The 245,231-nt window shown below is 39.1% G+C and overlaps 13 protein-coding genes across 18 annotated transcripts; 8 read left to right on the top strand and 5 right to left on the bottom strand.

The window, feature by feature from the left end:
* Positions 1-15,642: 15,642 nt before the first annotated feature.
* On the bottom strand, positions 15,643-17,390 carry LOC115621529 (homeotic protein empty spiracles). The gene is made up of 3 exons (XM_030515195.1): positions 17,263-17,390; positions 16,136-17,223; positions 15,643-15,992 (listed from the first exon to the last, which is right to left on the bottom strand). The coding sequence occupies exons 1-3, from the start codon at positions 17,388-17,390 to the stop codon at positions 15,643-15,645; spliced, it is 1,566 nt and encodes a 521-aa protein (XP_030371055.1).
* A 49,747-nt stretch (positions 17,391-67,137) lies between these two features.
* LOC115620982 (histone-lysine N-methyltransferase 2D) lies at positions 67,138-78,926 on the top strand. The gene is made up of 3 exons (XM_030514502.1): positions 67,138-68,182; positions 77,547-77,704; positions 78,333-78,926. The coding sequence occupies exons 1-3, from the start codon at positions 67,138-67,140 to the stop codon at positions 78,924-78,926; spliced, it is 1,797 nt and encodes a 598-aa protein (XP_030370362.1).
* A 23,024-nt stretch (positions 78,927-101,950) lies between these two features.
* Positions 101,951-102,742, top strand: LOC115621573 (calcineurin B homologous protein 3). Its single transcript, XM_030515260.1, has 3 exons — positions 101,951-102,047; positions 102,105-102,377; positions 102,439-102,742. Exons 1-3 carry the CDS (start codon positions 101,960-101,962, stop codon positions 102,717-102,719), a joined length of 642 nt encoding a protein of 213 aa, XP_030371120.1. The 5' UTR covers positions 101,951-101,959; the 3' UTR covers positions 102,720-102,742.
* A 24,532-nt stretch (positions 102,743-127,274) lies between these two features.
* Positions 127,275-130,893, top strand: LOC115621093. The gene is made up of 7 exons (XM_030514627.1): positions 127,275-127,439; positions 127,497-127,633; positions 127,691-128,189; positions 129,126-130,034; positions 130,090-130,268; positions 130,331-130,530; positions 130,595-130,893. Exons 1-7 carry the CDS (start codon positions 127,362-127,364, stop codon positions 130,744-130,746), a joined length of 2,154 nt encoding a protein of 717 aa, XP_030370487.1. The 5' UTR covers positions 127,275-127,361; the 3' UTR covers positions 130,747-130,893.
* An 891-nt stretch (positions 130,894-131,784) lies between these two features.
* LOC115620707 lies at positions 131,785-135,442 on the bottom strand. The gene is made up of 6 exons (XM_030514082.1): positions 135,351-135,442; positions 134,944-135,229; positions 133,439-134,855; positions 132,579-133,357; positions 132,066-132,262; positions 131,785-132,010 (listed from the first exon to the last, which is right to left on the bottom strand). Exons 2-6 carry the CDS (start codon positions 135,093-135,095, stop codon positions 131,859-131,861), a joined length of 2,697 nt encoding a protein of 898 aa, XP_030369942.1. The 5' UTR covers positions 135,096-135,229; positions 135,351-135,442; the 3' UTR covers positions 131,785-131,858.
* A 518-nt stretch (positions 135,443-135,960) lies between these two features.
* LOC115621130 (origin recognition complex subunit 2) lies at positions 135,961-138,285 on the top strand. Its single transcript, XM_030514680.1, has 3 exons — positions 135,961-136,662; positions 136,726-137,574; positions 137,716-138,285. Exons 1-3 carry the CDS (start codon positions 136,029-136,031, stop codon positions 138,150-138,152), a joined length of 1,920 nt encoding a protein of 639 aa, XP_030370540.1. The 5' UTR covers positions 135,961-136,028; the 3' UTR covers positions 138,153-138,285.
* Positions 138,286-140,743: 2,458 nt separating this feature from the next.
* On the bottom strand, positions 140,744-228,367 carry LOC115621649 (protein roadkill). 3 transcript variants are annotated; one of them, XM_030515352.1, is made up of 9 exons: positions 228,121-228,367; positions 221,616-221,699; positions 144,788-144,938; positions 143,591-143,712; positions 143,362-143,523; positions 142,995-143,290; positions 142,753-142,931; positions 142,317-142,459; positions 142,101-142,245 (listed from the first exon to the last, which is right to left on the bottom strand). In XM_030515352.1, exons 3-9 carry the CDS (start codon positions 144,863-144,865, stop codon positions 142,101-142,103), a joined length of 1,125 nt encoding a protein of 374 aa, XP_030371212.1. In that variant the 5' UTR covers positions 144,866-144,938; positions 221,616-221,699; positions 228,121-228,367. The 3 variants fall into 3 exon arrangements, with proteins under 3 accessions (XP_030371210.1, XP_030371212.1, XP_030371211.1); XM_030515350.1 differs by lacking the exons at positions 221,616-221,699; positions 228,121-228,367 and adding an exon at positions 155,272-156,689 and having other exon boundaries at positions 140,744-142,245; XM_030515351.1 differs by lacking the exons at positions 221,616-221,699; positions 228,121-228,367 and adding an exon at positions 145,067-145,372.
* Positions 223,760-226,247, top strand: LOC115621651 (probable cytochrome P450 6d5). The gene is made up of 6 exons (XM_030515353.1): positions 223,760-224,307; positions 224,361-224,513; positions 224,700-224,896; positions 224,953-225,186; positions 225,632-225,880; positions 225,941-226,247. Exons 1-6 carry the CDS (start codon positions 223,778-223,780, stop codon positions 226,111-226,113), a joined length of 1,536 nt encoding a protein of 511 aa, XP_030371213.1. The 5' UTR covers positions 223,760-223,777; the 3' UTR covers positions 226,114-226,247.
* Positions 228,368-228,551: 184 nt separating the features above from the next.
* Positions 228,552-230,456, top strand: LOC115620845 (dnaJ homolog subfamily B member 12). 3 transcript variants are annotated; one of them, XM_030514287.1, is made up of 7 exons: positions 228,552-228,700; positions 228,792-229,021; positions 229,083-229,260; positions 229,340-229,745; positions 229,813-229,925; positions 229,988-230,151; positions 230,214-230,326. In XM_030514287.1, exons 2-7 carry the CDS (start codon positions 228,889-228,891, stop codon positions 230,324-230,326), a joined length of 1,107 nt encoding a protein of 368 aa, XP_030370147.1. In that variant the 5' UTR covers positions 228,552-228,700; positions 228,792-228,888. The 3 variants fall into 3 exon arrangements, with proteins under 3 accessions (XP_030370147.1, XP_030370146.1, XP_030370148.1); XM_030514286.1 differs by having other exon boundaries at positions 228,567-228,700; positions 228,759-229,021; XM_030514288.1 differs by having other exon boundaries at positions 228,574-229,021; positions 230,214-230,456.
* A 1,087-nt stretch (positions 230,457-231,543) lies between these two features.
* On the bottom strand, positions 231,544-232,324 carry LOC115621455 (huntingtin-interacting protein K). The gene is made up of 3 exons (XM_030515111.1): positions 231,992-232,324; positions 231,819-231,926; positions 231,544-231,757 (listed from the first exon to the last, which is right to left on the bottom strand). Exons 1-3 carry the CDS (start codon positions 232,136-232,138, stop codon positions 231,659-231,661), a joined length of 354 nt encoding a protein of 117 aa, XP_030370971.1. The 5' UTR covers positions 232,139-232,324; the 3' UTR covers positions 231,544-231,658.
* Positions 232,325-236,188: 3,864 nt separating this feature from the next.
* On the bottom strand, positions 236,189-237,092 carry LOC115620983 (protein Exd1 homolog). Its single transcript, XM_030514503.1, has 2 exons — positions 236,478-237,092; positions 236,189-236,419 (listed from the first exon to the last, which is right to left on the bottom strand). The coding sequence occupies exons 1-2, from the start codon at positions 237,090-237,092 to the stop codon at positions 236,189-236,191; spliced, it is 846 nt and encodes a 281-aa protein (XP_030370363.1).
* A 1,477-nt stretch (positions 237,093-238,569) lies between these two features.
* Positions 238,570-239,416, top strand: LOC115621565 (proteasome subunit beta type-1-like). The gene is made up of 2 exons (XM_030515246.1): positions 238,570-238,662; positions 238,728-239,416. Exons 1-2 carry the CDS (start codon positions 238,574-238,576, stop codon positions 239,344-239,346), a joined length of 708 nt encoding a protein of 235 aa, XP_030371106.1. The 5' UTR covers positions 238,570-238,573; the 3' UTR covers positions 239,347-239,416.
* Positions 239,417-240,783: 1,367 nt separating this feature from the next.
* On the top strand, positions 240,784-241,725 carry LOC115621836 (serine/threonine-protein phosphatase alpha-2 isoform-like). Of its 2 annotated transcripts, XM_030515647.1 has the most exons (2): positions 240,808-241,455; positions 241,595-241,689. In XM_030515647.1, the coding sequence occupies exons 1-2, from the start codon at positions 240,832-240,834 to the stop codon at positions 241,634-241,636; spliced, it is 666 nt and encodes a 221-aa protein (XP_030371507.1). In that variant the 5' UTR covers positions 240,808-240,831; the 3' UTR covers positions 241,637-241,689. The 2 variants fall into 2 exon arrangements, with proteins under 2 accessions (XP_030371506.1, XP_030371507.1); XM_030515646.1 differs by having other exon boundaries at positions 240,784-241,725.
* Positions 241,726-245,231: the final 3,506 nt, after the last annotated feature.

Here is a 245,231-nt window from a genome sequence, read left to right on the forward strand (position 1 = left end):
GTTATTTGCAGAAAATGTTTATCAAATGAGTTTAAAGCGGGTTTTTGTCAAAATTTTGTTTTGCGTGTGATCCGCGTAACAAAAGACTTAGGGAACGAACTCGCCCAGACTGTGTTATTGCAAAAGATATGACTTATTGGTTGAAAAATGTGTTTCTGCCAACTTTTTGTTCGCAAGATTACGGCATTACCTTTAAAGGGGCTGTTCGACGTTCCCATGACTTGGTGGTTGCAGATCAGAGTTAGTCGTAGGTTTATAACTAAATTTAGTAAGTCACCATAGAGACTGGCAGCAAGTTCTATCCATAGTATAAACATTTTATACTGATGAGAAGGAATTGCTAAAATATGAATACAGAATACTATGACAAATCAGTGATGTGAAGGGATCTCAAATCATTTACTGTGTTTTTCATTCTGGCTCCAGCTAAAACAGGGCCTCCATAGCCTCTTTTATTTCTTTCACAGCTGCATGATAAAGGAAAACCTCTATTTCTAAATCGGGGGTTTAACAAATATAGCTAGTTATCTAAGCAATTGTTTCAAAATTTGGTTTTTATAATTAGCTCTCAATATGATTTCTCAGGCTACTAAACTAAACTTGCAGTCGTCTTACTTGGATGATCATACATTTCCAAATTATTATGTTTATCCAAGTCGTGATTATTCTTGTTAACATTTTAATTAGCTTTAGCATTTCAGGCAACGGGACTTTAAGATTACTTCTTTGCAGTTTCCCATAAATATACCTCAACAAGATGTCAATCGCATATTTTTATTAGAGCTGTTTCAATGGAGTACGACCCTCGACTAATGTCTATGATTGGACATATCGTTTCCAGATAATTATCAACAATACAGAGGCATTTCTTTAGAGCGCTCGTAGCAGCCACAACAATGAGCATTATTTTGAACTCCCTAACGGTGCCTGCTCGTAAAAAGCAATCAAGTAAACAATCAACAATGCTCTTTTACCGCACAATTGCAACTCAAGAGCTGGACCATTGTAGCGCAAATCACGCAAAACCAAAGGTCGAGCTGGGCATTTGTTTAATTTCCAATTAAAAAGAGCAAACACTGCCCGAGTCCCACACACACCTCCGCACACACACACACACACACACACACACACACACAGAGCTCAGCTAAGTCTAGCCCCGCACAGCACAGCAGGTCTAATCGAGGGGCATTATCTTCATTGACATCGCGACATGACTTGTTGGCTGACAACTGTTTTAGACGCAGGCACATAAAGAGTGGAAGGAGCAGGACCTGTGCACTGCGTGTGTGCAAGTCCCTAACACTTGGTCACTGGTCAGGCACTCCATCCGTCGTTTGTCTGGTCAAGCGTAAAAAAAGTGCGTGGGTCGAGGCTGTTGAAATGAGTTCGACGGACAACCGAGCGAGCGAGTGAGTGGTGAGGTTCTTCTGGTACTGGTTCTCAGAAAATGCCACTTGTCAATGCCTGGCCATTGTACTCTTTATCTAAATGACGCTAAACAAAACAGCAGTTGCCCAACACAACACAAGACAATCGTAACGGTGAGGGAGCAGCTAGGGGTTGGGAACTCGAGGATAACAACTGATGTTTAGCCGTTTTTAAGGGTGGGCTCGGCCAATGTTTTAATTTGATTTTAAAGCGATGTTAATCTAATATCCGTGGAAAATGTCAAAATAATGTGCAGGTTCACAACAACACCTCACATCTCACTCTCTCCCGCACTCTCTCCCTGCCTCTGATTAATTAGAAGTCGAAATGTGGCTGCCTCTGCTGGCCACACTAATTGAAATGCACTTGCTGTTCCGTTCAATTTCAATGAATTTTCAATTTTATTACGAAATACGCTGTCAAAATTGTATGTCCCTCTCTTCAATTTTTTTCAATCAATTGGAGGGCTTGGGTCGTGGGTCTTGGGTGTGCTGCTGTTTAGGTTGCATTTGATAATCTACGAGTATTATGTTGACATTATTTTCCTGTGAATTTCACATTTGGGTTTCAGCAGCTCCCTTCATTTCTATAAATTATGTACGGCATATGTAACAGTTGTGCGGCAGCAGCTCAAGAATGTTCTCCACACACACATACACGTAGGCTGGGGCGTGAATACCACAAATTTATATTTAATTGTTCGACTGCCTACCCATGACTGCATAATTTTTCTATATTTTCATTCGCTGTGCAACTGCTGTTGTTCTGCTGTCGATGAAATTATGGAAAACTTGTGTGACAAATGTTAGGCGCTGACTGCATTCATTAATTTGGGCATTAGCCAGGGAGTGTGAATGGCAGTTTAGGCATTGATATAAGTATGTGCCTGTCCGTGTGTGGGTGTCTATTATGCACAACTATAGTAGCCCACTGCGCTGTGAATTCGGTGTGATCAATCAATAAGAAGTGATTATGAAGCTTCAAAACAAATGACTGTGGCAGCAAACTTTTTCCCTGAATTCAATACAACAGTATGCGGATTAAGTTATATCTATGTCTACAAATGAAACATTTCTTAGGCAGAGTTGTGAAGTTTGAGGGTCAATATATATATGAGTAAATAAACAATTATTTTAAATACGAATTTATAACACTAGAAATTTTTTGCAGTGAGACTTAAAGGGGGCATGAGCCTTAACTGCACATTTGATGGCCCAGAACCAAATCATTTTGAGGGACAAGTTCCGCTGATCAGACGATATAAGCTTGTTTATGATTGAATGAAAATCAGCAAGAAGGTTATTGTGGGGTGATGGGGAGTGCATCGATAAACATAAACAAGTCCTTTACTAGATGTGGGACAACCTTCTCTAGCTCTAAATTCAGAAAGTCTTAATGCTAGATATGAAGTAAGCGATTGGCTAAAATATACATATGTACCTACATACATACATACTTTAAAATAGATCTCGCTTGAACAAAAGGCTGATTAGGTTTATGCGTTCAACATTATATTTTTGCTTTGGAACTTCAACGGATCGCTAACGCCTTACAGAGCTAATTATTTTTCGTTTGATGATGAAGAAACGCTTTGACTTGGTTTTGCAAATTTGGCTCACAAGTGAGTAAACAATTAGGTCGATACGTGCGCTCCTGAGAAGTAACTAAATTTAAAATAGCTGCCAAAATGTAGATTTTAATAACTGTGGAGAAATTGTCGTACACCAAAAAAATCTGTAAAGCAGTTTGTGCTGGGTTGGAGATGTTAAAACTATTGTTTTATTTCTCTTTTTACACGTTTCTACACCCTCAAAAAATTGCATATTCATAATAATGCAAAATAATTGCGTAATAGCTCCTCGAATAGAGCTTTCACGTGTTGGAAATTTTAAAGTGAAACCGTTTTAATATGCCAATTACCTTAAAGCGTGTAATAGAAAAAAGTTCGCTGCGAGCAATTGTGAACCCCCAGCACATTAACTAAAAGCTAGCCGAACTAACTGGCAAAAGCCGCTAAAAGCCCCTATAATTTAAACAATTCCAAATTGCATATTTTAAGCGCAAAGTCAAACAACAATTTTCATTATAAATATGGCAAGTGGTTTTTAATTACACACACATATGTAAAAATCGTTGGCAGTTGACTGCGTGTGCTCGTGTCCGACTCTGTAGTCTGAAATTGACTAATTACAGTCTATAATTACAATATTAGACACTCTGGCCCGGGCTTTGGCTGTGGACAAGGCTCTAATGGCTGTGCATGCAAAAGCAGGCAGCCATCAGCGTCTAATTGAAACCCTTAATACCAAACCTGTGATTAACTTGGCCAACAGCAACTGGTGCATGGGAATGCAACCGCAGGCTGTTTCTTTGGCTTTTGCATAATTCTGTCAGACCACACGCAATACACACATTTGGTGTCTATTTGGAAGAAGGCAAGCCCCTTAATACCACAAAATAGTTTAACGTTAGGAGCGCTTAAAAGCATTTAGTAGGCGACAGGTGCAGAGCCAAGTCAAATATATATAAATCGCTTTAAACTTTATCATAATGTGTGCCCATCCAACCGGACCAATTAAATCTAATATTATATAGTTTAATTGTTACGAATTGATATTAATTTTTGTTTCAAATGTAAATTAAAATTAAATATGTCATCAGTTGAAAGTTTTGTAATTGTGATTGTGTTTGAAACGAATCTTGATGTAGACCCAAATACCCAGTCTGTGATTTTTACCAGAACCAAACCTATATTTATTTTACAGATGTCGAGATAGAAAGCGTTATTTATGTAAACTACAGAAAATATATTATAGTCACGTTTTTTCCAATGTGGTTTAAACATCACACATTTCTTGAAGTTCCTGTTTATTTCTACCATTGTATTATCAAGGTAACCAAGCCTCTTCCAGATTTCTGACTCTCATCTAGCTTAAAATCTCAAAGCTTACAGTTGTTTAGAAAGTATACTACTACATGTACAAAACATTATTCTGGGAATTACGAGTAATTATTTTTAAAGGGAAATCGGGCAGGTGTGGTATTTTGTAGCGCGATTTGACTCTAGGCAGAGTTGGGGCCTTCTTTCCCACAATAGCGATTAGAAATGGCAAATGGACGAACATTGTTACAATAATCTTGAACGACACAGAAGTGAGAAGACTGCTTAGAAAACATTCAAAAGCTTGCTTCGATATGCGGGCTGAAGACGGTAGTTGAATTAAATGGGGAAAACAAAGAATCAAGGAAATAACGCTAATCTGAATACACTGCTAAGCGCGACTAAACGAACTTATTAGCATAAAAATAATGTAAATGTGAACTGCAACTCAGAAACTTGTCTGAATAGCAATAGTTGAGGGTGCAAAGGAAAGCCAATGTTCACGTGCCGCTTGAGCACAAGTGTTTATGGGAAACGAATGAATGAATAGATGCATAATTCAAATGCGGTTGAGCTAATTGATTGTTTATCTCGCTAAACGTTTAAGTTGAAATTTTCATAAATTGAATAAATAATACAAATACAAGCATTGCTCGCAGCGTACGCCATGAATTATGGAAAATGTCATGGTGAGCCAAATGGAATGTCATGACATGAACAGACATAAAAACAACAAATCGAAACAAACAAATAAACAAACAAAATAAGAAACAGACGATCGCGCAGCTGAAGAGCTGAGCGAACAAATAAGCTTGTAAGGCAAGGTAAGGCAACAATCATACGCCATGTAGGCGTCATCAAGCTGCGGCAACGCAGTTTCAATAAAACATCAGTTGGTCATAAAAAGCGCATATTTATGTGACTAATTTGAAATAAAAGTATAAAACTCACCAAATAATATTAAGCCAACAGAGAGCAGCCCCAAAACTGATCGATATCAACAATTAGAAGCGCGCCAAGGCGTCCCGCGGCGCTCGTCGGTGACCACGAAATCGAGAAATTTGACGCTTTTACGACCGATCTTTCTGTAGCATAATGTCTCTCTTATGCGCATTTTTGGATACCAAATTAAAGCAGCGGACAGTCGAGATGCTTGGTGATGGCTGTACTGATGGGGCCCCAAACGAGCTGACGTTTTGCATATGAAAGGCGAGACGCTGCGCCCTTGGCGCCCAATAATTTCGATCTGTGGACGAGAGGAGACTGGGTCTGTAAAACTAATTTGGAAAATCAACAGGCAGCAGCAGCAGCAGCGGCAGTGGCGGCAGCGGCGGCGGCAGCAACAACAACATAATTGCCTCAATTAGAAAACATCAAAATATTTGACATGGTAAAATTGTTAAATAAATAATGCGAACAAATTTCAGCGAACACAACAACAAGAAAAACTTAATTAAACACTTGAGACGCACGTAAATATTTATGTAAAGTCTGGACGGCAGTTTTGTACCACAAACACATACACAAACACAAACTCAAACTCACTCACAAAGACGAAATTGTAATTAAAGTCAAGCACTTGCCGATGACGCTGCAGATACGTTTTGTATGTATGGCTGACGGCCAACGCCCACAATGGAGAACAAGATACAGATACCGGCCATACGGTCTAATCATTCAATTAAAACGCTTAGGAATTATTATGACAAACAAATGTCGAGACTTTTGTGGCCCGACCGCAACCATTTGGACCGCAGGCCTAAGGCACAAATAATGAGAAAAAAAGTGATGCCAATCTGGAGCGCGGCAGGAAGTGAATAAAAAATGAGCGGGCGTCCCAAAATTACAAGCAATTGAAAAAATTGAAATTGTAACATTTGTGGCTTTGGACAGATATTGATCTGGCGGGGCGGAAGTGGAAAGTTAACAAGCGTAGAGTTTTCACTCTATCAGCGGGCGGGCAGGGCGCACTGTTTCTCGTACTATAAAGATTGCCAAGTTTGTTGCCTAAGTCGTTCGTTGCGTTGCGCCTTCAACAAATGCGTCAACATGGACTTTAAATTAATTACTTAATTTAACACAACAAGCCAGGCAGGCAGCCAGCCATCCAGCTATCTAGCTAGCGACACCTTCGATGATGTTGCTGATGCTGATGATGATGATGGTAACAACAGCAACAACTGGGTGAACGACAGACAACACAAAGCACTAACATTGACAATTTGCCTTAAAACCTGTTACCAGCACAGCCCAGATCTCCAGCTCTTCAGCTCTCCAGTTCTCGACATTATTCGCCTGTTCATTATCATTATCAAGCACGATCCTTTGCCTTAGCCTGCCGTATAGGAATGAAGGCGAACGGCGAGACGTGAACATAACAGATTAGTTACCATATCCCATATCAGGGTAATTATTGTTAAATGAGATAACGATCTTGTTGTCTGGTGACATTTATTTATTTTCCTTAATTTCGCTGTATTAATCTTCTTGGAAACACACATTAAACACACAGTCCCAGTCACACACATGCATACGCACACGCTTGCCACAAACTTTGACTCGTTTGGGTTGCCTGCGCGTGAGCGCAACATCATCATCAGCATCGGCAACAGCAACGGCTTGGCCAGTGATCCACACCAGCTACAAAATCAACAACAGCATCAATTTGGCTTTATTGGCATGTGTTCGACTATGTCGACTTGTCAGGCATTCAATGGCCTTTTGGACATTCTTTTTTACTTCTCGTTTTTTTTTTTTTTTTTTGTGTGTTTACTGAGCATCTTTTGACAATTTGCATCATGAACGCAATCAATCAGCTTTGGCAATTTATTTTTGGGCAGTGCCGCCTGCTGCGTCATCAGTTGTTAATTATTTCATGCATTTGATTGACAGAACTAACTGACCGACTGACTGACTGACTGACCGACTGACATGCGTGACACTAAAAATTGCAACCAGAAACCATGTGCTCGACATTTCGATATGCGTTCAGGTAATTAAACAAACACCCACCAGCTACCTCTACAAACAAACATTTGCGCGTACCCTGCAGTCCTGCCAAGGTGTCTTGATGTTGTTTTAAGTTTAAAGTAGAGAAAGAGAAAGTAGAGACTTTCAAGTTGGCGGCTAATTAAATTAAACTTTTAAATATAAGAATCTAAACATACTTGTAGTACTAACAGATAACGCTTTCTATACCTTTGCCCTATCAATAAAAATCTGAGGAATTGTTGAAGGAATTGCGCCAAATAACTGGAGGAGGATTGTCCGAACAAACTCCTGGCCCAGGGGGACTCTCCATTTCCTCACCCTATTAACAAACTTGTGCATATCTCCATTTCCTTCATCTATTAAACAAAAGTTTAAAGTCGTTATTATGGATAGCTTGTGAGAATTCTGTCTACAGGAGGATCTACGATCTAGATCTAGAACAATTTCGGAAATTATTTAGCTATTGGCTATTAGAAATTCTTATTTACTAAATTTGAAGTTTGTTGCAAGTTTAATTAATAAATATTCGCTTTTTCCATTTACTTTAGTTGAGTCGTTTGAAGGCCTTTCACTGAATAAAAAATGTTCTTGAAAAATTTAGAGGTTGTAATATGCTTTATGTTCTGTGGACTTACTTCTGACTTTGAGAACACTCCTGACTTGTTATTAGTCTTCAATCATTTCGCCAAAAGAAATTATATTGTTTTTGTTTTTTCTGGTCTCTAATTTTATAAAATAAAAAACCTTATAATTAATTTGTTAAATAATCACATTTTTTGGCTCAAGCTTTTGAAATTCTATGGCTGGAATTGGTATTAAGTATTAAAAAATGTAACACCTTTCTTAAACTACTTACAACAAACAGTGATTGGCAACTGGATTTTCTTGGTTCTTGAAGATTGTTAACTTTAAATTAAATGGAGGAATAGAAGGAAGACTATGGGTGAGGAGACACGGAATAGATTCAGTTATAAGAACAACTATATCTACTATATAAAGTTTCATTTCTTCTTAATAAATCGTGACACATTTCGAAGTGACATTGCTCCCCTAAAAACAACTTGGGTTCGATGGCGCACAAGTTTTCTTCATTAACCGGCCACTATTAAAAGAGTCACAATTGCCACTTTGGAGTTTGGAGCTGCTGGGCCTGTTACAGAGTTACACTTCCAGTACACCCGCTGCTACACACACGTACACACAAGCATTCAGACACGCGCAGGGAGTTGTGCGCATGCGTGCCGGCCTGTCGGGTTGCCTGCCTGATTGTCTGCCTGCCTGTTTGTCTGTCTGATTGGAGCTACAAGCATGGGGCAAACGCAGAGACCGAAACAAAACTCAATTAAAGTCAAACAAACCCAAAAACAAGGCAGCAACAACTACTACAACAACAACAACAACAAAAACACCAGCACCACAGCAACAACAATAACAAGTGAAGCTATTGCTGCGTACGCAAGCTGCCAAAGAAATCAAAAAACGACGCAGCTAATTTAACCAAATTGGATTACTTAATAAGTTTATTGGATAAATAACTCGAAAAGGCAATGGGAGTCACAACAACAACAACAACACCAGCTACATGTCGTGCCCAAAAAGCATAAAGTGAATGTTTGTTGTTGCTGTTATTATTGTTGTTTTCATCTCTAGATGTCTGTGTTGGCTGCCTTGTTGAGTGAGTGGGGCGCGCCACAAACAAACCTTTTTAAAGCATTCAAAAAATAAGCAACTGGTGCATAAGAAGCATACAAAAAAAAATTGTGTGTTAATTTCCGAGAATTACCAGAATTTTCACTGTTCGTGTGTTTGTTGTTCTTTGTTGCGGGCAATCGTGTTCTCCACGCTTCTACAGAAAATTGTTCGAATGATATGAAATAATATCGACAACAACAGCAAGTTTACGAAAAAAAAGGGGTAACAAATGCATCGTCTTCGCCACGCCTGGCGCTGCTGCGGCAGAGTGGGTGTAATTTATTATTAATTATAACAGCTTTGATAGACAAAAATCGAATCAGGCGGGCAGCTCCATGAAACCAAAGAACACAGGTCGGACAGTCATAATTCTTTATAAGGAAATTCACTTAAAAACTCAATATTACGCAACAATATTTACTACAAGTACAAAATGCAAATAATATTTAAATTTAATAATATTTAAATTCATTTTATACTTTTAAATATTTAAAGCCAGTAACATTTATATGTTTTGTGGTAAAAGGGCACTCCAGAGTGTCTAAATGCCAATGGTATGTAACAGACAGAAGGAGGAGTGTGAGCAACGATAATTTAAAACAAACGCGTTGAGAGTAAAAAGGCCCCGAAATATTCTAACATAACCATTAGCAGAGAGAGATTTTTACAAACCATATATATTATTTTATGTAGCTACTGTAGAATCGATATTTAGTGCCTCACCATTTCATCTAAAGTTCGTATAGTTATCAGAAGGGTAATAATTTATTTTGGTTCTATAGTTGAGCCGAGGAAATGGATGGGTGGAGTCTGTCTGAGCTTTATACTCATTTGTAAGTCTTAACGAATTTTTATACTCTGTACATGAAATGTACAAGAGTATATTAGGTTTGCGGGAGCTGAAAAATGTAACAGGCAGAAGGAGGCGTGGCAGACCCCACAAAGTATATATATTCTTGATCAGCATGACGAGACGAGTCGATCTAGCCCTGTCTGTCTGTCTGTCCGTCTGTCCGTCCGTATGAACACCTGGATCTCAGAGACTATAAGAGATAGAGACACCAAATTTTGCACAAAGATGCGTTATGTGTGTATTCTATACGAGTTTGTTTTATTTTTTTGATTTTCCCCCCACTTCCCCCCTATGGGGGTTTTCCCGATTTTCCATTCGTATAATCGCCTATATCTCGGAGACTATAAGACCTAGGAACACCAAATTTTAGTCCCAGATGCCTTATGTGAATACGCAGAAAATGTATATTTTGGAATTCCCCTCCCTCCCCCCTCTACCCCGCAAATCGTAACTCCCGTAATTCTTGGAATTTCGAACTAAAATTTTGGAAATACCCCCAGTTGGTTATTATGTGTCCGTATGCCAAATTTCATTATGATAGACCGATTTAACAAGAAGTTATAGCCATAAATATATTTGCTGATGCAGCGCTGCTCAAGCGCTGCTCAAGCGCTGCCCGCGGCTGTTGTTGATGTTGCTGTTTGGTTGACTGCGAAAATGCTTACACAGACACGAATTGATGCGCATAGGCATACATACACTCACACAGACGCAATTGCTATGTAAATGTGCAATTATACACCCTTTACGTGAGTTCGAATACCGAGAGAGGTAAAATCGATCAAATTTTTTTTTTTATTTTCTTAATTTTTTTATTTTCTATAATTATTGTAAACATATGTACAGAGTATTTCAAAGTCGGGACACCCGACTTTAGCTTTTTTACTTGTTTTTCTTATTATTATTAATAAGTCGCATTATATGGCGATATAGATTAAGAAATACTATTAAGAAATATTAATGCATTTCTTCATTGCATTATGAAAGTCCACCAGTTAATATATTTTATCATTTTATTTGTACTTCATTATTTATTCTAAAATTCCATTCTAATATTGCTAAAGTTTCACGAATTGATACTTTTTACTCTAATTTCTGTAAAATAAGCATTTATTGGAAAAGAAACCCAAGAAACTATTTACTATAAGCCGAAGTACCGAAGCAAAGTACCAAAGTACTTAAGCTTTATATTTCCAAACAAAAAAAAAAAACGTTTCTTGCTCTAATGCAATCGTAGAATGTGGAAATCGGAAGCTGTTAGACTATTTTTATATTTCTCTACGAAAATTTGCAATATTTTAGTGGAAACCTGATCAGAAAATAAACATTAAAACGAACGACGAAAGGTTTCGAATACCAAACATTAAAATTCGACACTATTCCCAATCGCACCAATTGTTATAATTTAAAGAAAAAAAATGTTTAGTATGAATTGTTTGCTATGGATATATTATCCCAGTCCGTCAAGAAGAAGATCGGTGCCGAGTTTCAAAACGATAGCTCGCAATTTTCGATATTTGTGTTCGTCTCATCTGGCTGTTCATATAGTAGTATAAAAACACGAGCTTGTTCATTTTCAACAATAGACTTTCGAGCGACTTTCCCTCTCGTTGTAAGCGTCCTATCCATTCGCAGCGAGGTCCGCCTGTATGGGCCATCATCATCATCATGGTCAGAAAACGCACGTAGAGTTCATTTGTCTTGAACTGGAGACAGCGTTGTGGAGCAAATGTGCGTGCTAAACAAACACTGGCCCAGAGAGCCGGGCTAAAACGCTTTAATTTGGTGTTTGTTTAGAGCTAAATGTGATTGAAATCTTTGGACGCGCATATATCCATATAAATACCATATAGGCATATACTTACGTAGAGCCATATATCGGTATGTATATCATTCACCTACCATGTAATTTGTTGGGGCGTGTGCGGTGCTGTGCGGCTTGATTTATGCCTCATTGTTTTTGTTGTTGTTGTTGTTGTTGTTGGTGGTGCTGTGACTTTGTTGGTGATTGGGGCCTTAAGTGCTCGCTTGCAAATTGGCCTTAGTTGGGGTTTAGTTGAGGGGCCGGGTCTGTTATTAAACGTATGCGGTCGCCTCTTATTTAATCAAATGATAGGCCAGACGCCCCCAAATCAGAACCTTTGACAAACTCGCACAATTTAGTGCTGTTAACAGCTACTAATTAGTTGAATGAATACGGCTGTTAATTAGCCATATCAAGTGCCTTGTTTGCGCTTTATATGAAATTGTTTCGATGTGGCAAATAATGCAGCTGACTTCATTCGTACGGGTATGTAATTTGCATTGAAATATTCCGAGCTGAGCTGAGGCGAGCAGCGAGCAGCTGCCCCTGTCTGTATCTGTCTATATCTGTCGCATAAATTGTGCGCCAATAATAATAAATTTCGTTTTTAAATCATTAGCACACCTCGCGCAAAAGTGCCGCAATCTCATTTGATTTCGAAACCAGTTTCCACAACAACCAACAACCAACAAGCATAAATGCACACAATTCACAAATGTAAATGTACGAATACTATATACATATATATACTTAGGTATATATGTAAGTCTCTGCATGTGTGTGTTTCGCTATATTTTGTGCTCAATGCGCCCCCAACGCTATTACTGCGGCTGCTGCTGCTGTTTTTTGATCTCACACGACTTGCGCTCAATTAAAATCCACAATAAAACACGATTTGCATTTTAAATTGTGCAATTAAAATGCTTATGAAATCTATAAAAATCGCTAAATGCATTTTATAGCCTCCTTAACCAACACACTCACACATCGCACAACACGGTAATGCCAAATGTCACACGTTAATTAATTGGAAATGCATAATTTTGCGCTGCTGATGGGACAACGATTGGTGGCCTGCCTGGAGGGGCTCGGGTTTGGAGAACGACAAAGCTCAACGGGTTAAGTGGTCAGACCTTTCCGTGTGCCACATGCAATGGCTCAAGAGTTAAAGGTAAGAGAAAGATAGAGGGAGAGAGAGAAAGAAGGAGAGAGAGGGTTAAAATATGGGCAAAATTATTATAATTATAATATGAACACGTTTTTCTTTTAAAATACAATATTTTTAATATATTGTATGATAATAGAAACAAAAGAAAAGTTTAAAGAATGGAGAATCTAGAATAGATGAGCTAACTTATAAAAGCGTATTAAAGTTTCCTTAAGGCGGACAACGACGCTTACCAGTTTCTCATGCGTCAAAAGTAAAGAAAGGTGAGGTAAAAATTCTTTATGGGTTTTTATACATTTTACATATATTCCTGATTTGTAACTCTACAAATATTTAAAAGATATCTAGTACATATGCTGACAATGGAGCTGCTTCAAAAGACTGAAAAGGTTGTTTTGAAGAATTGGGAAAACTAATAAAGAGAAGATACTCTCGAGTTAAAAACACTAGCACTAAATATGAATCTAATAAAATGTAAGAGGGCTCACCAATTTAAAGGTCAGAGCTTGTCAAAAAGTAAATATTTAAAATGATCTTTTTTACAAAATATTGTTTCCTTTAAAGGTATATTATTAATAATTCACTGATATTGTTTAAAAAATAGTTATTCAAACCAATTATTGAAGAATTGTTATTTAATTTTCGAAATAGAACAATATTTGTTTGTATTTATGAAGTCGAATTATCGCTTCAATAATAGTAGAAGCTTAGCTTTAAAGAGTTGAAATGTGGGAAAAATAATGAAAAGAAGCTCGCAAACGCCGAAAACGAATTTAATTTGCTTTACGGACAGTTTAATTTGTAATATCTATTATGGATTAGCTATTATGGATAAGCTTCTCAATTAAAAAAATTTAACGCGAAATCGCTTTAACAAATAAATACAAATCGCTGAATTCGTTTTGATATTTCGCATTCAACGTAAAAACCTGAAGTTTATAAAGTTCACTAGAATGTATAGAAATAACAAACCGCAACCCATTTAACTTTATAATTTTGTGTAAAGGAATTAATTTATTATGAAACAAGATATACTCGATCGGACAATGAAATACCCTGTACCCATACTTTGTTATATGTGGTTATGACTACATCAAGAAAAAAAAAATGAAATAAACTAAATTTTTAAATTTGTGTGTGATGGGGAAACCTATTACATTGGTATACTTGTATAATCAATATAGTCACATATAGCCCTGCTCTAAATCTATATTTTGTTTTATATTTGGTGTAGCGGAATAGATAGTGTTTTAAGAACATCTAACTTTTTTATATGTACATACAATAACTAGTTAAGTTCAGTAGTAGAACTAATAATAATAATAAATAAGAACTAGTTAAGAACATACATAACTACATACAATAATTATTACTTGTTTTTTTTTAATTTTCTTCATTTTTTTTATTTTATACAATTATGTACAGCGTTTTTCAAAGTCGGGACACCCGACTACTATGACTATTTACTACTAACTTGTTCTCAGGTCAATTCCTTTGGTCCACCCCCCTGTTCAGAAATTTCTTCAACAGAATAGATATTTGAAAATATTGTTAAGGAATGAGTTTTATAGAGTGATGTAATTAATTGATTATAGCAGTGTTTCATGTTTTAAGTAGTTCAAAAAACACGATGACTTGTTGTCCAGTGTGCAATTATTAAGATTTTGATTGGGCAAAAAATTCCAAATTCTTTCCAACATAAAGTAAAAGAAAGAAAAAGTATTTTAAAACAGAATCAGAAATGATAAGAATTTATGCCTAAATAAATGATTGATTATGGAGATTTGAGTTTGATTGGAGACAAATACCATATGCTTTTGTCATTGAATCCAAATTGTTTTCGACGTATACAATATTTGACAACAGAAGTTAAACATTTTCCTGTTGTTGGCTTTTAAATTTTAAGTATTCAACCCGTATTGTAAGTTGAAACTTTTCCCCCAATTCCATGAACAAACCAAACACCGTTTTTATGTTTTCAATAAGAATATTTTATATTTTATATAATAATATTTTCTGTATGTTTCTCCTTACACATTAATATTAAGTTTAAGTTTACGAACTAGGGGCACTAAAGCTAGGTCAACCTTTCAGTTTCAACACTGTAGTAAAGTTTGTTCGTTAAATAAAGAATCTTGGGAGAAACTAATGCTAATGCTAGAAATTCGTGCTTAGAATTAAACATAAATAAATGCTATTTTACATACGCAAGAAAATTCACTAATTATACTTAAATGTTTTCCTATTTACAATTCAAGAAGTGTTTACAATTTAATTTGTACAATTGAAGTTGAAGTTGGTGGCTGGAACAAAATACGCTCGATATCTACGTTGAGCTCAACTCAATTTTGGCTCTGGTCTTGTGGAAAAAAGGGTTGGCAAAAATTTAAAAGCAGCAGCAAAGGAAGCGCTTTGTTTTTTTGGCACAGTTTAGATTTCGAATTCGTTTTTGCTGCGACGCGTTATAAAATTGTTTAATACTTTAATGAGGGCTGATGAGTTATTTTCTATATACACCTAGTCTAGGGCTGGCCATTACTGTTTGCGTTCCGATTACTTTTTTAAGAATATATCACAAAAAACTATGTTAAAACACACACACACTTTGGAGATTCGAACGGATGCAAAGCAAAGCAATTTTGACGCTTCTTCAGTAAGGAACTCACAGATACGTTTTAGCCAAGAGCGACGCAAAGTTGCTTTTGCAGATACATTCACACACACACACACACACACACACAAGCAGACGAGCACACATGCAGCGAGGTATTTACAGTGGAGAAGGGAAGCAGCAGGATGAGGACGAGGATGAGGACAGTGGCAGCTTAATGACTGGCATCAAGCTCATGCTCGTCATCGCTGGGGCAGTCATCCATCTCCATGTCGATGAGCTCGTCGTCATCCTCATCGCCGCTGGCGTTGTGCGAGTTGCGTTCGGAGGAGCCGCCGCCCCCCTTCTCGTCCTCCTGCTGCATGCGCTTGTGCTTGGTGCGACGATTCTGGAACCAAACTTTCACCTGCGTCTCCGACAGATTCAGTGATTGAGCCAGAGCCTTGCGTTCGGCGCCAACCACATATTGATTGCTCTCGAATGCGTGTTCGAGTTTCAACAGCTGCGAGGGCGAGAAGGCGGTGCGTATGCGCTTCGGCTTGCGGAAGGGTTGTAGCAGGAAGTCTGAAATGAGGCAGAGAACAGAGCGGAAGAGGCAATTAGTGAAACTGTGGATAACACTTTTGTGGTGGGATGCATTGAAACCACTTGAACGGCCATTTAGTAAAGTTCTTGAGCCAATTAACTGTATTGATTGAGATACTTACTGCCTGGGAAGCGGTGCGGAAAGATGCGTCCATGGCGACTGAGCAGCCAGGGATAGAGCGGATAGCTGTCACGTGGCATGCCCGGCTGTGGCATGAATTGTGCGGCATGTGGTGGCAAGCCGGCGGCAGCAGCCGCTGCAGCGGCTGGGCCCAAAACATGACCGGCCTGCAATGCGGCTGCCATTTGAAACTGGGCGGCGGCAATCAGATGTGGATTGTGGGCGGGTCCCAGTTCCGGTGGTGCATTGATGTACGGCGGTAGCGCCTTGATGTCGGGTAGGCCGGGCTGGACATTGGGTGGCGGCGGTGGACCGGCGACCGGGCCCACGGGGAAGGGACGAACCAGTCCACTCGGCGGCATGCCCGGCACCATGATGGGTCCGTGCATGGACGGCTTGGGGTAGCCTGAAGGTGGTTGTTGTTGTTGCTGCAGTTGCTGTTGTTGTTGTTGGTGCTGCTGTGGCGGTGTGTTGTGCGGACTGCTGACCAGCAGTGTGGGCGATGAGGAGGGCTGTGAGGATTGTGGCGAAACGGACTTGGGTGGCGTATGCGGCGGCTGTATGCGCTGGGCGGGATTCTCGGCCTGCTCGAGGGCGGGTGGTGCGGGCGAGCGCTCCCGCTTGATGGCCAGCGAGGGCGGCGCATCGCTGTCCGGCGAGAGGCGTGTCTGTGGAGGACTGTAGGGTGCACCCACACTCAGACTGTTGGCCATGGCGGCATTGTGGTGCAGACGCTGCAATAGATCTTGTATGTCTTGATGCGATTTGGGTGTGTTGAGCTGCTGATGTTGTTGTTGTTGTTGTTGTTGCTGCTGATGCTGCTGTTGCATGAGCAGATGCTGGTGGAGCGCATGCTGTTGGGCGGGCGACAGATGCGGTGCCATGTGGGGCGGCATGGGCGGCAAAACGTGTGCATGATGTGGCGGCAAGCCCATCATATGATGTGCAGGTGGTGGCGGTGGTGAGCCTCCTGGCAAATGTGTGACGCCGGCCAGCATTGTGATGCCAGCAGGTGGGGTCTGTGGTGGGGAGCTGGGTCCATTGCGCTCCGACGCGCCTGGGCTGAGAGCCTGCTGGCCATTTTCCATGCTGCTGCTGTGGTTGTTGTTGCCGACGGAAATCGGCGACTGGGTGGTGGCAGCTGCTGCCGCCGCCGCATCGTTGCCAACAATTGATTCGATGCTGAAGCCGATCTTCTGCTTGGGCGTGGGCATCATGACGGCTGAGGTGGGTACCGGCGGAATCATTTTAGTCATAAATACGCGCGGTGTTTTGGGTGCTGGCAGCGGCGTGGGTGAGGCGGTGATTAGTTCGGCTATGTTTGCGGCTTTTTCTGTTTGACGTCTGCGTTCGAAAATTGTTGCTGTGAGTAATCCTTGTTCTTTATAGGTGTGAGGGGCTAAGAAGCGGGCTGGAAACACTTTTCTTTAACACTGGCGCGACATTTGTGCGCTGTCTTTGAGACACACTTGCTGGGCCACAGTCACACTTCTATGGATCTACACTCTGAGCTATTTGCTTGTTGCACTTGCACTTAGTGTTGGAATTTGTGAGTTTATTTCCTCGGTTGCTTTCCACGCGTTCTACTTTGCGGGGGCAAACAACTTTCTCAACTTGATCAACGATTTCTAGCGATAAACGGAATTTTTCTTTTATTTTTTTTTTGTATGTGTGTGTGCGATCGACGCGCTCGGTACGTGTTCACTCGACGACAGTCGCTGTCTGAATAATCGAGAGAAGCGCGAGCGTGGCACCAAGTCTACGTAGTGGGAATTTTCTGTTGGTTCCAAATCACCGCTCTCTGCATACGCACACGCACACACAAACACACACTCTTAAGCACACGCGCGCACTCGCACTCGCTCTCACTCACACCACCACCAGCAGCAGCACCACCACCACGGGAAACTCGTCAAACCGGTCACTTGTATCTTGTGATATATTTGGTACCCTGGCTTAGCTCATTTCGCTAGTGCGAGCGAGATGGCTGCTTGCATTAAACTTACCATCAACCATCGCGCTTGCTCAGCCGCGCCTCTGCCATTTGCTTGCTTGCTGTTCTTGTGTGGATTTTATCTGATAAATATGCAAGTGTGCGAGCGAGCTTGCCTGCTGCAACTGTACCGCTCACACATGAGGCGTTTCCAATTTAATTCGCCACATTTTACGCTGCTTTTCCAGCTGTGTATGTGTGTGTGTGTTTCTGTGTATATTTCTGCATATGGCTTCCGAAGCTACAGTTGTTATTGTTTTTTCTGAACCTTTCTTTGTTGCTTTTGTTTTCCGCTGTCTTTGTGTAATTTGGCTTAAACTGCCATTCATAGTTTTTGTGGCAACAATTTTACGTTTTCATTTTTCCCAAAACAAGCATTTAATGAAAATGTAGTTGGTTCGCTAGTTTGCTGGGAAAATGCCGCGGGGGAAACTCACTCATAATACGCAATTCAAGTTCCGACGCCAAGGCTCTGTTTGTTCATTAATGTTTGATTGCCTTCTTTTTAACCATTTAAGTGGGTTTAATCGTTTCGATTGCATTTGTTTTCTTGCTTAAAATGTGATCAAATACTTTTGAAATATTTAAATTATCCCAAATAAATATTAAAATATTTTATAGATGGATATATTCCCCCACAAACAATTCAATTCGTTCTTCTTTGAATAGCTTGAGATTTTTTATATGGGAATGTTTCTAAGCTATATAGTAGTTATAAAATGTATGTACATAGTAGCAGACAAATGTTGATAACCATGTCATATATTTTAAGATGACAGAGCTGCTAAAGAACCACACGAGATGCCACTTAGTGCATCGATGGTTCTATTTCTGCCAAAAGAAACTTAAAGCCGCTTCAGTTTTAATTCAAATTATACTCCAAAACTATGCCTATATAAGAAGTGTAAAAAAATAATTTCTTAATGTATCGTTGAATTTTCCACTGGGGAATCTTTAGCATCGCTTGTGCTCATCCACTTAACAATTCCGCACATCAAATGCACTTCAAATTTGTTGCATCTATAAATCATGTATCTGTCCCATTTCTGCGACAGTTTTAGGTAATAAATAAACTGAAAGTAGCAACAACTATTTGCACGCTACAATTTAAATGTTAATTTCTGATCTGGCGCCGTGCTCAACTTTTCGGCACACGACAAACTTTGCATTTTTATGTCGAGTTTGTCAAATTTATGCGTTCGTTTCGGCAATTTGCACAGAAATTACCGCGCAGCTCGTGAATCGGAATTGGCATCGAAATCGAAATCAGAGCAAAGCCATCAATGGCAGAACGTGTACAGATTTCAATTTGTGATTGCTAGTGCCACGCAATTAGTAATCAGCACAATTTTTAATATTTTTCACACTATACTCTCCTCATAGTGTGGCCTGTGTGCTGGTGGGGTTATCAGCTGAACTCGCAACATTTATTTGTTATAGGAAAATATTGTATTTTTGGACTCACAATTGTTTCGTTTCAAGGCAGCGTGTGTGCTGATTGAAATAAATTTTAATAAGCGCTAATTAACAAATATGTAAATAAACAATGTATGTGTAAAGTACGTTGCCGATTGTTAAACTATGAACAAGGCACTCACGGTTTATGTTCCCATTTTTAGATTGGAAACTGGGAAGTATTATTCCTTTGTTATTGCAATTTTAGAAATGAATAAATAATAACAAAACTTATATTATAAATATTGTTAGATTCTGAATAAAAAATAGGAAAATTTCGGTAAGCACTCTAAACTAACTGACATCCCTTCAAATATTCTGATTCTTATACAAACACATGAACATTTTCAAGTAACTAAGCAAGTTATTGCATTAACCAACCATTTTTTTGGTCCCCCTCCACTCATCCACTCCTTAACTGCAGTCCAAAGCTTGTTGGTTAGCTTACTTTCTGCAGTGTTTTTTTTTCACAGCCTATATATACATAGATATACATAAGTATTACATATTTGTCAATTAAAAATTAGAGGTGGACGTCGAAATTACTTTATTATCGTTTAAGGCATTTCCGGATTTCTATCCTATGCCTTTATAAGCTCAATGGCATTTTCGGGTTATTCTTTTTGAAAAAGCGTTAACTCTTTTGATTTATAAACAAGCCATATATATACATAAAACCGTAATTTTTGTAGCTTTTTATTATTAATATTTCATTAGCTCTTCATTTACTTAAATTTACTTTCCTATCTATAAACAAATGTACATGAATAGGAATTTATTCGTATTCGTACGATTTCTTTTTCAACTCGCAATTAGTAGCTGGATCGCTCTATTCAAATGAGCCGCAATGTAATGAACATTAAGTGATATTTATGGGGCTTAATGGGGCTTGATTACTTGGCGAAAATGTTAGAAAGTTCAGAGTGTGCTTTATGTGCAAAACGTGTGCCTCAGATTGTTTGTTTGGGTTTTGTGGAATTCATAGTGAATGGGGTTCGTTGTTATCTCCGCACAAATATTTCCACAGGTTCATTAGCAAACCACAACAAAATTGGGCAAAAACAAATGTGCGGCGATAGTTGGTTGATTTTTAAATAAAATCTCACAATTAGCAAACAGTTTTAAGTGTGGAAATTCACACGCCCACGCCTATCGCGCCACACCTATCGGGGAGCTGCGCCGCAGGACAAGAACATCGGTAAGCAAGCAACAATTGTGCTGTTAATGAGCAAATAAAGATACTACGATGCAGCCAAACAGCTGCCGGTTTGATGATGATTGTAATGATGATGATGAAGTGGATGAGGATGACGACGATGTGCCATGGATGATGCCCCCTGCTGGGTCCAAACACTGCGGAGATAAACAGCGAGTCACCAACTGACAAAGTTCGCAAGCGAGGCGCAGCGCCTGTTTCGGTTTTTGTTTTCACACACAGAGACGGCAAATGAAAACCATAAAAAATGCAACACAAGGGAAAACAACAGAAAACGTTGTACTATTTATTAGATGGAAATAAAGCAGAAAATGCTGCCGTTGTGGCACACAATGAGCCATGGGCCTGGCCTGCCGTGCCAAAGGTGTCAAAATCAACAATTTTCGGGCACAAAGATTCCAAAGAAAAGGCACAGCATGATGCAATTTCGCTCTCTCTCTCTCTCTGTCTCTCCCTCTCTCAGCTCTAACGACCAATTTCAGCCGAAAATGTGAAGCAGCATTTTCACTTTCTGGCCGGCCTCTGCACAATCACAATCAAGAAATGAGAAAACAACAACGAATTATTGTGTGGAAAACAATGAAAAACGTGGCAAATTTCTCTTTGTCTAATCTAGTGGCAAGCAATTGTGGAAGGGAACAAAAAATTGACTTTAATGATGATGAGTTGGCGATTAGAACGCTCGTTCTGGTAGTCAAGGGGCACTAAATTCATTTGAATTGAGTTTTTCGACTTCTCTTCTCCTCGGAGTTGTTATTCCTCATTTATTTTCCGTTCCCAACTTGTGTTGATGTTTTGTCTTTTTACGCTGAAAATGGCACAATTATATAGAAATCTTAATTTTGTTTGGTTCTTCTTTGTTTTTTTTTTTATTTTGTTTTTTTGTGCGTGCGTGTGGGAGGCGGCGTTTAAATGTAATTAATTTGAAGTGCCTTGATTGGTTCGGGAGAGCCAGTGTTGTGATCAGCAGCAGCAGCAGCTCTAGAAGACTTCACAAAGTTTCCCAAGAAATGAAAACTAAGCCGAAAGGCTTCAACAAACACGCTAAGAAAATATATAACAATACTCAATATTTTAAAATTGTATGCTGTGCATAAATGATGAGTAACTTTTCTATGGCTTTAAGCGATAAAACAGCAGAGAGGATAAAGGCGGGCAAAGGACGCAGTGTAGTTAGCACCTTTGCTGGCCTGAGAGTCAGACTCCACAGCCACCTCGATGCACCCATTAGGAGGCCGACCTCAATAAAAAGGCCTTAAGAAAACTTATCAATCCTTAATACTGAAATCGGAGGCTCCCTCTTAAGCTTTCCCACAATATCAAGAGGCTAATCAGAGAATATATAGCTCTACAAAAGCTAGGGGTTTGTGAAATAGATCAGCAGAACTGTGCACTTCAAAAACATATTAATTATTAATCTTAATGCATTTGCATTTTTTTATTCTTAGTTTAATCTGTAGATATATTTAAATTATAAACAAAAGTTATCTGAAAGCTGAGACTTGGGAGACTTGAGAGCTGTCTATATTTGTATAGTTTTGGTTCATTTAATAAATCCAACAAGGAAATACATTGCTTAAATAAATCCAATTACTTTTAAATATTAATATTTATTTAAATTATTGGAAACAGATGAACCTGTCATGATAGCTTCGAGTTTGGAAACCAAGTCGATATGGTCTTCAAAGTTTACTAGAATGTAAGTCTATAGCTAAAAAGCTATAGCTAATGAGTAGTGTGTTCAAATCTTTAACAGAACTGAGTTAAATGCGAAAGCAAATAGCACATAAAAAGTATAGGACATTTATTTTATAATTTTTTTGTCATCATTGTGCTGCACATTTTCTCTGCGTGTACCTTGCATATCGATTTCACAGTTCTCATAATAAAATTCTACGCTCTGACCAACACGCACAATGGACCGGCGCGACGATCCATAATTTGAATGCTTGTAAGTCCACGCGGCAGCAGAAAATATGATGGATGGCTCTGTGGCTGCATTTTCACGCTTTGCGGCGATTGGGCCCGCCACGGGGAAAATCTAAAAACTGACAGGGGTCGGGTCGGGTCGGGATGTCCGCGCTGATGAGATGCCGGCCGCCTAACAAGCGCACGCAGCTTGAGGGGGGCGCGTGTTGTTGGACAAGATCCGAACCTTTGAGAGGCTCTCTGGAGTTAGAGCCTGCCGAGTTCCGAGAAAAACCTATTAAACTCGAATAAATGCGGACTGCGCCAACGAGGGTTCAAAGGATAAGCGACGCTTGCCACATTTTTAGAAATTTCAAGCACATGTGCAATCAAAAATGAAGAACCACACTACACTCGCATGAATGTGTAACTACACACGAGCATAAAATCATATTAAAACACAATTTTCGGTGCCAGCCAGCGGGCCAACTAGCCAGCCAGCCAGCATCGTAAAACATTTATATCTAATCCTTGACAATCATAAAATTACACACGACAATGGAAATGCAACGAGTTGTCGGACAGAGCCAACGTCATTTTAAAATGCCCGGAATGTAGTCGAAATGGGGAAATAAAGCGAAAAAAACAGTAGTCCGGACCTATAACATGAAATGTCATAAAAATGTCTGCGGCCCCCTACTCCCTACTCTCCCTTCACACCACGCCCTGCGTACGTGTGCAAAACCCCTGGCACGAAAATGTTTCAGAGATACTTCAGAAGGCTATTTTTATGACACTTTCCGTACGGAGCGCCGGGACGTGGCGTGCCGCAAAACGATTCTTGTCCTTTGCCGCTCGACCGCATAAAAATAGTTGCTGAAAATAATGTTTATGTGTTTTCACCGGCACTTTCCTACTGGAAACCTTACTCCTTTCCTTGGCACTTTCTTTCTTGTCTACGACTGCCGTAATTTTTTTAGTTGACAGGCGCTTCTGTTCGTGTCATTATGAGGGTCCGGCTCGACTGACTTCACTCGAATTTATGAACGCTATCCTCTTGCACTGATTTCATATGCTAGATAAGGCTTGGTTATTGGGACTATGAACTATAATGTTAACTTGGTAACGGTAGTTGTTATTTAGAGCTCTTGAACCACGCCAACCCACTACAGCAACTTCTTCTCTAGGCACTCAGTTCGCAGTGGCTGTATCAGCATAGAGTATAGAAAATATATGTTCAAATACTTGTTGTTACACTCCCATTGTTCTTATTTAAAATCTTGTTTTGTAGTACAAATGGAGTTGGGAATTTATAATTGAATACCAAGAAATGGTAACAGATCTCCACATTTCGTAAACGCGATTGAGTAGCAAAGTAAACTTGATGTGAAGCTCTCTAGTTTAAAGAAGTTAGTTGCAGAGAGATATATTTTTGAAATAATAGTTAAACACTATTTTTGCAAATTACATACATGATTATCTTTTGTTATATTTTATATCTTTGATAAGTGTATAAGACAATGAGACGTTATATGGTTTGTAATAAACTTGCTCTGCGTAAGGATAAGACAAATCTACATTCTAAGTTTGGTGTCCCCAGCTGATATCTAAAGTTCTGGGTGTTTATACGGAAGAACGAACCTATAACATGAGTTCTACCACGTCTCCTTCTAGCTGCAAATTAAAATAAAAAAAATACCAAATGACTTTATTTAACAAAGAAGAAAGTTATATATTAAAAGCTGCTTCACTTGTCTCCCAATAGGTAATTCTGGAAAATACAGAATGGCTTAACTTAACAGAAAGTTGAACATTTATATATAAGCTCATATTTCCATATTTATATTCTGCGATATCGCAAGCGTTTCAACAAATCATGCAACATTTCATGAAAATGTTTTAAAAACTCGATTTCGTATAAATTAACCGCATAATTATAAATCGGTCTCATACTGCCTGCCAGCAGCTTGACCCATCAAGCGATTGCGAGAACATCCCTACACCATAAGTAGATGCCTGTACCTTTTATATATATCAGTCACTATTATGACTTTTCCACACCTACGCATACATTTGATTCCCCAAACCGCAGACAGACACTTTACAAATGACGGGCCCACACTTTTCAGTTGCTCTGGCAACCCTGACCGCACACACGCACACAGGCAGTCACGCACACGCAGAGTTGCCTGCCCATCAGCGATATCAAAACTAATGATGACACCCAATAAAAATGCAAACAAATGTGTGAATTTGTAAAAATGCACCCGAATGAGAATTTTCATAAAAATGTAAATTTTCCAGCGAGCAGCCGCCAAGAAAGGGACTCGCTTCACGGATCTTGATGAGGGGCGACGGCGACTGAGACGCGACAAGTCATATAAATGGTTCTTGTTTCTGCCAAACACACAGTCACATACATATTTCGAATTTTTGGGGTGCACTCTGGATGACTCAATTTACACAGAACGAGCTCTGTAAATGCGTCCCATTTCGAGAGCAATTTTTCCTCCGACATTTGCAAATGTCAGACTGGAAAATGAAACGTTAAATTGCGCAGCATAAATTGTAATATATATGGGTGTACATATATATTATATATGTATGTATGTACGTATGAGTGTGCTTGTGCGCTTCCTTCCCAATTTATTTACAAATTGGCAAACCTAATAAAAGCGAAATTAGCGCTGAGCGCCTGCCAACAGGGGATGCAGCTCTTGCCAGTTCAGAGCAAACGGCAGATTTTGGCAACTCTGACTCCATTTTGTGCCGTTAGATGCGCGCTTTCATGAAGCAATGAATTGTTATAAGCCTCGCCAAATTGCCGAGACATCTGTCTACAGGGAGTGTTCGATAAAGAACACACAAGTTACAAACCTGATGCGACAATGTTGATGAGAACTGCACGCAAATCAAGTGATTAGGCAGTTTTCAAATGCCATAGAAATGTGGCAAGAGGACAAATGAATGATTTAAAATGTATATACATATATGTGTAATATATAGGTTGTCCAAAATACAGCTAGCTACAAACAAATAATTTGCAGACAATTACTAGGCTTTGCAAAGTTAATCAAGCATTACTTTGTTGTATTGGAAAGCTTTGTTTTAATGTAGATCTCATATTGGTATTTATAAAAAAAGTTTGCAAAGCAAAATTGGGGGCAAATTATTTGCATGTTCTTCGGTGATGACCGACCAGAAAAAATTAATCGAAATAAAATGCAAAAAAATGTTTGCTAAGAAATGTTATGAAGTCACAAAAATAAATGGTAGTCAAGTCAAATCCTAGAACATAACATGCGTTATTATGCAAACATAAAATGCACTCTAAAGCCAAAGACATTAGAAGTTGGTGCTATATTATTTCCTAAGCAATTCAATATCTGTTATTTTTCCTTCACTGAGAACGTTTTGGAAGTTTTAAATAAATAAATGCAATGATTTTTCAAATGGTAGTTGCTTATTGGTAATATAATAACTAATAATAACTAAGCATATCAAATGCTTTTGTTACACGACTTTTACGCTGTCGAACACGCCTGAGAACATCCCCCATTCGGTTAATTATAGGAGGGGCATACTGTACTAATTATGTGCCTGTGAATGGGTCTGTGTTTGCTGTCGTAATAAGCCGAGTTGCCTCTGTGGGCAGCTGCCTGCTATTTTTTGCACTGCGCCCAAAAAACAAACAAGCAACGCGACGCGACGCGACGCGTCATTTTCCAATTTGCCACAAACCCTTCTAACAGCTTTACACAGAAAGAACAACAACAGCAATAACAACACTGACAACAGTTATTCACATTTTATGATGCGCATCATTATGAGCTGCCATTGTGCGCGGCGCACATCCTGCGTCTGCCATTATTATACGCCATTTAAATAATTTCGCTTTCATGCTGCGTTGCTGGCTTGTCGCGCTTGGCACTCGACTGCCGCCCTGATTGCTCGTCCGCTGCTTGGCACGTTTTCCAACCCCGGTGCTCAGTGCCAGCACAGTCATCCATCCCCCACCCCACAAAACATAATTTCTTTATGCCATTTTTCAGAGGCACCCCTCCCCCCTTGCCACTTGCCTCACGCTGCGCGGCCTCGCATAATCAGCGCACATCATCAGCATTTGATTGCGACAAATAATGCCGCCACTTTGCGATGTTGTTCTTGGGCCGTTGGTTGAGGCCTACGGTTTGGGGTGCTTTTAAAGTGACAAACACTTATGCACACACACACACTCACACACGCACACAAACACACAAAATGGCGACACGCAGCTCGAGTGCTTGTGCATGTGTGCGTGCTTGAAAGCGCGACTGTTCAGAATTAAAAGGATTTGTGTGTTGATTAAGTGCAGCATTCAAGTGCATTATGAACCCATTTATATAGAGCAACCTTTTTATAGGGGAAGAGCTGCACAAAACCGTGAAGTCCTCAAGAAGTTTGCTTTAATTGAGCGATGTATTGCCAGTTTCAGCCTCAGCTTAACCATTTTAAGGTTTAGTAAGTAATGAAATGTATATTGCAGTAAAACTTCAATGTACGAGAAAACTTAAAAAATAAAAAATTGCAGGAGATCGGGGCATAGCTTGCCGGACAGGCTTTCAAATTTTCCCCCACCGGGTTGGAGATATCCCTTTTACTCCATCTCTTTATCTCTTACTATCTCTTTATGATTAATTAGCTGTTAAGTTGAATTACGTTTCCTTCTGTAATTACAATTTTTTTTAGCCTGTTAGGTCTATAATGCCTCTGACCACATATGGCTGTGATTCGGGGCATAGCTGGCCAAATGGCAAATAAAATTCTCCCAACGGATCTAATGCCTCCGACGTTATTGTATAGTTTTTTCTTAGGCTTTCTTATCTTTTAAGTTGAGATTATAACGTTGTGTTATTAAATATCTATATTTTATTTTATAATATTATATGATAATATAAATCATAGTTTTCGTATTTGTATCAACAGCACTATTTATTGATTTTCTAAATAAATAAAATAAATAAATATAAGATTTACATTTATTGATGAACGACGACTTGAATTGTTTCCAAAATATTATTTTAGTACCAAAGGCTAACAAGAGAGAGCGCTGGCTATATCGATTCGCCTTTTTATCCTTCCTTTACAGGGTATACAGGGTAAAAAGTTACTGGCGATCATAAATCTGAATCCTGCAGTAGTCATTGACGCTAAACAGAGGTATATCCAAATAGAGATATGCTCAGCTTTTGTAAAATCAACTCAAATGTTTTGACTTCAATTTCGAAATCCAACTGCTACTCTTCACTCAAAACAGACTCTCAAATATTATGAAGTAAAAATTCTGTGAAGTAGCATCTTTTGTCTAAATGCACTTCAACATGCCAATGGCTGATGAATCAGTCTGCTAATTGATCTACAAAGCCTGGCTTTTAATGGGGATCAGGTTTTTGGAGGCGTGGCCGGCTGAATTTTTGAAAGCTTTCTTTTTAAAACCAAATTCTCTCAAACATAAACATTGATTGAAGAATTGCCTTCAAACATTTTTCAAATAAATTGCTTGGAAATTTATGACCTTTTCAACACAAATACCAATTTTCAGAAACAGTGCATTATTCTCATATAAATCACATTACAGAAAGTTCCATAAGTTCTGCGGACTACACGGGCCTGCAGCCAACCACAAGTGCGGCAATAAAAACCGTAATTAATTACGCCAAGTAAACACAATCGTTCATACAAAATTAAGAAAAACAAACAACAATACGAGTGCGCCCACAAAAAAAATATTATTTTGTGGAGCAACTCGAAAGCTGCACGGAGGCACGAAGCGCATTTCACCGCGTTCCAAAAATAATTCAAATTAATCACACGCTGCCGCCGCGCGACTCGTACACTTTCCCACACTCAACAATAGCGACAGAAACCACAACAACAATAGCAGAAAATCATAATTAACAACAAATCAAAATGTATTTTGAGCACAAATCGAAAATTCAAGCACGCAAAGGTGCCCGAATTCAAACCTTGGGCATTGAAGTGATTCGTTTAATTGGCTGGAAGTTAATTCCCAACTCAAAATGGTAGCTGTGTATTGGACTAAAGTAACTCTCCTTAACGACTTTTTGCATTCAAATCAAAATCAGCTAAATCCTAGATGTTGCAATGTCTAATTAATATGTTTAATTTAAGTATTTTTGAATTGAAGTTCAAATAAAATACGTTTTAGGTGGCAATGAATCGTTTTTTAAGTACAAATTAATTTTTAAGATTTTCAATTTGTCAATTCCTGTGAAATGTGTGAACGATCCAAAAAGTTTCATGGACTTCATTGAATATATGAGGTTTAAACTAACCTTTAAAACAACAATATTTTTAACATATATATAAAAAACTTTACTGATTTATTTGCAACCTATTCATAATAATATGCCTTTTTAATGATTATGATCCATACATACTTATCTTCGTGACTTACAAATATTTTCAAAAAAACCATCCTATTATGTAATTTGTATTTTTTTAAATGCTCTTTTCAAAAAGAACGATTTATTGACAGATATGCGATAAAGGAGTACGGATTCCACAAAAACAACGCTGGCTGTAGAGTTGCAGATCTAACCCTTGAAGGTATGGAAGGATCTGTGGAATCATTTGCTACTGCTGTACATGGGATCGTTGCTTCTTCCTCTAAAATACAGTGTACACCTTAAAAGTGGGGTCTGCTGTCTGGTAATCCCAAGGCATTTTCCACTGCTTTAGTTAATTATATATCCGCCAATACGAGTATTGAATTTTGCAACAATAGTACTCCAGATTGTACTTCAAATTGCTTTCATCATGACCGGCTCAGCTGCCTTCTCTGGCTATGGCATCCGCTGCTCAGCTCATCTTAGGTGATCTAACAAAGAGATAATGCAGCATATATGAACTTCATTGCATAAACAAGAGCAGTCGACTGACTGACCAACTGAAATGCCAAGCCAAAAATGATCTCTTCCAGCTAGAGCTAGAGCTACTGTGCTGCTGAAATCAAAATCCATCAACTGCTAATGCCATAGAAAGAAGCGGCACTTGAATCTTCTCAGACAATGGCCACGTAGGTGCACAAAGTTAGCAGAAGTCGCAGCTGATGCCACCGGGCCGAGTTGGTATCGGTAGCCGGGATCTCAACATTTTGATCTTGTTACAAAAGTCAGCAGACAGCGCGGGTGTTCCTGTTCTTCGTATGAATAGATTTTGAGGTCCAGTAGCGGAAAGAGCCAAAAAGTTAAGCCACAAACATACAAGGGGATCAAAACGGATTTAAATACAAAGTGGGAAATAATGAAGTGCCGCTACACACACACACACACACACACAAATGAGCAGCGACGACAACAAATGGTGGAAGATTTCCAGAGGGTTGCTATTGACATACACACATACATACATACAGTCATATGTACAAACTCGTATGTATTCATCTATGATGATGAGTGCCACGATGTGTTGCCTCTGGCTTATTAAAGTTATAATTAAAATATGGTGCTACCTCCGTCACCGGCTGTTCCTACGCTTGCCCAACTGCATGCAAGTATTTTCTATGAATTTCATTAAAATATACATTTATAATTGCTTTTCATTTAAATAGGTTCACACTTTTTATGCATGTCACAAAACGAAAATGAAGGTTCTTTACAAAACAGTGGCGTAGTCGAATAACACTGAATGGGGGATCTACATATCATTGGAAGTTTATTATGAAAAAAAAGGTATTCATCAAACCTTAAGCTAAGTACGAGTTTTCTTTTGCATTTAAGAGCTGCGTTTTTATAATGAAAAGTTGTTTTACATTTAATAAATTGAGTAAATTATCAAATATTGATTATGATTGATGTGGTACTTCATTACCTAGTCCAGTTTTTCTTTCTCCCTAAAAGAGTCTACATACCAAGTTTGGTGACAGATAGGCTAAATGACACACATATCTATACGGATTTGTCTTCTCGAGACCATTGCTATTAGTTCTGTATTCACTCTTGGAGTAAAATGAAAATCGTTCGCATGCAAAATGCAGCATCCGTTTCCCCCTTTCGAGGTTGAATTTTCCAAAACTTTGAAAGAAAACCACTCGAACTTATTTTAGGACAATTGTTATAAAAATGATTCGATGGCGATTTAGGCAATTTATCTTTAAAACCTATTCATGTCTTAAAAATCTCCGATTTTTCTATAAATAAGACAATATAATATAAATAATATAAATAAGACAATATAACAATAACGAGCATTTCCTTTAATAAAAAAAGGCTGGTTCGTTTAAGGAATTTAAAAAAAGTTGATAGATTGTAATTATGCATTAAAATGTAATTTTTTAAATGTTTAAATCTTATGAGTAATGAATCGTTATCGTTATATATGGTTGTAAATGAATTACTTTTTACATTACATTTCAATTGTTGTAAATTGAAGAAGAAACGCTTTCAAGAATTTATTGGTAGGCCTGCTCATTGGACTGCCAGTTTAGTCAATAAATAAATGTATCCCTTTGAGCCAAATGGATAAAGTTATACCCCAAACTCTACGCCACTGTTCTGAGTACCCTTTTCAAGAATATAAACTGTACACTGCAACCACTCGCGCGTCATTTAAATTCATTAGGATTACGAAACAAAAAAGTCAAAAACATGCCAACAAAAGAGTGGAACAACAACAGCAATGACAACAAGTTTTAGAGCAGCCTTGACAAGGAACCCTCGAAGTTGTTTTTCATGAGAAAAAAATAATAAGAAAAAGGATAATACTTCATATGCGCCCTATTATCATTATGAAAGGAGCAACTGAAGTTTCAAAACTGCTCCTCATCCTCCTCAGAGTTCATCAGGTATCTGAGCAGCCAGCAGCATACTTCTTCGCTCACATACTTGACTTAATTTAAGCCAATTTAGTGCCATTGACCAAGGGGATTACAATGGCAATGGGCAGAGAGTGTGTGTGCTACACACTCGAGCCCTAATTGTTTTGGGAAAAACGTGCACCCACATGTGCGGCTTAGCCTTTCGGAAATTGGAACACCCGCAAGTCGCTGACTTCTGAGCGGCTCAAACACCCGAGCCAAGGACTGACTGACTCACTGACTGACTGGCATCGACTTTCAACACCACTTGAGTGGACCATGTAATCCAGCCGTGCCCGGTAGCTGCTCATCTGGGCTTAAAAATTTGCGCACTGCACCAGATTTAGATTTCTCTCGGCCCATTATGTAATTTTGTTTACGCATGTGCAGCGGTCTCTGTGATGATGGCCTTTGTGGCATGCCGGCGCACTTGCCGCGTAATTAGATTTGTGCCACTTTCCTCGGCTTGGCGGCGGTGGCAGCTTTTTGATGTTCCAATCAATGTTTTCGGGGCTGGGCCTCAAATTGATTCTCAATGCAAATGTTATGCGCCCATTCCAAAATTAAACAATTACGCGTATATTACTTCAACAACAAATGCTCATAATTTATTGAAATTTTTTTATGAAAGCTAATTGGCCGACGCAGTCACAAGAATAGAAAAAAGAAACGCCGCCTTCACAAAAGCTGCCGCACTGTAAATACTCTAACTTAGATGGTGGAGCTTTAAAATGTGTTAGAATATGATAATTTTAATTTATTTAGTTTCACTTTAAAAGTCTGCTTTGCATCACATTAAAAATCGAATACATTAATATATTTTTCGATAATTTGGAATTTAAGAAATTATTGATTGTTTATTGACATAAGGAAGAAGGATAGATTTTTGGAATATGATGAGAGACCGATGCAAATCTGAAAATGACTTATTCTTTCTACGAAAAAGCTGAATATTTATGCATATTTGTGAGTAACATTAAAAACAACTTTATCTGTACTGACAATTTATGGATATTTTTACTATTTACTATTTATTTTTTTATTCTATTTTGTACTATTTAAGCCTACCCAAGAAGAATTAAATATGAAATATTTAATGTATTAGCTTTTTTTTTAGCTCCCTACCAAGGTATGATAATATTACTTAAAAGTACTATAAATTTTTTAACTTCAGGAATTTCTTTTCCTTTACTTTTGTTTATTTCTTTTAAATTGAATTCGAAGTGGAATGAAAATGTCGCAAACTATTGGAAAGGGGTTTGATTTTCTTAGTGCAATAATTTCAAGCAACAACTTTCTTGAAATATGAACTTAGGTATACCAAGCATTGGTTATTTATTATTATAAATAGTTGATTAAGAGCCACATTATACCGTTATTCTGTTATTGCACTGAAAAATGGAAACTTTGCACCAACTATGTTAGATCATTATATTTGTTGCTGTCGTTCAAGTTTAAAAAACTTGTTTAAATCAAGAGATATGGCAAACAAATGGCATATTGAGAATATTGTAGTCATATACGATGACTATGGATGCCGAATATATCAAAAGAGCTTTCCAATGAAAGATAACAAATACGAGAAGACACTAGGGGGATACATAAGTCGCAGCCCATGACCATGGATTAGTAAAGTTTTGCCCAGTGAAGGGCAGATGAAGATAGCCTTTTAGCTAAGTAGAGATTACGTTTTCCACACGCTGGACAAACACATCAACAAAGCTATTGTACTCTCTACATGTGTTAGGGCATAAAAAGCTTGCCGCGCGATGATTGTGCGTGGCCGGAGTCGCCATTAAAATGTTTCAGCGTCGCTCGAACTGCTGATACGATTGTGCTCGGGCTTTTTAAATGAGCTGAGTGCACAGTTGTGGCTCCTTGCAACTGAAATTGGTGTCAACGGACGCTCAATGGCACGGCGACTGCTGTGAATTGCCAGCTATTTAGTTGCCTAGTGAGAAAATAATCTGTTCATACTTTTGCTTGGCATTTTGTGTTGTTTTTAATTAGCTGCCACTTGGCTAGTGTGGCTTGCCTATTTGCAACCACTTGACAGCGCCTCGGACCGCACACATGCGTCGTTGCCTAATTAAAATTGATTTGATTTAACTGACACTTTTGCGAGAGTGTGTGTGTGTGTGAATCAAATCAAATCAATGCGGCATTGTTCGGCATGTTCAACACGCCAGTCAGTCCGTCACTCAGTCACTCAGTGAGTCAATCGTTTCAATTTCACATTTGATTGATATTTTTGTTGAAATTGATACACAGTCCAGCAGAAGGAAGCAAAAGGGTGGAATCTTTTTGCTGCAGCACGTTAATTAAGCGAACTGGCGCTAAGCCCATAAATATACAAACCTGGGCTATAGAACCGACTTTCGGCCAAACGAGTAGTAGTCTCGACTCTGGTATTGGTACCAGTGTATTCGTATCTTTTTATGGCCATGTCCAAAGCAGCGACGGCGCATGCGCAACACTGCGCGTCTCGTCAATTAGTTTGGCTGTCAAAAAGATGATGAACTCGTTGCTTGATGAGGGTTTTGGTTTGGCTTGGTTCGGTTCGGTTTGTTTTCCTGCGCCACTCCGCTCAGTCACCACTGTCCCAATGACTTATCACAGTTTCGAGCGAATTACTTACTATGCGCCGTAGATACATTTTCTTGATGTTGTTGCTGTTGTTTTTGTTAAATTTTAATAGCCTCGCAGTTCGTAAAATGTGAAGTTCGCGCCATGTGTAGTATTATTGGCATAGTTTTGAAATGCCTGAAATATGAGTAATTTAGAGCTAGAGTTTCTTTTCGTTTTCGGCATCTTCATCGTCATCTGTCCGGGTTACTCAACGCGTGCGGAATCCAAGCCAGCCACAGATACAGATAGCATCTTTACGTGTTTATAGGCCTGCCCCAGGTCCAGTTCATCATCAGCCTGTGCCACAATTTGTGGTCAAAGCGTACTCGCTGTGTGGTCTTAAGTGCTTAGACGACTGGCGTCATGTCGTTGACATTTGCGACAAATGCGCTGACGCATGTCAAGTGGCACTTAGACGCATCCAGTCGGTGTGTGGTCCCAGACCAGACCAGACAAGACCATCACAGACCATCACAGACCAGCCCAGCCCATCCCCGGTCCAACACACATTTGGGGGTGTGAACTTTACATGTTGTGGCATAATTGCACAAGCTTGTAGAGGCCAGCCTGCATGAGTCAAAGCAAAGAGTTGATTCGATTTATTTGTTTGTTTGAGTCAGCGGAGAAATTCGACCTATAACCACTTGACAATGACTTATGCGATACGCTGTGGTTGATAAGCGAGCCACCAGCAATTTGATTGCTAAAGGGGGGATTTTTAAAAACTAAATTAATTAAGGTCAGCACTAAGTTTAAATTGTTTTCCATTATGCCATTTTATTATTCATGCCGGCGCACAACAAAGACTTCCGTTTTATGCGCCTGCGATTTCCACAGAAATCATTTTGGCAGATAAGCCCAAAAGACCCAAACAGATTGTTTTTGCATAATTCGCGGCTGTTTTGGCTCTGAACTCTTTCAATACATACTAGTACTATAATACTTAATTTTGCAATAAACGAGCAATTCAAAGATTTGTACAAAAATCAATTAAAACCGTTTTATTATGTTAGCTTTATAGAAGAAGAAGCTAGAATTCAGATTCGTAATAATCATTCTACCTGCGTAATAATCCTTTTTACTTTAGAGCAACTAGTTTAAAAGTAAAACACATTTTAAATATAAACAAACTTACAATAATATTAAAAACAAAACTGAAATAACATTGAAAAAGCATGTAAAATAATAATATTTACTTACATAAATTCATAAAAAATTGAATTAAATAAATGCCTAAAATACAATTATGAAGAAAACCAAATTATATAAAAATCCAATAAGCCTTTGAACGTACCATCCTAATCCTCGTACTTGTAAAACATATTTCTTAATACTTTTCTAAAAACCAATTACTTATTTTAACAATTTCATAACATTTTTCAATATTAAATTAATGTTCGAAAGAGTAAAGCTTTTATTTTCTGTTAGTTTTAAATTCAGGAGCAATTAAAATGATTCTTATTATCGTTAATTTAATTGATAGTTCTAAGAATCTACAATTAAGTTTAAGTCATTTTTTTAAGAAAAGTGAATAAATTGGAAATAAGAATCTACGAATAAACCTTTAAGTTAATGTGTCATATCTCTGTCACTTTGTAATTTTGTTATTTACTGGCATTAACGTCAGAAATAAAATGAAATCCAAATACAGATATAATCAATGAACCAAATGTATTATAATTTATCAAAATTGTGCCAATCAATATAAACTATTTTAAAAATATATTCAGTTTTCTTATTTTCATTAGCTCAAACTCCTTAAAATCAGCATTGGTGGGTATATCATATATTGAGTCAATTGTTCACTGGTTATTTCTATTTTATCAAAAAAGATATTGAATGCTTAACATAATTGAATATAAATAAAATATTTGATTGTTCAAATTATATTTAGAAATATAGGCTTACTAATTACAGTGTAATTTCGATAATTTTGTTTCATTCCCATCTCTTTGAAGCCACCTCACATATCCAAACACTTTGTTTTAAGGGAACTTATCCCTTTTTATTTAAAACACAATATGTGCCAATCTGAATCTATATATAGAAATATATCAAATTTGACTTTTGATGTCCATAATTATTAATTATGCTTAATTAATGCTTGGAAACTTTTTCGAGCAACTTTCTGTTTTCACTTGAATATGTTCTTCGGTGTTTTGTTTCATAAAATGCACTTAAACTGATGTTAACTTTTCTTTCCCACTAAACGCTGTTAACTGAACTTTAATTGTCATAAATAGAAACAAGCGGTGTAAACATATTTTTAATTGCGACAACAAACATGACACAACGATTCGAATTCAACTGCTCGCTATTTTGCATGTCAGCAACAACGTCATCATTATCATGATGATGATCAGCGGCGTTATTAAGTTTGAGGCAATTTGCGAAAACATTTTAAAGCATTGCATAAACTGAAGTGCAAAACACATGCAATGCTGGCTAATTAAGGAGCTGGCCTGGTCCGCAGCAGCAGCCACAAGCGACCAGCCAGCCCGTCGACTTCTGCATTTGGCCTGCATTTGAATAAAGAGCCGCAGCAGCAGCAGCAGTGGCAGTGGCAGCAGCCGCCAAGTGACGACGTCTCCGATGGTTGCGTTGGGGCTCGCCTTTTCTCGGTAGTCTCTAACGGAAGCCATACTTCAGTCGCAGCACTCCAAAATCTGACACTTTAAATCTAAGAGATGTGCACGGGCAAGCGAACAGACCAGACCAGCAAACACTCTGCTGCCTTATTAGGCGCGAAAGGAAGTGTATATGTGTGTGTGTGAGTGTGTTTGTGTGTTGCGCGGAAGCAACAATGATACGCCCCGTGGCCACTTTGCGCTGCATATTGAAAGCAATAAAAATTAATTTTCTCATGTTAACAGCGCAATCAAAGCAAAGTTGACAAGCGTTTACGGCTGCCGCTCACCTGGCTTGGCTTTTTATCACCCAAATATTTCATCTTGCGGATAAGCATCTAGCGCGGCAAATATTTTTTGGCTCAAATGCAGAGAGACGGACGGACATATACCCGTACAAATGGAAAGGTGTGCGGCTGTTTGTCATCGCATTTCCGCTGAAGTCGCGCTATAATCCCCGCCATAGTCCCCACCCCATCGCCATTCCCCATAGCGTCTCCACTTTCAGGCACAGATCTGCGCTGTCATATCTTCTGCGCTTTCTTGCGCATGCGCGGCAGCGCTAATTAGTCGCATGAATGGAATTGAAACTCAACTCGGCTCACACCTTCTCTGCGCTTGGCTTTTTTTTTCGTTGTTTGCGGCTGTTTTGTCTTTGTCGTGCGAAATTTTAATGGTCTGCTTTTCGTTTGCAGCGCAGATACTATCAGATTTTTTATGATTGCCGAGAGCGCGCTTCCTTTGGCCTGGTCTGGCCTGGCCTGGCCTGGCTTGCCTTGCCTTCCTTTTTGGTTTTCTCTTTTCGCTTTAAATTTAATTATGTCCACAGTGGCCGCTATTTGATGTTGGGAATATGTGTAAACAAGTGGGATGCTTGTTTAAGACAAAAATGAAAACCAATCCAAACAGTGTCTTCATTTGAAGGAAAGCTTCACTAAACACCCCTTTGCTGCCAAATGAGTTTAAGTCTTTAAAAGTCTATTGAACGTCTGCATCAGAGAATCATTTCCTATCCTATGAGACCCACAATTTCTATCTCCACATGAGACAGAACTCGGTATATTCCTGGTATTATGTCACCGAACTTCCTTTGTTTTTAAGTCGTACTTGGAAATAGAACTAAAATCTGATAAAAACTCAGTGGCAGGAATTTGAAGGGAACAAGTTTTTTTTTTTTAAATAACAAAATATTAACATTGTTGGCGAAGAGCCACTTAAAACGCTGAAATTTAGAGAATAATACGGAAAAAACGCAGTTCTGAGAGAAGCCAATACTTTATGCATGTCACAAGAGCAAAATAATTAGAAGACAGGAAAGTGCAATTTCGTTTTATTACCAGAAAGGGGAACCTTAACGAGTTCCGAACACCTTCTATCTAGTGTGTTCAAAAAGGATCCCCGGTTACATCCGCAGCAACTTAAGAAACTTTATTAAGCAAGCTATAATTACAAATATTCGACTATATGCTACCCATTTGATCACCTGATCTTACAATAATTGTTAAGCTTAACGATCATCTCTAGATGAAGAAAATAATATATAGACATGGCTATAGATACTTCTCGCACAGTCCTAAAGTCCGCAGAAAGTCCGATTCATATGGCCCACTTATAATTGGGGTTTAATGCGTTTAATAAGTGCTTTGCTTGCTTACGCATAGAAACTTCATTTACATTTTTATCGCACACAATTAAAAACTATTTAAACTGACGCGCAGCCCCAACCGAAGGCAATAAATGTTTTGCCATTTGCCGTGCAGCAGCTTGCGGAAAATGTGCTTTTAATTGCTGGCCATAAATCAAAAGATCCTGCAACGACGTACGCTGAAAATTTAACAATATTTTAAAAATGCATTTTTAGAACTCACTCACAAACATGCGAGCAATCGAGGCTCGAAAATCAAATGCAAATTCAATCTGTGAAGCGACAGGCTCGCGAACAGACCCCAACGGGATGCATAAATCAATGGCCAATGGTGGTCAGTGGCTATTGCCCAGTGGCCCGGCCCTGGCATCGATGGCCATTGAAGCGAGCGAGTGGATATTGTGCGTCGATGACAGCTCATAAAAAAGTAACGAGTTAGCGATGGCGGCAGCCATTTTGTGAATCTGTTAATCTGTTAGCTGGCAATGCGCTTAATTTTCGTTATTAATTGCTGCTGCTTGTACTTTTTACCATTTATTTATGGTTGCCAGAGTGCCATGGCTATAGCGAGTCTAAGACCGAGTCGCATGAGCGACGCCATTCAAGTGACACGCATTCAATTACAGCACCGGTCTGGCAGCTCGAGCCGACGAGTGACTCACCAGCTTGGGCATGGGCATGGGGCAGCTGCATGAACGAGTCGGAATCGGAGTTGGAGGTGGGCGCTGGTGCTGGTCTGTGTTGGAATGCAATCGATTTCAATCTGGTTCAACACTGGTCTGCTGCTATATTTATCGCCTTAAACGAGCATAAATTGTGGCTTAAAAGTTTCCTAGAAATGAATTGAATGAAAGGGGTAACGAATGGGGAATGGAAAACACTTAAAAAAATGTTTACAATGCTTTACAGCAACTGTTTAGGCGAAAAAACAAGAATTCTTAATGGATCAAAACAAATGATTATCATTACAGAAAATTAAAAAAAAGCATTTCAATGCAGAATTGAAGAAAAAATATCAAAAGATAATGTAGTATTTAACTTGTCTTCATTAATTCAAGTTGTTGAAAGACTACAAACAATAGTTATAATTGAAGAATTTAATTTTTTATTACGTAAGAATTGATATACAATATTTTGAACGAATGAAAATAGAGAAAAAGTTGATTTTCTTTTTTAAAAAGAATGTGAAAACACATTCTGTACATCTTCAATTCGATAATGACTTTATTTTTGTTCTTTTATTGTTATTAGATAGATATATTTGTAGACAGTAATCAATCAACAATTAAATTAGGCTGCTTTTTGATCCATTGGACTTGGACATTGGCTTATCTCGTATGAATGTCAAAAATCGATCGATAGTGGAGTAAAGGAATTTAGCTCAAAGCGTGGAGAAAGAACTACTGCACCTAACAACTTTTACAATATAAGATTAATCGGTCAGGTCCAGTTTAATTTTTTCCTCCAGCCAAGTTCTGGTTTGTGCCAAGATCGGAAACAACACTTCTAGACAACCGGGCTGTCGTTAAAACAGAATGACAATTGATGTTGTCAGTTAACGAACAGAACTTTCGCTCAGTGCACTATGAATGCATCTATAGGAAAATCCATAATCAATACCGGTGGCGTTTAATTAAAATTGTACAAGTGCCAGTGTCAAATCAGTCGGGTGTCATTCAACGCGGTCGTGTTCGTGCTCGTGGAGAGCCAAGCCAGTCAGAGTCAGCGAGTCTGTGTCTGCGACTGGGACTGGGTCTGAGGTGCCTGTTCGTCACTTTGCCTGTTGACTCTGTTGACTGAAACACGTTAACAGCCCAAACGTGACAGGAGAGTGGCTGTCGCTCGGCAGAGGCGGGATAGCCCCAACAATCCACAAGTACTGTAACATACAAGTAATGCCTGATCGTGTTGTGTTGTCAATTGTCGATTCATAAACGACCACAACAGAATTTTCTTCGATTTGTTTGTGTATATGACTATGTATGTATGTGTGTATAGTATATTTGATTTATGCTCATGAATTTACACCAAATGTCAGTGCGCCAATACAAAATGCCATTGGAATGGCCAAAGCCATAGGCTCGGCCCAAGCCGGAGTCATCGCAGCAACAATGGCCGCTCGAAGTCGAAGTCGGCAGGCAGTTGAACGCGTCGGCTCAAATTAAATGTTAATATATGCAGTTAATAAGTTATTTTTGGTATTATGGTAGCCAACGGGCTGTCAAAAATCACACAGACAACTGTCAGCGCGGGTAATTGCTTTTTGCCCACGACGGGCGTGGTGTGGCATATTAATGCACAATGCTGGAACGCAGGCGCAGGAGGGGATTCATGATGATAATGATAATAATAATGATAATAATGTGGATGGTGTTTTGGGCACGGCTTCGATGCTAAGGCAGACCCGCTGACGCGCCGGCCATATTTAGTTGTGGGTGACAAGCTAATTTGCCTGATAATTGTTCACATTTTGACAGCTCCAGCGTTGATGTCAGTGAGTGGCTGCACAGCGTTGCCAGACTGCAGCCATTCACAAGTGTCAGCATTGCGAAAAATCAACAACACTCGCTGATTAGGGAGCTGCTCCGCTTCTCTCTCTCTCTCTCTCTCTCTCTCTCTCTCTCTCTCCTTCCATCCCCAACCATTCAACGGCACTTCAATTAAGTTGAAATGAAATTGCAGCAACATTCGGTCTGTCGGTCGGTCAGTCGGTCGGTCGATCGGTTGGTGGGTCGACAGCCAGTGTTAAGAAAAGACAGATTGACATTAAACAAGTTGTAATTCGATACTTAATTGACGCCTGGCTCGTAAATTTGCAATTTTACACAAAGCGCAGAGCAGACCCCAAACACAAATACACACACACACACACATACATATGAATGACCAAGACAAGCCCGTCCCAGGCGCTCGCAATTGCAGGCAATTCCAATTAAAGTTGCCCAAGGGGCCGTCGCTTGTCGAATTGAGGTAATGTAAAAAGTGAGAATATTGCCCACACACAACAAACGACAGCGGCGACAGCAGCTGCAGGATGGGGAAGGGTAGGCAGGATGGTCCAAGAGCTGGATGGCTGGTTGACTCGCATACTAACATACATGTACATATAACTCAAGTCCACTTGGCCCGCTTGACCTTTGCGTGTGCGTTGCAAAGGCGAAACCAAAGTATGTGCAAACACACACACATACACATGTATCTAAATAGCTACACTGCCAGAAATTAGCTCAATATTTTACAGCAGCTTCTAAGATGGACCTTTAGGTATGGGCCTTGCTGGTATTTGGATTGGAAATATTCTATCGATTATTCTACGAGGGCAGTCCCAAATGTTTCTAGCCGGGCCATAAATACGACCAATTCTGGTTAGGCATGTTTAATGCATCTTTTAGTGTGTTTACGGCGTAAAAATTTCAACCATATCACAAAAACGAACTCTTCCCACACTTGAGGCACTGTTAGGATCAGGACAGCTGAAATTAAATGTGGATATACAGTGAAAACTCTCTCCAATCGAATGTTTTAGAAAAAGTGTCCGCCGAAGAGAGTGTCCATTAAAGGAGTTTGCACGTGCGTTCTCACGACCATGATTCTGGACGACCGCCGAATCAAAGCAAGAGGGATGGTTGAAATCACAAGGATGTCTTAGAAATTGAAATATAAGCTAGATTTCCGCACAATAGAAGTAAGTCGCATTTAACGTTATCGTCTCTATATATTCAATTAATAATTATTTTCTCTCAGTGTTTGTACCTACATATTGCATTTAGTGTGCCGAGATCTGCTTTTTATTTACTTTGGGTCATTTTTTGTGAAACTCTGCCCATGACAGTTCCATTGGGTCGGCCACCGCCTCAACCTGGGGGCCCCACAAAAGCGAAGACGTATTGCATTTTTACAATATACGATATATCTGTTGTACAATAAATTCTGCCAAATGGAGGCCAAAACCAAAACCGACACATAAAAAAACTAAAACTGTAACTGGCGCTGAACTGTTTTTCACGTTCATGTGCAAATCATCTTAGAAACTAAACTAAAGAAAATCGTCGACAACTGTCTCTGCCTGTGTGGTTTATGGCCGCGACCATTAACAACACGTCTGAAGCACTCCCCCGGGGCCCAACCACTCGGTCACTCTGCCGCCCTGCCCGTCCCCATCCTCGTAGTCATCACTCCAAGTCGCTGCTTTCTATTGAGAAAGTGTAACTTTTACTCGTTGTCGATTTTAAAGCTATAAAAAATGTTTTATGTCTTTTCCACACATATTTCTGTGTCGTTTGATGCGGCGGTAAACCCAAAATTGCTTTACACCTTGGCACACTCCACACGGGGTGGCAGGGGGCGGCTTCAGCCCGCAGAGAGAACGCGGTAGCTTGTACATACATTGTAATGTTCTCGGGCTGCCACAAGCAGTTATTGCTGCAATTTATTTTATTGCAAATTTTATTGACTTTGAAATTTGATTGGAATTTTTTATTTTTCGGAATCGGCTGCATTTGCTGGGCGACTTGGTGACTTGGTGGCAATAACAAAAATATCGAATTACCAATGAATTTGGCTTTGATTTTTATGGCCATGCCTGTAAAACTACCGCACAAGCAACCCACTACCTTGGAGGCAATCAAATGGGAACATATGTATTTTTAGGCGTAAGTTAGTAATCAGCTTTAAATGGCCCTTAGCCCTTAGCAAGAGCTGGAATTTGCCGAGCTTGTCAAATTCTAGTCTTTCTTTTATTCGAAGGGATTTATGGAGTATCACTATCCAGCAGATCTACTTTAACGAGATCTCAGATAGTATGTATACGATATAGAGATATAGAGCTTGGCTAACAAATGTGATTTTTAGTTTTAGCTTAATCAAATAGATTTCAAGATTTCAATGTGAATGTTATTTTAACGACAGCTCAGATGGTATACGTATAGAGATATAGAACTATCCAGCAGATCTACCATCTAACGAGAACTCAGATGGTATACGAAATAGAGATATATAACTTGGCTAACAAATGTGGTTTTTAGTTTTAGCTTAATCATATAGATTTAAAGATTTCAATGTGTATGTTATTTTAACGAGAGCTCAGATAGTATATAGAGATATAGAACTTGGCTGACAAATGTGGTTTTCAGTATTAGATTAATCAAATAGATTTCAATGTGAAAGTAAAAATAACATATTGGAGTTGTAATTTTGGGATCAAATATAATTATTATTAATTATTAAGAATTATGCAAAAATATATTCGAATATTCATTAACAATTTTTTACAGTCTGTCATATTAAATGATGAATTGTAGACTCAATAGCAAACATTTTTTGAAACAAGAAATTTTCTTATCAATTTTAAAAGATGAACCCTCATTTTACTGTCATGGTTCTCAGTTGATTTCCGATAGCTTATGTGAACATAGACAGCTAAAGCTATTCACTAAGAGATAAAAATGTGAAAATCTGGGAAAAAAAAAAACCCAGGTCAAAATCATTGCAGAGGAGATCTCTAGACTTTGGCAGCTTAGTTAAGTTGAGAAGGTTTGAAGAATCGGCGGAGAATCTCCCTCGTGGTTGATCAGGTTGTAAGGATCTGCGGAGCAGCTTCCCCGTGATATCACACTGATCATGCAATTTAAATTCGTTCCTCTCTAAATAAAGTATTCTAATCAAGTGCTTTTCCAAAAAATACATAAAAATAGTCACCAAAGATGATTTCTTTATTTAAACCAAAGCTTTGGTAAAGTCTGCCTCTTAGGTTTATGGAGATGTATTTCAATTAAGTCGGCGAAGAGCTCAACCATAAATGATTGTAAGCATGCCAAGAATAATTGAGCCTCTTCGCACAGTATTATCAATAACATTGTAAACTAATGTTTTCAAAATTTAATTAACGAAACAAATTGTTCAAATAATACATGTCATATAGCCCTAGGACGTAAAGATACCCAAGTTTATGATTCGCTGAGCAAAGAGTATGCCTGACTCAACATTAACTGATCGAACGAGTAATGGAATCAATCAGTGGTTTGTTGTTATTATTCGGTTGCTATATTTGTTTTCATTGTTGTTGGATCATTAGAGCTTTTTTCTGAGAAACATAACAGAGCTGTTCCCAAATCAGGTACGCTACCTGAGCCCCGTCACGTACTCCCAATCATCAGTATGTTCCGTCCGAATTCTATACCTTTCACTCAGCCTCTGTCTGTCAAAGGCGTATAAATTGGAAATAATTAAAATATTTCGTGTGTAACACATTGAATTTGTAATTAGGTAGATGAGGCACCTCCTCAAGTGCTTGCGGACAATTACTTTATGAACGCGACAAATATGGCGGCGATCATAATTAGGCAAAGCAACCTCCAGTTTGGATTGCCGCGCATTTTGGCCAACGAAAGTGACAGGCGGGCGGCACATCCGTCGAGCGTTTGTCTTGTTGTTTATTGGGCTTACGATAAGCCCGAAAAGGTAATGGGCCCGCTGTCATTACGCGTCGAAGGTGTCGGACATGACAAACGATCGGCCGGAGAGGAAGTTTAGTCAGTTCTGAGTGCGGCAAATGTAATTGCAGCACAAGCTCAAGTCGGCCAGCAATGACAATGGCATTGACAATGGCTCACAATAAGCCCGATGCGAATCGAACAATACTGACTTTAATAGCCGGAAAGTCGTCATTGAATATAAGCGGCGACACGTGGGCGCTGATAAACTTGCCGAGCACCGCTGATAAGCCAATGGCCGCCACCAATCGCCAGCCAAACGGATATGAGCGATTTGTGTTCAGCTTTTGTTGCTTTTCGCCTTGTCAGCAGACCCAGGCGCAGGCGTTCCTCGCAACACAGGCATACATCGCTTTAAAGAATTTGCAGTCGACTATAAAAATAACGAAAAAAGTTGTCTAGTTCGTAGGGAAGCGGAGCTTTCCGAGGCGCAATAAATCCGTATCGCATGTGAGAAAATCGACCGAACACGTTGTCGCACCCCCCATCCAGAATTTGAATCTGTTCCTGGAGGGCTTACCATCGCATAGCTAAGATGACAGGTACACTCTCTAATTACTCGTATTACAAGGCTTGTTATTGATACATGGAAAAACTTAAAGCCAACTTTTTCCATTTAAAAATAATGTTTCAAGCTTTCTTCCGAATAAATGTAATTGAGTGATTCAAGGCTGCACTGCTCCCTAAATAAGGTTCAGGAATTAACCTCTACACATTTCATTAAGTTATAGAAATTTAACCAAAAGATTGCAAAAGACCTATGATCTGTTTCGTAGCACGGGGCATCCCAAAAAGATTATTTTGGCACTGGCATTCAAATTTGGAAGCTTACAGAACAAATTGAAATATTATATCATTTTATCTGATGGTCCTACTTATTTTTGGCTGGAATCGAAAAGAAAAACAACAAATCAAATGCGTTTTTTTTAAAGAAAAGGAGTCGTTATTGGATATTGTTAGTCTGCTGGCTAATAATAATCTAATAAATAAAATGAAATAACTTTAAAGTCTGGAAGACTTAGTAACTATCTTCATTCTCCAAAATCCTTATACTCTTCTTGTTGCTTGATTATGCAGATTTGTAAACAGCTTGAAAAGTTTGTTTTATTGTTTTAAAGTAAGTAAGTCGGATATATTCAACTGAAGAACAGCCTGTACATTGGAAAATCCTCAGGATTCCATTTATCTGCAAACTGCAAATTCGAAATTATTAATTGAAGCCCATAACTAACAAAATATGGCATACCTCTTCTTATAATAGAATATAGAAATTCTCTCTGTCTGGTGTTCGACTGTAGTGTCTCGATGCTAAAGGCAGTTACGGCACAAACATGGCCCCCAATTCCAAAAAAAAAGGAAAAGAAAAGACAGCATTGTGGTCTCCTAATGTCTTAATTAACTGGTAAGACGCGTTTGCTCAGACTGTGCCCCGATTTGTGTGCATATTGGGGTTGGGCGCAGCATCTGCGCCTTGTAACGCCGTAATGCTGTGTTGTTGCACGTTAGAGAGCGCTTATCACTAAATTGTAATCAGCAATTAAGTCGCGGGTAACACACTGCGCACGCTTCAGGCCACTGGCTGGCCAGGCTCAGAGCATTAAGTTATTATGTGTTGATTTACATGCGCATTGTTGTTGCTGTAATATGATTTGGTTGTCGTCGTTGTAGCTGGAAATGGGAGTGCTACGGCATCGGAGTACAGAGATGTTATGCCCCGATAGTCGATTGAATATGAACGATATGCGAGCATTTGAATAAACAGACGCTGGCGTATGTGATTAGTGGAAAGACGACGGCCAGCAGGAGCAGCAAGTATCTAGAAGATCAACAGATACCGCAGGAGCTTCAGTAGCGATAATGGCTGATAGGCATTGAATCGTTCTGAGAAAGTTTTAAGTGAATTCTGACTACCTATAGGTAGTTGAATTAAAGCTTGAATTTCAACGGAAAATATAGTATATAAGAGTTCAACACCATTAAATAAACTAATTTACTAAGGAATTGGCTGAATGCAGAAACATAAATATTTCACAAATTGGATTTAATTGGCGATTTAGAGATACTTCCTCTGACCATGATTAACCCAGCAATACGAATAGGAAAGACTCCCACGCGGCAAAAACAATGCTGTCAACGTATTTTGGGTTGCTTGAAGTTTGCATGGCCAGCCCGGATCTAGAAATAAGGCTCTCAAAAGCTTTACAAAAAACTCACGGCGCCTACTCCACTTCAGCTGAGTGTGCCCTGAAGATGAAGAGAGGGAACTACAGCATCCATCCCTCCTGGCAAGGACAGAAACGGCTTGCAACTACTGGCTTTCTGGCTTCTAAAGCACAAGCAGCCGCAGATAAAGACCTGTGGACGTCAAGAGAACCAAAATAGCTCTAAAACTACAGAGGAGGGTGTTTAACAGCCACCAGCGTTAATCGTCTAGCGACTTCCACCGAACAGATGGGGAAGAGGAGTAAAGCGTAGAGCAGTGATCATAATATATATTGTGGAAAAAGCCTAAAGATTATAAATTTGTAAATAGTATGATTTTTGATATTTTTTCCTTTAAATTAAACAATTTCTACTACTAACTAATTTTTTCAAGTGGACTGTTCTCTGTTATCTATGTCTCTGCCCGCTGTCTGACCGGGGCCAAGTGAAGAAATCGTGGGCCAACAAAATATGAAAACTCTTTCGCAAAATGGATGAGCAGGCATTTGCTAAAAGCAATATTTTCAAACAAATTCAATCAACGCTGCTATTTTGCTTTCACACTTCAATTCACAAATCAAACTTCACAGCGAGACTAAACACTCCCTTTTCTGCTGATGCGCAATCGTTGGCCAAGCGAAATTGTGCAAATGATATTGCGTAACTGGCACTTATACAAAACGTTGTTGTTGTTGTTGCCTTTTTCCATCAAGTGGTGATTCAAAAAAATTTTAATTTTTTACGACTCGAAAATTGCAACATTTAGCAATAAATCGAGCGCTTTGCCAAAAAAAAAGGGACGGCTGCCTATTTTTTCTTACGCTTGCCACAAATAATTGTCTACGCTTACAACAACAATAACAACAACAACGAAACAGTAATGTAACAAAGGGTTAAGTGCTATGCGCACAATAGCGAGAAAACAGTGGAGAACAACAACAGCAACAACAACCGTAAAATTAAAGCACAAAATGCAAATAAAGGAAACCTAATAAAAGCAATTTGCAAAATTAAGTAAAACGCTCGACGAGCGTAAAACACAAAAGCGACAGGCCCCGAAAACAAGCAAAGCTGTGCTAATTTTTGGTAAATAAAACTACCGATTTACCTCCAAACACCAACACACAAAATCAACTGTGAAAATCAGCAGTTTAATGCAACAGCCGACCGTGCAAAATTGCTGGCGAAAAATGCGCAAAAATCGTGCAGCCAACATTTTCCATAGCCCCCCCCCCCCCCCTCCTGCCCCCACACACTCCTTCAAGCAGATCTTCTCCCCTCCTGAAATAACAGTTGCAATTCAAACGGAATGCAAATCAGTCTTTGTGGTAATTACCGGCCAGAGTCAGGCAATAGGCACACAGTCAGCAACAGTCAGAAACAGCAGCAGCAGCCACAGCTTCAGCATTAGAAGTTTCTAGATTCCACTGAGAGAAATACTAGCAATTGTGGTGAACTAAACAATATTTGCGATTTTAAGAAAATGTACATTCTAACATTAACATTCAGAGATACATAATAGTTTTTTGAGATACATTTAAACAGTAATATATTAACATGTTTGTTGAAATCTAATTACTAATTACGAAAGGTATAACATTTTTTAGAGATACATATCAGTTTTATAAAATACATTAAACGATTTATACAAGTACTATATATTAATATGTTTGTTGAAATCTATAGGCCATAGCTCCAATACCAATTTACTATTGAGGAACATCATTGAAATCTCAGAGATTTACAAAAACAAACAAGTCCTACCAAGCCAAAAAATTAAAATTTTGATTAAATAATGCACGATGCATTTAAAAAATAATTTATGCATATGATCAATGAAAAAACTTCAACTTCCAACTCAGATCCATTTTAAGACGAAATAGTGCGTCGTAATAATGAATGTGTGGTCGACTTTATATGGAAAGATTTTTTTGTAGGGGGCAACGTCCTTCCCCCTCCCCCCCCCTGGCTCCACCCATGAGTCCTACAGTGAAATATCCTGTAACCAAACAAGCTTCGTCTATAGCAGAAGCAAGAAGAAGAGGGAACTCGATGTAGCAATTTATGGAGTAAAATAGTTTCGCTAATAACTTTTCGTGGAATTAACTAATTTGGATAACATTTGAAACAAAAGTGGAGAGTTCTAAATTATACGTATGCAAAAATTAGATAATAGAGCTTTGGAAATGTGAACGGCATTTATGAAATTCCGAGCATATATCATAACTTGTGTTGGCTGAAGATTAGGAAAGTATACAAATCAAGCAGGACGGCAGGCAGAACATGGCTATATCGATGTGCCTCCATATGCTGAATATGAATATACTTTAAAGAGTGGTTCCTTCTGCAAACATATCCTTTCTACACTACAGGTATACGATAGAATTGGACATGCATGTTCGTGCCACAAATTCCAATTTCGTGCCTGATATTGCTGAATCAAAAAGGCACGAAATAACGCGCACGAATATAGATACAGTCCTTTACTAATACATATTTCTTAATTCAAATAATTTGTAATATGCTACTATTAATCTTGATTATCAACCTTATATACAAGTATAGACAGTTATTCTAAAGTAATAGTTATAAATAGTATAGTTAATACATACAGGGTATAAGAAGAAGTCTTTAAAGCCAACAAGTAATTTTAATGTATTGTATTAATGCTATGTAAACAAGAGAGAACGCTATAGTCGAGCAAGCCCGACAGTGAAATACCCTGTATCCAGGTAACCTTCCAACACTGAGGTATATGCGCCTCTAGCAGAAGCAAAAGCTTGTGGGCGTAGTACCGGAGTCAAATTTAAATTCCAAAAAGTAAAATAAATTCGTCCTTTCTCGGACCTAGGAGAATCTGAATGCCAACTTTGGTTATTCCAGCTTTTATAGTTTCTGAGATCCTTGGGTTCATCCAGACAGACCGACAGACAGACGGACGGACATGTCTAGATCGATTTCTCTCGTCACGCTGATTCTGAATACAAGTATATATACTTTATGGGAGATGCTTCCTTCTGCCTGTTACATGCTTTGCAGAAACCTAATATAAAAGTCAAGCAGAGTACTCGTATATCTAATGGCATCTCACAGTCATTTCTAAAAATGTCACGCACTTGCTACCTTTTAGTCCTTAGTTGCCTCTAGTTCCTAAATCGAAAAGAAATCGTTTGAAAAAGTTTGAGGTCAAATGTTGCAAGTATCGGACAAATCCTAGTTGTTAAGCACCTCATAGTTTTTCTGAGTGCGTTCGCATCGCAAGCTTAGGATTGGATTATGTTGCTGGCAGCATGTTGCATGTTGGAGGCTGCTGTGTTTCTGTTCTGTTTCTGTTTTTGTTGTTTCTGTTGTTGCTGAGTTGAACTGAGCTGGCTGCTTATTAAATTTTTGTAAATTGCCATTGCACACACACTTAACTGCAATTTGCTCGCTACATGCATGCGGCCGTGCGGCAGCAGCAACAATGTGTCCGTAGCTGCCTGCCTGCCGTTCGTTCGTTCGTTTGTAGCTGCAAGTCACGGCGTCGCAGTTGCAGAGCCGCAAATGCAAATGCAAATGCAGAGTAGCAGTTGCAGTTGCAGCCCCTGCCCGCCTCTAGTAGCTGTTACACTTAAACGCTGCCGAGCACTGATTATTTGCTTAAATTGCTGCTAATAACATGACATGGTGGCATTCAAAAGAGCATACAGAACCCCCAGTTGTGTGCCCGTAGTTGGGGCTCCGGCCCCCATTTGCATGCACCACGTCGGCGTCGCCGTAGACGTCAACGGGGCCGACGTCTGTCCATCATTTGTTAATTTCTTTATGCGGCCAGAGCGAGCGCATCTACAGGTGGGTTGTTGTTGTTGTTATTGTTGGCTTGGCATTTGCCACCGTTTGTTGCCTGCCTGCCTGCCTGCCTGCCTGGCCCATTTCGTATGATTTCTCAAACGAAATTGCTGCACAATTAGTTGACTTGTCTATTACAAGTGGCGGCTCCAACAGCGACCCCAACAACAACAACAACAATAACAACAGCACTTTGGATTGTGATGCTGCACGCTGCCAAGTTTCATTGGCAAATAGCTCGGTTAGTTGCTCATAACTCGAGGGTATGTTAAGATCCGTACCACATGCAGATACCAGATACATAGACTACATACACTTGCCGCAATTATGGCCGCAATTACAGTTGTTCCACCTGATCTATAATTTCCACATGTGAATTACTTTTCACAGCTCGCGGCAAAGTTGAACGAAAAGTCATGAGAAACCACTAGACAGATCGTACAGCAGTATGCTTATACATATGTGTTATAAGTCGAGCAGTTGCACAAACTCCAAGCTAATGAAAGAACAATAATGCATTGTGACAGTGACAGGAGAGCCGGCTAGCCGGCGTGTGGGCAACAATATTGTGGTTGTCGACTTCACATGCAAATGACAACAAAAAGGGGCGCAGAAAGAAAGTCAAAAGTGAGCAAAAACTAGGCATTGTAATATACAGTAATATAAATACTATATGTAGCTGGAAAGCTATACAAGTACAAGTACGTTATTGTGGAAGAGAATAAGCATCCAGTTACTTAATCGTCAACACCTTTAATAAATAGGGGAATGTCTTAAATGACACGAAAGCCTTCTTCTGAGAACTTGTTCTGCAAGGCACTAAGCTCTTAAAAGCATATCATATAGGTAACTGAAATCTTATTGCAATATCGAGGGATAGAAAGCAAGATCATTTATCTAACTAATAAAGATGGGATAATTTCATAATATTTTTTATTATATTTTATTTCTGGCTTTTAAATTCTTTCCTCCCGGGTTGGAGACTTCCCTTTTACTCCTTTTACTCTTCTTAAATAGCTGTTAAGTAAAATTACTTTTCCTTCTCTACTTACTCTTTTTTTTAGTCTGTTAGGTCAATAATGTCTCTGACCACAAAAAATTAAAATTTTGAATCAATAATGCACGATGTATTTAAAAAATAATTTATGCATATGATCAATGAAAAAACTTCAACAAATCCAACGCATATCCATTTGAAGGCGAAAAATTTTTTTAGGGGGGACAACGGCCCCCCTGCCCCCTCCGCATACGCCCTTGATTGCTTTAATTTCTTAGTTTGAGAGAAACTTTTTTTCTGAGTGTGGTATAAGAAAACAGTAAATCGTAACACAAAACACTACAATAATAATGTGAATTTCAAGAGCCAACCCGTTTTATGAATTCCAGGCGCATATACAGGCAGACTGACAAATATATCGATTCATCTATTCATCGTCTTATCAAGAAAATATACTTTTTACATTGCTTATAAGTACAATTAATATTATCCTTTTAGAATTAAATTAATTTTAAATTTGCATCCATTTGATTGTGATTGAAATTTTCTCTTAAAGTAAGGCCTACTATTTATTTCATGCCCTATAGCTTGAAAAAGGTGGCTTTATAGTGTTTATATATTAATTCTACAGTTGATTTTACAGTCAAAGCTATACGAGTCGTAAAATAAACTTACCAGATGTAAATTGTTAGTTAACAGAATCGTGGCTAAATCATTTATTTCTATATCGACAAACTTATGACTTGTTCTGGTGAGTGTATGTTAGATATGCTTTTGGAAAGTAAACCTTGCCATTGCATCAGTTGTTAATCTTCGCAAAGTATTAGCAAATAACACAAAATTTGTTCCAATATGGAGGGGCTTCCATTTTGCGTCTCCTGCATGCCCGAAGCTCTTTCACTTCGATTCATAAATTGGTGTCTCGAAGCTAAGCCTCGCTGCCACTTGTGTCTGTCCGTCAATTCCAACTCCAGCCCCCGACAAGCGCCGCCAGTTAAGCACAACTAATGAGCGACAAGCCCAGAAAACTGTCAAGCAACACCCACAAACCGAGCAGAGCCCCAAAAGCTGAGCGAACGAACACAAAACAAATTAAGCAAAACATTTTGTAAATGTCGAGAAGTCAGAAAGCGTGAGCAGAGAGGAGGGGGTGGGGAACAGTCCTCAGACCGCAACAAGACGAAGCGCAGTCAGACGTAACATGTTGAAAATTAATTAATTGCCCAAAAGCTGTGCAGCACGTGTATTCGTATGCGGGGGCATCCATGAGATACAGATACTCGTACATGTCTGTGCTTAAAAGCTGCGTCCGCATAAATCACGGCATAGACGGGCCAATGCATTGCGAGCGAGTTTTCGACGATGGCGCCAACCAGATACTACAATGGCTGACACTTTCTTCTCTCCACTCTTCTCCAGCTTTAACCGTTACAGCAGCGGACGCAGTTGTGTTGTCTTTGGATTTGGATTTATGTTTGTGTGCTTAGCTAATCGCTCGATCGATCAGCATGGCGCTTCCAAAGATTAAAAGATGATACGAGCAGTACGTCTGCATGTCTAGGTCTCGGTGCACGATTTCGACACATGCAGCTCCGATAGACATGAGCGCCAGTAGGCGATCAAACTGGGCTACTTAGTTATCGCAGCTCATTGGCTATAAATCTAATAGGTCTAGGCCCACAGCTTCCAGGTCTATGGTTTGAAGATGAGACTGCTTAAAGTAATTTTGAGTATGCAATGCAATGCAAATTAAGCTAAAAAGTTAAGATAAAAATAAATATGAAATTATGGATGAAGCATTCATTAAAACAAAATCCAAAATCCAAACTTCAAACAACCTCATATTTTGATTCTTAAAAACTCACATGTTATGGGTTATTTGTTACCTGCTGTTCTTGGGTAAGTAATGCTCGAATTTTCCCTACTTTTTTGAGTTTTAATTTGCTGGGTCACGTAGCATTTGAAAATTTTCTACGTTTGTCTAAAATGGTCAATTATATCATAAAATTCGAGCTCCCTAATAAGAATGGTCAAGAATAGTCAACCTAATTCTGTTTGTATACGATAGATTGGTTCCTAAAAAAGTCGTGTCAAAAACAATAAGTGTAAAAAAGACATTTCATTTAATTTTAAGTCTATTTTCCTATCAAAAACTGTACCAAATTATTAGTTTTAATTTGAAATACTTTCATGCCCAATGTTGAAGGACCTACTGCCATGAGAGGAACCAAATTCGATTCGGTACTTCTTTTAAACTTTACTGTTCAAATTAAATTCAATATTTAATGATAGTTTTTATAAAAATTGTTTAAAATTTATGGAATTTTTCTTTTGAGAAAATTGGTGAACAAATGCTCGTATAAAGTTGTCTATTCATATAATTTGTTGGCTATCTGAGTGCAATCAATGTACATATGTTTAGCCCAACAGATGAATGAAATAATGCAAATATTTCGAGACCAAAAAAGGTAGGTAAAAAGTATTATAAAATAATAATAATAATAATATTAAAGTTTATACTATATATATATTAGAAAGAAAATCTTTTGAAATAATTTGAAAATATTGAATTAACAGATGAATGAAATAATGCAAATATTTCGAGACCAAAAAAGGTAGGTAAAAAGTATTATAAAATGATAATAATAATTAAATAAAGTTTATACTATATATATATTAGAAAGAAAATCTTTTGAAATAATTTGAGAATATTGAATTAAGCAAGAACAAAGTATATATCGAAGGTCACTAGCTTCCACTCCAATTGCATGGAAATGAAGTAGTGCTTGAGTTAAGTTTGATTCCCACAGCGGGATCTCTAAAATGTTGCACCAAAAGTAAAGCCCGTTAGTGATAAAGTAATTTGTAATTTATTTTTTAATCTCTATCCTAGCGTTACAAGTATGTATTTGGTTACTATTAAGTTAGTACGCTAGTCACTCAAGTCATAGAAGAACATCGCTCATCTCTTAACCCCAATGAGTCCTCTATCGACAAGTTGTTGGGCAGAGACGTTGAAAAGTCGAACGCTTTTCCATTGTGCAGCTGGAAAAACGTTTTCGCCGCAGTCGCTGTCGTGCGCTATGGAAGTGCAACTAATTGCTGCACGTTCGCACCCAATTAGGGCAAGGCAAGAGGCAAAGAGTTGGGCGCGGGGAGTGCAAGTCTAAGTGCAGCTATCAACACTTGCAGCTGCGGGTGTTCGTGGCATTTGTGGCATGCTTTCTACGAATTATGATTTACATATTTCTGTGGCTTCTTCGCAGCCAACTCATTATTAATTGACTTACACGCGTCAAAATATTTTACACGCGCGCCAAAGCCAAAAATTGAGGAGAGCCCGAAAGAAATGAACACAAAAAACGAAAACAGTGGCCGGCAAGGTATTAAGTGGGGGGTGTTGACAAATGTATTTTGTGACACACACACACAAATATCTCCAAGGCGAGTGCAGACTTTCTTCTACCCTTGACATGAGGAACGGACGGACGAATGGACAGACGGACGGACGGACGGCTGTACATCGAGTTACGTGTTGTCTGCCCTTCGCTTTGCTGGCGCCCGTAACTCAAAGACACCAACAGTAGTAGAAACAGAAAACAGACAGACAGACTGCCAGACAGATAGGCAGGCAGGCAGAGAAACCGAAACAGCAGCTGCTTGTAATTTTCACGCTGCTCAAGAAAACACATTTTTCACTTTGCGACAGGCAGCCAGCCAGCCAGCCAGCCAGAGAGGGATCCATGGAACTGCAATTTGTATCTATCAACGCCACACTCTCGCACTGCAATTGCATCCAAGCCTATTCGTACTTGCATTCTGCGCTCTATGTTTACTCCAATGTCTGTTGATTTCCACTTTTCCACTTTTCCACTTCTCAAGCAATATCGGCAGTCACAATTATGAGCGCGCACATTTCCCAACGATGATGAGTGAATATATTAATGAGCAGCGATTTGTCTGGGCGTTGAAAAAAGACAGGGTCGCGGCTCCCCCCCCCCCCCCCCCCCCCCCCCTCCTCCCTCACACACACACACACGCACACTCACATACACACTCGTGTCGGCCCATTTGTCTAATGGCAATATTGAGTGCGTGAATAATGTGGAAAATCTGTTGTGTGCCATCTTTTAATTAATTGAAACTTTTACTCGACGCAATTATCGATCTGGATTTATGGCCTCCTCGCGGGCCTGAGAGTTTGGCGGACGTTGGCAACTCATGGACAGACACCTCAGGCTAAAACGCTCCACTTAATAAAATTCCAAATTTATTAACATAATTGCCGTGCGAAGGCAGATTTCCAAAGTTTCCAAGTTATTGAAACAATATGTCCGAACTAACACGAACTCGGGGTACCATGTCTTTTAAAATTTATAGAATTTAATGATTGATGTCAAGCAACAAAGGATTTGTCTGCTCGACTAAGAACCATCTTCAATACAACTTGATACTAAGATTTCTTAGATTTGATTCTTTAGCTATGGGATTGAGTGCAGGGTTTCCAGCATACTACAGAAATTGCATTTCAGAAAACTACTAATGGATTTTTGATCAAATATTTTCTCAGTTCTGGAGGCATTGAATAAAGTAGCGATCAAATCTATTTTGAAAATATTGAAAACAATAACTGCAGAAGCCGAGTGTAAAGCATTCTTTGAAAATTAAAGTAGTAGTTGTAAAGACAATGCAAGTAAAGGTGTTAATATATAATTTCATGGGCACATTTGTTTATTAAGCCCCATAAACATTTTATAAAATAGGCCATCGGACTAAAGTCGCCGAAAAATTCAATTTGTTGAGTGAACTAGTCTTGAAATAGTTTTCACATCAGAAAGCCTACAGAGTGTGGGTACGACACCAACACCCAGAGAGAAGGCGCGAAGTTCATGCTAATTTTAAAAACGTTTTCAATTATTGGCTTTGTCTTATAGTTTTTAGGAGTATGGTTATCAATTAAATTCAACCTATAATTGCATTTTACTGTCCTCACAGCAGAGTCTACAATATTGATTTAAAATGTGGAGTATTAAAATTACAAATTCAGACTTACGTGTATACTTGGTTGACATTATGTAGCTTTGCTTTTCTTCATTTAAATTAACTGGCGAGTCTTGATATGGAAAACATTCGGCAAAAACATCTGCCTAAAAAGAAAACTAGCATTAGAAGTTGTAGCATTAAAAAATGAATATAAGTCATAAGTCAATTCAAAAATAAACTTATTGCAGCTGAGCCAACATCAAGCTAAAAGCGCATTAGCGTTTTTAATTGAATTGGAAAAAGCAATGTAGTAAGTAATTGAAGCAAATTATTCATTATTATTTATTTATAATTATTCATTAAGAACTACTATTCATTAAGGACTATTTAGAATCGATAGCTTAATTTGTAGACTTAATTTAAAAAAGTATTTTTTTTTAAGAATGTTTTTGAATTGAAAAATCGTTTTAAGGATAATGGAAACCAGCATATTCCCTTTAGTACGAATGCATATTTGACTCAAATGTGACTAAAGCTCTCTGGGAACAGCAATTAAGAAACGCATCACCAGTAGCAATACAGATTAAATTTAAATTAAAACACTGCCTTCAGCGCACATCGGAAATGTTGTATTTTTACTTAGCGAACGCTTTAAAATTGATTCCCCGATTTCCAATAAATATTTTGGATTTTCTCTGCAACTGTTTGCGCGCTTAGTACGCCAAGTCCAAAGATCAGCCAAAGAGTCAGCGGTCAATAATCTGTATATAGCCCATCGACGAAGGACTGTGCGAGCATTTCATGGAATTAAAGCAATATTCAATCCAGGGACACACACATGATCAGCGTATGTTTAGGACAGCAAATCCAAACTTAACTTGGAATTTGTGCGCCTCAAGCTATTGAAAATCCAAGATCAACGGGACACTTAATCCAATTATCGATGCTGCCCAATGCTCAGAGCCCTTTTGCGCACAATTAGAAGCCGACCTGGCTGATGCTTAAGAGCGTGCCCGATCCGTGGCACGATCAATAGACTGACAAATTGTAGGCGGGTGAATGGCTTAGCGCGGGTCTGTGCTGGACTCTGTGGGGAAGGGTAGCGGAGGGCAGAAGAGGGCAGGGAAGGGCAGGTAAAGTGCGGTAAGTGCGGTTACTCGGTTTATGTGTTTCCTAGAAAGTCTGCGACCCGTCGGGCTGCCTCCGATCATGGCTGATCATGCGCCTCACTAGCTTTATTAATTAAAATTTCACTCAGCTTTTTGCGCGCGTCGTTAATTTGCTTCATTCTGCGCCCGACAACGATGCCATTATTTAATGAGTTTTATGACGCTGAGGTGTGGCAAGTGGAAGGTGTGTGCGTATGTGTGTGTCTCTGTGTGTGTGAATCTGTATCTGTGGGTCCGATCGAGGCGCGACAACTGCCACAAATTGCCGCAATTCGTGGAGCGTGGGATGCAAGCAAAATATTTTATTGCCTCATTATGCAAAGTGAACGGCTTTAAGCGCGACAGAGAGACAGAGAGAGGGATGGGGCCGGGCAGCTCCATGGAGCAGCAAATGCCATAAATGAACGAGTTAAACTGCCATAAACGGTGCTTTCATAGCTCCTCTGGCGTCCCGGCTTTACACATGATAATGAGCGGCCAAATGAAGCGGAAACAGCCGCGCATTAGGGATGTTGATAGCGTATCGAGATATTCCACATTCGAGCATTTCACTGCGATATTTTAAAATCATGGCCCTGTCATAAATGTTGTCAGCAGAGATGAGTCGTCAGCGTGAACCTCAATACCTTCAATTTTTAAATTTATTTTGCAATTGTATACAAAAAAGTGATTGTAATTACGCTTAAAGTAACCCTCTTTCTGTACCTATTTTGCTCATATTTTCAAGGGTCCTACTGGCAGTCGAGTGTGCGCGACCAAAGGACGCTAGATGTTCTGTTAAAACGGATAGACTTGGTACTAAAATACCAATGGGCTATTCTATACTTACTTGTATGTTTTCATTAAACAGATAAACAAGCAATTTACCCTTTTGATGAAGCCACAAATCCATTAAATTCTCTTTCTGATGAAAGCTTAGTGATATCATTTAAACATGAGTAGTTTTCCATATCGGTAGCATACAATTTATAGCTGCAATTTATGCATCCTTCTTTAAACATACACATTGAAAAGAAAATCCCAAAGAAAGTACAAGTTCTTAACCTAAGCACGAAGGGTGAAAAGGGTATACCCAGACAAAAAGTGTTAATTTTAATTTTTTGATTTTTTCTATAAGACTAGCTCAAGAAAAGTAAGATTTTCAAATTTCTTCTGCTAGGCCGTTTACAAAATTCATTGCTCAGTAAATTTATAGAAAGTGCACCTTTATACGATTTTTTTTATTTTATATTTACGTTACCTGATAACAACGCTTAAAACCTTTACTTATGATAAGAAATGAGAAAGAAGGTCCGAATTACTTTTTAGCTGTATTCATTGAGATTAAATGAGTTCAATTGCATTCATGAAATTAAACTAAAAATATAAGTATTGATTTTAAGTTTTACGAAATGAAAATAATTGATTCGCAGACTGCATTATTGAACCCATTGTATTGTATTTGGAAAGCCCCATAAAAGTAAAAGCTTTGCATTTTTTAACAAACAAAAAAATGGCTAGAAAAACTTGTAGAGAGAACGCAATAAATCAACCAACTGGGCTACATACAAGGAGTCTAATCGTGGAGCAAGATAAACACTTTGAAGATACGAAGTTTCCCAGCTAGGCCAGACTAAGCCCTTATTCGACTTCATTACAGCCCTATATACAACTATTACAAATCTTAGCACCTGAATTTGGAGGCTTCCACGTAAGCAAAGTCGAATCTAACAACAATAATAAGCAAAAAACCACGAAGCAGAATAAATTAATAATGCACTTGCATGAAATTATATTTTTCGACTTTAGATAGAATATAGTTTAACTTTTATCAGAGCATTGTGTAGCGCTTAGCTATTATCAGCAGGTCCATTAAAGGCAATATATCATAATTTCCATCAGCTCGAGCTGTAAATAGCGAGTCGCTCCCGAGATTTACAGCAGTGCCTGTCCCATTCGACACGCCGTCTTAGGCGCGTTGCGGACAACGGTAGCGGGCGCTGCGCTGCGCTGCACTCGTGTCCGGAAAACCACATTGACATTAGGCCAGGACCTGCCCGAGTTCCATAATTGCGGTAATGCCGATAATCTGTTTTTGCGCAGCAGCAGCTACCTTGAAACGCGGGCCGGCTGGTAGCGTCTAGCGGACACGCCCAACAAACTACCTACGTACCGCCATTCCCTTACCTCGAGTCGCTAACCGCTCACCGTTTTCCGCTTTTGTCGCACAATTCACGTGATGAGCATTTAATCCATGTTACCGCCCATAATTTTTCGCTTGCGCCTATTGATGACCGCCACTGAGCTCGCTGAGATCCCCTCATAAAGTTTCGGTTAGCGGCCTCTAATTGTTGGCCAGAAAGGATTGGGCTAAGCAGCGTCGATAATTGGATTAAATTGATCTTGGATTTTCAATAGCTTGAAGCGCACAAATTCCAAGTTAAGTTTGGATTTGCTGTCCTAAACATGCGCTGATCATGTGTGGAATTGGAAAATCGTGACGACGGCAGCTGACTACTCTACTGACTGCTGACTTCTGTGCTAAGCGCGCAAATAGTTGCGTGGAAATCCAAAATATTTATTTGCATTTAATTAAGTCGAGCTTAAGACCGGAAGGGCCTCGAATTCAATTTAAAATTTTCTCAGCGCTAAATAAACATAAAGTGTCACGAAGAGCTCGCCAACAAAAAAAAAAACAGACTATCTGAACACAATGGCTCAGACAACGGGTTATATACACGTACATATGTATGTATACTATGGCTGTACTTCGTTTTTAACGCGACGCTTGCGGGCGTAAACAAATTTTAATTAAATCAGTGCCCGGCTGGCCCGCCAAAATGCTCAATTATTAAAACAAATAATACCAATTAGCTGTGTCAACATCAAAACCGTTGGCCGCCCGCCTGTCAGTTGACTGCCTGCCAGCCAGCGCAAGGATGCTGGTTGAGCATGCGAGTGAGAGAGACGCATGCTGTCCATTATGGTGCCATTCAGCAACCCTTTTGCCCGGATCTGCCTCCCCAGCCCCCTCGCTGGATAGACAGTAACAGACATACGGCTGCCAATTATGCCGCGCTAAAGAGCTCGACCAACAAAATGGCAACAACATTAATTGACACAAGTGGCAGGCTGAGCAAAATGTGCCACCATTATCAGACGCCGTCGTCATCATCAGCATCATCGTCATTAAGCAGACAGGCAGGCCAGACCAGACCAGGCCCGGCATTGGCTAGAAGACTGACGCGCAGCTGCCATCATCAAAAGTCTGAGGCAACAATCGTGCAGCAGGAGTTGGACGGGGGGACTGGCACCCCCCTTCATTTGTGCGTCTAATAAAAGCGCTAACGAGAATCACACACACACACAGCATTCACATTAGCGCAAAACTCTTAGGCGCGCAATCAATTCGGTTTTTATTTAAAATTTATATAATGCTGTCGGCATGTTTGTATTAACTGTCAGTACTGGGGCAGGGGCGCAGGCAGGCCGGCAAGCAGAGCTGGGGATGCTCCTCATTATTGTTGTTGTTGTCTAGCTCTCACTCACTTGCTCGCTTGCTCCAAACGCCCATGCAGCCAACCAAATGCAAGCGCTGCTACTACAACAACATCCACTGCACACACACACAGGCACACACACAATGACAGTCCATGGTACCCACTCTCAGCAAAGCCGTGCAAAGTACTCGTGATAATGAGCTCCATCTCGTTGGCAATTATTAAATGAATTGGATTTATACGTTGCCTGCAGCAGCGCAGGCAGCAACAACAGCAGAAGCAGCAGCGGCAGCAGTGGCAGCATATTTGCCACGTTTTTACTGTCGATGCTTCCCCGCTCCACCAACTCCACTCCCCAACAACCGTTTAAATTATTGTTGGTGATACGCTCCCGCCCATTCACATAAGGCCCTGCTATTTTATCCCCTTCGCTCATTTCGCGCTGCTGCTCGCGCAGTTGCTATTGCCTGCTGTTGACCCGTTCTAACAACGTGCTATCTCCTTTGCACGCCTAGTTGAGCATGGCCCAACCAATCAGCGACGTTGTGCTGTGTAAACACGCGTTGAATTTATCTACTCTTGTGGAACTTGGAAACAACTGTATATGTGTGTGAGTGTGGATCGCATTCGCAATGGTGGATTGCTCTTCGACCCTATTTGAGAGCAAGGGGTTTGTTTGTGCAGCTCTTTTGTTAAACATATGTATGCCTTTTGTATATACTATAGGTATGCGTGTGTGTATAAAGATATTGCGGCGCACATCCATTTAAATCAAAGTGGTTCTAATTAGTTGCAAAGTTGACTTGCGGTTTTCTAATCCAACGCGATTTTCTCTTTAAAATAAATTAAATCTCGTATGACACGCATTATATAACTAAACTGTTATTTTAAATTTCAAGTAAATCTAATTTTAATGTAAAAATATATTTATGAGTAGAGTTTTTAAATACAACTGCTTTCTGTAAGAAAATATAACAAACTTAACATATTTAACAAATAATTATTTTTGTAGTATTATGATAAATACTTATTTTATAATTATGCTTCTGCATTTATTGTTCCGCACATTTTTGTATATTTCAGTATTATGATATTCAAAAGCTACAATAATTCACAACCTTGCGGCACAACATTAAATTTAAAGCATTGTTTTCAAAATTTTTAAAATTGATTGATGAGTCCCAAAAGCTTTACAAATATTCCTTTCATAGGCAAAAAATATTCGAATAGAGGCAACGAAAAGATTGAGCGTAAGAAATAAAATTAAAGCAAGTTTCTGGCCTTAGAAGGGGAACGGAAAAAGGAAATTCCCGGTTCCGGTTTTTTCAAAAGGCCTGATAACGTTGATTGCAAACGTAAATTAATAATTTATATAAACAAAATATAAAAAAATAAACAAGAATGGAATGCTAAAGTCGAGCAGGCTCAACTCTTAAATACCCTGTACCACCCCACAAAAAAAATTTACTAAACAAATTTAATTAATTAAATTAATTAAGACAGGGTATACAAAAAAAAACATGCATACACTTACATACACATATAAGCACATATGTACATATACATGCAGCGAGTCTAAAATTAAAGTGCGACAGCATTAGAAAGCTCATCTACACATCAAAGCTCGTCATACAAAGTGAGAGCAAGAGCGCATAGATTGATTAGAGAGAGAGAGAGAGAGAGACGGAGAGTGCGTGGGAGGGATCGAGCTCATAAGACAACGATAACATAATTGCAAGGAAACCCGAAACCAAATATGCACTTACATTTACTTTACATATAAATTATCTTAATATATTTCACTTTAAATGAGAAAACTGCGAATTTGGAAGAGCTATGATTATGTAGACAGGCTACAATTTTTTGCACTGCTTTTAATTCGCAGCTGACCTCTGAGGCCTTTCCGATGACTCTATATCTGTTGAACATACCAAAAGCGAAATGACTTGGAAAGCTGCCGCTTCGAGCGCAACTGGGGCCATATTTCAATTATCAAATACGCCTCCTCCCTTTAGCTTTAGCATTGAACATCGCCAGCACGATGTTCAAAAATGGCAGCAGAACCAACAAGCGCCTTGTCTTGGTATTCCACAAAACTTGACCGAGCGATAACCTTTCGCACAAAGTGCCAATAGCAACAGAAATGGCCGTATCGATGATAATGACGATGATGCCGGTGATGATGTTGTTGGTGGTGGTGGTGGTGAATGGAAATCTGCGCCAATGCGAACCAAACTCATTGTCTGACTAATTAAATGATTTATCCCGAAACGTGAGACTGCAACCAAACTGCGGCCAAACCCAGCCAACACTTTTGCCACTAACAACAACAACAAGAACAGCAACAAGAAATCCAGCTGGCATACATACAAAAACCAATTACAATTACCGCACCCAAAGGTGCCACAAAAACACACACACACACACTTACACACACGACTGCAACTGCAACACAATTGAGGCAGCAGCGCCAGCGATGGCGAGATCTGCAGCGGCCACAGCGGCAACAGCGGCAGCAGCAGCAGCAGCCAGAGCGAACTTTATCTAGATGCATACAAATCCAACAAAGCGCACGTCAATTTATTTGCCTGCTTGCCTGCCTTCACAAGGCTCTGTAAAGCCTGCTCGCCATTCATGGCAATGATGATGATGTGCCTCTTTCTGAGCCAATGCCTGCCCCCGCTTAGCGAAGGGGTCCGCATGCGGATGGGGGCGGATGGGAGGGGGGCTGGCCACAGTCTCCATATATTTACCTACGAGGGCGCTGCAACATGTTTTATGTCTGTGCACCTTTAACGAGGTGTTTATTTTCACAACTCTACCAAGGCGCAAGAGTAAGCTCAGCATCATCTCTGCAACAGTGTGTGTGTGTATGTGTGAGTGTGTATCTGTGAGTGTGTGTGATGACGATTATTGCAGTTGCAGTTTGTTGAAGGTGCAGAAAAACAGTGCCCGCCCATTTTCATGTTCAATGTTGGGCCAACACAGCCACACAACAACAACATGCAGTTCGTGCCGCACGTTGCAAGGCAGAAGGACGCGGCGGTGACGTCGGCAGCAGCCAAATTGACGACGGGGCGTCTATGCGAAAAACGATGACGCCGCCGTGCTCTTTCGCCGTTGCCCGCTGTCCACGTACAGTGGTCAAAAGAAGCTAAGCTTTGCCAAAAATATAGCCGCAGAATAACTTTGTAATTTGAAAATCATTTAAAGCTAAAACAAGTATATACTTGTATGTAAGTACATATACTTATTAGCCTGTTTCTATTTCCGTTTCAATTTCATTTTCCAATTTCTACAATTTCTCGAATTTAGAATTTATGTTGAAAATTGTGCATAGCATAAAAAAGTTTAATGAATTCCCCTAATTCGTCACAATTGAGTTTCTTGGCCAATCAATTTCGACCAATTTGATCCAGCTCGGAACCGGCCTGAAAATTAATTAATTAATTCTCAGCTATATCTTTGTTTGAATTCCATTTTCAATAAGAATCAATTTACTTGTATGTTGAAAAAAAAGTTACGCATAAATTGGAATTAATTTTAATGAATTAACTTATTCATAACAATTTGAGCTTCTTGTCGAAATATTTTTGACCAAATACCAGGTCGGGAATGGGAAGAGGCCTGATAAAGCTTGATTTCGTAATATATATGCACCAACTCTCGAAATGTAAAGAGACGCTAATCGGCAGTTCGCATTTTAATGTCGATTAGTTTTTGGTACCTTTTCGATCACATTAAGTGAATACTGGAAAAGGCAGTTTTAGTAAAAGAAGCCACTTTTAAAGTAAATTGAGAAAACGAATCTAAGAATTGAAGAAACTGTGCTGTTTTAGACATGAGTTTCCAAATGCAGAACACTATTGTAATTGTATAATTTGTTAATATCTTCAGATCCGCCTTCATGACGGAGTGAAAGAAAATATTTTGGAATATTGTTGATATTGTTGTTTTTTTTTTTACCAAACTGGAGGGTACTTTCATTAAAGTTAGGTGTATATGTCATAAGCCTCATTTCGATCAACCAATTGAAAATCTACCTCCAAAATAGCTTTATTTGTACTGTTATGAATAGCACCCATTGCCCGTGGATAACCAGTGTATAACATATGTTTGTAGTCCCCATCCTATGTCCAAAGTGCTCTTACAGATAAGAATGCCTTTTTCATCTCCGATTTTCTCGTCCAGGAGAGTTTGGAAGCAAGACAGTATTAGAAAATCAAGCTGGGATCGGTTGTCTTAGGGTGGTGAGGAGAGCAGACTCCCTCTGCTGCCATTACCCTTGAAACCAGCTCGTCCACTGCTATTGGGCTTAAGGAGGAGGAGCTGCCCCTTGTGTGGAAGTGGAAGTTTTTAACACACTTCCTAACCACTGTGAGTATTCCTCGCGAGCGCTAAAGCTAGCTCCGAAGTCGATGCCGACGCATTGCCGACTTAGGCACTAAAGCCACAAACGCTTTAATGATGCTGTTTTGTTTAGCGCAAATTGTTTGTTTCGCTGTCATAAACTGGTGCGAAAAATGGCCAAGTCGTCCGCTCTAGCGAGTGCCTGTCTGTGCTGGAAAGAGAGCGGAGCTGAGGCGCTGAGCGCCAAATGCGGACCGGCCTGACGAGTGCCACACACACTCACACACAGCAATGTGTAGGGCTCCCTCCACATTGGGAGCAGGTTTCATGTATATACATGTACACACACATAGAGAGAGGGGGCGCATTTATCTGAGCTGCTTTGGCGCATGCGTCGCCCGCATTGGTGCAAACGGGATGGCGAATATCGTGCAGAATTTTATATTTTCGTCTGTGCTTTTTTCCGTTGGAATGCCACCAAAACAAAACGAGAACAACAACAGCAACGAGCAACAAAAAGAGTTTCGTTGCGTTTGCAGCGACTGATTGCCGCGCTTATTATTATTGTGTGGCCAACACTCGCGCGACACGGCACAATTCCCCGATAGCGATATAGCCAAGCCGCCGCAGTCAACGACGCGTTTTTACGGATTGCGTTTACCGACGCGTTTGCGAATATTCGAATGCGACGCCCACACACGGCATTGAGCGAGGGGAGAGGGGAAGAAAAGTGAAGCTGCCGAGAGCTGGCAATTAGACGCCTTTAGCCGGCATAATGGCGTTGACAGTGCTCATCATTGGCAGCAGCAGAAACAGCAGCAACAGCAACAGCAGCAGCAGCGACAGAGAAGTCGCCATCGATGTGACCGCAATCAACGACATCGGCATCGTCAATTGCCAATTGAAGCGCGACCGTTACGCTTCGCCAACGCCGACGCGCTCCAGTTTATCAATGTCAATTGAGGACGTTGCCGTTGCCGTTGCCGTCGCGCGTTTTCAATCGCGTTGCTAAAAACTCTTCTTCACCAAACAAAAGCAAAAGCAACAGCAGCAACAATATATGTGCTTGTGCGTGTGTGAGTGTGTGTTGTGCGGTTTATAAATTAATCGACTAAAACGATTTTCGCTATTGTTGTTGTTGTCGTCGTCGTTGCTCTACAATTGTCGCTCTTCAAATGGTCACGTGCGGCCGTCAAACGTTCAATATGCTGCCCATGGCGCCGATGAATCCCTTTGTTGTTGGCCTGACACCCACTTCGATGGCAGCGGCAGCTGCAGCAGCGGCCGCCGCTGCCGCTGTGGCGGCCAGTACGGCAACCACAACAACAGCAGCAACCACAACGAGCACGGTGGCAAGCAACAATAAACCAAAGCTGGCCTTTAGCATAGATTCCATAGTGGGTAGTGGCAGTGGCGGCAGCAGCAGCAGCTCCAGCAACTCCCAGGAATCGCGTCCTTTGCGGGTCAGCGTGATATCCTCGCCATTGAGCGCCTCGCAGCGCAGCGAGAGTCGCAGCCCGACCGCTGTAGAGGATTCTCCACATCATCATCATGGGCATAGTCAGTCGCTTGGTTATGCTTCTGCCACACCACGTGGTTTTATTTATTGCCGACGTCGCACCTCTCTGGATCGCAGTCGAAGTCGCAGTCCACAGCCGCCCGCAGCCCGACGCAGCTGCTCCCGCTCGCCCTTGGCTTCCAATCAACAGGCGCGCAATAGTCGTTCGCCATCTCCCGCTTCCGTGGGCGGGGCACCTCCCCTGGTGGTGCCCGGACTGCCGGCAGGACTTATACGACCGCTTCCCTTGCAGGCGCCGCCAAATTTAGCTTTACTTGCCGTACGCTCCACGGCCTCCTTGGTCAATGGTGGCATTGCCAATTCGCCAACCACAACCACACAGGCTCCAACAGCTCCCCCGGCACCACCGCCCCCATTTCTCGCTGCCCAATTTCAAATGGCCGCTGCACTGGCCCATCACCACCAGCAGCAACAACAACAACATCAACACCATCATCCGCCCGTGCCAACGGCTCCACCACATGCTGGGCCACCGCATATGCCGCCTGTGCATCCACTGGGTCTGTTTCCGCCAGGCCCACACCCGCCGCCTCCCCATGGCCACGCCTTCGTGGGCGCTCCTCATCTCATACGTGATAGTTATCCGCTGTATCCGTGGCTGCTCAGTCGCCACGGTCGCATATTTCCACGTTTTCCGGGCAGTAAGTATGCAAATCTATTTATCAGTACTTTGAAAAACTTCACGATTGGATAAGAGCCTTTCAGGATAACAGATCATTAGTTATAGACACATATGCATATATCAATGCTTACTGGTTTGATAGAAGAATATTACCTGATCCTGTCATTTAATAGAACTAAAAATGTCATTCTTAAAGCTTTTACTATGCAAGTAAGGATCGAAAAATAATGTCAGTCAACACTTTACACTCGGCATGAATGGAGGCGGGCTTATAATCTTAGAATCAGCTAGTTACTTTAGAACCGAAACAAAACCAGGTTATGAAGTAAAAAAACTTAAAAGTATTAAAAATCAAATAGATATAAGAATCTCATTTTAATTTATTATCCTTTTAAGCTAATATCCTTCGTTTATCCTACACTCTCAAATATTCAAATTATTTTCTTTACTTTTGCTTAAGGTTTCTTACTCTTTTTCGCCGCTTAGTAAAATCGAGAATAAATTGAAATCATGAACCTTCGGGTGTAATAACTTGCGTTCAAGGAAATGGCTCAATTCAAGGAATAATATCCTTCTTCGAATTGATAGCTTTATGTAATAGAGCTACCGATCGGGAAGTCGTTTATAGATGAGGTCAGCTGATATTATTTATAAGGAAAATGGAAAATTTGTTTTCAAATTATTATACTGTTCTTATTCAACTGATAAGGTTTTCTTGTAAGGACATTACGCAAATATCTGTACTATACCCTACTAATCCTCCCAAACAAGTACCCTGATAGTTCCCCTCATGTTCCTGTGTGTCAAAATTCGTTTAAGAAGTGGGTGGACATTAAATTCTTCTTCTTCTAAGTCCCCAAGTACCCTGATAGTTCCCCTCATGTTCCTGTGTGTCAAAATTCGTTTAAGAAGTGGGTGGACATTAAATTCTTCTTCTTCTAAGTCCATTTTTATTGAAGTGTTTTGAAACTGTTGATTTCGCCGATGTTATCGCAAATTTTTGGGGTCCCTTTACCTGTTACATACTTAGCACAAACTAAATAAGCCCCCTATTCGTATACCCTTCGGGTACAGGGTATAAAAATGGATTTTCCCCCCCTAGCCCAATGTGTGTGTTTATTTATTTATTTTAAGACTAAAGGCGAGCACTAGTATAAAGGAGCTTTTAAAACAAATAACGTAAAAATCAAGATGAAACTCAATCAATATACTATATTATACCATAGTATATTGATTCACTATAATTGGAAGAGTTTATTTTAGTTTGCAATTTTAAAAAAATATAAACTTTCAGCTAATTCGTAAAATTAAAATAGAAAATCTAGCTTACTATACAAGTATTTATAGAGTATGTGCGAGGTACAAGATACAAATTGCTGCGAAAATAATGTATCTTACAATTTAAAAAACTGGATTTACATGCTACATTTATTTCAGTGTATGCCTAATGTACATTCGAACCCTAACCTGTAATTATTCATTTATGGCTCTTCGTTTGTGCGCTTTCGTTGCTGCTGTTGTTGTTGTTATTGTTAGTATTGCTGCTGGTCTGTATAATTAAACTTAAATAAGTAAATGGTGCACATTTATTACAAGTTAATTAGACGACTATCAGCGTCATCATCATCAGGGTAGCAACAGAAAAACAGAAATAACAACAACAAAGTAGGCTGCGGTTCTGCCTGCGCACCTGAGGGCAAAAGCAAGAGCAAGATACAAGTAAATAATAACAACAACACAGCGACCACAATAGGAATATAAAAGCAAACCATGAACCAAACCCATTTTGATAACTATTTCCAAACAAATTACATTTTAATTAAATTGTTTAAACAACATTACACACATCGTTAGGTCAAGCAGCGTACCTAAATATGTGGTTCGGTGTGTTGTGTATGTATGTGTGTGTGTGTATGTGTGCCGACTTAAAATTACCATTAATGGCGCTTGAAGCGACGCAGTCGGCCAACAACGAGTTGGGAGAACGACAGCCGGCGCCACTGGCAGAGCGAGCCCATGCGGCGTATGTGTAACACTCTCTCACTCACACACACACACACACACACAGACACACATTTACTGAGAGCCAGCCGCCGCGCGAAAAGTGCAGCGAGTGAAATGTTAATGCGTTTTTAATTGAGGTTTTGGGGCAAACAACGACGTCAGCGTCGACGGAGGCAGCGACAGACGCAGAAACAGAGGAGCTCATACGAAGCGCCGGAGCCAGCGTGCGCCTCAAAACATTGTCATTTATTATTATTTAACCTTTTTTTCGCTCTCGTTCAATTCTCTTTCTCCTTAACTTAATTACAATTTCAATTTTCATTGGACCAAGCAACGTGCACACCCATTCCCCCATATTTGAAAAAAAAAACATGCACACATGTATGTATGTATATGTGAGTGTGTAATTTTCGGCAACTGGAAAATACTCGTAATTTTCGGCACACTCACACGCCTTTCACCTGTTCGACGACTTGCACGCCCTAATTATGTTATATGCTGTTTCATTTAAAGTTCAGCCAGTCTGTTGCTGTGTGTGTATGTTGTTTTTTTTTTTCATATTATTTTGGTAGTCATGTAATTACAGCTTGATTTATGAACGTAAAATGTCAATGTTTCGCATAACAATTTCATCAAGCGTGGTTGGGGGAGCTCGTGCGCGCCATTCGGTGATGCGTCAACAGCTCAATTACAGTTGAAAGTACGTGTGAAGCTATATATGTAGGAACAGGCATACATATGTGTAGTTAAGTATAGAATATGTATTTAATGCCTTGAATCTTGCAGGGTGTTGCCTTGTAATGATGAAGTATAGAAATGATATGAATACTATATACATAATATTCATATCGTATGTATGTATAACCTTTGGATGTAAATATGTATATGTATATTTTTTGTATATATATGTATATATATTTTGGGGCAGATTAAAAAATATGGTGAGCAATTCAGAGTCACACGTATTGAATAAGGCCTATAATGGATCCAAATCAACTTTTTTTTTTAAAGTACACTTGTACAATTTGACGAATTATTAAGTAAAATTGTTTCGCTAAAAACTGTTCTTAACATAAGGCAATTTGAATAAGCCCAGAGAAAACAATAAAAATTATATGTTTCTGTTAAGTTAAGTTTCTTTAGCTTTAGAATTGTGCGCAGGATTGCAGAAAAACTGTAGCAGTAAAAAATCCAAAAAACTAAATAAAACCCAGGCGTTCATCCAAACAGACAGGCCGAAAGATTAATGGGAAGACGGAGAGACAAACAGACGAACGGGCACGTCTAGAATAATTTCCCAACAGATTTAAAATGTACATTCTTATAGTACACTTTATGGATTCGAACAGGCTTCTTTCTGCCTGTTACACAATTTGCATACCTTTTTACCTATTGGGTACAATCAATACCTCTGATCACAGTATAAAAATAGTTGTTATTTAAAAAGAAAACCCAAGAATTCCCCTCACAACTCCCCTCTGACGTTTCTATATAATTGCATTAAAAATGTGTGCCCATTCACAGTCCAACTTTGGCAGCGTTTGATTTTTATCGCCCCAGTCAATGAACGACTATACTATAAACACACATATACTGAACTGCAGGGCGACTGCCATTGCGAGCGCAATAAATTAATGAAAAAATCATGAGAGCATAAAAATTAAGCCGGTCGATAAAAAAAAAATCAACAACGACGAACAAAGAGCTGAAAAAACAACAAACACAATTGTACATAAGTGATAAATAATGAGGCGCACAAAAAGCGATCGAAGGCTGATCGAAAAGGCAGGCAGGGGGCAGCCAGCAGCCAGGCAGCCAGCACTTCAATCATGTGCAAAAAATGACAGCTGACAAGGGTGTGAGTTGTAACTGCAACAGCAGCCAACAGCAGCAGCAGCAACAACAACAACACATGAGTTTCAACAGCGACATCAAAGCGGACACATCAATTAATTGTCAATTGCGCGTATTTTCGCACGGCCGTTCTTTGAGAACGCCGCAAGAGTCATAAAAAAGCGAAATAAAAATATACTATATATACGCGCATATAAAAAAAGTTAAACCAACTTCATTGAGAGACTGATTTCAACGATGGCTGCATTTGACGATGCACCACCGATTGAGGCGATACGAGTATCGGTGCGAGCAGGCCAGAGGATGCGCAGTCTATGAAAAAATAATTAAGTGGCCATTGTGCCTGACTATCAATTATGCGAGCAGAGCAGCCAGCCTACTCGCTATAGTCGCAGATACGCGCGCGTATCTTGTAGCTACATTGTTAGCTGTCAAATGTAACAAATGTCAAGAAATCTGTAGAAAAAAGAGGGCGCGCATAGCACACAGTTGTACGGCCGCAGAAGAGTACAGTAGTAATCGCAAAAGAGCAATTCTTCACTACCTATTCCTGTTGGTCTCTCTATTTGAATGATCAACAATATCTGGAAAACTGTAAACTTGGTTGATTTGATTTGTAGATTAGGAGATGGAAGATCTATTAAAATAAATATAAATATTTAAACAGATATTATGAATTTGAACAATGATGTGACGCTTCTTCCTTTCGCCTGTCTGTCTGTATGAACACTTCGGTTCCTGACACAATGTGAGCTAACATCCTCTAAAAAGGATCGAATAGGCGCATTGACCCAACTAGCTATACAGACATCCTGCGCCCTAATTTGTAAGAGAGGTATTTTTTTGTAGTAAGGATACTCATCATAAATAAAACGATTAACCACAAATTAAAATTTGAATTTATAGCAGCCAGATATTTATCAAATTACCTATGTATGTATACATTAATTTCGACCTCAATAATGCAAAGAGCTTCCAAATAATATTGATAACAACAATATTGAAAACACTTTAAGGTACGAAAGTTAGATGCTATTAGGTATGAATAGCTTCGAAAACTTAGGAATATTCTTTGAAGACATCTAATTGCCTGTACAATTGTTGAACGTATATTATACTCAATGAATATTTATTAGTAACTTGCTTATTTTAGAAAGAAACTTTTAACTTATTGGGAACTACAAGTACATATGCATAATTTTAATTAAGAAAATTGTCTAGGAACTAATAAATAAATAAATAAAATTATCCAACTCTACTTATCTTATAAGATGCATATCTTTATAAGCATCTAATATATCAATATTAAAGAACTTCACATACTATCACATATTGGGTCCTGTTTTCATTTTTTTCATTTCTCTTAAACGATTTCTACTGTAATTGTGCGAGCAGTTCATAAAAAAGTAGAGCGCACTGCGAAACTGTTGTCAAGTTCATAGCAAAAACGAAGCACGCACGCAGTTGCTGCATCTGTCAGATACAAAAAGGCATCAATGGATAGCTGACTGACTGGCTGCCTGCCTGCCTGCCTGGATGGCTGGCTGCCTGCATGGCTGACTCCTCCGACTGCCTGGAAAACGCATTTATGAAGTGTCAAATTGACAAGTTCGTCGTGGCAGTGTCGCATTGTTTGTATCTGTTGTTGTTGCTGTTATTCTAGCCGCTTTACGCTAACAAGATACATTTGTAGCTGCAACTTCTTCTGCCAATCCAATCCGTTGTCGCTGAGAAACTCTGCACATGTTTTTACTACAAGCCTTTGTTAGTTCGCTACTCTTATCAGGCTGTCTGTTTATTTTTGTTACACGAACGTTTTCGTTTTTATTGTGCAGCCCGTGCTTCTGTTTATGTTTTCGGTTTCTGGGCTTCTGTCCTGAGCTCTGAGGCTGAGACTGAGCCTTGAGGCCGCTTATTTGTTGAACAAATATTTATTTTGTAATTGGCACACCTTGTGACTTAGTTTATTGCTTTGTTGCGTTTTGTTTGACATCTAAGCAACTTATGCTTTACTAACATTGAAATAACAAGATTTGAACATTTCTTACAGCATATACATATATAGAATAGAATAAACAGAATTAGAGCTTGGGGTTTGCGGACTCGAGGTGGGAAAGTTGTGGAACAGCATTCTTTGTGGAAGAAATATTTAAAAAATAACTTAATCACGTGGAATTAAAACATTCTAGATTTTACAAACAAACTCAAAATATTATGGAATATCTTTGATCTTTGCCTTAAATTTATTTATTATGCAGCATCTTTTATCGACATCGTGTCCAAATTTCAAGAATACGTTTATGATCAGAATTCAACATTCGAAAGACATATCAGCAGGCCTAAAAAAATGAGTACTTATATGTAGTTGTAAATTAGAATTTATGCTTAATGCTTAAATTTTTATGAAGAAGCACGTTTTGCAATTTGTATTATCCATTTTTTTTATATTTACTGGAAGCCTTAAACATCTGTTTAATACAACAGTCGTAATTTTGTTTCGCCCTTGCATTGCTGCGCGGTGCGAGTGGACGATTTGGTTTATGTTTATGCTTAAGAATTTAAATTTAAAATATTTATGTGTATTGAATTATAAGCTTAAAAGAAAAGAAGTAAAGGTAAAGGACTTTCTTTTACGTTCGCCATGGCCTCAAATGTGTCGTTTGTGTCTCAATTTTTTCCTGAGTAGTTATGCATGTGTAAGTTTCCCAGTCGGAACCTGTTTGAGTTGCATATTTTATGTTAATTGTTTGTTGCTTATGTTTTGCATTTTGTTAAATAAATCTTAATATGATTGAATATTTAACAATACTTGAATTATATAGTATTTATTGTAAAATGAAATACATTCTTTTGTAATTTTGGCATTTCTTAGAAATTCAAAAGACTGGGAATGTATAGTTGAATATGATTGATATGAAAACTCTTGGAAAGCTGCAACTATTTCTTGAGAGCTCGATCTTAACTGCTTAGCCTGCTGCGTTTGCGTGCAAATCTGTGCATCTTGTTCGCACAGTAGCGGCCATTTAGCTTAAACTCGAGCATATCAATATTCAAATTGTGGCTCAATTGAAATTTGTTAACTGGCAGTGGCCGTCGTCACGCTCCGGCCGCCAAGCTGGAGCAAGCAGGTCGTCGGGCCGCACAAATCGTGATAAACGTCAAAATACCAAGGAGCGCAAAAAATTATGGCAGACTGCAAAAAAAATTATAGCAGAGTCAAGTCGAGGAGACCCAGCCACAGACACAGACACAGCCACAGAACAATGGACCCAACGGGCTGGCTGGTGGTGCCGGCACTGTCGGTGGTGGTTGTGGTGGTGGTGATGGTGGTGGTGGTGGTGGCGGCGACGACAACAACGACGTTTAGGAGCGCTAAAGTGTTCGACTTTTTGTCGGCGCGGCTGTCGGGCCCAGCTTCTGCGCAATTGTTTTTACTCGGCGCGAGCTTATCAGCGATTTTGACATGAAGACACCGACAGAACAAGGCGCTGGCCCGGTCCTGGGTATGGGTATGGTACGGGCCTGGACACGAACCAGACAACAGGCATGCGCTTTGTCTTGCCTTGGCATGCTGGTGTCTGGAAATTTGTTTATTGTTTTGTAATGAGTTTGCCATGAATGCGGCACCTTTCAGCGGTTCTTGGATTCGCTTGCGCGGCACATTCGCGGAAATCATAACCACAAATTGACGGCGTTGTCGCGTAATTGGCACAATCCTCCATCACCACCATCACAACAATCACAATGTATCTGGCAGTGAGGGGGTTGTGGCATTTGAATAATTATCAAATTATAGCGCCAAATATGTGTCAGTCACGCTTTAGCAAATTAACCGACAGACCGACCGACCGGCCATCATGGATATGGATAGTGTGGAGCCGCCATATTTGAATAATTTCTCATTAATTTGTTTAATGACAATACGGAAAACTTTTCACATGCCGTAAACCCCCACCACACAGCTAACAACCTACGCAAAACCAGTTGGTCATGCTTGGGAAAACACTTGATTAGGGTCTAACTTACACACAACTCGTATGGCATGGCATGTCATGGCATGTGGAGAGAGACGTCATCAGTGTGATGGCAGCTTTTCTGCGTTTTTGGGTCAGCACCTTAGTTAGTCAGTAGCCTGAATAATAGAGATGGCCACTTGACATTTTCCAACAACTACCATTTTACATATGTATGTGTAAAGACTTTTGCCGGAGTATCAAATTTCACAGTCGAATACTTAATGTGGTTGCCGACAAAAATTGCAATTAAGTATAGACTAGCTGCTAAAAGGCTTTAAAAACAAAAGCATTTACTCAATTATTTGTGAAAATTAAGTTCAATACCTAGTAATTGTTGCCAGAGCAACAAAGTTTACTGCAATTGAAGAAGAGAGTGGATACAATGTGTTAAAAATTCGGGCTATCAGGACTTTAATGTTCTACTTAACAGTATTATTTTTGCACACGATTTTCCTACAATATTGTTTACTCCAGTTTTAATGTTGTTTTTAATCTAAAAAGTCTTCAACACATCCGCAATATAAGCTTGAATTACGGGTTGGAACAATCGAACAACTTCGTTGTTTCTATTCAATTATTTACGGGTACATAGATTAGTTTTTCATTTCACATTTGCCATCCCGATCTCCAAAGCTTTGTTCTTAAAACGCTCCCTGACATGAGTAGTTAGTTTTATATAGATTCAAATTTCAATTACATGTTTTATCATTTTTCAAACAAAGCTGTCCTTTTTTATAAACCCACGTCTAGTTCACTAGTTGTGTGAGCTCTTATATCAAACCGAAGACAGCAGTGGAGAAAGACAGAAGTGGCATTTAGTTAAGTTACTTTCTTCATATATTTATATACCGTCTTAATAAGAACAGTTTGTCGTTCTGGAAATGTTTGAACTCAAACATTCAATAGAAATATAAACAATTTCAGCATGTAAATTTGATTCTGATAAACCGATTTCCTTCAAAGTTGCATTCGGATTTATAAGGATATAAAGTAAAATGAAAAACTTAAAACTTGAGACTTATTGTCAATCAATATTTTTAGTTTTGGTGGAAAAACAATGTAAAACAAATTATTCCTTTTAATGGAAGTTGACTTTTGAAAAATTTATTTAAACACAAAGCTGTAGTCAGGCAAATAAAAACTAGAAAATAATCAAAATTTAGGTAAACACTTTATAATATAGACTTCTTATTGATTGAGGTAACATTGTATTCAAGACATATTTGCAAACGCCAATAAATTTGTTTTCAATTATTTGCCTCTGACCATACCTTAAGACTTAAATTAAGCAAAAAGTTTGTAAACGTCAATAAATTTGTTTTCAATTATTTGCCTCTGACCATACCTTAAGACTAATAATTAAGCAAAACGTTTTCCCATCTAATGCTGAGAAATTAGCCTAAAAGCAACTCACGTTGAAATATTATGCTTTATTATTCCACAAAATACAATAGCTATAGATGACAATCAATTTTAATTCGTACCCCTGTACTCTTTTAATTCCTACAGACTTCCTGCTGCAGCCATTCCGTAAGCCCAAACGCGTCCGGACCGCATTCTCGCCCACTCAGCTACTTAAGTTGGAGCATGCCTTCGAGGGTAATCACTATGTGGTGGGTGCAGAGCGCAAGCAACTGGCGCAGGGTCTGAGTCTAACAGAGACACAGGTAAGTGTGAAGGGCAATGACAAGACACACACAACACACAAAACACAAAACACCCTCTCCTCACCCTTCAAGGGCTAAAGACAACCCTTTGGCCACCCTTGGGCTAATGTGGCGTCTAATCGGCGCACTTCATTGACGCGCATAATGCGCATCAAATTCAATAAATGCCATCCATACCATGCCCAATACCAGGCCACCCCATCCCACCCCTAGGCGGGCCGGAGCGAAAGCACCCTTGAGGTGAACCTGAACCTTTGTAATGGCTGGCGGCCAAGAGTTGCCGAGCGTTAAGTGATTGCATGTCAGCTGGTCGTTAGTTGCGCAAGTGCCTGAGTTATTAGCACATGATGCACATGGGCGGGGGGTTGCTGACCGCCCGGGGGCAGGGGTGGGAAATGGCTGTGACTTTGCGACACCCTTGCATGGGCATATGTAGAAAGGGGGCAGGCTCAGGCCGTAAATAGAATTAAAAGACTCGTTAAATTTATTTATGGCTTGCTTTTTTGTTTCAAAGGGGTTGGCCCAACAGGCCATAACACTTACACCCCCATCCCCCAGCGCTCTCCACTCCCCCTTCTCATCCAACCCCAAGCCACTCAACATGTTTATGCGTTTCTTCTTGGCACAGGTCAAAGTTTGGTTTCAAAACCGTCGCACCAAGCACAAGCGAATGCAACAAGAGGGCGGCGACAGCGATGCGAAAAGCAACAAAGGCAGCTCCTCGGGCGGTGGCGGTGGTGGTGGTTGCGGCACTAGCGGTGATGGCGACGATGACGGCAAGCACGATGGCTCGCAGCACAGCTTCGAGGATGCCGAGGATGTGGAGGAGGAGGACGAAATCGAGGATGATGACGAAGACGAGGTCATCGATATGGACGACTATGGCAGCGAGCTGGATGTCGAGGAGCATCAGCGTCTGCGCGAGCAGTTCCAGCAACAGTTGCAGCAACATCAGCAACACTTGCTGCAGCAACAGCAACAACAACAACAACAGCAGCAGCAGAACGAAGCTACTTCCAATGGCGGCGCTTTAACGCAACAGCAGTTGCTGCAACAGCATCAGCAACACTTTCAACAGCAGCAGCAGCAACATTTTATGCAACAGCAGCAAATATATTTGCAGCAGCAGCGCGAGAGAGAGCGTGAAAGGGAGCGCGATCGCGAAAGAGATCGAGAGAGGGAGCGAGAGCGAGAGCGGGAAAGAGAGCTCCCGAAGCAGTAGGGCTAGATTTGTTTGTGCTTTCATAAAGAATGTTGTACTTCGGTTCAGATGTGTGTATATGGCTAAGTTATTGCAACTACTCTCCTGTGTTCCTTTTGTAAATTATTTAAAGTGTATAGATTAATTTTTAATTGTTTATAAATATTAATAATTTAACAATTCTGCTAAATTAAATGATTTCATGACACCGAACAGCAGTACAAAATCTAACTCAAGTCAAGGCAAAAGGTTTCCATACGGTAAGTACCTAAGAGATATTCAAACTATCTCAAAGGCACTGTATATATACATACAATTAAGTTAAAATCATTGTCTGTTTAAGCCGCTGAACCCCCTTCGCAAAAGACATTGATATGAAGAGAATAGTTTTTATAAACATTACATTATTAAAAATATCCATTAATTTCTCTATACTACTAATTTCTCAATAATTTCGGGTTGAATATTGATTCACTTGTTATGAGCTCGGATCCAAAGGGTCTTGAAGGTACTTCGGTCCAGTACCAACCTTTTATTTAGGCTGAGCAAACTGCATTATATTATATTGCTAAGTCTTTGGATATTTACGCCGAACCGTCCTGCAAGTCAGAAATTAAATGTCAAGACGAATCGATATTATTATATCCCCCTGTCTGCCTGTTGGTCCAATAATTTGTAAGCCCCAACGGCAAACTTGGTAAGTACAGGTATACTTGTCCAATCCATACGCAGAGAAATTTTATTACAAACCATATATAGGTTCAATATGTTATATAGCTGTCACGAAACCGAACCGATAAAAAAAATCACTCTAATAATAACTTTTTTGTAAGATATACATAATACCTTTATTTGATCATTTTTAATTTTATTTATTTATTTATTTTTTATTTATTCATATTAATGTCAAAAAACTGTTGGCATATCTAAACAAATTACAATAATATCTATTAAAAGCCTCCGCCCCTGTGGGGGAATATATATATAGTACTTTTATATTATTGTAGTTTAAAATCAATTTGAAACTACAATGTTTATAGCCAGAGCAACTAAAGCCTTAAGGCTGTCTAAAATAATAATGCCTTCATGATTTAATATAAGCTGGCTTTGGGTTTTGCCAAGCAACTAAGCACAAAATTGATGGCACCAAGAAAGTACTCTTTTGTTCAAACGGAATAAAAATTATTTCGATGCAATAAAAACCGTATTTGCTCGCAATAAATAGGCATCTAAGGGTTTCGCAATAACAAGCAAATCACTCAAAAGTCTGCAAAGAAGTCACAAAATAAAAACCGAATGCTAACAAGTGCCCTTTATTGAGTTGTTGTCGATGGCCTGCCAGGAGTCGGTTCCCTCAATGTTCTCAGTCCATCACCAGCACCAACCAACCAGATTGCTAAGCAGGTTGTGTGCTAAATGTTGACAGTAAAAATGCAGTCAACAATTACGGATTTCGGTCTCATGAGGCGGCCGAAAAATAAACGTCAGTCAATAACTAAACGGCTGAATTGATTGGAGGCCGACATCATGCAATTCGTACGAAATTGATATTAAAATGCAAACGATTGGCTATAAAACATATTTACTACTATAGATAAATAAGCAAGACGGCCCCGGGGTGCCATTTTGTTGGCGCAATATGCACATACGAGTCATATGGAGAGCGGTGGCAGTAGACAGCAAAAACCCAACAAACAATAACAACAACAACAAGCTAATGGGGCAGCAATTTGGCGTCATTTACGAGCAAACTGAAACGTGAAATAAACCAAAAATTAAACTGACAAAACGGCCCAAAAACCGAGGGCAGTGTAACAGACGGCCCACGGCATAAAGTCAAAATACAATATACATAAATAAATTTATTTGTGATATGGCAGAAATGTGCAGGAAGGCAGCACCAACAGCAGCAACAGCAGCAGCAACAACAAACCTGAACCCGGCCAGCAAAAGTTCAAGGTAATTGCTGTTGTCAAAGCAGCGCAACGAAAAGTGGGCGTGTAGATATGGGGAACTTTGGCAACAATTTATGGGCTCGGGGCCACTTGAGTACAACCGAAGGGTGTTGAGGTTGCACGCGAGCGCGCACCGCACACCCTACCCCACCCCAAGTCTAGGGGGGTGTTGCTGCTGCCGGTTCCTTCACGGCCAGACTGCAGGCAATCCCATTCAAAAACTGCAAACATACTCGCACAAACACGTGTGTGCACGGCAATTTTTGTGTTTTGCATAAACGATGTGAGAATTACTTAATTGCAGCTTACATCTACACACACAGAAGTATCTGTGTCTGTGTCTGTGTGCGTGTTGTGAGGGAAATTTATGAGCGTTTAGGCACAACGCCAACAATCAGACAATGAAGTTGTCTACAGCAAGTGGCATCTAGCAGGTGAGTAGCTTCGCATTGCAATCACGGACACTGCCGAGAGGAAGGGGGCCTTTGTTTATGTGCAGCTGCTATTGCAGTTTTGTATCTGGAGCAGGTATTTAATTCAGCTCTACTACGAAACTGTCAGACCCTTTTGCTTTCACTACGACCAGTACATGCAAATAACAAATAACCATTAGATACCAGTCAACAACAAACAACCCAAACAATACTCAGCAAAACTCCAAGTTAAGTCAAGCGTTCAGTCGCAGTGAAAATATCGAAATGTTGCAATCGCCTGTCGTACGTACTTATATGCTGCTATAATTTTTCATTATTGCCGCAGATTTGCTTAACAAACTAATAGGGTTTAGCTCGTAAGTTGTCGACAAACAGACACAGCACAAAAACGAACTTAAGAGCACCTCTCAACTTAACTATCAGTTTTATAATCATATACAGTCGACTCTCGTTAATTCAAACCCGCGATAATTCGAACCTCTCTATACAAAGTTATTACGATTTCCCAACAAAATCTCTTAATATTTCGAACTAAATCAATACATTTTTATGCACTTGGTAATTCGAACAAAGAAATCATTACTATATAACAAAACGACGCGTAAATTAGAACTCATCGACGTCCAACACTCGACAATTCAAAGTTGCATGGATAAAGAGGCGGAAATATTATATGTAAGTACATTTTGCGACAAGTTCAAACTTGTACCAACGGGCAGGTGCTAGCCCCGCCCGTCGCGCCGCACTTCATACCGCACTTCAAAATCCGTCCCGGTAACTGTTTTTTTATACCCTGTACCCGTAGGGTAAAAAGGGTATATTAGGTTTGTGCAAAGTATGTAACATACAGAAGGAAGCATCTCCGACCCCATAAAGTATATATATTCTGAATCAGCATGACGAGAGAAATCGATCTAGACATGTCCGTCCGTCTGTCCGTCTGTCTGTCCGTCTGTCCGTCTGGATGAACGCGAGGATCTCAGAAACTATAAAAGCTAGAATAACCAAAGTTGGCATCCAGATTCTCCTAGGTCCGAGTAAGGACGAGTTTATTTTTTTTTTTTTAATTTCCCCCCCCCCCTTCCCCCGCTACAGAATTTCGTCAATAGCGTCCACATTTCAAATGCTACCTAAACCAAACTTTGCACACATAATTTATAAATAAATATCTACTGTTGTTTAAAATTTTATTCAATTCGGTCAATTCTAAGAAAAGTTATTAGCGAAACAAATTCTCGCCAGTACAACCCCCACAAACTGCAGCAACAAGTTCGCTCTTCTTCTTCCTCTTTTTGTTGCTGCTTTGGGCGCATATAACTCAGTGACGGAAGTTTACCTGGGTACAGGGTATTACACTGTCGGGCTTGCTCGACTGTAGCGTTCTCTCTTGTTTTTATGATTCGTTTGGCTATTTGATACACACTTCACACGAATTAGTTTGTTTAGTTATCATTCAAATACTGTTCCTCTTTTGACATTGTTATAGAATAGTATTTAATAAATAATAATTGATCAACACTTAATTCTTCGAAGATTTCTTTATTTTCTCTCAAACATTTCGAACCAATTGATATTTCAAACTGTCGATAATTTGTAACATTTTAAGAGTACCTCGAGTTTTGCATTAACGAGAGTCGACTGTACTACGTTACGCTGACAGATGAAATAAAAACAAAATACAAGTAGTTATGAAATAAGGAAGCAAATTTAAAATATAATGCGCACGTAAAAAGTCCTAAGTGTCGGACTATAACACAAAATCCCACCCCACGACTTGCAAGTCATCTTAATATCGAATACCAATAACAAATTGTATTTTGTTTATTGTTTCATTGTGCTGTTTTTTGTGCCTCATAAATGCTCAAAATCGAATAAATCATTGAGTGCGTTCAGTCGAATACTTCGTTACTGATGAATAATACATTTGTGAACAGCCTCCCATACTTTTTAAGTAGACAGATAATTTGCACAAATTTGAAGAACTTCAGAAGTGCTTTAATGGAATTGTATACCAAAATGCTTAGAGGGGTTTACTATTCAAAGTCTAATTGTAAAACACAAGTGTATGCAAATTTGTATACATAATCATATGTCTATGAACATATATTGAATATATAAAATTTAATTAATTTATAAAATAAATTTTTATTTTCAATGTAGTTTTTTAATTTTTTAAACTAAAAAATAATTCTTTTTCTTTTAAATTTTTTTTTTTTTGGTACAGGGTATTTCACCGTCGGGCTGGCTTGACTGTAGCGTTCCCCTTTGTTCATTTTGGTAACATGGCTATCTTAACATTCTGTATTCGAAGCGACTTCTGCATTTCAATCTTACTTTAAATTCAATTCTAATAGAAGGAGGTGCCGCCCCACAAAGTATATACAAATACGTGTAAATTCTTGATCAGCACAAGTCGAGCCAATATATTTGTCTATCCGGATCTCAGAAAGTATAAATATATGTATATAAAAAACGAGCTTGAGTTTTTTCGATTCACCCCACTATTACAGATTTTTCATAACTCCTGTAATTCGTGGAATTTCAAAGGAGTGCTTACAAGGTATTTAACAGTTTTAGTTTTGGATCAAAACCACATAACTTAATTTACTTTCCGGTAATTTATAAAGTTATTTATTCATCATTTATCCAATGCCACTTTAATGAAAACAAGTCAAACGCTCATTTTTTGATTTTAAATAAATTAATAAAAAAAAAATGTTCTTTATCTTTATTCTGTATTTAAGATCTGTCCTAAGGAGGACAATTATTAAATTACTTGTATATGGTTGTGACGTGCTTAAGCTAGATAGCTGAGCTATGCCAGACCACATTAGCCAATGAGTGCGAAAGGGGAGGGCGAGGGGATGGGTTCTCTTGACACAAATTAATAAATGAAATTAAATAAATTTTAAGTCTGCAACTTTGCTCTTATTATTGGGGTAGCAAAGGCTGTGCTAATATTCATTTGTAAAACATTCAAAATGAGCCTTTTGGCAGGGCAATTATGTTTCGTTGCAACAAATTTTAGGTAGTGGTAGTTATTTGATTTCCACGTTGGTTTGTTTTGTAGGTAAACCCTTCGGTTGCGGCAAAATATTTCGTTTGATTTTGGCGTGTCTACAATGACGGCTACGACTTTGAAAACAAATTTGCGCAAATGAGAGGGAAATAGCTTTCAGCCAAGTCAACAATAATGCCGACGCGCCAGAGTCATGAGAGCCATGAGAGTGTGGGCCTTTCGAGCATATTAGGGGCGTCATTAGTGCAGCAGGCAGTGCAAATTTGACAGCTGCGCCAAGTGGCAGGCGCCATGAGTGAGAGTACCGAGTACCGGTGCAGGGGTGTGCTCAACGGCTGTACTGGCGGGGTGTGGGCGGCGGTTACTCAAACGCTGACACTTGCTGCAGACTGCAGTGCACGTGACGGGCCGGGGCCAAATTGTTGTTATTGTTGCCATTCTTGCTGTTGACTTTTGCTATTTAGCGGCAATTTGTATGGCAAAACGCGGCAAAGCTGCCAAATGAAACGGAATTGCAGTTTAAACTTCATTTGGCACATTTTACGAGTTGCTGCAACGTGGGCGGGCGCCGGTCGCCGATTTTTGCCTTTGTCTTCGCTCGCTTGCCAACAATTAATAAACTCAACAATAAACTAATAAGTAATTGCAAAGTGTTTTCTACTTTACTGTGACTGTATGTGTGTATGTCTGTGTGTGTGTGTGTGTTTGTACGCCCACTAAAGCAGCCACGTTTGCCTTAATGGGCCGCTGCACTCATTTCGCGGCGCAACTCGCCTATAAATCAAGCAGAGCCAAGTCTAGCGTCCGCACCTACGAGTAACGAGGAAGTTTTCTTATTGTGGCACTGGCGCCTTTCTCGACATTTTCGTTTTTCCGGCGCATTTCCACAAGGCACATAAATTTAATTGAAATGAGCGTCGTTTCGTCGCAGTCTCGCGTCTCTCGTCACCTCTGCCCAGCAGTGCCTTCTCCTGAACTTTTACTACTTACTCGGGTCTGGTCCAAGATAAATGCGCCAAAATGCCTGCAAGACGTTTCTGGTCACGGCCGTTGTCTGGCTTGGCTTAACTTGGGCTTGGGCTTTGGCAGCGGCATCGGCATTGGCATTGGCGTCGTGGTGTTAAGTGTCAATCGGCAAATTGCAATTCTCGCAGCTGGGGCGGCCACAGGTACGAAAAGTTAATTTTCTGGCGCCATAAATAACACATTGATCGACTCCAACTAAATGAAGTGCTCAGACAGGCACGGGCGTGGACTTGCACTTGGTCTTGGCAAAAAATGATTGGCCATTCCCTTATGAGGCGGAATATTCCCATGCTTGTTCATTTGTACAAATATATATGTAGACAAACACAAAAGTACGAGAGTAAACAGGACTTTTTAAAAATATAACACTGTGCGTGAATTTATTTTTGAGGAAATTAATGAAAGGGTATTAAATATCTTCCAATTAATGCCATTAATAGCATTTTTAAATAAACAGTTTGATCTTCAAGAGATGTATTTTTTCCTTGTTCAGAAAACGTTGACTGATCTCAGAAATTAATGTTCGAAAGAAGAAATTAAAACGCGTTTTAACCAACAAGCACTCCCCATATTCCCATTATTTGGCTTCAATTGCATTTATCTACAAGAGGAAGGCGATATAAGGACGTCGAAACCTTTCGACAACTATTCTAAAGGACACTCGTTCGAAATGCTTCTTGATACAAAGGGAAGAGAGTAGAGACCCCAAAAATAATCATTTAATTTAGATGGGATCCATAGCGAAGAGACCCCAACAATAATCATTATTATTCTAATTTCTAAGAATGAAACGATATATGTATAAGCTGAGGAAGAATTCGAGATCTCCCGTTCTGCAGCAGCTTGCGCTTAACAGCACTGACTCGCAGCTTCTTCTGCTTTCTAAGAATTTTCTTTTCTATTTCTATTAATTTTAATTTCTAAGAATGAAACGATATATGGATAAACTAAGGGAAAGCTCGAATTCCCCCGTTCTTCAGCAGCTTGCGCTTAACAACACTTCTGCTTTCTCAAACTGTCTCTCTCTCTCAAGCAAACCCATTAAAAATTCAATTTTCATTAAAGAGGCATTCCTTCCATCGCCGCATTGGCAACTGTTGGCAATTTTGAAGAAGGCTCTGCCCATGCCCACAACTTGGTGCGTGTTATGCAACTTTAATGCGCTTTTAATTGAAATGCACACAAAGCATCGCTTTGGCAAACTAAAGTCAGCAATTTCGCAAATTAATTGCTATTTAATGATAGATGAGTCGAGTGTCCAGCCAGGAGCGTTTCTTTGTCTTCTCTCGCATTGCAAATTAACATTTAATTAATTGTCAATTAAGTAAAAAGTGGCAATTGCATTTCATTTATTAGCGGCGGCGGCGGCTTGAAGAACAACAATTTGCATTTTTCAAATACGAGTAAATCAACGACCGAATGCAAGCGGGTCGTATAATTAACTAATTGCATGCATTTTGTTGTTGTCAGTGTTGTTGTTTTAATTAATAAATTGCCGGAACGTTGCTCGCACTTGGTATTTATGTGCTTTGATTGACGTTGCAAATTATTATTTATATTGCTTATTCATTAAACAATTTAGTTGCGTGTCGTCCGGAAATTTATGAATGTGCCTGCGCCTTTGTTTTATGGCATTAAATTAATGAAAATTAACATTAATTAAGTGGAAAAATTTAAACGCGGCGCATTGCACGCCAACTCGCTCAAAACACCGCAACAAATTCAATTTAATTCCTCTGCATTATTTTTTTTACTTTTTAGTTTGTTTGGAAACTCATTTTCTGGAAATTAATGAGCGCTCATTTGGCGGCCATTCAAACACGCCCACAACACACTCGCAACCGGAGCGGACCAGGCAAGGCGGCGGACGGCATATACTTACTATGTATATATACTATGTAGAGCGCCAATGCTCTGGCCGACAGAGCGCATAAAACCTACTTATATGTATTTCTAAATTAATGGCATAAGATAAATGGCAAGCGATTTGTTAGGGCGCAGCACCAGAAATTTGGCGCCAAATGAGTTTCGGCCGGGTGGTCTCACTGCGAGAGGCAAAGAGCCACTAATGTCCAGTCCAGTATACTCGTATGGAAGTGAAAGCCATCTTCAGTATGATTGTCAGATTCGCTCTTAAGAAATAACACTAATTATCTACCAATTGGGCCATGTACTTTATTTGATTTATAATTATAGAATCTCAACTAATACTCTCTCACTCACTTGACTTCTGTACCAGTCTTTCCCTGGTGGAACCGCATTTAGAAACGCAAAGAATGTGGTTTGAAATATATTAATAATAAGGAAAACATATTTATATTATGTTATGTCACCGGTACTTTGTTCAGCGGAAAAATAGAGTAAAATGTTGTTCACTTCCAGCAGTCAGTAGTAATTGCCTGAATATGCGGCGTTAAAGACTCTTTTTCCATTGGATAAAAGAATAAACGATAAAAATGTTCTTCATTTTCTTTCAATTACCAAACACATATTTATTCATGTTTTTATACCCTGCACCCGTAGGGTAAAAAGGGTATATTAGGTTTGTGCAAAGTATGTAACATGCAGAAGCAAGCATCTCCGACCCCATAAAGTATATATATTCTGAATCAGCATAACGAGAGAAATCGATCTAGACATGTCCGTCCGTCCGTTTGTCCGTCTGTCCGTCTGGATGAACGCAAGGATCTCAAAAATTATAAAAGCTAGAAAAACCAAAGTTGGCATCCAGATTCTCCTAGGTCCGAGTAAGGACGAGTTTATTTAATTTTTTTTAATTTTCCCTCCCTTCCCTCGCTACAGAATTTCGTCAATAGCGTCCACATTTCAAATGCTACCTAAACCAAACTTTGCACACATAATTTATATATAATTGTCTACTGTTGTTCAAAATTTTATTCAATTCTAAGAAAAGTTATTAGCGAAACAAATTCTCGCCAGTACAACCCCCACAAACTGCAGCAACAAGTTCGCTCTTCTTCTTCCTCTTTTTGCTGCTGCTATGGGCGCATATAACTCAGTGACGGAAGTTTACCTGGGTACAGGGTATTACACTGTCGGGCTTGCTCGACTGTAGCGTTCTCTCTTGTTTTTTTCTTAATTTCGTAGAGAAGCAAGAGGGGCTATCAAAATTCCTGAACATTCCTTTCAGGATTTTCTTCTCAATTTCGACACTCTTCTCATTCGATTACATACCATTATTAAAATTATAAATGGCCATAAATTCGTAGAGCAATCTGACGAATATCTGCCGATTAGCAGATTACAAAACTCATGCGATCAATGAAAAGTTCGGTATTACAAACTAAATCTATCGTTTATCCTCATAATATTAACAATTTCTGTTATAAAATAAAACACAATTTTTTTCTGTCCAAATATTAAGTGCTTTCATGAAATGTGTAATTTATTATTAGCCATAATTCCCATTGATGCAGTTGTAATTGCTGACCGCATAGGTCCATTCGCTGGAGTGCAAGGTAAGCGAGCAAAGATTTTAAGCCTTGTTGTACAAGAATTAATCGTCGAATAGCATGCCTCTGACCCTGCAGGTCTAAAGACTAAAATCAAAATCAATAAGCACAGCCAGGGAGACGCCCCCAAACTGGTAGCCTGCCACACATGCATGACATACATCTGCACATAACTACATAGCTACGTAGTAAGGGTATGTATGTACATCTATTTATATACTTTCCACTGAAGCCCAATTTAAAAGCCATTCTGCTTTGTCCCCGCCAAAATGCCGACGATGTTGCTATTAAAACCTTTTGAACTTGAGGCGTGCGGGTGCGCTGCTCATGGCATGGCATGGCATCCAAAAGTTTGCAGTAAAGTCAATAAATTCTAGGTAGAGCTGAAAAGTGGTTGAGCGTTCACCAACTACTTTAAAATAATTAGTGGGTGCGCCTCTCAACTTCAGTCCGCAGTGCGCTTGAGGTTGCAGTCATTTGGCAATTGGCGTCGCCACCGCTTGACAATCAACTAAATTATGGGTTCGCTGGAAGTCGCAAGTTGGAACTGCATTGATTGAACATAGGCGAGGAGGTTATTGGAGGAGTTTATGGCTTCTATTGCGCCCCGCTGTGTTTGCCTCGCTGTCTTATAAATGCCACTGTCGAACATTTGGATTCAATCACGACAGCAGAATGGAACGCTCATTAACACCTTTTGGCTCTCATAGATATAAATGAGAATCATAAGAAATACTTAAACTCGTATACCTTGCAAAAGAGCGTCCCACCTGTGTGCTCTAATGCCAAGCCCTTAAACATACATAATTTTTACTTAAGTGCATGTTCATATGAAAAGAAACGACTTAATTTCTTGAACAGCATTATTATAATCTTAGGATTTAGCACTGGGTTGAAAAATTTGAATGTTTTGATTCAATTTGAAATTGTCCTGCCTGTACAGAATTATTTTTATGGTTTTAACATCGTAGGGCACTATAAGAAGTGGTTTATGGCGAACACTGTTCTGACTATCTATTTTCTTTATTTTATTAACAAGCACAGCTTACAAAATATGATTAAACTGAAAAAATTGCCTTCCTGACTCGTGATCTCTAATAGAATTCTTAGATTATACTTGTATGCGTCTCTGAATTAATAGCAAGGCGAACACACATTTTTTGATTCATTTGTACACTTCTAAAAGTGGAGAAGCTAAAATCAAGCGATTCCTGTACCCAAAGGGTATACAAGTTTAAATGTTTTGAAATGATTTTAAATTGTATTCGAACATTGTTACCTATTTGGACAGCCCATATACATATTTGTTGATGAGAAGAATAAATATTTACAAAATAAAAACAATCACTTATACAAATGACAAGCTCGACCTGATGATTCAATCCATATAGCGATGGCCATATCACAAATTTTCCGGAATCTCTGAAAAATTATTAATTCTTATAAAACCTTATCTAAAGAAGATGTTTGAGATGGGAGGTTATGGAGAGGGACTCTGTCGTCGACTCAGAAATCAATTACAGTTAACGCTAATCGTGGATTTCAAGATTCTATTGAAATGAGTGACACTGTGCTAAAAAAGCCACGAAACAAGAGAAGGTGTTAAGTTGTAAATGTGTTGGTTAAAGTAAAGTTACCAGAACTTGTGATATACTCATACTTATGTGTGTACGTTTGCATGCCGGAGACGTGTTCCATGTACACTAACAAAAACCAACTGTGCAAATAAACTTAAGTTAATTAACTGCTGGTTACATTAATTTATGCAGCATGATTAATTACCCTCGAAACGGAGCTGCCTGCCATGTTGGCAGTGGCCAGCGGCCAGTGGCAAGTTGCAAGTTGCAAGTTTTCGATTGCCGGTTCACAGTTGCTGGCCACTGCCCATGCACAGGCAGAGGCAGCGGCAGAGGCAGAGGCACGGGCACGTCAAGGCGCTCGCGCTGTCAGCATTTTGTGCTACCGGGAGGCAAGACCGAGACATCGCGTTGCCTGCCACAACTCACAACTCAAAAGTAAAGTGCGCTCCTCCGTTTTTTGTTATTTTTTATAGTTGTTTTTTTTTCTCTCTCTTGTAATTTGCACGCATTTTGAGTGGGTACAGCTGCTCCAACCAGTTTAAACGCCATTGGTCATTTGCAGCAGCGGCTGCAGCGCCGGCCATTAAAATGACATAGAGCCAGACCCGAAACACGCACGGACTGGCAGTTGGGGCCACAGATACAATATACTGTATACACACCCATAGATACGGGCATACTATATAGGAGTATGCTTGCATTAGTCGGCGTTGCTTCGTGCACGCTGCTGGCGCACAATTTTTAACCCAAACACATTCTCGACTTGGGTGCAGCTGGGCACGGGACGCTGTGCACGTGTTAATGGCTGTCTTCTCAATGGACTCGACAATTAAATTCAAATTAGCACAGCCTGGCTGTTTCGGCCCGGTTTGGCTGGCCAGACAGCCGATTTAGCTGCATCATTAGACTACCATAAGTTTATTTGTTTAGGCAACTCCTAGCCACAGCTAATGGCACAGCACATACATATTTGTAATCACTCATCAGCCTGCAGGAATTTTACAAACAAATAATATGTACAAGTAGGAATGCAGAGTCTTATACTTAGCATAGTTTGGTATGTTAATTGATATACTTAAAACCAAGTTTAACTGGGCTTTTGGGACTGAAAATTTACGCATTACTGCTCCAATTAACTTGACCGATGCAATTAAAGTAAGTCTGTTAGCTTCAATATCAAGTGGTTTGGGCAATGTGAGGAATGTTAAACAATTTATGTTTTGTTATTTTTTATGCAAAACCTCGGACTAAGTCCGAAATTTAATGATCTCTTTCTATATATTGGAAATTAAATTTTTAGACTACCAATTATCCTCTCTGCCAAGCTCAGCCACTTCTTACACTTACTTCTACAGAATGGAAGCTCCGCAGAATGGAAACTCCCCAGAATGAAAACCTTTTCCTCAACTACATTTCAGCATCCTATTCTAAATGTTTTGGCCGCTCGTAAGTATTCGTGTCTAGTCTATCGGCAAATACGACTTGCAAATCAATAATAGCAACATAGCTTTATCGCAGGCAAATTCTCAACCCAAGCAGGAAAAAGAATTGGGTGAGTTCATAATTTCGTAACCTTTCAAAAAACTACACCCGTTTCAAGTAGAAAGCTGTATAAATGCATCCAAAAACACTTCTGAACCATTGAAAGAAATTCCACTGAGTGGATTCTTTCTTGCAATTGCTTTTGATCAGTTCAAAAATGTTGATATATTAGTAATCAGGCAGGAATGCGTATTGGACATTATATACATATACATAGTGCATGTATGAAGGAAGTCCTTTGCTAGAATCAATTATGTACATAGATTAATTTATAGATCTTAGAGAGATGTTGGAGTTGTGCGTTCAAGCATACAAATACTTCTGCTTCGGCTATCCAATACTATGGATGTATACCATGTACTGCAAGAATACAGTGCAGGGAATTGCAAGGGTTTAGGACAAGTATGCCTCTTGGAAAAAAATTGTCGTGTTGCTGTCGTAAAATGCCTTCGGCATGACCTCCAAATTGCCACTCAAAGTCACAGTGTTTATCTCTTTACAAAATTCCCATGCCATCGTTGCGTTGAGGGTCTCCTTTAAACTGCTTGCAAATTTATGTCTCAGGTTAAGAAAACACTAAATGAGTGCCATGCATTTTTTTATCGTTCGCAGCCAGAACAACAACAAGCGACTACAACAACTAATTAGACATGTTAAAGAACTTGTTGGAGTTGTTGTCGCAAGCCCCGACTTTTATTCTCATTTGGAGTCGGGGCATTAAAATGGTAACAAGCCAAAGGCAGCAAACACATTTAAAAATGCTCAACTTAATTAATTGCGCAGCAAATGCATATCGCCTGGCCAGACTTGGGCAGCATGCCGGCTTAAAGGCCACAGCTGAAGGTAAAGCCAATGACTTGATTTTGGCAAACTGATATCATGCAGGGACCCACTAGTTTCAGCAGATTCGGGACGAGCACCGAAAGGAGATGCTACGGCTGCGTACGATTCGCTTTTCATTAAGCAAATATCCAAACACTTTTGCCGCTGATGCGGCGACACAGATTAGACCAACGAGCTGGTTGAATTATATGCGGACCAGGTCCAGACGTTTTCAATTTCATTGGCAACCCGCGGCCGAAGGCCAGCGGATCGGGTGTTTTCCAGGCGACAAAAGGTCTGCGAAGATCGCGACAAAACTTGTTAATGAAGCTGTTGCGCAGGCGTGCTGGCAAGAAATTGTTTGCATATAGTAAGTACGAGTAGGTGTGAAATAATAGTAGACTTTTAGTTAAGCGGTTAAGTATTCATTTATAATTAATATAAAAGGCTTCAAATCTTCAAAGGTACAAATCAAATTTGCAGCATTTCCTTATTCTCATTAGTAAACTGAAGTAAAGGCATTCTGCCACTGCCCATTCATTAGGCTGAACACGCCCACAACAAGATTCAATAACCGATGATTAATTAAACAACCAATACCTACATATGTATTGGTATGAAGCACAGTTACATCAATTGGCGGCGCAATCAAATTAAATTATAAATTTGAGCCAATTATTAAAACCTAATTTTAATGTAGACACCACGGCTCGAAAACAATTTCACAGCCTCAAACGGAGGCTTCGACTAATGAGGAACAAGCACTTGGCAGGCAAAACAAATGTCGAGCCAACAAGCAGGCAACTAATCAAGCTGTTCGAAATGATGGCTCATGTCAGAGCGTGAGCCTCATTCCCGACTATTGTCGGTGGCTCTGTGATGCAGTTGCCCAAATTGATGACCCAGATTGATGGGCAGGCGGCAGTCTGACATACACGTACGAGTATGCAAAACCAAGACCCAATACAAGCAAATGAGTAGAGAGCGCAGACAAATGATTAACAAGATTTTCAATAATTGACAGCTGCCAGAGTCGACTTAGCTGTGAGCTACAGAGAATTGGATTTGTGAAAAGAACACATTAAAAAGGAGAAAATTAATGCGGGACTGGAGAAGATTTGTAAACATTGGATTAAAGAATGATGTTATTATTTTTATTCAGTACCATGCCTTCAAATTTAATGTTTACCGTTTAGTTGTGAATCTGATTCCAAAAGAGCTCCCAACTGAATAAAAGAATGTTGGATTATGTCAGTCAGCATATTATGTAGCATCTTGTTGCTTCATAAAGAGAGTTCTGACTATAGATCAGAGTATAGCTCTTTGATATGTCAAGTAGCCACTAAATCTACAGACAATTTGAGACGCATTCTAACTAAATTGAATTCACATTTGCAATCTTCAATGATATGATACTCCATTATACTTTATTAATTCCAAATTATGTTGCAATCATACGAAAATAGTTTCTCTAGTCACGTGACTTTGCTTTTAATATCCTTTCAAGCCTACCTTTATTTTTCGTTGAGCTTGGAACTAATATGCCCGCTTCTCTCACACCCTACAGCGCAGGAGAAAATAAAATAAAGATATGTATACAAACATATTTCAATTTGGTCCCAACTCCCTCCAAATCCACTGAACTGCGCCAAATTAACCGCAGGCACAGTTCTCGTCAGTGTTCGAGATACGTATTGAATGGGTTTTCTATGGCGAAGCATTTTGATGAGTATTGATGAGTTTTAATAAATTGCTGATGAGTTTTCGAGCGGTTTTGTTTCTCAAGCACGATCGGCAGTTCAGATACATCTTCGGCATCTGTCTGGGGTTCCCATTGTAGTGTCTGCGTTTGTATTTTTCATGCCCACAAACCGTTGACCATAACAAGCCTCAACGCCTCTAAACGTGGTAGCCTGGCCAGCATTTGCAGCATTTATTTGAGTGATGCGTTTTTGAAAGTGGCGTCGAATTTCTCAACCATGAAGCGCCATGCAGAGCAGCAGTAATTGAGATGCTGCTGATGCTGATGCTGCTGCTGCTGCTGAGTATGCTAAGGCTGCTAAGGCTGTCCCGCGCTGCGTAGCCATTTAATTGCCGCCATTATTAAACTCATTTATCGTGTTTTAATTTTAACGTTGAGCTTGTTGGATCGCACAACACATTCTCGCACACTCATGCACATCAGGTGTCTGTGTGTCATGGCTGCTGCCCTGGCATGCAGATGGAACGACGAGGCGCAGTTGTTGCTGTAATTAGCGTGCTCGACGCGAACACTGTGCCTCTTCTTCTTCCTCTTCTACCACTTGTTGTTGTTGTTACTGCTGTTGTGGCTATTGCAGCTGCCATGATTTGGCGCTGATGCAGCAGTTTACATGAAAATTAAGTTGTTTGCTTAATTAATAAAAGTAGTTTTTAATAGAAAGCTATTAGCAGTTGCTGCCAGAAACGAAAGACTTAGGCAACGAACTTGCTGCCGCTGCTCTTGCTGCTCTTGCTGCATTTATGATTGATGCCAAAAGCGGACAGCAAACTGTTTTCACTGCAAATGTGTTAATGGCATTTGGGAGCTTATCGTAGCCAGAAATCGTTCTAAATTATGAGCAGGTTGACAAGCAGCAGTGCTCAGTGGTTCGTCTTGGTTTGTTTGGTGTCGCCGCGACTGCCACTGTACTTGACAAATTTTAATTGCCAACGCCGCTTCACTGCTTTTGATTTCCCAGTAGCTGCCTCGTTATGTAGAATCCGCGCTAGTGTTGCACGCCTGCACATTTTTTAGTTTTTTATTTTTTATTATTTATGTGGAACATTGTTTTTCGTAACGCTTTCACGCTCCTTATTTATTTGTTCACCATCTTGACCAGACGGCTGCAGTTCTCAGGCATAAAAATACAAGTGCGTGACACACCTTGGCATGTCACACCTACACGGCTGCCGGCCGGGCGGTGTTGATAACCCGCATAAATGCATGTAAGAGGACTGCGCGCTCTTCTCATCATTAGTCAACCCCTTTTAAGATAATTGCCACAGCGCATTTAAAACCTAGAATTTAAGCAACAACTGCCGCAACAACAACAACATCCGCAACTAAAAACCTGACGTTAATAATAACATGTCACACTTTCGAGATCATCAAAGTCAACGCTTGCCTAACCTGAATTTCTTTCTTGTTTGCTGCTCCGCTCGTTCATTCGTTCATTCGTTGTAAGCGAACTGCCAAAATGTCGCATAAAATAATATAATTAACATAATCATAATCAACAAAGTATAAACATTAAATTGAGGCTAATTACTTTATAACCGACACTCAACATTCAAGCAGGCAACGACAACGTCGACGGCGATTACACAAAAACATGTCCACTTGTGGCAAACTCGTTTCAATTACGGGGAAACGCATAAAGTCGCGCTCCATGGGCACAACCTGGTCGGATGACCGGATGGCCCAAAAGAGCGAGGCGGAGTGCAGAACTCAGAGCTGTGGCACTACATGCGAATGAAATTTGATTTAATTTCGTCTAAATGGAGCTATGACAACTTTTTTATGGTGTTGTATTAAGTGCAAGCGGATCATTGTCCAGAGCTATGTGCACTGCCAGAAAAACAAGCAGGAACTTATCTTTCCAAAATATATACTCGCATTGGGAAAACACTGACAAATCGATTGGAGACGAAAGCATTAAGTTGCATTCTATAATTAAAATTACTAATTTATCAAATAGTGATTTCTTAAAAAAAAAAAAATTGGTTAAAAAACAATAATATCTTTTATTTGGTTAGGTTATTTGAAAGAGCAAGCATTCCCATTATTTATATATGTGGCTGTCTCGGCTAGCTTGGCAGGCTCACCCTGTTAACCCAGGCTTCAAGTATCAGGCAAAATTAAAATTTGGTTTTTTAAAAACTAATTAGTCTAGATCATCAATTATCTCATAGTGACAAATTTAACATTGAAATAAAACACAACCAAAAGGGTAAACTAATATCCGAGTTCAGAGACAATTATCTTTTTTACCTGGCGGATAACCAATTTTGGCTAGATTCCGAGTAAAATAAGGACGACTACATCTAGTTCCATATAAGTCCTGTCTCCCGTCTCTAGCGTTGTCCTCTCATCTTAGAAAGGCAGATGACATGGTAGTATGGTAAGGTGGGGGAATGATCCCATTCTTATCCGCTGAGTGAGCCACAGAGTGGCATATAGTAGACGACATAATCTTATTCTGTTTGGAAATACCCTTTGTATTTCATTGTCGGGATTGCTCAACTCTAGTTTTGCATTTCCCTTTTTTTAATCGTTTCGAATGGATCAGCATTTATAAAGGCTCAATTCGGAACAATTCGAACTCCTGCTGCAATTTCTTAACAAACCCAACTCATTTTTTCGCAACATTGACAATGCTGCGCTATTTTAATAACAATAGTATAGTTGGGATAACATTAGAGGAAACATTCGGAATCCGCGAATGTTTTATCCGTGGCCAGTCCCCGCAGTTTCGAAAGCAACAACAAATTTATTAAAAAAATTTCTGTTTCTTTACTCAGACCCTGTTTATAGTGCAAAACGTCGAGCTCCTTAATCAGCTCCTTAAATTCAGTTCTTCATTGCTTGCTATTATTATTATTAATTTATGTTTGAAAAAAGGAAACAGTCCGAGAGGGGCTAAGTCTGTCGAATAAACAATAACAAATAATATTTTTGTTGCCTTGCGATTAGGAGAGTTAACGTACAAATTTTGTTCAATAAAGGTATCAGAACGATGAACAAGCATGCTTAGATAAAATTTGACTTGTCATGCTGATCTAGAAGATAGTCCTAAACTTTATGGAAAAGGCTTTCCTTTGTCTGTAACAACCTAAGATATCGTATTTGCCCTTCGGAAACAAGGGAGAAAGTGTGGAAAACTGGTACAGTTCATAGAGATTAAAAATGTTAGCTTTGTTACAATATTGGGGTTTATCTTTGAACAATCATTTAAATAGCATAGCAATGCATTTTGCAGCAGTGCATCGAATGAAATCGACAGCAGTGGGAAGTGGCTCCTGCAACCGGTAAATGACAACCGCACACCTCAACACTTAACTCTCAGCACAACAACAACAACTACGATAACAGAGCATGTTTAGCCGCAACTTCTGGCTGCCACTCGGACGAAATTGAAACGAGATGAAAAAAGAAATACCAGAGCTAGTCGTAACTGTTTAAATTTTTATGACAAGCGCATGAATCCGTGTGCAATTGTAAATGCGGCATATAATTTACAGATAATTATTATAATTACAGGTTATTTTCAGTTAACATTTTTGCGGCGCATTCGTTAGCGTGGCGCGACTTTTGCTGTTGTTGTTGCTGTTGTTACAGCGACTGGTTGACAGGCTAGCCGGCAAGCCGGCTGCCTAAAGGCGGCTGTCAAGCTGTTGCTGTTGCAAAATTTTGACCACCGTAGCACACATAAGCAATTAACTTCAATTCCAGCTACACACAATTTTTTTTTTTAAATAGACACAATTTTTAATTAGATTTTGTAATTAGGCACGAAATGCGTTCATTGAATTGGTCAATTAGGTAAATGTTTTTGCGAAAACGTGACCTAAATTCCATTTGGACATGCCACGCCAGAGGACAGTGTTCGACAACAAAAGACTTGGGCAACGAACTTGACATGGGACAGCCAGTACAGACGGGAGAGACTTTTACGAGCCCTTGGGCAGGACAAGACATAAATGTTGTTGGTGGTACAGGCCGTAAAAGATAAACATTATTTACGCTGGTTGCTCAAGTTATCAGACGTCACGGCATGTACCGTTCAGCGTGCAAGAACAACAACAACAACAACTGCAGCATTGCAGCTAAGATAGAAATTTTAATGCGATTTGTTGGCGATAAGCGGCCAGAAGCATTTTATGTCTGCAGCATGAGCATTTAATGCATTTTCAAGTCCCCCGTTGCAGTTGTGTCAGGTGTTGTTGTTGTTGTTGTAAGTGGCAGCAACAATAGACAATGGCTTTGGATTAATTAAAAGTGCTTTAATCATCGGCCAAGGAAACAAACGCTGCGAGTACGTGAGTCATTTGAGACCGCCAACTCATAACTCCACGGCCACTTATGCGTTATGGCCAAAAGGCCGGTACGAGCGAAAACTGAAAACTGAACTAAAGCTGATATATGTTTGCACTGGCCATAAATAAATTTGGCAGTGGCGCGCCGCCAAAAACAATCTATGGCCGTTGACGGTCCATGTGTGTTTGAGAGCGCGTCTCGTGCGCGATAAAAATCGCTGGCAATTTGTTAAATTTAACGATTTCCAACTTAACAACTAAAAACGCGACGCATACGAAACTGTGCCGAAAGTTGGTTTGCTTGCCAGCCTGTTGGCCGGCCTGCCTGCCTGCCGCCTCCTGTGGGCCTGCGCGGACATTTCGACTGTTTTATGACCAAATAAATAATTAAAATGATGCGTGGTGTTAACTGCCGCCACGTCCGTACTCTGTGGAGTGGGCAGCAAACAGCCACACGCAGCGTGGCATTTCTTTTGAAAATTTGTCATAAATTTATAGCTTTCGCGCGAGTTCACTGTACCGATGCCGCCGCCGCAGCCGCCGCCGCAGCCGCCGCCGCAGCCGCCGCCGCTGCGTACAGTACAGCACAGCCCAGCACGTACGCCTTGGTGGACTGCTCGCTTAATTGGTTGTCATGTGGCACACATTTCTTCCGCAAATTGGCCGCCAGATATCTGAGATGTGACACTTGGCACGCGGACCACACAACGTCGTCGTCCATTCTAATGGCCAAGCAAACATAAACAAATTTGCCCAATTTCATGCCAAGACACTTCCAGGCTCATTACACAAGCCCAAGTCACGATTAATTGCTTAAAATAGATTGTACCCTATAGCCAAAAATTCCAAGACTTCCTTCATACTCCCCGCTAGTTCGGCTACAAATGTTGGGGTAGACTTTGCGAAACTAGGCATTCCATTCAAGCAAGGGAATACTATTTTTTTTTTACCTTTTGAACAAACAAATCGAGAAGGATATGCTGCCGTTAAAATATATTTATTTTAAATGTCTCATAGCTACGAGTTATAATCATCGCACAATAATAACAAAAATACTAATTTTCAACACAAGTGTATGGTTTCAAAATATGGCTGATAACTGCGACTGCCACACAAAGCATAGAAACATTTATCAATAATTGCTTAATTGTGAGGATTTGCAATCTGTGCCAATTGTCCAGGTATGTACGTACTATATATACATTTTAAAAGACTAGCCACAGTTCGCTACCACTCATCCTGATGTTCTCAACATCACCATAGTCTGAAGAAAACATCGTTGACCAAGAAATCACGTCGATAAAACATTTTATCGTTCAGATATGACGGATGGCACAAAGTTAAAAAATCATTTAAAAAATTATGCTTGAAACAATTGCAAAAGTATACTCATATATTGCTGTTCATTTAAACTCAATTTTTCGTCATTTCAAAATATTATATAACTAAGTTTTAATAAGTACTATTCCCAGTACACAAGCAATCACACAAGCTTGCAAATTGTATTAACAAAAGTACACTGGTTGCACATTTCTGGCTTGTGTTTCAGAATCCAGCAACATGTGCTAATCCAGCGAATTCAAGTATACTAGAAAGACAAATAAATCATACTCTGGCCTCCAAAATTCCATCCCATTAATTGTAATTGCCATAATACTTATGCTATCACATATGTTGATGTGGTTGTATTTTTCATTCTCCTCTACAGGAATAGAACCACATTATGAAAATACTATATATCTCAGAATATAAAAGGATCACCCCTACGCTTCAAAACTGTAGATACTGTAAAAAGTATACTCGTGTACAGACAATTTAATTAAAATCAGAATAGATCGAGTTTGCAATATAAAGGGTATCCCATAGCCACTCGTTCTATTTGAAAAACAGTTTTTAACATGTTTTTGGTTTTTAGTGGAAAACATTACGCCCTTTACCTTTGAACCGGTCAGCGCACTCAACACATGCCGAGCCAAATTGCTGATTGTGCGCACATTTTTCATAGAAGCCGCTGTCGTAATTAAATCACCAGTCCGCTTTGGTAACGGCAATTAAGGCGGTCACTACACAGACACAGCCCCAGCCCCGGCCCAAAATAGTTCTCATTTCGCTGTAAAATTTAATGTGTAACTAGAGAACATTAAGGTACACGTAATATGCTTTATGACCTCTTCTCGAGTTCTCGACTTCTTCGCAAATGACACTTGTTGCAGCTTCTTGTCTTTGGGATCTCCAATTATCGTAGTTTTGAACCAAATATTTTATGGGTGTGGCTGCTTTTACGATCGGACGTCGGCCTTATCGCTTTGTATCGCAAAGGTACGTAGAAATAACAGAATGCTGGGATCTTAACTGATGACTGCCCCTTGATATAGTCCTTGCCCCATAATGATAAAGTTGTCATGTGTAAGAGCGACACGTTTTCACCTCGCAGAGGAAGTCGTTTGGGAATTTCTCAGTAAATGTGGCTGAGGTTTTTGTAATGATTTTCTAAAACTCTCAGACAGCCAACTAGAGGTAATTGGTTAACTGAAGTGCAGGTTTTAGGCTGCAAATATGACTCGAAATTATGAAACTTAAATCGAGAGAAGGGGTTTTTTTTTTTTAAATTAGCTTGTCTTTTTTAAATTTGTTTCAAAAATTAAATCTTTTCAGCCAAGGCACTAAGAAAATTCAAAAGGTTTTCCATAAACAGCTTACAAAAACACATATTTACGAATGGCAGAAACTTTTCAAAGAGTTTCGAGAAAGTGTTGACGACGAACCGCATGCGAGAACAACACTTAAAGAAAACCAAACAATCGGTTCTTCTAATCGTCTAGTGTTAACTATAGACATTGCTTATGCTGTTGGCATTTCTAGTGAATCATTCAATACCATTTTAAGAGAACTCAAATCTCGTTTGATTTCAAAAACCAGACATATATCGTTTCAAAACCACCGCATTCGTCTGATTTAGCTCCCTTAAACTTTTTAGACTGTTTCGTGGATTGAAAAGGCATTGGTATTTTATCCGGAAGAGATTACTTTAAGGTGAGTTTTTGTAAACAGATAAGTCCGCATGACCTTGATGTTTGAATCGTAGAAGGCTGCTTGTATTGTCGATATTGTCGAATTATAGTAAAGAACTCTATTACTCAAGAAATATGGGCTGCAGCTGTTTTAAGCATGCACCGTCGCCCTATCCAACGGTGCCCGTGGAGTTCATGGAAACGCTCAAAACGCAAACCAGCCGTAAGTCCACACACATTTGTATAACTAAGAAAGTTTTCAGGCCATATAGATCTACAGTTAGTCGCAGCCAGATTCAATATCTCTACAATCGCTTCTGCCAGTTTGGGAGCGAAGCTGACAGTCTGCCTCCGCGTCATTTGCACAAATACAACTTCTATTCGGGCCGATTGCAGCTGAACCCCCTGCTGCCCACCATACTCAACTGCATGTTTGGGGAGAGGAGTGTCATTTCTTTCGTGGACTTTGCCTTGTTCTTGAGCACATTTCAGGCACACAGCCTTAAGACCACGGAGGAGCAAAAAGTTGAGATTAAAAATCACAAGCTACGCTGTAAGTGAGCTTCTTAGCACTATATATCCGAAATGGACAAGCTTCGTTCATTCCTAAACAGTGCTCTTCAACATGTACGATCATACGAAGGATGGACGCATTACTAAAGTCGATCTGGTGATGATTGTCCACAAACTATTCTCCAATCTACTGGACCATCGGCAGATTATGAATATTGTGGACTCGATGATGAGCGAAATGGATACTTCGGATACCAATCAAATACTATTCAATGACTTCTGCCAAGCCTTTGAGGTGTTCGACATGACCGAAATGCTAGTCATGTGGATTCCGGAGTTCAAAGGCAGATTGTCTGACCCCACCGATACGCCAGATAATTGAACACACCTAACGCCTTTTTTATGCTGCTCTCAATAAAGTTTTATTGACTTTAGGCGCTGATGCCGAACATATCAACCAGAAATATCCGTTGCTACGGAGCTACAACATCTTCGATGCTTGTTGAAAGATCCAACAGTGGACTGTTTCCAGGCCCTACACGCCCATTAGCATCGGCTGCAGCTGATTGTGGATTCGATAGCAGTAGAGTTATCATCATAAGCTGAAATTATAGGTGGACAATATAATGGGGGATAACACATTTATCCATTGCTTTATCGCACCGCCATTACAGCACTCTTGCCAGCTAGCCAGTCCTTTAATTTCCAGTACATATCCTCAAGAATGCGACTTTCCATTAGTTCTGAATGCAGTCGAAATAAAACTAACAGCTCTTCCAATATTTTGTGGTATTTATAGTGGCTTAAAGCAAAAGTTCCTTTAATATTTATTCACATTTTAAATGTTGACACGATCTTCGCGCTGTTAATAATGTATATGTCACGACTCTCTCGAGACTCATTATTGCGAAACTGACTGCAATGCTTGTAGTACTGTTTTTAGTATCTTTCTATCTTTCTAAAAAGCTTTGCTTAGATCCGATGGTAGATTAATTTTTTAGTGTGGCTTTAGCACAGACTATTAGCAACAGGAAAACCAATCAATTCCTTTTTAATAGCTTTTTGTTCCATAAGAAAGTTCCCCTTACAAATATTTATTCATTGTTTCTGTTTGTTTGACTGTATGAACGCAAAGATTTCGGAAAGTATCAAAGCTAGAGTTAAAGAACTCGACGTGCAAGTTCTTTGAAGCTCGATAATTTTCTCAATATATATTTCATTCTACTGCAGAACACATTATCAGTTTTTTGTTTCATAAGAAAGTTCCCCTTACAAATATCATTCAAGTAAACAGCTTGTTTCTGTTTGTTTGACTGTATGTACGCAAAGATCTCGCAAAGTATCAAAGCTAGAGTTAAAGAACTCGACATGCAAGTTCTTTGAAGCTCGAAAATTGTCTCAATATATATTCCATTCTTCTGCAAAACACATTATCATAATATTATCATATTATAGTGTGAGTGATCAGCATTCGAAAAATGAATCTTCATCACAAAGTATGCGTCCTTTTTTTTTTTGAATAATTAAGACGTTTTATAAAAAGTGTTGCTAGTTGGCAAGAAATCTCAGACACTCAATAGCCTACATAGATTCCAATATGTTGCGCGGAGTCGATTAATTCAGAACACCTTTATGACTCTATTAGCAACCGTCCTATAAATGCACAAAAACCACTCAAAGCTCATAAAGGTTATTATCTTGAACACTGCATTCGAGTCAACTGATCTGTTCCTTCTTGACCACAATTGTATGGTGCCTTGCACACTGAACGCGTTGAAAAATGTGCCATACAACATAAATAACATTTTATTGGCAATTTAGTTGGGAAATTAATGTGCATGCAGTTGGCAACTTTGGTAATTTATGCAAATAAAACGATCGTAAATTTGGCATTAAAACGCTTATTAAATGATCGTTTATTAGCCAAAGCCAAAGCCCAAGATATGCCAGCGCATACGAGTATACACAGAGCCCCACATACTGGTATAAAGCCTCTGGTTAAGGATCAGCAATCACATTTGTCTCTGTGGAAGCAACAGTCGCGGCAACCGCGTGGCTTACGAGTGAATATGCAACAAGGTTGCGATTTGTAGTACCCGCATAAATTAAGTGATTAACAGAATTGTTCTTAAATGTTGGCAGCTACTTACAAGATTGATATAATTTACGAGTGTGCTGCTACATATGTGGCAATGGTGAGCGCTCCATTGATGCATCACGGCTTGTTCGTTGACTAAGAGAGAAGCAAAGAAAAAACCAACCATAGATTCTGAGAATCCCATGGATTCGCATGTGCACATTGTATTATGTATTAGTTATCGCATTGTGTGTTAATTTGACAACGACAAAAAAATATGCCACTGAGCCGAGATTCCTTGGGAATCGAAGGCAGCAACACTCGGCCGCATGGCGACAAACGAGCCTTGTTGCTGTCAAAAGTAAGAAATATAACCATATAAAATCAGTCGGCTTGGCCATTGAGCTGCTGCCATGCCCATCAACCGTTGTTGTCATGCTCGTTGTCATCATCTCCATCGCCATCGCCTTCGCCTTCGCCATCGTGATGGCAGTGGCAACAGGATTAGCGAAATAAATGCGATCCATCCAGCAACGGCCAGCATCTACTCAAGGCTGTCAGTATTCACATCACAATTTATTCGAGCTTGCAAGCATCAAAAACACATTGTATCTTTCATAATCCCTGCGCTGTTTTTGGTCAGGCTTGGAACAGATTACTGCTGATTGATGCTGAGCCAAAATTGATGATGTAAGAAAGATTGTGTTGTGTATTTACAGCTTTCTTTTGAGTCCATTTTGAGTGAATCGTTTGTGACGTGTTCGTTTCATTTCAACTTTAAAAGTTTTGCTCCTTCAGTCAACGAAATGAAAAGTGATTTTATCTTCTTTTTAGATTAACTATTCTCAGCACACCAATTTAACGCTCTATTAGTCAATTATTGTATTACCTTAAACGCTTCAGTTCTTTTATAGTGGGTTGTTGGAGTTTTCATTTTTGCAGTAGGGTTATTAAAGCAGTTCCTAAAAGTTACTCCTGAGAGTATGCTGTTTTTAATAGGTAGTTGTTATAGAGATATAAATAGAGTCCCCACCACACATATATTTAGCCATTAAAAGAACAATTTATTAACTAAAGTAACTAAAAACTAAAACTAAATAAAATCTATTCAAGTCTTTATGTTAAGCATTGGCTTTTAATTTGCTTAAAGAAATCATGGAAAGGTCTATATTAAGTCTTCGAGTACCCCTGCAATTTTTACCAATGTTGGTAAGTACTTTTCGAAACTTAGTTATGATATAAAAACTCATTACTTTTTAATTGCTTTGCTAATGTATTTTATTGATAGCTGATTATTTTCTTGTCATCATTAAGTTAGTTTGAGTGGAAGTGCTGTTATTAATTTTTGCAAAAGCGGCTGTAAATCATTTAAAACAGTGAGCAGTTGCGTTAATATAGTAGAAAGATTAAGATTGCCCAAGACTGTATCGAGTAATGCTCCAGTCGCACCGGACGGGCACAACAGTACGGTGAACAGCATGACCTGTAACCAAGGATTCAACTTTTGTTAACAATTGTCGATGTATAGAAAGGAATTCTTACAGCAACAAATATAACCCTGTCCATTCCATTCTTTATGTCCTAGTCCATTCCTTACTTATCCACAACATTTTGGCTTTGACTATACTTTATACAATTGAGAAAGAACAGATAAAAATTTTCCGAAACACACGACTATTTATATATCCCAGAAAGCATTGTTGCTGGCATCATGATTGTCGTGATGCTAATTTCGAAATGTCACGTCTTTTGTTTTATGGATAACCACTAAACGATATACAAATGCACGACTTTAGTGTTGTACTATTGGAACTAATTTAAACTGTTTAATTAACTTGTTAATTTAGTTCAATATTGAAGCCTTTTCAACTGTTTTGCAGCTAAGCTTATGGTTGAAAATGTGATGTACATTTCTTTTTCTATTACATAAAACTATCCCAAGTAAATTAAAGCAGAAGAATGGAAATAAAAATTTTCTAATATCATAAATAAACTACTTTGTGGATTTAATACAAAAATGACAGTAGATAAATAAAAATAAAAATAGTAGATAAATAAATTGGGAAAATTAGTGCCTAATAGGCATTTAGAAATTAAAAAAAAAAATATACAATTTAAAAGTTTTACGACACAACCAAATTTGCAGATTCTATAGGTACAGTCCTTATTTGCTTACTGATTAGTATTACTCTAATAATTTCGCTATATTGAAGCCCAAAGGCACCCTATAACACTATTTGAAGAAGTCGGTCACCACCACGAAATATTGGCAACATTGCGATCGCTCTTCACCTTCATTCAATACCTGCCGCATTCTTTTATGCTTCAATCGATGGCGATGTGTTTGCCTTTTTTCTGTTCCAAATTTTGATTTATGGGCACAACGGCAGGCCAGATATTTGAAAGCGCACACATTAGCGATCTGACTTACACCTTTGCGTTTCCGTTTAAGACCGTGCTTTAGTGACTCTTTTCATTCATAACCCGAGGCGCTCATTCACAAAACAGTCCGCTTTAGCCACTCACTCACTCACTCACAGAGCAGTTATGTTGTATGTATTTACATTGACAACTTAATATCAATTTGAAATTTATCAAAATTAAGAATTAAGTAAATCGTCTTTCAATTTAAATACCCCATCAATTACAGCGACTTAGGGGGATCTCTTGTAGGAAGAGATTCGAGCAGCTGCCGCAGACAAATGACCTGTCCATTTATAAAGAGGCTAGTACAACGGCCAATCAGCAGGAAGCTGTGGGCCAGTATCTGTGTTTGAATGTTTGTAAATAAATGTTTTGTGGCCTTTTTTGAGCCCACAATACAGATTTATGAAAATAGGCAAAGGGGCCACACGAAACGCGCTTAGAGAGTCGTCCATTTATGTGGAAATTTTGTTTGATAACTTAACTCGAGTCTCGAACAAGCCATTGAATGTCACAGGTGAGCACGGCACAGCAGACAAAGGTAGATAATAAATTTCAACAATTTATAACTGGCAATTCATAAATTTATTAATGAATTAAGTTATAAGATAATTTACAGTTGAAAGCCCCCAACAGAACATGAAGCGCTGATCGAAATGCAATCTGCGCAACGAGCAGAAGTCCAGTGTGGATGGCGGAGTCGAGTCGAGTCGAGCCTGCGCCGTTCGCCGAGCTGATGATCAGTGATGATCGGCGCAATATATCAAGTCTGACTGTGGTCGGCATAAGGGCACAACGACGACAACGACAGGGACGTGGAGGCGAGAAACAGCAGAGCATAGCAAGACACAGTGGTCGCAAGCTTGAGTTTGTTGAACATTGAAGAAAAAACTTGAGCAATTCAGTTTAGTTTTCCCTTAAGTTCAGCCCTAATTACGCCCACTACATCATCTGGACATTTGACTTGGAATTACACTTTTGTATGACGAAATCGTTCTTGCACCACTGTGCCACATGGGGCTAATCGAATTGTAGCAAAAGGCGAGGCACAACAAATTCTCGGAATTCGCAAAGCGGCAGCAGCCACGACGACTGGCAGCCTGGCCGGCTAGCAGAGGCAACAAAAATTTAAATGAAGCTGTGCGACTGAGCGGCCTCCTGTTCCTGTTCCCGCTCCAGCCTGGGCTGAGTGCAGTTTGTCTGCAGCTTATTGGCGCGATATTTCTATGAAAGCTAATAAAAAAAATAAAAATAAAAAGAGCGGCAGCAAACGTGCAACGTGAGCAGCGCGTGATTAGCAAAAGAGTCAACGCGGTCTGGCCCATAATCGTTATCAACGGCACCATCACCATCAGCATCACCAACAACACCAGCTCCGGCACCAGCTCCACCACCAGCCACAACAGCAGCCAGAAACATGGCTTGACTTTTGCATTTCTTGCTTATAAATTGGAATTTAAAATTAATTAAGTTGTCGTTTTGCGCTTTTATCCAATTTATAACTAATATGACACCGATTATACGAAATATGTTCACTAATTAACGAACAAACACCACATCGCACAGCACACATCACCGATCGCACCCTCCCCTTCCGGCCCACGCATCTCTAAGCAGCGAGCACAGAGCCCAGAGTCCGTCGAGCAAGGCAGACAGACAGGCAGACAGTTCGGGCAAATGTTGGATCGTCGCTCCCCTGTCGCGGCCAATAGCCGTGATCTGTGTGCTGGTAATCTGCTCGTTGAAGACGCGTTGTAAATTGTCTGACAAAGCTTATTTTATTAATTTAAGCCATAAACGTTGGCCTCTTGTTGCCGTTCTCGCTCTTAATGTTGTTAGTGTTGTGTTGTTAGTGTTGCTGTTGTTGTTGCGACTGTTGCCGTTGTAGCTGTTGGCTTTGGCTTGTTTGTTTGCAGCAGCTCCAGCAACTCCTTTGCATACGCAGCTCTTCGCCAATTTATTGCAGTCGTAAAAAGCTGTTTGCGTTTTAATAAGCCATGCCAAACACGCTCTTAGCGTGTGCACCTCTTTGCCTAAGAAGCGAACGCTTTTGCGCTTTTCGCCCAATTGCCGATCTCGCGATTTTTGCATTCCTTAAGCAGTTTGGTCTCGGACCCAACCAATCGGCTTGAGTGTGTAGCTATGTGTGTGTGCAGAGACAGACAATTCAATTGAACGCATTGGTTTATGGATGCGAAGATGGCCATGAAGCCTAACGAATGCTCAAATATTAGAAGAGCACCACAGAATATTTCGAAATAAATGACAAAAGTTACAATTTGAAGAAACTTGAATTCGTTAAATGATAATGGACAAAAGATTACACTCAACCAGTGCTGTCATTTTAGTTTTTTCCCCCGCAGATCTGGCTTTTTTTTTTTAATGCCAAAAATGCGGAAAAAATTGCGGGAATTCTAGCTTGAAAAAAAAATTATTTAGCCTTTTTCTAGCTTCATTTAATTTTTCACCATATATCTTTTTTCTTATCTTTGTTAACACTTAAAATCATGAATATAAGCAGTGATAAACGACTTTCGATAATAAAATCTATCAAAATCACCGCCAGGCTTGACAATAAGCCGTTAGAATAGAATTAATATGAAAACATTAAAACAGATATTTCCTTGAATTTAACCAAGAACATAGTGTTTTTAAAGCCGTTTTTATTTTGCCTTGGATTTAGCTTTATTTAGGTTTATTTTTTTGGCAATCTAGCTGTTTTTGCTCAAAAAATTATGACAGCACTGCACTCAAATACTGTTCGAGGAATGTTCCGCAAATAATTTATAGTGAGCTGTGGAAGCTGTTTAGTTTGTTTAAAGTTACTTCTAAATTAACAATTCAACACCAACACACCATGTTGAATGACCTAAATGTACGGAACTTTAGATTAGTTTACAAAACTTACTACCGTCTTGGAATAGAATACTGTATCTAGGATAAATCAAACCAAAAGAAGCTGAACAATTATATTAGATAGCGCCTCTATTGTGCCTTTAAGCAAAATTTTATTCTCTCTCTTTTTTATGTTTCATTATCTTTCAACATGATTCTTAATTAGCAATTTGGCTATCCTCTGTATTCAAACAAACAAGATTTTGATACGAAAACTATTTCAAAATCATATGGTTTCTATGCCAACTAAATGATATATTATTGACATAATTATCTGTTGCCGACAAAAAGAACCCCTGTAGCACCGCTCTTTAGCGATTGCTCTAAAACTATACTTTTAAGAGTATGTATTTGTGATTATAACACGCTATCCAAACCTTCCAAAACTGTCATTAATAACATAAGAAAATATTTGAAAGCAGTCAACCTCTACCAACTAATCGGAATTTAAAGTGAAGCCTTCTACAAGTAAGTTATATAGTTTTCTTAAAACTGAAAAGAACTGAGCAATCCGTAATGCTTCAGCGCTTCAGAACTATGCAGTTCTTAAGGCTTTCGTGAATTATCTGACGACTTATTTACACCGTAAATTTAGTTCATCCACAATCTTAAAACTCAAAAATTTAAATATAATATCTATCTTAATACAATGCTGCCAATAGTGGTGCCATCTGCAGGGACTACTAATAGGTACTATGTTTGTTTATTTTTTCGTATCTGTTTGTCATTTGAAAAACAAAGCACTTGTTGCGCTTTTTAGAGAGTGACACGATGGGTCACGAACAAAGACACGGCCCATGCCCATCTCTACCTCAGGGCCGTAACACTTACAGCCGCCTGGTTGTGAATTCGAGCGGAATTAAATCGATGTCCGATCACATACGGTTTCAAATGCTCTGCCACTGAAGAGGAATGCTGTGCAAAATTACATTTTATTACATTTCGATTCTTCTCCTTAAATCTGAAAACACTTCCAGTGCGAGTTTCTGTCACTCCTCTACACTGTCGGACCCAATCAACTGCTTCAGCATGCCAAGAACTGAAATAGGCAACTAACCTCGACATGACCTACACAATGCAATGCACAATGCAAACACACGCCAGCCACAGTCAGGTTGCTGCCAATAATAAAAATAAATATGTCAAAATTAAGTAAGCAACAACAATTTTCTTGCGTACAACACTCGCGATAAGCCGAACACGAAAGCTCGACCTGCTCCTGCTCCTGCTCCAGCTCCGTCTCTAACTCCAGCTCCAGCTCCAAGCTCCAGCTCAGAAACAGCAGTGAGGAGCCGGCCAATGGCGTCCGGGCGCTGTGCGATTTGCGCCATAAAACAAGGCGTTGAAATCGGTATAAGGTGCGAAGGCTGTTCCACCGCTGTTGCTGAGCAAACAACAACAGCTGTGGGCTGTTGCGTTCGAGCTTGGAAGGGTATCAAGATGTGGTCGAGTGAATACAAATAACAGGCGCGTAGAGTTTGTAAGGACATGTACCTCGTTCTGCTGGGCACACACTGCGAAAATCGTTTACAAATAAATCAGAAAGCGATAAATAAGGATTTTGTCTCGTAATAACTCAGCGGGAGCCATTTAACATGCAATCATAACGAATCGATGCTGAACGCTTTAGCGGGCGACAGACCGACCACAGACGGATCGAGCACGGGAGCAGGGGCAGTGGCAGGGGCCGGGATCGGGGCCGGGACCAGTACCGGGGCAGGTAACACGCTTTCACACCAGGCAGCCGTTGAATGGACGCACGAACGATGGCAGAAGCAATGGGGCGGGGTGAGAAGGGGCAGGAGTGGGGGAGGGGTGCTGCTGAATGCGGCAAGGTGTGTGTCGAATTGTTGTTGACTCGCCAACTTGCAGTTTGTTGCTGTTTTCGCGCCTCGAGCTTATAAAAATGAAGTTGCAAGCAGCGCTCGAAGTGACAGAGGCGTTGTTGGCTTTATGGCTCGCATTTTTATGCGTTCCCCACAATCCACTAGTTTCAGCTACACTTGAGAAAAAAAATTGGACTTCTCTTCAATTGTATTATAAATGTATCATATTATAATGATTGGCTAAATAATTCACAAAGCCACTATACAACATTTAAATATCCACAGCGATGGATCTTTTTCGTCTCAAATTAAATGAGTTTGTGCAAGAAGTGGGTTTAAATTCTCTAAATTTTTCCAAAGAATTTTGTACCCTTATGCTGTTAGTCAAAAAAAATGTAAATCAATATACATATGTGTAATACCCCAAAACTAATACAAATATTCTATCTGGAAAGCTATTTCTGTAATGTCCCCATTTAAAAAAAATTCAATAAAATCATATTGTTGAAGTAGAATAATGAAGAATAATTTAAGAAGTGAAATCTATATGAAATCCAAACTTATAATTAAACTACTTGTGTTTACTTATACACTTTACACTGTTAAAGATGTTTTAATTTTTATACCCTGCACCGTTAGGTTATAGTTTGTTTGGCACTATCTCTTATTTTATAATTTAACAAAAATTGATTGTAAATACATGTTTGTCATAATACTTGAAACAAAACATGACATGGGTAGCTCTTTCATTATATGCGTAAGTTTTTATCCCATCTACCATTTAAATATTCAGCGGACGCTAACGAAAATTATTCCTTTTTGATGCTGTATAGTAAGTTTGATTAACATTTTAGTGTAATTCAGGATATAATGGGCTTATGTATGTTAAAAGTAAAAATTAATAACTAGAGTTCAGCAGGCTCAACGCTTATAAACAATTTGTTATTCAAAAAAATTTCTTTTAAATTAAAATAATGAAATAAAATTAAAATATGATTAGCCAGTGGAGGCATAAATATTTTAATGTACAGTTTGTGATGTTATGTCTATGCGTGCCTTTGTGTGCATTACAGACATAACAGTTGTGTGCGGAAATGGGTAGAAACTATAATTCCTATAGGGTATAAAAAAAGTTAAGCCTGAGAAGAATTTTCACAATAGCTAACATTTGAGGTTCGCACAAGCCCTTTAATGTAGAGCAACTTATTGCTGAGTGTATTTTGTTGAACATGCACTTAGTTGCACCTCATAATTTGTGCCATATACTAGATTTGTGTATGTGTACGTGCGCGTGTTTGTGTTGGTGTGCGTGTCAGCTACGAATAAGCAGCAACAACGGTGCTTAATTATGTTGTAAAACAATCTGCCGTCACTTCACGTAACTCGCAGGCAGTGCATGCAGAAGAGTCGAAGGACGAAGGAGCAGCAACTCTAATAAGTCTTCAGCAAGGGAAGTAATTAAAATTACAAAGGCCGGAGCGTTGACGTTGGCATGTGACCGCGCAGCCACAACAACTACAACAGCGACAGCAACAGCCACAATAGCAAGTGCATGGATCACAAAAATGGCTGCCAGACACGCAGGCGTATACGTAACGTGCACGTGATTTCTATGACTAATTGCAAGAATTGTGTCACAGGAAGCATGACGACGACGATGCGGAAAGTCAGTCGGGCAAACCAACTTATGGGGTCAGGCACGCACAAGGTGGCAGTGCAACTTATCTTGATGCCGTTGCAGTTAGTTTGGCTAACAAGAAATTAAATTCCATTAGCCGCAACACAACTTCTTTTGGCCAAAGTCAATAGCAGCGCCTGTAGGCTGGCTAGTCAGCCAGTCAGCCGGCCATCCAGCCATCCAGCCAGACAGTCAGCCAGTCAGGCGCTCTTGTAATGAAGAGGTGGTAATTTATGTGCCTATCTTCACCTGTTTCTATGCACTGCCCGGGCCCGGGCTCTGGCTGGTGTCTGGGTATCGTCCCGCTTTTTAATATGCAAGCTCTGCTGCCAACTCTGCGTCGACTCTCGTACGCACACGCTCCACTGACGACGATGAATGAAGTCTTCGCCCGGCTCCGCTGCCCCAATGAAGACGTACACATCTCTGTGTCTAGTTAGCAGCGGGTTGTGATCCGTCGTTTTGCCAAGTGCAGGCTTAATTAATTGCTGCCTGCGCCAAAGTCGACATACAGTGGCTCTAAAACGTATGCCAAAGGCCGAAATCAAGTGGCACCTTTATGTAGAATAATACGAAAACGAACATCTGTAGAGCCAGCCCAATATAAATGTGCCTTTACTTATTATCGAAGCTGAGTCTCAGGGTCATCAAAACTCTCGAAAAGAATTGCGCAAAGTCCCGGTTATCCCAAACCCGCTTTAGATCATCTTAACTGGTCAACACATTGAACCCACACACGAGAGAATCGGGTAGATTATAAGTCTAAAGATCAGCTCGAAGCTGAGTCTCAAGGTCATCATTACAATGCTGAATCGGGTAGCACTGTACACAAATGTAAAGTTTTCCGAAATCGAGTGATTCTCCCGCTATGAACTCAATCCAATTATACAGTATAAGGAAATTTTCCACTTTGTGCACCTATAGTAATAAGCTAAGATAAGAAATCAATTGTTAAAGAACAAATTTACGACTTGGAAAATAAAATTGACTAAGGTTGTAGCTTTTTCGAAAGTAGCAAACGGATGAAATATATCAGTGAAAAATGCCATGAATAATAATTTTTGAGAAAAAGTTGTACAACCGAGGAAGATCATAATAATTATATTGTATTTTTTGTTCAAATTGAAACTTATTTCTTTATAATACAGGAGCTTTGGCGCATTTAGTAGCCTATAATCGATTTATTTCAGAGCAATAGCATCCCTAGCAATGCTTTAGAAAGGTAATTTAATTATCAAAAACTTGTTCGTTTGAAATGATCAAAAACCATATAAAAGTATTCTCAAATTGTATATATAATACCAATTAACACCCACGGAGCTCAAACTAGTTAAAAATAAGAAATTTCAACCTTTTCCAATAGAGATTCTTTGGAACACACATCAGTATCTTATACTTGCAGCAATAATTTTAAAACAGCCCAGGAATGTTATGTTTTACTTTTTCTCTACAATGGAGTACTATGTATATTTGATCACTTAAACTATTTGTGTACCCTAACCATAATAAAACTGAAAACTATCATCTTAGGTGTAGACACGATTGTGAGCTGTTTTGAAATCGAATCTTCAACCACTGTGCTCTGCACGCACACCCTCGCTGCCCACTTGACGTATGCGTGACACTTGAGAAATGGTCCGACAGGCTAATGTGCAAGACTTTGTTTGCTTTGCCCACCAAAGGCCAATGGCTAACTGGGCGCTGAAGACCATACCCATCACCCAGCACATCATCAACTGCTGCAGCATCACCATTATGATCACGGAACGGCGCTGCAGCTGCGCTCACAGACGTTTGTCGTTTTAATGTCAACTTCTGCAGTTGCTGCTCAGACCAGGCTACCCAAGCTGCTCGCCTCAGCTGCTCGCCTGCTCGCCTGCTTGGCTGTTTTGCATATTGCAGCCAAGTTATAATGATGAGGAGTCAGCAGCAGCAACAGCAGCAGAGGCAGAGACAGCAGCGTTGTCAAATGACTTGCGTAAATTTATCGTAAATGCCATCAACGGCAGCGGCAGCGGGAGCGTCCGCGGCAGCTCCGACAACATTCGACATGCGTCTTAACTGACTGGCTCCCTGGGAGACGAAGCGGGGGGAGGGGTTCGAGTGTGGACTTGAGGAGCGGGTATGCAAAATTCCCGGCTTATGAGGCAGGCACTTGGTGGTTGCCCAATTGGTTGCAACTGGCATGCCATGTTAATCCTCGTTAATCCTTTAGACTCCACGGCTGCACGGCTTCATGGCTTCGTGGCTTCTTGGCAGCATGGCTGGCCATAAATTTGACAGGCGTGTTGTTGTTGATGCTGTTATTGGGGGCAGTCGCACACTCACTCCAAATGATATGCTAATGAAATGCAGCCGAGCCAGCAGAAGCGGCTTCCCTTCTGGTCAGGGCATGCGCCACTTTGCATAGCAATTTGTGGCAGGCAAAAGGCGAGGCAATTGCTTTTGTTAGAAACTGCAACGAGCTCCTCTGTGTACTTAACGGACATTTTAATTGGAAGTCAATTGGGTTAGCTATCCAATCGTTGCAATTTTCTACAATCTAACTATTTTATTTGTTTCAAAATTTCTATGCCTAAGCTGTCTTCTCTTTAAATGTAAACTACTTAATTCGATCTTACTTGTATATATTTAAATGAAATTATAAGACTTTAAAAGCTTTATCAGACATTTTAATTTTAATTGAAAGTCAATTGCTCGCCCATCTTTCTACAATCTACCTATTTTATTTGCTTCAGAATTTCTATGCTATTGGAAGTCAATTGCTGGCCTGGATTTGCTATCCAATCGTTGCTATTTTCTATAGTCTAACTATTTTATTTGTTTCAGAATTTCTATGCCTAAGCACTCTTCTCTTTGAATGTAAACTGCTTAATTCGATCTTATGTATATATTTAAATGAAAATTTAAGACTTTGGAAGCATTATCAGACATTTTAATTTTAATTGAAAGTCAATTGCTTGCCCATCTTTCTACAATCTACCTATTTTATTTGTTTCAGAATTTCGATGCCTAAGCAGTCTTCTCTTTGAATGTAAACTACTTAATTCGATCTTATATAGTATATTTAAATGAAATTTTAAGACCTTGGAAGCATTATCAGGCTAATCTTCACACTCTAAAAAACTTATAATTGTCGCATAAATACTAATACAAAATACCTCTTGATGCTCAAAATTTCTGACATCGAATTTGTGTCGAATGAATTAGTTATAGACAACATATAGTACATTATTTATCAGAAATTTCGTTATATGAGGAACAACATTCTGACAACCCTTCCATCGCCACTACACGGCCTTGTTGTGTGAATCGAAGTGAAGAAGCTGCCTTTAGAGAGTTGGGTTAGGCTTGCCATAGTTATTATTGGGAAAGAAACTAATTGGAGGCAGACTTAGCCATCTCTAGACCCTAGAGGGTCGAATAGACGACCAGTCTTAGGTCATACCACAATTTGAAACAGCTTGTCATAAGTACCCCGAACAGGTTTACTAATGAGCAATGGACAGGTCATGGTCACGGATTTTTCATCAACTTCCATTAGCTGCCATTATCTTTTACTAGAGCATAATAAAATCATTTAAAAAATACGAATAATCAAATCTGTTTTTCGTAGTTTTAGCCATAAATTCTTTTTTAAAAAAAGTATAATAAACGGAAACCAGCTTCTCCCCAAATACCTTTATAAGGTCACCCTGCGCGAGCTCGCCTGAAGCACAAATGAATGCTGCAAACAAGCGGCGCTCCACTTGAACACACATTTGCGACATTCAATGGGCTTGTAGTTTGTGTCTCATTGTCATGCCGGCTTATTGATTGGAATACAATGGATCCTTAAAGTGTGCTTACAAGCGCCGTAACTCAAACAAATTGCAGCGACCAAACGCCTGACTCAAATGGACGGCGACACCGACGACGAAGACGGCAACATCGACAGAGACGACACTGATCAACAGGCGCGGCAGTCGTGGATGGGTCGCACATGCAGTGCCTGGACCAGGTCCAGGTCCAGTCAGACAACAAGTCAGCAATCCACGGCCTCAGATCCCGGACCAATGCGTTTTACATGATGGCTACACGACAGGACAGGAGCGGCCGACCAACGAACTGCGCGCGCGTTCTCTTAACAAGAGATAAGCTTCCAAAATGCGGTCCCTTGCCAAGTTCTTCACTACACTCAGAGAAATTTAATGTTACATATATTAAATGATAAAAGGATTGCACTGTGTTCTAAATTGCCGTTTCTTTTTGGGAAAAACCTCAAAATATCTTGGTAATAAAATTCTTAAAAATTGTTTTAGCAAGTTGAAAAGTGCTGAGGCAACAAAAATTGTCAACTTTATCTTTGAAGACTATATTTTAATGCGATATTAGCCTATTTACGAAAATTTTAATTTTTTAGTTAAGTTCGTGGTAGAACCGCTTTTCACAATTTGGTAGAAAAAATAACAATGAATCGAAAGCAACTGAAGACTTTGTTTTAGAAAAAATAAAACACGGCAGTGTTTTAAAAAGATAAATTGACAAATATTCGCGCAAAGCAGAAATAATATCACGTTTGTTTTAAAAGAAACTTCAAAATAATCGCACATATGTAGCTGCTAAGATGAGACAACAAATTTATTTTAAGATGATACCCAAGCATTTCTAACTGCAAACAGGTACATTGAGTAAAAAACAATTCACTTGTATCAGAACTTTATATAAACAACCTAATTGCTGTATATACGTATACCCAGTATATCCCAGAATTGCAGGGCAGACCCATAGAAATTGTTGTCACAATTATTACTGAAGTTTCGTAATAATCCATGAACTGCTGCTGGATTGAACCGCTTTAATTGAGTTGACGAACATTGAAGGTTTTTCTTCAAGTGCAGGTGTTGCTTTTGGCCTTTAAATTATTCGAAACTTGCCACAAACACACACACAAACCAGAGGCGCTACTGACGCTTATGTTAAATTTACCAAACAAGCGATTTGTATGCAATTCTGTGAGGGGCGCGCTGAAATCCAAATCCCAACGAGACATCATGACGTCGTGGATTTGCGCGCTGGACTGCATTGTCTCATCGGATTGCGTCTGCCGATCTGTCTGCGTTCTGGGCTGCCGCCGCTGCCACTGCCAGTGCCGTCGAGGAGTCTAGTTTATTGGCGCGATTTTTTATTTGCATTCGAAATGTTTTGTTTCTGTTGCCGCTGCCGCTGCCACTGCCACTGCCACAACCTGAGCCGTAGCCGCAGCCGCAGCCACAACGGCTGCACGTGATGTATGCGACTGCGAGAATCGAACGGCTGGCCGTCTGTAGACGAGGCCGTGCCTGCATGTTGACTTTACCGGCCTGACCACACAATTGTTCGCGGCCATAAGTTTCGGCCACTCTCAAGCATTTGGCTGCAATTATTTGCGGAATTCCTTTTGGAATATATTGACTCTGGTACGCCGAGTCGAACTCGGAACTTGCCCAAGCTACGTGCCGCCTGTGCATGTCCATAAGCTGGGGACTAGCTCTGACAGCCATACAAGGAAGCTTAGCTCGGGCGACAGCCAACGGCCTCAGGAGTGTCGACTTTGAGTTTGGATATGGGTTTGAGTTTCTTGTTTCGGTTTCGCTTTGGCAGAGTTGATTCGCTCATTGGTTCTTCTGTTAATTTGTCAGCAAATTTGTTTCTTAGCACATTTCTTAAATGCTTACACTTTGTTAACTGCTTGAATGTTGCATTTGTTGTTGTTTCTTGTCGTTATGATAATAAGAATATATCTGCCAATATAGATATTGGAAGAGAAGGCCTCAACCAAAATATATAAATAATATATTGAGGGAAAACTTTCAAAAGCCAAATACATTTTGTTTTTCCAATCGAACAAATTGTTATTAGTCTTGAGTTGGAATCATTTAAAATGTTATCCATTCTTCCTCAAACTAATGCATATTACTAAAGAATAGATAACCATTGGCTATACATAAACATGTCTTCTATGTAGGTATTAAAAAAAATTTCTTAATTAATTTAATTAATTAATTCAATTTTTTAAATAATTTTTTTTAATATTTTTTTTTAATTTTTCTTTTTTGTGGAGAGTACAGGCTATATTACTGTCGGGCTTGCTCGACTGTAGCGTTCTATCATGTTTCATATTAAATTTAATGTTCTACTATTTCAAACCAAAAATAAACATCGTAAATTTTACATAAGACATATTTAATTAGTGATTTTAATATGAAAAATATTCGAAACAAAGTGTAAAACTTCGTTATTAAAGTGTGGTTAAATTTAATGTTGAACCATATTAAATATTAATATGCACACACTTAAAAAATAAATAGTATAATACTATAAATAAATACAAATATTATAATTTACTATGGAATTATAATATTTTTCTCAACTTTAATTTGAAGTTTTTTGTAGTCGATTTAAATATACTGGAAATAGATTAAATTTCAATTGACTAGAATTCTCAAGTGAATTTTCAGCGGTTGTGTGGTATAAATAAAAGTGTAACCGCTTGACACACAGATGTGGTCCTCAGGTATGTGTCAAGTAAGTGCTATTCAATCAGATGCTTCTCACTTTTCATATTAATCAATTGATTCAAACTATTTCCATACTAAAAGGCATAAAAAAACATCAAGAAAATTAATTCATAATAACAAAAGAATTTTAGAATTATTTTCTGCTGAAAATGGGTTCTATAGAAAAAAAAGTAGTATTTTAATAATATTAAATGTAAAATTGAAGTGTATACATTTAACAAGGGCATGGGCAGGGGGGTAGGTGGGCATGACCCCATTCTACAAAATTTTTTGCCATATTAAGTCCATCACACGTTCATTTTTATGACGCACTATTTCGCCTTAAAATGGATCTGAGTTGGATTTGTTTAAGTTTTTATACCCTGTACCCAAAGGGTACAAGGGTATATTAGTTTTGTGCGAGTGCACATGGAACACACAGAAGGAGGCTTGGTAGACCCCACAAAGTATATATATTCTTGATCAGCATGACAAGCCGAGTCGATATAGCCATGTCCGTCTGTCTGTCCGTCTGTCTGTCCGTCTGTCTGTCCATCTGTCTGTCTGTATGAACGCAAGGATCTCAGAAAGTATAAGAGCTAGAATAACCAAACTTGGTAAACAGATTCTCCTGAGACCGAGAAAGGACGAGTTTGTTCATTTTTTCTGATCCACCCCCCCCCCCACTCCCCCCCTGTTACCGATTTTCTATAACTCCCGTAATTCTTGGAATTTTGAACTAAAATTTGGTAGTCACATTAGGTTAGTAATTATATATCCGTATACCAAGTTTCATTATGATAGAATGATCGGAAAGAAAGTTATAGCCATATAACCAGGTTCAATGCACACATGCATACATATGTACAAGTACACAAATACGCATAACGCACGATTCTGATGTAAATGTAAATGTATGTATGCATGCATGGAATATTTTATATTTAATTAGTTAATATTTAGTTAATTAATTTAATTATTTTTTTGTGGGGTGGTACAGGGTATTTAAGAGTTGAGCCTGCTCGACTTTAGCATTCCTTTCTTGTTTCATTGATCGTATGCATAAGTTATTTTTTAAATGCCTCGTGCATTATTTAATCAAAATTTTAATTTTTTAGCCCAAAAGCTTTATTTAACGGAAGCTTATTAAGGACGTATTACCCCTTCTAATTGTATCTCGCAGCTCGCATATTCAATCAGCCTCAAGAGCATGCCTTATTAAGAACCATATGATTACTGGACATTCGCAATTGCAATTCATTCTGCAAACAAAACAAAGAACATTGTGCCCACCATTCAATCGCAATTGCGACTCGAAGAGGAATTGCAATTGGAACTTCAACTGCGACTGCCCACAAATGCAAATTGTACGCCAGTGCCCGAAGTGTCAAATTAGACAAAATGCAAAGTCAATGCTGAAGAGAACCCGTTCGAATTGCAAATTGCCAGCCAGCGACTGGCTAGAGCCTCTACAGCTTACGAGTGTGTGGTGCTCTGGAGTTGGGGAAGCAGGCGGTTAATTTTCTACGAATCGCGTGTAGTTGGCGCTGCGTTGCGCATTTGCATGTGGGTGGTCAAGCAAATTGCCAGAACGTGAGCACAATTTTTAAATTAACGGCCAAAAGTGGAAAGAACGGCAGCAGCAGCGGGCTGACAGGCCTAGAGACAGGGAGTTAGACAAGCCGGTCACATTCCATTCCATTCCACACACAAAACTGTTGCGATTAATTGCAAAAAAGTTCTAAATTGTCAGCGAGCCGAGGGCAGATGGAGGGATTGACCAAGTGACTGCTTGACTAACTGGCTGACTAACTGACTGACTAACTGACTGACTGACTGACTGTCTGCTGTTTGTAATGGCCACAAAAATGGCGTCTTGTGCAAACTTTGCAACTGCACTGCCCGGGCCAATAATCAGACCTTCATCGTCGACTTCGTCGTCTTTTTGTCGTCGCCGTCATGGTCGTGAGCACTTTATGCCTTTCAGTTTGGATGGCTTGGCTTAGCTTGGTTTGTTTTCGGTTTGGGTTTGGGCTTTTGAGGTTTTGGGCTTTGGGTTTTGCGTTTTGGACTCTTGGCATACTGCAAGTACTCGTATATGCGAAACGTGATCGATAGACTACCAGCAACAAGAACAGCCACAACAACTGCAAATTGGTCTCGCCATTGCAAAATGTTTGGCTTTAGTCAAATTATGTTCTTTGCCCGTTTGATAATGAAACTGCAAATTGAAGTTACTTTGCTGTTTCCATTGCTGTTGCTGTCCAAAATTGATGGCGCAACCAAATATCTCCGCAACTCTCCAGCGAACCTCCACAACTCGGACGAACGCTAATGATTACGTGTTATCGTGTTGTAATTTTACACAAAACTCTAATGATGCCTCTTTGGCCAGCTGCCTTGTCCTTCTCCTCCTCCAACCTCCTCCTCCTGCTCTTTATAGGCTGCCATGGATGTGGCTCCAGCTAGCGCTGCAGGTTATATGGTTTAGATCATGGCAGCAGACACTAACTAGACTCATCATTGAGCGTTAACAAGCTCATTTTTCTTAACTTGACGTACTTGAGCGGTTTCTCGCGCTCTGCTAATCAAACGATGTAATCTTCCTTGGTGTCTGGGATCGTGCCAGCAGCTATCGATCATAAATCGAACCGAAAGGCAAAGATTGCGCTTTATATAAAGTGTATACTGTATACAAATAATCGGAGAGAAGTAAATTATAATACGAAATTAATTTAAAGTAATTAAATAGGACAGCAATATGCAAATGCACCCGCCAAGTCTCAAACTGTCCAAAAAATTTTAGGCTTTAAAGGATCTCAAATATTGTAAGGCGCTGCGAACTAACTTAGTTCTAAAAGACATCGGAACAATACTCTTTAAAAGTACATACAAGTAGAATGGCATTTAAATACTTTTTAAAGGAATTTGGTTCGAATTTCATTAAGAAAGTATTTCATAGAGTCTTTATAGATAGTTTAGAGCGAAATTAAAAAGCAAATTAAATATGGTCGTAGCTAAGAAATACTTATATTTGTACTTATTATAGAATAAACCTAATTCTGTTTTTACACGGTTTTTATTTGCACGGTTTGAAAATTAAAAAACTTTATTCCATTTAGCTCGATTTTTCATATGACCAATGTCTTTTTTACACGGTTTTTTCACACTTTTTTAGAAACCAATCTACCGTGTGAAAACAGAATTAGGTGTTTTCTTAAATTCATGACGAATCTTTAAAAAAAAAAAGTTAATAGTCATGTTATTCGCCTTTTGAATTTTATACAGTCGTAATAAATAGCTGGGGTATGGTTTGAGCTCCACAATTCATTTATAGAACGGTATATATGTATATTACTAAAAACTTGCCCATTGCCGCCACACCGCTTACTCACATGTGCATACTATTTATACCAATTAGAAAATTCACCTGCCCCTCTTAAAAACCCTCAGAAGCGAAGCCTATCAATCAGAGATCGGTTCGAACAGCAAAACTTAAATGGAACCACAGCACCCCAAACCGACTATCTATAATGTTGACAATACTGATCTTAATAACGATCCCAGGCTGTAATTAAACCAAAAAATTTGTAAATAAAAATAGTAGGTGCAAGGCATTATTAAGTTGTAAGCCGGGGTCGCTTTTTCAATCTCTAAAACATTTGTGAACTCAGCAACTCTGATTCTATGCACACAGAACCTAAAACACAACACCTGATTTACTAAATAAATAAATAATAAAAAAAAAGTTTTCACTTTAAATTCTACTGCTAGTTAAAATAACTAACAACCTACAACCTTAGTCCCCAGTTCAATGGAAATTGAGAAATTATGGATAGAAAATGTGTCAAAGAACGTTTCAAATTCAAATTAAACCTCAGCAGCATATTTTATTTTATACCATCTTATCTTATCTTATCTTGGTTATATGTAGCAGCAACTAAGGCCCCCATACAAGCTGTCCCATCAGCAGCCACACACCCACAACAAAATGAACCCACACATCCAATAATAACAACAATGTGCAGGTCAATAACAACATTGAAGCGATACTGGGCTAAATTTTCATTACGGCAGACAAAACGTTGGTTCCTGCTAAGGGCCTCAGCGCAGCTCTGAACAAATTAAATTGAATTTTTATGTTCACAAGCGTAGAAAATCATGCACATCTCATCCAATCCAATCCAATCTAATCCACTTGGCAGCTTGGAAGCAAATCAGCCCCAGCCCCTCCCCAACCAAGTCCAAGTCCGAGTCTGAGTTCGAGTTCGAGAGCGAGTCCCGGCCATAAAATCGAGCCCACTTAGCGTCGTGTGTGTGAGTGTGTTGTGGGTTAATAAATAGCGCCTGCGCTTGCGTTGGTAGTGGTAAATTATGGTTATTTAAATAAACAGCACACGATTTGATTTTGTGGCCTAAAAGTGTTGCACGGCCACGTAATGCGAGCGCCTCTGAAATTGTTGCACTCAGCTGCCTTGCCAGGTTGCCAGGTTGCCCGACTTGCCTGGAAATTATGTTGTACATTGTTGTAGTTGTTGTTATTGTTGTTGCCTTGCCGATCGTGCACAGCGTGCATCCGAGATAGGGGCGCCGAGCCAGTTGTGTTGCTCGCGCACCTTGACAGTCACTCAAGTCGGGCAGTCGCTCAAGTCTAGGGGGTTGTGCCATCAAGTCATGATTGGGTAACGCCCCGCGTACGTTCCCAGCCGACTGATTTACCGATGACTTCCAATTAGGTTCGGTTCTAGGCAGTGATTGCCACACCACCGTTTGGGGCATCATTAACTGATGAGGTCTCCGTCGCCGATATAATCGATAAGGACATACGCATCCAAAACCAGGGATGCAATTAAAAGCAAACAACCAAGGGCGTACGCAGCCTTTACAAAGGGGGGCCCAAAAAAAATGTTTGATTAAAAATTGCACAATGCATTTAAAAAATAATTTATGCATATGATCAATGAAAAAACTACAACAACAAAACTCTATTCCATTTAAAGGCGAAATAGTGCGTCATAATAATGAACGTAAGGTCGACTTTATATGGAAAATTTCTCGAATACATTCTTAAGACTTCATATTTCCAAGACTGATAATAAGAGATGAATGCTAACAAATGTAGTTTTATTCTAATTTGATCTGATCTTAATATTAGAATCTGTAGTTCCCTTCAGTAGTGGTTATATCCCTCATTTGATCAGATCTTAATGTTAGAATCTGTAGTTCCCTTTAGTAGTGGCTATTCAGCAAACTTGAGAAATGGTTTCTGCAACTCTCTACTGGAATTTCGTACCAATTTTTTTGAATAAAACACTTTTTCTGATGTATTGGACCATTATCGCACCATGAAGAGCGCCCCAGAACATAATGTTCCCAGTCATCAGCAGCCTGCGTTGAATTGCAGAGTCTAAATCTAAAGTTTAGAGTCATGTCTGGATCGCTTTTTCTCGTCATAAAGATTATGAATCATATGTACTTATGGGGACGAACTTGTTTCCTTCTGTCGTCCAAGTATATTTCAAATTATGGAAAATCTTTAACACCTATTTTAGGAACGTCCACCTAAGAATGGGGGACATACTCCTGCTATTATTCTTAGATTGGTTACTAAATATTAATTTCCAAGATATGTAAGTACCAAAGACTTGTCCCAACTGTAGTCTTGGCATAGTCGTAGTAGTCAATATTATTAGTGTACACTCAATAAGTACGAGTAAGTAGGTTCCAAATCTTAAAAGTAATAATTGTTCAACCCAATTCAAAATAATTTTATGGTATTGCAATCACGAAATCCTGTATGTAAGCCAGCCACTATTTCAGTTTTATTTCTCCACCACACACTTATTTTAACTAGATTATTTGACTATCCTATGCAGCTGCCACTAATTCTCAAAATACACGTCACACGTCCCACAACACCAGATCACCACATCAGCATCTTCAGGATGGTCGAGATATGCGCGCCGTTTCGGCGTTTTGTTTATTTTGAAGCTATAATTTAAGCGGGTAATTGCACGCTGGCGGCCAGATTTGTAACTAAACTGCAAATTAGCAGCCAATTCTCGAGCCGATTAATAACCATAATTATTGGCTCAAAAGCTGACGAGCGAACGTCGCGGCACAGACACAAATGTTGTTGTTGCTGTTGTTTTCCCTGTTCCCGAAGTTCTTCCACACGCAGAGTAGAAGAGGATCTCGACCAGGCAGGCGGCAGCAACAAATTGCGCGCCTTCTCAATTGCCAATTCGTGATACACCGAGGCGCGTATGGGGCTGGCCAACGACTTCGGCTTCGACTTCAATTCCAACTCCAAACATACTGTGGTATGGATAGCCAACAAGATTGTTCAAAAGCTATCGAACATGGGGTAATGCACTCTTATAAACCATTTAACAAAGACGTAGTGAAGGGACCTAGTATATAATCCCATTTAGAACCACAGGACTTTTTTTTCAAATCAATTAGGAATGTTTAATTTTTGATCAGTATTGCTGCCATTTACACCATTGTGCAACGGCTTTGCTGCTGCTGTAATTCAAATAGTGAGCGCCTGGCTTAATTGCATAAAAGAGCCAACACGAAGCTTCGTTTCAGCAGCCCGATATGCAAGGATGTGGTGTGGCTGTGGCAGTACCCTCTGGCAAGTGTTTCCCCCAATGCTGCTGCACTTGATGGACATGTGTGTCTAATGAAGCGGCCTAATTACTGTGTGTACCTTACCTGTACCTGCCACCGTGCCTCTTTGGAAACCGTGCAGATGCAGATCTCAATATTTTGGCTAATGTGTTGAAAAGTCATGGAGCTACTCGAAAACGATTTTGGGAAGGAACGGCATATAAACGCAAATAAAAATCGATCGAAAAAAGCACTTGTATAGCACTGGCAGACCATAATGACCAGCCTGCTTGGACTAAAAGAATGCCTCCTTGGCTAGTTCCTGGGCATGGTATGATCGCAAATTAATAAATGTCGATACTCAATTAAACTGTCCGAGTGTTGTGCACGCTATAAAAATTGGCTCGCCCCATTACAGCGCTGGATAACTACATACCAACAGCAATACTTGTACATACTCGTACATACATATATAAGCCGAATAAAGACATCCCCAATTGCAATGCTAAGGCAGCCAATTATCGATGAAATGATTAACTGCGTCGACGAGGCCAGCACCAGCAAAAAAAAAGAGTAGATATATAGCACAGCTATTGAAGAAAGCAGCAAAAGACGAACTAAGGAAATTAATTTATGCCGAAAAATGAACAATAATAAATTTAAATCAATTTTTATTTCCCATGTATATGTGTGTAATCTTATAACAATTGTTTTGCATCGTTAAAATTATATTTTCGGAGCTGATGATACCTAAATCAAATTCAAAACGAAACGAATATAACGCTTAATAGTTAGGGCTGCCTGCTGCGAAACTGTGCGTGTTGTAGCAATGAGTATCAAGCACTGAAAGTAATTGATAATCGATAACATTCATACGATAAGAGATAGTCATACTCTATTATTTCCTATTCGTTTTTTGCGCAGTGCGCGGACGTTTGTTTTCGCCAAAGCTTAGTTTTAGACGCTAGATTTAAACCCCGTAGTAGATACAATGGCAGCGAATAAAGCCGCAGAAGTATTACCACTGAATGAAAGTGATTCGAAACAAAATATAAAAACGAAGATAATGGTAAGCAAATTGTTGTTATTTCGTCATTTCTTATTCTTCAAAACCCCCACTTTTTAGCCTCAATCTGTCGGCGTTTGCATATTTTGTGAGAGCGAAGCAAAATTAGTTTGTCATCGTTGCGGCGATTTCTACTGCTCGAAGAAATGTCAGACATTTGACTGGCAGCGTCATCGTTATATTTGTTTTTCAATGCCGTAAGTAATGCGCCGCCTTGTGAACTTTTGTAATTCCGCTTAACTGTGCATTTGCAGATCTCTGGTGCATCCCAAGGCTTGCTCTGCCTTAGCAGGAATTGAATTGCCACTGCCCCCAGCGCCGGCACTTAAAAAACTAGAGGACAATAAAATACTAGCTTGTGAAATAACAAACAAGGAAGTACCAAAAATACAGACTCAACCGAATGTCGCTTCTCCGGCAAAAAGCCCCGATAATAGCAAAAAGAACTACAATCGCCCAGTAAATGAAGTTGTGACCCCGACAGCACCTGTGCTGGATCACTCGAGCAATAGGAGCCCGACTTCTGAAAACGGCATGAACATTGGCAACAATATAAACGCAAGCAGCTGCGAATCCATTGAATCAAGTGGAAATAATAAGATGGGAAATAATAAGAAATGCGTACCGCCAATGATAAAGATGCCGCCAAGCAACAGTACTATAACTGTAACCGGGTTCCGTTCAGCAAACCGCTGTAGTGTGCGCGCTGCCAATGAAACTGCTGATAAAGCATATTTTGAAATTTGTGAGAAGGTTTGTATGCATGCATATGTATATTTATTGTTTATACATGTGTAACCTAAACAGTTACATACATATGTGTGTGTGTATGCATGAATGACGTCTGCAGCACGAGAAGCCGAATCGACATAAATACAATCTCAAATGAAGCTGATGCCTGATATTAACATGCATGTTAGGAAGTCTGTCGTTATATACTACAGATATGATGGGTATTCAAAACCGGTTTACTATATCCAAGTTTTGAATAGGAAACAGAAGTCTATAGAACAGCAAAGGGTACAAGGGTATATTAGTTTTGTGCGAGTGCACATGGAACACACAGAAGGAGGCTTGGTAGACCCCACAAAGTATATATATTCTTGATCAGCATGACAAGCCGAGTCGATATAGCCATGTCCGTCTGTCTGTCTGTATGAACGCAAGGATCTCAGAAAGTATAAGAGCTAGAATAACCAAACTTGGTATACAGATTCTCCTGAGACCGAGAAAGGACGAGTTTGTTCATTTTTTTCTGATCCACCCCCCCCACTCCCCCCCCCCCCCCCTATTAACGATTTTCTATAACTCCCGTAATTCTTGGAATTTTGAACTAAAATTTGGTAGACACATCCAGTTTTATTATATATCCGTATACCAAGATTCATTATGATAGAATGATCGGAAAGAAAGTTATAGCCATATAACCAGGCCCAATGCACACATACATACATATGTACAAGTACACAAGCACGCATAAGGCACGATTCTGATGTAAATGTATATGTATGCATGCATAGAATATTTTATATTTAATTTAGTTAATTAAATTAATTAAGTTAATTAATTTAATTAATTAATTTAATTTCTTTTTTGTGGGGTGGTATAGGGTATTTAAGAGTTGAGCCTGCTCGACTTTAGCATTCCTTTCTTGTTTTATCTTGCTAACATTTAAACCTCATATTACAGATCGATGTGTGCGGCCAGAAAATGCCAAAATTGCGTAGTGTAAAGATAAATAGTTATGCTCTGATCGCAGCGAACGAAATATATCATCGTGTTAAGGTGCTGGCTATTACGAACAAACATATTGCGCGCGTGCTCTTCATTGATCATGGCATGACCAAGCTACGCAAAATTGACGACTTACGCCAAATCCCGCATGAGATTTTAGAGCTGCCCTGCTATTGTCTGCAGATACAATTAAAGGATGTGCCCAACTATGCCACATCTGATGATATCCTCAACTTTTTAGCGTTGTTCGAACGTAAATCGTTTAATATCGTATATGGCATGGAATATGATGTGGAACTATTTCTCATCGGATCGAATATATCGTTAAATCAACACATTCGTGATTTTTGCGCCAATAGAGAGCTCTATGGACAGACTAGGCCAGACAATGATCTAAAGAACAAACGCAATAATTTATTACACGAAGCGCAGATGTACAAAAACTTTGCGAGGGCACTTGATGTATCACTAAATCAACGAATTCTGGCCAAGGAAATTAAAAAAGAGGAGCTCAACATCGTAGAAACGAAGGCATTGCCTAATCCACAAGCTATAAATGGTGCCATAAACTCAACTACTGTAGCCATAGAAGAACCTATAGAAATAAAGAAGTCTGCAGCCAGCATTCTCGAACTACTCGAAAAGAGAAATGATCAAATTTCAACTTCCATTCCGGAAGCTGAACCAAAGACAGCCACAGAAACTAAAGAGCGCCAAATATCTCCAGAAAAGTTTAGTGAAAGCAGCAACGCCCAGATGGTCGAAGATATAGAAAAGCCAACCAGTGATGAAAAATGTCTCCCGGCCATTAAGTCTGATATCACGGGTGCCTCTACACCGGAGAAAACTCCCGTTCTTACTCCCGTATGTATTGTTTAAATTATGTATTTAACGAAGGCAGCTCAGCTTCTCTTTACAGCCCTTCGAAATATGCCGTCTAGATACCAATACAAAGGACGGACTGAAAGCCTACATCGTAGACAATTCGAGTATTTTGCGAGGCATTGTTGGTGCCTTTGATTTAAAACACGCTCGCAATCATGCCAACATTTATATATATTTGAAAAAACTTAATGATTCAGAAGCCTATGAACCGATGTAAGTAAACATTTATTTCCAAGGTCTAAAACAAAATTTCATACAAGTATCCATACCAACAGCCTCAACGAGTATGTCATAGCAAAATATAATGGTGAATGGTTTCGGGCCAGGGTAACGGAAATAAAAAACACGATACCAAAAAAATACACGGTGTATTACATCGATTTCACCAATGTAGAAACAGTGACTGTTGAAGATATACGTCGTTATCCCACTGACTTGACTGTGCCTTGTAGCACAAATATTTGTCTTATTGAAGGTTAGTTCCATAATAGCTAAGCTTTTTGCAACAGAAAGCATATCTAATCAATCTACAATCTTAGGATTCCCCCACAAGCTGAATGATGCTCAGGCTGCCTATTTAAAGGAAAACCTGCAAATAAACAAAATGTTCAACATTGATGGTGTAAGCTACTTACACGACATGGCCCTTCTCCAATGCAATCAGTTGATTGATAAGCTCAATGAACTATAGAGAACTACCTCTAGCATTTGTTTACATTTTTGAACGGACAATCGCATTTACCAAACTTTGCTGAATATCAGAACTTAAATATATGTACCATAAGAAGCATTCTGCAACATTAATTATAATACTCTTGATATAAACCAAAATGTTACATATTAAAAATTTGTTAAACACTACGCAGTTAAAAAGCTCACCTATTTTGTTTTGAAACCCATCAAAAAATCGTATCCATACTTGTATAAATCGTATTTGATTTAGTTAAAGATTTAGACTTTTCTAGCATTTGCATTTAGAGCGGTAGAACGAAAATTTGAGATTGTGTGTTCCCATTGGAATGATATTCGACGGCACAATTCATGGAGAGGTCTAGAATAATCCCAACTGGTCCATTTAAAACGCGCGCGTAACAGAATCTGTTTACCTTAATTATGTTAATTAGTGGGTGTTTAGAAATTTGTTGACGACGCGAACAATTTGACAATTTTCAATATGGAAAAACAAATTCAACGAATTTGTTTAAAACTGAAAAAGTTTTGGGGAGTTTATACTATACATAAATCGAGCATTTCAGTGGCATAAAAAGTTCAGTGTCTTTTAATGACGATAAGTTTACAAAAAAGTATTACCAGATTCTTGACAGTGTAATAATATAATTTAAAATTAAAAAAAAATTATGTAAATAATTTTTCAACTTTTTGAAAACAAAAGATTACATCACTATATACCCGAAACGTACAGGCATGCCTTTACCGTTTACAGCTAACGCTTAATATGTTTATCATGCGTATCTGATTGTTGAACGACTTCCAAAAAAAAAAAGTCGTCCTCAATTCATTTGTAAACCTCAAAATTATCTATAGATTAGTTTAGTTTTTCTTAAGTCCTAGCAATTGCGAATAAAATATATAATTCGATAGTTAAATTTTACTTTTTATTTTCTGAGGAGCATTCAACACAAAATTAGAAATGTATTCAATATCGTGAAATAAAAATAAAATTAAGGATATTCATTATTCATCCATGTGGTCAAATGAAAAGTGTCAGTTTCATAAATTAAATTTCTCATACGAATACATATTTTTCGTACATAAGTCAGAGTTAATAAGTAGAGCGGTCCTTTATTGGACTTCTGCGGACAAAATCTTATGTAACATTGGCCAGGTGATGATGCGAGAATTGGGTTCAGAGCCCTCCTCCACAAAACACGCCATTTTGTCATTGGCCTCCAAATACTGCTCAACTAGTTTGAAGTTCTTTCCCTTGTCAAAACCTGAAAATGAAAAATATTAGTAAAGAAACGTAATGAAACGAAACGCAACGCTTACCCTTAATAAAACATTTTGTGGCATGAACAGCATGCAGCATATCGCTTGAAATAGGCTTTAGGCCGTCGAAGGGTACTTCCTCGATGTTGCCGTAGTCGCAATAGTAGATACGAGCGGTATTCTTGTAAACCTCTCGACAGACGCCGCGGTACCAGGATCCGTCTCCACTATACACAGCAATGCACATTTCACCCACACTTTGAACCGATAACGTTTTTAATTTATTAATATGGTTATGCATAGGAGAGGGATTCTATTTCTATTCCGTTTTTGTATGACGTTCTAAAGTTTAGTTGTAGTCAGACTTGTTAAATGGTTTAACATATCTTGATCATTTTCGGGGAAGCCTTTTAAATTATGCAGTAAAAGAAGACTGAAGAATGTGAAATCCGAAAACTTTGATTTATCAAGCTTACGCGGAAGTAAAATATGACCCTAATAGAAAAGCCTCTTCAATCTCTTCTAATAATTAACATATAGATATAATTGAATATTCATTGCAATAACACTTACCCGGGCACATAGCCTGGTAATCCCTTATGGGAACAACTGCCATGGCTGCGAACAAGATCGAGCACGACCTGGAAATTTTCCGCCACCATTTCGTTAGCAAAAGAGCAGGCCATTATATTGCCAGTTTCGGATAGTCCTGCTACGTTCAGAACAAGTACATTGGATTGGTTACCCAATGGTACAAGATTTTTCGGCAAATCATCGAAGAAGTAGCGCTCAATGTTGTTTTCGGAAAGGTCGTCGAGACGCATGAGACTCATGTTTCTTACTTCCGGCGATGCTAGCGGATACGGTGACCTTGGCGGCGACGGTGGCAGAGGTGGCAATGAGGACACACTATCAGGCTCCGGCACTTCCAGTGGTTTCTGTAGCCTATCTTTATGCTTTTCAGGCGATGGTGTGCATACACTCGGTGGCAGAGCCTGCTTAGGAGCCTCTTCTGTAGAGGGCTTGAAGAGAAGCGGCAATATTCGGGTTACCAGGGAATTCGGTTCTACAGTATGTGAAATCAAATCCACATAAGCTCGATCTTCATCATATTCGACGCGCATATTCTCCTCGAGAAGAGAAAGGACATTTAAAATGCGCAGAGCCTCGCAATTTTCCAAAATTGCAGCTGCTGGCATATCTGATATTGTTTTCAATTTGCAATAGGTGAGGTGCACCGGCAGGTTGGCGATAAATGGGCAGGCGATGCGCAATTGGTTATTGTCGACGTCGAAATTAACGCCAGTATCAATGTTAAGCACAGTTGAGCGATTGTTTTTCACGCCAGTGATCTTTAAGATAATAAAAGACATAAGTTAGCACGAAAATAGTTGTTTTAAAAAATAAATTGGAAAGTTCTTCTAGTAGCTTACCTCGCCACGGAAATAACCGAGTTTGGGGCAAGTGACCAGCACAATGCTACCAACGGCCACTTCGCCGCATGGCTTACACTTCATTTCAAGCTGCTTGAAAATCCCTTCGTATTGTTTAATTAGCCACAAATTAATGCAAATCTGATTATAACCGATGACCTTTGTTATATAGACTATTGCCCCGTCCTCTATTGGGCTGCGCCAGTACTTCAGTCCTAGATCCTTAATGGGCCCTTGGAAAGTATTAGCGCGCACTGCAATCTCAGCTCCATCCGAGGTTAAGAGTATAGCGCTACACATGCGTAACTTCTCCTGATCTTTCTCATTATCAAATTTGAATTTAATCTGTAATTTTATGCCAGGCTCCTGCAATTTATCAATTCCATTTTTGTCGATCACGTTGACGGAAAACACACGCAATGGATGTCCGCAGAGCTCGCTGGGAATGCGGCGCACTTCTGTAGTCATGTTGATGCGACCCTCGTCCATTTCATATACCAGATATGTGAGCTTAGGCTTCTCTATGAAGCCCAACAGAAAGGCTCGTCGATAGCCATGAGCAGTGCGGGCAGCCACATAAGGACCTTCGGGAATGGGCTCATCTGGCTTATCTTTTAGACTTGCATTTAAATCAGCATTTAAATTTTTCATCACGTCAATTTGAAGTAACGCCACCTTTGGCTCATTAGCTGTGTGTTCAAAAACATGTACCACGGTTACTTCAGGATTAATTGCCAGCATCTGGACAGGCAAATTTAATGGAATGGTCATCGTTGGCTTTAGCTGAGCCGGATAAACACCATCTGGAGATCTCTCGCCCAACAGACGCAGCGTTAGTTTCTTATTGATTTGTACGCCGGTATTGGTAGGCAAATGGACGCGAAAAGCAAAGGCTTTGTAAGCGGCCATACGCGGCACCGGTGGATAAATATCCACAACATTCACCATAGCTACGAAGCCAGAGTCAATTAAGAGCAACTCTACCCGCTGCGTTTCTGTGCACAGCGACAACACTCGACCACGATGAATTTTATTGTCCTTGCAAACGCCAACAAGTTGATCCACAGTGAGCTCATCAAAGCTGTAATGTTTGTTACGATTAATACAACGCGCCATGTTTTCGGTAAGCCGCTCCAGGCGCACACTTTGAGCCACATCAACGACCCAAATGGAACCATCATAGGTGTCCATAGATGTGACACAGCACTCGAAGAAATCGGTTTTATCTGGAACCATCTTATCGCGCCACAACGTTGACAGCTCTTCGGTAACCGGTGGCTTGCTTGCAGAAGCAGCCGCAGGCATTTCTGAGTTGGTGGGCACAGTAGCAGCGGCGACGCCGGCGTCACTCTGCACTGGGAACTGGCTCAATTTTGCGATGGATTCGCAAGAGCCATGATGAGCCTTCACCAGCGGCCTGAAATGGGAATTCGAAGGTGTTTAGAAATTGATCTTTCTTATACATACATACATACATGCATATGTATATTATTATGTACACTTACGGCATGGGCATGCACACGTATTTGTGACGCTGCCAGTCCCGGCGCTGGCAGACTACACTGCAATATTTTTCACTGCAACGTTGGCACTTTAAATCGGCCACTTTGCCGCACAAAACGCATTCTAGCATCCTGGTATATTTCGTTTGTGACATTGTAGCAATTTTTTACAATATTCTTAAAGTAATTCAATTGTAAATCCAAAAATTGTACCACACAGCGTACTCGACGTCGAATGGAAGAATGAATATTTATTCATTCATTCAAAATGGCCGACCTAACGGTGTTTCTGAGAAAAGGGTATAGAAAAATCAAATACAAATCAATCAATCACCTTTGAGCTTATAATTAACACCTCCAACGAAATTTAATTTTGCGAAATACATATGTATTGCTAATAATGTGATTACCTGTTCTAAATTACAACGTCCACAAAATTATTAGAGAAATTTCAAGATTCAAACACAGACGCACGCCAAAGCTCACTTTCACAGCAATACCGGCAACCTTAGAGCTGCCAGACTGCTGCGAAGAAGCGACATTGCAGAATATAAATGTTCCTATCTTGCGTCCGTCAACATGTTCAACAATGGATGGCATTGGTGGAATGAGCATCAAGAATATTTTTGAGAAGTAAATGAGCAAAAAGTTTTTGACCCAAAGTGAGCCATTATTGTGAAATAATTTGTAATTATTAAAGATGAAGATTAAAATAAACATTTGCGGTACATATATCTATGGGAATTGCGATGAAGGCCACGGCTGTGTTTTTTCCGCATCCGACGAGCAAATTTGCGTGTTCCCGGGAGTGCTGCCTTGGAATTCAACGTATGATCAATTGAATTTGAATTAGGAAATGTCCACAAAACCTTTTATATTTTATTGATCTGGCCACCTACTATTATTATTGGCCACTGCTCACAAATGTTGAATTTCGCAGTGACCGTGACAAAATCACAGCAATTTCGCTCAACATCATTTTAGAAGAGGAAGAAATCCCGCGGTTTTTGCGAACGCAATTATATATTTCTGTAAACATTACCGTGGCATATTTTAACATTCCAGAAACTTAACTAATACTATACGAAATGAGCACTACTCCTTCGAAAGCGCAAGTAAGCGGCGGGTACAAAACGCCAATGAAGCAGAGCACAACAAAAGCGCGCCAAGCAAAATCAAGCAATTTAAAGGCGATCGAAAACCTAACCAATTCAGAGGACTCCAGCGGTGCTGAGCCAGACTCTGCACAGATTGAAGAGTCCGATGAAAGTTTGCCTCAGCAGCGAACACGGCGCTCTACCCGTAACCCCAGCCCCACCAAAAGGTATCGGGAGTACTGTAAAGAAGTTTTTGATGATAAAAGGCAGGCGGTTCGTAAACGCCGGCAAGTAGGCGCTTATGATGAGCGCACCGACGATGAGATCCAAGACCTGGATACAGACAATGAAGAGGATGTGGAAAATGAGCAGCAAGCTCCAGCTAATCCGGATGTGCAGCTCATACAGGCCTACGATGTGGCGGGCAGCAGCATGTTTGGCTTTAATACGCCCAAAAAACGGGATGGCATGGCCATGGCTGCGCTCAGCGCCACACCTCGCACACCCAAGACCCCTAAAACACCGAAGACGCCGCGCTTGGGTGTCAAAACACCAGACACGAAACGCAAGAGAGCCGCCGATCAGCCCAAAACTCCATCACATGTGCGCAGCCGCGTCAAGCAACGTACGTTTTTGAGGTTTCTAACTTGATTTGATTGACCAGTTTAAAGTTGATTTCGCTCCACAGATATTGCAAAAATTGTGAACAATTCCGATGAGGACTTTTCGGCCGATGACAGCGACTTTCAGCCCAGCGATGCGGAAGAGTCCAGTAGCAGCAGCAGCAGCGAAAACGCGGATGGCACTTCCGACAACGATGCGGCTGATGATGAGCCTAAAACGCCCTGCAAGACTCGCCGTACCATTGTGGTGCCGGTGCTGCCCAAGACTCCGTCGGCAGCGCGGCTACGCCAAACGGCACGGGCTAAAAAGTCCAATGAGTATGTGCCCGAGAGCGACGGCTACTTTCATTCTCATGCCAGCAGCAAAATCCTTACCTCCGATCACACGCTGGATCGTCTAAAGAATCCACGCCTAGCCGCTGATCGTCTGTTCAGCCTCCTGGCCGAAATGAAACTATCCACTGAGCATGAGACGGCCATCAATGCCATTATGGAGGAGTATCGCAGCTATTTTCCCAAGTGGCTGTGCATTCTAAACGAGGGCTTCAATATTCTCCTTTACGGACTCGGCTCCAAGCGTCAACTCCTGCAGGCATTTCATCACGAAGTGTTGGCTCAGCAAACTGTGCTTGTGGTCAATGGTTTCTTTCCCAGTCTGACGGTGAAGGACGTGCTCGATAGCATAATCGGCGAAATACTGGATGCCGGCAACAGTCCAGCGAATCCACACGAAGCGGTGGATATGATCGAGGAGGAATTCGCGCTCATACCAGATACACATTTGTACCTCATAGTTCACAACTTGGATGGTGCCATGCTGCGCAATGTGAAGGCACAGGCTATATTATCCCGCCTAGCGCGAGTATCCAACATCCATCTGCTTGCTTCCATTGATCACATCAATACGCCCTTGTGTAAGTATGCCGTATTTTTCGATTTGAGGCCGATTTTGAAAACGATCCTTCAATCGTTAATAAAAAGAATCGAAGGAACAAATTGCCTCAAATCGAAAGCGGGAGAAAGCCAAAAGGTTTATAGATCGTTGTCTTTTGCAGTGTGGGATCAGAACAAGCTGAGCAATTATAACTTCTCGTGGTGGGACTGCACCACAATGCTGCCTTATAGCGATGAGACGGCATTCGAGAACTCGCTGATGGTGCAGAATTCTGGCGAACTGGCCCTGTCCTCCATGCGCAGCGTCTTCTCTTCGCTGACCACGAATTCGCGCGGCATCTACATGCTGATCGTTAAGTTTCAGTTGAAGAACAAGGGGAATCAGAACTATCAGGGCATGCCGTTTAAGGATTTGTACTCCAGTTGTCGCGAGGCCTTTCTCGTCAGTTCGGACTTGGCGCTGCGTGCCCAGCTAACAGAGTTCTTGGATCACAAGCTGGTGAAGTCGAAGCGCAATGTCGATGGCTCCGAGCAGTTGACCATACCGATTGATGGGGCATTGCTGCAGCAGTTTGTCGACGAGCATGAGAAGAAGTGAGCGGAGCGGGTGAAGAAGTGCCTCCGTTTAGAACATATTATTAATTTATTACTTATTATAGTTTGTTTTTATATATATATATTTGTTTTCGATTTCGTTTAATAATTTCAATACAATTACAATTTTGCTTCATTAAAAATGTTGCTCGTGTTGATTTTGTTGTTGTTATTGCTAACTCTATAATTCAATTATATTTCGTTATCATTTTAGGGCATCGTCGTTTTCTACAAACATTTAGATTGGCATGCATAAAAATGTCTCAGTTAATTTGTCAATTGTTTAAATTTATTTACTTGATATTTATTTTGCCGTTTCGCTAAGTTGTAGTTTAGTCGTCCTTCCTAACTGCTTATAAATAACATTAATTTGTAATTATTACGCTTCGTTTTCTCAATTTTTCTGAACGCTACACACATAAAAATAAACGCTTTATTTAAATTTGTTGCCTAACTTAGAATCCGCCTTCAATATTGCGAGTTAATTGATGACTTTATGAACAGATTTAGGTATTTTTTATTAGCATTACTATTATTCAATGTAACTGTCATTTAAGTTTAAAAACAGTGGCCTCCCATATCGCCTGAGCTGCCTTAGACGTGCTTTCGAAGTTATATCCAACAAATACTTTAATAATTATGGGCTAAGACTGTTCGTGCGGGTGAATCAAAAGTAAAAACGTTAAATCTGATTTTAATTTGCATTTTAAAAATAATTATAATTCATACATGATATACATAAGTGTAAGACTAGAGTAGGTCTGAAAAATGATTTCCATTAAGAAACCCATATTTTAAAATTGTTATTCGGTTTTATTGAAAAAACATTTAGGAAACTCAAAAAATGTGTGTAAATTATGTTTATTTCTGACTATAAACTGAATATAAACGAGTTTGATTAACACCGTCTAAAATTCCAATCAGTATCAATTCAAATGTAATTGACATTTTTACCAAGCGATACAAACAAAATATTTTTGAATACTTGTAAGCAGGAAAACTGAAGCTTCAAAATCTATCGATACGATCCATTCATCCATCTAGCTATGGCATCAAATATTAACAATATTTAGTGTAAAAAATGGAATGAATTTATACACCTTATAGAGAAATAATTTGAAATTGTCTTATTGGGAATGTCTTGATGCGATCTCCGAGTATATCAGTAGCTGAGCTCAATCCTAGTGCTTTTCTAAATGAGTTTTAGATTAAACATTCCATGTGCCCGTCTCAGTGACAAACACAGCGAAGACAACGAAAAAAAATGGTTGCAATTCATATTTATGTAAATAAATATATTAATGTATTTTCTTCCTTTTCCTTTCATATTTTTTGTTCTGTGGGTGGAATTTGAAATTTCATATATACTGTTTTCTGAGTTCACAAATCACTCATTTAAAAACTCTTCGGAATTCACAAATCACAACTTTGCAAATATGATATTCTTAACAGTTCTTTCTTACTTTTTGATTCACCCGCAAGGACATTTTAGTTCAATTGAAATAATGCATTTATTAGCTTGTGAACTAAATCAGTCAATTCATTCATTCATCCGATCTTTAAATTCACTCGCCTAAGGGCTCTACTATCATTGAAAAATCCTTGCAATTTTCAAAGACTAAAACTTTTTATTGTGTTTTGATAATAGAGAACAGCTGTTTGCTGCGCAAAGTGAACCACTTCAAATGAACTTATGGTGAACTAAACGTTCCAGCTCTAAAACAATTGAAATCATCCAATTTTACCTACATATTTACACAACTACGATTTATTGCGCTGCGTTGCAAAGTAAAAAACCCAACCCTCTTCTCGTTCAAATATACACACACATATATACGTAGTATACATATGTATGTATGTGTATTTATGTAAGTTAGCCCAAAAATGACAAAACGATCTCTCGAAAATGTGAAAATTGTAGGGGACTGTTGAATACCTGAAGTTGCCAAACGAATTAGGCGTATTGTTCTGAATCATCATTTTATAAAAATTGTTTAATTACGTTTCATTAAGTTTACTCATAGTTTGTATTTTAAAAATGTATATCACGTTTACTTCATTTGTATATTTGCTATTTGGCTACCAGCAGCCAGGCATACCAAAGTACCGTTTCTCTCTCTCTCTCCGCAGAGGCTTGCCAACAAGTGAGGGAGATATTGAGAGGGCTTTGGCTTCTTCGTATGAGTTCTTCTTTGCAGTGCTGGCAATGCCTTAACATTCACAAATCATGCATGCCGTTACTATTTATGTATGTATGTATGTATATAGCTACTATCATTACCAATTATGTTGCTGGCAAGCGAAAACATTTGAAATGAAACAATAAGCGATGCTAAGAAAGCAAATTAATTTGATTTATGCACGTTTGCTCTGTTTTGTTGCTTTTCTCTCTATTTGATATTGCATTAATCTTTCAATTTCAGGCAAATTACTATTTAATTATGCATTAATTTGTACATCAAAAGCTTAAACTATAAAGACAATTAAAGTGAGTGCGTGTGTGTGTGTGTATTGCTGTTGGTGTGTTGTGTCTGTAAAAATAAAAATAAAAGGCGTACGTCTTGCATTCATTTCTGCTTATTATACACAAGGTGATGATTTTTAGTTTTATTTCGACAATTTTTGCTTTTAATTTTACGTTTTTTCTTATTTTTTTATACAACAAAATTAAATAGATTACAAAAAGAAGTTAGAAGAAGTGGCTTTTTAAATACTTAGATGCATAAAAAAATTTACGAAATAGCTACAATGTTTTATAACAATATGCTGTTTGTTTGCTTCATTTTAAATAGGTATGCAAATTTGTTGGGCACACAGGATGCGGCTGGCTTCTGGTCCTTCAGTGTGTGTGTGTGTGTGTGTGTGTGTCTTTGCGATGGTGTGTGTGTGGTCTCCAAAAGCCGCCTGAGAAGAGGCAGCAACGCGTTTTATGGCGCACTTAGAAGGTTTTAAAGTTAAAGCGTTTTGTTGCTGTGCTTAGTTGTGTGTGTGTGTGTGTGTGTTTGTTTGTTATTCTACGGTCACACATGCAAATAGTTTACACACACATTTTTACTATTATACCAGCAGACTTTGAAAAGTAAGCCCCAAAAGGTTTCTTGTAGCACATATGTAGGTATAATTTTAGTGCGGATTGTTTGCCTGTCTGACCATAGTGTGTGTGTGCGTGTGTGTGAAGTACAAAAATAAAATGTATAAATGTTCGATTTAGTTTGGAAAGAGTTTACATATGCACTTCTCCTACATATATACATACACACATATACACATATATGTGTAGCTATATGCAGTCTGTGTATATAAATCAACTTCATTATCATATCCGTATCATTATCCATTATCCATTACTCATCAAATATACATCACAATCAAAGTGTACGCTTTAATTAATAATAGTTACGAGTTGTTGCTTCTATTTTCTGCATCGTTCGTACGTTTTGTTTTCTCTTCTCTTTTATTACATATTATTATAATTATTATTAGCATTATAATTATTATATTTAGATATACATGCTTCTTCTTTTGCTTTTAATTATTTTGTTGTTGTTGTTGTTGCTTCAAGTTAACTTAGATTATAGAATTCTTTATATTATTTGTAAACATTAAGTGTAATCATAAATCAACAAAAAATAAAATACAAATTACAAAGTAAAATTACATCATGCATCAAATTGTTTAAAAAAATTAAATTAATTGAAACAATAAATGTTGCTGTTCCTTTTTTGTATTGTTTAATGCTATTGTTGTTAGGTGTTGTTGCTGTAGTGGCTGTGTTGTCGTTGTATCCGGGGTTTGTATGGGCTTTACGTCTAAATTTGTTGCTGCATTCCGTTAAAATTTTAATAAATAAAAAATGTTTATTGCTGTTGTTGTAGGTATTGTTGCTGTTGCTGGTTGTTGCTGTTGCTGCTGTTGTTGGTGATGTTGTTGTTGCTGTGATTACATTGTGGTTTCAGCTCATTTTCACGCGTTTCCTTGGTGGTCCAATTGGTGGGATTTGTTGTGTTGCGAGCGCACGAAATGCCTCCGCTATCAGATGTGAATGTGTTGTGATCATATTTTGCCATCCAGAGGTTTCCATCACATCGGTGGCATGACTGTACATAGAAAATGACAATATATTAGTTAGAAATCAGTAACATCTCGTTTATTATTTATTTATACTCACGTATTTATGAAATCTATTGTTTGTGCTTTCAATTGATCCGCACTGTGGAGATCGGCTAATATTAATGTTTCGGCTGCTGTTTCTACAGAGAGATTGACGCACAGCGCCTCCTCGCACATCACTTTCAGCTTTTCGAGTGCATACTGTAAATAGATGTAGAAGTTAATTAATTAAATGACTAAGTAATAAAGAAATATCTTCCAAATTCTAACAAAAAATGTGAAATTGAAATTGTGGATGTTTTCAATTTCCAACACCTAATAAGTTATTCGGATTATATTAGATGCTGGTGTTCATACATGCAAACATTGAATGTGGTTCTATGATCACGACTCTAAAACAAATATCTTTCTCCTACAGTCTCTGAGATTCAACGGTTCATACATGCAAACATTGACTGAAGTTTTCATGTTTTTTATTCTCGTATATAACTTACCTTATCCGCAGCCGCTAGGAGATCATCAGCCATTTTTTCTAAATTTGGCGCTTTGCCCGTATATATGAATCGTAGCATTTCTTTAAGAACCTCATGATCCACATCGGTTATGGCGACACGATTCAACTTACGCTCCTCCATTTCATGCTCAAACATGGCGGCAAAAACATCACTGCGCGCTATTTAATGATAAGTACATCAGTTAGTTATAGAACATCAATAAAGTTGAGGGGGAAACTTACCCGCCAGTATGGCTTTGTGCGCCTGAAACTCGCGGCCGCCCACTGAGAGCGTTACATCGCTGAATTTCTCATTGTCAAATAGATTGCCAAGATCTTCAGATAATTTACATTCGGGCACCTTAAACTGTACGATGTTCGATTGTCCAGAGATGTTCACACTGTCCGCGACAACGCTAACCTCACAAAATATGGTCAGCTTATCTTCGGGCAGCAGACCGTTCGCTTCGTCCAATAGGAAATCGCGACGAATAAACTTCTTAAAGCCCCAATCTTTGCCCTGCACGAAACGATAAGCTCTGTGGGATAATGGAGAAATCGTATTAAGCATCAATAAGATCTTAAGTGTTGAAGGGCGAAAGGCACTTACCGCTGGGATTCCATTGCTTTGGTTTCCTCACGTTTTGCATTCAGTATTGAAAATTTGAACTTGGCTCTGACTTCTGATTTATTACAGGAAACTAACAGTAAATATAATGATAAGTAATCCTTACTCTCCTCATCAAGTCCTTTTGGATTAACCCGTAAACACCTGAAAGCGAAAGCAATGTAGATCGACTTAGTGATTGCTTTTAAAATATTAAGAAAGTCTTACTTACCATTTCAGTTTGTCATTAGCACCGGCTGAGAATGTGGAAGATTTGAGCACTTCACCCATTTCTTCCCGGCAAAAACTAAAGTTATTTATGGTCCACATATAACTAAATTTAACCACTTTAACCTGCAAGCAAATAAAAGGTGAAAGATTTAGATTAGGAGGGCAAGCCATGTGAAATAATATTACGTTCATAACACTTTAGGTGGGAATTGGAATGTTTTCTTTTAGGGCTGAAAAAGGCAGGTACGCCTACTTGTTAGATTTACTAGCAAAAGGTTTCTAAAATGGTAAGCTAGTGTTACAACTCTGGAATAATGTTATATTCTTGATTCATAATGCATTAGAGGAGATTTCTGCAAGTTGGCGGATTTGATAATACCCCAAAATTTGAGACGATTTAATGTAGATTAGTATCTCATCAGCTGAGTCTGTAGGGATAGGCTAAGTCCTTAACAGCGAGTTATTTAAAGTGAAATATGTTCGATGAATTCAAATCTTTATCTATTCCGATTAATGAATGAAAATTGAGGCAATTTAAGATGCATTGGTAGGGACTAAAAGGGAAGTACTTAGTCGTTAACAGCGAGTTATTCAATAGGAGGAATATGTTCGATGAATTCAAATCTTTACCTATTCCGATTAATGATTGTAATTTGAGGCGATTTAAGACGGATTGGTAGGGACTAAAAGGGAAAGACTAAAGCACCACAAGTTGGTATTGAAAGTAGAAAATGTTGTATAAAATAAAAGCCGATAGATTCAATCGGGGAATTGAAATCACCCTTTAAATATATTTTCGTATTTACAGGAATCACAGCTTAAATATTTTTGAACATTGTAACTGTTTTTACAGCAATATCGCTATTCCAGCAAACCAGCGACTTGCAGGGATAGTTTTAGTGCAGATTCAAATGTGGCCCTTAATCCTGTAATATTTGTGGCTGGCATATTGCCAACAAGTGGCTCAAATGCCCTGTTGTGGCTGACAACGGAAATGCATTTTCCTCTGCCACAGAAATGGACTCGGTTTACGAAATTGAAATTCGAGCAGCTGCGACGGACGCAGCAAATCCATAGGAATGCAGAGAAGGTAGACGACAACGAATGGTGTTTACATGTCGCCGCTGTCTTGAAACTTAATCCTTTGCGGGATTTAGTTTGCCAATATAGTATGTGTGTGTGTGTGTGTGTGGCTTACCTGTGTGTAACACCAATTCTCAGCAACTGGCGTATTAACTTCCGGCAAGGGCGGCGAGGGTACACGACTGACCGCCATCGTGCTACTGGATGCGTGCAGGTTCGAGGTGACTCTAGCTGTTTGGCTTGCCTGACATTCGTTAACCGGCAATCTGCAAAAAAATAAATGCAAAAGGAAACCACATAATTAGTTTTAAATAAATGTTTGCTTAACATATCTAAATATATCTAAATAGTAGCTGTATAAATGATTATAATAGCAGCAGAGTCGTGTTTTTACCTCGGCTCTTGTATCAAGTCCATGATGCTGCGTTCAAATTCGACTTTGACGAAATTGCTATCGGAATTCGAATGTCTTGCCAATAAGTTGAGCAATTTCAAAAGCAGAGAGTTCTCCAGCTTGCCGTTAGTTGAACAAATAGTAGACACAAATAATTAAAGTCAAAGGCAAAAGCTTTAAACACAGAAAGTCACACAAATAAAATTATGCAAAATGCAACTCAAATGTTCTGTAACGCTGACACTGAGGACGATGAGACGAGACACAAACGCACGGACGACACAAAACGGAATGCGCCAAAAATTGCAGCGTGCATTATGTGAGGGAGTGTGGAAACCGTTAGGCGACAATATGTGAGAGTGCAAATTGATGATCAATTGAGCGAACAAGTGTGAGTGGATTGCGGAAGCTTTTCCACCAATTTGGTTGAACGATCAACTCTTTCTCTCTCTCTCTCTCTCTGGTTCTGTTAAAGTTAAAGCTGAGATTGGACAGCAGCAGCAGCAGCAATGTAAAGGACAACCGTCGCGCGAGAGTGCCAAATGAAAACTGTGGCTTAGACAAGCGAAAAGTGCGCTGCTGACCAAGACAGCAGCGGCGACTGCGCTGCAGGATGCGACACAGCAAGGATACGGCATGCACATATACACACGTTTAGAGATTTGAAAGACGACAGCAAACAATGGACCAAAATGTAACCTAGAGTGGAAAATTGACAAACAAAAGATGAGACGAGCTAGCGAGGAGGATCAGCAACAACAAAAACAACACTAATGGGTTTATGTGTGTGCGTTGGTTACCGCTTGCCCAGGTTTTTGTGTCGGAGTTGTGAGCAGGCGCAGATGCAGATGCAACTCACTGACATGGCCTTTTGTTCGTCACCGCGGCAGGAAGAACGGAAAAGCGGCGCACACACATATCTTTTTGTAAAACTCGGAAAATATACAAGGCTACAACAACAGCAAGCGCTGGCAACAATTACTATAATAGACCAACCAAGCTCAGATTTTTCAAGGTGTTGCGAGATTTTCTACATTGCTGGTACTGTTGTTGTTGTTGTTGTTATGCTTGCTGCTGTGCTCTCTGCTTGAATGTGCACATCAAGCTGTACCTAAAGGACCTTCAATGTGTGTATGTGTGTGAGAAAGAGAGCGCGTGCGTGTGTAAAAGGTTGACGTGCATTTCGTCAAGGTGAACAAACTGTAAACCAGCAACTGCAACAACAACAACGCACAAAGGCAACGTCAATCATGCGTCGGTGGCGAGGGCAACTCGTACCTTGTTCTCTCATCGTTCCATGCGCCAACAACAAATTGCTTTTAGTCAATTTTAGTGAGTGTGTTTTAATGTTAATGACTTCGATTTGGCATTGAGCAGCAACGGCTAACGGCACGCACACTTGAACACCTGACTGTTAATACTGTTTGTCTCTCCCTCTCTGTTTTTTCTTCTCTCTTCGCTTGTTCACTCCCACCCACTAAGCGAGTGCTTATGCTCTTAATGACAATTTCAAGCTTTGAAGGGCCAACCGTTTGGTATGACATTGAAAATGTCTCTATTTGTGTGTGTGTGTGTGTGTGTGTGTGTGTGTGTGTATAGATGGCGCCCAATAGTCGAGGGCAACGGAGGTGGGCAGCAATAGAAGAGCAACTTAAAAGCTGTAACTGAAGCGCTTTTCAGCTTAGAGCTAAACTAAGATTAATGAGCGGACACTGGCCTAGGAAGCTGAAACGGCAGAACACCCAGCGCGAGCGCGCAATGACTCAGCACAGTGGGTCTGGTCTGCTTATTAGAGTGAGCCTTGAACGCGCAATCCAATGACTGTCGGATTGTGACTAATGTAATGGGCGGTAGTTAAAGTTTGAGACAAGGACAGACAGCAGCATGTTATGTTCTTGAATTGTTGCTGGTAATTAGAAGGTTGGTAGGTGTTCAATTATGTGTTTATAAGGCAAAGCTACACAATTCTATAGAAACACATCAGTATTGTTTGTTTGTAAAAATAAAAGAATGCCCAATAAATGTCCATAAATATAACTTTAACAAATTTTGTTTCAGATAATGAGAATTCGTCAACTGTTTTAGTATAATTCATTATTACGATTTAACAACTACATTACACAAAAATAAACTAAGGGAGCAGTTTAATAATTCGGCGTCTACTTATTCTAGTTTAATTTGACAAAATAATATAGTTTTTAAATTTTGTTCATAAATAATATAAAACCATTAAAAATGTGTCAACATTAAGTGTCGATCATTCGAAATATTTAATCATAAAAACACTCTACTTTTGTTCTTAGGAATTTCTTTTTAAGGACCAGCCTAATGCTGCGCTCTTCTGTTGCGACTGCGCAGGAAGCCGATGCCAGCTGAGAAGAGTGCATTTCGTTACGTTCGGGGCTCATCTGTCTATGCTCGCGCTGAACGATCTCTTTGGCGATGTGCAAACAATGCGAGACAGACAAATGCGCAGCTACAAGAAAAACAAAAACAACAAACTGTGTGTATGTGTAAGAGTGGGCTGTTAAGAAAGAAAAAAAGAAAAGGTGCAGTGATGTGGACAGCTAGAAAAACGGCGACCACAGTGAGAATGCAATGACAAAGCACGCGCTAGAAAATCTATAAAAATCCGCTTAGTGTCAAGCGACAAAATATGTATGTATGTAGGTGGGGAGAGGCGGCTAACGACGACTGTCAGCTGGCGAGAAAAGCGCGCGCGCCAAAATGAAAAACTATTTTCATACATCAAATGCAATAAAAAGAAAAACTTATATAATTTTGTGGAAGAGGGCGCCGCTTGGACGCTTTCCACACTTCCACTTCCGACAATATTTCATTAGCATTTTAATGAAATTTGCTAAACAAAAGAAGAAAAACAAAATCGACTGCCAAAAACAACAACAAACGTATGCCGAATGTCGACAACAAAAGGCAATAATAAAAATGGTGAAAATTTTCATTTTTACAACAAATTATCGCATGAGTTTTCACTTGCATGAGATTGTCTTTGTTGTCGTTGTTGTCGTTGTTGTTTTATTGGTGAAAACGCCAACAATTTTTGACGCCAGCAGCAGGGGCAGCAACAACAACAACATGCTCCTTTCACTCGCTTAACGCGGCACAGTCGTCAACAAAAACAACAATAACAATGAAAATTGCGCGCTTGAAGTGAAAAACGTTTGAGCAAAAGGAAACGCTTTTCTTTTACATAAATGCGGCGGCTCGCTGTCGATGCAAAGATAAAAATTGTACAACAAAACGCGAAGACGCCAGAGAAGCAGGAGAAGAAGACACTGCGAAGTCGACGGCCACCGACGGCAATTTAATTTAAATAATGTGAACTTTCATGCCAATGAAAATGATTTCAAAAAAGAGAAACTCGTCACTTCTCACTTCCGGTACAAATGCAGCAGCAGCAGCAGCAGCACAGCAGCAACAACAACAACAACACCCACCCACCAAAGACGCTCGATCGCTCGCCTGCTCTCATGCAACACAATTTCACTCGCCTCTGCCGCACAGTCATCGCCATATGTTTGTGGCCATGTCGACAGTTTTTGACACGCATATTAATTTAAAAACTCCCACGCTCAAGTTTTTACAGTCTGTCTGTCCATCTGCCCGTCTGTTTGTCTATCCGTGTGTGTTGTTGTCCGTTTCTTTTTTCGCGCCGTTTGTTTTGTCGTTTTGTCTTTCACCGAAAACGGCAAATTCGATTCGTTGCGTCCATTTGCTTGCCTGTTGCCTTTTATCGCTTTTGCGTGAAGTGCTGGGCTGGGGAGTGCGGAGCGGAGGAGAAAGCTCGCTCTTCTGCACTTTTGCTTGCAGTTTTCGTGAAAGTCGCGCTACGCTTTTGTTGTTGTTGTTATATAAATTGTATTTAAGTAGAGTAGTGAAATTCGCGTATTTTTTCTGTCTGTATACATTTATTTGCGCCCATTGGGTTTTATTTAACAAATTTGCTAATTTGGGGAAAAATAAAGAAGAATTTGTGTAACATAAGAAACGTGGGATTTTATGAGTCTAAGCTTAACTAACTTTATTATTGCGGAGCACATTTATGCTAATTATAGGTTTTTTAAAACTTATAAAAAATGTGTTAAGAGACTTGATGAACCAATTTTGTTAACGTTTGAAAAATCTTTGCGTTATGAAAAAGCCAAGCTTTGGTGTTGGTGAGATTCTGAACAAAAACAAACATTAGAAGGCAGTCAAGGCGATTATATAGAAGTTCTACCGAAGGGTTTTTGTAAATTAGTAAAACGAAAGCATAAGAAAGGATGTTTGTAATATAGAATATATATACGATTTGATAAGCGGCAATAGTTTATTAAAAAATTTATACTAAACCGGTTTGAAGAAAAATAATAGAACAACATATTAATTTCTAATATCTGGGGTTTATAGAAGTTGTTCTGACGTCACTTTGTCAAACACTTCAATGCTGTTAAAAAGCTTCGCACCCAAACATTTGTCAACACTAAACTGGCAATAGTAACCAATTCGACACGCACATGCGTACGCAAACGTTAACCGAAAGCGTGTCACAACAACAACAGTAATATTAATATTAGTAAGCAGTAATAGCTTAGCAGCTGCCATGTCCTATTTTCCACGCATAATGCTGTTAATTTTTACATAACTGCTGTTTGAAATGCTATTGAAAACAAAGTTAAAACTACAACTAATACAACAATCCACAACAAGAGTGGCAACAAAATGAACCGCAAATTTGTTATTGCAACATAAATGAAAGTTTGGTTTTTTTGATTTTGGCTAAAGAGCTAAAGGCAATCATGAAGGGATTACGTAAACTGCAAGGAAATAAGTAAATGAAATGCAACAGCTGTGTGTCTATTTATGTGGCGCGCAGTGTAGTTGCAGGCGTAGGCGGTGCTGCAACAACAAAAATTTCACCCGACCAACTTACAAACAAAAAACGAAACGAGACCAGCACGTTGTTTAAAGTAGTTGTTGCTGCTTTCGCATTAGTTCGTTTTATGGTTGTTGTTGTTTGGCAACAAACTTACGAGTGGAGCGCGCTCTTTTATGTAATCGCGCAGCTTCAAACAACAAACGGCAACGTGCGCCAAGTCGAGCTTATACATACACACACACACACACCAACTCACTCATAAACTTGTTTGTGACGTCGCGCATGTGCTCAATTTGACTGTCTCTCTCTCTCTCTCTCCCTCTCTCTCTCAGCAATTGCACTCTCGCGCATGCGCTCTTTTAACAGCACGTTGTATTTTAGCGCGTGGCTAACAGCATACGCTGCTTATTATTGTTGTTATTGTTTTTGTTGTAATTGGCTCTTGAGGTTTTCACAAGCAATAAAGTTTGGTGCGTCGATCATTATCAACATTATAAAGATGATTATCACAAATGAAATCAATAAATTAATAAACATGTTGTGCCCAATTTTCACACTGTGCTGGCCAAACGTTTTGGGCCAAACTGACTGCTAATGTTGTTGTTGTTGTTGTTGGTAGTGCTGCTGCTTGTTTGCATTTTGCCGCTTTTACCATTTCTCTGCACTTTCTAAACAAATTGTGCGACGAACGAGCGTACAATATGCGTATGAAAAAACGAAAGATAGAAACGACTACAAGAAATTGGCTTTCATGCGTTTTCACATTTTGTTTTTGTCGTGCTTTCTTTTCTGTCGTCGCGTCGTCGTTTTTTCCTTTATCTCATTGTTGTAGCATTTGAGTGAGGGTCTTGGATTTCTACTGCTTTTTCTTTGTTGCAGATGTTGCTGTTGTTGTTGGTGCTGCTTGAATTTGTATTTGGCTTAAGAGATCGTTGCTTCTACTTTTATTGGCTTCGAAATTTTCGTGTTTACTTTGCTCGATTTCTAAGAGATTTGTTCTAAATAAAATGTGGGTTGAGTGAAAGAGGCGGTTGGTTTTGTTGCTGGTCGCTCTTACTCTTTTATTTGTTTGCACACAGCACACACAGTTTATGATTATTGGGTGAAAGAAATGCCCGCATTTAACAAAGTGAAAACTGTAACTTTATAATTTCAATATGCTGACAACTCTACCGACTCGCCTCTTCAGTGTTTTGTGCATTGGGAGTGCAGGCAACCCAAAAACCACTCACATGCCATTAATATGACACACATCGGTCAACAGCAGCACAGTGGCAACAAAATTGCTAGAGACGGGCAGCTGTTGACAACGCATTGGCAACAATGTTTACAGCAACATCAATGAGCGACAATGTTAATTAATTTAATTTGCCATCTCGTGTGCGCATTTTAATTTGAATTTTTGAAAGTTTACAAGGTGCTCAACAAATACACACACATTTTACATATGTACAAAAAAAAAAAACCAACAATAAATTGGTTATATTAATATATAAGAAATGGAAAGTTATTGCAGCAATAACAACAAAGACCAATGACTCCCAGTCGTGTGTGTACGTATTGCAAATTTTTATTACAGCTTCGCATATAAAAGTGTGGCGAAGATGTTTCGAAAAAAAGAATTCGAAAGGTACGCGTTACTCAGTGGGGGGCAATTTATTATTATTTGTATTTTTCTTTATCTAGTTGGGGATTTGTGTGATTAGAAAAAGAGGGGAGTTGGCAAATCTAGCTAAATCTAGCTAAAGTGATATTCGAATAAAATTGAGTAAAGCTTAAAGTTTTGAATAAATTACAATAATTATAATTATTTGTAGCTGCAAAATTTAATCAATCTCATCAATGTTGCAATTTGGATAAACATAAATTCGTGATAATTAGTACTTTTATATTTAAACATTGTTGCGAATTAACGAATTCAGCATTATTGTTGCTGCAATATTTCATTTAAGCTCATCAATGTTGCAATTTGGAGCCTAAACTATAGCTATAGTTGTTGCCATGATTGTTGCAATTTCGAAAGTTGAAAAGGTGTCAACCAGCACCAACAATGCAAAGTAAAAGCGCCCCAAAGCAGCAAATGGATTGATTAATTTTGTGGTTTAGCCTGTCCATTACATAAGCAACATAACTATTCACTGCTGGCAACATGCGATGACTGTTGCTGTTAATGTTGCTCTGTGCTGCTGTTCGTTCGGCCCTTTCAGACGTGCAGCGAAGCAAACTTCCGTCGCACAAAAACGACAACAGCAAACAAAAGGAGAGCAAAAACCGTGGCCAAGCAAGCCAGCACGCCAGCCAGCGCATAAATAATACAAGAACACCAAAAGCAGCAACAACAACAGGATTGTATGGACAGGCAAATATATGAGCAATTGCAAAGCGCCCATTGTGGTGGCACAGTGGTGTGAGCACATATTTCTAGATAAGTACTATCGATAGTGAAGACAACCAACGATAGTGAAGATTTTATCGATAGAACCATCGCTGGCTTAGTACTGATATTGCAAAAGGTTCGTGAATCCAAAATATATTCAAAATCAGTCGTTACTTTCTAAGACCTCCTTTGGGCCGCCCCCAAGTTCTTTAAGAACATTTGTCTTTAGCTGAAACGGCGTTAATGTTGTGCAGCGAAATTTTATACCCTTCTAAGGGTTAAAAGGGTAAACCAGTCTGTGTTCTTTGGCAATTTAATTTACATTTCATTTTTAATGGAAAGCCGGCCCTAGTTTTTAGCAATTCTTTATTTCTTTAAATAATCTTTATAGGACTTATCAAATAAAAATGCGAAAAGTAAAAGGACAAGTTTAATTCTTGTTACCCTGAGAAATTCTATGGCTCAATAGATAAAAAATATAATTTATTGATTGGAGGAATACATATGAACGTTTTTTCAGGGTTGCTGTAATCAGCAGCGGCCTCGTTAAGTTAAGCCTGTAAGCCTGTACTGACAAGGAAAGGGTGAGCAGCTCGGAGCTATTGAAGAACTTTGAAGCTTGTCGAGCCATTTAAAATAATGTGGTGTTTCCCTGTTTTCTTAATCATTAGAGTGAGCTTTAAAGAACAATTTGAATTTTCTTGTAAATCTACACAACTGCATAAAATTAAATAAAACTTAATCTAGCTTTGTTGTCGTTTCCTATTTGCATTTAAGGGATTTACCATGAACGAATTTCTGTGCAGATTATTTGCTTGTCTCACCCATGCTTGCAGTTTCGTACCACTGTGTAGCGCTCATATGGAAATGGAAACGTCGCCGTCAGCCAACCGACGCGTGTACGGCCATTCTGATAAAGAGCGTTCCGTGAGTCAGGCCGCAGACGATGCCGGACAAAGGTTCGCAAATGCATATATTGGGAATATAAATATATAATATACTTTTTTTTTTGGACTATCAGCAGCAACAGCGGGCATATTGAGAGGCCAACAGACTCAGGCCCAGACTCGCCGCGCCACGCCACAGCACGAACGAAGGCCAATTAAGTGAAAATGAGGAGCAACAAGTGCAAGAGTCGCATTATTGAAATGCAAAGAACAAGAAGAAGAAGAAGAGGAGAAAGAAAGCAAATTACTAGCACATGGCCAAGAATGATAATAAAAAAAATATAGTATATATGTGTGTATACATATAGTATTTATATAGCCATGTGCTCAATTTTTTATTGGACAATGCCAAACGACTGCGACTGCCCCATAAGTGACCCCGACCGAGCGGGTTGTCATTGCTGAGAAGAAAGTTTCAAAAGAGTTTCGGTTCGGTTCTGTTCGGTTGGGCTGGGTTGGGAGTGCGGCATGTTTGTTGACCCACAAACTTGGCCGAAAGCGTCGCTACACCCACACACTCCAGCAAACAAATAAACAAACAAACACACAGCATTTGCGCAATTAATTAACTGAAATGATTGACGCATCAGCATAAAATCTTTTGTGTTTTTATTTTCTCGCTTTTGTTTACAAACTTTTTGAGGTTAACTCGGCGCCCACTTTTGAGCTGCTGGGCTCACTTTTAGTTTTATTTTCATTTCAATTTTTTTTTTTTTTTTGGTCACATACACAACGATATGTGCACGTTATACACCCGCACATACATATGTATAGTGGGGGACCCATTTAATTACTCAAGTTTTGTTTACGGCATCGCTTTTCATGCCCACTTATTTATTTACCTTTTCCCTGTTTTCTGTATGCTAAGCATGAAATTTATGTTATGGTTCAGTGGTTCAAAGTGTTGCTAGGCGGTGCTGTGGGGCTGGTGGTGCAGGTGGTGCTTAATCGGTCAACAAATCATCAACTGGCAATTACACACACACACAGTCACACCAACTACTGAAAACCAATTACTTACGCAAGTAAGGTCATCTATAAAAACCATCTAGGTTACGTCGAGGTTGGCAACTAAACTGGCACACACACACACGCACACCACCACACACACACACACACACACACACACACACACACACACACACACACAGTGTAGGGCACATTGAAACCATTCTAGTCATCGAAATGGAAACAACAGCCAGAAGATGTAAATACTTCAAACTTCAAACACTTCAAACTTTTTCAAGACAAGAACGTTTTCGGAAACACTTAGAAATAGATTTTCACAAACTAGGGATAATGCCTTCTAAAATGTGGACCAGCAATTCACGAAGTCTTACATCAAAACTGTTGAGGAAAGCGAGATTGAAGTGATGTCGAACTAACGATGTCACTACCGATAGTATCTATAATTATTGTCAATAGTTTCTTTAAAGATTTCGGGATTACTACTATATATAAACAAATCTAGATTTTCCGCCAGAATAACTAATAATTGTAATTGATTGTAACTTCACTTAAATTCGTTTGTTCCTATATAAGAAGTCAAGTAAAGCAGTCCTGGACATAATAGCTCCCAATTCTTTTACAACGAAAAGCAATCTTTTTAAATTGTTTAAATAAACGTAAGCCAAAGATTTATCAAGTTTTCCAAGTTGAATATTAATATAATATGTGTGTTATATATTGCAATATCTTTATCTGGATAGGAGTTGATGGGAAATTTCAAATACACTTCAATAATTTCTTCATTTAAAATGTACATCATTTAATTTGAAAAAGAGCAATGGGAGTATTTTCTACTTTTTGGTGAAATATAAACCTACACTCCCATACGTCGTGTTTAAAAACTATTAAATTATTTTTATTATTTTATTGTCAAATCACTTGTTGTGTAATAAAGCTCCATAGTTTCTTTTTCCAAGCGACTGAGGCATAACTATTTTTTTCTGGCGTTTTATAACTTTTATTCATAGTCTTTAGCTACAGTTAAGATATTTACCTTTTATCACAGAAATTTGCGGCGGCGTTACAAAATTCCTTAGAATTGGGGCATTTAACTAATAATACTAGGCACAGAGGAGATTGTTGCTGCTGTTGATTGTTGTTATTACTGTTGTTGCTGCTGCTGCTGCTATTGCTGTTGTTGTTGTTGCTGCTGCTGTGGTGGTGGTGATGATGTTGATGATGGGGCTGTTGTTGTTGGTAGCTGCTGTGGTGTTGCTGCTGCTGATGTTGTTGTTGTTGATGTTGTTGTTGTGCAGGATGCGCACAATTAAAGTGTTGCTGATGCAGCGGCGATTGTTGTTGCTGATAGTGAGGCAAACGCGGTGGCGAAGTTGACGATGACGATGATGATGACGACGACGAAGAAGATGAGCTCGAGGACGTTGAGGGGCTTGTTGTTGGATGTGGATGCTGTTGCTGATTGAGGTGCCGCCGTATGGACTGATTTATGCGATTTGTAATGGAATTGGTCAGAGCGGAATGATGACTATGCAGATGATGGGACGGCAGGTGGGACGACGAGGATGATGCTGATGACGTTGATGAGGAGGCACTGCTCGATGATGAGGAGGAGGATGCAGCCCCAAATAGGCGACTGGCTATAATGCTATTGTTGTTGTGGTTGTTAGTGTTGTTGCCGTTGTAGTGTGTGTTGCCCGCACAGGCGCTGCTGCAGTTGTTGCTGTTGCTACTGCTGTTGCTATTGGACGACGACAACGAGGAGGTGGAGGCGGCGTTTGAGGAACTTTGTGCGCGTGTTAAAATGTTTTGTAAATTGTTGCTGTTGCTATTGAATGCTGCCTGCAATATGTTGCTTGGCGTTGCCAAATGTTGCGCCAGTGTTGCTGTGCTACTTCTGCTGCTTGCTGCACTCGCTCCACTTTCGTAATTCAGGTGACCCAAATGTTGTTGCAAAACAGAAGGTGCTGTGACCGCCTGTTGTTGTTGTTGTTGCTGCTGTTGCGGTGGTGTTGGCGGCGGCGTGCTAACCACGTGTGGGTGTTGCGACGGCGACGTTGACGCTGACGTTGACGTTGACAGCGACGATCTGCGCAGCAATACTGGAGGCGTTGATATCAATTGTTGCAGGCGACTGCAATTGCTGCTGCTGCTGCTGCTTGCTGCAGTTTCTGTTGCCACAACGCTGGTGCTGGTGTTGCTGCCGCTGGTTCGTGCATTTAGTGCGGCAGCAACAACATTTTCATCGCCGCCTTGGCAGCAACAATTATCACTTTGTAGTTGCTGTTGCTGGTTCTCTTGTTGTTGTTGTTGTTGTTGCTGTTGTAGTGGTTGCTGCGACGGCGACGCCAACGGCAATTGCCCCAAATTTACATCGACATTCTCATTTTGATAGATTTCATGATAATTTCGCTTTTTCTTGATTTTCACATAAGGCTCAAACATTTTCCAATTGGTGGTTGGCCAATTTTCTTCTTTTCTTTGGTAGGTGTGTTTTCTTTTCTCTTATTTGCTTTCCTTTATTTTATAATTTATTTCAATTTGTATTCGTTGGATTCTTTTTTAGTATGTTTTGTTTTGTCAAGCTTTTATAAAATTTATTTGGCTTTTGGCTTTCAACTTTTTGCCTTCGCACACATTTACACTCAGACAATACACACACACACACAAACCCACACACACGCCCACAAAATGTGACACTGTGCTTGGCAAACGGGGCGTATAAACAATTTTGGCTCACAAACAGAATTTGTATTTGTGCATATTTAAGTGCTTGAATTTATATTAATCATTTTTTTATGTTAAAATTATTAAGCTGTTTAATTAACCGTTCAGCGCGACTGTATTTTCGCTTAATATTTTTTAAAATTTTTGATTGGCAAACTACTTGAATAAAAATTGGAAATATTCAAAAATCTTTTCTGGCTGCTGAGTTGCTGGTGTTGTCACACATTAACACACACGCACACACATTTATTTATATTATACAAAAAAGCTGCACGGCGTTTGTTGTTGTTACTGCTGCTTGCTTGCACTGCTTTTTGTTAGCTTTATTTCAGCGTTTATTTTTGGGGACTCGAACGAACCGCTTCGCTTGAAAGTTTGCGCAGAACTGAACGAAGCGTAGCCGACAACTGAGCAGTGAGCCAAGCAACGAAACGAATACAACTGACTACAACGACGGAGCTGACGTAGACGTTGCTGCTGCTGTAGCTGCTGCTGCTGAGTGAGCTGCGTTGGCCCGTTTTGAGTGCACAGTTTTGGTGTCGACGCTGGCAGCGCAGCCCGCAGCGTTTCAGTTTTCATTTTGTTTCTATTGAATAACAACCCGACTGAATACCGACTGCGGGTTTCACCATGTAATGTAGGCAGAGCGACGTCGACTTTGCTGCTAGCGGCAATGTGGCGAAACGTAAACGTACACAGACACGCACACACATAAAGTACTCATGCACACCTACACTTTCGTTTGGTAAGTGGCGGCCGCGTGCGCGCTTTGTGTGAGGTCGTCGCATGAGAAAGGAAGCGTTGCTCTCTGCTCAGAGCTCTGTCGACGACGACACTGAAATTAAACTGAGCGCAAGTGCAAAGAGCAAAGAGCTCATGGTGAGCAGAACTGCTAACAGTGAACATGTTTGTATACCCTTTGCGAAGGGTGTAAGTAATTCATTCGAATGGTTGTGTCGTGTAGAAGAAATCAATTACATATTTGCATTTATTTAAATATAATTGATTTCTTGTGGTACAAGTAACCTGAGTTATGGTAAATAATTTGCACACGAGGTTCTCAAAACCTAAATCATAATTTCTCATTTAAAATGCTTCCTTGGGCTTTTGTAAAATGACAAATTAAAATTCTGTGCAGTCGTCTCAGTTCTACAATTTGGAATGATCTTAAGCATAAAAATAAACAAATATTACTACTTTTTTAAGAATTTCATGAAGAATAAATGGCAATAACATTTCGAAGAGATATAGAGAGAGATCAGGAAGTGATTCATTGTTATAAGTATTATAAAAAGGTGACCAAATTCTCTGTTTCGGTAAGATTTTCGAATAAAATGGTGTAAGTGACAAACTCAATGAAGGGGTTTCAGGAATATATTCATATTGTAAAACTAAACAAAATTAAGATAGTTACTGTTCACATAAAATGATTTCATTTACTCCATCATAGTAAAAGCTCCATAGTCAAATCCTGAATATCGAAGCTCTATTCGTTCTAAAAATTTTGTATAGTGCATAATAGATTATCAAGGGCATGCCAGCTTCGGCGCGCTGAGGACTGTGTTTCCCCTTGTTTGGCCAGTCCGTCTGTTCAGACAGCAGAGCAGCTGATAATTTATCTACATGCTGGTGGTCGACCACCCGTCTCTCTGCCAGCCTAACCCGACCGTCCCGCATTCTCAGTGCGAGTGAGCAGTGAGTGTGTGTTGACAGGACGACTTGTGTCTGTGTGCGTTTCGATATGTGAAGTGGCGCGACCCAAGCGAACGAGGCCAAGCCAGGCCAGGCCAGGCGAGGGCACACTGTTCACTCACTCGCTGACCGCACAGCGGATAAATTGTAATCAGTTACAGTTAAATGCGAACGCACACACGCACATACTCATCCACACGGATATAGAAAAAGTCTATCAATTGAACAGTAGTTTAACATTTACTTCAAGCATGCCGCCGCCTTATGCATTTGCTCTTAGTTGTCTCTTATCTGGCACTCGATTTCGTTGCGCTTCCTACATTATTTCCATCTTTTTCTGCTGTTGCTTGCTCTCCCATTACATCAAAGTGTGCGCTGTTTTAGTTACAATTATGCCGACGACATTGCCTGCTCATATACATACATACATCGTATCTGTATCTTGTGGCTTGTTGAGGGTGGCTGACTGTCAACTCTATCGCATATGCATATACATAGTATATATATGTGTGTGTGTGTGTGTGCGTCTGTCTGTCTGTATTCAGCGCGGGGCGTTGTCGGCAACATATGTTGTCGTTGCCGTCGTCCTCGTATTCGTCAGTAGTTGCTGCTCTCTGGCAGTCAAGACTAGCGCAGGCCACCCAGTTGGCAACAGCCGGCACATTACTTCACACCCGCTCTTCCGCTCTCCACTTCGTTCCTTTCCTTCTGTTGCGCTGTCACGCCACTCAACAGAACTCATTCGTTTCATTTATGGCGCGCAAATTAGCATCCCATCCATCGTTTCTTGCATGTCCTTCGTTCGCTGCTAATGTCATAACGGTAGCATCCATTTCCCTGTGTTTCAAATGTGTTCGGCAGAAGGGCATTAATTTGTCTGATGGACTCGACTCATTTGATCACCATGACGGCGAGGCCATCGTCTCGGTGTGAAAATTGAACGGTACATTGAGACTGACTCGTGTTTACTTTGAAGTTGTGTTAAGAGGTGTTGAAAGCCGATGCTGAGAAACGTACTTTACGTTCAAATATGTCCAGAATTCGTTAATCTCTAAGCAAACACCAATTAACACATTAAGCTATGCTGCTTAAGGGCAAAGTTCTAAATTTCTTGAGCTACTTTGAAGTATTTGTAATAGGAATAACTGGGAACTAAATGAAATTGTAAACGCGAGCTATAGAGTCATGTTTCCATTGATACTGTATTATCTTTCTTTAGGAAGCCAAATAAATAATTAAGGAAATATGATTTTAGAACTCAAAAACATTTAATTTTTTAACCAACTTGTATGGCCATATTTTTAGACTAATTTATATAAATGATGCAGCGCCACAAATCTGTTATGAATAACAATAACAATTGTATTTAATAATGTTGTTTAACATAATTTGTTGACATTGAGATACCCTTATAGGGTTGATCGTCTGTACTAGAAACGCATAACGCCGACGAACGTGTAGTTCGTATTTTGTTTTCTACCAAATATGCCACCTATTTTGGCCAGTAAAGGCCATTTGCCGTTCACTGACCTCTACGGTTTAGAAAGAGACGAGGCGACGCGCGTCTAGCTTCCTGCACTTGCGGAAATACAATTTCAAGAACTGAAGGCACTTGAAACAAGATAGAAATCTTAGACGAATGCTGTTGCTGTTGCTATCGCCGCTGCTGATGAACGCAACTTTCACAAAAATGTTTCAAAAAGTTGGTCAAAGTTGCCAACCAATTGATCGATTTCAACATTTCACAACTGTTGCAACACAGATATACACACACACAAACACAGCCGTAGGTATATATTTAACGCATATTGGATACACATAAAAGCGCATGCACATGATTTACTTGACACTAATTTCCATAAATAAAATAAAAGTTTAATAAACAGCAGCAGCAGCAGCGGCGGCGGCGGCGCCAGCGGGATGTGGGGAGAACGGGGCACGCTGACTGACAATAACCCAATTTTTGAAGCGGCAACAAAAGCAAGGCAAAGCAAAACAGACAGAGAGGGCAACTACAGTGCTTGTAAAGGTATAGATGATGATAATCATGATGGTGATGTGATGATGATGACGAAGCGCCATAATCAGTAGCAAGATGACAAAATTGAAATGAAAAGCAAATGCCGCAGCAGCCCGCAGCAGTCCGAAGCAGCGCGCAAAATTCAAATAAAGTTGTTGCTTTAGTAATGCTCCAAAAATGGGCGAAAAAATAATACAAGCGAGTAGTGGTAAGTAGTATATATATATACGAGTATGTATAAAGCTGACTGCGCAATCGAGCGGGCGTGGGCAGCGGGGGCAGCGGCCGCCACAATGACGAAAGTGTTAATTGATTTGATTGCCTTCAACATCGTAGCCCGCTCGATTAGAGTGACTAAAAAGTGATTTCAAAAACTAGTTGAAACGAGAGCTAAAACTATATACGAGTACATACATATACATATAAGTACATACATATATTTACGAGAGCGCGATCAGCCAGCAAGAGCTATGAGTATCCGTAAGATACAAATGGAGTTGCGCGGAGTAGTTTGCCTAAATGCCGTGGGATAACTTCCGCACTGGTTTCGGTATGGGTTTGGGTGTATGTGTGTTTATTTATGTGTGCATGTGTGTGTGTGTGTGGCGAGTGAAACTTTGAGATTTTTCGTAACAGCTTTGCCGCAATTCACGTACAACATTTGGCGTTTTTGGCGCTCGCCGAGAAATTTACATTTCACATTTTCACAATTTTTGTGTTTTGTAGCCGGCCTGCCTCTCATTGTTTGTTGTTGTTTTGTAACAAATGAGCGATTGGAGCAGTCGGCACAGCTTTCCGCATTTCACACAACAACAACAACAACGGCAGAGGCAGCAATCGACATAGAAATCAGCGCAGCATTTTGTCGTCATCAGCGCCTCAAAACTGGACTGAAGCCTGACTGTTTTTTTTTTTGCTTGCTTTCTTTTGGGTCAACACGCTGTTGCATTTGAAAATGGCTCTATTGTTAATATCACGCGTGAGCTTCTGTGTGTGTATATATATATGTGTGTGTGTGTGTGTTTTGTAATAAGCTACCAACCCAACCGCACCATTATATGAGTTTTTGTATTTGGCTGTCACGCGCCTATCGGAAACTAGTTCAGCGATAAATCATAAAATGTTTTACAATTTTAATTTGATTTTTTGATTTTTCGCTTTTGGGATTTCCTTTGTACGGCTCTGCCATCGGAGTAATGGGGGCAACACAGCATTCAAATCAAAGTTTCACTGCCCTTGATTGGTTTTGATTGCGGCGCGGCCATGTGGCAGGATTGCCCAATAATGTGCTAATGTGTTGAGAGGATGGACTGTGATAAGCCCGCGCTGAGACACATTTCAAATTTTGGGAATCTGGCACGTCTGGAACTACGAATTATCCTTCGCCAATGCCAGGGAAGCTTACTCTAGAAGATTATGCAGTTTATAGCAGCATTAGTACGATATTCTTTCTTATTTTTTCTTTTCTTTGTTATACAAAATGGCAGTATCATTTGCTATTAATTTTAAATAAATAAATAAAAATATTCCAACAGTCAGGCTTTAGCTGGGTGAGTTAATCTCAGCGACTCTGTTCGGAGGACCTTCAAACCTGATCTATTTCGAAAGGATTTATCTCTATACGTTTTGCATTTATTTAAACTTTCTTCTTCTCAAAGGCGTGGATTTTTCAGTATATCTATAATCAAAATCTCACTAATCTCTGTTGTAAGCTGAAAATAGCAATGTTGATCATTACAGATCATGGATCTTTGAATGCAATTTTCAATTAGTACAATAGGATCAAGTAACAAGTCCATGTGGCACAGAAATAGAAGACTGGTTGCACGTGAAGTGTATTTGTTTCCGTTTTCTTGAGCAGTTTGGACTACATGAAGAAATTGTAATGCACGTAAAATATATCTAATGTAATAAAGACCCCTATATAAAAACATACTAATAAATATTACATGTAACTAAATACTGCAGCTATTGGCAATTGCTTTAGTTTCAAGATGCTAATAACTTACAGTTTCAGCAACAAGACTTAAATTAAAATTCAATTAAATCAATGACGAACAGGTAGCCAACCATATGGGCTAATCATATATTAGCGGTAGTAGAACCCTCCTATCCGACTAATACTTAGTATCTTGGTTGGCCAATCCGAGTCTGTCTATATCTTTTATCGAAGATATTTCCAACGGAAGGTGTTGCATTTCACAGGATAACTAAAACACACGTCCACAACCTTCTCTCAATTCATTGTTTTGCTAATTCTGCGGCCTATTTCTAAAAGTATGAAGTAGTACACTGCAGTAATTTTCTCCTCACTAATCGTGCCACAATATGAAAGAGAATTATTGTATGTTTTTGAAAGACTATCAGCAAGCGAAAGATTTATGTAAAGTGAACAAAGTGAAATGCAGATAGCAGTAGAAAACCTGTAATATTTTGCAGTCCAACCAAAGGGCTCGAGCTGAAGACAATTTGTCAACGTGAGTAAAGCTAATTCCCAACAAAACTGCATGGCCACTAATCCAAATATCCAATCTTTGTCTGCCATGCACGCACGCAGCAAAAACCCTCAGCGTTTGAAAGGAAATGACAGGCCCGGGGCCACACAGAGGCAGATGCAGGTCGCAGGGAACACCCAGGCAGGATATTGTGAGATTATCATCAGGCAGCGTTTAGAAAACCAAAATGTCAAAACAACAGGGCATAAATTAACGGTCGCAAGTTCCTCTGGGTGGGCCTTAGGAACACACACACACACAGCCGTACGCACACACATATGAAGATAATTGTGAAAAGGTAAATTATGAGAGATTTTTTGAAAGAGACTAAAAATAGCGATTCGAATGTGATTTTAATGCCGCGACACAATGGCGAAAAGGAGCAGCAGGGAAGGGCTGGCAGGGCAGGCAAAACCACAAGGAACGGCAGTTGGACAGTCAGTCGAATTGCCTAGGAACCTGCCGTGTATCCCACAGCGTTTGTTTACGCTCATTAAACGCAAAAAGGTGGCAGCTGTGAGCGGCAGTAGCTCACCTGTAAAGACATTGACTTTAATTTTTCTCTTTGTTGTTGTTACTTCTGCAGCGCAAGCATGTGTGTGGCCCGATCTACCGCACGGCCTTAGCCAGGCCGGCTCCGGCGACGCGTCGGCCTCGACGTTTCTAACAATTACGCCTCAATGGCATATAATTCAATCATTGCTTTTGCTCTTTTCAGACGGAGACGAAGATGAAGACGAGACGCTGCCTTTGTTTGATGGATGCTTGATGGATAGCTGAAAGGCTGAGGCGACAAGCAAAGAAAGCCCAACACGCACACACAAAGAGCACAAACGCACACCTCCCCTATGTCTTCATGTGTGTGTTGGGAGTGCAGCTTAGAGATGAGTACGTGAGGGACCTAACAGAGTAGGCAACTATTCCTTTCACATTCAACACAATTACTAGTATTTTTTTCAGGTAATTACAATAATAATAAGAGTCCAAAAGAGATCGTTTGTTTTAGCACCTTGAAAATGTAGTTTTTCTGTCTGAACGATTGAATGAATAAAACAGGTCGTTCGCATATTTCTCATGAATGCAAATCAGGCGGGGAAAAAGGGGAAGCCATAGAAGGTCATATATAATAGAATGTTTTATGTATTTGGCGCGATTTGGTGTTCTCCAAATCAGCTGTTCCACATAAAATGAAGAAAGCAAACAAATGGTCGATTGACTGATCATTTGATGTTCATTAGAAAGATAGTGTAGATATCGTTTTACTACCTTTAATGCTTGCTTTCTAAAATAATATACAAGAATCAATTTCCTGTCGTTTAGTGTATACCCTGGGTAAACAGATATTAGTCGAGTTAATCTCGCTAACCCAAGAAAATTTAAAGGGAAAACTCTGTTGTTATAATCATGGAAGTATGCAGAAAATATAAATGCACATAACTCAGAAGCATACAAAACTAAATGAAGCATTTTGTTATATATTCTGGGAGTGTTTAACTGGACACTTGAGACCGATGGAGCAGTGAAGAAATGCTGAGCTCAGGCTCTGAGTTTATGTTCATAGCTCTCCCAACTTGTGCATTTCTATTTTTAAGCTACCAAATAGGATTTTTGAATAAATTAAATCAGTCTGCATTATGATTGCAAAAGTCCATTAATCTTTATACAGTAAATAGTGCACATCAATAAATAGGCCCAGCTATAATAACAAACATTGCTCCTACACGGATACTACAAATCAATTTCAAAACTAGAAAAACCTAAGAAAATATAATAAGAACATATTCTCATTATAAAATGTTTAGCTCGTGTAGTTCTGGAACACATTATTTTATATCTTTTACTGAATTGTTAAATAAGAACGTGTATTAAATATTTAACCCAGATTATAATGTGTGGTAAGTTATTCTATTGATTTTTCAGTTGAAAAGAAATTTGTGGGTTGCTATACCGTCATTGGCAGTTAAGGTTAGATTCAAGTTGTTGCTTAGTGCAGCAGTTTTGATCTGTCAATATCCTGCTGTGCTGCGAAAATACCAGCAGTGAGCCTCCAAAGCAGGTGTTCCAGCCTTTCAAATTTCCTGCACCTGTCGTAAAGCAATGAATGGAGATCAGATCGATTGTGAGTCTGCATTTCTTTCTTTGAAGTGGCAGTGCGACTTGGGCGGGTTTTACACAGCCTTAGTTTATTTTCATTTAAAGCAAATGTACATTATTAAAATGTTAACATTTGTGGGAGTTTGACAATTTTATTTGCTGGATTGCAATTTTATTTGCTGGGGCTATCGATATCATTCCATTCCTCCTATTGTCCATCTCTAGCGGGCAGAGCAAGTATTCGCAGCTGTAGGGACGCGCTAGGCTAATAATTTGAAGTGCGTGCGGCTTTGTGTGTGGTCTCCCTGTGAGTGCACATGTACCTGACTCTTTTGAATTCAACAAATTCAAATGCCGACACACACACGCATGGCTGCTTCCGCTGCATTGCGTTTAGGACTCGTCATTAAAAAGGCCAATGCAGCTATAGTTATACGTATAATATAAAATATTTTTTTATGAAATCATTTAAATACGAAACAAAAAATGCCACCAAAGTGGTTGCTTGGGCAAACATGGCGTATACGTGTCTGTGTATGGCTGTATGTGTGTGGCAGCGGCGGTAGGCATGAGCGGCGCAGACGCAGTGCCTAAACACACACACACACACACACACGCACACGAATGCAAAAGTCGCCCATGCGAGGTAGCGAACCCGAACCCGATGCCAGGCCGTTGCTTTGATTCCCTGGCCACCATACACGAATCTCTATCTCTCAGCAGCGTTGGTGGCATTTTTAAATACGAAGCGTAGAACTCCGACGACGACGACGTCGACGACGACGATGGCTATGGCGACGATTCTACAAAGAAGCCAACAGCAACAAACCAACAAGTAGAACGTTTTGTGTGTCTCTCTCTGTGTGCGTGTGTGTGTCTTCGCTACCCTTCCCTTCCATACCCACCACTACTACACACTCCTCTGCCAGCATCAACGGGCAGCTAAGCAACAACAACTCCCGTTTCATTTTGACGATTGTTGTCGTTGTCGCTGCCTTTGTTTTTGTATTTGTTTGGATTTCGGGTTCTTTTAGCCGCGCTGCTTCTCCTTCTGCTGCCTTTTAGTGTTTTATTGCCTTTGTTAAGATGTGTTTGTTGTTTTAATTGTTTTTTTTTTTGTCTCTTTAGTCTGTAGTTGTTGTACTTCTTGGTCTTCTTGTTGCTGTTGCTATTGTTGTTGTTGTCATTAGAGCAATCAAAACATTGGCGGTGTAGCCCACCAACGTCTCGCGGCAGCGCACGCTTCACGGTCGGCCAACTGCTGACCATCAGAGCCAGACCAGTGTCCGGTCCCAGACTGAATTCTTTTTTCCACACGCTTTAATTCCATTTTCTTTGTCTCCACTTAAATGCGACCTTTGACACTTGACTGGGATTAGCAGCAACCTCGACGGCGACAGCGGCGGCGGCAGTCTTGGCCATTAAATAGCCGCTTATTAGATGGCTTTAGCTTGTAATTTGTTGTAAAATTAGCCGCAGGTTGTTCTGTGTGAGGTCTTAAGAATCGGAACTAGTTCACAGAAAAGGCAAACAAAACTAAGTTGTGTGCAGAAAGAAATAATAATTTTGAAAACAATTTCAATTATTATTCTGTTTGTAAATCTGTCAAAAATATGTATTTCAATTATGAATTTATGGAGTTTCCTATTAAACTATCACTATAATTGTTTAAAAGGAATTTAATATACATTTGTTTTCCATACTTTGAACCTCCTTGTGACTTAATTTAAATTATGAACCTGTGGCGTTTTTCAATGACATTGATGACGCATATATTTTGAAAAGCAGTAGATGTTTTTTCTGAGCCTAAGAATAAGTAAGTTTTATGTTCTAGTTTTATTGTTGCATTTTTCGAGAAAGACTGTGCGGGCCATAAAAATATCTAGCATTCTTTTTTTTAATAAGCTTTTAAATACATTTAATTCTGAAACCAGCAGCGATATTAGTTCGTTCAAAATGAACAAAGAGAATTATTTACCGAAATAGAACTAGTTCGGCACAGCTCTGCCGCTGTCTGTATGGGATGCAAAATGTGGCGCTTGGGCGCCATTTGGGAGCCGACGAGCATTTAATGCCAGAGTCCCAAGGCGTTTATGTTTAACGATTTCAACTGTTGTCTAAAGACCTGCCTTGGAGCAAGGGTGTTCGCAGAGCGGCTGCTTATCTTCTACTTGGCTCTGAGCAAATAAGTGGCATTTGCCGTAACCTCAAGTAGCTGTGAGATAAACACATGAAGGGTGCTGCTGCTGCTGTGTTGCTGTTTACTCTCAAATAACTACAAAGTTCTTTATAGCCATGGGATGGAGCGAGCGACCTTTGGGCTAATTGATAAATTTAATTAGCGTTTAGTGGGAAATCAATTTGTGAGTGCCTTGATTTTTATTGCTGATGCGCGACTTGGCGACTATTAAAATGTTTATAATGGTCTGGTAAAGGTTAATAAACAACACATGGCAATAACATGGAGCGATAAACTTTGATTTTCGGTACAGAGTATGCGCTGTTTATGACTGTACTTGTTTGTGTGTGGGGGTAGCGATGTACCTTGAAGATATTAGAACGCAAAAAAAAAATAAAAATAGAGTTCCATGTTCTACATACTGATTCATGGTGAATGGAGGGCTTTGTTTAGTTCTTGGGAAACGATTTGTCAATGTTCAAGATATGTGCGACCTCATTTCGTTGAACAATTTTAGATTGCTCGAATACCTACAGAGGTAGTAGCTATCAAAAAAATTATAATCAGATAACAAATTTAGCCGAGGTCGTTGACACTCAAGCGCTCTAGTGTCATATTTAGGCCAGATATACCCCGAAGGTAGGTGCTTTATAATTTCACAAAGGACTTTATTACGTCTTATTGAAAATTTTAAATAAAGCCGGCCGCTCTGCTTACCGGAAATGACTTAATATGTTAAGTAATGGTTCTAGGAATATTTTATTTTTATTAATCTTTTGAGAAAGTTTTTTATTATCTTTAAAATAAAGATGACAAATGTATATTTGAATTTGGTTTCTGGTGCAGGGCAAATCTTAAGCTACGATCAGATATGTAAATATTTGGACTACAATTTGCAGTCTTTTTTAAATAGGCTTGGAACAGAAAAGACAAAACAGTTTTTTGTAGGGTGAAATAAACATTTTTGTATAGAATTGAATTGGCTTTAGATAAAGGAAAATTATAATTTGAAATACGGCTATTTTATGTGCGAATTATTTGCCGGTTTGACCACAGCGTTAGTAACATGTTCCAGTCTTTCAAGAGCCTCACAAAAATGCTGTATCTTGACTCGTCGCAGAGTTTCCAGTCTCATTTAAAATTTAAAAATAGCCAACAGATATAGCTTTTGGTCTTCAAATTTTATAGGCTATTAGCATCAGTTAAGATTTCTTTGCCCTTCTAAATCTAAATCTCTGCTCTGCATTATTGACTAGAGAAGGTTTTTTCTAGTCAAACCAGAAATAGAAACTGTTTATTGATATGAAGTACACACATAGTTTCGGAACTTTCTAATGAGCTGCTAATCAAAATATGCCTTGAGGTGACAAAAAATGAAGACCCACTATTGGAAAATCAAACATACTACTCGTAGTTGTCAAGGCCCCCCACAAACTGCTCAGCGCTGCGTGACATATTAAAATTGTACTTTGACGGCGGCCCCGAAAAGTGCGCCCTAAATTAAAACAAATTGTAAATAAACGTACATTTTCGAAATGTAAGAGTGAAAACTGAGCGGCAAACAAAAAAAAAAAAAAAATTAGCTAAAAAAATGAAACCAAACCAAAAGCCGAATTACATAAAAAAGTAAAAAGCGCAGCAAACAGCAGACAGATGAACATTAAAATAAAAGCAAGCTGCAAAGCAAGAGAAAACTTTGGGGAGTGAGGTGCGTGGTAAGGGAGCCATGGGGGGCAGACAGCAGGCAGCAGACGACGCCAAGTTACGCACAATATGCCGCTTCTTCTTTGCTGTCTGCATGTGTGTGTTTGTCTGTGTATTTATGCCCGTGGGTGTGTGTAATAAAGCGAAATTAGGGCGGCCCAAAAGTACGCACGCGAACCAAACAATTTCGGCATGACCAAAGCAGATACGAGTATTTAGCTACAGATACGTTTTTAAATACGAGGATGGATCAATAAGTCGGTGATTTGATGACAGTTGTTTTTTTTTATAATGTGCTCTGCCAATATGTTCTTTCATTCACACTATGAATAACCAATCAACGGTTCAAAGCAGCAGACTTGTAGTTTTCCCAGACTTTCTTTAAAACTACTACGAAAGGGAGTTTCGGAAACGAAGAACCCCAAATGGGGAATGGAAGACTGCAGCTTTGTAATGGTGTGTGTGTGTTAGAGTTCTAAGTTCAATATGAGTTCTTAAAATGTAGAAAAAAGAAGTGTAAATGCTAGGGTCGGGTGTCCCGACTTGGAAATACTCTTTTGTATAATTATATAAATTTAAAAAGAAGAAGAAGAAGGAAAGCGAACCCACTGCTACAGTTTTGTTCACTTATAACTCTTTTTTTTAGATTCAACCGATTTGAATGAAATTTTAAACAATAGTAAACAGTTATATATTAAGAAGTTGTGGAATGTTTGGAAAGTTGTATATAGCTTTCGAAATTGGCACAAGAACAAAAAAATTCTGCTTGACCAACCAGTAAGCAATGGTATACCTATACAATAAAGATGATATCGCATGACTTTATCGGAGCTTGTTCTAAATTTTAATTTTAACTTGTTTTCTTCTATCTTTTATTGCTATATTTTCCACTTCTATTTTGATAGGTCTAATAACGTATCTGACTACTCCCTGCTGTGAATCGGGTCATAGCTGGCCGTTTGGCAAATAAAATTCCCCCACCATGTCGGATTCGTTATAAGATATTTTTGTCATTTGTATAGACTTTTTTATTTCTTTAGTTTTATTTAGTTTAAGTTCTCTATTGTATTGGTTTTTTTTATGTAAATCGACTGCATTGTTTGTCGATTAAATAAAAAAATAAATAGTATTGAAAGCAGGGAGTTTTTATTGTATTTCACATGTTTCATAAAACAGTTTGCAGGGATCTATCGATCCGCCCTCGCATATGTGTGTGTTTACGCACGCATGCAAGTGTAAGACGCATGCAAAAGTATCTGCGAGTTACACTTTTGCGACTTCAAAGAGAAAGAAAGCCCAGCAACAACAACAACAGAGAGCAGCGAGCAGCTTAGTAAACGGCAGCTGAAGCTGCTGTCAAACATTTTGGCTGGCAATGTGGTTGTTGTTGTTGTTGCTGCTGTTGCTGCGCCCCTTTGCCGTGACGTAGTAGTTATAGACAAGACGGGCGCTTGGTTGGCCAAGTTGTTGCTGTTATTATTATTATTGTTGGTTTATTACGTCGACGTTTTGTGTCGCTGTTTCTTTTTGGCCGAAGCTGCTGCTGCTGCTTGAATTTTGCGCGCAGTCGTGCCCCCTTTTTTGGCAATAATGACGTCGCAGTCGCTGCCAGCGTCGCTGCTTGCGCCAAGCATGGCGAGGCGACGACGCGACGCTTATTATTATTACATAATAGCCGAATGAGCAAAGCGAACCGAAGCAGTGGACGTGCCTGCTTTTGTTGTTGTTGCTGTTGCTGTTGTTGGTCTGAAGTTTTGTCATTTGTATAGCTGTTTTCTTTTTCTTTATTTTTCGTTTCGTTTCGTTTTTGCCAAAAAAAATAACAGTTACCAAAAAGTATCTGCGAGGTACCCGTACATACTCATGTGCTAACGAATGTGAACGCAACTGCAGCCGATGTTGTTGTTGTTGTTGTTGTTGCTGCATTTCGTAGTTGCTTGTGTCGGGTTTTGTTTTGCTGTTGCAGTTGCTGTTGCTTTGCCTATTTCTAATTTTATACGCTTTTTAAATTGTTTCTGTTTCTGTTTCTGCAGTCGCAGCAGCCGAAGCCGAAGCTGAATCCGCAGCAGTAGCAGCAGCTTTTCAAAAAGAGGTGAAACTAATTTTTTCGTATTTGTTTGAAGTGTGTGGTGGTTGCTTTTGTTGTTGTTGTTGTTGCTGCTGCTGCTGCAGTTGTGCTGCCGTGTCGTGTCGCTGGTGTGGAAATCCATGAGAGTTTATGTAATATTTGTCATGGATTTTGTCTCTCGTTGTTGGGCCGTTTTTTCTTCTATGCAATAAATGTCACTCTGAGTTGGGGCACGGCTTCAAAAGTGTGGAGAGGTGTTGCTGCTGCTGTTGTTGTTGTTGTTATGGTTGTTATTGTTGCTGTTGTTGTTGCAGGAGCAAAACAATTAACTGTATTGCACAACTTGCTGCGATTTGGTTTGCTTGTTGATCACACAATTGAAATTAGAAAGGCTACAAATTTGGCCCAAAAGAAAAACAAAGGTAAAAGATACACACACACACACACACACGCATACATGCACTATGCGAGCAAACATTCATAGACATTAGACTGTGGCATCTCGACGTCGCCAGCGTCAACCATGTTGCTGTTACTATTACTGTTGTTGTTGTTGCTAGCGTGAAAGGTGAAAGGTGTAGATAATCGGCCAGCAGGCAAAATAAAAAAGAGAGTTGGCCGCCGGTGTGTGATAGCGGGTGAGTGAGATTTTTTCCTTTCCTCTTCTTCTTTTTTACACATACAACAACCAATAACAACAACAACAACAAAAGTTGCGGGTGGTTTCGTTTTGTCTTATTGTTTTAAATACAAATTTAAGCTTCGAGAGCTTGTATATTTTTTTCACCTCTACATTTTCTGTTACGAACTCAAGTGAAATCGCCCAAGTGCTTGAATTTATTTAATTTTGGCATCTCAAGATAGTTCCGGCATTCATTTTGCACACCGCCGCTCGATTATTTTAGGTCGATTGTATGCAGGCAGGCGATTTAAATTGATTGGCAAACCAAATGCAAAATCAATTTGTATAAATGGGTTTCTGTATAATAGGTTTCTGTAAGGTACAAGTATGTAACAGACAGAATGAGTCATTAGGTATATATATTCTTAACCAGGCATGTCCGTGTGACTTCTAAAAGAAATTTCACACTAGACGTTGTGATAGCAAAACGCACCGTTTCCCAATCGTCTGGCGGAACATAAGCAATAAGTTCCGCTGCTCTTTAAAGTACGTAAACAGAATTTAAGAAATAAATATAATGAAATGATGTGAAAATATTTGTAAATGGACTTGCCAAACACATTTTGAATCCAATCCAATAGTTAAGAAGAACTGTGTACTGTTTAAACCATAATCACATAAAGCGAAATTCACAGCACGACTGAATTGTGATTAAAACTTATTTATGCGCGAAAATTGCTTACAAATATTGATTCAACTAAAACTGCAAAGCTTTTACCATTTAATTTCACTTGACATTTCTTCAATTGACTTTTCAGTTAGCGGCTTTCAAATTTGTACGCCGTAAAGTGAAAACTCAATTAAATACATTTTGAATACATTGCAAACATTATTTGCGATAATTTGCATAAAAACACGAATGCTCGTGTCAAAAAGTCATGCACCTCGCAAGAGCAGCCAAAGTTCCCTTTTTGCATCATAGTTTTTGGTTTTTTTTCTTGTTGAACTCCCCCTTTCTTTTGAACATTTTGTCCAAAGCGAATGCCCTTCACATAAATTACAAATTTAAAACTTTCAAATGCTGGAGCGCAAGCCAAACAATTCCAACTTAGGTGAAATGAAATTGTTCAAATGAGCTCTACGATTTGCATTCAACTTTGACATCAAAGCCTAAACACGAGTATCAAGCAAAAGAGTGCAACAATGCCAAACAAAAAATTGTAACTACTACTACAAGGGTAACAACAATGGACAGCAACGCTCATTGTTTCGCATAATTTGTATTTGTATGGCTCCCGTCGAAGGGAAAAGCTGAAGCAGATCACCTTTCGTTTTCACGCAGAAATTTCCATTTGCCTCTCATGCGAGTCGTCATTATAGTAAGTGAAGGCCCCTTCGGGCCCCAAAGTTAAAGTTACAAATTAGCGTTAAAATTAAGTGATTATTATGCTACAATTTATGCGGCCGGTTATGTGTCAATTCCCAAACACTTCGACGTCGCAGCGGGCACTGGGAGCTGGGCGCTGGGGCGAGCGGATGTCGTTTGCGCCTCATTTAAATGAAAGTTTATTTGAATTTCAGATGCTCTTGTTATTGTTATTGTTGTTGCTGTTGTTTATTTGTAGGCTTTTGGATTTTCACTGCCCAGCATCAAACGCCGACGCTGTGCCGGAATGTGTTTGCTGGCTGGCCATGTACTTTCTAAATTTGTTGCAAGTTTGTTTGTTACACAATTTTCTAGTTACCTTCAAGTGATTGTCAGAGTGTGTGTGTGTGTGTTGCATGGAACGGCTGGCATTGAAACTGCAACTGCAACACACAAATGTGAAATTCAATTGCCAATCTAAAAACTTTCAAAGTGAAATGAAAACAGTTGCAAAATTGTTTAAACCAAATACATATGTATATACTATATGTATAATATAATAAAAAGAAAACCAACAACTAAAATAAAAGCGACAACGACAACAAAAACAACTATTTTTGTTTAACTTTCCAGCGGCAGTTACGTCATTTGGCCGCAAAGCCGGCAGCAGCGTGCCATGGAGGCCGCATCGGGCCAGGCACATGGCTTATGCGATTTCCCTCGTTGAAAACGATGACGACGATTTCGAGTGAAACTGCGGCTGCGGCGGCGGCGGCTGTGGTCGCCGCTGCGGTTTTGGAAAGCCGCAAATGCCGGCCTGCAGACCAACGGGAGGCGCGTTCAGACAGCGAAATAATTTTCACAAAATTTCATGTGGAAATTGAATTAAAATGCGAAATGATGCGGCAACTTTTGATATATAATAGATCAGTTTTTAAAAGTAAATATTATACAAGTATGTACTATGTATGTTCACATTATCGCACATTTTTCGAAACGTAACACAATTGCAATTTATTCGACATGACCTTCAACTATCTGGATTTTCTGAGCATGGAAGACTACGAAGATAAATGACATTAAGAAATTAATTCGTTAATAATAGTTGGTAAGCTTAGTTCAAAAAGTATGAAACACTGAACTGAGTTTTCGACGATTTGCATAAATTAGACTGCAATGCGGCGTCACCGCATTTCATCAATTTTTTTTTTTTTTTTTTTTGAGCAGAATTCGGGATTATTGTTTTAACATTTGTGGTATATGGGAGTATATTGAAGCAATTTCATTTCATATAATTTATGTATTAAAAAAAAACTCAATTAACTTCTTAGGATCAATGAGAAGAGCTCTACAAAGTTTCGATTTAAGCCAAGAGATGTCTGTTTTAAATATAACAGTAGTGACAAATTTCCATAAACAGAAGGTACATAATGCTTTCAGAAACCTAATTAAAGAAGTGAGCATGAATGAAGACTGAAGAAACTGAGGTTTGCACGTTTTGATTATTCAATTATTCATGTTAATTTTGTTTTCGACGGCTTGAAAAAAAAAGTTTAGTTCAACGACATGCAGAGCATTTATTATTTAGTCGTCCGTTTCCAAAAATTTTGAAAGCCTTTACGGAACTCCTGAGTCTAAGTGACACAAAAAATCCTTAATTTCCTTCTCATCAGCCGCAATGTTAATTTTTGCAAATAAAATCCAATATTCGGCTTCAATTGTTGTCATGCGGAATTCTCACCAATATTTGATATAGTTAATATATTCCTCTTCCACTTAAATGCCTTCAGTATACCTTGGCTCGGTATAGTTCTACAAGAATCAGGGAAACTGCCATTAAGTCTAGGCCGGCTTCATATTGGTTTGGAAATCTCAGTATTTCCATTTCACACAGCTGCTGAGTTTGTTTGTATGGAAAGCATTTTCTATTTAAAAATTTACCATTTAAATGGTTAAATATTTTTCGGGAATTTCTGAAAGCAAATGGCCCATGAAATGATTCGCAATTGCTTATAACGAGCGGCGCTAGAAGTTTGAATACAACATTGAATAAGACATCTTCTTCGACTTCAACATTCGTAATTTCAGTGATTTCTAAACAAAGTTAACGAATATTCTCTTATAGGTAAATGTTTTAATTTGTTTTTTTGCGGCTTTAATTTGTACTTAGGTTCCCTCACAGATTAAATGTAACTAAATGCGACAAAATGTGTTTCCCAATAAGATTTCCTCGACTTGGGCACCAATATGGCAAGAAAAAGTTGCTTCGTTTTGTTTGTTTTCTTTTTTTGAACATGCGATTTTGTGAAATTTGTGCGGCAGGGCAGGGGCAGTCTGAACGCCACTTAAGTGGCAAAATGTGGCAATTGAACGAACAAGTCGGGCCAAAGTCGGGTCGACTGTAGGCCTCTTGCGTGGGGACAATAGCAGGCCGTAAATAACAACAACAACAACAGCGACTAGTACAACAATGAAACGAAAACGAAAGTGTGCGCATCCGCAATTAAAATCGCTCGCAAGCTTTTAAAGCCGCCACCAACAACAACAACAATAACAACAACAGCAGCAGCAACAACGTAAATAAAACATAAAATAACAACGCTTGTCAAATTAGACGCAAGTTTTAGTGAAAAGCGGCACCGACATGACCTCATTTTCGAAAATGGCCCAAAACGAAGCGAAGCATAAAACAAGCAGCTACAAGTTTTTACAACACTTGAGCAAGAGTTTCGACAGTTTTTTGCTTTTTGGGCTCGGTTCAAAAATTACAGCAGGTGTGAAAAACGCTAGGCGTAGCCTCTGTCTTTGTCTCTGCCTCTGCCTCAGACTCTCTGGCTCTTCTTCACATATCACTGACCATGCGCACGCAATTCTTAAAGAGGCGACATTTCATGCACATATAGACATACATATCTGTATACTGCGCTATACGACTATATATGTATAGTATATGTAAGTACCAACTGCATAACGAAGGAAACTTTTATCGAAATTGTTATGACAAAAGCTGAGGCGAGGCTGCGGAATTGGAATTTGGGGCACGCTGTTGCCTGTTGGGGCAGGTGTTGAAAATCAATACAAACATAAGTACCAATGCACGCATGTTAATATAAGCAGATAATAATCTTATGTTATCTACAAGTTATCTGTCACTGTTGCATACGAATGTAAGCATAAAGAATATGTATAGCAAAAGTGTCAGTCTCCAATAAAACTCTAAAGCGAACAGACGCACGGCGGTCCGCGACTATTGTCTTTTACTTTACTCCTACTGAGCCCTTCCCTTTTCAGCGAATATATAATCTATTCAATAGGTTATGGGCCCAGGGCATATAGGCTCATAGGAGAAGTTCAAAGTATTGTGAAATAGTAATCGTTTGGTGACTCAAGAAATATAACATTTAAAAAATGAGTGCGCTATATCAAATAGACAAATTGGAAGAGCATAACTATGACTCATGGAGCATACAGATGCGATCTGTCTTAGTGCACGCGGAATTGTGGAGTGTGGCATCAGGTGCTGAACCTAGTAATACTGAGAGTTCAAGGCCAAAAGATGAAAAGGCATTAGCAATTATAACGCTAAGTGTAAAAGCTTCACAATTGGGCTTCATTAAAAATTGCAACACTTCGTACGAGGCATGGAAAAAGTTAAAGGACGTTCATCAGCCGAGTGGACCTGTACGGAAAGTGTCGCTGTACAAGAAATTGCTAGGCAAACGCATGTTTCAAGGCCAAAGCATTTCAAGTTACATACACGAATTTAACGAAATTCTGGATGGTTTGTGTACAGTTGGCATCGAATTAAATGATGAGTTAAAAACAATCGTGTTGTTGTCAAGCTTGCCCGAACCATACGAAAATTTTGTCGTCGCCATTGAGACGCGTGACAATTTACCGTCATTTGATGTGTTATGTATCAAGCTGATGGAAGAGGGAGAGCGCAGAGGCAATGCAGATGGAGAGAGCGAGAATGCAAGAGCATTTATAGCTACGCAGCAGATCGTCGCGCATTCCAAAGCGAATTCAAAAAGGAATTCAAAAATCGTCGTTTGCTACAACTGCGGCGAAAAAGGGCACTACAAGGCACAGTGCAAGCGTGAGAAAATTCGCGGTGAAGGGAAAAAGCAATCGACAAAGAAAGAGATGGAAAAGCAGAGCAGCTTGTTAAATGCGTTGGACGTTGGAAAGATAGAGAACAACATGTGGTGTCTGGACAGCGGAGCAACAAGCCATATGTGTTGCGATAAGACGTTATTTTCAAAATTTATTGCGCACACTGAAATGATCGGTTTAGCTGACGCTGGTTTCCTGAAGGCCGAAGGCAGAGGAGAGGTGAAGTTACAGACAGAACTTTGTACCTTGGTGTTGTCAGATGTACTGTATGTACCGAAAATGAATGGCAACTTTATGTCCGTCAGCCGGTCAGTGCAAAAGAACAATGTTATACATTTTGGGCCACATTTTGCTAAAGTTATACAAAACGGCGAGTGTATACTGAAAGCGAATAAAGTTGGGAACCTTTATATGTTTCAAGGCAAACAAAATAGGTGTTATTCCGCAACTGAATCAGATGGTACATTGTGGCATAAGCGTTATGGCCATTTAAATTTTACCAGTCTGAAGGAAGTGATCAGCAAAGAGCTAGTGCGTGGTATTGGAAAGGTTGTTTTCCCAGACAACTTGAATTGCAAAACGTGTATGCTAAGCAAAATACATGTACAGCCATTCCCAAAGGTAAGCACTAACCGTGCCGAAGAGCTGTTGGAACTGGTTCATGCTGATGTATGCGGCCCATTCGACACGAAGTCACTTGCTGGATCCAAATACTTTCTGACCTTCATCGATGACAAGTCCAGGCGTATATTTGTTTATTTTTTGCGGAAGAAAGATGAAGTGTTCAGTAAGTTCGTCGAATTTAAAAACTTGGTTGAACGGCAAACAGATAAAAAGCTCAAATGTATTCGAACCGACAATGGAGGCGAGTTTGTCAACACAACATTCAACGGTTTCCTGAAACACCATGGTATTGCAAGGCAATTGACCGTGGCTTATACTCCGCAGCAGAACGGCGTGGCGGAAAGAGCAAACCGGACATTAACGGAGATGTCCAGATGCTTATTGGTGCAGTCGGGCCTAGGCGAGTCTTTGTGGGCCGAAGCAGTCAACACAGCAGTATACATAAGAAACAGATCACCTACCAGTGCACTGAACAACCTGACTCCAATGGAAGCGTGGACAGGTAAGAAACCCTGTGTTAGCCATCTAAAAGTTTTTGGTTCCATTGCAGTTGCACTTGCAAAGGGTCCCCGTAAAGGCAAATTCAAACCCAAAGGGCATGAGTACCGTATGGTTGGGTATTCGGTAGCAGCCAAAGGCTATCGGTTATACGACCCAGAGACGAGGACGATTGTCGAAAAACGAGACATTCTATTTGATGAGCGTTGTGGTGGTCATACCAATGAAGATACCGTTACGGTAGATTTTCCTGCATGCGAGGTTCAAGAGCATGTCACTCACACGGATGGTGACAGAAGCATCGACGACGATGACAGTGAGCACAGTTCTGACGACAGCAGCTCCAACGCATATGAGAGTGCAGTCGAAAAAGAAGACTCTGACGAGGATACTGTGAAGATTGGGCCAGGCCGGCCTAAAATTGTTCGAAATGGTAAACCTGGTCGTCCAAGAAAGCAATACAATGTGCTTGGAGCATTGGTTGCTAGTGACGTAATGGTTCCGACATCCTATGATCAGGCCGTTGGTAGCACACATGCAGTATTCTGGCAAGAGGCGATGCAAAAGGAATATCAGGCACTACAATCAAACGAAACCTGGCAGATGGCTGATTTACCAAAAGATCAGCGAGCAGTTGGTTGCAAGTGGGTATACAGCCTGAAACGTGACTCTGATGGAAAAGTCGAACGTTTCAAGGCACGACTCGTTGCTAAAGGGTGCTCCCAGAAGTATGGCGTGAACTATGTAGAGACGTTCTCACCCGTTTGCAGATTGGAAACCGTGCGGTTTATTTTGGCGTTAGCAGCGGAATTGAAGCTGTACCTTCACCAGATAGATGTGTGTACCGCCTATTTGAATAGCGACCTGCATGAAACTGTTTATATGAAGCAGCCACAGGGATACACAGATCCCAATAATCCAAGTAAGGCTTTATTGCTTAAAAAGGCAATATATGGATTGAAGCAGTCGGGGCGCGAGTGGAACTCCAAGCTCGATTGTGTACTACAAGGCATAGATTTTGTAGCATGTGAAAATGAACCGTGTCTTTACAAAAGGAACGGAAGAGGTGACTTATCATTAATCCTTGTTTATGTTGATGATATAATTATAGCATGCCGATCAAAAGAGGACTTGGCCAACATCAAGTCAGCCATTACAACATCGTTTGAATGTGTTGACAAGGGAGAGCTGCATTTGTTCCTTGGCATGGAAGTGCAGCGCGACGGTGAGCTTGGCGAAATTTCGCTAAGCAATTCGCAATACATCAAAGACATATTGCGTGAACATGGATGCGAGACCTGTAGACCTACAGCGACCCCACTGGATGCTGGTTTCCAAGTGATATGTACCAGCGAGCATTGTCAAAAGGTTGACATTGCATCCTACCAGTCTTCAATTGGCGAGTTAATGTGGCTGGCGCTTACAACAAGGCCAGACATATTGCATTCCGTTGCCAAGTTAGCTCAACGGAATCAAGATCCGCATGCAGAGCACCTAGTGGGTGTAAAACATGTGCTTCGATACCTGGCGTCAACTGTGGACCTGAAGTTGCACTACAAAGAGTGTGGACAACCCCTTACCGGCTATGTGGATGCAGACTGGGGTGGCGACCGCATCGATCGCAAGTCGTATACTGGCTATGTATACTACTTGGCTGGAGGACCCATATCCTGGCGATCTGAAAAGCAACGCAGCGTGGCACTTAGCAGCACGGAGGCGGAGTATATGGCTCTTTCAACTGCGTGTAAGGAGGCCATATACCTACGGCGTCTTATAGTGGAGATTGGCTGCGGTGACTCGAGTACTCCAACTATTCTTCATGGCGATAATTTAAGTGCTCAACAATTAGCTAAGAATCCTGTACACCATGAAAGAACAAAGCATATTGATATTAGATATCATTTTGCAAGACAGGTTGTAAACGAAGAACAAATTGTTTTACAGTATACATCAACCAATGAAATGATAGCTGATATTTTAACGAAAAATCTCCCTAAAGCGAAGCATGTTCATTTTACAAAGCTGTTAAATTTGATTTGAAAATTTTTGTAAAACATGTTTGCATTGAGGAAGGGTGTTGAAAATCAATACAAACATAAGTACCAATGCACGCATGTTAATATAAGCAGATAATAATCTTATGTTATCTACAAGTTATCTGTCACTGTTGCATACGAATGTAAGCATAAAGAATATGTATAGCAAAAGTGTCAGTCTCCAATAAAACTCTAAAGCGAACAGACGCACGGCGGTCCGCGACTATTGTCTTTTACTTTACTCCTACTGAGCCCTTCCCTTTTCAGCGAATATATAATCTATTCAATAGCAGGCAACTGAAATATGGTCACAAAATCGGCATAAATTTTGAATGCAACAGCCACCACCAACTGGTTTAACTTTTGATCGCTCAACTTATAGCTGGCTTTTGGTTGGGCTTTTCAGTCTCAATGAATAATTGCATGCGATCCCGAAATAGGTCGATCGCTGGTGCTGCTGCAATACTATACGAGTACAGCAAGTCTGCCGTCCCATAATCAATGAAAATTAATTATAATTACTCACGCGCTGTCCACCCCAATCAATTTTCACTGATTAACAAAATGGGCGAAGCTGATGGTCAGTTTTTGTACGTACCTGTAACAAAGGAAACAAAACATCATTAGTATAATTAATAAGAATTAAACAAATACTGTAATATATTTATGGGAATTGGAAAATGTTATCAAAGATGTTGCAAAGTTGCCTAAATTTACTTTAAGTTGCCTTTGCATTAAATATCTTTTAGGTTGATTAGGTAAATTGAACCCCGAGAACGTCCAATTGTATTCCCCAAAAACTCCGTCACTCATTAAATCATTCCTTCAAGGATTAAAAAAACCTTTCTTAAAGTTACGAAATGGATGTATGGGAAAACAAACAAGGACTCCTTTCTGCGTCGCTCCAAAGATTGGCGGTTCAAATTAATGTAAATATCATAGACATTCCAAAGGTTTGTTTCATTAGAAAATGTCTGCCAAGATGTCAAGATTTTTAATTCTTTTTGACAGTACACCCTATGGGTGGGTGGTTGGTTGCTCTTAAAGAGATTTTCAAAGAAGTATAAAAAGAATAAATAAATTAGGCCATCAGTTCTGTGGGAAGTGAGCAGCGAAGTTTTATCTCTTCCCTTATGCAGTATCCCCCGCCTTCCTTCTTCCATTCTTAGAACTGTTTACCCAGAATTAATAAATACATTCATAATCGGTTAACTGGTAAGTTCTAGCCATAAATATTATTGCTAACCCTGTCTTAAAAACTCAAATAAAAGTCTGATAAAATCGATATAAAAAGCTTCAAAAGTTCAACTGCAAGTGTTTAAAAAATAATCCAAATACAATATGAAATTGTTCGAATAAGCCGAATAATAAAATGTCGAAACACCAAATACTTAGAAAAAAAGCACAAATACCTTATCCCATACCTTTGATCTTTGTATCTCGAATCAAAAAAAGAAAACTTAAGACCAACATTTTGTATAAGTAACAATAATAAAATTTGAAATCATTTCGTTTGCTGTCCACCAAAGTGAAATTAGCGTAGAGCCGAAATCCATTTAGAAATCTACATGAAGTCAAATGTGTAGAGGCATAATAAAAACCCTAAGTATTAATCCCGCTATAAATCAATGACGGCGAATCGGTCACAAACGTGTCACGTCAAAGTTGACACCAACTGCCTATCTCGTAGTCATTGGGCCTACATGCACATAAATGTAGGTGTGTGTGTGTGCGTCTGTGTTGGCCACAAAGCGTGAAAAAACCGTACGTCTTGACTATGTGTGTGTGTGTGAGTGTTGTGTGCGACTTTTAGGGCGTCGCAAACTAAAGGCAAGGTTTGGGCCGATGTTTTTTTTTTATGGTTTTGATTTTTTTTTTTGGTATGGATATATCAAAAATTTACACGCTTGACCTGGAGCTATGTACAATTTTGAAGAGATGGCCTATCTGGAGTACACTTAACCGCACAAGAAAAAGGCAGTCCAAATTTTGGGCAGTGATTTGAGGGAATGTACATAAATGGGTAAGACTTTAGTACCACTTTCTCCACGTCTGATTAAAGAGCTTAGAGAGTAGATCACAGCTAAGCTGATGTTATGTAATAGGCTTGGTTTTATCGGTTCATATATGTTTTTAGCCAACATAATCTTTATTTTGGTGTTTTCTGTGGGACTATTGAAGGCTGGCTGCCCTAGAGCAGTGAGTGCTTCTCTACGTTTTTCTTCTCTATCTTGCCGCCAACTCTCGTGGCTTGTCCACCTACCAGGAAAGTCACCCGAAACTATTGCTATCAATGCAGTCGATCGTTTTCAATTTTGGCAGTGTTGTGGTTTTTATTTACCTCAAAAGGGGTAAATGGGTATACTAGTTATTGTAAAAGTGTCTTAAAATGACAAGCTGTTAAATGGCAGAACATTTTTTGATCAATATAGTGGTATGCGAAAAGCAATACCAACGTCGAGCTGTAAACTAATATTTTCCTATAAAATGAATAAAAAAGATTATATTGAGCATTGATCCCAAATATAAATATTTGAAAAAGCAGGAATCTAATTTGAACAAAAGAGGAGACTACAGTCTCCCAACAGTGAAATATCCTATACCCTAACAAACTTCCGGTAACAAAGTAAAGATTATATATTAATAATTTGTTTTTACCTTTCGTGTGCAGTGTATAATTATTTATTTAGGGAAATCGTTTCGCTTATAACTCTTCTTAGAATTGACCGATTTATATGAAATTTGTAGCCAAAACAAATATTATTTATTAATGATTTGTTTTTACCTTTCGGGTTCAATGTATAATTATATATTTAGGGAAATCGTTAGAATTGACCGATTTTTATGACATTTGCAAGAATAGCGAACCTAGAGTTTGAGGGCGTGGTACTGGAGGGAAATCTTTTTCCTATTAACTCTTAGACTTGATTTACATGAAATTTGAAATCAAAGTAAAGATTATATATTAATAATTTGTTTTTACCTTTCGTGTGCAGTGTATAATTATATATTTAGGGAAATCCTTTCGCTTATAACTCTTCTTAAAATTGACTGATTTATAGGAAATTTGTAACCAAAGTAAAGATTATATATTAACGATTTGTTTTTACCTTTCGGTTGCAGTGTATAATAATTTATATATTCTGATTTAAGATGATTTAAAGACGTTGCTGCAATGAGAAATGCAGATGATATGTTAACGTTTTCTATTAGCTCTTTGGCCCTGTGGTAACAACTACTTTTAGTTAACATTCAACGTTTGCTTTCAGTTTTTCCCCACTTGCACACGCTTTTCACAAAAGTTGATGTTGTCGTTGCTGCTGCTGTTGTTGTTGTTGTTGGCAAGCAACGCGAAATTTTCAAAGGCCATTCAACGTCAACGCAAAGTAGTTGGTAATGACGCTGGCGTCGTTGCTGCTGTGCGGCCATTGGCGTGAAATTTGTATGAATAGCTCATAACAGCAGAGCAACAACTACAACAACAACAACAGCATTGATAGCCACAGCAGCAGCAGCAGCACCAGCAGCGACAATAATAATAACAACAACAATACCGCTTTAACAAGCAAAGCAAGGCGAAACTGCCGCCGCTGCTGCCGCAGCTGCTTGCGAGCTTTTCACTCTGAAACGAGCTACGAACTATGCCTATGGCCAAGATGGCCGTGAAACGCTCGTCAGAGCAATAACAGCAGCATCAGCAACAACAACAACAGCAACGACATGGGCACATGGGCATCGCCTTCAACGTTGGTGTTGTTGGTGTTGCTGTGCTGGTCGTCAATGCTGTCCTCTATTTTGGACATTATGCGTGCGTATTTAATGTTTCAACTTGAGTTGTTTGTATTTCAAACCAGCCACAAACACAACAAGTCAACAAGCCCACAAACCAGCAAACAACAGCCCAGTTGCTTGGCTCATTACCAGCAGCTGCCGCATCGAGGGCCAATTTAGGGCACAAAGCGTGCACATAACATTGATTAGTACTTTGTGTTGTACTGTTAATGCCTGAGAGCAGCAACATAAACCGAATCTCTAAAAACACCCTTCTCTCGCTCCTTCTGCTAGTACACTGAAAATGAATCTGTTCACAGTTTGAAAACTTTAAAACGGCATAAAAATTCTGTTTGTTGAGCTGCAATTTCATTAATCTCAAATATTATCCATCATCTGTTTATACATTTTGTTAATTTTGGAAAACAATTAAAATATTTCATTTATGGTCTAGAAGCAGAGCAGGATCGCTCGAAAATCTGAGCTTCTATGGGGAGGACCTAAAAATACAATCAGAAAATTAAAATTGGTCCGATAAGGCTAAGAAATTCTATGAAACATCTCAGAGATGGGGAGATCCGTGTGGAGAATGCATTTATCTTCTGTTTTAAATTATGTAACAAAGCTATTGTTAATATAATTTTCTTTAGTTTTTTTCTTTTGAATTGAAGTGCAAATGCCTATGAGTTATTATTCGTCAAAAAAGTGGGCTCCTATATTAAATAAAGTTTTCTTATTACTGAGAAGCCGCTTTGGAAAATTTCCCACACCTTTATGTGGCAGAAAATCTGTATTTTTATCCGATCGAAATCAAACTGGGTTTGTATTTTCTAGGAATATATATATAACTGACTTCCGTTAATAATTTTTTTTATTTTTTAACAAACAGTTTAGGGAACATGCGCAACATTACTAAACCTTTAAGTTTGCATTTCACTATGCTAGTAACTTATATTATTCCAACTTTAAACATGGCCGGAATATTTTAAAACATACAAAATTTAGAATGTAAATAAAAGCGAGCCTCCAACAAAGTAATGTTACGAACGTCTTTGATAACCATTCGATTTTTGTATTATAAGGTATATGAATGAAGCATTCAAACAAAGTAATAGAAATGGGAAAGAGTCTGGGAATTTAGGGCCAAGAGCCGAGGCCAATAGAGTTAGCTAAGAATGTACGTGCGAGGAGTCAAGAGGTCAAGGAGAGAAATCTGAAGACAAGTTGTTCATTTTAAAATTATTCTTTTAATCTAAATATATTACATATGTATAATAATATACTATATATAATTAGAGACTTGGACTCTTTTCTTCAATTAATATTTGCCAAGCCCCACATAGCATACGATTAAGTTTCAAATCATGTTTCATCTCAACTTTTTCTGGTTCTTGTTGACTTCCGGAGTTTCAGACATTGGCTGTACATACATTATCGGCTAAAGCTCCCTTCCTTGACCGCATCACTCTGACTGTGGCAACGACAACGTACGGCATTAGCCAGCTTTCCAAATGAGATCTTATGGCCTGTTTAAACACAGACCAGTAAGCAGGCTACTAAATACACATAGACGTTTATTATCATTGCAGTTGCACTTTCACGCGACTATAAAACGTCAGCCAAATGCATCGCTGCACAAATTTGCATTTCCATATAGCTATCTAGCTAAAGGAAAAATTAAAAAGGAAAAAAAAGTGTCACATTTTCAACATGCAAAATGGAAAGCAACTGCGACAGCGGCAGCAGCAGCAGCAGCGAAACTAACGCCGCACAACAACAACAACAACAGCTGTCATAAACATAACGCAGCTCAATTGTTGTAGTTGTTGTTGTTGGTTTGATGATATCGCATTGAGAATATCGCCGCATAATTCACATACATAGCTTGCTTGACAAACTTCAGTTCACTCCACATGCCATTCAAGCCACTCGGTCGGTCGCTCGCTTTTCCGCTGCACAAATTTCTGGCGCTGCGTTTAATGATTTCTCCTTTAAACAAATTTTTTTCTCTTACTCTTTATTTTACTATGTGTCTGTGTGTGTGTGTGTGAGTGTAGTGTATGTAGATATGTGTGTATAAGCCATGTGCTGCTTTCAATTTTTTATGTAATACTTTATGAGCTGAAACAATGCGCCGCTGGCTGCCCTGGCCGGCGCTTTCTTTATACACAACAATACAAGCAAGCGTGCGTATCTCATAGATACACAAACACACACACACACACACACACACACACACACACACACACACACACACACACACACGCCCTGTTGCGTTACATTTTCGAATCGGTGTTGCAATTTGTGTGCTCAACAGTTGCAACTCGAGCGTAGTATCAGCAGCCTAGTTTTCACTCGTCATCGAAGGCGGTTTTCTTTCTAAAGCTGCGATTGTAAATTTTGTCAATTCGAAATGCCTTTCTAGACGATCCTCAAACCATCTTCCACTAACTATTCAATTGCTCGCAGAAACTGGCAGACACTTTTTTGTGGAATAGTCAATATTGATTATGTTTTGTGTCCAAGTGTGAGTTTCTGTGTGGCCCTTTTAGCCATCTCTCTCTCTCTTTCGCACTCTATCTGTCTGGGCCATTCAACACGTTTATTAGTTGGCCTCATTGAGGTTGTTACTTTTGTTAGTTACATTTACATCTATTTGCATGTGTGTTTGTAGCTCTTCGCTTGACTTGGGTGAAATTTTGGTTTCCACGTTTGGAGGCCATCATGAAAAGAAGCTAAAAAGTGTTACCTTTTCGAGATAATCGGCAGACACAATGGCTTTTTACATATGCCCAGTAAAAGGGTCGGAGCTGAGTTGGGCGTGGTATTTGAGATTTGGAAATACATTTTGGAAAACTTTCAAGTTTTTCACTTCTTAACTTATGTCTTAATTTCCGATCAGAAAGGCAAATAATTGCACATCAGTTCGTTCAAGTTAACAAGTATATATATACGATGTATTAGGATAATAAAATAAATAAAAAATTTGTTAATAAAAACAAATCCAATAATTTTACAAACATACAGGGTGCGCCATCTTTTATGTCGGTATGTAAATATTGAATATCTTTGAAAATAAAAAACCGATTTTCAAGTATGAGATATTGTCCTTAAACACGTGTCAAAATGGTCTCACAAATGAAATGGCTTTGAAGATACGAGCCATAAAAAGCGGGATAAAAAACAAAGATTATTGGATGATCTGGAAAACCAAATAAAAAACGGCCGTATTCTAATCTTTTCCAGTATAGAAAAAGGTTCATTCAATATTCATTTAATTTAAAAAAAAAAAAAAATTGAATGTTTGTTAATTCCTATTCAAATGAAAATTTGCATATCGCGCATTTTTCTGCATTGTACTTCCATAAAACATTCATGTTTAAATAACATTTTAAAATATGACTAATAATTTTTAATTAAATTAATACTTGATATTTTTGATTTTCAAATTTTATTTTTGTCTACTGTCCAATGTTAGCCAACACATCTTGCTGGTCTCTAGTTATAGTACTTTTATCTCGTGTATCTCAATTAACTCCCTTCAAATGAGGTATACGGATAATCGACTTTATTGAGCTCAAATATGAGGTATTTAGGTTTTGTAAAACGCACCATTAGGGCAGGTAGACCATAAATATAAATTGAATATTATATATATTTCTTGGCTTTATGGCAAACAGGCATAAATTGTGAACAGTGCTATCAAGTTAAGGAACAATATATTACAATAAGTTATTTAATCCCTGCTTTCTAGTATCCTAAAGTATAAATTTGTTGTTTAACTCTTCTTAGAATAATATTTCCTGTCAAGAAATTAGCTACACAACTTTTCTATAATACGTATTTCTTTTAAATATGTACATCAATTTAAGGCATCACATTTCCATCCAAGATCAACAAGTTATTGGACATTAAAAACAAAACCGAAATTGGTCAATTTGTAAGTTCTTTTGTTGGCACAACAATAGCCGTACATGGAACAATAAGAGATATATCATCGCAAAATCGATTTAAATATCTACAGGGTCTCTGTGTGTCAGAATTTCATGAAATATCGGCTTAGTTTGAATGACCGAAGGTTCAAAGGCATCCAACAACTGGTTTTTGTTTTCAGACAAGACAACCAATTTTGATATGCGTACGATAATGAATTTATCAGGTAGCTGGGGCCAACAATAAGAAATCAATATTTTAAGTAAGAATCGCAGCATTGAGAACACAAAATAAGTAATTTAGCCCTGGGCCGCATGAGTGTCAATAATAAATCATAGTCCGCAAAGGGTCATCAATTAATCTATCAATCATATGTGAGCTAGATGCCTCGCTGTCATTCAAACTTTTTCCCAAAACCCAAATAGAATTGAAAGAGTTAAAAAAAAAAAAAAACGGCTCAACTTGGCAATTCCTCGTACAAGTTGGTTTGTCTGTTTGCTTTGGTGTTGTCCCTCAGGGTAAGGCTAACCCTTTTGGTATGCTCTTGTGCGGTTCGCGGCGTTCCACATCAAAAGCGACAAAAGTTTTGCATTGCTGACCCATCGGTCTCTAGTTGCCCGGGACGATGGTCAGGTCGAGGTATTGGAGAGGCATTGGCATTGTGAATTGGGGCGTGTGCAGAGCCCGGTGCACGTTTCTTTGGGCCTCTAGCATCCATCAAGTAATGGACAACAACGATTGCTGGCGCCAAACATCGTAAACTTGGACATGACATTAAACAGTTTCTTGGTTTTTGGCACAGTTTAGTAGTTTTTACTACTGACCAGCAGCATACACATATATGTACGAATACATTGAGCGGGCCTGTGGTTTGGGGGTTTTATGGCGCACGTATGTGTGCATTTTAATGATCTAAATTATGGTTACTTTATTGCGTTATTAATAACATTTTGATTGCATCACGTACGCAACTCAGGTCTGTCGCTTCTTTGCGTGTCCACACAGCTCTGCGGTCTCTCTTCGTATATAAATGTGTATAGTATATAATATTTCTTTGGTTTTGGGGCCACACCGTGAAGTGCACGCAGCACGTTCCGGTCGCAGTGACACGTAAATGGAAATGGAAATGGGTGCACAAGGTGTTGGCAATTGTTGTCTTCGGTTTGTCGTTGCGTGGCTCCTTGGGTTTTGTGAAAGGTACGTTCGTTCGTTCGTTCGTTCGAAGGGCATGCACGTTTCGTTGCAACTCTGTGTTTGGAGCAGCAACTGAAAATCGTGCCACGTTTCTGTTTGTCGCTTTGGTCTTATCAATTTTTGCCGTTGTCTGTCTGCTAGCGCCGTTTTCAGTTAATTTTCGTTTTCGTTATTGAATTTTTACAACTGTCGGAAGTGGGTCAAAGATACAGATACTCGTACAGCAGATACAGATACCAAAGAATCTGCTGCACAATTACAGATACAATTTTGGGTGTTCATTATTTTTTTTCTGTCTCTCTTTTCTTGAGCTCTTGATAATATTGTACGGAAAGTGAAGGCCTCTGGCTGTTGTTAAGTATCTGGCAAGTGTTAATTGAAGTTTTAGTAAACGGTAGCAGAATTTTGTTCGATGGCAGCTAGCTTCGAAGTTACGTGTTTGTGGCACAGAGAAGAGCTAAAGAACCTTTTCAACTCTTACCTAACAACGATACGCTGCCGGCAAAAGAACGGCGGAGCGAGGCCAAGGCAGAAACCTTGATGCCAGCCGGTATCGGAGCAACTTTGCCGGCGAAAAAGGTACGAGTAGGTGCAAGAGGCTCTCCAACTAGACACACGGCATTAACTTTGAAATTGTTGTTATTGTTATAGTGGATGAACGAGTCTGAGAGCTGAGAACAAGTTGAACAAGACAACAAAATAAAAGCAATGACAATAATAGCAACAACAAGAAATACAACATACACAACCAGCTTAGGGAAGGAAGGGCAGAAGGGGGTTGGCGCCTGGAACCGTTGCACAGCATGACACAAGTCTTCTTCTTTTTTTTTTAAGATAACCACATAAACAAATACAGTAAACTCTCAAAAGGCAATACATGGTATTAGATATTATAGATTGCAGTAATGATATACAGTAATTGATACAAGAATGGGCTGCTAGAGTCGAGTGGGCTCAGCTCGATTAGATGCTTTTTTAAATTTTTTAGCTGGAATATAAAACTAGAAAGGGGAAGAGTGAAGTGTTGCATCTAAAAAAAAATTATTAGTTCTCGGGCTTAGGAGAATCTGGATACCAAGTTTTGTTATTCTAGCTCTTATACTTTCCGGGATCCTTGCGTTCATACGTCAATCGTTTTCAATATTTAAGCATTAAAAATAGATTGTGATCGATATATCGATTTTAGTTGTGATCACTAAGCCGATAACTCTGTTTTCATGCGCAACTTACGGTATAGACGAGCAAAAAATGGAATAATTTTATTCTCCACTATATCCAGAATATGGTGCTTGGAAGAACTATGTACGTACCATTTAAAAACCAGATGCAAGGTCTTAATTTAGGTGCTAGAACAGTCGGTTCTTCAATTGAGAAGTCAGAACGAGTTCGCGCACAGTTAATTATCCACTTTAATGTACAGCCTGAAGGTCGAGAAAGAGCCGCCAGCATTTTTCATGATCGGCTCTCTTGGAATTGTATTTTCTGCGTTCTTGTAAGTGTATATTGTGATAGCCTTATGGTATCAAACAACGTAATGTCTAGTATCAGCGCTTACTGTATTCTGCTCTGATAAAAAACTGAGACGACAGCAAAAACTACAACAGCAACAACAAAAACCAATCATTTCCATAGTCAAAGTCAACCTTGAAGGTAATTTTCAAGGTGCGCGCATATCGCGTCAAACGGAAGAGGTAGAAAAATATACATCTAAACATACACACAAACACACACACATATATGTATATATACGATGTACGTATAAAGAAACGTGTGCAGCAGAAAAAAAAAAACTATACTAAAACAATATACCGAGCATAAATTTATGGGCAAACATGCCTTCGCAACGTCTTCAAAGTTTCTAGAGAATTAAAACTTTTGGGTTGCTTTTGCCTGCACGTAAATATGTATTTTCTTTATACCCTGTACCCTCTCAGGGGTCAATAGATTACTAGAAAGTCTAGTCATTGATTGTAACAGGCAGAAGCGGGCGTAGCAGACCCCATATTGGAGGTGCATAAGTGATCAGCATGACGAATCGATAGATATGTATGTACGTCTGTATGAACCCCAAGAACTTTTTTACCCCAACAGTTAGGGTGACCAAACTTGGTATGCAGACATGTCTTATTATTTTATACATATAAATGTCATACGAATGACGGGTTTAAAAAACACGCTTGGTGGGACAACTTTTTTATATATGCAGTTATTTTAAGCCAATCTAGTATTTAATTTTTTTTATCATCATCATATAGCTGCCATAGGAACGATTGGTGCAGAGATCAAGCTTAGTGCCAACAAGCTTTAGCAAATTGAAGTATTATTTTTATCAAATCGGTTCCATATATCTTATAGCTACCATACAAACGCACGGCACAGGGTATTCAAGAGTTGTCTACTATTCTGATTTTCTTTTAGCACTCTTCGTATGGCCAGGTAAAGTTGCTTTTGTTGGGTAATTTGCTTAAAAGCCCTATTATTTGAGGCAGGAGCTAATGTGCGGGTGTCAGTCACAGCGACTGAGACACAGATATGAGTGGGGGGCTGGACAGAACAGGGCAGGGATCACAATTTGCGTGACGAAGCAGCCGACGCATTAGAATTTCAATGTGTGTCTTTCGTCTTCTGCCTTTTCTTTTCTTTTTGGCTATAAATGTTGTCGGTTTTTTGCACCCTGTCCAAAAAAGCGAATGAAAAAATATACGAATTTGTTGCTGTTATTTTTGTAGCTGTTTCTGTGTTTGCCTCGCTTTTTTTTGTATGTATGTACATATGTACATATAGTATACATTGTTTTAACGAACTCAGGTTGTTTTGACCATGAACCCATCATAAGTTTCAAATGCCGACGCATGGTTTCGGGTTTGAATTTCTGGCATGTTTGCCATACTCGTAGAGTGTGTGGCTGTGTGTAGTTTTATTTGCCTCGTCTGCCAAACTCTTCATTCGCGTTACTTTATTTAAATGGGCGGACTATTTGAACTTATTTGACTTTTTTCGTTTCGTTTGTTCGTAGTTCTGTTTCTTCTGTTTCGGCTTCACCGAAATTTGTCATAATTTCGTGGGTTAGTCGGCATAATTAACGAGCTGGCTATTGACCGACCGTGCGTGCTGTTTCTTCTTTATTACTATTTGTTTGAGTACACATTAGAAGTCTTATAAGTCGTATATGGGCAGGTAGGTGTCTGCTGGCTGGCATTAAACGCTTGACGACTGCTCAAGGTTTAGGGCGTCTCAGCATTTCAATGGCCCGGCCGGCCCCGAGGGCGCAACGAGGCCTCTCCACAGAGCTACTACGAGTATGGAGGAGACTAGCAGCAGTGGAAGATACAGCGCCGCTCTTGCCAATGCTGCAACAAATTGATGGGCCATTAATTTTTAAAAGACGTTGGCCTGTCTCTTTGTGCTGGCCTTATAAGAAACTTAGCTCTAAATTACTGACCAACCAATAAATAATTTGGCAGACACTGGCGCAAAAATTAAGACTTTGATAAATTTTAAGTGCGCACAATTTGCATATCATGAGAAGATGCGGCATTAAAAAGAACTGTTGAAAGTGTTCAGTTAAATTAACTTAATGGGTCTGGGCTTTGCCATCAGTGATATCTAGACACCATCCGGATAGCATATCAGATTTTGGCAATGTTTGAACAAATAAAACCGGTAAAAAATTCTATTGAATTAGAGCTTATAGCCTGTTTTAAAATAATTAAATATTGTTATGTAGTATGTACTTGGAATCACGCTACAGGGTATAAAAAGTGTGAAATGTAAGTTTAAACCTTTATTTAAAAAACGCGTTCAAAATAATAATTAACACTATTTAGTAGTTAATATTATCAATTATTCTTATTACACGACAACCACTCTTGAATTATTTCAGGTATAGTTTAAATATATTTGATGAATCCTCAATCAATACTCCAAAGATACTTATGTTTTCGATATTTTCAACATTAAAAAAAAATGTTTTTAAATTGTTAATTGCTGTTAAAATTGTTTTAAAATTTATTTTGTAATCTAACGACATTTTACAACTATTCTTTCGCTTCATCCTTCTCAGTTTCTGTAAATACTGTCGAGCGGTAATAAATTCTATCTGGTTGGACTTCCGTTCCCAAATGATTAAAATTGGCACACAAGATAAAAAGTTGTCTGCATAGTTTTAGGTTCGGCAAGGTGTACAAATTTATAAATACCAGTATATCGAAATTCAGTCAACAAGTCAGACAGACACGTGTGTGTTTATGGACCAGAACGTGTTCTTCATAGAATAAAGTTATAAAAAAAAAAAAAAAAAAAAAAAAAAAAAAAAAAAAAAAAAAACTTGCAGAATTGCGAATGCGCATACGTTGATACGAGTTGAATGCAGAACATTTGTCTATGAATATACTTACATCTACCGAATTGAATCAAAAGGTACGCGACTAGAAACGAATGTTTGAAAGCTTAAAACTCCATTGTTCCATACAATTTGTCGCATAGACAATCTTCAAAAGACAAAGCACAGCAAACGCAAGCCAAGCCCTTTTCTGTTGTACTTACACGAAAAAGATTGTCAACGTTAAGAGTGAATGATAAAACGTACCTGAAATGACAAGAGAGAAAAAAAGGGTTAACCCCTGTTATTACAAAAGATCATCATAAACTTACAGACAATATTAAACTACATTTTTTATAGTAATTCAAAACAATAACAGCACAAATTCTCGGGACAGATGCGATTAAGATCGCATTGTGCATTGTTCAACATGCCAAGATTGCAGTGGGAAGAAGAGGAAGCAGCAGGCAACTGCTCCCCAGTAAGACTAAAGACAAGAACACCAACAACAAAGACACGACAACGAGATGAATGACAAGAGCCAGCACATCAAGTCATATGAAGTCAATTGAAATCGAGCACAATACATACAGCTATCAAATTAAAATATATATAAAAAATTCGGGGTAGAGCGAAAAAGCAACAGCTCTACATAAAATGAGAATAAATCAAAACATACAACGTTTTGCATAAATAGCAACAATAACAAAAATTATAAAAAATAAGGCAACCGTTTGCTGGCGGCGCCGAATGAAACTTTTCACCATTTTGCATAACAATTTGTATCCTTCAGTGGAGCGCGTTAAACAAAAATACAACAACAAAAAACAACAGCAACCACATGGGTAACTTTTACTCGTTGCTCAACTTTAAATTTGCGACTGTAGATACAGACAGAAAGGCTATAAAAAAGGGATACAACTGTAGATGAACCGAACGCTTTGTTTGCTGCATGAGGCATGCCACAGAGTCGCAACCGCCACCGCCGCATCTGTAGTAACTGCTGCAGATGCAAAGATACATGCTAAATGTGTGGAAAAGGCGGACGCACCAAAATTAACTCAAACTGTCGACAGTCAGACGATGGCGATGACGACGACGACGGCGACGCTGATGATGACGCTGAAGAGCAGACCACAACGACAAACGTTGAGACCCCAAGTGGAACAACAGAGCTGCCAACTGCAGACTCGATCGAGCGGACGCACAACCTCGACGTCATTGTCGGGGTGCAGCACTCAAGTTTCAATTTAAATGCAACTGACATTAAATTTACTACTTTGCCACTACGACGAGACTACTGTGAGAGTGAGAGACTGAGAACGACAGAAAGAAAGAGAAAGGGCGAGGGATTAAAGCAGCAGCGGATTGCGGCAAACGTACACTTGGAAAAATAACACAAATCAACTTATCAATCATTCCGTTACTTACTTTTCAAAGAAATTGCAATTCTAGCTAAAGAAATATGCTTTACCTTTGTATCTCGACTGATTTAGATTATAAGTAGTAGGAAATGCAAAAGAAGCTTCCTCATTATTTACAAAAAGGACTGGCAAGACAAGAGAAGACAATTCTTCTAAAGTTCTCCCATCGAAACAGTCGAAAGCTTCCACATGAGTTACTTCACTAATCAAAAATGTAAAGGAGACTGAAGGATAATATCATTCTAAAACCGTCAGAGTGCAAAGCATCTCGAAAGTATAATTTCGCTGATTCCGATTATAGTAGAATGTGTAAATACGGGTCGCCGATAACTCATCCATCATTCTGGTCTGCGCTTGCAATCGACCTACTTTAAAATCTAAACTACCAGGAAATGGATTTCACTTTAACCTGCAGACAGACATGCAAATAAGTTGCACACAAGTTTGTGTTATTCTACAAATAGGCCTTGTAACAGAAAACTATATTTCAGTGCCGAATTTTAATTGGGCTTTATTAATGTTTTGTTCAAAAAAATTAAACAAATTTTTCTTGTTTGACGTGCCTCTATATTGAAAACTAATACAATTTTAGTATTTTAAGTTCTCCAATCAACCCACTCGAGAACTTTTAAATCAATTGTTTGCAATCTTATTAATCAAAAGTTGAAGTACGATGAAAAACTGTCACTCTACTTTACTATGTAAAGCATCTTTTTATAATCCCTACCCCAATTATCATAAGCACTTCTTTACCTGTCCAGACAAAGCTTTTTCCAAAAAAAAAAAAGGGGGGATACTTGCGAACTGAATACTGATTATTGAAATTTTCAATTAATTTCTTTGAGTGTAGAACGAGAGCGCGAGATTGTCTGCACACAGGAGCCACTGCCCGGTCTGGGGCTTTCAAAATAAAAAAGAAGAAAAAACTATGCTGTTTTTGTTTCTTTCGGTGCGAGATACACGAGACCATTGCACAGAGACCAACGAACGTATCGCCAGAGACTCGGCGACGGACAATTCTTTGACTGGATATCTAGCTTGACTGGCTGCTTAGCTGGCTGGAATCATTGCCGGAGCATAGCTGCCTGCACAGACATTGTTGCCGTTGTCTGTAAAATAAATTTAATGAACTAGCGCAGCAATAAAGTTTAAGTTATCGAAAATGCAGCGAAGGGGACGAAGAACGCTGTTGAAACTTAAAGCGCGCGCACAGTGGCACCAAAGATATTGATTTCATTAAGCTTTAATTGATACCTCTTTGCTGATATAAGGCAGCGATTATCTAAATTTTGCTGACAATCCAATCCAGCGTTCGAGCAGATTTTTTTTTTTTTAATATAAAAGTACCTACGGAACTTTCCCATCACTTCTTGTGGAAGCTGTAAGTCAACAGTTCTTACCGATGCTCTCGCAAAGAGGACTGCAATCGACTTGTGTTCCACTGTTCTTTAACACCTTCGACTTTGTGGCCACGCTTATTCGGTTTGCTGCTTTGTTGAGCAATAAACTTACAACGACAAATAATGTACAAATGCAAATTTCGGTTGGAAAATTAACGTAGAAATAAAAAACTCACTTGAAAGTTGACACAAAACTCGTAAAGTGAAGCCAGAAACATGATACACTCGGCTATAAGCAGATTGAAACGCGCTACATGGGCCTAAGCTCTATAGGTATAGTTCTATAAGTTTATGGAACATGTAACCCATGACCCAGCATTCCCCTACCGATATATCTAAAATTCATTAAGGGTTGTATTCTGGAAGCGCAGGTTTTGGGAAAACGTTGGGGTATAATAGGGGCAAGAGAAGCTATATCACGAGGCTATCTTAGTTAAATAAACTCTAATAAGTGCAAACAATATAATAATAATAATAATAAGTGCTTAACTAAATACATCATTGTCTGCGTATTGTTTTGGAAATAAGCCTCTGAAACGGCAACCACATGTTGACAGCCGTTGTAAGAGGCTGCATTTAAATAAATAATCCACTTCAGCTGCAACTTCCAACTTTCCGATAGCCAGTTACAATTCATCAAAGATACGTGAGCACATGTGTGTGACAAGAGACCGAAATGTAACGCCCATCGGTTTTGGGTGTGGGCGTTAATGCAACGCTGTCCAATTGTTACAGTCGTCCCACAAATGAGCCTTAAAAATGTGATTTGAATAAAAAATGAAAAGCTTGAGAGACACGACATGCGGAGAATGTCCATAATGTGAGCGCCTAAATTATTAGGTAAACAATTGAGATACAATTGGTCGACGGCTGTTGGTGCAACCGACAACTGTCATTTATTATATTGGCCATCTGGACAGCCGCTGCACCCAAATGCACCCACACTGGGGCGCACGCGTCTTGGACTTAGTTGGCTTGGCTTGGCTGCACTTTTGGGGCCATTTGTCTGTCAGAGGCGCGCACTCGGGCGCTTGTTTGTCGCGTTTTTATGATTTCCATCATTAAACGCAAAAGCAACCTCCAACAGGAAGAGAAAGTAATGCATGTGGCGAAGTCGGCGACTGCATGGAGTAGTAGCTGGTTGGCTGGCAACAACTGTCCCGCTCTCACTTCATAAATAGTGTCACTCAAGGTGTCAAGGGGTATACGAGTACTATGCGAGTATACGCCGTCGCTCATTTCAATGCCAAGCGGAGGCTGAGGACACAGCCACCGAACAACCAACAACCAACAAGCACCGGCCGCCAACTTACGCCAACAACTCCCATGAAGTGAATGACAGCAGTTGCCACCTTGAATGGCTCTTGCTTCTGTGGCTGTAGCCGAGACTGAGACTGAGGCTGGGACTGCTGATGTTGCTGTCGCTGCCGCTTCTGCTGTTGTTGTTATTGCAATTGGTGCTCGCATCTGCGGCAGCTGTCGTCAGTCAGCCCCCAAGCTTTCATCTACACTCGGAAAAAGTAATGCTTCATTTTTGAGAAGAGACAAGATTAGATTTCTTCACTAGAAACCCGAAATAGGTCTACAACAAATAAAACTGTTTTGATCGTCTTCTCTCATCGCGAATTTCTTTCAAGACATCTCTGAAGCATAGGACGACAACGCGTGAAATACATTTTTAACAGTGGTGGCTTTCCAAAAATATACAATAGTACATATTTCAGTTAACATCATCTGCTCCGATTTAATATTTACTGTAGTATTTAGTATGCAACTAAAATAATGTACTTTATTTATGAAAAATAGTTTCAATCCAATTAAAATTGATTAACAAGCAAATTGGTGAGTTCGAAAGTTTTTCAGTGTGACCAAAATAATTGAGATATAAAAACATTAATTAAATAAATAAACATTAAATTAAATAAACACATAAACAAATAAAATAAACATTAAATAATTATTAAACTCCCTCGAATGCTGAATACTTGTAATTTTATCATTTTCATAGTGTAGAGTGTTTTTTATTATGTATTTAAGACTATTTTTAAAATATTAATCGTGAGTAGTTATTGTTGCCTTAAATTTCTTTCTGTGTATCCATGCTATTGCTCATGGTTTTGGGTTTTGGACTGGCGCTTCGTTGTTTGAAAGCAAATTTCATTTCTTCATTTGATTTCATTTCATTTCGTTCGTTTCTTTGCTCCAGTCGCGCTTTGCTTGTACTTTCTTTACTTTCATTTGAGTGAAAGATACTCACGCTGACTGCTCTCGCCTGTCTGCCTTCCTTCTTTCCCTGCCTGCCCGTCTCCCCGTCTGCCCGCCACAGCATGCTTTTATTATTTCGTTTTCAATTTTTACTACTCGTTGGCGCTGTTTTCGTTGCTGTTTTCATTATTTCAGTGAAAAGGACCAATTTCAATTTCGCAAGCCAGCCAACCAGCCATCCAGCCAGCAACTGAATCGCTTCGCTTTCAACTTTTCAAATATCCACGAAATGTTGTAGTTAATTATGTGCATGTGTGTCTGTCTGTATTTAAGTTTTTGCAGCCAGCTGTAATGCGCCTTTTGTAAAAGTATCTTATGGATAAACAGGAAGTAAGTCTGTTGTATTGCACAGTTTGCAAAAATTTACTTTTACTTGCAATACGGTCGGTTTGTATAAATGCACAGATTAGGTCTATTTTAAGGTGATGGGAAAGCTCATTTATAAATTGTGGGCGAACATGTGAGGAAATTGAAGGAGTTCGTCGAAGAAGGGGGAAATGAATGAAGTGCGGCTGGAAAACACTGAAAACCAATTGATAGTAATACATACATAACGAATGTGTAGCTGAATGTTTAATGAATGAAATGGATAAGCAAAATAGAATATAGTTTATCAATTAAATGCTGAAAATTGTCGAATAGTTCATGATGTGCTGAACGACTCGTTGGTTTGTTAGTTTCTTCCGCTACAATATTTAAGAAATCGATAATATGAATGGAATAATTATAGAGGAAGTCTATCAACCCCCAACACTTTTTAGATAGAGAGGTACAACTGCACATTTACAGGCGAATAGAGGTTTATTTTTAAGCGAATAAGCCCCATCTGCTGCCCACACAAACTCTGTTTGCAATAAAAAGATGCTTTATCGGCTGTAAATTAAAAGAGTGATATGAAATAACGATATTTAAAATTCAAAAAAATGTTCAAAATAGGTATGTGAAATATGTATGTAGCTGAGAATGGGAAGAAAGGTTAAATCAAAATTGAATTCTTGCAACATGCAGAGCAGGGTTATTTACGATGTCATTTTAGTTACTTGAGACTGTCCTTACTCTCTTGCCACCATCTAGATATCAAATTTCGAAAAGTGATAAATTCTAAATAATCAAACATCGAGAGGGAAGTGCAACGTCGTATGTTACGTGTAAATGAAGCGATAGGCCTAACAACAATTTGGTGAAAGCTGTGAATATGCGTTATTAACTGACACAATTTTCACACTTTTCCATAGAAAAGTGCACCAACAAAAATAACTACAACAGCAGAGGCAACAACAAGCTGTCAGCTGCAAGTAAACGAGAACTGATTTATTATACAAATTAAAGCCACACACACACACAATCACAATTACAGAGATAACAAAAAAGGTAAACAGCGTGCTGAAGCTCAGGAAAAACCTTTATAAAATGATTAAATGTAATTAGTGAGAAGTTTGCGCCGCGTCACGTTGGATGCAAATCAACTGTGGAGATGGGAAGCGACTTAGAAAATGATGAGCAGCGGCGTTGAGAGATCAAAATACAAGTATGGAGATACGAGTAAAAGGCAAAAAGAAGGCAAGCACACAAATGCGATATAATAGAAGCGATTAACAGCAATAAAAACATATGATGATTATGATGATGACGACGACGGCCAAGAAAGACACCACTACCAACAACAACAATGAAGACAGACGATGACGATGTTGAAGTGGAAACAACAACTACAACAGCTACAGATTATGCATATTAAAAAGTCAAACAGCCAAGAGCAAGCGCTAGGGAGACTACAAACGTCAAGATTCCGAGAGACAAGGAAGTGGCGCGACCATACAAGTCTTGGCATTAAGTAGCTGCAAGATACAAGTTTTTAACCGCAGCGGCAGAGAGGAAGGAGATGAAGAAGCCACAACGCTACGGCTACGGTTGGGGCTGCTGCTATTGCTCTTGAGATACTTTTGCAGACACGAAGCGGAAACACATAGTCGTACTATACAAGTCCCAAGAGCACAAAAGCAAAAGCCACAAAGAACCAAACACATGGAAAACGGACTGGCTGACAGACTGACAGACAAACTGCTGGTCGCATTTGAACGAGTTAACTCTTTGGCTACATAATAAATATTCGAGATTCGTAGATGCGCTGCAGAGAGGCAGCGAGAGAGAGAAAGAGAGAAACAGACAGACGAAAAGGCTATTAAAGAAACGGGCAGTGGCCGAGGCAGCTACTACCACGCGTATCTTTAAGATACAAATTACAAGCAGTAGACATTGAGATTGAGGCCTAAGCGAACACGAGCGGCAACGAGCATAGCAATAAATACATACTCGTATGCCGTAAAATACGAAGAAGAAAAATGAACCGAGGCAGCGACCGCAGCGCCGCATGAAAATGATTAAAAGGCCTAAAAAGCAAGCACGTTGTCCGGCATGGAAGTGCGATCTTTTTCAGTTCGTTTGCTTGTTCGTCTGTACCGCTTCATGGTCAACAGGCAACTGACTTTACGCCACGCATTACGCATACGCCGAGTGGTCGCCGCTGCCCGAAACAGTGCGGCAAACATATGGAACACGCACACTTACCCTTGAGCAATGCGTGTTCACGCATCTACACTGAAGATCAACTGAATAGTTACGAAATACGCGCTATTGAAAGGCCATCTCTTTATATGAAACAAGCCCATCCATCGATGGACATTACCTTATATCGATCCGCAACCATTTACACAATCGCCTCATGTTTCCAGATGCTTTCTTTTTGGCATGCTAACAGCGCAAATAAAATATTGATTTTGATTTGCTATTTCGAAAGCGGACAATCAAAGACAATCTAGTAAAGCAATCAAGACATGTACGACTGTAATATGTTGGATCAAAAGCAGTTATTACTTCTGGTTTGCGTCCGTTTTATGTGTTCTTACAAGTATTTATTGCGTCAACAATGAATAGAATAGAATTATGTAGAAGAACACTATTAAATGCTCTCCAAGTAAATGGAAAGACTAAAGAATCAAGCGATAGATTGAAGTGTAAGCAATGGTTAAACTAAGAAACTAGAACAATTTCTGAATACACAAATGTGCAACCCAGAATATTATGAAGATATTATCTATTTGGAAAGAAATACGACTTTACTGGTGGTATAGAGAAAATGAAAGTAAATTCTTGAAGGTTAATTTTAATGGGTTAATAAGAAAATGCTTATTAAATAACGTGTTGATCTTCTAAAGATATAACTTCGATTATTGAGGGCCGATTTTTTAAATTATTGCGATTGACAAATCATAATTTTATTTAAAAACATAAATATGGGAATATTCTCGTATCGATAAACAGCTAGCCCAGCGAATAAGTAAATGACGAATATCGATTTCAGAAGAGAAGAGAGATAAAGACTCGAAAAAGGCAACATAAATTGCAAATAATATTTATACCTGTGCCAAAATAAAATGTCAAGTTGTAGTTATCCAATGCTATTAAACGGACATTAATCAGCAATCAAAATTTATGAAATACCATATTATATGTTTACAAATCCAAGTTTATTTATATTCATTCAAGTATCTTATTATTCTCAAAAAGAAGATAAACATTTTGAAAAAAAAAGACAAGTAATTAGCATTGGAGTCGAGAGTCTTAACTCGTACTTTTTCTCTTGACCTGTGGTGTAGGGGAGCTTATATCGGGGGAGATGGTAGCAGCTTATGCAAATGTAAGCGTTGCAGAAGAAAGGGTCGAGCATTCGCATGGCTGTCATCGTTTTTGTCACGCACGCTGCTTTTCGAAGGCTTCCTTTGCCAGAGAGCCCATTGTTCCACTTCGTTCATCCATCCAGCACTTGAATTCAATTTGTTAAGCGCTTAAAAGCATAGCGAAACGAAGTGAAATGAAACGGCAAAACGAAGCGTGATGAATGCGGCGCGCCGGCGCAGTAAGTTTAGGTGTGTGTGTGTGGGACATTGGCGTCCCTAAAAGTTCGACTTCGTTGTTGCTGTTGCTGTTGCTGTCTGCACACGCTTTTCTCTACGCTTGTCATAAATCTTTATTATTACCGTTTACTTGTAGGGTAGTCGCTCAGGCAGTCAGAAAACAGAAACAGCAAAATGTCTCGCTTATTTATGTTGTATCTTTCAGATACATGCATTGTTTATGTTGAAATTCAAGTCAACGCTTGTCTGGGTGTCGCATTATTGTATTGTGTATCTCTCTGTCCGTCTCTCTGTCTGTCTGTCTATCTGCCTGTCTGCCTGAATGTGTGCTGCATTGATTTCAATTATAACCCAGTTTCTTCATTTATGTAGTTTACTTTTCTCGACTCTTTCATGGGTGTCGTCGACTTCGGCTTCGACGTCGCCGTCGTCGTTTTCTTCTCCATCGGCTGCTGTAGTGCAAAGATTTGCTTACTCAATGAACGAAAAAGAAAAAAATCAAGATGCGGCGCACAGTTAATGTTAATTATCAATGTGCCCATGTACATAAGTATACATATCTACTTTCGGGTGTGTGTGTGTGTACTTTTGAAAACCCTGACCTGAAATGTTATTTTTGAGAGCAAACAGAGCAGCTGCTGCCTATGGTACTTTTAGTTTGCTTGCCAACTTGAAATTGTGTTGAAACTTCGCTGAAGGGTTTTATGAACTGCATGAAATGTACAGCAATGGCCAACATGCAAAGCGTTTATAATGCCAATCAATCGATATTGGCCAAAACCAATTACTGATAATACAATGAACACAACGATACACACACACACAGATACATTCTCTATCAGTATAATTATCGTTAATGCGTGCAAACATACGTCAAATAAAATATGATGACCACACCTCCTTCTCCCCCACCTTCAGCTCCTTCGCTGTTCTAGTTGCTCCCACAGGCAGCCTGCGTCAGTCAGTCCATTTAAGGGCCCTGAAAAGCAGCAGCAGCAGCGAAATGAAATATAAAATAAATGCTGAACAAGCCAACCAACCACAATACAGTAACAGCAACAACAACAACATCGACGGCGACAACAAAATTGTAGCTGATGACCCTCGGATAGACACTTTCAAGGATACGCCGCCGATGCCGCTGCTGACGCCGCCATCGCTGCTGCGAGCATTAACAAACAAAAGGTTAAAGGTACCAACAACAGCAACAACAAGAACCAGAGCAATGGGATAACAAGCCAGCAAAGTGAAACACAGTGGTTCCAAAACGGGCATACATAATTCAAATTCGATTGGACCGCACTACTGATAGTCCTAAAACCAACTAAACCTTTCCTATAGTAATGAATGGGCCAAAAAAAAAAAAAAAAAAAAAAAAATTTCAATCATTTGGTGTTAATTAGTCGTTGATTGGACGCTCTCTAGAACAGCTTTGCACTTTGCAAGGTTTGTAATATTGTACAACGGCAATACTATATGTTTGTAAGATTATCCGTCAATCAACTCGCCCTAATTCTGCTGGTTTCCACCAACAATATCCTTCTAGTGTTTCCAGAAGAATACTTCTTCAATTGTTGAAAATTCATTTCTTTGAAATTTGAATTTTTTTTTAAACATTTCATCATTTTGAACAGTTCTATTATGAATTTGCATTTTCAGAGCGCATAAGATAGAAAGAATCTCTTAAGAGATATGAAAATACAATTCCCATAAGAAGATATTCTATTATAAATACCCGCAAATATGGTTGTTATTTGCTATAAGTCGTTACTATATCCTCTTTAACGAATGATCGACGTAAGTCGTTTATCTGAGAGATCAGCATTTTAGAAAGTGGAAAAAAAAGATAACTTTCTGTATCGCTAGATTTGCATTTAGGACCACTGTGCGGCGGCCACAAGGTTAGAACGAAGCGCGCGCGACCAACTGGACAGTCTCTGAGCTGGCAATGGCAGCGACTTGCAATGAAATATTCAGACATACTATACGAGTAGTATAGCAGAGCAGAGGAAAATGTATCGAAGCGCGTAAATTACTGCGAGCGAAACAATAAAGCGGGTCTGGTCTGGTTTGGTTTGGTCTGTCTGGTAAGGCAGGGGGTCGACGAAGTCGTCCAGCTAGCAACAAGCTAACGTGCAGCAATAATAAAAATAATAATAGTAATAATAAAATAGAAGCGCAATTTTATGGCAAGCAAGACAAATAAGTAAAGGCAATGGGGTGGGGGGGATAAAAGCAAGAACCCGGTAGGGGTTGTCAATGGCTGTATTATGTGTGCGACAGATAGAGACAGCATTAGCATTAGCCTGTAGCTTGATTAGTAGCCGGACAGCAGCTGATAGATGGACAGACAGGCCCACGATGATGATGACAATGGCAACGACTTTGAGCGGCAACAACAAAAACAACAACGAAAAGTACACAGACTGTATTATGATAATTGCAGATTGTGAATGAAATTATATAGTTTAGGTATAAAAGCGGACAATGTGTCTTAATAGACAACATCGTTCGGGCGGGGACTCTCACAGCCAGACCGCAAATGTTGCTAGAGACTACTTCGAAGAACAGCTCATCAATGGCAAGGCTATTAAAGGCGGAAAGGGGATTGCAGCTTAATAAAGCATAGTATAAGTACAAACATAGCTACAACCATAAAATTATGTACATTAATGACTGCATAGTAATGCTAATTATAAAAGTTGCGATGAACTTAATGAGTAACAACATAATATGAATTTCTCGAAACTATGGCTAGCAATATTACTAGAATTATGCTATGAAGTCAAAAATAGACAAGGATGGAAAATAACCATGGAAAATAACCATATCGGTCAGCAGGTCAATAATTTTAATACTATCTCTCTCTCTCTCTCTCTTGTATACTATCTCTTTTAGATCCGCTTATGCCTTTTACTATGTACTTTAAGCTTATTAATTATCAGAAGAAATTTGTATAGATTATACACTGGTCGGCACAATTATTTTGACGAACTGTACTCACGACTATCGGTGCTGGTTGCTTTTAGTTTCAAGGAATAACGGTACAATTTTCATACGGGATATAGAGTTCATAGCAACAACAATATGTAGGCAAAATATTTTGTCTATTACTCTTCACACCTTCTTTCTACAAATGACAATGTGAGTTGACTGCGGATTCAGGCACGGCATAAGTATTTTGACCAAATCTTTGTCGCCGTTTTCGCGTACGTTTTATCAAGAGATACTAAAATAACTTTGGTGTAACAATTTTTGTTGACCTTTTTACATTATTTTCATTAAAATTTGATTCAAAAGTAATCGATAGAATGGTAAAAAAGACAGAATTAAGTTATGTTGTTAGAGCCTCAATAGTGGCGAAGTTTAATGCCGGCGTAGCACCAAAAGACATTGCAAATGAATATAATTTGTCGCGGCAAACAGTCCACTATCAAATTAACAAATATAAGACCCACAATCACGTCAAAAACTTGCCTAGATCAGGTGCTAACCGCAAAACAACACCCATTGAAGATCGAGTCCTATTGCGGGAATTTAAAAAAAATATTCATTTAAAGCCGTAAGCTGCTGCAGATCAATGGAATAAGTCGACCAAGACTCCAATCAGTGAGCGTACTGTTCGGCGACGCCTAAAAGAAGAAGATTTTAAGGCATACAAAGCGAAGGACATACCTTACATATCAAAGGTGAACAAGCTCAAAAGATTGGCTTTTGCAAAGGAGCATCTGCATAAGCCAAAAGAGTTTTGGAGAAGCGTTCTATGGACAGATGAAAGCTCCTTTGAATATAATTCATCAAAAACAAAGATTTTTGTAAGGCTCCCACAGTTTCAAAGACAAAAAAATATCCCCGTATGTCAAAAAGTGAGCCATGGCGGAGGCTCAGTCATGTTCTGGGGATGCATTGCGTACAATGGGTTAGGTGATTTCGTTCCCATCACCGGCTCAATGAACCAGCAACAATATTTGAGTACCCTTAACGAAAACGCATTCCCTTCCGGTGACAGGCTGATTGGAGAATCATTTATCCTGCAACAGGATAACGCCCCATGCCACAAAAGCAAAATGATAAGAGCATTTTTAACCGATGTTGGTGTTACTACTCTGGATTGGCCACCACAAAGTCCGGACTTAAACGTTATTGAGAATGTGTGGTCTCTTGTAAAACGTAAAAGAAATGCGTCTTTGCATAAAACCGAAGAAGAAACTATTTCCGAGGTCACTTCTCTTTGGAAGAGATACCATTAGAGGTCCTTCCAAATTTAGTGGACTCAGTTCCAAGACGTCTTCAAAAAGTTATCGAAGCCAAAGGCGGGTATACATTTTATTAATCTACCATCAATTTCTTATGTTTTGTTTAGTATTAAGCTTTGTTTTTTTTTGTTAATATCCATTGTCAAAATACTTATGCCAACCCATGAAAATTACCTTGATTTATAATTTTAAAAGTTCTTATAAAAATATATCCTTTGAATTATTTTTAAGTTTGTAATACCAATATGGAATTGAGAAAAAAAGTTTCCTTTGATATCTTAAACCAATAACCAGTTATTGACAAAAATGTATGATTTTCTTCTCGTCAAAATAATTGTGCCGACCAGTGTATGTATATATAAAATCTTTCAATGAAATTCTCTTATATGGTGTTAGTGGTCGTGAAATATTTATCAATTTGTAGAATTGGGATATACAATGCCTTGTAATAAATTATTGCAATAATATTGTTGGTACATATATTTCGAGTTTTTGTTTTTTATTTCTTGCTGTAATAATTACAATAGTTATTTTTATAGAAACGATTACGTATTAATGAGCTGAAAATTAATCAATTTAATATATTTATGTTAAAGCTTTGTTTTCTTTTTCAATAATATTAATTATTAAATCGAATCTATGCGTTCTATGAAAACACAGTCCACACAATAAGAGCCAGGAAAGGGGAAATTTAAACATAAGTTTCTTAAATGTGGGTTTTGGAAAATTCGAAGTCCAAAAGGGAAAAAGGGAACTTAAACTTTTGTTCAATCGCAATTTACGACGATTTTCAGTTACACTCTTAATTGTCAATTGTTATCTTAAGAATTTAAATATGAATGAAAATCACTTTCGACATTATTGAAAATCTGAATTTCTTGAAGTGTTTAGGTTTTTCTTTGATAGCTCTAGGAGCTTACTATTAAATTGTTAAAGTCGTAATACATATATATTAATAGTTAGACTTTTTATAATTTATTGTAAATATATACATATCTGTTAATATTTGTATATGCGTTGGCTAGCATTTCAATTAATTACAATACCCAGCCACTCCAAATCAACTCCAATAGCCAATTGTTTATTGAAAATGCCTTCAAATTTTCATGAGATGCACATATACCCGTATGTATGCCGAAATGAGGCGAATATATGCGCACCATAAATACTAATTTAGCTGCAAATCGACAAAGATTTTGGAGCAGCAGCGACGACGTCAGCGTCGCCGTCGGCGTCAGTTTTCATGCCCGTTGAGTGCCCCCTAACAGAATTGGGTCAAGTTTCATTTTTATTGCCTGTGCGACGTAGTTGGAACGCTTCGTCCCCCACGACCCCACGATGGTGCCTACAACAACAACAATAATAACAGAATAACATCGGCCAGGGCACTCCCTCGCTTGTGAACTCCCTTAATGCTGCGTGGCCCATGTGTGCGTATAATTTCTTTGATTAAATCATAAAATATGCAAAAATATGTTTTGGGGCAACTGTGAAGCTCTAGCAGCAGGATAGACCGAGCCAAAGGAACAGGGGGGATACGATGCCAAGCAGACAATAATGGAACGCACAGAGTTTCAGATTTGTGTAAGTGTATGTGTGTGTGTGTGTGCGGTGTATGGTGTGCTTGGGTGCTTAAAAAGCGGAAACTAGGTCAGAGTTTTGCTTGCCGAAAAAAAAGCTACAACAACATATCCAACAACAAAATATCCAACAAGCCCAAGCAGCAGCAGCAGCAACAACAACAACAGCAGGCTAAAAAGAAAACAAAAATTATGGACTTGAGAGTGAGGCCGGAGAGCACTTTCTGTCATTGGTGTTTTGCTCCTCTTGCTTGATATTTCGTGCATTTTAGGCCCAATAAATATTTATGAAGTCTCATCGGAGACGCACACATGGCGTATTCGTAATTTTACCATACGACTAGTATTCTGACCCCAGTCCGCAAGGATTTGTCAATGAAACAACACAACAACTAAGCGCTCTGTGCATAAAAGGTCAAGCAAAAACTGCACGCGTTTTCACAGAGCGCTGCAGCAGCAGCAGCAGCAGCAGCAACAGCAACAACAACTGCAGCGGCAACAGCGAGCTGAGCGTCAACGTCAATCAGTTGGCAGCGCTGCAGCATTGAGAGACCCCCGTTGCCAGTGCGGGGCAATTAGCGCGCAATTGACCTACATTGGGGCAACATTAATGGTGTCAATAGTAAACGCAACTGACGTCGCCGACGACGTCGTCGTCGCTGACGCCGAAACGAAAAATGTTGAATGTTTATGCACACACACAGACACACACATGCACACACTGTGACAAACAAGCACACATTAAAAGATGCAGTACATTGTCGCTTTGATGAACAATTTGAAGTGGAAGTTCTCTATTATGTACAATAGGGAAGGTATAAATACACACGATTATGAGCAATATAGTAAAAATACAACTCGGAACAAGAGGAATTCAGTAAAACGATCACAGCCGGTTATTTTAAAATTTAGAGAATTTAAATACCCATAAAGCTGCAGAAGCTTCTTTATGGAACGAAACATTTTAAAGCAGTTTCATGTGAGCCAACCCGGGAATGAAACAGCAATGTAGAAACCAAGCTGAAACGATAAAGAACTAAATTGAAAACTGTACTTGGAACATGAGGAATTCTGTATAATTGGATGCTGAGCATATGTATATGTGATCCATCACAGAAGCTAAACATAAGCAAAAAGTAAAATAGAATCGCAGTGGAACTGGCACGAACTGAAAACAGGAACACGAATGGGAAATCTAAAACGCTATGTCAGCAAAATATCTTAGGGATTAGAGAGTTTGAAGAAACATGATAGATTTTTATATATTATGAAAAACTATTTTAAATTTTAAAGCAAATATTATCACTTCTGCGCAGTCTTCTAATTTTTTAAAAATGTAATGTTTCCCAAGATTACTTACACTATATTATTTTTATTGTAATAGTGCGCATCATAGGCAAGCTTGACTGTATATCATGCCACAACATACATAAATTCCAAGTGCAATTGAACGCAAAATGTTTAAACAAAAATATGAAAATGATTGTGACGCTGGCGTTGGTTGCCTCGCTGCTTATATCGCTGTTGTTGTTTGAGCTTTTTTTGTTGCAATTTTTTTAATTTGCCATGTGTAATTGAAAAATTATATTCACGAAAAACGAAACGCTATTTGCCAGCGCACTTGAAACATAATTGTCGGGCCGCCAAAAGCAACAGGCAGTGGAGGGCAACAACTACAACAAACAAAGACGATGGCGCTGGCGCTCGCGATGGCAGCAACATTTGCATTTGCTCTTTACACACTCTGTGACGTCAGCGACGTGAGCGAAGGCGAAGGCACGTGTACCAGGAAGTCTAGTTATACACTCAGCCATGTTGCCATGTTGTGGGCCAATGTGGCAATCAGCGCGCGACATTGAGGCTGTAGTATTGAAAACAACAAAAAAAAAACGAACACGCACACATTACAACAATTACAACAAACAGCGCAGTGTCCAAAACAATGACGCGTACTATGCGTGTGACTGACAGACTGACTGACGGACAGCGTGTAAAAGAGATGGAATGATCGACCCCAACGTTCAACTGTACCGCCGCCGTTTTTCGACCCCACCACCACCACCCCTCCGACAGACCAGTCATTTGCTCGCCTGCCTCTGTAAAGTATGTAATATATGTAAGTTGTACACGATAAATGAGAAATGAGGTTACCTACTTTTTAAGAAGGTCAATACGACCCAAAACAAATGAGCGAGGCAACAGCGGCGGCGGCAGCGCAGCCATACTGCCACGCTGTCAGCGAACGAGAGCGTGCGTTGGCAGCGACGCCAACTTTACAATGCACAATTCAAGCAGCAGCCAAAGCCAAAGCTAGAGCTGTACAATCAGTGTGTAAATGAGTGCGGCGGCTGGCGCTGTTGCTGCTGCTGCTGCTGTTAAATGCTCAAAAAAGCTCAGTGACCATGTGAGCAGCAGTGACAGCGACGGCGGCTCCGACAGCGACAGCGGCTGCGTCGTCAACCTCAGCCTGAGCAGCGCATACCACAAACATTATTACAGCGCAAACGTTTTCAATGAAAACAAAAGTAGTACACAGCGCAGTAAACGTCGACTTGACGGCGCAGCGACCGCTGTTGCTGCTGTTGGGTGCTGTAAGTTTTGGGACGTTGCACAGTGGTCCACAAAAGTTTACAATCAATCAAAACCTGTGTAACTATTTAACCAAAAAGTACATTTGGAAAGTTGAAGTTAATTGTACTTTAATGTAATGTTAAAGCGCTATTGGCTGGCAAAGTCAAATCTTTCATTTATTTAATTTTCTTTTGTTTTTGGATATGTGATGTGATAGACCAATATCTTAAAGTAATTTATTTAACTTTAAATTTTTATTTTTTGTTAGTTATTATTAAAATTGTAATCACATCTAATCACAAATTGGATGAGATTGTTACTGTTGCTGCTATATAAAAAAGATTTTAGAATAAATAATAATAATTAAAAAGGAGAGGATTAAAACCTTTTTAAATGAGGTATGAATTAATTATTTGAGGAATGACGCATAAAAGTTATTGATACTTTTAGAAATGCCTTAATTCTATTAATTTGTGGGTCGTTCAAATAGGCTAAAGATCATTATATTAAGAAATTAAAAAATAAAAAAATATAATCAATTAAAATTATAATTATATCTAATAATGCCTCCTTATAATGGGAAAGTCTTAATACGCCTATAAAACCTAAACTTTAAACATTTCTTTACTAAGTCTATGTTAATAAAAGGAAATAAATTTTTAATCTTATAGCTACATTTGTAAGATACTCAATTTCAATCAATTCGCTTGAAAAACGATTCGATGTAGCATATGTATATTGGATATATTCTTTTGAATCTTTGAATAGTTTATAATCTATATTTCTCTACCTTTTAACTTCCTCTTAAAGTATATATAGAAAATCGTTTCTATCGCTTTATTTTGGTTGTTAGATTTCGATGCTGAACCACTGTGCATCGCCATCACCTGGTGACAAATTCGGTAAGATTTGGAGCAGCAATCGCAACAGCCGCGTCACATAGAGGGCGCTGCTGTCGTTGACTTGTTGTTGTTGCTGTTGCGTTGGCGTTGCCGAGGGCGCGGCGGCTTGTAACGAGGCTAAAGCGAACGTCGTTTGTTGTTAATTGTTGTTGCTCGCTTACATTTTGTTATGGTTATGGCGGTCGCTGCTTCTTGTTGTTGTTTGAGTTGCACGCCAACGCCTTCGCAGTCAGCGACGGCAGCAGCGTCGCAACGTCACAGTCGCTGCATTTTTGTTGCTGTCAGCTGCTGTCGCGCGATTTTAGCCTCCACCTCCTTTTCAGCTTGTGTATTGTTTTATAATTATTGTAAATTTTATGTTTGTGCGGTGCTTGCATTTAGTAAACCAATTTTTCGCTTCAAAATTGTGGCATTTACAGGCAATTTTACACAAAAGCGGGAATGTGGCACTGACAGCTCATAATTCAGTTTAATAATACTAATGGTGGTGATGATGTTGATGAGGTTGACGTTGAGGACAACGCAATTGTCCGTGGAAAGGCATAATCAATTTAAATCGATAGTCGCTTGACAGTAGTTCGACCGTTTGTGTGTATGGCCTGTTGTAGGTGTGCAGTTAGCAAGTTTTATTGGCCAGACTGTAAGCCCGAGGGTCAACATTGCGTTGCGGGTGGCTGACAATGCCAATACTCGACAACACATTCCCACAAATAGTGGCATTGTGTTATCTCAGCTAAAAATCGTGTGTTTGTGGCATGAAAATTGAAATGAAATCATGTCATCGATATAAATATAGCCCGCCCTCATATGAATGTGCATATGTGTGGATGTGTATATATATATTTTTTTGTTAGTCAACGTCAATATAGCACGACAAAGCTTGACGCTCACAGTGCCACACACCACCACCACCAACAACAACAACATACAGAAAACCCATTGAAGCCTGACAACTCGCTCGGCTGGTGCTTGCCTTTGGTGACCTCTTTGCTTCCTATACACCAATATAGACATACTTACACACATGCATACATGGGTACCTACTCCGGTAGCTAGTTGGCCAAACTCTGCCTGACAGATATGATAAGCGATAGGGCATTGGTCTATTTATACATTAGACCTTAAAAGCAAAGTTTTTCATAAGTTCGACACTCGCTTCAGTGCCGTTGGAAAAACCTTGGCGGGCACATTAGGAGTGTTAAAATTATTGTCATTATTATTATTTTTGTTCGTTATCAACATGCGATAGACATAACCTTAGTTGGGCTTTTTTAATTTGATCGATAGTGTCGTGTGTACAAAAAGTTCCTAGCATTTTCAAATATTACTAATACGCCCGATGGGCTCTCATGGAATGTATGTATTTCTTAACAATATTGTGGAATGGAAATTTGTAGAAAAGTTGATAGTTTGAAAAAGTTAATTCCCCTTGGGACAATTAGGTTAAGTTTTCCGAGATTCTGCTGTATCATATTGTGTGGGGTCTGTCATGCCATCTTCTAAGTGTTACATATCACATTCGATTTCAATTATTTAAACGAACATACCATTTTACCATGTACAAGGAGTTTTGATACAAACTCTATTAATGTAGCAGTCAATCAACATTCCCTTTTTATGCCCCTTTTATGATCATCAATAAAATTAATTGTTTGCTTTAAAATCCATGCTCAGCTCATGGCCTTAGCAAACTGTAGCACATAAGCACATTAAACAATGGGAACATGTGTATTGTATGCGGCATGAAAATCACATTGAAAATTATCAAATGTAATTACGCAAAATCATAGAGCAAAACGACCTTATCGTATAAATTAACTTCATGTACAAAATGGTTTTGTAACCTGTGATTACAACGAACGCACACGCACACGTGCACCAAACACACACACACACATACTCACACAACCGCACAGAGTACAGATTCATATTTATGCGAGTGTGTAGATATGTATGTTCAAGCACAAGTCGTATACATGTAATTACAAAGCAGCAACAACAATAGTAACCGTAATACCTTCAATCGAAATTACAAAAGCTAACACTTCCTTATAAAATTCAAAGCGCAGCCAATAAACCGTTACAGCGAGAAATCTAAAAAGCAAAACATAAACAATAATTATTGTCGCGCACATGTGCACCGATGCCGACGTTGGCGCTGGCGCCGGCGCTAAAAAAATAGTACGCCATACATTGTAAATGCACACATACATACACACACTCGTATCTCACCTTCGGCCAAACGTATTAAAATGAATTAGCACGAGGCTCGCTCTTTCTCACTAGCCACGTGCTTTGTGTGTGTGTGTGTGTGTATTCGTGTGCTGAAGAGAAAGAGCGCGCGACAACGAAATGAAACGATCGCCGGGCATTTTGTCCGCTCAGCTGCCACTTTCTCTCTATAAATAAGTTTGTAGTTGAAATCGAGTTCCACCAACATATCAAACAAACATCGGCTACAACAACAACAGCAAAAAAATTCAATTCCAAGATATTTCGAAATCCGTGAAAGTGTTTGTCGATTAGCTGGTCACCTCTCATATCAAAGCGACTCTAGCAACAAACAAGTGAGAGTCGAAATACACACATGCTGCTCTTACTATTGTTGTTATCCCTAGCAACATTTTAATAACGGAATTCACAAGCCCCTCCCCTCCCATCCCCACCCTACTCTCACTCACTCACACTATCCGCTCCCACTCTGCCGCACATAATAGGCAACGCAAAGGTTGCAATTACGACAGTTGCAATCATTTTCATGGCAAGGAAATTTCATTGCATTTCACTTTATGAAAATGATCACATGAACACATACATACAGACATATGCGTTGCACATTTTGTATAACGGTAATTACGTCTAGGCACGACATTGCCCCTGAATTTTTCATACAATTACACACAGAGATTTTCCCTGATATGCGCTGAACTTGTTGTTGTTGTTTTCGTTAGTATTGTTATTGCAACCAATTGGAGCTTTTAGCAGTAATGCGACGACATTGACTTTTTAATTGAGTTGGCTTTTAGTTGATCGATTAGATCAGTCAACGAATTAAACATAGAGCAAGCATTTTCCTGCAGGGCTAGTTGACTGCGTTTAAATATTGCAGATAATCAGTGTTGGATAATTCGTTATTGAAATTCGTTCGGAAATGGCTTTTACGAATTATATAACAGTATATTACATATACATACATGAATTCATTATTTTCGTTTTTTCTTACAAAAACTAAAGTATAAACAAAGAAATGCAATTATATTGTATATCTTCATTAGTAAATTTGTTATTATACTAAGCGTTCTATCGCTCCTAGGGCAGCTATATGATATACTTCACCGATTTTGATCAAATCTCCAAATATAGAGGCACTATATAAAACTCAAAAAGCTATATTTGATCAAGACATCATTAAAAACGAAAACGATATCTTACTAAGAGAGATTTTTGCAACGATCTGTCCTGGCAGCTATATAAAGTAATGAGACTTTATATTTGATTTGCAATAAACTTGAGACAAGTTTACATAACAAATTTGGTATCCCTAGCTCTTATAATTTAAAATTTCTTGGGGATCATACAGACAGTCAGATAGAGAGACATTTCTATATCGATGCGTCTTGTCAAGCGATCTTTCTAACTTTTGCATAGATTTGAGGTTAAGACTTTCTAAAATACGCTTTAACCCTTTCAAAAAAGCAAAACTGGGGCGTTATACTCGAAAAACAATACAAATTAATGACATACTACAAGTTTGTAGTAAAAGTATGATAAGCAATATTTTTTAAAACTCGTAGCAGTTATGAAGATTTCACGTTTTAAAGTTAGCGTGCTCCCAAATCTTTGGACATAACAAAATTACTTCAAAATTCAAAGCTGTATTCTTCAATTTAATATTATCCAAATTATTTTCATACTATTATTAATATCTTACCTGGCTAAAGCCATTCTAACATGCGAGAGTCCACCAACAGGCAACGCAAGGGTATCCACTTTGACAGATTTTTGTTGACGAGCTGCGACACAAAAGAAAAAACCAAACTACGTTTGGTATTTCGGGGTTTGTGGGGGTGGTGCCTGAGTTTTTCAATATGTGGCTGCCTTCGCGATGCCACGTTTTTCACTGTTTTTGTGCTCTGAAAATGTTCAATTTTGCACAGCAATAATAGCACTCGCAATAATAGCTAAAGCTATTTTTTCTTTTATTTTGATAAGGTCCACGTCATTTTTTTTAATTTAACATAGTTTGTGCTTTTTAGCTAATGGAAATATTTTATTAGTGACCGCAGCTTCACACACACTCACACACATATACATACAAACGTAAGCATAGCGCAAGTAGCAAAATATCAAAAGAATTTGGCAATGTCTAGCCCACATAGTATAATTGGAGATACGACTAAAGGATATTATTGAACCATTTCAAGCTTTATAAGAAGAATATTTAGAAGTGAAAAAGTTGCAGACAGTCTGCAACTTACTGAACAATTTTTCGTTTTTGGTGATGTTATGTGTCTGTAAATAGTTGCAGGAATTATTTATGGAACTCCTTCAACGCTTAAGTGCAGCCGCACTAAGTATGCAATACTTTTTGTCAATCGTTCAAGCCCACATATGGCAGCAAAAAAAAGAGAAGATTTTAGATACTTTAAAATTAGAGTATCTTCTATAGTTATTTTTTATAAATTTAAGGCACACAAGTCACAATTACATGAAATACACGAAGGAAAAGAATTGAAATTGTAAAATTCGCCAGAAATGGAAACGGATCGCCTAAAATCTTCTAAATACCCAAAAAGCGAAGAGAACAATGGTTCTTGAAACAAAGATTTCAAGATGTGCCAATAACAGTTTTCATTTAACATTTTTAATGCATTTAAAAATGTTCAAGTTTAAATTTTGGGTGCAACCACCTGGTTTCCTTTAGTTGTGATTACCCAATTCGTACTGTACATATGTAGATACATACATATATATACATATATATACAAATGCTCGCATGTATGCATGTTTTTATAATACTCAAGTTTATATGTTCTACGTGATATTTGTGCGCGAAATAATCAAAGCGAGCACATAAAAGAAGGGTGAAAAAACCAGCGTTGATTGTTCAATGCCATCTCAGTATAAACAAAAAACAGAAAAAAAAGGCAAAAAACGCGAAACAAGCTAACTTATCAGGCTGATAAGCGAAATTAAACAAAGACCGAGAGACAGCGCAGCCACGAAAATAATATGTATGAAAGAGAATTTCTAAAAAAAAAAACGAAAAACCTGCTGTCCACATGGCCCCAGCAGAGAATTGATAAAAGCATCGGCCATGTGGCTAGCACGGAATGAAATAAGAGAATAAAAGTCAATAATTGCATTCGGGGCAGAACTTTAAAGCACAGGCAGGAAAAATCCGGAAATACCAGCCCAGCAAGAATAGAATATCAGAAGGCGAAGCAAAGAAAAGCAAAAAAAAATGCGCCAATAAATCACTGCAAAAACTTTAGAGGTCAGCATTGACGAAAAGCCAACGACGCTGGTGCTGATGCCGATGCCGACATCTCAGACGCAAGTAAGAAAAGCGAGGTTGACACGTACAGAGCAGCAGGCAGAATACAACAACAACAACAACACTAATTGCTCTTATGTTTTGGTGGTTAAGAACCTTTACGAAACCTGTTCTATGTATGTGTATGTTTGGTAATGAGATCCTTACCGAAGCCTGTTCTAAAAGTAATAATTATTAGGTAATAAAATGCGGCTGCTGCTTTGCAGTATTTATTATATTGGATTGTGGAGCACATTAAAGCACACTGTTGATCCATTTGCATAATGTTTCTTATTGTATCACTCTTTCCGATTTACGGGTTTATACTTATATTTACTCCTTGTCAGTTAAAAGCTAGTTCCAATTGGCACTATTTGTCTACAAATTTGCTCTTTCATATTATTATATAGAAACATTAACAAGGCAATGTTTTCTATAGCTCATTTCTAATTAGATAATATAATTGAATAAATAATATGTAAATCTAAGTAATGCATCTAAGTAAAATATTAATTGACCTTCAAGTAGTGCTTAAAATACTTCCTTTTCTAGAAAAGCCGTATGTGGACGCGTACAAATTTGTGCATTGAAGTCTAGCTTTAAAAGAAGCAACGAATTGTAAAAGTTAAAGAATCTCTGAACGAAGCCCTACCTCGCACATTGCGTGTGGGACATGTAAGCTAGAAAGGTTTGTCCCTTATGTACAAACATATGTATTTATTTATGTACATATGTGCTATATCGGTATCCTTATATGTGTGCATGTCTATGTGTACAAAATATATGCCCCTGACAAAAGCAAACAAAATAGTAATAATAGCAGCAGCAGTAAAAACAACAACAACGACCAGCATTGAGTGGCAAACGAGCAAAAAGTAGAGGAATAAACTACCTACTAAATTCCATTCCATAGTCATGAGCACACAAGGTTCTTCCTATATCAGTTGACGCTACTTTTATATACACATATGTACATACATATACATATATACACATATAGAAAAGCTATACCCAAAACTAAAGCAAAATCTGAGCAGCTTTTTTCAATTGTCTTTGCATTTTGACTTTGCGCAAATGCTGAAGCTCTCTCATTTTTTTTTAACATCTGGCAGGCCGTAAAAGCTGCCCGGCTGTCAAGTACAACAGCATGAAAAAGAAGAAGAAACGAGCCCCCAGCGTTTCCTCTTATTATGCCGCAATGGTGGAGTGACGAAGGTGGTAGTAGTGGTAGTGGTGGTGATGGTGATGGCAAGAACAACGAGTGGGTGGCTGTTAATGGCTGAGTGGTATGACCTCAGCCTCAGATACAGCTTCAGCTGCTTGGTAACATGCTTCAATAGAAGGCAATAGGAACAACAACAACAGCATACGAGCTTGTTTCTACTTCCCTACTATATACATACATACATAAGTGTTTATGTATGAGAGAGAGGACGAGAGAGTTATTTGCTACATACATGCGCATGTTAAGTGCGCTCATTTATAAACAATAAACAAAAATAGTGGCAACTAGACAAGAGGGAGGGGGTCGGGGCGACTGCCGGATGAAAAGCGCGTGCACATGTTTTTAATTGGCATTTACATTAAACATTAGTGTGCTTGTGTGTGAGTGACTGCAGAGCTTTTCCTTTTACACAGTCAAAAGTTGCTCTCTTTTGACAAGAGAGACAAACATATGTTATTAAGTGGCATCTAGAGAGAGAATACATTTATAAAGACGAAGAGAGCGCGGGGGCGTACATGAATGTTTAATTGTTATGCGGCTATTAAGGCATTTTAAATGCAATTATGTTTAATAAAATTGACACTAAAGTAATTTAGAACACGCTTGGCAACACCTACACACATACATATACAGAAAGTCGTACATTGTCTGTCAACGAAGCTGCATGCGAGCTTATTAATGTGCGAAAGAGTGCGTGCAACTATGTGTGTGTGTGTGTGTGTGATGTGCCTAATGAAAACAAACAAGAATATAACCAAGTGATTTACGTCACTGCAATAGTGCTGCCAATTACCTTTGTGACCGCTACTTCTGAGTGCTTTAATATAAGCTCAGATCTATCGCAATCGGATTTTTTTAAATGTACTATTGGATTATCGATGTTTTGTTTTTTCATATATTTAATGAAGAAGAATTTGTAGCCCAGAGAAGAAAGCATTCAACACCCTTCATCCTATAAAAGCGGACTTTGAGAGCTTAGTTCCTTATTGTACATGATTTGTACTTCTAGCTTGTTTTCTAGCACACTAATTGGCAACACTGCACTGCAAACCAAGAGAGCGCTTACGAGAACAAACACCAAGAGCAATTGTAAAGAGAAAGGGCGATATTTAGGTAGAGAGGGAGATGCAAAAAGCCGCTAGTCTGAGACAAATAACTGAAGAAATTTTAATTAGATAAAGTGAATTTGTTTCCATGTGGTTGTTGTTGTTATTTAATTTAATTCGCAAACGGCTAACAAAGCATTGGGCACGAATGTATATATGTATGTATGTATGAATGTGTGTACTTGAAATATTCGTGATGCATGACCTCAACCCAAGTAACATCGAGGGGGTAAATAGCTAAAAGTACAATAACTTTTCACTAAAATAGGCGAACCGATTCTCTACGCAAGGGCAGAGGCAACGGCTGAGGGCAATGGGTGTTTGGCTTGTCATTCAATTGAGGAAGTTTGTTGTTTTCGTTTCCAATGGTTTGCCAAAGCTTTTTGTTCACAACTCATTTGCACGTTTGTATGCGTGTAGGCACATAAATAAATATGTATGTATGTAATTGCAAACGGTCAGCGCGTGTTTTGTTTTATGAGTTTGTACACACAAACATACATATATATGCACGTATGTATGTATGTATAAATGTGTGTAGTTGCTTTATTGAATTGTATTTTTGTTGGTGTTTTACTTGTTTTAAGGTCACAGAAACACAAACACACACTCGCTCACACACACGCGCACATGTCACGCTACAAACAATTAAATATTAACGAGTGACCTTTCTGTACAATTTTGTCTATCTATAAGTGTGACCTTTTTTACCGTTAAATGTTACGTTGTCGCGTAAGTAGTTAAAAATTTAGTGACAGCCGTTGGTATTGCTAGTAAGACGACGACGCCAACGTTCTACAACTGCGACTGGCGACTGCGACGACACACACACACCACACAGCAAAAAGCACACACAATCTACTCGCTACGCGCAGCAGCTGACGACTGAAGAGCTTTTTCTTGATTTTTTTTTGATTCAAACTGTAAATGCGGCGTTGTTTTTTTTTTGCTTTTTAACTTTGTTTGGCTTTGCATTTGTCTTTGCGAAAGCTTGTTTTAACTTTGCGCTCTCAGCTGCTGCTGATTCTGCGGTTCGAGTTGTTGTTGTGGTTGATTTTGTTATTCTCGTATGCTTCTGTTTGAGGCCCTAAACCGCAAAACGATTGCCAGAAGCGGCATTGCCAGCATTTTTGACTTGAATAAAATAAGTAAGCTTGGTTGGCTGGCTTATCGTTCAATTCTTACCACTAAGATGCATTTACTCTCATAGATATAGTATATACATATGTAATGGTAAAATATATGGAGACGTAGGCAAATCTTAAAAAATGAGCAAAGCTCAGTACACACTACGACTGGAGAAAATTTGTATAATTCACACTTAATTATCATCACTTAAGCTCCCAACACTCACATGAAACTGAACCTTCAAATTATTAAAGAAATGTTTTGAGATTAATGGACCAAACATTGATTTCAAGGCTAGTAATGACTGGCTTGGTTATTCGAATATAACGATGTGGAATACATTTTCTTGTTCATGAATAAAAATAAAGGCCAATTAGAACGCTGCGCAATTTTCGTAGCAAAAATTGCTAACTATTACGTACGAGTGTAAATTGCAGTTTCCAATCTTTATTGAAGATACAGATACATATAGTATTCAGGTAATCAAAAAATCAAATTTAATAATTCAGGTAACGATTAATGAGAAACATTTCCACTGACTGTTACACAAAAGATGGGATTGTGCTACACCATAAGACTTAGGAGCTGTTTGAATTCGTCGTTGAGCACTCACCTGTTTTATTTTTAGCAGCTACTGTTGTTCCTGTATGGGTCCTTACAGGCTGAGCAGCAACAACAACAGCAGCAGCAGTCAAGGCTGGAAAGGTGATACAAAGATAAAATACAAATGGATTAGCATTATGTGGGGATATAATAATGTCAATTCAATTATATTTATATTTAACCCATTTGCGAGTCCCTCATTCTCATTCGCATGCTGCATACTCAGTGTGTGGATTAACAATATTATTTGCATAAAAAATAAACAAAAATAAAAGGTTCAACGTCTTTAACTTTTGCGGTTGCCTTTGCGATCGTTGCTCATAAGCAGCCAAGTCGTTGCCGTTCGTCACAAAATGAAAATGGAAAAAAAAACGAAAACAACGATGAAAATTATATTAAATAAAAAAAGCAACTTTGGTAGCGTTTCAAAGTTCTCAAGTGAACAACCTGAACAAAACTTCGATTGCCAGCTAAAGCCACAAATAAAGAACAACGACAACAGGTCAATGGGAACTTCGAAAGGTGGCACGCGAAACGTTGAAACGTTGCTAATAAGTATACATATATCGGATATCCATCTGTATGTGTGCACGTACAGTAATGTGAAAAATAATAAGGACACATTGAGGAGGAGAAGTGAAACAACTGTATTATTAAAAGTCACAAAGCTAATCCTTCAATTTGTATAGAAGTATATTTGTCCCGAAATCTCTGTTAGGCGATCTAACAAATTTTAAGATGACAAACATTGACCGATAACTCAATTCGCGAGTTCTGTACCACCGGAATCATTACTAATCAACTATAGTATTAACTCGCAACCGATAATCTGAGTTGTGCTTTTATTATAAACAAAATATTATATTTCGTAGCTTTGGCCCTTGAGTCTGTTGATACCAAAAATAGTAAGTCATCGTGACAGCCTTCTAGGTGACGTATATCGGCTATTGATTCCAGCACTGACTCGAAAATATTTCACATACTGTTGTGCATTAATCTGTATGCCAGGGTTATGTGGTTATCATTTAAAGGTACTATAGATAGTGCGCCACAAAGCCACCTAAAATTTATTTACATTTTTATTACTATATGCGAATGAAGTGATAACGCTACAGATACATTATCTATTGTAGCGCCACAATCGGCACGCTTCTGAGCTTTGATAATGTGATAGATAGAAGCGAACCGATAAGTTTAACGAATACGGATAACAACATTCTTTAAAGGGACATTAACAAGTTTATACAAAAAAAAAAAAAAGCTCAGAAACATGAGACACATGTTAATACTCTTACAAAAAAGTAGATCAAAAATTGTGAGGTTTCAATTGAAATATTTAAGAATTAAAGGAGCCTTCTAGCTAGTCTAAGAGTGCTTCATTGACTTGTTGTTTAAGTGTTTGATCTTTCGAACATGTGAGCATTTTCCAATAAAGGATTTGTTGCCGAATATATGCACAGGCTTGAGGAGAAACTACATGCCGAGTTTGGCATTCCTAGCTCTAATACTTTCTGAAATCCTGGCGGTCATACAGACAAACATATGAACAGTGTATATCGTCCATCCGTTATAGGGGTTGTCAACTGTCATTGCTACATAATGTTATTTGTTTTGAATCCAACTTAGCCATTTTCTCGTTAGTCTGAAAGTATTATTTCAATAGTGCTAATAAGCTAAGTCTATGGGAATCAAATAAATAGTTTGATGTCATGACTTTCCTGGTAAGCGTGTATGGCATAGCTAATTACATGTGTAAATAGGTGTGATATTTTGCAAATCGCCTACCTCGATTGCATGATTTTAAATAATCAACGATTTATTTTTATAAACACATACCTAGCCATTTATTAAGTATTCTATTACGTATCATTTATATTATTATCATTATTGAGACAGTTTGTGCAAGTCATAGTGAGTGTTTGCAGATTCTCCGCCTGGGATCATCTTTAACAGTCGATTCAACAGCTTGGTAGCCGAGATAACACTGATATATAGCCACAGTCAACCAACACTCGGTCACATCCCTTTGTGATGAGAGTCCCAAGCTCTCAGACTGCCCCACTCAGAACGAACGCGATAAGGTTACGGTGAGGGTATGATTATTATAAATCGCACTAGAGCTTCAACAGTTAGTATGAAAATTTCGCTCTAAAGGTGCACACGAAAAGCGCAATGATTTGGCTACTGCTGTTGGTCAGTGCTCTGACGCTACTCTACGTCTATCTGAAGTGGAACTTCAGCTTCTGGGAACGCAAAGGGTTTCCCTCCGCTGCGACCAATATACCTTTTGGTGCCCTGGACTCGTTACGGCGCGGCAAGCGGTCCTTTGGCACGGCCATTTATGACGTATATAGGGCAAGTAAGGAGCCAGTTCTGGGAATTTATCTAACACTGCGACCGGCGCTACTCGTACGCGATGCTCAGCTGGCACATGATATGTTAGCCAAGGATTTTGTTAATTTTCACGATCGTGGCGTTTATATCGATGAAGAGAAAGATCCCATGTCGGCCGGCTTGTTCTTTTTGAGGGGCAGTCAATGGAAGTCTCTGCGTACAAAAATGACGCCATCGTTCACGTCCGGCAAACTTAAGGCCATGTTCGGTACGGCTGAGGCGATTGCCGATAAAATGGTGGAGCATTTAGATAGCATAATTCCCGAGGAAGGCAGTGTAGATGTTGAAATGAAGAAACTGATGACTACGTAAGCAGATATTTTCATGAATTTGCAGCCTAAATTTATGTGCGAAATTACAGCTATGCTATTGATATAATTGGATCGACCATGTTTGGACTCGATGTCGATAGCTTCGCACATCCAGACAATGAATTTGTGTCCATAAGCCGACAAATCAATAGACCGATTTTTAAAGATGTCATCCGAGGCACAGCACAGTTCTTATATCCCAAGTAAGTTTGAAAAATAGTGTTCCTAACCGAGTGGTTGCGAAGCAGAGATAGAGCGAAATGTTTCCCAAGCTCCAAATGAACATAAAAGCTTAGTTAAAAGTTATCCTTGGTTTGCAAATAATTATTATTGATGTCCTTTAGGGGCATACTATACTAAAAGCGTATTATAACATTATTTTTGAATAGCTTGGAAAAAATATTTGTGCGCCTTTTCGGAATACAGGAGGCCCCGGAACAGATGCGTGCCTTAGTGAAGCGCACAGTGGAGCATCGTGAAAAACATAATGTGGTGCGACGCGACTTTCTTCAACTTTTGCTCCAACTGCGCAACACGGGAAAAATAAGCAGCGATGATAACATGTGGTCCGCAGAGACGACAGCAGGTGATAGCTCCATCCATAACCCTTATATTCTGAAACTTATGTGCCCCTTTTTGCAGAGGGGTTGAAGTCGATGTCTGTGGATATGATAGCAGCCCAACTCTTCCTTTTCTATGTGGCGGGCTACGAGACTTCTGCTTCCACTACAGCATTTACGCTTTACGAACTCATGCAGAATGCCGATATCCTGAGAAAGGCGCGTGAAGACGTGCGTGACACGCTGCAGCAGCACAATGGCCAACTGAGCTATGATGCCATACAGGATATGAAGTATTTAGAGCTCTGCGTGATGGGTAAGTTGCTTTGAAAGACAATATATGGTGCAGTGTTTTTGGATAATGGGCGAGAAATTATTTCAAAGTCTAGTTTCAGTCTCGTAATTGAAGACTTGAACTTCAAGAAAATTGCAAGACTCGTTATCAGGGTTGTTGAACCGATCTTTCCCATTACAGCTATATAAAGAAATAAGTCTGTTATGATTCCAACGTTCTTGGTGTTCATACTGACGGACAATCGGGCATATGTAATGCTGATTATATATAGATATCTATCAAATTACACATGAGTGTAATTGAATGTTGAAAGACTCGATTTTCTTAGTTTACAGGGAATGAAATAAAGATAAAGTTTCTTTTATAAAAGCTAATATAGAAATAAATCTTTAAGCCTTTCAATGTTTTCTTCTTTTCCATTTATTGAAATTAATATTACATTAATATTTCTACACCATTTTCATAGAAACGGTTCGCAAGTATCCCGCACTTCCGATCCTCAATCGCGAGTGCACCCAGGACTATCCGATACCAGGCACAAAACATGTTATAAAGAAGGGCACACCCATCGTTATCTCATTGCTGGGCTTGCATCGCGATGAGGAATATTTCCCCGAACCGTTCTGTTATCAGCCGGAACGTTATATGGAAGAAAACAAGAATTACAATCCAGTGGCCTACATGCCATTTGGCGAGGGACCGCGTCACTGCATTGGTAAGACAATATAACTATTATTGGAGTTTGGAATAATACCCATTGTGTGTCTCATTACAGCTGCTAGACTGGGCAAGTTGAATGTTAAAATCGCGTTGGCCAAAATACTCTCCAATTTCAACATCGAACCCTTGGAGGAGAAACGCGAGATCGAGTTCAGCATACACGGTATACCGCTAATGCCCAAAGGCGGAGTGCCTGTGCGGCTATCGAAGCGTAAACTGGCCGATTAGGGAAGTCTATGATTGTTAAACGTGTTCTCTAAGCAATTTTATGTTCTTAAAATAAATTGAATACAAATTTTATATCTATTGAAATGTAAATATGGCTTACTAATAAAGAAATTGTTTAAACTTTCGAGCTCAAATCTAGACAATAGAGAAATTTAGCTGAGGCGTCAGTTAAACCACATACTAAATGAAATAATAAACTGTGAAGTTTATCTTTATCCAATTTAATGATTGTCCATGATGGACAGTTTTAAATAAAATACGAAAAAAAATAAAAAAATAAAAAAGTTACACCGGAAGCGAAGAAGTTATTTAAGAAGTGGAACAATCTTCGATGACGCCTAAGCGTCATAAATACCATCACAATTTTAATCTTCTAACCAACAAAATGCAAACCAATTATTTTCCCTATATTTATATCATAAAAGAGCTCTTACTTTCTATAATTTGTACTTGGAATGTATACAACCAGCACTTGATCAGTATGAAGAGACAAATCGATAAGCGCCATCCAATCCTGTAGTACATACTCTCAAAGTTTCTTTTATTTGCTATTGTAAAATATATGGCTGAATTAATACACACTAATGAATAATTAGGGGGTGATAATATTTAAGAAGCTTCGAGTTTTTGATGGCATTATGTGATTCGATGGCCAGCAGGACAAATTGTGTGATCATTCTAATTTTTTTAATTTAGTTTACTAAATATAACCGTAAAATCGGAGTGTTGCTAAGACACCTTTTTAATACCTGATGCAACCATAAGGTGGAGTTACCGAAAAAGTCGTCACGCAATTTTAATTGAAACTTGTTTTGTTTTTTTTTGCATTCGGCATCACACCTGATGCCAGATTGGAGCGTTAAATATCTGGTCAGACCAGCATTAACGCCTGCTTATCTGGTTGTTGTTGTTTCCTTTTTTGTAATCTTTAAACAAAAATAGAATTTTTTTTTATAATTTCAAGTATTTTCGATCCAATAAATGTAATTATTTTATATTGTGTACAGCAACAATTAATTTTGGTAAACAGCACGAAGAACAAAAAAAAATAGATGAAGTCTGTCGTGGTCAAACTATTTTTTCAGTACCAAGTATTTTGTTGTTTTTAGAGAAAAACAGAACAGATAGCAGGCACCGAGCATGTTATAAGGAAAGGCACACCCATCATTATCTCACTGCTAAGCTTGCATCGCGATGAGGAGCATTTCCTGGATCCGATGAGCTATCAGCTGGAACGGGAATTACAATCCTGAGGCCTTCTTGTCCTTTGGTGGGGGAACCACGCAAATGCATTGGCAAGTATCGTACTGCCGGCTATATCAACTGAAAATATGAAAACTTTCAGCCGGTGGCGTTGGCTAAAATCCGAATGGGACTTCCACATCGAATCGCGGGAGGAGAAGCGCAAAATCGAGTTCTCCAATCATGGCATACTATTAATGGGCGAATGTGGAACACAAGCTGTCTATGATTTTCAATAAAATGTCAATGCTTCCTTTAAACGTGAAAAACTGTCATTTGCCAATTAGTTGTATTCATTTCCCTCTCTATCTAAATTATGCGAAAACCCAATACCGCTGCAGTAGTCTTATCAGCGGCATCCGCCGTCGCTGCAGTACATGCAATGAGTATGACAGTCGAATTAGACATACTAATACATACATATGTATGTAGGTATGTACGTGGCTGCGTAGAACTGCTGTTTACTTTCTTTTGTTATGCGCTGTGCCGATGCGGTCTAAAATTTTCCATGGTGCGGGCAAAGAAAATGAAGATTTCATTTGCTGCTGCACTTTAGACAAAAACCAACAACAACAAATAAACACACAGGTACACAATGACAGAAAGGGCTACACACACACACACACTAACACACATAATGTACATATGACCGTATATGCATGAATGTGTGTAGTGCTATTGTAAATAGTTTTTCTGCGTACTCGCATTTCTTTTACATAAGGCGCACTCAATTGCGCCAATTTTTTAGAATAGAACATGGCTTACTTGTTGGGTATTCGTTGTATTTAGTTAGCTTATGGATTTTTAATGCACTTTTCGGCAATGACAACACAATATGGCGAAACTTATTGCTTCTTTCACTTTTTTCAGGCCAACTTTGTGTGTGGTTAGCACTGCGCCACAGATACACGGCTCTTAAACACACGATACGGGAAAAATATTGCACTGCACTTGACTAAATTCGTTGTCCGACGCGATAAACCGCAACGCGTAATAATTAAATTGCAATTTGAATACGAATTTGGCCTAAGAAATAGGAAATAAATACGACGAAAGAGCCAGCGGAATACGCTGCGCTTCCCATGCTGCGGCACACACAAGTGAACTGCGAGCAACGGTGTGGCAACGCTGTCACCATAATCAATGCAACTCTGTTGGCACATAAACATTCCCCCCATCTCTAGCGAGGCATAAATGTCAAAATTTTTTCTTTGGCAAAATCAATTAAATTAAGAGTATATTAAAAGTTCAGATCTACGTATTTGTGTCACATTTTCAGTGACCAAAAACAACAAAAAGAGGGAAAAACTATAATAAGAGCGCAGCGAAGAATCGCAGGCAGCAGGTATTCTCTGCTCTACAAACACCCCGACATCGAGTTCCACACACTCACACATATTCAGATTTTTTTTTACTTTATTTACAACACGTCGCAGTGTGCGTCCTGAACACGTACTCGTTGCGCCATAACAAAGGTAAATTACCGCATAGAGTCTATATAGGAAATAGGTACGATCAAACAGCCCCGCATATATGGACAGCAACAAGGACGAAGCCCAGCGCTGCATTGACATAGCAGTGCAGTCGCTGGCCGAGGGCAAGATAGAAAAGGCTGAAAAGTTTCTCCTCAAGGCAGATAAGCTTTATCCAACGGAGAATGCAAAGAGTGAGTGACCGAAGTGAACAGAGAACACGTCAGTTCTTGAATACTACCCAATATTTTGCAGAACTGCTGGAGCAGGTGAAGAGCACAACCAGCAGCAATGGCTATGCGGGTAAGACACGGCCGGCGGCTGCAACAGATGAACAGGACAGCGGTCCGCGCAAGCGCGTCAACTCGGATTCAAAGAGCAGTGCGCCCGACTATTCAAGCGAGCAATTGGAGGCAGTCCGCAAGATCAGAAAGTGTGTAGAAGTCTGAACCAAATGGACTCGGGTCCATCACTTTTTACATATACATATCTATGTTTGTTATAATCTATAGATGCAAGGACTACTATGAAGTGTTGGGTGTTACCAAAACCGCCACCGATTCGGAAATCAAAAAGGCCTACAAGAAGCTGGCGCTCCAACTGCATCCGGACAAGAATAAGGCACCGGGCGCGGTAGAAGCATTTAAGGCGCTCGGCAATGCTGCTGGCGTACTTACGGATGCGGAGAAGCGCAAGAACTATGATCAGTATGGCATTAATGAGTCGCATAGTGGACATGGCAATGGAGGCCATCATGGACATGGTCAATATTACAATGAGTATGGCTACTCGCGTGGTTTCCAAGCCGACATCAGTGCCGAGGAGCTCTTTAATATGTTCTTCAATGGCGGCTTTCCCCAGCAGAATGTGTACATGCGTCAACAGCGGCGCAGGCATCAGGCCCGCGACGATCGGGAAGTAAGTCCTTTTGAATTTTTCATTGTATCCACAACTATGGAGTGCTTACGTCCGTTTTATTTTGCAGAACAACAATTCCTCTGCTCTGATCAATCTACTGCCCATTCTGCTGCTCATTGGCTTGTCCATGATGTCGTCGTTCTTCATTTCGGATCCCATGTACAGCCTGTCGCCATCACAGTGGGTTTTCACAGCAAGCAAATTTTGGCTCAGATTATTTAGAAATTTTTATCTATGTGCAGTAAATATTCGGTAAAGCGTGAAACGAATGCGTTAAAGATACCATACTATGTGAAAGACAACTTCTACTCGGAGTACCAGGGCTCGGTGGCAAGGCTCGAGGAGTCGGTCGAGGAGGACTTTATCAATCATTTGAAACACTCGTGCAGTCGGGAGCGCAATTATCGTAAGAAGCAGCTGCTAGCAGATCTGTCCCTTAATCAAATGCTCGCCCCTTTCTATTTTCAGGCGACTCCATGTTGGCCAAGGCGCGCACCTTTGGCGATCGGGATCTGTATCGAAAGGCACAGAACATTAATACGCCATCGTGCGAGAATTTGCAAAAGTATTTAAACACATGATTTCAATTTCAATATCGTATGCGTTAAAGCAGAGAAATTTTTAACGTGATTCCTCGTTCTGTCTATTTTAATTTGGTTGTAGTTCCCCGCTTGTTTGTTATACATAAATGAATTATTGTTTCCCAATTGATTTTATTTGTTGTCAATCTTTAAAAAAAACTTGGACTCTGCCACTTCTGGCATCGGTATTCCAGAAATTTATCCCAATACTATATCCAGTGCTAGTTCATACACCATATTCAAACCACAATCGGAAAGCAAATCTACTGCCAGGAGTCAAAATATGGTCGAGCTGAATCATACAAAAAGTCTAGTTAAATCGTTAACGCCTACATATGCAATATTTACACCTGCGATAGTCATATTGTGAACGATTTTCAAATGAATACAACTCAATAGTTATTATTTATGAGTAGTACAATAAATGTTCAAAATAAATACATAAATTAAACAATCATAGATAGATTGTGTTCTGTAACGTCTATTATGATCGGAGCTTGGAATTAATTGGAATATAAGTTATAAAAAGAGAGAGGAATTGCGAAAATTGAGAGTTCAAAGTTTATCTTTTTAACAAATTCGGGGACATAAGTTGATTTGAAGAAACCGAACTAAAATGGTTCGGCTGTTTCAACTTCGAAGTTAATATCTAATTTTAATAATATTAAATTTGAATTATGTAATTATGCCAACGTTAATTAGAAATGATCTCAAAATTTAGTTTGAAAGGGCAATTTGAATTATTGTTTTGATTTCGGAGGCTGTAGAACTTTCACTGCGCATTTCCCAAGCCTAATTTTACATTCGAGTGTTTTTCAATCAAGTGGAAATTGTAGCACCGATTGTTCGATGTTTAAAGAATACATAAAGAATTGTTTTAGAAATCGATGCAGACTTCAAACATAAGCTTCGTATTGGTTACAAATTTCGGCTTCTTAACATACAGTATTTTTAATTGAAAACAATATTAAATTAGAAAAGTGAGAGGAAATCACAAGACTATTAAATAAACAAAAATATCTCTATGCGGACAACAAATTCATTTCTGCATTTTTGTGAAAATTGAAGCTTGTTCGCCACTTTGTAGATATTAGCGACTTCCGCCACATTTTCTAGAATTGCACAAACATCTAAATGGATATCCGTTGCCTAATTAGTCGATGAAGATACATTGACCTAAGCATGGAGCGATTACCAATTGCTTGGGGATTAAGGAGTTGTTTGGTTTTTCTTTTCTTTACTAGTTATAAATGTACAAATAAACCATTGTAATGCTATAAAGAAACAGACGGCGCCGCTTGTACAAATATCAGCCTGCTATGCGGTCGCACCTCAACTGTTGATGATGGCCTCTAATGCGGCCACCACATCGCCGCTCTGCTCACGGAGCACCTTCTCGGCCTGCGCTTTGCTCACCAGCAGCTCGTTCATCTGCATTGATCACAAGGGAAATTATTTATGTCGTCGGTATATGGATTTGAGGTATACTTACAATCAGTTCAATATCTTCCTTTTTCACCTGCACTTTCTGCAGCTCCTTCTCCTTGGCCACTCTCAGCTCGTTCTCTTTGCTGCGCTGGCTACCAAACTGTGCTACTGCCTGTAAATTGTGGTCATATAGTTAGGGATTAGTCACTCAATAGCCGATTATAAGTTATTTCTTACGCTCGATATATTTGCCGCCGAGATTTCTTTCTCCTCCGCATAGTCTGTAACACGTTCTAAGTCTTGGGCTTCCTGTTTCTTCTGCTTTTTGTGTGTCAGGTCCTCCTCGGTGCCGTTGACTTCAACGTCGGGCTCTGTTTCCACCATGCTGTGGCGTTGCTTTTATTGAATATTCTATAAATGTTAACAATTTTCGAGGAAAACTTTGGGCTGCTCTCCTCGTGCGACTGCCACAACAAGCGTTGCCAGCTGGCTGCTAAAATGTGACACTCTACTGGTATGGCAGCGCTCGTGAACTTCCAGTTCACCATGAGCACTGCCAACTTGCACGAAAATATAGCAGCCTTCAAGCCCGCGCTATTCAAATTGCTTCACAACCAAATGAACAGTAGAATTAATAAAGCCAGTAGATATAGTGTCATTCTGAAATGTTTGGTATTTTTACGCCAAATTTTGAGAAAAACATTTTATTTTTGAGTTAGTAGGAAAAGCGTAAACTTTTAAACAGTGTTCGTTATCGTTAGTAATTTATAGCTGTAATGTCTAAGTTTATTTATATAGTATGTACTTGATAATCGCAACAAAAGGAAACTCACTTATTGAAGTTGTTTAACTGAAAAATGATAAATGAAAGCCTTTTTATGGCGCAGTAAACTTCATTCTTATTCGAAAATGTAAGTTTTGCACATATTTGTTATTTTTGTCTGCATTTATTGTCTTAAGAAATATAATGTCTTTTATTGGAATATAATTTTCATCAGCACACAATGCTTTGTTTATTTAAGAACACAAAATCCAGGAATTGCATGTATCGAAGGCCAAAATTATTCATATTCTGTCAGAAATGATAACATCAACTATGTACTATATATAAGTAAGCTTGTTGGACTTGAAATTTGTGCTATTAAGGTCGGCTGTTTTGGGTTTATTTCCATAAATTAGCTAATGTTAATAGCATCGAACTGTTTGAAAATATTCGTTTACAGTGTATTTTCCTGGATTGCCACAATCTGTCCTCCATATTTTTCACACAACTGTAGCAAATACAATAACAGTGTTATTCTCTTGCAAATGGGTTATTTTTTAATAAAACCTTTCAAAATTTTGAAATTTCAACTTGTATATTTTTTTTGAATATTTAATGTGCCATTTAATTTATCTGCGTGCATGCAATATGTTTATGTACATATATATATATTTTATTAAAGTTTTGCAGCACATCTGAGCCACAAAACTAATTAAAAATGTCTCTTCTGGGTCCTTGGTTGTGCCTTTTGCCTAGTTTCCATTGCTCAGATGCAATTTAGTTGCGGTCAAAATTTTAATTATAAGTTTTATGCCACACATAATGAGATTTTTGAGCAAGCCACAGGCAGAGAACATCCCAAAGCTGCCACTGTTGCTGCTTCTATTTCTCGGACACGGTGATCCAGTCCCAGCCTCCTAGATTCGCCGTTGTTGTACGCTGTTGATGGCGCTGATTTCTTTTTCAAGTCCGTGGGTGGGCTGCAAGTTCCAAAGCATTGCTTCTCACTTGCGAATCATGTACGAGTACAGTGGCTCAGATTCGTAATATCATTTAATATTTAAAACAATAAACTGTCAGAGTTTTTATACTTAAATAAAGCAGAATGTGTGTTTAATTAAATTGTATACCTATTCCTATTTTCAAATGATGTACGTACGGCTTCGATTTCGAGCGAAGGTTTGTTTAAACGATTACCAAGCTTTCTTATTAATTATGAAATGTAATTTATCAAATTTCTTATTTCGGAAGACACTTTTAATTTTGAAAAGTAGAACTTTTGCAACAAGAAAACAATGGTTTATGGAAATTAGGAACATTCTACCTACACCAAAAGCCGATTAACTATTTTAATATTTTACAAAATATCAAATACAGTGAAAACTCTCTTGGCCGGACACTCACGGTCGGCCAATTTTTATCCGCTTAAAAGGAGTGTCCGCTTAAAAGATACTTAAATACTTTATACATAGATCGAATGTTTTACAAAAAGTGTCCGCCGAAGAGAGTGTCCGGATAAAAGAGTTGTGCGTTAAGGGAGTGATCACTGTATATTGATGGTATGATAAGGACCTTGCCATCGAACTTTTAACTGCCAAGCGATATAGTGACGATAGTAGTTCACAGTTGCGAATTTTTGTTTCGAGAGAGCACGGCCTCCAAAACCTTGAATTGAAATTGAATTCCAGATTCCAGATCTTTACACACAACCTTTTCTCCGGAATCTCTGACCAGGATCGGCTGTGAGACTAGACATAGCTTGCCGGACTGGCTAAAAAATCTTCCTCCACCAGGTCTGAGATTCCAAGAATTTTTTTCTCATTTTTTTCTTTTTAAAATTAGCTTTTAAGTAATTCTAAGCCTCTTCTCTCTGTTAAAATTCTTTTTTTTTTATATCGGTAGATCTATTGACGCCTCTGACCTTACTTGGCTGTGAGACGGGCCCAGCTAGCCGAAGGGCAAATAATATTCCCCCACCGGGTCGGAGGCATTGATAAGATATTATTGTAATTTGATTATTTTCTTCTTCTTAGGCTTTTCTAGCTTATAAGGTGATTTTCATAATTTTTATATATTTCCTATGTCGACAGTCAATGTTTGTTGACATAAATAAATAAATATTTAAATTCGGAGTGTATATATTTAACAGTCATCTCTACCAAGTTGTTTTACACATTCCAACTTCAGAGCTGGACAGATTTTTGGTCAACAAATCCGGCCATACTGCCCTCTGTGGACGCTTCGCTTCGTACGTGGGTAGGCGGTTGTGTGTAGCCAAGTCTGTTGACATAATCGTTTGCCATCATGATTAATTTAATTGTCACTTTGACGTAACGGCATGTAGTTCATATCCTTGCTGGACATGCGCGCTCCCGTCCACCCTCTGCCCCAGAAACTGAACGTGTCGCTGCTGAAAATCAAGATTAATTAGCATCCATGACCATGGGCGGTCAACATCATTTGTTAGTGGGTGGCATTTGATGTTGGCATGTGGAAGTGTAGGAACGACACATGTGCTTTGAATTTAATGCGATTTTATTTCATTTTATTTAGTCTGACGCCGTTTTTTGTTTGTTTTTTTTTGATTTGCTTAAATTTAAGGCCAATAAAGTGGGAATCGCTCGAAATTTTATGGCTACTACGCCTCAGCGTCTGCTCCCATTGGTGTGGGCGTCTCATTTTGCATTCAGAGCGTGATCGTGGAAGCCCGGCCAAAAAATCTGTTTACCGCAAAGTCACGAATTGCTGGCATGGCGTGTGTGCTGGTGTGTGTGTTGTTTTGTGGTGACAGTTTTATGATTGTATGCGCAACAGGCCAAAGAATTCGAGCACTGCATTGTTTCCTCATAACCTCCGCATATGTATAGTATCCACTCGCGTTCCTTTTATTTGCGCGTTGCCAATTTTCAATGGCAAATTAAATTACGACGCTAATTAGGAGGCCGTATCACACACACACACATGAATTACGTTGCCAATTTTCGGTCACATTGTGCGTTACCATTGCATAGCTTTGGGCGCGCAGCCTGCCTGACTGCCAGCCAGCCAAACGGTCTAAGTGCCAGCTAGTGATGTGCACATCGAGTTTAAAACAACGATGCTAATCACTGGACATTGTCCGCAAGGAACTACGACACACTAGTGGGATATAAGTACAGTTATTTTTCCATGTTCGGAATGCGTCCAATTTAATGGTTCATCGAACTGAACTAGTGAGGTGACAGGGCTATCGATTCAGTGGTTCTCTAGTTCAGTTAGCGTGCGCTTAAAAAATCAGTTTGACAATTTACTTACTTTTTGAACGTGTTTGTTGTATTTCATTTCGATGGCCAATAACTTTAAATTGAAATGCGACTTAATACAGCTTAAAATATTAGAATTGTCATTCAAACCGCATTTAAAGGCAATGAAAGGAAAACGTAATCAGTCCATTAAAAATAAGATTAAAGTAAACATAGAAACTCCTTACAGTTTTGTGTTCCATAAATTTTAAATACATACAAACATAATATACCCTTAGGGCACAGGGTATAACTATGTTATGGTGGCTTGGGGAAATGAAATTAAAACGCCACAGAATCGCGAGTAGCAGGTGTTAGGTGTTAAATAAACGCTTTTCTGAAATCATATGTTTCGATATCCTTTGTCGACGTAATTTTTACAAGATGTGCTTAAATGCCTTTATCATTCGGTTGTTGCATGCCCAGCATTTTGTCCGAACTAAGTTCGATTTGATCGAAACTTTCACTAAATTCCTCTGTCATGCGCAGCATTTTTTCGCACACAACTTCGTATAAAAGCCGATCGTGTAGTTTCTCTTGATATAATGCCAATTTAGCCAGATAATCCAGCTGGTATTGGTACAGGGGTCGAGCTTTAAAAAGGCGCCGTGACTCGACTATCTGCGAGAGGTAACCGTACATATGAGAGATACAAGGATCATTCAATCCGACAGCTTACCTCGTTTGGTTCGGTTAATGACACTTTAAGAACCAACGCAATTGCTTCAGTCAAGGTTGAAGGTTTATTTTGCTTCCTTGCGATGCACAGCGCCACAAATGTATCACAGATACCTCCCAGTTTAACATTATGCACAGAAAGTAGTTGGTTACATATTCGATGGCTATAGTGGACAATTTTCCGGGGATGATCTGCTTCTAGCAATTTGCGCAAATCCTTAAATACGACATATAATGCCTGCATATCAAAAATGTAGGTGTTGTTGGCCGTCGCAACCACGATGACGGATGTCCTCTGGTGATGTCCATAAAAGCTTGGCTCGAATATCATAGAAACGATGCTTTGATCGCGTATATCTTGCAATGCGCAATGATAGTTCTTATCGGTTTGATTTATATAAACCAGCTGTTGTATCTTCTGATCAATGCTATCCAGTTCGTGGGGCAGCATCGATGTAAGCGGCGCCGAGATCTTTGAAATATCCATGTCACTGTGAGAGATCACACTAATGAAGGAGTCATTATCATCAGTGGATGAGCCTTCGTCCGAAAACCGCGATGCGTCGTTCTTCCACTGCCCACATCCGATTAGCTTCTCAGCCTTCTTTTCTGACATGATTGACTGTAAACGATGGTTACGCCTGAAACAAAATGGTTTATCAAATCACATTTCCCAAACACCCACACAAACATATACATTTAAATACCTTTATTCGCAGTCTTTAGGTAAATCCTTTAACTTTAAAAGCACGCAAACGCTAGAACAAACGAGCTTAGCAGAAATGGCAAACTGTTTCGATGTTTGTGATGTTTGGGTTGTAAAAGAACATCGATTTCTTGGTCATCGTCGATGTTTTGATAATGATACTCGATTTTTTCCGATACACGATAAACGCGATCATCGATGCAAAAACATAGAAAGCTCAATTTTAACAGGAACTCAAAAGCAAACGGAATCTTGTTGGAGACCCAACAATTAAAATTAAATATAAGTTTCACATAAATAGCGGAAAAAAACGTTTTTTTTTTATTTTTTATAAATAAATTGAACCATCGATTTTCTGTCGGAATACAATCGATGGCACTTGGCGATAGATCGATGCTTTGTACTTTTTTTACAGCACTTATTTAGAGCTGAGAAACATCGATTGCATACGAGTTCAAAGTTTCGGCGCTGAAGGTAAAGTTATCGGAATAGCGTAACGTCCTGGTAGTAAGGGTGTGTTTGAAATGGATCTGTAAATGTTTTGTAGGAATTGCTAGTGGAATTTTTCGGAATTAAGTTCACTTTTTAAATAAGATAGCTAATAATATATTGAGATTAAAATTAATGCAGAAAAAAGGTGCACCACCATCGAAATGTTGGCTATACATCGAAATTACTTGCGTCTCTACCAGTCCCAGCTCGGATGCCTCCTGCGTGTGCTGAATAGCGTTAAAGCTCACACAGTACATTTTTTTGGGGCTTTGGTGTTGGTTCCGGAATGTTTTTTGACTTTTTTTTCTGTTTCCATGCTGCTGGTCGTGACGTAATTGACTTGCATTGTTTGTTTGGATGGTTGGCGCATTGGTGGTTAATTTTAAATGTTTATATTTATTTCGAATGTGCCCCAAATGGGCAGATACATAGCAGTGTTTGCAATGACGAGCTCTATTGACACATTCTGGCTTTATAATAATTCGATTATTTTGTATGCTGGTGGATTGAAGCTCGTTGGCTCTTCTATATCTCTAGTGGTTTAGGTCGGTCAGTGAGTAAAAGTACGAGTAGCTTTACATATTATTATTATAAGGGGGAGAGAAAGGAAAATTAGCTGCTTCCTACAAGAACAAATAGTGCTTCTCTCAGAATAAAACATAAAATAAATAAAAAAGTTTCTATCCGTTCTACTCCTAACCCTTTATTGGTTTTAAATGAAAAATGGGAGTGAAGAGAATTGATGGACTCAATACTTGTGATTATTTGTAACATGTCCTTAATCTGATCTCTCTATGTCACCCTGTTCGATAAATATGGGATATTTCGATAGCACAAGTGCCGATTTACTTTGACAAGTGAAGTCGCTTGAATATAATCTAAAATTTCGTTTGCGCAAAATGAATCCTTTTGGCATTCAAGAATATCCCGATTACCCAATATCTGGGGCAATGCGATACGAATTTTCACCCTACGAGTCAAATGGCGGGTAAGCGCACAATTCATAGAGAATTTCCATCACTGCCTCAACATTTCAATTGGATTTCGGTTTAGTTCGATTGTTGGCATTGCCGGTGACGACTTCGCAGTGATTGCCGGAGACACGCGTCTGAGCAGCGGCTATAACATCCATTCCAGCACTCAAAGCAAACTATTCCAGCTTGCGCCGCTGACAGTGCTTGCCTCCACGGGCTGCTGGTGCGACACCCTGTCGCTGATAGGCCTGATGAAGGTGCGCTTGCAGATGTACGAGAACACCCACCTGAAGGTCATGACCACCGATGCAGTGGCCCAATTGCTCTCCATTACCATGTACAACCGTCGCTTCTTTCCCTACTATGTGAGCAACATATTGGCCGGCATCGACAAGGAGGGCAAGGGCGTCATCTACTCCTATGACCCCATCGGTCACTGCGAGCGCACGACCTATCGAGCTGGCGGCACGGCCGGACCTTTGTTGCAGCCCGTGCTGGACAGTCAGATTGGCTTCAAAAATATGGATTCGACTGAGACCCAGATGCCGAAACTAACGAAGGAGCGAGCTGTGAGCATCGCCTCCGACACTTTCATATCGGCCACTGAGCGCGACATCTACACTGGCGACTCCGTGCTGATCAACATTATTACCAAGGATGGTGTTGAGGTCAAGCAAATGAAATTGCGCAAGGACTAGTTGCCTGCATAATTTTTTGCTTATTTATAAATAGAATAAAACTCGGTTCTTCATTGAATGCTTGATTTAAGTCTTCTTAGAATTATTAACACTCTTGGACAATATTGTTGTATGTAGATTTTAAACAACTAATCACTTGAAGGGACAGGAGGATATTGTTTGGCACATCAGGATTATTTACACTTCGTGGAAGTTTCCGAGTTGTCTGCAAAGAATGATTTTTGGGAGCACATATGCAGCGGAATTCATTGGACATCTTTCTATCCTGCTCTAGGATAATCTAACTTATAGGATAGATACGATATTATTCTGACCAAACTTGTTCTTGGTTCTAAAATTGTCTTTCGAACATTTTGAACAAGTCTACATTCCAAGCTTGGTATCCAAGTTAAGAAAACTATTTTGTTAAATCATTTGTTTACCGTTAAAAGTTGTGAATGTTTCTTTTATTACAAGTTTTTGTCATATATCATGTAGTTCTGAGAATAGACAGAAAATAGGCTTTAGTATTTACACAGAAAGAAATACTTTCCAATTGACATTAAGAATACCCAAGGGTAACCAAGATATTTTTCAAAAAGGCTTTTAAAAAATGTTTCGTTCAACATTAGAAAACGTTTTCTCAAAATTACAAAATTAAAAATTGTGAAAATGCATCTTTTATTACTGTTTTTTGTTATATAAGAACACGTAAGGGTAACCAAGATATTTTTCAAAAAGGCTTTTAAAAAATGTTTCGTTCAACATTAGAAAACGTTTTCTCAAAATTACAAAATTAAAAATTGTGAATATGTACTTTTATTATTAATTTATTATTATTATTTTATTATTTTATATTACTGGTTCTTGTCATATAAGAACACGTAAGGGTCACCTAGATATTATTCAAAAAGGCTTTTAAAAAATGTTTCGTTCAAAATTAGAAAACATTTTCTCAAAATTACAAAATTAAAAATTGTGAATATGTATCTTTTATTACAGGTTCTTGTCATATAAGAACACGTAAGGGTCACCAAGATATTTTTCAAAAAGGCTTTTAGAAAATTGTTGTTTGAAAGAGCTTTTTTCAAAATTACAAAATTTTTTCTGGAAATAAAACCGAAATTGACGATATTTTGCAAAATTTTTCGCTTGAAAGGATTTTAAAAATTCTATGTTACGGAATCATCCAAGAAGATATCTAGAAATAAACATTTTTACAACTGTTCTCAAGAAATATACTAGATGTATTTTCTAAAATCTTAAGCAAATATTGTTGAGATATGTCATCTGTTTAGTAAACGGAATATTTCCGACGACGGTTGGTTGTGAAGGTCTGGGACAGAGAACCCGTCCGGCTTGTTGTCATCTTGACAAGTCCTGTCACTGTTATGTTTTTCACTTTACTGTGTGAAATAGTCCTTGCTATTTGGATTGCTTATCTGAAAGCCATTTCCAATGTCTGTTCGGGGCTCTAGCGTAGGGGATCTTGCGCAAATAGATCAGATGATTCTACGCCTTCTCGAAGCACGCAACTCGAAAGCTCTTAAGCTTGTGGAGCCGGATATACGCGCGATATGCCTGAAGTCTCGGGAGATTTTCCTGGACCAACCCATGCTGCTTCAACTCGAAACGCCAGTGAAGATTTGTGGCGATATCCATGGCCAGTTCTCGGACTTGCTGCGACTTTTTGATCACGGCGGCTATCCCCCCGCATCGAATTACCTTTTTCTGGGCGACTACGTTGACCGTGGCAAGCAATCCATAGAAACGATAACACTGCTGCTGGCTTACAAAATCAAGTTCCCCCACAACTTTTTTCTGCTGCGTGGAAATCATGAGTCTGCAAGCATCAATCGCATCTACGGATTCTACGACGAGTGCAAGAGAAGGTATTCCATCAAGCTGTGGCGCACCTTCGTCGACTGCTACAACTGCATGCCGGTGGCTGCAACTGTGGGCAAAAGGATCTTCTGCTGCCACGGAGGTCTTAGTCCCGACCTGCACAACATGACGCAGATCTTGAATTTGCCTCGGCCCTGCGATGTGCCCGACAAGGGTCTGCTGTGCGATCTACTCTGGGCTGACCCCGATTCCAAGATCATGGGTTGGAGTGACAACGATCGCGGGGTGAGTGTCACCTTTGGTGCGGATGTTGTTGGAAAATTTGTGCATCGCCACAACTTGGATTTGGTGTGTCGTGCCCACCAGGTTGTGGAAGACGGCTACGAGTTTTTTGCCAAACGCCAGCTAATCACCATCTTCTCAGCCCCAAATTATTGCGGCGAGTTCGACAATGCGGGCGCCATGATGACCGTAGATGAGGCACTGATGTGCTCCTTTTTTGTGCTCAAGCCATCGAAGAAGCCCGGTATGCGCAAGGTTAAGCTTAAGGCTTGAAATATGAAGTATTTTATGCTAAAAAGGACTGTTTATAAGAACGTAGGCTATTCGTCCAGTTGGGTTCACTGTCCGTATTGTTCAAGAATCAATAAAGTCTTTTCTATAATCGAAATATCGAAGTCTAATCTCAAATAGCTACTGGGCTTAGAAATATTTATAGATGTAGCTTCTTCAAATCCACGACAATAGATGTATAATTTGAGAATAGAGTTGTTTTTTGTTTTTCAATATTTTAGTGAAGCCTGTCGCAGAATTTCGAAACAATGTAAACATCATTAAAATGAACCTTCCGTCTTCGACTTCAATTTATTTGCTTCTCTTGCCAAACATTATTTAAAGAATTGTGAAACGACACTTTCGTATGGGCCATTCAGTTTGAAGTCCATGAGCAAAGTACGAGTATAATTTTAGCCACAAGCTGAAAATGCATGTCCATGGTCGCAAATCTGTGTGTCTGTGTGCTGTTCATGGAAGGCTGATGGGAGGACCTCGATATGAATCGATATGCATGACATTTCATGGCTGTCGGCGACCTGATCCTGACAATGCAGTCAATAAATAAATTTGCATAGCAAATAAATTAAGAAAATGCAATTTTCAAGAACTGTTGCATACACACAGGACATAGGACACAGGACAGCAGGCTCCATGCCAGCCGAAGGACACACACATTCGGACAAACAGAACCAAAATAGTCGGCCATGTGCATAAAATTTAAATTTTCGCTTGCCGATTCAAGGACAGGAGATTGGCAAGTGATTTAAAGTGGACGAGTGGAAGGACTGGGCCCAGTTGCATGCATAATTGGCTACCAAGTCAATTACGTTAATAACACCAGCCATGATTTCAACCCCAATGCGCTTGATTGGCCACATAGGCAGGGTTGGGGCTGACTGAGCCCGACTGCGGGCTGCTCCACTCTCAGTAAGTACGAGTATGTGCTTGTCGCCAAACTTTACTTTATTCGCAAATTGTGCAAAAATAATTGAGCCATTGAGCAGGCGCTCGAATGGTCAAATGTTCAAATGTTGCTGTAACTGTAACTGATACAAAAACTTGATCCTTTGGCCCCAAAAAGGATGCGACCCACACTGGTCGCTACTGCTGTATTTTGTGGACAAAATTATGAGCGGCATTAGGAATATTTGCAAGACTATTTAGTAGACTATACAGTTTACTTTACATAAGAGGAATATGTAGGAATAGCAATTGCTTGTTAGTTTCAGATCCTAAATAAACTGTCCTTAGATTTACTTTTGAAGAAGACTTTCCAATATATAAATATAAGTTCCTTACAAATTGATCACGCTTTTTCAGAAGCAACTTGTCTCTAAGAAAATACAATACTAGCTACTTTTTGAATCAGAAATTCAGATGTCTCTGTACTAGGAACTTGAAAATGTCTTCTGTTTTCAAAATGTTTCAAATGAAATTGGAAAAATTGTATAACTTAACTATGTAAATTTTAGGATACTCTTGATTATTAAAATTATTCAGATTAAAACATAACTTTGTACTGAACATAATTTAAGTTTTAAACAGCATTGACTTTAAAAAAAAAAGTTGATGATTGATCAAAAACTCATTTAAATGACAAAGGCTTAAGGCATCTATAAATAGAAACGGGTATTTACAGGCGAAATTTTGAAATACGTCTAGTTTATTTAATGGATACTTTTCTTTTCAATTTGTCAGAATGGAAATGACAAACTATAAAATTGTAAATGCGAACTGTTTGGCGGGTAAAACACAATTCCTAGAACTGTATATTGTTTTATGCCAGCTTTCTTTTTGGGGAGCATAAGTACTAGAACGAAATTGGAAATACAGCAAACATATTTGTGTTGTATGTCTATTGGTACAGCGAAATTAAGTTTTTTAAGCAACGACTTATGCGCACATTTTTTTTTTGTTCTTCCCAACTTCTTCTTCTTGAACAGAGTGACCAGAAGGGCCAAACTCAAAATACTAAACAATAACGATAAATTTCTTAATACTAGTTTTCGCAGCGACAATATTGACAAGAAAATACCTCAGCAACAAACATAATCATAAACATTTGTTGAGAAATTGGCGATAAAAAGTTGTAGAGCGTCTGCAGGAATTCAGTAAATCGGTGATCCGCAGGAAGGCTGATCAGGGAACACAATTATTTGCTGGGGAACGCGCAACAGAGGAGCTCCTCAAATTGGGCAAGTCGTTTAATATTCACTGTTATCTTTAAAATTTCCCATAAAGTTGACTTTTTATCAAAGTTACATTTGCATCTTTGGGCTCAACACAATCTCTTTTATGTTTTAATTCTAAATAGGAAAAAATGTTATTAAATTTAAGACAAAACTACTGATACACAATCTGTTTTATGTTTTAATACTAAATAGGAAAAAATGTTAATAAATTTAAAAATTCCAAACAAAACTACTGATGCACACGTGATCAACAAAGTACTACATATTTCTCTGATATATTATCACCAAGGTATCGTACTATTAATCAAATAATTAAATAATTATGATCAGCTATCAAAAATCCCATTGCCTTTGTTGTTATTGTTCCAATGTGGATGAAGAAAATTCTTCAGATTTTTGTAAATTTATAAACTGCTTGATAATAATTTAGGAAGTACAGTAGAAGGCAGCTAAGTCAGTCCCTGTTTGGCTATATTGTTGATTCAATCTAGCAATACTTACATTTTCCGTTGTCCATTATTAATGTGACCAATTAGCTAAAACACAGTGAAGCTACATTTTTACCGGCGACTGTGACTTTTTCTCAGAAAATACTAAAATCACAATATTTTTATAAAACGGTCACCAGATCAAAATCAAGAATCGGCAAACATAAATCAGAAATCAGCAATGATTTTTAAAATCTGAATGCCCTGTCGCAGCTCTACTTCAACAAATGCTGATTCAAATATCGATAGATATATTTAAATAACCTAACCACTGTACGAAGCTCACTTGTGTGTAGTTGTGTGTGTGAGTGTGTGTGTGTATGTGTGTGATTGTGTCTACGTCTGTGTCGCGACCTATTGACGACCTTTATCGCACTGTACTCGTACATAAACCATAATCACAATTGGCAAGTGGCTACTCGAAGCTTGGCCAAATGCTCTTGAGCATTGTCATGCTTCGCAGGACACTGCCAGGACGCTGGACACACTGCTTGGTTGCCTCTCCATTCTCGGCGTACAACGCACACATCGGAAGCGCTGGTCATTCATTTAAAACTTGTCTGCAACTTGCCAAGTTGCCACACTAGCACACACTCGAGTGTTTGCACCTTAAGGTGTGTGTGTGTGTGTGTGTGTGCGTTTGTACGTGTGTGTGTGTGTGTGTGCCGTAAACTCTTCGCTTCCGTTTGAAAGACCGCACTCCCCCCCTTGACGCATTTTGCAACTTTTGCGTTTAACAATTTCGCTTCCTTCCTTTTGGTAAACGGCGCCAGGTTGTCGTGGAAATTTGTGGAAATTCGTTTTAATCGTCATCTTTGCTATCTAC

Source organism: Scaptodrosophila lebanonensis, unplaced genomic scaffold (assembly GCF_003285725.1).
Source record: "Scaptodrosophila lebanonensis strain 11010-0011.00,11010-0021.00 unplaced genomic scaffold, SlebRS2 tig00000024-arrow-pilon, whole genome shotgun sequence".
Classification (NCBI taxonomy): Eukaryota; Metazoa; Arthropoda; class Insecta; order Diptera; family Drosophilidae; genus Scaptodrosophila; species Scaptodrosophila lebanonensis.

Coding starts and splice junctions, on each gene's coding strand:
- LOC115621529 (XM_030515195.1), bottom strand. CDS start 17,390: ATGACTAAAATGATTCCGCCGGTACCCACCTCAGCCGTCATGATGCCC. Junction 17,224..17,262: donor GCAGCAGCTGCCACCACCCA/GTCGCCGATTTC, acceptor CCACAGCAGCAG/CATGGAAAATGGCCAGCAGG. Junction 15,993..16,135: donor TCCGCACCGCTTCCCAGGCA/GTAAGTATCTCA, acceptor GCCTCATTTCAG/ACTTCCTGCTACAACCCTTC.
- LOC115621649 (XM_030515350.1), bottom strand. CDS start 156,680: ATGTTTGAGCCTTATGTGAAAATCAAGAAAAAGCGAAATTATCATGAA. Junction 143,713..144,787: donor AGAATTGGTGTTACACACAG/GTAAGCCACACA, acceptor ATTTGCTTGCAG/GTTAAAGTGGTTAAATTTAG. Junction 143,524..143,590: donor GCTAATGACAAACTGAAATG/GTAAGTAAGACT, acceptor TTTCGCTTTCAG/GTGTTTACGGGTTAATCCAA.
- LOC115620982 (XM_030514502.1), top strand. CDS start 67,138: ATGGTCACGTGCGGCCGTCAAACGTTCAATATGCTGCCCATGGCGCCG. Junction 68,183..77,546: donor ATTTCCACGTTTTCCGGGCA/GTAAGTATGCAA, acceptor TAATTCCTACAG/ACTTCCTGCTGCAGCCATTC. Junction 77,705..78,332: donor TGAGTCTAACAGAGACACAG/GTAAGTGTGAAG, acceptor TTCTTGGCACAG/GTCAAAGTTTGGTTTCAAAA.
- LOC115621455 (XM_030515111.1), bottom strand. CDS start 232,138: ATGGTGGAAACAGAGCCCGACGTTGAAGTCAACGGCACCGAGGAGGAC. Junction 231,927..231,991: donor CGGCGGCAAATATATCGAGC/GTAAGAAATAAC, acceptor CACAATTTACAG/GCAGTAGCACAGTTTGGTAG. Junction 231,758..231,818: donor AGGAAGATATTGAACTGATT/GTAAGTATACCT, acceptor TGATCAATGCAG/ATGAACGAGCTGCTGGTGAG.
- LOC115620845 (XM_030514287.1), top strand. CDS start 228,889: ATGGACAGCAACAAGGACGAAGCCCAGCGCTGCATTGACATAGCAGTG. Junction 229,926..229,987: donor TACAGCCTGTCGCCATCACA/GTGGGTTTTCAC, acceptor ATCTATGTGCAG/TAAATATTCGGTAAAGCGTG. Junction 230,152..230,213: donor CAGTCGGGAGCGCAATTATC/GTAAGAAGCAGC, acceptor TTCTATTTTCAG/GCGACTCCATGTTGGCCAAG.
- LOC115621651 (XM_030515353.1), top strand. CDS start 223,778: ATGATTTGGCTACTGCTGTTGGTCAGTGCTCTGACGCTACTCTACGTC. Junction 225,187..225,631: donor TTTAGAGCTCTGCGTGATGG/GTAAGTTGCTTT, acceptor CCATTTTCATAG/AAACGGTTCGCAAGTATCCC. Junction 225,881..225,940: donor GGGACCGCGTCACTGCATTG/GTAAGACAATAT, acceptor GTCTCATTACAG/CTGCTAGACTGGGCAAGTTG.
- LOC115620983 (XM_030514503.1), bottom strand. CDS start 237,092: ATGTCAGAAAAGAAGGCTGAGAAGCTAATCGGATGTGGGCAGTGGAAG. Junction 236,420..236,477: donor CATTAACCGAACCAAACGAG/GTAAGCTGTCGG, acceptor TACCTCTCGCAG/ATAGTCGAGTCACGGCGCCT.
- LOC115621836 (XM_030515646.1), top strand. CDS start 240,784: ATGTCTGTTCGGGGCTCTAGCGTAGGGGATCTTGCGCAAATAGATCAG.
- LOC115621130 (XM_030514680.1), top strand. CDS start 136,029: ATGAGCACTACTCCTTCGAAAGCGCAAGTAAGCGGCGGGTACAAAACG. Junction 136,663..136,725: donor GCGCAGCCGCGTCAAGCAAC/GTACGTTTTTGA, acceptor TTCGCTCCACAG/ATATTGCAAAAATTGTGAAC. Junction 137,575..137,715: donor TCACATCAATACGCCCTTGT/GTAAGTATGCCG, acceptor TGTCTTTTGCAG/TGTGGGATCAGAACAAGCTG.
- LOC115620707 (XM_030514082.1), bottom strand. CDS start 135,095: ATGTCACAAACGAAATATACCAGGATGCTAGAATGCGTTTTGTGCGGC. Junction 133,358..133,438: donor TCGGTTATTTCCGTGGCGAG/GTAAGCTACTAG, acceptor ATTATCTTAAAG/ATCACTGGCGTGAAAAACAA. Junction 132,011..132,065: donor CACAAAATGTTTTATTAAGG/GTAAGCGTTGCG, acceptor TTTCATTTTCAG/GTTTTGACAAGGGAAAGAAC.
- LOC115621093 (XM_030514627.1), top strand. CDS start 127,362: ATGGCAGCGAATAAAGCCGCAGAAGTATTACCACTGAATGAAAGTGAT. Junction 127,634..127,690: donor TATATTTGTTTTTCAATGCC/GTAAGTAATGCG, acceptor GTGCATTTGCAG/ATCTCTGGTGCATCCCAAGG. Junction 130,035..130,089: donor AAACTCCCGTTCTTACTCCC/GTATGTATTGTT, acceptor TTCTCTTTACAG/CCCTTCGAAATATGCCGTCT.
- LOC115621573 (XM_030515260.1), top strand. CDS start 101,960: ATGGGCTGCAGCTGTTTTAAGCATGCACCGTCGCCCTATCCAACGGTG. Junction 102,048..102,104: donor GCTCAAAACGCAAACCAGCC/GTAAGTCCACAC, acceptor ATAGATCTACAG/TTAGTCGCAGCCAGATTCAA. Junction 102,378..102,438: donor TAAAAATCACAAGCTACGCT/GTAAGTGAGCTT, acceptor ATTCCTAAACAG/TGCTCTTCAACATGTACGAT.
- LOC115621565 (XM_030515246.1), top strand. CDS start 238,574: ATGAATCCTTTTGGCATTCAAGAATATCCCGATTACCCAATATCTGGG. Junction 238,663..238,727: donor CCCTACGAGTCAAATGGCGG/GTAAGCGCACAA, acceptor ATTTCGGTTTAG/TTCGATTGTTGGCATTGCCG.